Below are 274,657 nucleotides of genomic sequence, written 5' to 3' on the forward strand. Positions count from 1 at the left end.
TTAAATCTATAATGTTGGTTAAAGGAATAATATATTTTTGTGAATAAGGTCAAAAAATTGTTATTTACTAGAATAAAAATTTATAATGGTAGTTCTTATTATTATCTTTGATCTCTACAATGGTGCTCACTAAAATTGTGAAAATAATTTGTAACACTAAAATATCTTATTTAGTATCCACGTAAGTGAGGCAAGCATTGGTGCAACAGTTAAGTTGCAACCATTAGGTTAATTGCAGGTTCAAAACATGGATACATTTATCTGCGAAGTGGGGGTAAGGCTGTGTAATTTGTCTCTCCTAAACCCTGTAATAGTGGGAGCCTTGTGCACTAGGACACTCTTTTCTTTATTTCTCATAAATGAAATAATACAAGCTGTCAATGTAGTTCGAAAATAATAAACAGTAAGGCCACAAACCAACATACTTCTACCAAATATGGTACTATAGTCAGTCTACTCTAACTTTAACTTAAAGAGAAATGTTCTCTGTGGAGGAGTTTCAGTTCCCTACTTCCAAACACATTGGGGTGATATGACCGCCCTCTTGATGTCACCACACGCTCTCCTATTTGCCCCGTATGCAAATACAATTGAGTTTAGTTAAGAAATGTTAAGCTCCATTGAATTATTATGTATATTTTTTTTCTCGTGTAGATTAAATATGAAAAGGGAAGGTTTTCATACATGGTCGTGTAAACCGTGTTTGTGAGAGGGTGGGAGTTTCAAGGCATTAATTAATGGGTAGGGATTTATGACTTTTCCAATTCTTTGTAAGAGACCCTCTCACGTACACAGCTTACACAGCTAAATATGAAAACTTTCCCCAATATGAAATAAAAACATTGTAGAAAAAGAATACTAAAATGAAACAAGCTAAACCGACCTATAGGAAAGTCTTGGGTCCTTGTAATTGGAGCCAAACCTTGATTGACACCTACCTAATTAAGAGGTTAACCAGAGTTGGAACCGAGTTAGATAGATAACTCCAACAGCCACCCACCTTTCTAGAATGTAAATAACAAAACATTAGAGGCTACAAAATCTATAACATATGTTGCATAGATCAATTAGGTGAACATCATTCTCTATCAATTTAATCATTTGAATACACATCTTTTAGGTGATACCTTTCAATGGTTAATCTCCTAGAGCAAATTATAGCAACAATATTTGAATTGTAACTGTTTTTTTTTTAATTAAATTATAATATATATGTTTGCATTTCCTTTTTTATTACACTTTGGATTAATCAAAGTGGCCACAAGTTCGAGTCTAAATTAATCTCTGTGTGAAAACAAAACTAAAACTGTGTATATTATGATTATCCCTAAACCCATAGTGACGAAAGCCTCGTGCATTAGATATGCCTTTTATCCATGTAAGCTTTATATTTTGTGGTTTCGTGCTTTCATATCATAGAGTCTTTTGACATCTTTGATTGCCTAGAGAGTAAATAATACACTATGGAACTGTTACGGATCCCAAGCCCACCTCAGCCATAAAATGTCATAAAACGCATAAAAGCGGGTTTTTAAACCTATTAGCTGGCACGCATGGTCTAGCATTCATCTCACGGCCCCCACTAAGGGGTGTCAAACCCTAGTCCGAACCGACCCAAAAAACTCAAATCGATCCAATTTTTATTAGTTTGGTTTTAGTATTGTGAGGTATTGAGGAAACGGTTGAAAATTGAATCACAGTAAAACTGATCAAAGTTGTACCAAACATGAAAAATCAGATCAAAACTGAACCCAAATCGATATAAATCTGATACAAACTCAAAAATCATGTAGAATCATGTTTTCGCCTATAATTGTGTGTGTGTGTATTTATATACACGATAAACCAAACCAAATTGAACCCGATAACAAACCAATAACAAACCGTTACGAGAAAAATCAAATCCGTACTAGACAAAAATCGAAACTAGACCCAACCGACTGATTGACACTCCTAGCCATGTCAAGTCCTATGAATTACGAACTAGTTTTGCAAGAAAAAGTAAAATTTTGGTAGAACACCCAAGGCCCTAGGGGTGTTAAATTTCAATTAGAATCAATTGGACCATTCTAAACTAATTGGTTTAGTCGAAGTGGACCAAATATTTAATGGTTCTGTTTTAGTTTCCCCCTGAAATCAACACGAAAAAAATAAAATAATAAAAACAAATTTCACACTTTTTTTTTATACATATGGAAAAAACAAAACAAAACGGATGGAATCGAAAAGGGATATTGCCATAGCTTTGCGCTGCCACATTTTGGTTTTAATATCACTTGTTAGTAGGGATGTAAACGGATCGGATTTGGTTCGGATAGCACTATATCCGCATCCACATCTGATTAGCTTTTGGACAGATTCGGATAGTGCTAAACGGATACGGATCGGATATTTTATCCGTTTACATGTAAATATAGCTTTTCGGGTAGCTATAGCCTATCCCTATCCGTATCCGTATCCGTTTAGCTTTCGGATGGATTCAGATAGTGCTAAACAGATACAGACACGGATACGAAAATGGATTTCGACTATTCATTTACATCCCTACTTGTTAGAGACTTTGGTAGAATTCAATCCAAAAACCTAGTCATTTAAGAGATGGTAACTAAGTACCTATAAACCCATCACATTCTCATTTATATTCGATGTGAGACTATTTTTTCCATCTTTCGCGTGGAACCACAACAGTACAAGCTTCTATGTCGATGTAACAGTCTGATTAATGGTAATTCAATCTAATTGTTTTAACAAAAAATGAAGGTAAAATCATCCTATACAAACCTGTCCAAATGACCATATCAGTATTGCATCGATATCCTGCCAAGACCATGGTTTGAGGTATTGGTATCGGATCACCCAATACGGACAATATTGCATGGTTTTGAAGGTGATCAATACCAATACCTGACCGATACCGTATCCGTGGAACAATAAGAAAAAGGGGTATAATAAAAAAATATTTTTAAAAAAAAATCAAAGGTAAACTTGTCTAATATGATCGATCTGTGTTGATATTGTATCGATTTTGAAGATGATCAATACCAAATCTAATACCGTGCACTAAAACCATGACCGAAACCAATACTAATATCAATACCAAAATTTTAAACCATGGTTGAATGTTGAAAGAGGGGATGCATTTTATTAAGGCTCCTATAAAAATGAAAACTTTCTCCTAAAATAAAACCCAAAAAAAGGAATGTGCACGACGGCAAGAGAGAGGGAAACATGGAAAGAAAAATCCTAGACTGGGACGTTGACGGGATTTCCCGGTTCTTGGTCCATCCCTTGCGCCCTAATTCCACTCTTTTATTTATTTTGTGTGTCTTGGCCCAAATTTCATTCACTCAAGCCAAGATTTGTCCTTGGCCCGCACATGGCCCAATCCAAGTTTGCCGGTCTAGACGGACACATCTCTCCCCAGTCCCCAATGACACCCCCCCCCCCACCTTCCCCCCACTCTTCAAAACCCCCCCGTCTAAGCTCAATGACTCAATCACTATCCGATCCTCTTTAATTCTCTCTTTCTTTCTCTTCTCTTTCTCAGTTTCTCCGCTCCATCTCAGCAGCGCGTAACTAGTACGCACTACCCAGAAGAAGGCTCGACCTTCAGCAACCCATCTATGCAACCATGGCTCGACGACATCACGGACGACTTGCAGAGCATGAGCTTCAACTCCACCACTACCGCCACAGAAATCAATCGTAGCACAAGCTCCGGCTCCGAGACCACCTGGACTGCATCCAGTTTTTCCTCTATTCCCTCCAAGCCTCACGCCCCTTCCGGTGACCCTTGCTGGGACGGGATTCGGCGGGTCAGATCGGAATCTCCTTCCGGCGTTCTGGGTCTCGGCGACTTACGATTCGTTCAAAAGCTAGGGAGCGGTGATATCGGGTCCGTATACCTAGCGGAGCTAAAGGGCGCCTCTGGTTGTACCTTCGCAGCGAAGGTTATGGATAAGAAGGAACTCGAGAGTCGAAACAAGGAAGGCAGGGCCAGGACCGAAAGGGAAATATTGGAGTTATTGGATCATCCATTTTTGCCCACTCTTTATGTGAGCTTAGAGTCCACCAAGTGGTCTTGCTTATTGACGGAATTCTGCCCCGGCGGCGATCTTCACGTTCTCCGGCAACGCCAGCCCGGCAAACGATTCGACGAAGCGGCCGTCAGGTGCGTACGTTAGCAATCACTCTCCTTGGTTTGGGCTCTTCTTCTTCTTCTTATTCTTCTATAGGTGTTGTTTGGCTGTATGCTCACCTATTCAATCATCGCCGTGTATACATTTTACAAACATCATTACGACCTTAGGATGGCCGATGGATGGTGATGTGGGGACCACCACCCGGTCGGTCTCGTGGGCCTGTCGGAGTGTCTTGGGTCCATCGTTTGGTCATTTTCGTCCCCTTCCCAAATCTCATGTCGTTTGACTTGTGAGCGGACAATCTTTGGCTGTTTTCGCACTACATATTATCATTTCCTTCTTTCTTCTATTCGCATGGAATGGGACGGGCTCCGTTCCGTTGTGTGTGTGGCCATCCATGTAAAAGCATCTTGCGGATCTTTCCGTTATTTAAGGGGTTCGCTTTTGTAAATTTAAGTCAGCCCAAGCCGTGTGGTCATTTTAGATTAAAGTACACGTGCCATAACCCTAATGGTCCTGACACCGTTGATGAAGTGATCGATGGTCTTTGATTCATAACGTAAAAAGTCAGAACCTTAATGGAACTGGATTCCCGTTATCCAAGCTGACGCTGTTAGATTAGATGTTTGGAGTCCAAACCCGCACGTGAATCCCTTTACTTAAAAAGAGTTGAGAGTCGAGATCGTAATTCGCTATTACATTTTACTTTTACGAGAAAAATGTTGGGAATTGAGGATATTTTAGTCTTTTCAAGCTTATATACCAGTATTCCTTGTTAGGAAATCTCCATTCCATCATGCTTTTTTTTTTCTTTTTTGTTTTTTGGTAAAACCATTCCATCATGCTTCGAAAGGAAAATCTCGATCCGATTTCCGTTAGAATTGGCAGGATTCCTGGTAGGATTCTTTATTTACTTCTTCTTTCCTATCTTATAAAACTGTGGCATTCTTATAAAGAAAACGAAATTCACGAACATGTCTTTGCAGTCGAAGACACCCTAACCCTACTCGAACGTGTCGGGTTTCGGGTGAACCCCACATAGATAAAAAGCCTCTAGGATTCTCTCTCTTAAAAAAATAAAAAGTAAAAAAAATTGGATTCGTAATTAATCAACGATTAGTTTGTTAATTAAGTAATGATTAAAGTAATACTAGAAAAATAATCGTGTTTGACTGTGTTAGTGGTGTTTCCCGCCGGCCTATTGATTTTGCAGATTCTACGCATCGGAGGTTGTGGTGGCTCTAGAATACGTCCACATGATGGGGATCGTGTACAGGGATCTGAAGCCCGAGAACGTGCTTGTTAGATCTGACGGTCATATCATGCTCACCGATTTCGATCTCTCACTAAAATGTGATGATTCGACATCAACGGCACAGCTTGTTTCCGAAAAGAATTCACCGGCCGTACCCCCGAAGATTGAGCCACCAACATTCGCCGCCGCCTCATGCATCCTTCCAAACTGTATCGTCCCGGCGGTTTCCTGCTTCAACCCGAAACGGAAGCGGAAGAAGAAACAAAATCACCGTGGTGGACCAGAGTTTGTGGCGGAGCCGATCGATGTGAGGTCGATGTCGTTCGTAGGAACACATGAGTACTTGGCACCGGAGATCGTGTCGGGTGAGGGCCATGGAAGCGCTGTAGATTGGTGGACGTTGGGAATATTTATATTCGAGTTGTTGTTTGGGGTTACACCTTTTAGAGGGATAGACAACGAGTTAACACTAGCGAACATCGTGGCCCGAGCACTCGAGATCCCTAAAGAGCCGGCCATAGCAGGGTCAGCTAAGGATCTAATCACTCAATTGCTGGTGAAGGATCCAGCGAGGCGGTTGGGTTCCACCATGGGTGCCACAGCGATCAAGCATCATCCCTTCTTTAATGGCGTAAACTGGGCATTGTTAAGGTGCACGACGCCGCCCTGCATACCCCCACCCTTCACTTGCAGGGATATTTCCGACGAAAGCGGCCCTGAAACTCCAGTGGAGTACTATTAGTTGAATAGTTGTTAGAGCGAGCAAGTATAGAAGGAGACTCGGGCCAGTATTTGGTATAGCTTATTTCTTTTTCTTTTTTCAAAAAAAAATTGGTGATTCTTCTCGGAAGTGTTTTAATTAGTGTAAATCAATAGCAAATGATTTACGTTAAAAAAGAATGGGAAAAAGAAATCACTCCCAAGTCTCAAATTTGAAAGAAGGAGAGATGGAAAACCACTCTCCTTGAAGTTTGAAGTTAAAAGGATCAATTTTGCGCGAAAAAGTACAAACCCAAGAAGTTACAGTTCTACAATCTACATATATTAACGCGCCATTATTGCCTGTTTTTGTTTTGAATTTTAAGTTTCAGAGCCACAGTCGTTTAACCGCGAAACGAGGCGCATGCTTGAGAGGATCCATTAACATGCCATTTAAAGCTGATCATTTCTGTCTGTATCAATCAATGCAGTAGTTAGCTGCAGAAGTATACTACACCTACTCCATCTTTTTCAGTTTTCCTTGGGACCACGAGAATCAGGGATGTGGTGCCCGCTTGATAATCTTACGGGTGTTTCTGTTCTGGTTATGTTCTGAGAAACACTAAAATAGTTTTTTTATTTTCTGTGTTGGGAAACCGTTTTTGACCCGCTTCATAAATCTGTTCTTGAAAATAAACAAAATATTTATTTTTTTTTTTAAAAAAAATTTAACAAAATGATATGTTTGGCATACTTTTCCAATTTTACAAAAGATCATAGTGAACGAATATGAGAGTCTTTATCGGGCACACTTCTCCAATTTTCAGTTAAAAAAATGACAGAACATGTTCTGTCAAAGTCTTCAGGGGAGCATAAATTTTGATTTATGTTTCCAAAAACAGTCACAAAAAACACTTCGTTATCAAGTGATTTTTAAGTGTCTTCGTTGCTCAGAACAGAAAAACACCAGAAACTGTTTCTCGTAAGGTTATCAAGTGGGCTCTTAGTAATTGATAACGGGATAGGTATTTGTCTTCACCGATACCTGGATTAGATGAATTTAACCCTAATTTTTTTTTGGTAAAGAGAACGCTAACTAGTCTGTGTATGGTGCATGCATGACTCCTGCGTCTAGACATAGGGCTGCACAAAATGATCATCGCATTCTTAGTAAAGTCCACCTTTCCATGGGAGTGTGACAGTCATTTTGCATGGCCCTGTATCTAAGCTCAGCAGGTAGTGCTTGTTTCCCCTTTTATTGAAATTTTGATTTGGGGAAAAGAATGTTACCATGAAACAGGGTTGACTCCAAGGTCACTTGAAATGACCACCGCATCCCAATGGAAAGGCAGGAATCCCCAAGGCCCGGTGATTATTTCACGGCTTGGAGCCACACGCCGGATAAGCATTCTCTTTCCCCATTGATTTTAGGGAAAAAACTCTGGTTAACACAGGATTGCACCTTTAGGGATTTCTGCCTTTTCAGGGATATGGTGATCATTTCACGCGACCAAGTAGAATTATTTCTCCCTTGATTTTATTATTCTCTTACTTTTCATTCATACCATTCTACCGATTCTGGATCGGCCTCTACCTTTACCGATACAAAGTAGTAAGTAGTAGGTCATTTCTTGTGATTCCGGTGCCAGTGTGCCGTCGTCGGACTATATGACGCTGAACAGAATAATATTATTTGGTGGGAGTGGTGGGACTGAGCATAGGGATGGCAAGGTTGGTGGGAGGTTGACCGATTGGAAGCAGACGGGGCAGACGGGGATGAGGCCATGGAATGCGACGATCTATTTCCTCGTGTCTGCTTGTGTCTTTACGTGCCCCACCCACGTGTATTGTTTAGTGTGGATGATTTATTCTGAATATTTTGTACCTTTTATTTATTTTTATTTTTATTTTTTTAATATCCACACAATCTCATGGTACATTCTTCCATTCAGGATTCGGCTCCCCTCCAGCGCGGGGGTGCGCTAGAGATCTTCTAGTGCGGCAGAAGATGTTGACACGTGGATGGGATGTCGATCGAACGGCATTCTCAAGCTGGGAATGATGCGTATTGCATGTATATCGTATGCTGTGCATGTCCATGAGATGTGCATCATTCCCAGCTCGAAAGTGCCAATCAATTGCCACCCCATCCACATGTCGACATCTACCCCTGTGTTGGATGATGTCCACCTCAGGGGCGCGCTGGAGACGAGCCGGATCCATTCATCCATCCGGGTGGAAATTTTTTTGTTTCATAATATTAGTATATTCTGAGAGGATTTGATGATGACAATTGTTCTTTTCTATTTAACAATTTTGATTAGATAGTGAAAGTATGGAGTTAGTTTGTTTACATGATAAACTGCTAGATCACTAGTTATATACAGGGCAGCAGTTTCCCAACACCCATAGTGAAGGGAGAGTCTCTTTTCCGTTGATTTGGGCATCTTAGAATGGGTATTAAAAACAATGGGGATTGTATTATCGACTTTGTACAGTAGTTATAGATTAATAACGACTCTAGATGGGTGTACTTGTTCTTCACCGGAGGTGGAGGAAAACTTTCTCCTATATATAATAATATGACCCCGTTTGTTTAGAGGGGAAGATGGGATAGGACTATTGAGAAGATGAGACCCACATGTTGGTGGGATTTTGTAGGATTGAAAATGTTGAGGTAAAATTACTTCTCCCAAGGTTGGGTGAACAGTGACCTAAAATTGGTGGAACTTTAAATAACAAAGGAGTGGGATTTTGATCTGTAGACAAAACAAGTAATGATGTCCCCTAAGCTTTTGTTCACCATCCCAAATTAACCAAACCAGGTTAGGATAGGATTTTGAAATATCACATCAATATTTTCCCATCCTACCTTAGTCCCCTCTAAACAAATGGGGCCATAAAGTCCTATCGATAGAGGAAAAGGACAAAGCCTAAAGACATTTTTTTTGCATTACCTGGTGATTATTGTTTTGGTGGTGCTTGAATGGGAGAGAAACATATTTCGATATGTCTCGTTTGGTAGTGTAGGTCTTCTTGAATGAATTTGGCCTGGTATACTTGTTTTATAGTAAAGGTTTTAAAATAAAAAATATTAAATATTTAGGAGTATAGGCGGTCGACCAGATAGGCCATAAGTGGTTAACTAGCTAAGTCTCGGATGATGTTCTCGTGCTTAATCTAGTGGTGCCTTTGTAGTTCAGGTCTACGAGCTCGATATGTAGAAGATGCTTCATCCAACGGTGTGAGCTCTAGCATTTCCTAATAATCAATTGTTTGCAAGCATTTACCATAGTAATAGAGAACTTAGTTTCCAATCTCTGGAGGTATCTTTTTGGTCAGTCTATTGAAGGAGATATCAAGTGCTTGTATGGCAGAGAAGTTCCCAAATTGAGGTGGAATGTTACCATTGAATTGACTGTAGGCAAGGAACAAGTACCTCAAACTCGGCATTTCTGGGAGTTCAATGGAAGGGGAGAGGAGTTCTTACTTTTGAGAGAGAGAGGGGTAAAAAGGGGGAAAATTTTGGTTACGAGTTATGACAATAAGTTGTATCTACGTAGGTGTGTGTTGTTTATATATCTATATTGTTATAGATATATAAAGTTGGGAAAAATATCTCTACTTGGTGGTGTTTCTTACACCCTCTCACAGGGCACCGTGAGATGACGCCTCTACCCCCTGAGTAGATACCAGGGCGTGCTCAACCCATTGGCTAGGGATGTAAACGGATCGGATTCGGATCGGATACGGATCGGATGTGATCGGAGCCGGATATTCCCTGGCCGAATACGGATACCTCTAAATGGATTCGGATGCGGATCGGATTCGGATTTTCGACCATCCGTTTACATATCTGCCTTGTGTAACCCGGACCTTCCTCCCCCTAGCGGATACAATTCTCTCTCAATCCATATCTCTTAGATCATGATTCTCTTTTCATCATATTCTAGAACTTGTTTAATCTTCAAAAACCCTAAAAATCATTATTTACTTAATTTTTTATTATTAAGTATTCGGATTTTTTTTCGGACGGATTTTAATCGGAGTATTCGGATTATTTTCCGGATATCTCTAAACGAATACGGATGCGCATTCGGATTCGGATTTCGGTTATCCATTTACATCCCTACCATTGGCCCAGATGCTTGTGTAGAGACCATGCAACCAAGTAGAAATCTATTGCCCTATAAAGTTATAGATATTTATAGGATAAAAGATTTGCACAATGCCAGCTTTATTTCAAAATTTTATGTTGGCACCCCTCAGAAGACTCAGATTACTGTAGCACTCCCTCTATAAAATGTCTCATATGCCCCCTTACTTTTAATGTTTTCACATAATACCCCTCTTCCAAGGCATGAAACTAGATGCACACTGTCTGCGTAGCAAACCCTCTCCCATATTTATTTATGGGTTTTTTACAATTACCATCCCAAAATCTTTACTATCTACTATTACCCCCCCCCCCCCCCAAAAACTTTCAAACAACTGTTACCCCCCTCTGATGCATACTAATCACTAACTGACCCCCACCGTTACATTTCCATAACAGTGGGGGTTAGTCGTGATAGTATGTCGTTGTCACGAATTTTCTAAGACCAAAATGCCCTTCTGGGGTGGTAATTGTAAAAAAAATAAAAAAACCCATCACCGTCCTCCTCCTTCTCCTCCTTCTCCTTCTTCCTCCTCTACAAGCAACCCCAAAATGTGACTGCCATCAAACCAAAATCAAAAACCTTGGATGGAATAAAACCATGCCGCGAGGAGGAACTGAAGAGAATTCTAGAGAATGAAACCTAACATGAGTACCACTAACATAATTATTACTCCCACCAACAACACCAGCACCACCGCACACAACACAGATGATCGACCGCAAAGCCGCAATGGGAGCAAAGCTACCGGCAACCGATCAAGAACAAAGGGAAGAACAAATCGAACAAAGGGGATGGGGGATTTAATTACAAACCATTACATGAAGAATAAATGAAAAGAATAATAAAATAAAAATAAATCCAGATACACGTTCTCCAACGTAATCTGCAACAGCACCAACATTGATTTTTCTGACTGTGCAAGGTGTGATCGAAGATGGAGCATCTGCAGAATCCTTCACCAAAAATCACAATCGAGCTTGATGAACCAAGACTAGGATTCGGTTATAGACGATGGGAGTTGGGATTTCGGTGGGGGAAAAGAAGAAAAGAAATAGAAGAGGAATAAGGAAATAGGTTATTCCGAAGAAGAAGTTTACAAATGGGGTAGGAACGGTGGTCACAGATGGGTTTTGGAAGATGGGTTTTGGAAGAGGAAGTGGGTTGTGGTGAATGGGTTTCAGGTGATTGAAAGGAGAATCAAAAAAATAAAAACGAAATGGAAGAAAGAGGGGTTTCAGGGTTCGATGGGAAATGGAAAGAAGAAATGGAGCTCGCAATAGGAACGGTGGTTTCGGTTGGGGAAAAGAAGATAAGAAATAGAAGAGGAATAAGGAAATAGGTTATTCCGAAGAAGAAGTTTACAAATGGGGTAGGAACGGTGGTTTCAGATGGGTTTTGGAAGATGGTTTTTTGAAGAGGAAGTGGGTTGTGATGAATGGGTTTCAAGTGATTGAAAGGAGAATCAAAAAAATAAAAATGAAATGGAAGAAAGAGGGGTTTCAGGGATTGATGGGAAAGGGAAAGAAGAAATGGAGCTCGCAGTAGGGAAGAACCAGAGAAAGAAAACAACAGGGGATGGTATGATGCTGCTGCTGGTTAGTCATGGCTGGAGTTAAGCAAAATAAATTAAAAGTAGAGTGGAAAAGAAGAAGAAGAAGAAGACGAGGGAAGAAGCTGGTTATCTCCCAAGGGAATATAATCAGGTTTGGGGTTGCAGAGGAGGAAGAAGAAGTAGAAGGAGGAGGAGGTAGGTGATGGGGCTTTTTTTTTTTTTTTTACAATTACCACCCCAAAAGGGCATTTTGGTCCTAAAAAATTCGTGACAACAGCACACTGTCACGACTAACCCCCACCGTTACGAAAATGTAACGGTGGGGGTCAATTAGTGGTTAATATGCATCAGAGGGGGGTAACAGTTGTTTGAAAGTTTTTGGGGGAGTAATAGTAGATAGTTAAGATTTTGGGGTGGTAATTGTAAAAAACCCTTTATTTATTTATGGGAAGCAGTTTTCTGTACGGGAATGTGGGCTACACCAGCACTCCCATGTGTCTATCTCTCTCCTCCTTAAAACAAGGGGGTATAAGTGTCTTTTCACATGGAGAGGAGAGAGATAGACTCATGGGAGTGCTGGCATAGGCCACACTCCCGGACAGAGAACTTTTTCCCTTTATTTATATATCTATATTGTTATATAGACCAGAGATTACCTCTTACAAACACAGGATTATAGGCAAAAGAGCATTGTGTAATGTTTTATATGAATTTTCTTGAAAGCAAAAGAGCATTCTATAGAATGAACAAAATCAGTTAAATAGAATACAATTAAAAAAAAAGGGAAATTATAACTTTCACAAAGTTGCCACGTGGTGGGGGAATGCTACACATGAATGGGACCATGTTTATAAAAGATGTCACACCTTTCTCATCAGTCTAATTTCAGTCCAAAACACATGTATAATAGGGGTTAAAAACATAGTTCAAAGCTATACCAAATTGCAAAAATTGTCTTACCTCTACTAATTGCATTAAAGGTTAATGGTACCTTTGTAATGTTTCACAATTGTAACTACTCTTTTCACACATATATATACTCATTTTCGATTCAAATTCAACCAATAAGAAGGGTGGAAGGTCCTTTATAAGTTGGACCCATCCAAAGCCTCAAATGTGATGTTTTGTGAACTTTCTAAAGTTCAAACACAATTCCAAAATTAATTTTCTGTGTCTTCACCCCCTCCCCCCCCTCTCCCCTTTTGAAAGCCATCACACAATTGCCTTCCATAGACACTACCCTGTCATATTCCCTTGAGAACTCAAACAAAGCTTATGGAAAAGGGGTAAATCTGTACCTTATTATGCAAAATTATGTATGAAAATCAGCAATCACACTAAAGCTTTTCCAAACAAATCATCTCATATGAGAACCATCAATCCTAATATACATTTGAGTCCAATATTATTTCAATGATGAGAGACTAAAAAGCTTATTCTAACATATACCTGGTCCTCGAAATAAGAGCGTATTTTTCCAAGCCCCAATCTGAGAAATTAAAAGTGCTGCCTTATAGCATAAAGGACTATCCATTTGAATCATTAATGAAGGAGGAGGATCCACTGGGGCAAATTTCTCATCCACGAATTGTAACATTCTGGCATAACTTGTGTAATGATAGTGAATAAATAGAACAAGTTTACAAGATAGGCCACTTACAAAATTGAACAAACTCATAAACTGATACCAGCAGAACTACTATGGAAATGTAGAATGGAAATTTTGGGAAATTATAAATAGACAGGAATCCCAAGCTTCAAAAAAAAAACAGAATCACTCCTTCCTTCCTTCCATCCCACGAAGATAGCCTTGTTTGACGATTTTTCCATTGTCTCAAAATGCTTTTCCATTGTAAAAGCCAAGATATGAAACTTTTTGAATTTCTCATATTGCCACTGTTTAATAATGTACACATTTACTTATGATTACTTACCAGTTACCATAGGGAAATATTGAAATAAGGGTCTGAATTAGTGTATGGTTAACAATCTCCCTAAAATGTGAGTATCTTCAAAAAGATAGTCTTTATGGGATGTAAGGAGTAGGATACAATATCTACTTACAGCAAGGAAGGAAAGAAAGGGAACAAGATTTTAGATGACTCACTCACCACATTCCCAATACAATGTGATCAACTATTATATCAAGGAACTATACAATACCAAAAAAAATGCAAAACCAAAATAATCTAATAAAGAATGGAAATTTTGGGAAAAAGTAAAAAGAAGGCAAGAAGCTCAAGATTAAAAACTAGTAAGGGAATTTAATTATACTCCTATAAAAACTTAGAATGAAAATTATGGGAATAATAAAGAGGCAACAATCTAAAGATCAAAGGAACTAGAACAAAGTATGGACTTACAACAAGAAAAGAAAGAATGGGCACTAAAATTTAGATGACTTGCTAGCCACATTGCCAATATCATATGATGAACCACCCTGCCAGTTCAATTGTGGAAGCGATTGAGGGTTGGGTGAGAGAGATCCCCGAAATTGGTCTCTTCAAAAAGACTCCTTCTTTTAAAGAGAACCTGATCCTCCAAATTTTTAAAATTCCCCATTCCCAGAGTCATTCCAATCCTCTGCGGGCTATCAATTGGTGCCCTCCTTTCAATGCCATAAAGCTCAATGTGGACGGTGCATGTAAAGGTAATCCTGGGATAGGTGGAGGAGGGGGTATTGTTAGGGATGGAAGAGGTCAGGTGTTGGCCGCATTTGCAAATTTCTATGGAGAGTGTACTAACTCAATAGCTGAATTTAGAGCAATTCGGGACGGTCTTCAGCTTTGCACCGAGATGGGTCTCTTGGAATTCCATGTAAATTCTGATTCTGCAATGGCAGTACACTGCATCACTAAGAAGAAGTTCAAGTTTTGGAGGGGGTGGTACTGGTTCCACGAAATTCTTTGCCTGATTCAATCTCTCTGTCCTATGATTTCGTTCACCTTTAGAGAGGGTAACAGAGCTGCTGATTGGTTGGCGAATTACTCTTGTGACTCATCATCCAACACAGTATTTCACGATTGGGAAGAACTTCCTCAGGCTCTGAAAAAAATCACGCGGGAAGACGTGGCGGGGCTTCCAGTTATTCGCAGATGATTCTCTTTTTTGTCTGGTTTTTTTGTTTGGGCGGTTTGGTTCGGTCCTCAGGGCCTTTGGTGGTGGTGAGTAAGTGTGCTTTTGTATCCTCGGGTTGGGGTAAGGCGGGTATGCCGCCCCTTGTATTCTTTCTCTTGATTTAGTTTGATTATTAAAAAAATGGGGACCAGCCCGGGTACCAGGTAATATTCGGGATTAAAAAATATATATATATATATACACATATGATGAACCACCATGTTAGAGGCATTCAATACAAGCACCCAAAAGGAAAAGCAAACCAATCAAATAATACAACTAAGTATTACAATTAGCACTACAACATATCTATAAAACAAAAACCACTGCCACATTTTATTTTTTTATTTTTTTTTGGAAAACTATTTTATTGGAAGAAAAGAAGAAGAGAGGATAAGGAAATTTCTTAATAATGTTTTCAAAGCAAAAAGTTAGTTCATCTCATAGGAAGTATGTGTTGAACCTTCTTGCAGAGGGCGGGATGTTAGCTGCTGACCAAGCGGATACTTTGATGGATCCTCATGTAAAGTTTGGAAGTGATGAAGGTAAAGCTTCTGAAGGTAAGCACCAGTGTGGCAGATTGGCTGGCAAGCTCATATATCTAACTCTTACCAGGCCTGATTTATTTTTCGCTGTTGTTGTTATCAGTCAGTTTATGGACAGTCCTAAACAGATGCATTGAGAGGCAGCAAGTCGCATTCTTAGGTACCTCAAGAGCACCAACGGAAAGGTTTGATCTATGGGGCCCATTGACATCTTGATGTTGTGGGGTATACTGATGCGAATTGGGTTGGAGATGAGGCTAATAGGAGGTTTACAACTAGTTTTTTTTTTAAGTAACTTGGTTACAGGGAGTAGTATAGAGAATTGTGGCTAAAACAAGTGCCAAAGCTGAGTATCGAGCTATGGCCCACACAACTTGTGAGTTGATGTGGTTGAAGTCTCTTATGCAAGAACTGGGATTTCCTATTCATAAACCTATGTTTCTTGACAATTAGGCAACAATCTATATTGCTAGCAATTCAGTTTTTCATGAAAGGACGAAACACATTTAAACTGATTGACACCTTGTGGGAGACAATGTGATCTGAAAGGTTATATTACTTCTTTTGTCAGCTTTGCAAATCGGCTTGGTGATATGTTTACCAAAGCCCTGTTTCGCAGTACTTTTCTCCAAAGTTGTTCCAAGCTGATTATGCTTCAGCTTGAGCAGAAGCATTAAGAAACAAAACACAGGGAATATTTATAATTAAAGATTCTAGTTAGGGGCTTTTGCAAGTTGTAACTATTCATTATCCAGAACCCTATCAATCTAGTTATCCTTTCTTTCTTCTTCTTTTGGACCTGTTTTCTGTATCCTATTTCTAGTTATTGTTGAATGTAGTATCTGATTCAGTAAGACAAGAAAGAGGGAACACAGTATCAATTTGCCCCTCTTATGGAATGTAGAGGCCTACCTAATATCCATCAAACTCAGATCCCCTATGGGGAATTTCAAATTTGATCAAAGGAATCCACTAACCATGCCCAGACAGCTTTAGGGAAAAACAGTGGATAAACAAGTGACTAATAGAATTCTCCACTTGCCTCGCAGAGAAGGCAGACAGGTAGAATGATAAAATTTCTTCCCCCCCCCCCCTCCCCTGCATCACAAGTATTGAGCCTTTCATGGCTCACTTCCCAAATTAGGGCCTTATTTTTTGGAGACACTTGAATTTTCCATATTTATTTGGAAGGACAAGTCCTATTGGGACTCGGGGATGGCAGACTTGAAAAAACTAATGTGGTAGAAAAGAACCATCACTAGTAAGGGTCTAAACGCACCCATCAGGCTCAACTAGAGAAATAAAGTTTTCACACAAAGAATCAATCAGATCAGCTATATCTTGAACTTCAATCTCTCTTAAAGGTCTTTTAAAACCAAAATCCCAATCCAATCCTGCAGAACCATGCCTAACACAGAGGACAGAAACTATTTTAAACCTTCCTATTCTAGGCTTAAGCACAGAATCTCACCAATTCACTGATACCCTATCAATAAATTGGCTACAAATTTCTTGCAGAATCAAAATATCTTCGTCCCTTTAGAAGGGTAACTGAAACACCCATAGACCAGACAAGTTCTGATTTTCGAAAAGTAGCCCCAAAGAAATGACTGCAAAGTCTGTAATAAGTAACATGATGATCAAAAGCTCAAAAAGAAATGGATATACAAATCAAGACATGCAGCTCTCTCAAATTGAATTATGAACATTTGAAGAAGAAACATCATTATTTTAAGCTTGAGAAGATGCTCGCGCACTAAATTGGCAAAGATCATTTGAATAGGATGTACTATTAAGTAGTATCCAGTAAAGCTACCTTGGGGTTTGCATTGAACGTGTGATCAACTTGGTGTAAGTTATCCACAATACACTAAAGTAATGTGTATCATACCTTACATTAACAGGCATAATGCATTAATGTTCTATTATTGATACAAGTTCATTTTTCATGGATGATGGATTCCTTAAATGAAAATGCAAGAGAAGCCTTAAGATTAACTTGTAAAATCAAAGGAGGGTGTAACGAAATATTATAATAGTGTACCTTGTACACAAGATACTCATACTCATATTGATCTCCCCCATATTTGGAAATATCAGAATAGCGAAGACCGAACGTCTTTCTAGGGTTGAGTTGTACAAAACCTGGGCAGAGGTGATTAAAGCAACCCGTCTTCTGAAATCCATCTGCTTGCTCAAATACAAAGGAAACAAATGTGACAGGTGACATACCTATAATAGTCAATAAATTTTGCATATCAATGCAGGTTTCAATCTTATCGCTGAGTTCTATTATCACCATGTAACCGTGGATTTACCTAAAAAACCAAAAATTTGAACATTAGAATTATTAAAATTTTCTTCAGATAACTATTGAATTGTGGACCATATGAATCCTACGTGCTGACCACAGGCATCATTTAATGGGAATGCTCCTGCTAGAAATTAAAAAGATCAGACATATAATAGGTAAATGTACTAATTAAGATAAACTTGAACATTGTTGAGTTGATCTGTAGGCCCACTTTCAATCCATAATACTGATTCACTAAATTGGTTACTTTGAAGAAATCTTTGGTTGAAACAATATCAAGTTTATCGCTACTTAATTATCAAACACACCTAATAAAAATTCACAAGGTAAATCACTACAGCATGGCCATTACATTTAAAGATCAAATGAATAATTAAGTAGTAGTAGTCCAGGAGCATCAAATACCACCACACACACACACACACACACACACACACAAAATATATTGAAACATCAAACTCAACTTCCAAAAATTAACCCAAAAAACAGGGTACCACACGAGTGTATGGAGAAAACAAATTCCAGAAAATCAAACCATCAGAATGTCTCCAAAATTGGATTGAGTGTACCTCAGGTTGAACTCAAATCAGTTGGAGGAGAGCCAAATTGCTCTCTTTCCTAAGAGTGGTGAGGTGAATGATACATGGCGTTTCATCCATGGTCCTCACAGGAAGCTCTGGGAGTCCGATCATGTGGAACAACACTATCTGGGTTGGAACCATCCCACGAAGATTGCATGCACTTGGATCTCAACTTCAATCTTGGTCAATGGTATCTGCTAGGGTTAGCTTCACCTTTAGGTTTCCAATGGGCTCGCTGGTATGATGACGACCGTGAACTTTTGAAGGAGCTCTACCAAAATCCCGAGACACTTTTGGATTCGCATGAGAAGAGGTATCTTTTACAGTAAAAACCATGTGCACAGAGCACCAAACACCACAAAAAACCAATAAGAATCACTTTCACAAGGCTCCGTGTGCACAGAGCACCAAACACCACAAAAAAACCAATAAGAATCACGGCTCCGTTTGGTTGCAAAAGAAATCAAAGAGAAGGGAGGAGATATTTTTGTAATCAGTAGTATGAACTACTTAAATTTTTTATAATATTTAATAATGATATATTTTACATGTAAAATTTATTTTATATTTTAAATTAAAGGAATGGGATGCAAAATAAAGTGAAATTTAATAATCAAATATAAAGTGATTTGGAGTTAATGATATTATCACGTGACTACGTAACGATTATAAAAACTCTTTTTAAATATGAAAATTTCATTTTCCTTCCGTTTAATTCCCCCTGTAACCAGACGGAGCCCAAGAAAATATTGAAGACAATGGAAAAATGTCACTAAAAACGCAAAGATCATAGCGATCAGCACAAACCCACAACCGAGAATAAGGAAAACACTCATAAGGCTAAAATCCAAGGTAATTAAATGATGATAACAAGCATCGACTGAGGACCCCTCCAGAAGAGAAACAAGAGGGAAAACAAGAAGAGATAAGAAATGTAGAGAAGAACATCATATAGCCAAAACAGGGACGAGAAGAAAGGAAGCAAGGGAGGGATAAAAATCCTCTCCAATTCTTTAATCTGGCAATACCTAGCAATGCTATTTTTACTGCGCAACACATAACACAAACAGATCTAATGGCCAAGAATGGTTTGCACCATTTCATGAAACTCTACCAGTTTTGACAACTGGGTCCTCTCAACCCGAGTATGTAAACCCAAAAACGCAGCAAAAAGGAAACATTCGGTTTCGGTTCATCTTCTTCCTTTCTTCCCACCAGTGGAGAGTTGCAGAGGTTACACCAGATCTACTTTCCTTCTTATTTTTCTGCAAAGCTCCTCCTCCACCTCCTCAACAGGGGATCTGCTCGGTGAACCAATGCATTTCTACTTTTTTCTTGGCGCCGTAGACACCAGAGACAGGAAAAGAGCAGATTGTTCTTGATTGCGGGAAGGGGAAGTTTAGAAGCTTATTTTGGAGGGTTCGAGCAGAGATTCGAAGGCAAGTGAAGGGAAGATTGAAGCAGAGGCTCAGTTTCCACTATGACCCTTTCAGCTATGCACTCAACTTCGATAATGGCGATTCGGATTTTTTCTGTTAAAATCTAAAGCAACAACAACAAGGGCATTTAGGTTCCTTGCCCTCGTTTTTTTTTATTCTTCTTATTCTTTTATGTTCTTGCATGTAGTTTTGCTCTGTTACTAAAAATAGTGTGGAACAAGATCAAAACCCAGTTCAGTAATGCAAAACTGGAGTTGGGTTTTCAAGCTTTTTTCAAAGAAATGGCTTTCTGAGCTTGAAAACCGTTATCTCCAGCAGTGCTTCAACAATATCGATTGATGGATTATATCTTTTTGAGTAGATGGATTTTTAATCTTTTGTATAAGTTTTGAAAGTTTCAAACGCTTTTGCTCAAATTTTCAGGTTTTCGTCTTTCTGCGTTTTGGGGTTTACCTACTCGGGTTGAGAGGATCCGGTTGTCAAAACGGGTAAAGTTTCATGAAATGGTGCAAATCATTCTTGGCCATTCGATCTGTTTGTGCCACGTGTCGCGCAATAAAGATAGCATTGCCCGGTATTGCCAGATATTGGAGAGGACTTGTGGATCCACAAGGGAGAAGAGACAGAGGAACGCCGAAGAGAAAAGGAAATATATGAAAACCTACTCCTCGATATCTCTGCCTCTCTCTTGTTTTTTACAGCATAGTGTTGTCAATTCCAAGCCCGGCCCAGCCAGATTATTAAATGTGTTGGTCTTATAATCGTTTGTTTTAGGTGTGTGGTCGTAGCCCCGCTGGACGCCCGATCTAACCCAACCGTTTAATATTGTTCAAAATTCTCATTTTTTATTGTATCCTCCAATTCATGAACTAAGTGGTGGTATAACATATTAGAAGGTCAAGTCCTGTGGATTAAAAAAAGGGTAATTTACACATACCACCTCTGAGGTTTAACGAAAGAAAAATTTTATCCCCCAATTTTGGAAAATTCTGTGTACCCTCTGAAATTTACAAATGTTAACAAATACATCAACTTTGTCTGTTCATGACTAACAACGTTAAAAATATGCTATGAACTAACAGATATGCCCTTACAAGAAGAAAAAAATCGAAAACCAACCTGCAACTCATCTTCCCCAAAATCAATTGGGGAAGATGAGTTGCAGGTATGGGAACACCATGGAAATCGAGACAATGGAACAGTGAGTGAAGGATCCAGAGCGATTTGAAGCAGAGTCTACCTAAGGCCTAAGCACCACTTCAAGCTGATCAGTCTCAGCTTCTTGCACCCAACCGCAATACCCAAATCGAAAATCAATTTACACCTAACCAGCCATAACTTCTCCAAATTCCTTGCCTCTGCTATAGCCGCTGCAGTAGAATCCTTGAGCTCAGTACCATTAGACAGATCAAGCTCGACCAAAGACGAGATTGCCCGCTTTGTACCAATGTCTGATGACCCGATGCCTGTATACGATAGGGATACGATAGGGGCACCCTCCTGCTGCCATTTTTGAACCTCCTCCTTGATCAACAATTGGGTTGTGGGATCACCATAATCGTCCAACACTTGGATAAAGATTCAACCTCGGCCAATCTAAGTTGCAGACGGCACCATTTAGAATAGAACCAATCGAAAATACCACGGACCCCCAACGGCGTCGACAATACGAGTTGCAGTTGCAAGTTGGGAGCCCCAAAATGCCTAACCCTTGATAAAAGCATAGATTTGCCTCTTCACTCTAGGATTCTCATTCTTGATCTCGCTCCCAATGTTTGAATCCGTCCTTCCTGAAGCCAACCGGCGCCTTACAGCGGCAGCGATACCGAACATTGCGGAAGCGATTGAGGTGAGACAACCCGCAGCTCTGTGAGCTCAGAGGAGAAGAACCAGAGTGAGCTGTTTGACATTCTTCCCTCTAACCTTGTCACTACCGCCTCCGCCAAGGAGGAAGTCTTCTTCCAAAGGACCCTCTAACTTAACCATCGACCAATTAGGGTTATCCATCTTCATGACCACTGGCATTCCACGATGGTTCTTTTTCGCCCAAAAACCAAACGACGGTGCCATTTTTTGTTTTTTTCTTTCTACCCTTTTCCCTTTGTAATGTGATGCCAAAGACCCAGCTCACTCACAATATCGACCTCTCAAAGATCCCCTTGTTCCAGGGACTGATTAGCTCCGGAAGATGTCGAAACCCACATGACAATTTACCTTCAAAAGAGAGAAGCAAACAAAAAACAAGAAATGCAGAGCGCAAAGAGCACGGGAGAGACAGAGAGAGAGAGAGAGAGGGTATGCAACAAGAGACGCATGGGTAGGGGAAAGAGAGACGTTGAAACAAGCCAGTTGATGGAGGCATTCGGATGTTAAAACTTTATAAAGGGTCCCAGAAGACTTGGTGGATGAGTCCAAAACTCTTTAATTCAGTTCCGGCTTGCACAGCAGAGTGAGAGTGAGAGAATTAAAGAGAAAAGAAGTACACAAGAGAGAGAAAAAAGAACAGCTCAACACGTCTTTGAGATTTTCCAACTCCATGCCTGCAACTCATCTTCCTCAATCGATTTTGGGGAAGATGAGTTGTAGTTTTTTTCATTTTTTATTCTAAGGTAATTCTGTCAGTTTACAATACATTTTTAACGTTGTTAGTCATGAATTGACGGAATGGATGTATTTGTTAACATTTGTAAATCTCATGGAGGTACAGAGAATTATCCGAAAATGAGAGATAAAATTATTCTTTTGTTAAACCTCAAGGGTGATATATGTAAATTATCCATTAAAAATTTATCTTTTCATGATGAGGGAAAGGAAAGTCAATCCTTTATATATATATTTGCTTAAGTATGATGACTGATGACTATTGACGTCCTACCAAACCACCCAACCAGAAATACAAAATTTAGATTCACAGATCTATATGATTATTCAACGGTGAGTGGTGAGGGAATGGAGAGCCCGTTTAAAACTAGGGATGTAAACGGATCGGATTCGGATCGGATACGGATCAGATGTGATCGGAGCCGGATATTCCCTGGCCGAATACGGATACCTCTAAACGGATTCGGATGCGGATCGGATTCGGATTTTCGACCATCCGTTTACATATCTGCCTTGTGTAACCCGGACCTTCCTCCCCCTAGCGGATACAATTCTCTCTCAATCCATATCTCTTAGATCATGATTCTCTTTTCATCATATTCTAGAACTTGTTTAATCTTCAAAAACCCTAAAAATCATTATTTACTTAATTTTTTATTATTAAGTATTCGGATTTTTTTTCGGACGGATTTTAATCGGAGTATTCGGATTATTTTCCGGATATCTCTAAACGAATACGGATGCCCCTAAACGAATACGGATGCGAATTCGGATTCGGATTTCGGTTATCCATTTACATCCCTATTTAAAACCCACAAATGTGTGAAATGGAAATTTATGGGCAGCTATTTTTTATTTTCCCCGCCAGGCAGGCTCCAGCCCACTTTAAAGACCAATTACACCAATTTTAGGCCTACACCATTTAGAATCCGTTTAAATGACTATCTAGAGTTAAAGACCAATATCCTGGTTATGCCCTGATTTTAATAACCCGACTATAGTCCAAGACCGATTAAACCCATTCAAGCCCGGCCCATTTAGCTAAACGAACATTCCCAGTGTAGGGCTAAATTAAGCCTGATTAGGACCGGCTGAGACTGACCATGCTCGATCGATTGACACCCTTACCTCATACACTATAAAAAATAGGGATGGAGTCATTGCCAAGTTGCATGACCTTTGCACCAACACGGTCAATGAAATTATGCACGCATGCAGGCATCCAAAAGGGATGGGATTTGTCATTTCACAGGGGTAGGACAATCATTTTGCACTTCTTGTGTCTGGTCACACAGCTAGTAGCCTCTTTTTTCCCCCAAAAAATTATTGTTTTAATTGGTTTTTTTTTTTTTTTTGGGTAATATTGTTTTAATTGGATTTAGTTTATATTCTATATTCAACTGAATCGATTGACACCCCAGTCGCCTTTTTTTTTTTTAAATAACAACCCATTCCCTGACCAACTATACATAAATAGCCAAGAAAGTAATTAATAATTGCTATTTTAAAATAGAAATAACGGTCTGAGGTTTTTTCCAGTTATCTGTTTTTTTGATAAAAGTTTTTTCTAGTTATCACTTCCCGGTAGTCACTAGGATCTCTGTAATCCATCGTGGATCGTGCCCATCTACCAGCTGGATTAATATAATTGGTTACAGTCCAATTGTCCAATCCCATTGGGTTTACAGTCCACCGTAAGATCTTTCACAGGGGAACATTACCTTATCCCGTAATAGTTGACGTCAGCATTCTTAAATCCCGTTCTTAGACGATTATATTTCTCAGTCAAAGCATATTTTACGCGAAGACCCTCTATACTCTCGCTCTCTTTCTATCTAATTTAATATTTGAAGGGAATTTCAATTTCAACGGAGGGTATTTTTAGGAAGTTTCCAGAACAATCCATTTTTTGTCCAACAGTTGTGGCGGCCCGCGATGGCTATAGTGGAAGGAATCAAGCGTGTTCACACCAGAACTCAAATAGCTCGACCGGCCCGACCAGAGTAGTGAGATATTCTAGACGTTCATTGGATAGCAACAGTGTCGTGGCAATTTCACAGTCATCGATATGGACGGTCATCATATTGCCACGTGTCATCGGTACAATGTAATCCACGGTAAAACAGTCTTGAGGCGGGCTGCTCTGGCTCTCTCCCCGATAAATATGGATCAATCCTTCGTTCCCTTCGTGTAAACAGAGTTAAAACCATAACTAACCACCAACAGGGCAAGAGCAACTCATCTCGTGACACTTGAAGCTCTTTTTTTTCCTCTCGCTCTCTGTTTCTTCTTTGTCTTGATTGATCTTACTCTGATAGATCCATGGCAGAGAAGCATTTCAAGTATGCGATCGTAGGCGGTGGTGTTGCGGCTGTAAGTGCCAATCTTCATTCTTTGCATACCGATAGGATTTCTCCTTCGAATAGTGCCTTTTTGTTTCCTTGTTCTGTTGATACTTTGTTAATCATTTCTCTTCAGAATTTCCATTTCGTGGCAAGTAGTTAAAAAATGCGCTTCTAGTTTCATATTTTGGTGTTATTAGTTTTAGTTTTGATGAATTTCATCTGTTTTTTCTTCAGAACTGCTATTCCATGATCTGTAATTTGGCCAATTTTTTGGAGTTTCTTTTTCTATTCTTTAAGTGGATCTTAAATTTGTCTTATTAGCATATTTAAATAGGCGTCTTTGGTTTGAGAGCTCCTATATTGTATAACTTGTTTGGATACTTTTTCTCCCCTGTCTAATGATCTTGCGATCTATCGATATTGAAGTTAGCTCAGGTTATAGAGCAGTGAGTGATACGTTGTTAGGGCGTAGGAACACTACCTGTCCGCATAATGAAGTAATAGTTTCCAGTGTTGAAAATATTTCTTATTTTCCTGTAAATTTGTGACTCGTTTTGTCTTTTCTTTCGCAGGGATATGCTGCTAGGGAGTTTGCTAAACAAGGCATTAAGCCAGGAGAGCTGGCAGTTATTTCCAAAGAAGCAGTACGTTTTCAACCCCCTCCCACTGCGAAAACACCGTACAAAATCTTTGAATTACTTCTAGATTGTAGCTAATTTGTATAATATTGATTTTGATTATTCCTTGATGAAAACATCTGATTACAGAAATACAGTTCAGTGATGACTAGTTGATTAAGGTTAGAATGTGATGAAGAGATATTGTTGCTAAAAGAGAAATTGCAACAGCTATAGCCTGAGGGTTTGTAGGCTGGCAATAACTGTTTTCAAATACTTGAGGAAGCTTTCTAAAACAGGGGGAAGAGTAAAAGGGATATGATTTAACACATGGAGATTGGAAAAGAAGTTCACTTGGTTTGATGATCTCTCTTCTCTGAAAACATACACTGGACAAGTTTACCTGGTGGATGCTTTTAGTTTTGCTCCTTGGCCGCTGTCCCTATATTTGCCTTTTGGATACATGTTTTATCAGTTTGAATATGGCTGCATATCTAGAAAGAACAAAAAAGGGCTAAAAGGGGTCTAGGATTCAAGAATTCATGCATTATAAATTGCCAAGTAATTCTTATGTTGTAGCTTATTTACAACATATTACCTGTAACTACCTTTCGAAAGCACTAATAAGTAATAATAATAACAAATTCCACAACTAAAGATATATTGTTTATGATGCTACTTGCTGCCACTTATACTTCTTTTGATCCTTATTATGTACAGTGGCTGTATTCTTATTTTCAAATTTGAATGCGCTGAACACTATGAGGGCAACAAGTTTCTGTTTTTTTTTCCCACAATGACATATTTTTCCCCTTTTCAGGTGGCTCCCTATGAACGTCCAGCACTTAGCAAGGCATACCTTTTCCCCGAGGGTAAGCCATACATTATTAGACTTGACCAACGTTAGTGATTGTTAGGGTTTACGTTTTGTAAAATTTGGCATCATCATAATGATCTATTGGGTTTGGGTTTCATGCATGGTCCACCTAGGGAAGCCTTCCTAGATACCCTAATATCGGCCATATGGATGAGCCCAAATTTTGTGAGCAGGTAGACCCAGGGTACCCAACTTACATCTCAAGTTTTATCCAAGATGGAGTTGCCCACGTGGCTAAATAAAGCTCTGAAATTCTTTTGAAAAAAGTTTGAATATGGAAGTCTTGAAAATAAATGGAGAGCCAAAAATAGAAAGGAACATGCCAATACATGGTGGTTGTATGAATGAATTCGGCAGCACCTTGCCCCATGGCAAAAGTAGGTGGAGCATGGATAGCCCCTCCTAGGTGGGCCATGTGAAGGACCTTTTGCCTTATCAATGTGATGTATTCTGTGAAAGTTATTATGGCTGTTTGGTTTCAAGGGAAATAAAGGGAAGTGAAATCAAATCAATACTGAAGTGAAAACTTTTGTAATTATTACCTCACATGATTGTGTTTCAACTCCAAAATATTCTAGTTATGGTTATTAAATTTTACTTTACTTTGCATCCTTTTATTTGAGAAGTAAAATAAACATTACATCTGAAAAATATAATTACCAAGTATAGTATGAGTTTTGGGTAGGTTACACAATCATGATTACAAAACTTTTTTTTTTCCTTTTCTAAACTAATTTCCCTTCCCTTACCTTTTCTTGCAACCCAACATAGCCTATAATATGGTTTGTTGTTTTTTTCCCCACATTCTAAATCTCTTCTTGTTCTATCCATAGTTTTACATTTATGCACTGGTGATTTTGAAACAAGATTGATGTGTCTTCCATTTCAGATATGGTTAACTAATTTTTGCTGTAGTTTTCCCCTGAATTACATATCCAATTCTCCAATATTTTTTGCTTACAATGAAATCAATGACAGGAGCTGCAAGACTCCCAGGATTTCATGTCTGTGTTGGGAGTGGGGGTGAGAGACTACTTCCTGAGTGGTATACTGAGAAAGGTGATGCTTGCTTTCCTACAATATTTTTTCAAATGTTATATGTTAGCCTTGGGATGATATATGATTATTTGCATGAATATTCAAAAGAGTTTTTGTAGTACAGATTCATGATTTATGTGTTTCTGTTATGACCACTTGAGCAGGCATAGAGTTGATCCTTAGCACTGAAATAGTGAAAGCAGATATAGCTTCCAAGACTCTTACTAGTGCAGCTGGAGCAACCTTTAAGTATGACGTTTTGATAGTTGCAACTGGTTCTACAGTACGTATCAATTTTCTGATGATTCGTGATTATATTTCCTCTGTTGGTTATTCAAGCTGTATGTTTTATGAAAACAAATAGTTCTCACTAGCAACCAGGCTTTATTTTTCTGTTAAATTTTATTCCCTTTCCCTCCATGCAATTTGTTTCTTGCTTTCTCTTTTGTAGGTCATTAGATTGTCTGATTTTGGTGTTCAAGGAGCTGATGCCAAGAACATCTTCTATTTGAGAGAAATCGATGAAGCTGACAAGCTTATAGAAGCCATTAAGGCAAAGAAGGATGGAAAGGCTGTAATTGTTGGAGGAGGATACATTGGTCTAGAGCTTAGTGCTGTAATGAGGATCAACAATTTTGATGTTACAATGGTCTATCCTGAACCATGGTGCAGTAAGTGACAGCCATTTTAACTTCTCTTATGGACTTATATTATTCTTTGATTTGGATTGAGACTAGTGTGGAAATTGGAAAATTATCTGCAGTTTGCCTCTGAAGCTGAAAGCAAAATTGATGTGATACTGTAATTGAATAAGAAAAACAGTACCAAATCATCTAATTTCCAGAGAACATAAACCAGATTAGAGAGAATTATTATAACTCAAAATCAGCTGCTCAGATGAAACTGAAACTCGGGTAGAGTTCAGGAGTAAGGGAATAAAACAGTTTATGAAATTCACAATTCAATCCAATGGCTGCATTTGAAAATATAAGTCTATCCTAGTTACACCAGGAGAGGGGTATAACAGTAATTTCACATATCAGTATATAACTCAAAGGGACAGATATATCGAGCAATCAATTCTGATTATAGATCATAAATTTCAGCATTAACAGATTAGTGAAATCAGAAATCAATGCAGAATAATGATGCACATTACAGTAGATAAGAGATAAAGTGCAGTATAGGAAGATTGTAAATATATCCAGATCGACTGGTCTGATCTGAGAGAAATTCTAGTTGAGTTTTTCCTTAGGTTCTAGAAGAACTGCATAAAATTTGAGGCGGATCCAATGGCTAGATTCCGTCAATTGACATTCGTGTCAAGAAACCCTTGCATATGAATTCCTAATCAGATTAGAAATTGCGGGAAATTTAAGAACACTTGCTTTAATGGAGAAGAAGAAGAATAAGAATTAAGGGAAAGAAAAGTGCACCCGGGCTTCCCGCCACAAGGTGTTTGTATGGATCAAACACCAACTGAAACCTTGATCAAACACAAGGGAGAGCACACCACGATAGGCAGCAAAGACAGCTTTTCATTAATTAAAATTTGTGGACAATGCTGGATCCCCTTAAGAACTTATATAGAAGACCTAATAGCAGACTCAAACAATAAAAAGGAAAGGCCTAACCTAATCCTTAACTAACAAAGTAACATAAACTGACTAGGAAACTGAAATAATAAAAAAATTGACTCAAAAAGGCCTAACCCAATCCTTAACTAACATAACCTAACTAATCCTGTATGTCTAGCCTCTTCTCATATTATAGGCCCATTAAAGTGGTCCACTACAAAGAAAACACATGGGATCAAAGGCCCAACACGCATACATAACCCATCCCAAGGCTTATTTCTAATAAAATAAACCCACTTATGTGATTTATCGGCATTAGAAATACTTCTGCATGCTTTTTTGTGGTCCATGAAAGGGCTCTTAGAATTGATAACTTATTTCATTTAATATATTCTTGCAGTGCCTCGGCTCTTCACTGCTGCTATAGCCGCTTTCTATGAGAGTTATTATGCCAAGAAAGGTGTCAACATTATTAAGGGAACAGTTGCAGTTGGGTTTGACACAAATGCAAATGGGGAGGCAAGTTCTCATTCAGCCATGTGATAATAAATGTAATGCACATTAGTCCGACTGGGTTTCTTATTGTCAAACTGCCTCTGTGTTTAGGTGAAGGCTGTCAAACTGAAGGATGGGAGGACACTGGATGCTGACATTGTTGTTGTTGGTGTTGGGGGAAGACCACTTACCACATTGTTCAAAGGACAGGTTGAGGAAGAGAAAGGTGGAATTAAGGTTTGTGGTTCCCAGTTCGTTTTAAACCTGCTCTGCCTTTTAATTCTAATTATGTAGTAGGGAATTTCTTCCATGTGGTCTCAGACATGATTTTTTTCAGGTCTTACTATTTGAATTTTTTTTACATATGAAAAATGTATTCTGTTATGCTGTGTTGGCTTTGTAACTAACTACTGAAGAATATTTTCTGACCAATGTGGCAGATCCAGGCTATCCATCTTATAAGGGAGGTCTTGATAATTCATTTCTGAGTCTGCACCAGTCCTACGCCTACCGCTTAGTTCACTTTCCTCAAACAATGATTTGACCCTTAAAGTTTCCTGAATCTTAAATTTTTTTTGCACCCTTTATCTATACATCATTTAAACAGCTTTCCAAAAGCACCTCTTGGCTTTACCCACCCTACTCTTATTCATGTGCAACTTTTCACCCTCCTTAATTGATTAGTGGACATTGACAACAGAAAAACTGACTCCCTGTGGAATATGTTTGTTGTTATCCTTAACTACCTCTTCTTTCTACCTTTTTGTCCTTATTAAGATTGTGCTGGGTATATTTGTTTATCTGACCTATTTCAATCGTTGCCACTGCTCTACTCTCATCAATCAAAACTATATTATTAGCAAGCAACATTTTATTATACTGGACGTCTGCTTGTTAAAGTTCACTTATATTGGAACATTCTGCACTTCACGTGTAATGCTTCAATATTGAACTAAGCCTATTTTCCCGTAATATTCTTGGTAAACATCAATCTAATCCTGAATAGAGAATTCTTTATTTTACTTTTCCCTATTCCTGTTGCTTAAGAGAAATAGGTTTCTTAATTTTTGAATGACATGTTCATGTGTGATATGTACTTACTTTCCAAGTCTCATGTGTGATATGTACTTTCCATATCTTACATAAATGTTGTCCAGCTTAACCTCTTTTTGGCTTGCAATCAATTGATAAACAACTCTCTCTCTCTCTCTCTCTCTGCCTGCCATGCTATAAACCTTGGGAGAGGGGAGTTGATTGATTAGGAAAGTAGATTGGTGGTTAGTTTCCACATTCGTTGAGCGTTTGCAAAATTTCCTGTTTATGAGATTGTTTGTTTGATTGCAGACCGATGGGTTCTTCAAAACCAGTGTCGCAGACGTCTTTGCAATTGGTGATGTGGCTACCTTCCCTATGAAGTTGTACAATGATATAAGGAGGGTAGAGCACGTTGATCATGCCAGAAAGTCAGCAGAGCAGGCTGTCAAGGTATTTTCTTCTCTGCTGCTGTGTTCTTTATATGAATCCACTTGATGGCCTTATTTTGCATTTTGAGCAAGCACAGTTGAGTTTTAAGTATTCCATTACAAGTAGGCAACGACCAGTGCTTGTAATCCCGTAACAGTAATTCATCTTTGTGAGCAAATGCTTCATTCTTATTATCATCTTGGGGTATTTTAATCAGTACATATTATTGGATCCAGAATAAACCATTTTGCATTTCCCATACAGGCTATCAAGGCAAGCGAGGAAGGGAAGTCAATTGATGTGTATGACTACCTTCCATACTTCTACTCCCGCTCCTTTGATCTATCGTGGCAGTTCTATGGAGACAATGTAGGAGATACTGTGATGTTTGGTGACAGTGATCCAGCATCGCCCAAGCCAAAGTTTGGATCATATTGGATTAAGGATGGTAAGGTTGTTGGTGCATTCTTGGAGGGTGGAACACCAGATGAAAACAAGGCCATTGCCAAAGTTGCGAAGCTCCAACCTCCAGTTCAAAACCTGGATGAACTAGCCAAGGATGGTCTAACATTTGCATCTAAGATTTGAGAGTCCACCTTTCTACAAAGGGAATAAAACGGAATAACTTCCTGTTGTATCACCCAGGCTTTACCCTTGCTATTCATATATGCTATGGTTGTAGTAGCTGATAGATATGTTTGGTTTTGTTAGTTCATGTATAGTGTTCAGAATGTCCAATATTTTCCTGCTGGGACTCTAATGAGTAGGCACTGAATCACTGTTTCTTTTTCTCACTATTCCTACCTTAACAGTATACACTGCGATTGTTAGTACGTGTTCTAGACTCCCAGTACTATACATCTCCTCCCTTTGATCCTAGTCTGTCTTCTACATTTGGATGGTTGGAGTTTAAATTTTGTAATTTGGTGCCTAATAAATTTAAAATAAGACAACGCAATGCCAGCTATGGGATTTATTACTTCCAAAGGGTTTTATAGAGAGACTCCTCAATCGTAGGGGGAGATTTGGATTTCCATCGAACATGGATAGAGGAAGTTGGATTTAGGTTCTAGAAAGGAAAAGATTCCAACAGTATATAAGATGACAGATACTTGCATAGTTTTCTATCCAGTATAAGTGATTTTTCCGGGCTGAGAAATATATCTGTTTTAGTCACAGTGACTTCACTGTTTTGCGTCTTTATTCCAAATAGGCTCCTTGGTTTCTTCATTGAGTTAATTAATTACAGTAAATTTTTATTTAATTAATTATATTAACTGCCACTAAACATTTTAGTTTTAAATTTTTATGAAGTCTAAATTTTAAATAATATCTGGATATATGTGGGTAGGAGACTCAATCACGTTGGCCAGTAGGGGTGACAACAATAGAGATTAGAGAAGTTTCAACAAAAGTAGAAGTGAAACAGGTTGGCATAGTCACATATGGATGGATCATCTGGCTTCAATATAGTCACACATGGTCTAGATGGGTCACCTGGCTTCAATATTGAAGCAGCTCCATCCTACTCTTTAATCACAAAGAAAACACTACTGATGAATTCCATACTCCACACTGGTGCCAGTTTGGGGGGGGGCGGGAGGGGGGGAGGAGGGGGCCTACTATTCAACTGTAACTGTTGCTATATCTGGTTGAACTCCTGAAATGCCTTATAGGTTTGATGACAAAGGGCAGTTGGTTATAAAGAGTAAAAAAGAAAGGGGGGGTCCTTGGTTGATGATGAGGCCTATAAAGCCATAAAAGATAATAAGAAAGCCTGGACTTTCGAATTCCATTAGCCAGAGCTATCTGCCCAATAAGCAATTCTTGAAGAGATTCAAGTGAATTTTCTATTATCAACCTCGATATCTTCCACACCATTTCCATAGAAGTACAATGAATATTGTGATCGTGAAAGCCCTCGTCAGATGTACACAGAATGTAATTTACAGAGGAACAACATTCCTCTAGCATTGCAAGTGGTCTGAGTTAAAGGCCAAGCCCATTTAGCCAAGTAAGTGTTCTATCTAATTTAAAATTTAGACAACCAACTCTGTTAGGTTGATCATTCAGTTCAATCCTCCGTCTGTGCCACCTGATAGGTGTTTAGGTATGTCTTAGACTTCGAAAGGGCCTAACTCGATTGAGTAGTCAACTATAGTCCTGAAAACTCTCTTTGGTGTTGGTTTGAAACGTACCAAAAAAGTCATAATTGCAATATTAAGTACTGCTTCACTTGAGTGATCTAATGAAAAGTAAATTCCCTGCACACCCGAGCAATCCAGATACTATGAAGATCACTATTTTGATTTCCAATAATTGAATTGTTCGCCAGAACCTCCAAACACATAATGATTAATGAAGTATTACAGAGAGGGAGGATTTCCCTGATGAAGTCCTCTTGTTGGAGAAAAGGTGGAGCATGGAGTTCCATTCCCCATTCAACAAAATTGTCGGGAGACTAGTTAGGAACAAAATCAAATCAACCCATCTCAGTTTGCATAGAGAATGACCTATCATACACCTATCAGATTCAACATTTGGCTCTACTTTTGTAAATGAAATAGATTTGGCTGGTGTTGCTAAAGTGACGATGGTTAAGCAACCGTTTATCATAAAAGATTTGACCACATAGAATACACAATTGCCAAACTTAGAAGTCATCAACTAAAAACACTGCAGAGTGCCAGTCACACGTTAAAAGAACTCCAAGGCCTTCTGCTCACACATCTTCAGGTAAGAATGACATTGACATGACACAAATAAGTCCCAGTTCTATGATGAGAATTATATCATTGGCAAAGGAAAGACCCTAACAATATCTTATGTGCATAAAACTAAAGGTAAATCGACATTACTCAATATATCATGCAACATTTTCCTCTCCCTTACATCTCTTCCTACCTAATAGGGGAAAGAAGAAAAAATAATTTAACTTCTACCAAAAATGTTCACTAAACAGACCAAAAATTTAGGATGAGAGCTTGAACATGGGAAGCAAAGGCTCCCTACACAGATCAGCATCTGAATCCCTCAGTCAAAAAGACTAAAGCCCATGTCCTGCAACAATTAAACCCAAAAAAAAATGCAAATTAAAACATTATGAAAAGAATGACTACAAAACCCATAACCTTGATTAACATACCAACATGAAGAAGTAAAAGGTAAAAGCAGGTAAATGTTTTAGTAATACAGGTTCAAAATCTAATGAAGGGATGTGGAATTATATTTAAAAGAATCACAAGGGAATAAGTTAAAATATCATGGTCACCATTTATTCAAGCTCAATCTAACGAGTTACAATGAATCAACACCCAGAACTGTGAAGTTCGAATAGTCCTCTCAGCAGTAATGGTGCATATAATTCTTTTTTTGGGGGTAAAATGGTGCATATAATTCAGGTTCAGAATGTAGTTCACATAAGCTAAGTTTGTTCTCTTGTAAAAAGGTGGAAAATGAAAATTTTCCTGTAAAAATTTATTTCTAGAGCTTAATTTAACGTAAAATACAAAAAATGAAACAATAGGAAAATTTTCATGTAAAATATCTTTTGCATGGAAAATTTTAAAACAAAACAAACAGGGCTATAACGAAAGATTACCTCATCTGACTCCTCTTTCTCTTCCACCTTCTCTTCTTTCTTTGGTTCACCCACTGCAGGTGCTGCACCACCACCGCTACCCCCAGCACTTGCAGCCACTGCAATGGCTGCACCACCACCACCAGCAGGCACGGATGCCAGCTTCTCCCTTCCAGATGCAATCAGCTTTGTAATGTCCTTACCCCTCACTTCAGATAGCAGTAGCTCGATCCTATCATCTTCAAGATCAGCCCCAACTGCAAATCCAAGTAATAGTTTCCATTGTTAAATGAGCCTCAATACATGTTGTTCACTGAAAAAAGAATGCAATATTCAATTTCCATGACCAGTGTCAGAAAGCAGCTTATATTCTAGTTGGAAAACAATTTCAAGATTTAAACAACTCAATATTAAATCGTTGTAAATTGAAAACATGAGAACAGATTTAACATTATGGAACCGAAAGAGGTCCACAAATTATGATTCACTCGATCATGCTTCTTAGACCCCTAATGGAATTATTGGAAGCAGAAGGAAATTTAACTAGTGTTTGATTAAATGAAATTTGACTTTTTATTTAAATCAGTTTTACCGTTTTCCTAAGATTAAAACTACGAAATACTTAGGTGATTCACAATACAGTATATAAAGGTAAACTGCACACACCAGAGATTAGTCAATCAAGACCATTGAAGTGGTGCACCATTTCCTGGATGAATTATACCTAAAATGTATTTGCTAACTGTCTCTTGCATAAACTCATCCCGAAACACTTGAATGTATTACAAATTGTCAGACAACATTCTAGCCCTTCATGCACTAAATAGATTAGCTAGTTAAATTAAAACTATTCAAATGGCTCTTCTCTATGCCAACAAGTTCCCTCATTAATGACAACTTCTCTCCTCTTAGCAATAAATGTATGAACTCTAAATATAGTTCACATAAATGATTACCTCTCTCCTCTTAGCAATAAATGAAAGAGTGTGATTGGACGAGAGGGAGAGAGAGAGAGACATAACAATAAGTGAGGAGAAGGAGCTGGGAATGAATAGTAGATCAAGTCTCTTCCCCTTTTTATAATTGAACATAATTTATGAATAAGAATTCATATTCTTATTAATCTCTCTTTCAATCCTTGATCAAATCAACCTTTCTTCTCTCATCTCGTATCACTATAACTCTATAATATCTCCCTTATCTCTATCACTGTAAAATCATATTACGAAAGAGTCCCGAGGTTGTTAAAATAGGGAAGAGGTAAGATCCCATTGGGATATCTACATATAATATACTATTGCATAGGGGTGCCAGTTTGGCCCTATCAGCCTAAACCCGCCCTGAGCCCGAACAAGGCCTGGGCTGAGATATCTTGGCCCTGAGGGTGGGTTAGGGTCAAGAATTTCTGGCCCTGTCAAGGCCAGGCCAGGCCAAGCCAGAGTTGAGGCCTTAGACTGAGCCCAGCCCAGCCATGTCTTCTGTTTCTCCTTAGCCTAGACTAGCCCATGCATCTCCATTCCCGCTTCCCCGAAAGAGTTGGACCAGAAAGTCATATTGCATCTTCCACCCGTGCCATGCATAATGCTGAAGGCTGAGATGGACAAGGAACTACATCATGGGTGCCCACTGTCCAGTGGCTTTTAATTTCAATTTCAATAATTCCTGTTGAATTCTAATATGATATCTCAAAGCCTATGAATTATGATGTTCTATATGTATTTCTAGTCCCAAGGGTGGGCATGAGGTGCGTAGAGATTTTTAGCAGATGTTTGAGTGTCAATATTTTTTTCATTTATAATTGATAAATCCTTTATTTGAGTTAGAGATGTTCTAATCAACCCACTAATCTGGTGGCTTAGCCAATTCCGAAGGCCCATATCAGTACTCCTCTTGCCTAAGGTTATTCAATGTTAGGGCCAATAAGGGTCAACCGGACCCAAACCCTAAGGACGGGTCAGGGTTGGATTTTTCAGGCCCTGAGTCAGGGTCAAGGTTTGGACTTTGGAGTGTACGTGAAAACATAGAAGGGAAGCAGTAGCTAAATGAAGCTCCTATAATCCTTCTAACAACCAACCCCCCCCCCCCCAAAAAAAAAATCCATATTCAAATGTTGTACACAGTGACAGATAAATATGAAAACAAGTATATAATATACTTTTTTTTTAAGGAAAAAAAAAAACATAATAATTAATTGGGCCGTGTTGCATGCTAAGACACTGACAATTTTCATGTATTCAAGTTCATCGACAGTGTACATCAGTGCAATACCGCATGCTAGAGACACTGACATGTTCATGTATCCTAGTTCATTCACGGTATACAGCATTAAGGGGGGGGGGGAAAGAACAAATAATAATGTCAATAATACAAATTTACTCCGGAAATACCACAAGACACGAACAGAACCACCAACAATGAGGAAAAAGTAAAATCTAAATGAAACCTGATCCGAGGATGTACTTTAAATCGTCGGCAGATGGGCTGGTATTACCGCCAAGAACAGCGAGCAAGTACGCAGCGATAACCTTCATCTCTGCACAAAATTCAGAAAACAGTTAATATCAAATTTCGTTAACAAAATGATAGATAGGGTGAGAGAGAGAGAGAGAGATTACTCGCAGGCTCTAGATATGTAGAGATTAGATCAAAACTCGACTTGTAACCAAGCGGAAGTTGGGGACATGCTGTCAGGTTTATGGAGGGAGGAAACCAAATGCCTCTTATACACAGATCCTTTGTGTCCCTCGTGTCTAGGGTTTTTGTTCACGGTATTGTTACCGATACCGATAACAATACGATTCTGATACATATCGGACTATATCGATCTGAAGTCTGAACTGGACACAATTAAGGGGTAAACGAATTTTTATCCTCTCAAGTGTGTCCAGTGCACCGCACGTAACCAGAAACATGCTTACAAGTGTGGTGCACCATTTGATGGACCAGGATCCTCTGCAGTACCGGTGGGGTGACGGTGCATATCCGATGGCACAGCAGAGGCCAGGTGGCACATGTGGCCTCTACTACACCGTCGCCCCACCGGTAGTGCAGAGGATTTTAATACCCCTCAGGTGCACTTAAAATGTGCACTAGACAGTGCACCACACTTGAGAGGATGAAAATCGGGGGGAAACACCGTATTTCTATTACTAATTCAATGAACGTTAACCCTCTAATTACTTTCAAGTCAAAGCCTCTACTCTGTTCACCTGACATTTTTCCCTATGCTCATAATCTTATTAAACAACTTGATTAGCCAAGATAAACCACAAATTCTTAAACTCTTTCACACTTCTTATAGGACCTCATCTAGGTCTTGTGCTTACCTAGTTTCATCCTTCTTAATGTATTTTTCATTTCAAACACCCTAGTTTTTCGTATATAAATATGATGTGTGGTGTCTTGATGGATAATGCAGTCTTCTAGGACATTATTCCTCAAAGTGTCTTCATTTTAAATATGATGTAAGGTGCAAATACCAACAGCTACCTAGTGCAATTGGTGAGCTGTGGTGCGCTTCACACCCATGCTCACCAGGAGGTCTCGATTTCGAATCTCCTGGCTGGTATCTTCTCCTTCCCTATTCCCCGACCCCGCCCCCACCCAAAAAAAATGATGTAAGGTGCAAAATAACTTTCACATCTCTTCTTAATGTCCTCATCCCTTGTTAGTACTTCATTGTCTTCATTTAAATACATTTAACATGATCGAGATCTCTACTTTTCCTCTCCTTCACTTTAGTTATCTTATAGATTGTTTTTTCCCCTTGCTTTGTGTGTATGTTATTATAAAATCTTAGTTTCTTCACCCTTATTTTTCTCACAAACTTCTTAGTTTCATTTTTGGCAAATGTATACATCTGTAAATCATTAATCATTTGCGACATCTTAAAACTAGTTTTTTAGTCTCCGTGGCTACTTAAACCTCATCATCCCACCATCTAGTCTCTCTAGAGCAATGATGTTTTCTTTTTGATTCGCATAGGACATCTGTAACAATCTTTTTAATACAAGTAGTCATCTCATTCTGCATCGTAATAGTGTCTCCCTCAAAATCCCACTTTCATTGTTTGACCAATTCATCACTAAATGATTTTTAAAGTATCTCCTTTTAAGATTCACCACATTATCCTATAGCAAATGCACATACCTATAATCACTAATCTATGTTATGTGGTTAGGTTATCCATTGGTCTATCAATACATATAAAATATTCTCATCAAACAACAAAAAAAACATATAAAATATTAAAATATTAATATATTATACATATAATATAGTAATATTATAAAACCTAATATTTATATTAGTATTATATATTAGTATTATAAGTTATAATAGACAGTTCCTAAACTGGAATTAAACCAAACCGAACTAAAATACTATGTTCTAAACCAATTTTATTTGGTTCGATTCGATTTTAGTTCCGGTTCCAAATTCATACGTTTCATTGGAACTGACTTAGCTAGGTATGGTTGAGATTTTGAGAACAAAAATTAACTGAATTGCCATATTGGATTGCAACTTCAATGTCGATACTATCGCAACCTGGTTACAAGTTACAACCAGAGGATATTGGAGATTATGGAGTATAAATTAAAAATCTTGTAGCCATATGACAAGTTAGATTTATGTTTTTTTATTTTTTTTCTTCCGGGGGGGAGTTAACATATATTATATCAAATTGAAATCTCTATGGACAGTAAACCCTAAAGTATCTTACTCACATTTTGTTTTTTTTTCCCCCCCCCCCCAGTAAAACGTTACTCACGTATCTAGCATTGGTTCAAATAGAATTTGCTAAAGTGGCAACACAAAGCATTGAAGAATTCATAGAAATCCGATAGTGGTTGGAGTATGAGTATGCTTGCATTGATATACATAATCTAGTACATTTTTTTTTTGGTAAAGTACAGAATCTAGTACATACATTTGCTTGGTGACATCTAGTGGTCAATTTTTAGTCCAATGTGCCTATGCCTTATTTTATTTATTTTTTTGATGAGAAAATAAAACAAATTACAACTAGGCAAAAGATACAGAGATGTGGTTCCTTGTTTGAACATTTTTAGCTAGGTTATAAGCCACTGCAAAACAAAAAGGAGCCCCCTTAGTACTAAATGTAATGTCTTGCCCTATGGTACTTATATACACAAATTCCTTGAGAAGTGGCCAAGGCCAAGGAGTATGTGTTGGAGTTGGAAGAGACTCGACAGTCCGTTGATTGGAGTACCACACTTCTTTCACCTTCATCCCTAGACTGGACGCATGCTGCAGCCCTGTCCGAATGCTAACTAATTCTGGTTCCATATGCCTTATTTGAATGGTAGTTATTGATGTCACATGTTTGTGACATATTCTAAGGCATACAATATATCTTTGCTATCTATTTTCATAGGTTTTCATATCTAAACCATTTATTCATACTTAGAGTTGGGTGTGCGCACAATAATGGCTAGAATACTAGTACACTAGCATGAAAATACACAAGATGCCCCACGCATGAGGTGTATCTAATTGAAGTAGAACCTAGTCGTGACACACATTGCTAATCTATACCATGTTTTGTATATCCAATGGTCATAATAATCTGTCTACATGATAGAACAGGTGCCATGTGAGATTTGAAAAAACAACAAACCCTTGTGACAATAATTGTTCACATGTTTAGATATAGTATTATAAACATGTTTTCAATTAAAATGTTTCGAAACAGTTTGATTTGTTGCTTACCTTCGAAGCACGGAAATTATATATATGAAGGTAAAATTTGTTTACCCCCAAAAGAATAAAAAAAGAGGGTAAAACTTTATTGAACTAACCATATTAATTGGTTTATCTAGGTGGCTCAAATATCTACCATGTGCCAGATTGAATGGACTTTGATTTGTATGAATAAATAGATCCCAATATATTACACCCATATGTAATTTTTTTTTTGTTGGGTGATGCGCCCATAAGTAAATTCCAATTCAAACAAAATATGGTTTGAAAATTTATGATTACAGGAGAATGCAGAATAATAGTAAAAGCATCATAGAGTGCGTGGACATATATGGGGATGCGATGTAATGGAAGTTGTGTGATTGAAATAGACTATGAAATCTAACATGTGGCTAATCTATTCTAGTTGTAGTTACCAAAGTTGGGCCGTTCACATATAATTTTTTTAAAGAGAAAAATAATCTAAATTACACATAATTAGGATACAAATAAAAAAAGAAGAAGCAGTTCAACAGTTTCACATCGTCAATCTAATTTATGAGAGTTAATCTAGGGTTTAAAATCATGACAAACACAATGAAGTAGTTTGAATTTAACTTAAACTATTGACAAATTTTAAATATTTTTATTTGGAAGTATACCTTTTAACCATATAGTTTTTATATTTTTTGACATTTGAGTTGGTTTGTGGTAGTATATATATATTATTTTGTTTTTCTAAATCACTGCAACATCAACAAATGATTTTGAAACCTTCTAACCAAAAAGATATGATAAAATAATCATGTTTTTATTAATTTAAAACCCTCGATTTGGATTATCTAAAATTTTCCTTCACTTATAGAGGACGTTTCACCCATCATCACAGGGTTCATAAACCCATCCTAGGTGAACAATGTATAACAATACATGCTTAGAATCGTCACTAACGAATCAAATAGGAAAACTCGAAAATGATAATTGCATTTTTCTTATTTTTGAAAAAAAAGGGGATATTGAGCTGAAATAAAAAAAAAACTAGATCAAGCTCCCTGAGAGTATAACCTATTACTCGAGCTCGAGAATAAAGATCTCCAGATCCGGGAGCTGAAACACTTATGTTTTTCTCTTTTTCAACAAGTGCTTTCTCAGCAGCCTACCATGTTTCACTTATCAAATTTTTTTAAGAATATTTAAACATTTAACATTCTATATCATAACAAATTTGTTGGGGACCCATTCAACCCGACTATGGACTAAACGAAACATAACGGGTCAGAATCGGGCGTACAAGAAAATCGTTCAAGAAACGGTGTAGACCCTATCCTCAATTCACCAAAAAGTATCCAAGGGCATTTTTGTCAGAAGGCCTAAATAACTAGACAAAAGCGCGGGAAAACGCTTCAGCCACCGACCACAGTGGGAGATTGCGAAGCAGCTGTGAACTGTGATAGGGGTTTTTGAGCTCTTCCCGCCCATTATAACGGTTACGGCCGTCACAAGTCTCGACTGAACCAGTGACGCTGTCCAAAGAAGTTATACGATCGAGGAGGAAGCAACAATGAACGGCGAAGGTAGACGTAGAGAGCGCAGAGATTCGAGAAAGAAACAAAATCATATCCGCAACGCCGAGGAGGAACTCGAATCCAAGCTAGGGTTTGATCTATTTTCTGAAGGCGAAAAGAGGCTGGGATGGTTGCTCACTTTTGCATCTGTGAGTGGTTTCATCTGATACTTTCTTCCTCATTCCGGCCATATTCTCTTCCGATTCATTATATTGGGAGTTCCTTATGTTGTTATCCTTTGCAGTCATCTTGTGAGGATCAAGACACAAACAAGACATATAGTTGTATCGATCTGTACTTTGTTACGCAGGTGAAAGATCTTCTTCATATTCATTTTTCTGGTAATATCGATGATGTAGTTCTTTCTCATTACCCAATTGCTTCGGCGTATACCCAAGTTATTTTTATGATTATTGTTGTATCAGGATGGCTCTACTTTCAAATCCAAGTACAAGTTTCCCCCTTATTTCTATGCCGCCACGAAGGTATATTTCAAAACAAGGGTTATAAAAAAGAAAACCGAAAAAGTGATGGAAAGAGAGGGAAATGAAAAGCAAGTAGTCTCATATACTATCTTGCGTGTTTCGAGTCTTGTTCAATAGTTGGATTGTTAGCGGATTTCATTTTTTCCATTCTGTTAATTAAATTCATTTTCGAACAACATTTGCCTCCTTGTTAATATTACAGGAAAAGATGGAAATAGATGTTGAGGCATATCTGAGGCGACGATACGAAGGACAGATTGCTGATATAGAAATTATGGAGAAAGAAGATCTTGATCTTGTAAGTTGTTCATTCCTCGACCTCATTAGAAAAAAGAAGATCTTGATCTTGTTAGTTGTTCATTCCTCGACCTCATTAGAAAAATTTCTCCCTTGGAGTTCCACTTAATATTTTGCTCCATTGAAGTAGTCCACTAATCATCCACTTTTTCATCCTTAATTCCCAGTAAAAGATATATATTTTTCTATTTGTATTTTCTATTTGTATGGATAGTCATTTGGGATAAAACTATTGCTATAGAATATCGATCACTTGAGGAATAGTTGGTGGCAATCCCTTACATGTCCTTGTGAGAATGGTTTGGAATCTGTTAAATATATATCATTAACATGAATTGCTGTTTGAAAATTACAAGGCAGATGGATGGAGTGTTTTGCTAATAAGTGTGCTTGCCGGGAAAACATACATTGCCTTATAATTAGTTGGAGACTTGATTTCCTGTAGTTGCTTTTGTACATTTTTGCGACCTTGGTGAGGAGTGTAGTTGTCTTTTCAATGCAGTGATCAAATTCACAGAAAATATTTATTCACATGTGCTGTTTCTCTTGCTATAGCAGTAGAGCATTGGAAGTTTCTCCTGCTACATTATTGGAAATAAAGTGTTTTCACATTCACATTTAAAAGCTTAATAGTTTCCTATTGGGTTTATTTGATCCTTCAATAGATTCTGTTGAGAAGCATAGATTGCGACTTGGTTTACCTTGATTATGTTAAGGAAGTACCTAAATGACATGTGAGGACTCCGCCGAGTGCATAAAGAGGGGATCGTACTTAAATATGTCAGTATAAAGCACTTGTAGATATCCCTTCCCATCCTTACCCTACAATTGGTTTATGATTGTTTTTATATTTTCCTTGATGTTATATTACTTAAATTGTATGTATGGCTTAATGTACATCACAGTGATAGTTTAAAAATACGTTTCTTAGTACGTGGAGCTAATTGTATTAACTTGTCCACAGTAGTTGCAATCAGTGAGTATCACTGCATCCATGCTCAACAGCAATGCATGTTGGTTATGCTTATTTTTTACTTTTTATTCTTTATCAAATGTGTGATTTTTGCAGAAAAACCATTTGTCTGGTTTCCGCAATTCTTATTTGAAGATATCCTTCGATACGGTCCAACAACTGATGCATGTGAAGAATGATCTGCTGCATGTTGTTGAAAGAAACCAGGCAAAGATTGATGCTACAGAGGCATATGAATCTATATTAAGCGGCAAAAGGTAATTGTCAGCTGTACAAAGTCATGTCATTGGTTAGGAGTAAATCATCTTCTAGTTCTTCATTGTTGGTGTGCAGCTCCTTTTTTTGGGTCCCCAGAGGAGGAAACCGAATTGCTATTAATTGCCTATGTTGTCCCTGTGTCTTGTTTTGAGTCGCATACTCTGTAGGATTTTGTTTCTCTTAAATGGTGTTGCAATAATTTTTTGCCTGGTTTTTAATGGTTCATATGTTTTTACCATGGCTTGCAGCAAGCAAAGACCTCAGGACTTTATAGACTGCATCATTGATCTCCGAGAGTATGACGTTCCTTATCACGTTCGCTTTGCCATTGATAATGGTGGTTAACATATGTCCTGTTAATTTTGGAGCTTAGCTTCCCTTTCACAGTTTCTGAGATTTATAATGAACAGTTATTTCTATGTGTATAAGTTGACATTCTGGGATCTTCATGCAATGCAGATGTAAGGTGTGGGCAGTGGTACGATGTTAGCGTATCTAGTAATGGTGTTGTTCTGGAGAAGAGGAGTGATCTTCTACAACGTGCTGAAGTTCATGTTTGTGCATTTGATATTGAGACAACAAAACTTCCTTTGAAATTTCCAGATGCTGAATATGATATGATAATGATGATATCTTACATGGTGGATGGACAAGGATATCTTATAATTAACAGAGAGGTGTGTCTAATAAGCCATGATGCTCTCTCTCTATCTCTCTCTCTCACACACACACACACACACAAAACACAAACTCATTTTTTAGAATGATTATTTCATTATCCTTCGCATCTGTGGCACCTGTTCTAGGCTGCTGTTTGCATTATACATATATAGTTTTTTTCTTTGCTTCATTCTTTAACTTGGATAATGTCTTCTAATTAAGGAAGGGGCAACAGGGCGTGTATTGCATAAACCTAGTCTGATTATATCCTGATTCCTGGAAACCATAACCTGTCCCTATCTGTCATAGGTTCGAAAGATAAAAAAAAAAATCAATTGAATAACAATACAAAAACCATCATCACCCAGCTGGTCTAATTGCAAGATGCAGTGAGGAAGTGAGAAAGTCTGATAATCCCTCATTATACAAAAGAAACTATACATCAAATTAGAAAGGAGGCAAGGAAAGAGAATAGGCAGTGTGATGAAAAAGCCAAGAGTCTCCAATTCAATATCTAATTTGAGAATTCGTAAAGAGGTCTACCTAGTTCATTTAAGGATAGAAAAATTTCACATCGGGGTGCCAATTTTACTGGTTGGATTTGGGTCAGTTTGCACATAAAAATCAAAGTCCTTGGGCTTTTGAGCCAGTGCAAAAGCCATTTGGGTGAGTTACGAACTAAAACGACATGTATCGATACCCTGTGTATAACTTAAAAATACCATCTATCTTCAGACATTTGACAAATAATTAATGACAACAATCTCTCCAGTGATGTTTATGTATGTGTGCTTTCATTTGTGTTTATTTATGATGTGGATGGAATTATATATATATAAAAAACATATTTTTATAACTTATATATATATATATATATATATATATATATATATATATATATATATATATAAGAGGGTGGGCCTTGGTGCAACGGTAAGGTTGTCCATTGTGACCAAGTGGTCACGGGTTCGAGTATGGAAACAGCCTCTCTGCAAAAGCAGGGGTGATAGAGAGAGAGAGAGAGGGAGATTTCATTTTGAACATTATTAATTATATATAAGAGGGCGGGCCTTGGTGCAACGGTAAGGTTGCTCCATTGTGACCACATAGCATGTTACAACCGCTTATACCAAAAGCTTGAGCTGTTAAGTAAGGGCTACAACAATGTATATCAAATTATCAACACACGACTCCAAACATTTCAACACTCTCCTCACGTGTGCCTTTGGCATACCTGGTTCTACATGTGGACAAACAACTTTGGGAGGATAATAAATGGACAAACAATCATGTTGGAGGGTCCAACCCAAAATCTTAAGGCATTAGTCCTCAAGTATATGAAGGCACCAAGGATCTGAACTAACCGATGTGGGACTATACCTCTATAACTCCCAACATCTCTATATTTGACTTCTTTTCTCTGTGTTGTATGGGCTTGAACATGTAGTTGGAATCTGTTGCATGTCAAGAAGTCTCTCTCACCAAGTCAGATTCGTGTTTTGGAAATTTTAACATGAAACAAATTGGCTTGCAAGTCTATGAATGGGATTTCCATGCAACATTGTTTCTCTCATCTTATTTCTGGTATTTCCGTTAAAACATGCCATTTTTATGTTTCCTAATATAAAATTAGGTTATGCCCTTTTCTGATGTCTAGTAATATACGTGACCCAGCGATATTTGTCTTGGTCACATTTTTGATGATATTGCTGATCATTGGGGTTGCCGGCACTGAAAACAAATGAGAGAGATGCCATACTATTTTATCAAAGTGGTTGATAGAAATATTCATCCCGTTAGTTTTGTAATTCTGTATTATGATTATTACTTGAAATGTTCGACACTTGAGCAATTCAATAATGCCACATTTTGTTTTAGTGCGTGGGGGAGGACATAGAAGATCTGGAGTACACACCAAAACCAGAATATGAAGGGTATTTCAAAGTGAAAAATGTGAAAAACGAGGTAATGGGATATTATTAATTGGTTGTTTGAAATGTGTTCAGAGTGCCATTGTGCCTATTGTTTTGCTTCATATTTTGCCCTCCTATATTTCTATGAGCTTGCAGGAAGAGCTCATTAGACAGTGGTTTGTTCATATGCGAGAGGTGAAACCTGGTATATATGTCACATACAATGGTGATTTCTTTGACTGGCCATTCCTGGAAGCTAGAGCAGCTCGTCATGGAATTATAATGAGCAATGTATGCTTCTGCTATCCGTTTTAGTTCTTTTTTATTTGTCTCATTACTCACTACCTGATAATTGGTAACTTAATTCAACATGCCGGCCAGCTTAAATGTGTGCATTTACTCTTTCATTTGTAACTGATTAACATAACTACAAATGCGGTTCCTGTCAACAGAAATTTTCCTCTCTGTTGTCAATTTTTGGTGGTTTAATTTCCTAATCCAATTTCTGAATTTTATCTACTTCCAAAAAAAAATTTCAATTGGCCCTTCCTTACTTGTTATCTTTAAGGCATAGGGTGATTAGACCAAAACCATGAAAACTGTCTATAATTGTATATTCCGTTAACATGTTCGTGCATATAGTTTTTGGTGTTGTTGAGTTGCATGAAATATTGTCAATACATTGACAATAGTTTTATGCAACCACCACAAATGTACTTGTACATAATGAGTAAAAAATAAATGTATTAAGAAATAAATACTTGTCTTTAGAAAATTTAGTCAGATCAACTGAAAATTTACTGCCTTGTATTCCAAAGTAAAATCCAAACTTGAATTTGTCTAGATGCCATGGTGTCATCTAGACTAAAAGGAAAATCTAATTGACTTCATCATTGGTGTTTGGTACCGTATCATAATTTGGTAGACTTGGGTGAGTCCATGAAATAGAGGACCTCATACCCAACTCACTGATCAAATACCAGCTTGAAACAAGAAAGACAAGTAGTTAAAAAGTGAATGTAAAATTTCTTAAAATCACAGGAATGCCATTTCATATAGTGGCATTTTTATAATCTTATCACTCTTTACTCTTTTTTTGAGGCATTTCTATTCTTTTTTGGGGCTGAAATTTGATGGGTGAGTGGGGTATGCTGTACCCTATGACATGGACCCACCCTTTTTGCCTGTTGGCAGTCTGGTGCCAATGTAAACAACACCATTCATGGTGTCATCTAGACAAATCATTTTTTAATTATGTTTGAAATCATAGTTGTCAAGGCGGCTAGGCGTACAGGTGGCTCTGTTTGGATTTGCACCTTGCGAGTGTCGCCTTAATTTTTGCCATGGATTTCATCACTGATATAATAAAGGTATGCCAAACAGGATATGTGAAATGTATACTTGGACTTTTTCGCTTAAGAGTTAAGCAAGGGAAACTCACCTGAAGAATTTAATGAGACCAGAAGAAAATAAAAAATTATTTATGAAGTCAGTAGTTTCATGGGGATACATGCATTATAAAAAAACTAGAGCTCTTTGCTCTAATCATGAGGGTCCTTTTCCTATTGTGTAGTCCTCGAGTTTTCCTAGTCCTTTTGTGTAAGTGTTCTTCTTTCTTATTCATTAAAATTTATCACTTATTAAATAAAAAATTCTTCATGAACAGCACAAATGATATTTCTTTATCGTAGTTTTTTTTTTTTTTTTTTTTTGAAATGGAAATGTTAGGGTAATACATCAAAAGAGTAGAATGACAAACTCTAATTACTTAAAGCATGATGGACTATGGGTTTTGAGTCCTGACCTCTTGCCTCGGCGAAAGTGAACTTGCATAAAAATACTATATGCACAACTTGCTAGTCCAATACTGCCTTATTTTAGTGGCCTTGAGCAATTGAGCTCACAAGGAAGCAAAAGATTACAAATGCTGACCTAGGCTCCTTTATGTCACTGATGTAGATCAAAACATGAAGAAGAAGAGGCCAAAACACTGTTCAATTCATGTGTCATAGCCCCATATTTGCCTTGGTGAGAATATCACTAGAAGACCTTGTGGGGCCCAAGACCAGATTGCGTGAAGACTTATTAGAAGACTCAATTTTGACTATGTGTAGGGGATATAGGAGTTTGATTAGTTTCTATTTTTAACATAGGCTTAGTTTCTATTTTTATTAAGTTGCTTGTTTCTATTTTAGAAACCTTGCAAACTTAGAGTTTCTGTTTTAGTTACTTGCTTGTAATCCAAGTCTCAGCCTTGAGCCTTGTAAGGGACTTGCTATTTGATTGTTTCTATTTTTGGGCTCAATACTTGAGCTTATATATATTGTAATCTGCCCATAGAGGCACCTGACGAATTAATGAAGTTGCTTAGATTGCTTTGTGCAAGTTTTGATGAGGATGAAGGGCTCGGAGGCTTGGCTGAGAGGGCCTGGCTGAGGGAGCCGAATCTCCCTATCTCCCCCTTTCAATCTTCTTCTATCCTCTTTTCCTGCCCGATCCCCCCCTGTTGCTGCTGCTGTGAGACTCCAATTTGTTACTGCTATTACATTATTTGGAGACTTAAATCCGCCATTAATCATTCCAAGGATTGCTGCTGCTGATCATCAGTCATCACCAGAGAAGGATCGAGACACCCCTGCAGAACCAGTTCCTGCCTTGTCTCTCCAGCAAACTTCAAGCCTCAATTTCTCTGCAACCTGAACTCAGTTTCAGCAGAGGTTTGGAGGATTGAATCACACAACCAAGGGCAACACTCGATATCTGATTTGGAGTCCAAACTCCCACTGGTTTGCAAGATCTCAACAAACCTTCTAATTTCGAACCTGTCCCATATCTCAGCAACCCTTGATCTGAATTGACTAAGGTTTGGGGGCTTTTCATTGCTGCCTGTGCCTTCACTTTATTCCAGTTTGAGCACCTGCTGCTGGTTGGTTTGGTCTGTAGCACTTACTTTCTATTTTGGAGGCCTACCTTCTAATTTCAAGTCCAACTCATAACTCAACATTCAGCCATTAGAATTGGCTGTAATTTGAAGCACAGGACCTGATCAACCTCACCTCCACTTGACCTAAGTTTGGTGAAGTTCTATTGGCTGGTTTGCTTAGAATGGCTGCTTTCTAATTTCAGCCTTTCTTTCTATTTTCTGTTGTGGGTTTATTTTTGGGTCTAGGTTAACCCTAATCTAGTCTTACATTAGTCAGACATAGTAAAACGATTGATTTTAATTCCTTACTAATATGTTAAGTATCACAACTTCTGTTTTGCACTTGATCAGTCAAATTTGTGATTAGCCATCATCCATGGGAAGTGATTTCTCTAAAGATTCCTCTGCTAGTTGCCATTGTTTCACGTCAGGCATTTCCATAGTTGTCATGGCATCTCAGCGACCCAAGGCGTTGGAGGGGGGCCCGGACGCAAGGCGACCAAGGTGCCTGGACACCTAGGCATTGCCGAACCAATTATGGGCATTTTCGAAGTGCTGAACACACTGGAAGCTTCTTGAACAAGAAAAAATCTTAGTAATTTGCCTATGCAAAAAGGAAATAAAAATTTCAAAGTAATTGGAGTGGAATTGGAATTGTGTTAGGTTTAGATTTATTTTTCTTGGTTATGCTACTTCGGGGTTTTCTGGACGGCCCGCCAAGGGATGCCTTCATGTATGGCCTAAGTATAGGTTGGATGGGGCTGAAGTTCTGTGGACAGGTAGATCCCTAGGTCTCATGCTTATATGTCAAGTTTCAGGCCAATTGGAATTGGACAAGTGGAAAATTAAGGCTTGAAAATTCAGGACTACGAAGATGGTTAATACCAATGCATGGACTGCCAAGAGGGTGCATGGCATGCCAATACCTAGGAGAATATATGATTGAATTTGCCGCTGAAATTTGACACGTGGCCAGTCCAAACCATTACTGTAGCTCTCCAATAGTTGGAATTGCCACGCCCTTCTTTTACGTGGTAGAACATAGGTGGGCAGTGTGAAAGACCTTATGACTTTGCTAAGTCATCATGTTATGGGTGTGAAATTGCTGTAATGGTTCCAAATGTTAATTGCACATCAATTTGTGTAAAAAAAAAACCTCATCAATGAATTTATATGCTTTTAAAATGTAATTAAAATTTTAAAATTATTCTCAAGTATTGGGAAATTGGAAACTGATAAATTTCAGTATGTGTCTAGTTTATAATGACTGAAAGAAGGATAGTTTGCTGTGTTCCCTTTCTTCTACTTCTTATTATTAATTTTTTTGTTTCTACTTGGGATCCATGTAGCCGACCCCATTTAGTTGGGATAAGGCTGAGTTGTTGTTCTAATGGCTGAAAGAAGACCGGGTGAAATATATTTATGAAATTGGTTCATCATTCCTTTTTAATCTGATCTTGTGAGTAGGATAGTTTGGGGCAATCTCTACCAAAACAACTCACTAATGCCGTTTGGAACCATCACACATTGCAAATTGATGCAAACTAACAATTGGTCATTGGTTCATCCTCATGTAAACATAAGCGCAAGTTATTAAGGTTGCTAAGTGTACTAGATCCAAAATTAGTACCCGATGTATTGTGAAAGAGTTTTCCAAGTGCACGAGGGAGGATTTAGAGTGTAGTATATGTTAGTCACAGCATTGCTCATGTGAGCACATGTCACTTGAATGAGCCAAACTGTCTCAGGAAGAGGCTTTGCCAGATATTGTATTTTATTATTGGCAACATGCCATGTGAAACTGTAAGCCATCTGTAGATAACTAGATATTTGATTATTGTATTCTTAGTGGAATTATTGAGTTTTTGCAACGGGAATGAGTTTTCCTGGACTATCCCGGTGGCCTTCCAGCTACCACTGTCTCAAACATGCCTATTACCAACTATGAGGTATGAATATGGTGAAGAAAGAAATCACATAACTGATACAAAAAGACCATGTGGATGCATTAATGACATCATAAAATATTTGTCATTTTAGGTTTCATAGTCCAACTATTTGTGCATTTAGCAATGTTTGTCATTCTTTTTGTTTATTCAAATCAAGCAGCTTATATATTCAGTTTGAAGTTAAATACTGCTTTTTCAAGTAAATTTTTTCCAGACATCAACAGTTCAATGCTATAATGATGGTGTCATGCTTTTAATTTTGATGGTATAGTTATTCTGATTATTTATCTATTTAGAACGGTGAGCACATATTTACTGCTTAGTGCTTAAATTTTTTTCCCAGTTGGTACATTAATATTTATATCTGCATGCATTTTTAGTCCTTGTGAAACTAAGAACATTTAGTTAGTTGCAGTTCCTTCATTCTGGATGCCTATTATTTTCTTTTGACATTGAGCATGCAGGAGCTGGGGTTTCAATGTGACAAGAATCAGGGGGAATGTCGTGCTAAATTTGCTTGCCATCTGGATTGTTTTGCTTGGGTGAAACGTGATAGCTATCTTCCTCAAGGGAGCCATGGTTTAAAGGTGTGAATTTAATTCAGATTTATTTACTCAATGTTCTTAGTTACAGATCAGAGTATCACTATACCGTATTAGAACACAAGAATACGTTCTTGTTATCTGACTTATCTCTAGATGTGAAACAAAAAAGTAGAGGGTTATGTGCAGTTGTGAAGCTGATTTCTTGTTATCTCTAGATGTGAAACCAAAAAGTAGAGGGTTATGTGCAGTTGTGCACTTACTCTTTTACCTCTAATTTGCTGTTTCAGTTTTTGTTGGTTCTAGATGTACTTATAACAAAGTAAATGGCATAATTGACCTTTGTGAAAATGCTTCTTCATCTGAATGTTGTATGTTTAACTTTAATCTGGTCTCTGTGAGCAGCCTAGTCAGGCCATAGCCTTAGCTTTCAATGTTTGGTGACAACCTTTTGTTGGGGATTCCTCAGGACTAGATTTGGTGCTTACCATTTGTTTCCCGTCTTTGACTAATATTCCTATGTATTGTCTCTCCTTGTTTACAATTCTAGCATTGATTGCTAATAGAACAGAGCAGGTTCGACAGGATTTTTGGTGGGCTGGTTAGAAGATGGGGCCAGTTATCATCTAGGGGATACACAGGAGATTTCCAAATCCAAAGTCGAGGGGGAAAACTTTTGGGGTGGTAGTAGTAAGGAGGTTGAATATATCAGAATAATCCTGCCATCCAAATCATTCTGTGGATCTATGGGACAGGAAGAACAGTTTATGGAGGTCCATTATTGTTGCTAAATTTGGTTTGATGATTGGTAGGGAAACCAAGTAACCAACCCAATGTTTACTTCTTGTGGGACTGGTAAAGTTTCTCCTTATTTCGCAGAACACAATGGTCATTTGCAAATTGGAGATGGGAGTTTCTTAATCTGGAATTCTTTGATATTGTTTATGTAAATACTAGTTAGCTTTCTTAATATATACTAAAGATATCCACATTATACTGAAATAAGTGGAAGAGACTAGAGTGGTCCTCCTTGTCAGATGTCTCTCTTAGCTTTAAGGACTTGAGTTGGTACAACATTATTTTGTAGACATCGGAGTTTCTTTCTTAAAGGTGAAGCCTCTTCCTGTTCACAGTTCAAGAATGGAATTGTCCTGTCAAGGGTGTCTGTACGAACTCAGCCCCATTGGTTTCCTGAATAAACTCTAACAACTTCTATTTTGTAAGGTCCTAACGTGTATTAGAATGCTTAGCAGCTTTGGAATATTTGAGTGGTTTGGAAGATTTTCAATGTGACTTTTTGATGGGTATGTATGTAGAGCTGAATGATGGTTATTTTTGATGGGTTCATTATGACCCTCCCCAGACCTTGCAGTGACGGGAGCCTCATGCATTTGGTACGCCCTTTTTTTTGGGTTTCTAAATAAGTTTGAGTCTCTGAAGTCTTTAGAGGTGGTTTTTGTTTTTGTTGAAATCGTCTTCCAATGGGACAATTTTTAGCAAGTCAATGTACTGCCACTATTCTTGTTATTAATTTTTAATATTTGCAATTGTCAAAAACCTGCTCACTTGGCTTGATTTTTGTATTATTATAAATGTTCTTCAATAACCTGTAGAAGGGGCCCAGGACTTCTTGACTTTAATGTGACTTAAGTTGCTTCTTGTTGTGAAATGGGTTCAAGGGTATTTCTGTCCTAGGGGTATTTTTGTCCTTGTACCTATTCTAGAATGTTCTCTCATCTATTAGAAATAAAGAGGGGCTGCGATCATAAAGTCACAAGCCATTATTCTCAAATTTCCACAGTCCACACTTCTAAAATACTGAGATATATGTATATTGCGAAAGTTTTCCTTCACCCAGATGGTGATTTGATGCTTTGATTGGACTCTTGGAATAGTGAATGTCGTCATTAACTTCCGCTCCTTATTGTCGAAGGTGTGACGATCCGAAGCCGGACAGGGTTAAAGGTATTGCCCTCACGGGCACTGATCAAATGATCTTCTATATACCTCGATTCATTATCACAACTCCCATATAACATAACATACACAGCTGAAGACTTACTAATTGGAGTTGGATATACTTCATAGTTCTAAAGAGTATTTATAAACAAACAGTAACAATGGTGGCAGATAATTACATTCAGTATCCAAACTTTTTTTTTTTAACCCGAACTTACTTGGGACCCGGGACAACCCCTAGAATATTATTAAAAATCAATGAAATAATAAAAGAATACACGGGGGGGACATTCCGCCTTACCCCAGCCCAAGACAAGGGTCACTCATGGTCCCTCAAGAACTTGTCCAAACCCAACTGGAGGCAAAGCTCCAAACATTAATTCTAAGTACAGGCAGACCCGCCTTGTCCTCCCTAAGAAGCACCTGAAAAGCACCCTGAGGCATACAGCCGTGTTGGAAAACAGTAGAGGCCCCAGAATCACAGGCATAACTGGCCAACCAATCAGCCGCCCTGTTGCTCTCCCGAAAAGCAAAGGACACACAGGCCTGCGTAGAGGATATCAAGTCCAATATTTCCTGGAACCAGTACCACCCTTTCCAGAGATTGCACCTCTTTTGGTTTGCCATTCTGACAATTTACGCTGAATCCGAGTTAACCACCACATCAAGAAATCCCATCTCCTGGCACAAAACCAGCCCATCTCTCAAGGCTCGAAGCTCAGCAACTGAGTTGGTGCAGACCTCATAGAAATGAGCAAAAGCAGCCAAAGCCACACCCGCCTGGTTTCTAATGATCCCTCCTCCTCCACCATAGCCCGGATTACCTCTGCTGGCCCCGTCCACATTCAGTTTAACCGAGTAAAACGGTGGACACCAATAAACAGGAACTGGGCATTTCAGCTTAGGGGTTGGAGGTATAATGCCAAAGCACTGCAGGATAAGACTCTCCCTCATGGACCCTCGCCGATCTACCCCTGAGGGGAGATTGACTTCTTTCACCCGCACCTTAATTGTCGCAATTATTGAACTTGCGGTATGCCTACCTTCTCCATGAGGGACCATGAGTGACCCTTGAACATTACATTACATTTCTCTTATTTCTTGAACATATCCTATACATTCTAACAAACACAAAAATATATTAGCAACTCTCACCGGCTACTCAGCCCTGTCTCTCAAGTTTATGCACTTGATGCACAAACATCCTTTTTTTATCTGGGTCAGCATATTCACACTCTCCTACCATCTCAAATGTTAAATCAACATATAAAATAGGGTGAGCTAAAAGCCCGGTGAAGAGAATCATGATATATAATTAATCATACTTATAAGGTTTTTCTATGTACTTCAACAATTATAAACATCATTTCTGAAGTAAAACCTAAGTTTGGTCATCTTGGTGTCTTGCCAATGTGCACAATAATATGAGGTTCTGCCGGCCATCCACAATTGTCTATTCTACTCCTGATTTCAGTCACCGAAGCACTGGGGATGAACAATGTGAATGTGATCGATGATTCCCCTAGATACACGATCTACTCCCTTGTTCCAGTCACCGAAACACTGGGGAGGACCATGCACTAGGAAATCACCCATATAAGTTACTGTCTCTGTCTTTGGTTATTGGTCTACTCCTTATTCCAGTCACCGAAGCACTGGGGAGGATTATAACCAGTCATATCACGTATTACGTATTACATCTTCCCTCATCCCATGCCTATTCCCTTACTGGAAAGGGATGGCAGTCAAAAGGTTCTACGCTCATTTCTTTTCATATAAACGTATCACATCATATTCATTTCTTTTGTACATGTCCATACTTGGCATCCATTTAATCATTTCTCATTTCATTCATATACATATTCATTTCCATGCAAAAGTATCATGTCTTATTACATAATATAAGAATCAGCTTATCTTAACATGAATTATTTCTATCATTAAACACATAACAGTCATACTTATGCCACTGTACAGTTAACACATATCAACATACAATCAACCAGCCTATACATTACAGTATATATTCCCTCACATAATCAATACATCATACTTCATAGTACTAAACATATCATTCCATGTACATACTGTTATAAGAATCTCATTTCTTTGTCATTCTTATTTCATTTCATACAAACATATCATATTACATTTTTATCATTTCACTTGTTCATGTTCATTCCTTGCATTTAGTCAAATCATTAACACAGTAAGCATACAACAATTCATAACCATATTCCCCTCACATCATTCGTTCTCACAAACATATACATAACCATGATCCCTCACCTTTTCTTAACAAACTAAGTGTCCGCATACAAAAGTGGTGTATAAGCTCTCAAGAACCCAAGCTAACACCTCAGTAGAAAACCCAATTCCTCTTTCAATTCCCTCTTCAATTCAGAATTCCAGCAACCAAAATCCCCTAATCCCTATGTAAACAGTAAGTAACCTAATCAGTTACCCACTTACCCCATCAAAGAATAGAAATCAAATCACTTACCTTTAAAATCTGAATTCCAGCTGGTGCAACTTCTTCCTCTTACTTCCTTCTTCTTTTCTTTCAATCCCTTTTTCCAAATCTTGATTCAGCAATACAGTTGATCAAATCTCATCAGGTATAGTAGCAAAACAGTATCCCAAATTCAATTCCTTACCTTCTTCTTCTTCCTCTCCTTCTCTTTTCCTCCCTTCTTTCTTTCTTTCCCTTGCTCTTTCTTTTGCTTTTCTATTCAGTACCTAAGCAACCCCACGGTTGGGGACTTGGGGGTTTTCTAACTCCTAGCCCTTAGCTGCTTCACCTACTTACTTAAAAGCTGCTAGTGCTCACAAGCTGTTGCACCTCAAGTGCCACCTCTTGAACCCAGTTATGTTTCTTATGTTCCATCAAAATCTAAAACTTGCTAGTGGTTTCAAAATTTACTGTGGAAATTACAAGTTTACAACTACAGTATTGTTTCAAAGAAAGAAACTTGTGGGAGCCTTTTTATATCGTTTAAATAGAAGTTGCATAACTTTTGTCTATCAATGAAGGCAAAAACACACAAAGGGAGAACAAATAAGTTCTTGCAGTTACAAACTGTCCTGGTATCTTTTTCTATCTTCTTCGTAGAACACTGTGCTGGTATCTTGACTGTGAAGATTGCAAATGATTACTGACATCTCCAAACATTCGAAACATGCTGGCACTAATATTAGATTTTTTAACTCAGGGCTCAATTTAGATTGGTCATATTCTGTGATCTGAGGTACAGAGTTCATTGCTTTCAGATTTTATTAGCTATTAGATTTGAATGACGAGTTTTAAAATTTGTTAGTTTTGTTGCTCGAGTTTTGTTATTAATTTTATTGAATTGCTCTGGCCTTTCCTCCCCTTACTTTTTGCATTATTGTTCTGAAACTATGATTCTTTTTTTCCTTTGTCTTTTAGGCTGTTACGAAGGCTAAGTTGGGATATGACCCACTTGAGGTGAATCCTGAGGATATGGTACGCTTTGCCATGGAACGTCCCCAGGTATGTGTGACTGAAAATGATTTTTTTGTTCATGTCACTGAATTGGTGCAGCCACAAGTGGTTGAATTCATGAAATATTGTGGGTATAACACAATTAGAAGATGAGAATGAGATCCATTTCAATGGAATGAGGAAACCACCCAACCCCCCAAAAAAGCTATTGATGGAAAAAAGGCAATTTCATTAATGAGGAGATAGAGTTCACTGTTGGAAATTTTGGATTGTCATTACTAGAAATAGGCTCAACTATAAATAAGTGGCGAGGCCTTGGCACAACGGTTAAGTTACACTATTGCAACGGTAAGGCTGCGTACGTTTGCCCCTCCCAGACCCTGCAGTTGCAGGAGCCTCGTGCACTTGGACACTATTAAAAGATACAAATAATTAAAATATTCCCTATCTGCCCTTTAAAGAATCTTACCTATCAATATGGTCCACTATGTGGGCCCAAAACTGATAGCTTTGAGCTGGGCCTAGTGCACAGGGCTTGGGCCTTTGTTTCTCAGGCCACTTAAGGGCCATTGGATCACCCCAGGCTTCAAAATACACTAATCATCATTTAATACATGGGAAAATCAGTATATATTCTCATATTTTTAATATGATTTTACTAATAAGTGTATTCATATGTACAGATATCTTAAAATGTTATATATGTGCAAAATTTTAACTTGCATTTGTTTCTCCTATACCCAAATCTATCCTGCATCTTTCTTTTTTACGTTCCCAGCTTTACTAACTGTGGATCCGAGGGACGTCACATGGACATGTAAAGGTGGAACTGAAATTGTGTGCATTGTAGATATTAGATAAACCAACCCTAGTATGAATGGTCTGATATTCAAAATTTCAATGATAAAAAGCATTGGACTGTCTCTTTCTTTAGAACTGTTGACTTGATTGAATGACACATCAACATTACAGGGCCTGAATCCTCGCCCAACCCTAATGCCATTAGTAACATTTAGTGGTTCACAGTTATTGACACCACCATGTTCTCCTTCCCTGACCTACAGACCTACGTTGAGTACACTCCATTCTTTTCAATTTTACAATCCTACTGTGCAAAGCCTTAAGGTTAGAGATTCACCAGCCAAGTTTACATCATCTTCCTCAATCAAAAGGTTGATCTTATAGCTAATGCCATTGGCACTGAGCCACTGGTTTTGTTAAGAAGTTGGGATAGGATTGTTGTCAAAGTATGAATTAAAGTTATAGCATTGAAAAGGAAATCCCCTGTCAGAATTTGAAAATCAGTTTTGATAAAGCCCCTACAGCTACAAATAATTGCAAATTGGCTAACGAGTCTATGAAGCATGAAAAAGATGCCCAAACTAATCATCCATTTTTCTGAGACTTTCAGAAGCAATTTCGTATGTAGATGATAGAACCAGCGTTCCAACAGCCAATGTTGCTTCCCAACCATTGGACCTCTGTCCTCCCCCTTCAACAGTCAACATGTTAAGGGCTTCCAGATTTGAGGAGACGAATAGAAATAGACTACTTCCAATCATTGGGACCAATGCAGGTCAGACTACTCACCAACTAGGGACCACTGTCGGTTGGACTACCGACCAACCTCTCGAAATCCACAAGGCCCCCCAATGCAGCCTTATTGACTTGGGGGTGGGGGAGTGATGTAGATCAAAACCTGAAGAAGACGAGGCCAAAAAACACTGTTCACGTGAACAGTGTCACAGCCCCTTATTTTTGGTTTGGTGAGAGTATTCCTTGAAAATTTTGGGGGCAGATTAGTCTTTTAAGTATTAGTTATTCAAGTCCTTAAGTGAAGGGCAATTTTGTCATTCTTCTAAAGCTAATAAGTTGAACTGATGGGGACCACAGGCTGGAGATTTCGGCTGCAACAATTAAGTCATCCAAGTGGGTCCCACAAGGAGATTTGAAGACTTCAGAAGATTTAGAAAATTCTTTTGAAGACTTGAAGATTATATCTAGTTTCTATTTTTGAGACAATCCTAGTAACTATTTTCAAGTTTAGTTTCTAATTTTCAGTTTAGTAGTTTCTATTTTTTCTTGTAACTTGAGGTGCAATCATAGCCCTCTATATATTATGTAAAGGCTGTAGAAGCCTCCCCCTGATTTATCAAGTTGAATGAAAGTTATTTTCCTGCTGCAAGCATGGTTATTCTCAAGTTTGATTGTGAAGCTTGAAGGGCAGAGGGCCTGGCTGGGAGAGCCGAAACCTTGGGGCTGGTGAGAGCCAATTTTCGTTATCCCTTACTTTCTATTTTCGTATCTTCTTCTTTTCACTGTCTACTACACCCAACCGGACCATATTCCTGCTGTGTTTTGTGGCTGCTGCTGCTACTGAAGAACACCATCTGAAGGCTGCTGTCATCCCTCCAACACCCCAGATTATTGTTGCTGTTGCTGCTATTGCTGATCCGATAAAACAAAGGCTGCATAACTCCACTCGATCCCAGTTCTGGCCTGTTCTGTTGGCTGGATTGCTCCATCTTCATAACCTTCTATTTTCATGCCACCTTCATAACTTTGCTTCCATCCATCAGAGCCTCACCAAAATTGCAGCATAGCATTTCCTCTACAAGGCCTACACTCGATCCTTCTTGAAGGCCAAGTGCAGTGCTGATTTGGCAAGTTTTCTACAAACCTTCTAATTTGGTGTTTTAGCCATATCTCACAATTCAGCCATTCAAACTGAGTGAAACTTCCAGCAGTGTTTCACCACCATACAAGCATCCTTCGATCCAAGTTTGGTTGGATTCCAAAGGCTGATTTGGTTTGAGCCCTAACTTTCTAATTCTGCTCTGCCTTGTTTCTATTTTGGGCTTATGGGTTTATCGATCCTACTGCAGAGTGGTTCTTAGCTGAACCCCTTCTACATTAGGGAGAGTGCAAACTTTACAAAATGACTTGAACAATCTCTCATAGAGATTTACCAATTTTGTTTTAGAAACTTCATCTTTTTGGACAGTAGCAATCTAATGACCAATAGAAAAACACTAAGATTCTTTTTGGGACTCACATTCAAGTCTTATATTAGACGAGCCAAATTAATCTCTTCTCCTGGGTTAAAAAGTTTCTATACAGATGGACACGTATTCACCCTTTTTAATATTGATCTTAGTACCATTTACTTTCTGAAAGACTAAAAACTAATAATCTGAATTGAAATTGCGAGCTATAGGTTTTTGATCGTGCTACACCTATGAGGCTATTAACTAAATAAATATCTAAAATTTTCTAAGCATGTTCTTTCTTACAAGTTTTTCCTATTAAATTACCAAATGCATATAATGATAATTGCTGGTTCTAGCATAGAGAATCGGGCCTCATGATCATGGTATTTCACTCATGATCTGGCCTGGTCGACCTAATCATGATATTTTAGTACAAGACTTTTCTCAAAAAAAACTTTGGGTCCTGAGAAGAGTTGAAGATGGTGCAACATCAAATCTCGATTGGTTTGTCGATGGCTGTGCTTTCCTGGTCGTCCAATCGATCATGCTTCCCTGGTCATCCAATCAATCATGGTCGTGCTTTGTAGTCAATCATGTAGTATGTCAGGGAAAAGGAAAAAAGGCTCTAAGAGCTCATCGATACAGTGGTATTGACTAGTTTTGGGTTCAACTCTTGTAGAGCCTACCACATGCAATCGAGTCTAAACAACTCATTACATTTTTGGGTGACTCACTTACAAAAGAATCAAGTCCATAAGCGAAGATGACACTCCTTCCGCCCCCATTATTAGTAAGGCCGTGCCAGAACAAACAAGCAAGTCTTTTCGCCCCTATTTGAGTAAGGTGCGCGGAAGTTGGAAGCAAGGCCCGACTATATACAATGGCTAGCTGATCGTAGACCACCATAAGGGCGAAAGGACTTGCTTGGTTGTTCTGGCGCTAACGTGCTCTCTGGAGTTGCTTAGTTGTTGTAGAAAACCTAGGACCTGTAACCAGTAACTTGAGAGAAGAGAAAAAAGAGAGAATGAGAGAATAATAACTTGTTATTTTCATTGATAGGAAAGCCCCTCTATTTATAATAGAGGGAAAATTACATATAGAAAGGGGAACTCCTAATCAGATTAGGAATTCCTAATCATGATAGGATTCCAAGTTACAATAGGAAAAGAACTAAAACCAACAACTCAAACTGAAACTAAGACTAACAACTCACAATAGAATTAGGACTTGACATAATTAGAAACTAGCACTCCAACTAGGACTAGGAAAATAAAAGATACACATATCAACCAAATAACTGTTCACGTGAACAGTGTCACATGAACAGTACTTCAACACTCCCCCTCAAGCTGGATTATACAAATAAGTAAAGAAAGAAGATCCAGCTTGAACTAAAAGGAAAAAAAAAGAACTCCATAATAATGCAAACACTCCCCCTCAAGTTGGCGCATACAAGGTACTAATGCCCAACTTGAACAAAATGGGAAAAAAAAACTAAGGTGCAGCAGAATCTAGTTTGACATATGAATGCAGCTCCCAAATAAACCTTCAAGAACTTGAAAAAATAGATCTTCAAAACTTGGACAGACATGATCAGCAAACCGGGATTGGAATGTCTTCCAAAAAAGGCAGCTTTCAACGATCTTCAATAGCTATCCAGTGATGAATCTCAGATTGTCATAGTGACTTAGAATCTTGAAGTGAAATAACTAGAGCAACAAGCAGCGAAAACAAACTAAATCAGGAAGCGGAAAAAATACTGTATCAACCCAACTGAAAGTTCTCAAATAGGCAACAACCAAATATCTTCAATACTCTTCAATACTTTAATCTCCCCCTTACGACAAACTCAACCCAATAACGAAGGATACCCAATGGCAATGGTGGAGAAAATTGATCTATGTTTTGCACCAATGTTCCTGCAAGTTCTGCGTTCTACAATGTCTGCAGGTGTATTGTACATAATCCCCCCCTCACATGTAGTACACGTGGACATAACAGAGATGATGTAAGAGATAGGGCAAAAACATAATATACCAGAATTTTCCAAGAGGTGCTAAGGGTAATTAAAAAGGAAGGAATGGCAAAATTGTAATTTACCAGAAGTTTCCAAAGATGTTATGGGTAAATACCAAAGGTATGGGATATGAAGGGAATTAGGATTATTGAAAGGGAACGGTGTTGGAAAAAAAAGGATGGCATGGCTGTAATTTGGTGGAAATCCACTTTTAAATACAATCCAAGCCAAAGGGCAAACTGGTAATAAACCAGAACTTTCAAAGGTCAATTGGGTAGTCAAATAGGGGAATGTATTAAAAAGTAATGGTAGTTCCGTAAATAACCAGAATTTTGAAGAGGTTATTGGAAAATAATGAAGCAAGGGGACAGATTTGGAAAAGAATTTAATTCCCTAGTAGAAAGGGTAAACTAGGAAAGGAATGTAAAAAATGGATTAAAGAGAATAAGAGATAAAGAGAAGGGTATTATTGGAACTCAAAATATAAGGTTTTAAGAAACCAACGTTCGAAGGTTGTCTTCAACCTTACGACAAAGAAGCCAGGGAAAGCACGGCAGCGGAAACAAGGGGAGAAGAGGAGCCAGCAGAAGCGGCAACTCCTCATGGTTCATGATCTCCTAGAGCTAGCAGCACCATCTCCAACCTCCAGCCAAAAAACCAGCCGAAAAAACGATGGCAGCACATCATAGAAACCCAATCTCACGATAGATCTGCAACTCCATTGACCAAACCTTTGAATCAACGACGAACATCTTCACAAACCAGTAACAGGGTAATCGATTCAGCAAACCCTGGTAGCAACTCGATACCAACAAGTTGCTACTGAATAATCAACATCAGCCGCAAATCGATTCAGCCAGCGAAGAGAACCTGTTGACAGTCACGCTACCAATAGGAAACCCCTATACCCCCATTGACTTAAGAGAAAAGGGGAAACAGAGAGGCGGAAACCAAAGGACCCCATTGATGAAGGTTGTCTTCAAACTTCGAACCAGCAGCCAACGGATCTGGTTCAGATATGGTAGATCGAGATGGATCGAGATGCAGCAGGTCTTCAAGTAACCTGGAATTTCAGCAAAGAAGGCCGTAGGCAGAACAGATCTTCAAAAAACAAGAGAAAGCCGTGTCGAGTCAAATAAATCTTCGGCAGTAGAACAGACACTGCTGTCAGAAAACCTCCGAACCTTAGGGCAGCAGCAGAAAATCCTTACAGCCAAGGATCCTCTTCAACCTTGCAATTCCAGCATACAATGACTGCGGAAAATAAAAAAAAATCGATAAAGATTAAATGAGCAGGAAACCCTAGTTCTTCTTTTCTTTCTATGAACTAGGGTTTCTCCATAAATTGGAGAACCTTGAAACGACTCTCAAAACTGCAAACCAGAAGAGAATCAATCACTGGTTACAACAGCTCTGATACCATGTAGAAAACCTAGGACCTGTAACCAGTAACTTGAGAGAAGAGAAAAAAGAGAGAATGAGAGAATAATAACTTGTTATTTTCATTGATAGGAAAGCCCCTCTATTTATAATAGAGGGGAAATTACAAATAGAAAGGGGAACTTCTAATCAGATTAGGAATTTGATAGGATTCCAAGTTTCAATAGGAAAAGAACTAAAACTAACAACTCAAACTGAAACTAAGACTAACAACTCACAATAGAATTAGGACTTGACATAATTAGAAACTAGGACTCCAACTAGGACTAGGAAAATAGATGATACACATATCAACCAAATAACTGTTCACGTGAACAGTGTCACATGAACAGTACTTCAACAGTTGTCTTAGTCCATTGCTTGTTTGCTTGGTTGATTCAACATCAGGTGATGGGAATAAGATGGAAGGTCAAAGTCATAGACCACTCTCCCTGCAGTCGAGCTGAAGATATTTCTTATTTCCCACGATGAGTGATCCATAATTATTTTTTAATGACTGAATACAAATGCACCCCCCCAGTAAGGAGAACTGATGTGATGCCGATTGAAGGAGCTAAAAAAGCTAGGGGCAGGCCTAAGATGACCATAGGTGAGGTTGTGATTTGTGAAGAATGACATGCTTAGTTTGGGTCTTGTGCCAAGTATGACCTCAGATAGAGCCTTTTGGAGGGCAAGAATCCACGTTACTGACACCATTTAGTTGAGATTTTCCTGATATCTTGGGATATCCTCTTTCCTCTTACTTTCATTTTTCATTTTCCATTACTTTTCTTATCCCATTTCTTCATTTTAATCGGCATTCCTCTTACTTTGTTTTTGAAAGATCCATGTAGCTGACCCCATTTAGTTGGGATAAGGCTGAGTTGTTGTTGTAAATACAAATACGCCCCTCATTGGAAAATATATTTTGCATTTTACTGCAGGTGTGTGAAACCAAATATGGCTCAACTCACAAGAATCATACGGCTCGCTCCCTATCTGGTGCAAAAACAATATAATTGCTATCTGGGAATGAATATAAATATTTGCTACCTGATTTTTTGAACTTAAAAGGAACACAACTCTGTGGAATTCCTGCTTTCGCAGAGCAAGGTACTAAAACTCGGAAATCGGTGGGATCTCGGTCCCTAGAAAAACCGAGTTGAGTCGAGATCTTGCTGAGATCTCGCCGAGTTGGTGCATTTTTTTTCCGACTTGAAACCTCAACTCGGTGGGTTTTAGACCTAGTTTGAGTCTGAAACTTGGTATTCGGCCTATTTTAGGTCATTTAAACACAATGACACTATCAGATTTCCCAAAAACAAAGTCCAAACATGAGTTTCACTTCAGACCCTAAGTTGGTAGATCGTCCAAAGTTGTGTAACATATCTTAAAATGACATGAATCTACCAAGGATCGAACAATTTTTTTTGAAAAAAATAGATTTGGAGAAAAATAGTTTACCTTTGAAAAATCCTTCAAATTTGTGATGAATCTTGAAGATGTGTAGTTGAATCTTCAAATGTGCAGCTAAATCACCTCTCCCGAAGTTCAAGTCTTGAAATCCATCCAAAAAATGAAGAAATAGAGTAGTTTTGGGAAGAAGAGAGCTTATTTGGGGAGTTTTGGACAGAACTCGCTGAGATATGGCGAGTTCTGTCGAGTTTGGTGGGTTATTAAAGTGGTAGATAGGCAAAAATGTGGGTTGAACCGAGATATCGACCCGAGACGAGATATAAACCTGAGACGAGATATCTCGCCGAGATTTCGGCGAGATATTGTAATTTTGAATATCGCCACCCATCTAGACTCGGGTTCTCAAAAAACCGAGAAACTCGGCGAGATCTCGCCGAATCGAGACGAGTTTTAGAACTATGTCGCAGAGTTCTGGGAGGAGTGGATTTGAAACTGTCATAATCTTTGTTAGTTTTTACACAATGGCCACTTTCAAGACAAACTTGAGTTTTCATGCTGGTAATTTCCCAGGATTATCTGTGTATCTTAAAAGTTCCATTATCTCCATGATATGTATCTGAAAATTGACTTATGAAACTCCCATAGATGGTGATACCAAACTTACTTTAAAGATAATGAATCATTGAAGGAATGATTTCAGAGGTTTTTGCCGCAGTTTGGTTTCTATATGAGTAAAATTGATCCTGTATAGTGGTTAGTGAGTTGGTGGATTCTCCTGGTCTATAAAACAAACCCTTTTTGTGGGTATTTTTGGTATCCTGTTTTTCTTTCTGGGGGTTCTTTGGCTCTCTTCTGTATTTAAGTCGAAGATAAGTTCTGCTTTTGTTCCATATTTTTCCCTCTCTTTTTTGTTTAGGATGCATAGCAAATTCTCGTTGAAGAAAAAAATGCAAATAGCACAAAAAACAACTGGGAGAGACCCAGTCTAGACCTGAAACAACACCAGTTAAATTACCAAAGAATACAAATAAAGCAGATAAAACAAATGCTGCAATCTCATGAAGGCAAGCTGTCCCCAAAACATAGTCTTGGATTAAAGACACTTCTCATCATAAATTAGGATTTCACCATTAGAGAGATCCTATTATATTTTCCTTTCCTCTCTAATGAAAGTTTAAGAGATGAGGTATGAAAAAGGTAATGAGATGCTTCCTCATTAGGAGTAAGGATTTCAAGGATGTACTAGTAATTCATTTTTCATCTTGTCTTTGTTCTTTGTTTCTACATCTCACCTTACTAAATTATGTTGCCTGTATACAAAGGAAAAAAGGATAAAATAAAGTGAAAGGAAAGATGTTTTGGTCCTGTGGTTCTACCTGTATCAGATTCTGCTGCAAGTTGGTGCCCTTGTTTTATGCTCTTGCTGCCATTGTTAAAACATGAGATGCCTCTCAAATCTCAAATAAATTAATATCCTTGACACCTTTTCAGTAGTGGTGGTGCTGGTGGCAATATGCGGGTCTGGGCCTTGTGCCTGTTGTGCTTTTGTGTTACAGATCTAATTTTTGTAGAACAGTTGTTATTTCTGTCGTGCAAATCTCTTGTAGCTCGGCTGCTTAGTCTATGTGGTTAGCTATGTTACTTGGACACAACTAAAGGGTACAACTTGGGTGGGGTGAGGATTCCATTTCTTGCATTCTCATTAGCTTACATTACACTGTTAGGGCTCTTAATTTGAAGTGTCCAAGTGACATGGGTGTTTAGCATGTGGGAGGTGTCGGCTTCAAACCTTTCTAAAAGTATATATCTTTTCCTGTCAAAAAATTAATGTATATGCGACTATTTATATATATATTAGCTTTGTAGACATTAATCTATATGTATATATATATATTATAGTTTATAGCATTAATACCAACAACAACAACTCAGCCTTATCCCAATTAAATGCGTCGGCTACATGAATCCTTGCCATCCAATCAGCTCTATTTGAGGTCATACTTGATGCCAGGCCTAAGCTATGCAAGTCTTTCCTCACTTCCCCTAGGGTCATTTTAGGTCTGCCTCTGGCTCTTTTAGTTCCTTCAATCGGAATCAAATCACACTTCCATAATGGAACATCCAAAGGCCTCCATTGAACATGGCCATGCCACCTCAAACGACTTTCTCGTAGCTTATCATGTATCGGAGCTACTCCCAAATCAGATCTAATATGATCATTAATACCCATGTCCCTAACTTCGTTGAGCTATCACTAGGATTGGGTTGGGCTGAGCTCTATTATGGAAATTACATGCTCAGGTCTTCACAAAGTTGGGCTGCTGGCTTGGATTACTCCTTGCCACTTATACTCTATCAAATTGTTAATCATGAACTCTGGTCATGTTCTTTTTTCATTATTTATATCAGAAATTATGCCGTGGGATTTATTATCTGATGACTCCCATCAGTATCTCTGAATTTGTATTCTAAATATTTGTTAATATTTTTTTTTTCATTAGATTGACGATAACATTTCTGAGGATGATTTCTTTCTTGTTTCAATAATTGCATTGCAGACCATGGCTTCTTATTCAGTATCAGATGCTGTTGCAACTTACTACCTGTATATGACCTATGTTCATCCTTTCATTTTCTCTCTTGCGACTATAATACCTATGCCGCCTGACGAGGTTTTACGCAAAGGAAGTGGAACCCTTTGTGAAATGCTCCTCATGGTCCAGGTGGGTTCTTGGAATTCTCCATTGCCAGTCTTTTGAAATTTTCTTTCTTGAGCTGGTCTTGCAAAATTTTCAGCTTCTTGAGCAATCCTGGTGTAATTCTGGTGCTTCTTCACAAACCCTTATGAGATCACCTCAAACATTATTGTTGGGCTAGGTCTCATGTGCAACTTTCGTTTGGAATATTCACAGGCATACAAGGCAAATGTTATCTGTCCTAATAAGCACCAAGATGATCCGGAGAAGTTCTATAATAACCACCTTTTGGAGAGTGAGACGTATATAGGTGGTCATGTGGAGTGCCTCGAAAGTGGTGTTTTTAGATCTGATCTTCCTACTAAGTTTCGTCTTGATCCATCTGCATATGAGGTAATTTGTGCTCCTTTCTTCTTTTCCATCTGTGGAAGTGTATTATCACTTTTACACAGTTTGCTAAGCAGCTTGATTGACATCAATGCACTCCTTTCCATCTCCAGCTATTAATCAGTAACCTTGATCGTGATCTGCAATATGCAATAAAGGTGGAGGGTAAGATGGACATTGAATCTGTCTCCAATTATGATGAAGTGAAAAATGCTATCATGGAAAAGGTGATGTCTGTTTCCGTTGTCACGCTTTGATATTTCATTAAATACTGATATCTGCTTAATCAATTGGCATCAGTTCCCTCTCCCCCACCCTTTTTTAAATGTTAAGCACTTAAGCTTGATATCCTTCTACTCTACTTTTTCTTTTCTGTTTATATTTGAATTTGAATTGAATGGTATGATGTTGTGCTACCAAGGCTGAGTAACTTTGTCACAATTGTACAAATGGGATATCATTGTTGTCATGTTTTAAATATTTGTCCAATCCTTCTACTCTTTTTTATTGAATCTGAACTTTCCCCTAAATTTATTGATATTATTTTGTTTTTGGTGCCTCTTTGTTAGGCTGTGCACTTGATTTACGTTAATTCTATCTATCGTGTATAATGTATGGGGACAGAATGTATTCTTCCTCACTTGATTTTTCCTTTGCAATCCTGCAGCTTGTAAGGTTGCTGGGTGATCCTATTCGTGAGGAATGTCCTCTGATATATCATCTAGATGTTGCTGCAATGTATCCAAATATTATTTTAACAAACCGGCTTCAGGTATGTTTGCTACAGCCTTGTCATGTTGTCTTTGTGAATATTGTTCTACTGTTTATCTGATACCTTTGCTCTAGTATGTTCTCTATTTGGACTGACTTTGTTTTGAACAGTAAGTTTCTCTTTCTATAAGAAATTGAGTGAAATTTCTGCGTTGTAGTTCCTGATCAAATTTACCCCACATGTGCCAAAATCGTTGGTGGGCGGTGGCTACTCTATAGGTTGCTTGAATACATATTATATGATCCCTGGACTCCATTTTGATTATTGAAATAAAGTATGTTGCCCTGCATAGAGAACTTGCCAATCAAGTCAGATAATGATGTTTGTAATTGTTTGGGCATTGTGTGAGAGCTGAGAGAGGATCGACTCCCAACTAAGCTCATGCCTTGTCCTTGGTAGCTGCAATGGTTGCTTGTTCTAAAACCATGAAACTCATTTTGTCTTGAATTATGGAAAATGAATAATTGGTCAATGACCTATACTTTGTTGCTCATCTTTGCCATTTTATTTCCTTCCGGTTGTTTCTGCTTTTATGTATTGAGTTAACTTCTTCACTTTTTACCTTTAGTCTATTCATTATCCTTCTTCTTGCTTCAGAAACTCTAAACCTTTAATCGCACTAAATAACTCGACTCCTCCACATACATTTTCGTTATGTCAAATGGGATGCGTTGTGCATTATTCTTAACCTGATATGATAGTGTTTGAAACAACTTTTGCTGCTTTTTGTAGCAATACTGGTTCTTCAGGTAGATGAACCTGAGCATGTTTGATTTTCTTGCATTTTACTATTCCAGAAAGTATGGTATGAAGCCTTTGTAGAACCATCCGTCAAATTGGAAGGGCATTTTTTGATGCCTCAACTTTACTAAACTCAACTGTTTAAGTAATATGATCATAATAAATAGCTTGTGTTGTTGCCTTCCCAAAAACCTACTCTGCTTGATTGATGGAAAAACCTATATGGAATAGTTGGATGGAGTCAGAGATGTCTCATTTCAGAGGTGTTATCCATATCAGTGTTGAGAAAATTTTCCTTGCTAGTAATGATAGGATTTATCATTTGACTCACAACATAAACTTGCAATCTACTATTCACTACCATATTTTTTCCAAATCTTCTAGGGTCATATTGTGGTTGAATGATATGCTGATATCTTTATGAAACTAATTAATAATTTCGAAGTTTTAATTAACAGTTTAAGAACTGAATGTTTTTTTCTGCAATTACAGCCGCCTTCAATAGTTTCAGATGAGGTCTGCACTGCATGTGATTTTAATCGTCCGGGAAAAACTTGTCTTCGAACGCTCGAGTGGGTTTGGCGTGGAGAGACTTTCATGGCAAAGAAAAGGTTATGTTCTTCTTTTGCTGCTTAAGTTTCTCCAGTGATTGCTACTGACATTTGTTTCTGGATGTCACTTTCACAAATATCAGTGACTATTATCATTTGAAAAGGCAAATTGAATCTGAGTTCATTGAAACTGGCAATGGTCAGTTGCCAAAATCTTTCCTTGACCTGCCTAAATCAGATCAACAATCAAGGCTGAAAGAGCGTCTTAAAAAATATTGCCAAAAGGTAAATTCATCATATTCCGTTGTTCAAGTATTTTCTGAAGCACAGTTGACATGAAACCTTCTTGTGGTTTGTAACAGGCATATAAGAGGGTCCTTGACAAGCCAATCACTGAACTAAGAGAAGCTGGGATATGCATGAGGGAAAATTCATTCTATGTTGACACTGTTCGCAGGTTAGTAGCTTACTTCAGATAATTTTTATTCCATACTTTCGAGTAGCCAAGCACATGCTCCCCATGAAGGTTCACTGCATTTTTGTGGGGAAAATTGTGAAGCTTCTAGTGATATGTAAGAGAGAGTTTTAATTTCCAAGTTGTTGTATACTTAACACACATTAATGGAATAAGATGCAAATAGCACCTTTAAATGTGTTCTTGGTTGCAAGTTTATACTAATTGATATTTTCAACTCTTATGATTTCAGTTTCAGAGATAGAAGGTATGAATATAAAGGACTAAACAAAGTCTGGAAGGGGAAGTTGGCAGATGCCAAAGCCAGTGGAAATCCTATAAAGATCCAGGAGGCACAAGTATGAGTGCTGTGAGCATGTTGCACAAGTCACTCTGCTGTGTAACATTTATAAGAACTCATTGTCATTGCTTTTCTTGTGGATGTTTGCAGGATATGGTGGTTCTCTATGATTCTTTGCAGCTTGCTCATAAATGTATACTTAATTCCTTCTATGGATATGTCATGCGCAAGTGAGCTTCGCTGCTATTTCAATGTGCCATTTCATTTGCATGGTTTTAGCTGCCTTAATCATCTGTTGAAACTTAAAAGTTGCATTTATGATTTTTTTCCCTTAGGGGTGCTAGATGGTATTCGATGGAAATGGCTGGAGTAGTCACTTATACGGGTGCAAAAATAATTCAGAATGCTCGCTTACTGGTTGAAAAAATTGGAAGACCACTAGAATTGGACACAGATGGAATTTGGTGTGCGCTTCCTGGATCTTTTCCTGAGAACTTTACCTTCAAAACAAAGTAATTTATGTTTGTTCTCTCACATCCTTGGATTGGTTTTTTTTCTGCATTTTAACTATATTCTTTCCATTGTACTAACTTAGGCTCAGGTCAGTGTCCTATTTAGAAGATGCAAAATTTTAATGAGATTCTTATTAGTGCATCAATCTGCACTTAACTAAGGCTCTGTCCGGTTGCAATGAAATGAATGGAAAGGAAATGCTTTTTTGAAGCAAAAATGAAAGGGAAAGGGAAAACTTTTGTAATCATTACCAAGAATGATTGCATTACTAACCTAAAAGCATTCTAAATCTAGTAATTAAGCTTTGCTTCTCAATCAGATTCATTGGATTTGAATGAAAAATAAGTCCATTTGAATTGTTCAATGTCAATTTTTGGTAAGATCTGATGGAAGTTTATACAATCATGATTACAAAAGTTTCCATTTTCATTTTAAAATTAATTTCACTTCCCTTCATTTAACTTTTCTTGCAACCATTTGTGCCTAATTTCGAGGAATAGTTTTCTTTTGGGTGAATAATATATTCATTAGCAAAGGAGAAGAAAAAATCAACAGGGAAACCCCAAGGGGGGCAAGAGAGAGAAAACAATGCTACATACAAGAGAAGCATCCCTCAAGGGGACGGGGAGAGCAAAGAAGAGGGAAGGCCCCATGAGACAACAACATGTCTGTTCCTTGGGGAGGTAATAAAACTAGGGGAGGACCTAGAAACTTTGCTATTGACTTCAAAAAAGATGGAATCCCAAATCTGACGGTATGTACAAAGGCAAATTTTGAGGAATACTTTAATTACAAGGCAAAATCAGTTATGTTAGGAAAGTGTATAAGAATTCCAGAAAATTGATTTCTGTAATGGACAAGCATTATAGGACCCTGAGAAACCCAAGAGAAGACAGTCATTGTGCAATGGAAGGAGTACAAATTACATACAAACTGTTGTCCTCGAACTTTGATTAATTATAGTTTGATTTAAAACTTATGTATGACAGTTATGATGTCGCTGATCATCTTTATTGAAACTAATATTTCCAGAGACTTGAAAAGAAAATTGACGATCTCATACCCTTGCGTTATGCTTAATGTTGATGTGGCAAGAAACAATACAAACGATCAATACCAGGTTAGCAGTGCATCTACTCATTCTTCTAAGAATACTGTGGTGGTATGTTTCTATGTAATAAAATTAGCTTTGGTAGTCTATCACTATTTTAAAACTCCTGCTTCTGATCAGACACTCAAAGATCCTATTCATAAGACATATGAAACACATAGCGAATGCTCCATTGAGTTTGAGGTGGATGGACCATACAAGGTGAACATTGTGAAGCATAACGGTGTTCAGTTTTAATTTTTCTTCATCCATTTCATGGTGATTATTTGTTTTCCTCTTTGGTTCATAGGCAATGATACTTCCTGCTTCAAAGGAAGAGGGCATTTTAATTAAGAAGAGATATGCTGTTTTTAATGATGATGGAACCCTTGCAGAGCTTAAAGGTTTTGAAATCAAGCGTAGGGGTGAGCTGAAGCTCATTAAAGTTTTCCAGGTATACTTTGTTGTTCCTGTGATGGAGTGGTATTTACCTATTTTTTATGGTTATTACAGAACTAGGACAGTTTTTCCATTTCAGATTTGTGGAAGTTACAAAATTTTGAGCTTAAAACCTTGAATGTAACTTTTAAATTTAAAGATGCATGATTCATTCAATAATGCCACATCAAGATCAATCAACCAAAATAAGATTGCTTTACGCAGTAGTGAAAATTACTGTAAAGTCAAAATTACAGTGCGCAGTAGTTAAAGTTATTGTATGCATTCTACCAAAGATGGATCGAAACTCACTTAGAACTAATCTTTCAAAATTTCAACTGCTATACCATTAGTGGTGAGTTACTAGAAACCATTATTTTCATTGATCTACCCTATGGATGTCAAGGTAGTGATTTTCCGACATCAGTTGAATTAAATCAAGGATCAACTCTAAGCCCTTATTTGTTTGTAATTATCATGGATGACTTAACCAAGAACATTCAAGAGGAGGTTCCGTGGTGTATGCTTTTTGCTGATGGCTTGTTGGATGAAACAAAAGCAGGGATTAATGCTAAGTTGGAGCTATGGAGATCAACCCTGAATTCAAGAGGTTTTAAGATAAGTAGACCGAAGATGGAGTATATGCTGTGTAACTTTAGCTCCACTAAGACGGATAATGAAATGTTGAATATTGAGGATAGAGAAATACCTCAAAGTGATTATTTTAGATATGTGGGGTCAATCTTTAATAAAGAAGGTGGTATAGAGGATGATGTTTCTCACAGAATTAAAATAGGATGGATGAAGGGGAGAGGTGCGTCTAGAGTGTTGTGTTATTGTCGTATTCCTTTAAAACTTAAAGGAAAATTCAGTAGGACAGTCATACGACTGGCTATATTGTATGGGACGGAATGCTGGGCAGTTAAGAAATGGGATATAGATAAACGAAGTGTAGTAGAAATGAGGATGTTGAGATGGATGTGCGGTAAAACAAGGAAGGATAAAGTAAAGAAGGATCATATTAGAGCTGAGTTGGGAGTTGCCCCGATACTTGATAAGCTGTGAGAAAGTCGTTTGAGGTGGCATGGCCATGTTCAAAGGAGCCCTTAGGATGCCCCAGTTCGGAGGAGTAATCTGATCCAGATTGAAGGAACCAACAGAGGTAGGGGCTGGCCAAAAATGACCCTAGGAGAAGTAGTGAGAAAAGACATGCGTAGCATTGGCCTTGTATCAAGTATGACCTCGAATAGAGGTGAGTGGAGGGCAAGAAATCATGTAGCTGACCCCATTTAGGTGAGTTTTTGCTGGGTTGTTATTGATGTTACTATATTCCTTCCTTTGTACTTCTATTTTTTATTTTCTTTGGCTTTGCACGGATCCATGTAGCTGACCCCATTTAGTTGGGAATTGGGATAAGGCTTAGTTGTTGTTGTTTTACCCTATGGATGTGTATCTGACGACACCACTTTATGTCCATGATCAAATTCATTTTAGTTTAAAGTGCAATTAGGTAACTAAACAAAACCAATATAATTGTAAAACTTGAACGGATTTGTTACATTATTTGTATATTTGTTTCTGATTTTGTCAAAATAATAGGTTTGTGCTTTTAGGGTCAATGTTTCTGTGAAGCTAGGAAATGTAGTAACTGATATTGCTTTAGATATTGTAAAAGTGAAGATCACTGTGTTTTAGTGAAGGATGGGGATATAATTGACGATGGAAGAGTTCTTATTTTGCATTTATCTAATAAAAACCAATCAGGGAATCATGATTCGGAAGTATCACTCGCACTTCCTAAGAAACTAAAAAGTAATACGGATTTCTAGACCCGGTTGTTTGAAGTTAAAAGAAATTTCAAGAAATATGACAGCCGTAATTTATTTTGGATCCGATGGTAACCTGGTTGAGGTTTGGTTTCAAAATATAATTTTAGATTTAATGTTGGGGAGGAGGAAGAGAGGAGAAGAGAAGGGCAAGAATGAGGCAGTTAGAGCAGCCGAGCAGGCTGTGTCCCTTTATGTGTGACTTCATTTACATGGTAGAATGGATAGAAATTCCCAATACAGAGAAACTAAATTCAGAAAGTTTTTATACAAAGTACAACAAGAAGTAACCATGAAGACTGAGCAAGTATCCTTCTGACTGTCAAGAAACAGGTTTAAAAGGAAAAAATAAAATTATAGAAGAAATAAATAATCTTGGAATCCAGAATATGATTTTGAAATAGGATTTTAAGGGAACATTCTAGAAACTACTTTTTATGCCTCAGAATTTGGTCAAAACTTGAAAAATAAGATTTGGTGCAACTTGTAGAAACCAAGTGATGCAGATCAGCAGCAGGATAGGTACTTTAAAAAATACCAGAGTAAGAAGAAGTAGTTGAAACACAGATTCAGTTGTTAACTCAGTCCTGGATTCAGCTTGCAGTTCATTCTTTTAACCAGTTTAGCCGTTCTGTTCCAGGTTTCTGGTCCAGCAATAAACCAGATCGTGGATGGGCTTTAGTTGGTGTGTAACCTTTTATTTCTGTTTTATTGCAAGTAGTGGGCTAGGCCTTAAAAGCACTTTAAGACTTAAGTAGTCCATGATAGGAGTTAGGATAGTTTTAAAACTCTGTTTCGGTTTGCTATTATGGTTTTTTTTTTGGATGAATAAAATATTCAGTACCAAAGGAAAGAAAAAAGGGGGGAGGGAGAGGGAACATACAAGCACGAGCCAAAAACAAGGCCCTGCCAAAAAGGGCAAGGACAAACAAAAAGAGGGCAAGAGCCCCAACAAAATTAGCACTCTAAAGAAAAGTGTTGAGATATGAGTCAGTTGGGGTGTGTCCAATGTGATATAGTTATTTAGTTTCCTAGTTTAGTTCCTTTCCTAGTTAGACTGGAGTTCTATTTTAAGTATGTAATCTGTCCAAGGCTATTAATAAAGGAACATTGGCTGGAGCGGTAATCTATCGCACAGTCTTCTTCCATCTTCTCTTCTCTATTTTCTCCTCTCTAAAGTTACTGGTTAAAGGTCCTAGGTTTTCTACATGGTATCAGAGCTGTTGTAACCAGTACTTGTTCCTATTCGTGATTGCCATTTTGAGAGTCGGTTTGGGTTTCTGGTTTGAAGAAGAAAACCCTAGTTCATACTTCATAGAAGGAGAAGAACTAGGGTTTCATGTACTGAGTTCGTAATCTCGTATAGCTTTCATATACAGCTGGTGCTGAATTATTTTTCTGCTAATGTTTATTTGGGATTTTCTGCAATTATCCGCCAAAGATTTTACTCTGGTTTGCTACTGCTGGTTCCACCGTTGATTTGCTACTGCTGGTTCCATTGTTGATGTTTGAATATCTCTGATTATCGTGTTGCTGAATGTTGCTTGGCTTAGTTGCTGGAAGGGCTCTTGTTCTCTGTTGTTGGCAATTGATTTCTGGTGGTATCGATTCTTTGCTGGTATTTTGTTGCTGCTGGTTCGATTGAAGCTGTTCTTCCACCATCCATCAACTGAGTCAAATATTTATCGCTGATGTTCCCCTTCCAAAGTGTAATCCACTTTTGTTGTGAGAAACCAGTTGGAACTCAGATCTGGTTCTGAGCCCCACAGCCAGATTGGAGTTGCAGTGTTTTGCTTAATCTTCGACCTTCAAATTGAACTACCAGAGCCTTCTGAAGTGATATTGGTATGGTCGATTCCCAGGTTTCCACCTCTGGTTCACGCTGGAGATGGGAGACCACTGCTATTCTTCGATTCTCAGGTTTCCTATTCCGAATGGGTTTCTTTTTTGAGTTGGTTTTCTCGCAATATGTTTGCTTTGCTGGTTGCGTGACTGTCAAGGAGAAGAAGACAGTCACGTTACCTCTTGTTGACTTCCCCTTCTCCACGACTTTCTTATTTTTCGTTTAATTCACATATTTTCTCATATGCCCCTCTCTTTTTCTCTTATCAATCCAAGTTTACCCTTTGGCTTGGATGGTGTTTAAAAGTGGATTTCAACCAAATTCCAGCTTTGTCCTTACCTTTTGAAATTATTTACTCCTTGACTCTACGGCCCTCTTTGTTTCTTTCAAAGGAATCCTATAATGTTCACCATATTTACCAGATTGCCATCCCTTTTTCAACTTTGTGTTATTTACAATTCTGCCATCCCCTTGCAATAATTCTAATTCCCTTCATATCCCATGCCTTTGGTATTTACCCATAACACCTTTGGAAATTTCTGGTAAATTATAATTTTGCCATTCCTTCCTTTTTAATTACCCATAGCACCTTTGGAAAATTACACTTTTTGCCATTATCCCTTACATCATCTCCATTACTTGTCCCCGTGTACAGTGTACTACTACACGTGTGGGGGGGGGATTATGTACAATTCCATTGCAGAACCTGCAGAAACTTGCAGACATTGCAAAATGTGTGCAAAACATTGAAGACCAGTTTTTTTCCATCATTGCCATTGGTTATCTTTAGTTATTGGGTTGTATTTGCCGTGAGGGGGAGATTGAAGTATTGAAGATATTTTGGGATCTTATTTGGTTGCCTATTTGAGGATTGGATTTACAATTGGGTTGATTCAAGTTTTTTCGATGTTTGCTGCCCTATTTGTTTATCTTCAATATTTTGTCACTCTGTAGATCTGAGATTCATCACTAGATAGCTATTAAAGATTGATGAAAGCTGCCTTTTTTGGAAGATTGTGTCTGCCTTTTTTTTTTCCCTGCCTTTATTAAGATCGGGGCTTCTCTTTATTTTGAAGAACAATTCTTCTCAGGCTTTGCAGAACCAATCTATCCCGATTTGATGATCAAGTCTGTTCGAGTTTTGAAGATCAATTATCTCCGGTTCTTGAAGATTTAACTGTCCAGGATTATTTGGGAGCGTCATCCATTCGCCCATATGTCAAATCTAAGTACTACAAGTGGATACTTACTGCCAGACATTGCGGCGACAATTTGGAAAGCTGCTTCGTTCTATTTCGTTTAAGTTGGGCATGTGTGCTTTCTATGCGCCAACTTGAGGGGGAGTGTTGGAACGTGTGGAGTGTGTGCGTTATGGTGGTTGATTGGAGTTCTCTCTGTGCTCACTGTAGTCTACGGCTACTATTCAAGATTGGTGTAACATTTATTTTTTCTATTTCTTATTGGTCCAAGCTGGAGCTTTCTTTTGATATATGTATACTCCAGCTTGAAGGGGAGTGTTGAAATATGAGTCAGTTGGGGTGTGTCCAACGTGACATAGTTATTTAGTTTCCTAGTTTAGTTCCTTTCCTAGTTAGACTAGAGTTCTATTTTAAGTGTGTAATCTGTCCAAGGCTATTATAAAAAAGGAACATTGACTGGTGCGATAATCTATTGCAGTCTTCTTCTATCTTCTCTTCTCTTTTTTCTCCTCTCTAAAGTTACTGGTTACAGGTCCTAGGTTTTCTACAAAAAGGAAAAAAAGCCTGGCCTTCGAAAGACAATCAAAGCCATCCTCAACGAAGTCACTCTATCCTGGATCCGTGGGCATGCGACCGAGGGCATGATTTCTAATATCCAAGCTCAGAGGCAAAACCTTCTCCGTGTAAGGAAGGGAATAGGCAATGTAGGGACGGATCCTTGGGTTACGACGGTGAAAGACACGAACGGGGGGCATTAGACTGGGAAACAGAGGGGTTAGAGGAACGAGTCAAATGACAAGAAGGAGTTCGTCCATTAGGCCCAGCTAGATTAGCCAAAGAGGAATGGGTGGTGGGCTGGGCTAGAGAGGGAATGGGCAAGGAAGTAGAAGGGCCCACAGGGTTTGCGTTAGGGAAGGGTAAGGTTGGGGAAAGGGAAGATCGAGGGCCCAGAAAAGACTTGGTTAGCCCTTTGAGAAAGGGGGTAATCCCTAGGCTCGAAGGGACTGGTTTGGGAGAAATCAGAGGAGAAAAACAGGCGCAGAGGGAGGGGAAGGGGAGGAGGCATGGACAGTCTGGGGAGCATAGGAGACTGGCAAGGGATGACGACAGGTCGACTGGTTGGGAAGAAGAGGAAGGCGATTGGTCGATTGGTTATGTTTTTTTACTTTCCTTCTTAGAGTATGAGACATTAACTTAACTCTATTTATCTTTGTTTGAGCCACAAAAAGCTCCCAACGATTTTATGAATAAAGTTTATTTGCTTTTTGCTATATGGAGCTGTGAGAAACAGGTTCTGCTATTGTGAGAGAGCCTCCTCAGCGAGAGTTTGAGCCGACTGGAGGGATTCTGGTTAAGATCGTGGGAAATCTGATCATAGCTTCTCCTAGTAATGTAGTTCTAGATTGGTAGAAGGCCAACTAGAAGCCAGACAACCAGGATCTGCTATGAACATTAATTCGGGTAGGTCAAAAAATAGGGTTTTTGGTCAAATTAGGGTTAGGGTTTGATGGTAGGGTTAGGTCAAGTTGATGTAGGGGAGTCTTCCAGTGAAGGTTACGTTAAGTTTTGATGGATGGAATTGATCTGGAATGGATCGACAGCAAGGTTTAGGGTTAGGGTTTTAGGTTTTCGAAAAGAGGGAAAGTGATGATTTCTAGGGTTAGAGTGGTTAGTTACGGACCAGGTTTGGATCGAGTTTCCTAGTAGGTGTAGGGATGGTTCGATCCTGATATGGGACAGAATTGATGGTTCGGTATGGCTGGGTGAAGTTTAGTGTTTTGGGGAAACTAATGGAGAAAGGGTTTGCTAGGGTTTTAGTGGGAGGAATGGGTTGCAACTTGGATTGAGTTCTCCAAGGGGGCAGGGGAGTATTCGATCCAAAGATGGGGTTTCGTGGATGGCTGGAAGGGTCTTGACAGTGTTTAGGTCTTGGGAAAATTGAAAAGCAAAATGGGAAATCTTCGGGTTTGGGCTGTGAAAGGATTAGATGAAGAATTGTTGGGGATGGGGATGATTCATACTCACTGTTGCTGCAGAAATTCCTTGGCAGCAGCTTGTTTGATGGTGAAAACTTGAATAAAAATCAGAACTTGAAAGTAGAGCTTTAAGGGAACCACCAGGGCTTCACACCATAAGGTGTCGATTGCATCAAACACCAATCCCACCTGCCTTGATCAAACACAAGACAAAAATCTTCAATGGAGAAGAAGAGCAGCAAAAAGCTTTTCATTAATCAAAATTTGTGTACCATACTTGCCCCCCTTACAACCTTATATAATAGACTCAAAAATAGACTCCTACACTAAAAAGGAAAGGACTAAACCAATCCTTAACCTATTAGGTAACTTAAACTGACTAGGAAACTAAAATAGACTCAAAACAGAGTCCTAATCCAGCCCCACTAAACGCTTAAAAGGAAACTACTAAAATCACTTAAATTGGACCATTGGTTGAACCGGTTCAATTTGTAAACAAAAACACCAAAATAAAACAAAGTATGGAACTAAACCAACTAATCCTGTATGCAACCCTATTACCCATACTTTAGGTCCATTAAAGTGACCTATTACATTGAAAACCCATGGGATCAAAGGCCCAACGTGTATATAACCCAACCCTAGGCTTATTCCTAAGCAAAGACGCCCAGTTTGGTGATGAATCTGCATCACCTAGTCCTCTTTTTCTTCCCTACAGTTGCAAGTAAGTACAGCCTCTGTTATTTGGTTTCTTCTTTTAATTTTCTGTGGGATTACTAAGGTTTCATCACCCTGTTCATTGGGGAGATTTTTGAATTTTTTTAAACTCGGTTGGTTGCTGTTTTAAAACCTGGCAGTACCTCTGTTTTTTGGTGCATTCCTGCTGCATATAAGAGTTCTCACCTAGGGATATCTAGCCCTTGGATTGTGCTGATCCTTGGAAGGTTTGTCTCCCCTCCGTAGGGAACATACAGTCCAATTTTAGTTGTGATCTAACCATTGAATTGAAAGTTACTGAAGTTCCTAAAATTCTGTTACAAAACTTGCTATTTCTGAAGTATATTCTGCATAGCCAAATCTAACCATCAGATTACTATCATATTTTGGGGATTCATTCCACCCCATTAGATATTCATTCGACAAGAATTTGAGGGTGATCAGACCCTTTGATCTTAAGTTATTGAAGTTCTTTAAATATGGTTTTTAAGTAGCAGTTCTCCTGTCTCTTTGAGTTGCGGCCTAACACTTCTTTGTAGGTTAAGTCATCTTCATTACCAAGTTTCTCATGGTTTTTTATATGATACGGTTGGAGCTTTTGTGGTAATTATCAAAGTGAAAAGTGGATTTTGGGTTTAAAGAACCCAGTCAGCTAAGATTTATCGTGGTCAGGTTGCTAGGTTTTGGTGAATTCTTCCTACGAATGATGAGTTGGTTCTGGTTGAGGATGGTTTTGAAGAAGGAAAAAAGGGGCTTAAAAGCTGGAGATGGGATTGGTATGGTTGCTTAACGGAGAACAAAAGATCATTGTGATCCCAAAGAAAGGGTGATACGCAAATGGAGAGGAACCATATTCACATGCATATATTTGGCCTGATTTCTCCAGCTGAGACTTTGCAAGGGTAAAAATCTGCAATTTATGGCATGAGTAGACCAACCATATAGTAGATATCACTTCATCTCTCTCTCTCCCCCCTTTTCCCTCTCTTCATTTCCAGCTATTCTCCTTCCCCTCCACCCTTTGTCTTCTCTCTCTCCCAAAGAATTTTTTTCCCTATTACGCTTGTTACAATCATTTCCCAAAAGCTCGAGCTGTTACAATGATGTATGTCAACACAGATCAACAACCCCACACTAGCGCCCCCCCGGCCGCCGCCGACACACACGACTCTGCTTGTGACACCATCAAGTGGTGGCGCCAGCACGTAGCACCAAGGGGCACAACAACACATAATACAAACTACTCGCACTTACCAAGGATCAAACACCTGGCCCTTTGGCTTTGATGCCATGTCACAATCACTTATCCCAAAAGCTCGATCTGTTAAGTTAGGGCTACAACAATGTATATCAACACACTTAAAGAAGGCTCTTCCAGAAATCCACCTGAGTTAGAAGGATCCACTTTCTAGTGCAATGAACTCAGATAGCTGAGAGGGGGTTATAATTCCACTCTAAAAATAGTCTACAGCCCTTTATACAGACCTGAACATAAATCGACTCCTATGAAGACTTGGACAGTTGGACTAACCTTGACTGAAACGAACCCTTACTATAAATCCATACTACCTCCAGCTAGTCATGTACCTGCTGGAAACAAAATAGAATCCACATAACAACCCAACAGTCAAAATTAGTTTCAATTCTAACCTGGTAAGAAGATTGTAAGAGAACTAACCACTAAAACTTTTAACGAACCATCTTCCCAACTGGTGGTCTACTGATAGTGTGAAATAGAATTGGCGAAGGGAAATCCAAGAGAAACAATTCAGAACTGGAGCTGCTAAAAAAATCCCAAATCTCAGTCATGTTCTGTATTTCTGAAAATTCTCAATTAACTGCTTTGGTCGCTACAACATTTTAAAATGGGAAAATCTTGTTGTAACCAAGCTAGGTAAAAAAGAAGTTGTAACCTTACTTTTTTGCCTTTTTAGTTTAACACTTTTTTTCTTCCAATGAGGGTAATATCTGTCATTTCACACAGCAACTCGAAAAGTGTGCGAGACAATGACAACTCTTGATAGTGATATAATGGTAAAAATTCCTTTTTACCCTTGATTTAAAGAACTTTTGAGAATAAGACAAGGGGCAATCAAAAGAAGGTTACAACTTCTAAGTTCTCCACTTCCGTGACAACAAAAAGCACCCTGTTAAAATATTAATGTGTTGCCCCTAATAACTTATAATCTGGACCATCCAGTAGGTTAAGTCACATCTGTTGGATTGCATTCATAAAGTACTTAAAAGTTAAAACAAATGACCCAACTGTACCAGAACTTAACCAACTTGTACTGGACCAACAACTAATAAATCTGACCAGAAATAAAGAACAAACGACTAGTTGAACTGAGCCTTTCTTGGCCACGTCTGGACTGGAATTTAAAGATCTTTCTGATTCTTGGGGTGATTCCAAGAAAGCAACTAATATGGTATAACTTGACTCATGTCAACCGTTCTAACCTATTCAATGCATTAGAAAGATCCGGCAAAAAGAAAGTCACCTTTTTCCTTTTCACCCTGTTGGATCTTTATCATCCCTTTGCCACGTTTCTTTAAATTTGGAAATAAAAAGTGAATCCACCTCAGTTATCTGTTATTGATGGAATGAAATTCATGAATTTCAACTGGACCATTGTACGTTCATACAGAAAATGAAATAAGGGTGCAAATGGTCTACCTGCCCCCACTCCAAAAAAAAGGTGGAGTGGTAGGCTTTGGTGCAGAATCATTTTTTGACAGGTTTGGAGAGCTATCTAGATTGACTAAAGCTCCCTATTACAAGTTAAAGGTTTCAAATATCCAGATAAAGCCCTTATTAGCTGATTAGGTTTGCTGGTAATGTGGTTGCAGACTTTTTGTGTAGTATTACTCCAGCCATCAAATATTTTTCCCCATTATTCTTCAAATTGATCATGGAAGTTGAATGGTTTCTCTTCTCTGCAGGCTGAGGTTTTTGACAAGTTTCTCCATGGAGGAACCTTGGAAGAATGCTATGCTGCAGTTGCTTCTGTTGCAAACCGCTGGCTTGATCTTCTCGATGTACGTAAAATTGTTTTGGTTTGAAGCATAACTTTCTGAAGTTCTGTTTTCCTTTCTAAGCTTTAGATGTTACTGTCATCTATAATGAGGAGAAAACTCATTGTTAACATTTATTTTTTTAGAGTCAAGGTAGTGATATTGCTGATAGCGAGTTGCTTGATTATATTTCTGAGTCAAGTACCATGAGTAAATCCTTGGTTGACTATGGAGTGCAAAAATCCTGTGCTGTGACTACTGCAAAACGACTTGCTGATTTTCTTGGTGATGCAATGGTTAAAGACAAGGGTCTACGTTGTCAATATATAGTTGCACGCGACCCACAGGTATTTGCTTTTTTTTTTTTTCTCTTTCAGATGAAGACCATGTTTGTACCTGCATCTATGTCTACATGTACATCATTGAGTACCTAGTTTCCTCACATGCATTCTTACCAAATTATAGAGTTTGTTTTAATTATATGCATAAATTGGGTAAAAGTTGTGCACAACACCAGCTCAAAAATGAAATTGCACACCCTCTCACATATCACTGTTCATGTGGGGGTGATATGCCATAGATGCCCTTCCCCCTATTGTCAGATTCCAAATGGGGTTCCCTCATTCGCCTGAAACTGCACTTGGGCAGTGTAGGGAACCCTCTCTCCATAAAATTATATGCAAGGGATGCTAGAACTAGCTTGTTTTGGACTTTGGATTCAGGCACTTTTAAACAACATAGCTACTCCAGTCCATATGCTGACTAGATATGTTCTCTATACAATATAACAGCGTCTTACTCCCTTAATTCTACCTTATCTATTTTTCATTTTCAATTTCTTTCATACACCTTGAACAAAGCAGATGAGGATTGATGACTTAACTGTAATTTTTCTCCACAAATACTAAAAGGAGTTTATCTCAAATAAAAAATAGATGGGAAATACCACATCCACCCTGCAATCAAATCACTTCAATATAGCAACATACACACCACATGACAAACATATACGTCGTTCGGCATAATGGCCTACGTCCAGTGACCAAACAGTGATATCTTTTGCACAGAAGCTTCAAACCAGAAAACTGAGGCCACCACCGTGTAGATCTCGAAAAATTATGGGAGGTAGTATCTCTACCATAGAAGCAAAACTCGACCGAAACTTGTCGAAACCTCCAAGACAACTCGGTTTCGCCAGGTTCCGAGTCGAGTTAGGGAGGGAATTAAAAAAAATCCATGAACTCGACCAGGTTTCGATTGTTTCAGCCAGGTTTCGACCGAAACAGTAGTTTCGGTCGAAACCTGGTCGAACCAAAAGGAACCAAGGATAGAAAATCCAAGGTTTCGACCGAAATACCTCATTTCTCTTCAAAAGTTGACAGAAGCTTACTGGGAGTTGGTGGTTTTAACCCTTGAGTCCATTTTTGAGGTGGTTTTTTGCATTTTGCTGCAATTTCTCCACAATCTTGCTACATTAAGCTTGGATTTGGATCTTCTTCTCCAATTTCATCATCTCTTGAAGAAGGTAATAGTGTTTCAAACCTAAAAACTCATTTTTTTGGGTACTTTTTTAGTAAATTTATGGATTTATATATTGGCGCACGCCATCCTTCATAGCAGAGACCCCTAGTCCAGCACAACATCATGATAGTGGCTTCGAGAGCGTTGGATCAGCATCACATGCTGGGTATGGACCGTATGGGGGTGGATATGGGAGTGGTCATGATACATCTGCTGCTACATATGGATATGGGGATGGGTCAGGTGCTGGGTCATCTCTTGTCGACAGTATCTTCGGGTATCCATCCCAGCCATGTGTGCCGGCTCCACATTCTTACACTCTCGGTGAGCCCTTCCGTAGATTGGGATATCTTGGACAAGTTGATGATGGGGCTTATCATTGGGCAGTAATGGACTATGAGACCAATTGGTCCCATAAGTCCATAACATGTCCTGGGATACATATGTTGTGCATTCGAAGGAACGGCTTCGCAATCTTCAGTGGTACGTTGCTCATGGATTAGGGTCTTCGGAGATGACTCGAAGTCTTAGGGATCCATCAGGTAGGCATAGTTGATTTCTTTTGAATAAGTAGCCATCTATAATAGAGAAATCATCATTATTTCAATCTCAAACTTTCCAAAGTATTCGTCGGTCTTGTACTTTTCCGGTAAAATTTCAAACCCAATAATTTCATGATTTATGACTTGGAGCATTGACTACTCTATTCATTGAGCCGAATTTGTGATGGAAACAAAACTAAATTCTTGAAGGTAAGAAGCCCATTTGTTATGTCTTTAATTGAGTTTCTTGTGTATTCAAAAATTTAAGAGCCTCATGATCGGTATACAAGACACACTCTTTGTGAATCAAACAATGAGGCCAAAATTGTAATGCTTACACAACGGCATAAAATTTATGATCATATGTAGAATAACATTTTTTGGCCTCATTATGTTTTTTACTGCAGTAAGGTATGTGATTACCCTTTTGGCTCAAAATGGCTCCAATACCTACATGATAGGCATCACACTGATCATCAAATATTTCATTAAAATTAGGCAAAGCAAGGATTGCAGCCTTGGCCAATTTTTTCTTAATCAATTCAAAACTTCTATTGGCTTCTTTAGTCCAATATGTAAAAGGTAGCCAAACCGAAAAAATTTCTCACTTCGGTTAGGGATTGAAGTGTTGGCCATTCCACAATTTCCTTCACCTTCTCTTGATGAACCTTAGCTCCTTGAAATGAAACAATAGAGCTTAAGAAGACTACATTATCGGTCATAAAACAAAATTTCTTGAGGTTGATGTATAGCTTCTCTTCTCGCAATACTTGGAAAACTTAACGCAAATGGTTAGTATGTTCATCACAAGAAGAGCTAAAAATAAAAATACCATCGAAATATACAACCACAAATTTTCCAATAAATTTCTGAGGACTTGATTTAGGAGTCTCATAAAAGTACCGGGTGCATTGGATAATCCAAATGACATAACAAGTCATTCATATAATCAAGGTTTAAAGTATCGATATCGGGTATCGTATCGGGCGGACGATTTTAAGAGACGTATCGTATCGTATCGGAGATACGTATCGATCGGTGCATAAATGCATGAAAATGATCAAAATACACATGGAAATACATTTTTGGACACAAAAAACAATATAAACAAGCAATATATGTCATATATCATGCATATACACTAAGAATTGTGAGTAATGTATAACCAGACAAGTGCGACACTTCTAAATTGTTATAAAAGATGAGATTTCTTACATGTAGAGTCACTCTATTGCCATGAAGAATGTCGGGGTGGATCAAACTCATGTCTGTAAGGGTCTTCAAGAATAAGAACAACTAGGATGATTTTGTGTACTGACCGAACATAAGCACAATAATGACCCTTAAGGAAGCCATTTTCGGTTTTGGGTGAAAAATGGTGGATTTGAGTTCAAATCTTTGCAAATGTATACAAAGCATGCATCTAATAGTAAGTTGAACCTTAGCAAAAAAAAAAGAACTAAAATGCAAGATTTGAAGCAAAAGATTAAGTTTTTTGAAAAAAACCTACCTTTTCCCTTCAAGTGTTGAGTATGTCTTGTATTCTAAGGATTCAAATGCGATGTGGATCTGACCTGAAGGGAGAAAAAGTTAAGATTTAGTTCGTGACATGGACGGTTGGGCCGAAATTTTTTTTTGGGGTTTTGGTTCGTATTTGGTATAAAATATGAAAAAAGGCATGTGTATCAATACATACCCGTACATATCGATACGTACCGATACATTTAAAAAATTAGTAAAAAATTAAAAATAGTATGTATTGACTGTATCGATACGTATTGACCGTATCGTATCGTATCGACATGTATCGGTCGAGACATATCGATACAGTCGATACTCGTTACATTGTTTTTAAAAAAAAAAAAGATACGTATCGGTATGTATCGTATCGACACGGACCGATACTGAGACATTTTGGCCGATACGGTACGATACACACCGATACTTTAAACCCTACATATAATCCTTCTAGGTTCTTAAGAGCGGTTTTCCACTCATCACCGACTTGGATGCGAATATCATGGTACCTGCTTCTAAGATCAATCTTAAAAAACAGCACTATGAAACATATCTAGCATGTCATCAAGCCTAGGTATAGGAAACCAATATTCAATTGTAATCTTATTAATAGCACGGGTATCCACACACGTTCTCCAAGTCCCATCTTTCTTAGGAGACAGAAGAACTGGGACTGCACAAGGACTCATGCTTTCTTGAATATACCCTTTGAGAAGCCCTTCTACTTGTTTTTGAAGCTTGGCATGCTCAGTTGGGCTTGTCCTATAATGTGGCAAATTAGGTAAAGTGGCACCCGGTTATTAAATCAATTCGGTGTTGGATGTCATGCATTGGAGGTAAATTATCTGGAAGTTCTTCCGGTGCCGCATGGGAAAACTTGCTTAAGAGTTTTTCTACATACTTGGGTATTTCTTGTTTCCTTTCATATTTATTAACATGACGTCCAATAAGAGTATATGCTATATAATCATCCTATTTGCTTTCTTCTTCTTGCACATGTTGAGGTGGTCTTGGGTTGAGTCTTCAGCATTAGGCCTTGAATTAACATTTATGAAACTTAGTAACAAGAACTATTCTTCCACTGTTAAAGGTCTATAGATCCAGTTGATTGATCCAAAACATCCTAGCTTTCAGGCCAGAATCCTTTGACCAGTCAACTGTTGTGAGGTAGGACCAGGTCATTCAGGTCCATTGTTTGACAGATATAACAGTTTGACTGTTAGTTCTAGTATGTGTGAAAACATTGTTCGCAATTGTACCTTATTCCAAGAAGCTTGCAACATAAAAATGTCCTTCTAGTTTAGTGAGAAGACAATTTACTCATATTGCATACATTCCCTCCCCTCCCCCCCCCCCCATTTCGAAGTAGTTAACTCTGTTGTGTCTGAGCAATAATGCATATTTGAATTTTAAACTGTTTGTAAGTGAAATATTTTATCATGCATTTTAGTGTATCACCATCACATGTTAGCGTTGTTACAAACCTGTCTGTTAACTACTCTGAGATCTTAGGTGTCTTTTTTACTTTCCAATTTTTTCTTTTTTTAATCCTTTGATTTACCAATGGTTATTTTGTTTCAATGAGAACAGGGCACTCCAGTAAGTGAGCGTGCTATTCCTGTTGCTATATTTGAGACTAATGCTGGTAGTATTCTATGTTTCCTTGTCTTTGGGTATATACATACATATACATGGAAAATGGAAGCTAAATGTTTCTGCATTTCCTTTCTTTCCTCTTCCCTACCCACAGAAATTGCAAAGTTCTATGTGCGGAAGTGGTGCAAGATTTCATCAGATGTCGGCATTCGATCCATTGTCGATTGGTCCTATTACAAGCAACGGCTTTCTTCAACAATCCAGAAAATAATTACAATACCTGCAGCAATGCAAAAGGTGTAGAGCTTGTGAACAATTTCTCGATTCAGAAGATATCTATTTTCCGTTCTCTGAAAACAAATTGAATTTTCGCAGGTTTCTAACCCTGTCCCAAGAGTAATTCATCCTGATTGGCTGCATAAAAAGGTCCGTGAGAAGAACGACAAATTTCGCCAACGCAAGCTAAATGATATTTTCAGCCCGTTGAACAAAGATAATACCAAGCAAGGGGATTTTCCTGCTCTTACCTCTAGTCATGCATTGGATAGTGTAAATGTTGAAGATATAGAAGATTTAAACAGAAGTTCTACCATGATTGGACCTCGACCTACTGTTCGTAACTATGACGTTAACAAAGAAAAACATTTAGCTAAGACATCTTGCACCTTAATTTCTTTGCAACAACAACAAACTGATGCTACAAAGGGGATGTTTCATCAAGATGTTATGTCTGCTAAAAATATCGACAAAAATGTTGATTACCAAGGGTGGCTTGAAGTAAAGAAGAGAAAATGGAAAGATACTCGAGAGGAAAGAAAGAGGCAAAGGTACAGAATTTTTAATTCCTGGTCAAGAAGGTTGAGCTTTTGCCCAACCCCCCCCCTCTCTTCTACTGATAACTGAATTTACAAAGCTACTCTTCAGTACCATACTCTAAATATATGCCGAAAATGTAGTTGGTGCAACTTGAAATATCAGAAACTGTTTTTAGTGGTGCATCTTGGCAGGCCTTGGGATTGCTTTGAAAATTTTAAGAAACATTTAGCTCTGAACTTTTTTGAGATTTCCTCGTTGCAAAACTGAAGTTCAGAAGATAATGTTATGGTTTTACTAGCTTGTTTATAGTAGTGTGTTTCGACAGTACTGACATTCTCAGTCCATGCAGATTTGGAAATAAATCTAGATGTGCTAGGATTGGGATGCTCGCTTTCTATTATTTTTTTTTGGTCAGCATAGAGCCATTTGTAAGCTATTTTTGGAGGATGGGATTAACAATTAACTTTCTAGATAAAGGTTGCTTGTCAAATAGCTTTTGCTTAGCACCATTTTTCTTTTGCAGGGGCAGTGTAAAGAGAGTATGCAAAAATAATGATATTTCTGAGTTGTCTGGTGCTGAGATAAGCCACAAACAAGGCCAAGGCAGAGGCCAGTTCAATTCATTTTTCCGGAGGCCTGAGTTAGCGCTTTTGCACTCGTACTGGCAGGTTACATGGTTTTCTAACATTCCGTAAGCTAATGTCTGGAGTATTAACTTTATTACTTCTTAATCCCAACCTTCTCTTGTTCAGATAATACAGCTCATTCCAAGTTCACAACCTGGACAATTTTTTGCATGGGTTGTTGTTGAAGGAATCATGCTTAAGGTTCCTATAAATATACCCAAAATATTTTACCTCAATTCTAAAGCACCGATTACTGAAGAATTTCCTGGTAGGCGTGTCAACAAAATTCTTCCTCATGGACGTCCTTGCTTCAATCTCATTGAGGTATGTGTAGTGGTAGTGTGGTACAACATTGTTGAAGTTCAACTATATTCCTTTAGGTTCCTTGTCTCTATTAATGGCAATAGTGTGAGCTTCGTATTTATTTTCTGTGATTTCTTAATAGGTAATAATTGATGAAGATGAATTTAGGGCTGGAAGTAAGAAACTTGCTGCACACCTTGCTGATCCAGAAGTAGAGGTATGTATACTTAACCTATTGAGTATGGTGAGGTTGCAAAATAAAAATGCTTACTTGGCTATGTCCTGCATGCCTTCTAATAGCCTTGTACACTTTCCAGACCTTTTTACATGGTTTAGGTCATGATGTTTGTGTCTTCCTTTTTGGTATTTTGTGAATGTCTAGTTTTTCGTGATCACATGCAGTGATAATTCTATTTTACTGTGTATCGTGGGCATAATTGCAAATTGTTGATACTTAGGTGAGTATTTTTTTTTTGGGTGAATAAAAAATTCATTACCAATGAAGAGAAGAACGAATATACAAAAAACAAAACCCAGCCTTTACATAGGGAGAGAGACCCCAAGAATTTACAATAAGCCTATTTCTAGGGGAGTCAACACAACGTCCTGGAGACCCAGAAATCTTGGATTTAATTTCAAAGATGATGGAGTTCCAAATCTGCTAAAAGGATCTAGACTTGGAGGTCCACCTAAGGTTACTCTCAAACCAAATATGGGAGATAGCAGTACCTAAAGCTAATTTCCCCACCGACACAGAATTCCCCTGCAAAGGACATGTGATGTCAACCCAGGTCCATTCTCTCTCGAGGAGCAGAATTCTTCTTCTCCTAGGTCAACACTTGGCCAGCAAACCATTCCAAAGTGCAGAAGAGAAGGGGTAGTTAAAAAATAGGTGATCCACATCTTCAGAGGCATTCCAGCATAGGCAGCATTAGGGGGGGGGGGAGAGACTAGAATCTGACGGCAGATGAGAAAAGACTCCATAGTGAGGCAGCCGGTGAAAATCCCCAAACCGTGAAGCTGTGGCAAGGGATTTGAATCTTGAATGAGACCAAATTGCAAAGACTTTAATGCTACCTCGAGCCCTGATAAGGTCTCAAGCGGTCAAGCCAACTGGGGATTGAAGAGACCCAATGAGCAAGTAGATCAGGATACAGTATCACCACTCCCAATAGGACTACTAGTGATGCTCGGCAAGGCACTCCAGTTAGCGGACAGATAGGGTGAGGGGGGAGGCCAACCAATCTTCTGAATAATATCTGAAACCATGTCAAGCTTGCTGAAGCCAGAACTATAGATAGCTCTATCTCCTACTGAGTAGAACTCCATGCAGGTGCCAGTTGTCGAGCCAGAATCTAGTAGAAGATTCATCATCAATATGAGATTTGATAATCCCATAAGCAAGAGGTCTGAGCTTCAGGATCTTCCTCCAGATCCAAGAAGCATCAAATAGAGAAGGAGCCATCCAAATGGAATCATTGCATAGGGGCAAGAGTAGGCCCTGATAACCTAAACACCCTTCTTCTTAGAAACTAATTTCCAAATCAGCTTAATGATACCAGCATGATTGACATCTTGGGTTCTTCTCAAGCACACGCCTCTGATGCAGGAACACTTCTATGGGTTGACTCGAACCCATTTAGGAACCCAGATCGAGAACCAGCTCCAATTGGTTTTTGGATTCTAGTAGGATATTAGAGTTTATTGAATTATTTAGATTTATTTGCTTGGATTTATCTTGTAGTCTTTTATTTTATTTTGAATAGACTAGGTAACGATATAGTTCCATTAGATTTCAGTTTTAGAGTTTAAATAGGAGTCTTTATTTCCATATTTAAATACAAGGTTGTAAATATTGACAGTTTCAGAATTGATGATTGAAAAGTTGAGTTTGGAGTCTGTGTGGCTTGGTGGTTGTGCGACCTTCTTCCCCCCCTTTTTCTTTTTTCTTTTCCCCTTCCCCTTCCTAACTCTTTGATTGACTGCTGGTTTTCATAAACTACCTTACGTGCTCTGTTTTCAGCTGACCATTCAGCTCTTCAATTGAGGATCACTTCTTCCCAGTGTTCACCCATTTCAGTCTCAGACTTGGGGTCTTCAATTGATATCCATATGTGACCCTTTATGCTGAACCTCAGTTCAGGGGCTTGCTGGACATGAAAGTTACAATAGAGGAGTTCAGATATGAACTTTTGCCCTACCTTGTTGAGGCTTGATGGTGCTGGATTTATAGTAGGCCTATTGCTGCGATTCATTACCTGAAAATTCAGGTCAAGCCATGGTGTTGTGAGTGAGAATTTCTAATCCCAAACAACTCTGTTTTACTGCTGGTTTTTCTGTTTGTGTCGTGAGGTTGAAGAAGACAACCTTCACCCCACTCCAAGATTCTAGTAATCTTAATTTCTAACTTTGTTTCCCACTTTCCCCCTCTCTTTTAGATAATTCTATTCTGTCCCATGTCTTATATTTGCTTCCAAGTATGTCCTTGACAAATGAATGCTAATCCTTGTTAGATCCTCTCTTCTTTACCTACCAATTTAACCCTTAGAAATTTCTGGTTATTAAAGATTGCCATTGCCCTTCTATGGTTTGCACTTATGTTCAATTGGGTGGGCCCATAAGTGATCGGGGCAGGGCTTTGGAACCTCGGATTCACATCAGCATCCTCCATCTTTGAGAAGACAAATAGAGCCCTAACTGACAGGTGGAGAAATCAGAAGGTATTCTTTCTTCTCTTCTGTTTCGGTGCTCCCCCCGGAGCTCAAGCGTATTTTGTGAGGATGTGGCGGGTATTCCAGTTTTGAGAACTCGTTAATTGTTTATTTGGGTTTTGTATGGGAGTGAGGTCTTACTTGTTTAAGTGTGTGATTGAGTATGTTATCTTCTCGGGTTGGGGTAAGGCGGATATGTCCTCCCCCCTCCCCCCCCCCCCCCCCTGTATTCTGTTTTCTTGATTGATTGATTTTTAATATAAGGTTAGGGGCCAGCCCGGGTCCCAGAGAATATTCAGGTTTAAAAATTAAAAAAAAGGGGATTCCAACTTTGAAATAATAGACTGAGGAAGCCCAAAAATGGCAGACCAGTAGATGTAAGAAGACTAAAGAACAGATTTTATCAACTCAAGACGGCCGGCATAAGAGAGAAGCTTCCCTTTCCAGAGCTAAAGCCTTTTGCAAAGGTGATCCAGGATAGGGGAATGATGATGGGCAGTCAACCTGGAGGGGATCAAAGGTATGCCCAAATACTTGACTGGAAGATGGACCAAGGAGTACCCAGTCATCTCTCTAAAGCAAAATGAATCAGCCTCACTGACCCCAGCAAGGAAGATAAAATGGACTGAATTGAAGGGAAGCCAGATTTAGAGAAGATCATGAGATCGTCAGCGAAGGCCAAAGGGGAGATTTTAAGAGATTCACATTTGGACATCGGGGTGATGAGAAGCTGGTCCATGCTAGATTGGACGCACCTTCAAGAGAAAGAGTGAAGAGGTAAGGGGAGAGGGGACAACCCTGATGAATGCCAATGGAGGAAGAAAAGAACCCGACGGGACTACCTCTGACCAAAGCTGAGAAGCGGGAAGAAGAAATGCAATGGTAAATCCAGCCGATGAAGATAGGGGGAAAGGACGTATTGTGCATGACACTGATGATGAAGTCCTAGGATAAGGAATCAAAGGCTTTGTGAAGGTCAATTTTCACAAGGGCAGCAGGGGAATGGGATTTCCTGCCAAAGCCTCTGACAAGCTCGGAGTGGTGGAGAATGTTATCAGTGATGGACCTGCCAGGAATAAAGGCTGATTGGTTATGTTTGAGAGTGATTTATTATGTTTAGATGTCTAAATCAAGTAATAAACTAGCAAACTATAAACCATTGCATAGATCACCTTTCATGGATCTAGAACTCAATAAGCCAACAGAAACAAGCTGGAATTTCAACAGTTTATGATGGAATAGGTGAGAAAATAGAAGGATGATGAGGCTTGAAATAGTTGCAACTTTGAGAAGTCCTAGTGTGTAGTTTTGATGTTTTATCTTCAAATTGCCCTAAACAAGTGGAGCATTATCAGCCTCTCATTTGTTGAAGATCCCTTTTCTCTAGTCTACTATGTCCTTTTTACATATTCTGTTCATATTAAAATACATGTGTGCCCAATAAATAGTTGATGTAGCCATGTAGCCATTTGATGGTTTTTTCATAACTCAAATTAGGGTTGAGTTTTCCTTAACAGCCTTTCTTTGACGGCCAAATATCTGTCAGTCTGATGAGTTAGTGCAGTCTGACTTCTCCATGTGATATGAAGCTTTGAAAATTCAGCTTTGGCAACTTTGGGGCATCTCGGTTCAACCATTCAAACTATGAGGGTAAATATCCTAATATGGTGGGCCATACAATGGTGATAGGGTCTGAAACTTGACATGTGGCTGGTCCAAGGTGGGGCCTTCCCATTCAAGGTTGGTTTGATAAAAGGAGTTCTCCACGTGGCTCAGAATGGGTGAGCTGCGAGTGAAAATTTGACGGGGCTGTGTAATGAAATTTCTTATATTTCCCACTTAAAAAGAGCATCCAGTGCACGAGGCTCCCACTACTGCAGGGTCTGGGAGAACAAATATGCACAGCCTTATTTTTTTCATTTAATTATTGATAATCTTATTCTCTTTGGTGAGGAATAAAATTAATGATCTTATATTCTTATTCAAGTTCTAATCTCTTTTCAATTTAGTATCTCTTACAGATTGAATACATTGTATCTCATTGTAGTTGAACTCCAGTTCTCAGTGAAAATATAATTGTACTGAAGCCTTTCAGTTTAAAACTTGATAAATAACTTCCTCCGTCATACAATATCTCACAGAAGCCCCAATTGTATATTTTTCATCATCTTCTATCCCCCTGGCTATTATCGACCTAGATTAAGATTTTTTTTGGAAAATAAAAAAATCGTCCCGGACGACACCGAGGCTCCCGCTACTGCAGGGTCTGGGAGGCCGCTTTGCTGTGAGGCTGTTTCCATGATTAAGAATTTCTTGGAAAATATTACAAGATAATTATTATACTTCAATTTATATGTATTAAACATAGGATAAACAATTTGTCGAAATTCACAGTGCTGGATTTCAGTGTCCAACAGCTTAAAAGTAATTATACTGTGAGTTATTCATTTTGAATTTTGCCTTTATGGTGGTGCTTCTTCTCGACTTACTGATTTTATTTGTAAAGCAAGGACCATGATATTGATTTCTTTTTGAAGTTCGAATTCAAGCTTATTGATTTGAATTGTTTACCTAACAGCTGATATGACTTTCACTCCAGAATCCTAATGATTCAAGGATCATAGTGATTAATCATTTAGAGGTTGTGCAACTTCTCTTGCAACTGTTACTTGAAAGATTCCTCTATTACTAAAAGGTGTAATTTATGGCCTATGAATTAACAGATCCGTCAGATCATGCCTCGCCCTACTTCAATTGGGTATGTTTGATATGGTGAAATTGGGTTTGAGCTGAGTTCAAGTTTCTCCAAAACATGAATATTTATTGAAGTCTTTTGAATGTGTATCGCCTGTACCTTCATCCCTTCTTTCTTTCTTGTTCGTTTTCTTCTCTTTTTCCTTTTTTGGGGTTGGGTATGGGATTTTCTTGTCTCTTACCTTTCACATCCTGTTCACTATGTCTTGCTACAGTCCTCTATTACTTAGTCGTGGTTTTCCTTTTACTCCACAAAATCATTTTAAGAGAGGTACAAATGGTGAAATAATCATCATTATTACTTATTTTTTGAGTGTGTCATTTGGATACTGCCAACTCTCACTGATCATTTGGCCTACTTCTTAGTTTAATAATTTGAATTTGATTAGAGTGTGATTCTCTGATCAGGGGATTTATGAGACAAAGGTGCCACTGGAATTTAATGCCATCCTCCAGATTGGTTGTGTCTGTAGAGTGGATAAAGCAGTTAAGAATCGAAATTCTCAAAGCATTTGGAACCTGAGTGAACTGCATATGAAGACCACTACAGAGTGTCCTTATCTGGAGCAACAAATCTCTTTCATTTATCTATATCATAGGTATGGTACCCGTGTTCATATACTGTATCTTGAAAGCATTGGCATCAGAAGTGAAAATGAGAAATTCATATGCTTTTTGCAAGTGTAAGCTTACTCTTTAAAGCTCTGCATGTAAACATTATCTACTCTTTGATTTTGTTAAAATGCAATGCAATATATTAAACAGGAAAGTAAAAATGAAAAGCCAGAGCTTAAACAAGTGTACCAGAAGAATCTCATAGTGAGGAAACATTTATATTGAAGGAGTTATGTTCCTGTGAAACCTTATTTGGTGTGCATGAATGCTGTCAAAACCACTCTGAATGAAAATATTTTTTTTAGATATCAAAACAAATGAATGTTACCGCTCTTTTTGTTTTTAGCAATGTTTTACCATATTAAGATTTATGAAATTTTTAGATTTGAGAAAAACCCCAGCATTAGAAAGTTGAAAATTTCACCCATTGCCGAAAATCCAGTTTTTGTTCTTGAACTGGGGGTGACTTTTTATAATTTTGGAAATTTATTTTTAAACTATTTTGATTGGATTTTAATTGGGGGTGTTTGCTTATTTATGAATAATATCTTAAGTAAATGAAATAACTTAAATGATATTTGGCATAAATAAGGGCCAAACCTGGTTTGATACCATGAAGGCATTCGATACCACTAAGGTGACAGTCGCCTAGACCCCAAAAAATCCACCTGGACACCTAGGCGCTGCATAAATTAGGGCAAACCCGGTTCGATACCACTAAGGCGACAGTCACCTAGACCCCAAAAAATCTGCCTGGGCGCCTAGTTGATGCCTTGACAACTATGGACCTCACACTATCGTTGTTTGCATAGGGTGTACCATTGATAACAAATTTGTTCCCAATTGCAAATTAACTGCTGATAAACAAAATAAGGGTACCTATTAAATAGGAAACAAATTAACTGCTGATCAAAGCAGGTATAGAAATTTTCATGTGAAAAATTAAAACAAGAACGAACAACATCAAAGGTGTTATTTAAGATTATCTATGTTAATAAAGATTTCTCATAGCTAGATCTTTAAAGGTTGGAGGTTGGTGTGGGTGGCTTTACGCTGTTGTATTTCTCTCCTAATAAATTCTCTCTTTGTGGCCAATACCCTCTAAATTAAAAATGAGAAGATAACATATAGCTATAAATGTATTTCTTCCCCCTAGAAGCTAACATAATTTAAATTTGTCACCTGGGTCTGGGTGCATGTATTCGGTGTGGAAAAGTCTAGGTGTCAAGGTTGTCTGAGTGTTATATCTTAGGGTAGAAGGAATTAGCTATATGGATCCGCTGATTGGTACCTTACATGGAAACATGATCCATACAAATTCTATGCAATTTTTGAGTAAGCAAGCAAGTTACTAGTCTATATGGATTTTTTTTTTAAAAAAAATAGTCTATATGGATTCATTCTTCATATGTATAATCTAGATAAGTTCATTACTTGAAATGAAAAAATTAGTAACAAAAATTTGCAATTGCATATTTCTAAGTTCTAACATGGCAATAAAAGCTGCAAAATGTAATAGTAATATTAAAACTCTACATGATCTAAAATGTAAGTTAAAATGGCAGGATTGTCATAATAGTGTAATACAAGTCCATAGTTTATATTTGTACATCAGCCAGTAACAGACTAACAGAGTAACAGGTATATTCCTAATCTCAAAGTAAAATCAATACATAAATAAAATTTTCAGAATTAAATTCAACACGTTCCATACCCATATGCATATCATGCTATGCATGAATCGCATGACACAATATACATTTGTTATAATGAAGGTTCCTGGTATCACTGTTAATTTTTTCGCCCACCGTCTTTCTCATAACTTGTTTCTTAAACTGATTTACCTTCACAAGGAAGATTGTAATTGTACTTAGATACATCTAGAATAATGAGAATGCATACGTAAAGAGATTCATTCAAGGGACCCTGATGCAGATCTGAAGACATACATCCGTAGGAAGAAGAAAAAGTCCAAGTAGTTGCTGTTTTAGTTTCCATTCTTTGTTTGTTTTTTTTTTATGTTTTTTGTTTTAAATTGAACCGGGTCCAAGTTGGTCCAACTGTTGGTTCAATATAAGTGATTTGATTTATTTATTTTTTTAATTATTTTAAAAGTTGGGTCAATTACTCTACAAGCATAAGAGAGGAAGTGTTTCTAATTTGTAGGGAGCTAGGTGGACTTTCAGTCTCCTAGTCTGATTTGTATTCCTGAGCTTAGGCCCTTTAAATAAAACAATACATGGGGCTCCTTGTTACCTCTGAAGCTGCAGGTCTGCAACTTGTCTTCCTCGTGAAGAAACTTGTGTTTGGTCAAGGTTTGAAGGAATTGGTGTTGATCAGATTGACACCTTGCTGTGGGAAGCCTGGGTGGGTCGTGTTGGTTATTCTCTGCATCTTTTATTACTGTTCTGCTGCTCTGGGATTCTGAAACCAAGGTAGATTTACATGTTACGTGTTTTCGTGAGAATTCTGCCTAGCCAAATCCAACTGTTGGAATCTATTCAAATTTTGATCGAATGTTCTACAACCCTATTCATGAGCTCGATCCAAATTTGAGGACATTCTGACCAGCCAATCTCCATATTTTTGAGTTTTCCCATTTTACCCCTACTCCCACTAACTATTCATAGCTTGCTGCCGATTCTGACTTTTATCCTATTAGCTTACTGAGATCAGATTATTACATCTCTGAAATCAGTGAGTTAACCTATTAGCTTGTTGAGATCAGATTATTACATCTATGAAATCAGTGAGTTAACTTCCTATTATCAACCCTAATTCCCATAATACCCCCACTCCTAACCTAATTAGTAATTCTTAAGAAGACCTATTTTCTTGGTTTGTTAACCCTAGATTGAACCACCCTTCGATTAAAAGATTCTGTTTTGGTTTCTGGTTTGAGCATTCAAATCCAGGACAACATTAGACCCTAGTTTATGGTGGTACCAGCCCCAAGTATCGAAAGTATACCACTTTTGTGGGATACCAATCGTGCATGACTGTATTGCTCTAGCATTCCCTATGCATTCATGGTAATAGGCCCCCAAGGAGAAAGATCCTAGTTGTGCCCCTTTAATAGACATTGAAATGGTAGTTTCTACATATCAATGAAACTACTGTGTGAGTTAGATTTGAAAGTAGAAGCCAAAGAATATGGAATCTAAAATTTTGCTTCAATATTTATTTCAGACAAACTTTCTCTAGAGGAATCATTTGGTTTGGCCTTTTGGATCAATTGAATGCAAAAATTTACACAATTTTCTGGTTGATTTTAAGATGAATTTATAATTTATTCTTTGAGCTGAGGTATCCTCGAAGAGAACTATATGATCATTATTTCTTTGTGTTCTTGATTTGCACCTTTGCTCATATACCATTTTGAGTAAGAAGTAAGGGGGGCAATTTTCTGGCACACCCTACTGGCTCTAACTGCGTGGCAGTTAGGTTAAGGGCTTAAGGGCCAAATTTGGTGGACATGTTCTTCATATCATCAAGTCATGGGTAATTTTCTCCCCATACCATTATAATGGTTTAAAATAGTTAGAAAAACCGAGGCAAGCTCAACAGGGACTGTAAGTTGGAAAGGCCCCATACATGCTAGGCATACAGTTGAGATAGGCCGTCAACTTTGGCAGGTAGCGTGCTGAAGGAATTCCCATCTATCCAACAGTCAGACCGCCAATCACCAGTCCACTCGACAGAAATAAGTGGGTCTGGTGGAAACCTTTCAGGAAGATTGAGCTCGCAAGAAATCTCTATTACCTTTTTTTTTAAATTTCTGAGTGACAGATTGTTTTTGCTTGAGAATATGAACCAACTTTCAATTGAGTTACGCGTGTCAAAGTTTTATCTGGTTTTTCTGCTCATTAGTTTTCTATCTTTATAGTTTCAGCAGTAACTCGTAATCTGATATGTTTGTCTCAAATGCAGCTTGTCTGAGGGACGGGCAATATATATTGCATATTTTCCTATATCTGGTACGCTATCCGTTGTGGTGGTTAATCCTTTTCAGAATAGAGATTTGTCCCCGTCTATTCTTGAAAAGCAATTCCGCGAAGCTTGCCAAGCCTTTTCCTCTGACCCTTCTCATGGGAATAATATCGTTTTTAAGGTGGTAATTGTATTTGGTTATGGCAGGTATGGCTTGTTTATTATTTCTAATTACTGATTCATAAAACATGCTAATATTCAGGTGGACTATGTGGGGCATGCTAAAGATGCTGAAAAGATTTTGCATAGGACAATAAACGAGTACAGGTTTGATTCACGTAAATTTTCTGTAACATGACATTTACCTGTTGAATAGAAGCATTGTGGTTCAGTCCTAAATATTGCAACCTTTGCAGGTCCTATTAAAAGTCTGAGAAGACCAACCTGAATAAATGGCATGAGAATTTGCTGGTTGAGGAAATGGGATATTGGGGTGGTTGGTATTTGTTAAACATTATAGTGTAGGGGGTTTTCTATTATGTTTTTCTTATTGATTGGGTTTTTTTGTTGTTGTTGTTGTGTTTAGTCTGTCCTCACTTGTTATAAGTCCATCCCTTGTAATTTCTATAATCTCAAGTTATAGATAAAGTGGACCTAGTCCCACGGTAGGCTATTCTATTCCTACCGTGAGTTACTAGGTAATTTCCCTCTCCACTTGTTCTGTTTCTTCTATTGTCACATGGTATCAGAGCTTCTCTAAATCAGTACCTCACATCCCTTTCTCTGTTTTGAACATCCTTTAGGATTTTCTTCATGTGGGTTGCAGCAACCTATGCTTCTGTATATTCTATGAAACCCTAGTTTGGACAAACATGAAAAACTAGGGTTTCTTTCAAGGTGTGTTGCCATTTTCATCTACCCACTGGTTGCGTCTTGCGTGGATCACTCCACAACATGAATCTACATTGAAGACATCGATTAACATCACGTATGAAGATCTCTATAACCACCTAAAAAGGTATAAATCTGCCAGAAATGGAGCTAGGATGATTGTGGGAAAGCAAGGGCAAAGAAGTGTGAAGATCTCTATAACCACCTAAACACAAAGGAAGGAGAAAAAGCTATCTATAAGATAGATAAAATGAGGAAAAGGAAGAGTAGAGATAATGCAAAAGTTGACCTCGAACCAGGGAAACCAACGGGAGATCGATTGCAGCCAGGATCAACACGATAAGGAACAAATTAAATAACTAAAACTCTTTTTTTTTTATTGTTGTTTTCTATTACATATGAATGGAGAACATAAAGGATAAGAAGAAAGAAGAACAAGATAAAGAAGAGAAGATAGAAGAGAAGGGGGGTAGGGAAGTGGCTCTCTCAGCCTGGGTCTCTCACTCACAGCTATCCCAGCTATTGAAACATGGAATTCTCCCATAACCGATGGCAACATGGCCTGAAAATCTATTCTCCAAATCTGGTTCTATTGCAAGAGGGGCTGCCTATTTAATGAAATAGCTCAGCTTACAAAATTAGAAACTTAAGAAATAGTAACTTCTAAAAATAGAAACTAGACTTTAGAGTTCAGCCAACATGCAAGGAACAAAATTATAAATTAGTAAATATAGTAACTACTAAAAAGAAAGAAACAAAATTTGAAACTACCAGACACCTAGACTTAATAACCAAGAAACTATTACAAAAATAGAAACTATGTTAATAGCAGCTTCTAATAGAATATTCCACCAACATCCAGTAGCTAATCTTCACACCCAGCTGTCCATATCAGCCCCCAAATCATTGTTCATGTGAACAGTAATTCGAGTATTGTTCATGTGAACAGTAACTTCATTTTATTTTAAAAAAAATTTGTCTTGGTCTCTTTTTTTCTTCATGCTTCTCTCCATTAAACCAACAAAAACTTGCCACATCATCTGACTAGGCTGCTTCTCACAGTAGTCGAATCCCACAACCTTGCTGGGCTGGTTTTAGGGCTTGTTCCTGCGGGTACATATGGACTTGTGATCTACATCAAGAGATATCGACCATGTTAGATGTGTTAAAAGTGATGATGGTAAAGTGCTAGTAAGGGATGAGTACATTATGAAGAGATGGGGAGATTATTTTTACAGCCTACTAAATGGAGACATTTCGAGTAATAATAGCCCGGAAGACTGCATTACTCATCAAGACACCACACTCTATAGGTACATACGAAAGGTTAGGGTGTCTGATGTTAAAGAAGCCTTAAGAAAGATGAAAGTAAGCAAGGCTCTAAGCCTAGATGGGGTCCCAACAGAAGTGTGGAAGAGCTTAGGAATATGTGATTTATCTTGATTTACTAAACTGTTAAACAAGATTATGAGCACAAGGAAAATACCAGATGAATGGAGGAGAAGCATTGTGGTTTTGATCTATAAAAATAAAGGTGACATTCAGAGCTGCAATAACTATAGAGACATAAAACTAATGAGTCATATTATGAAATTATGGTAGAGGGTTATTGAAGCCCACCTGAGAAGAGAAACTACTATCTCAGAGAACCAGATTGGTTTTATGCCAGGAAGATCCATGGCATAAGCTATTTACTTACTCAAGGGGCTTATGGAAAGATTTAGAGTTTGCAAGAAAGATCTCTATATGGTCTTTATTGGCCTAGAAAAAACCAATGACAGAGTCCCTATAGAGTTAATCTGGCATGTATTAAAGAAGAGAAGGGCGTCAAGTAAGTATGTGGAAATAATAAAAGAAAAGTATGATAGCATGGTGACTAGTGTGAGAACCGTGGGAGGTCAAGGAAGTGAATTCCCAATTACAATTTGGTTACATCAAGGATCAGCTTTAAGCTCATTATTTTTTGCACTTATCATGGATGATTTAACCGGGAACATTCAAGATGAGGTTCCTTGGTGTATGCTTTTTATTGATGATATTGTTCTAGTGGATGAGACAAAAGCAGTGATTAACGCTAAGTTGGATTTATGGAGATCGACCTTCGAATCAAGAGGTTTTAGGATAAGTAGAACGAAGACGGAATATATGGTGTGTAACTTTAGTTACACTAAAATGGATAGCGAAGTGGCGATTGGTGAAAATTTAGGAGCGAGAGATACCGCAAAGTGATTATTTTAGATATCTAGGGTCAATCATAAATAAAGAAGGCGATATAGAGGATGACTTTCCTCATAGAATTAAAGTGGAATGGATGAAGTAGAGAGGTGTGTCTAGAGTGTTGTGCGATCAACATATTTCTTTAAAGCTTAAAGGAAAATTCTATAGAACAGTCGTACGACCAGCTATGATGTAATGCAGAATGTTGGGCAAGTAAGAAGCGTGATATAGATAAACTACTAGTAGCAGAGATGAGGATGTTGAGATGATGTGCAGAGAAACTAGGAAGGATAAAGTAAGGAATGAACATATTAGAGCTGGTTTGGGAGTTGCACCGGTACATGATAAGCTCCATGAAAGTCGTTTGAGGTGGCATGGTCATGTCCAACGGAGGCCTTGGGATGCACCATTATGGATTAGTGATTTGATTCAGATTGAAGGAACTAAAAGAGCTAGGGGCAGGCCTAGAATGACCCTAGGAGAAGTAGTGAGGAAAGACATGCATAGTTTAGGTCTTGTCTCAAGTATGACCTCAAATAGTGGGCAAGCCTTGGTGCAACGATTAAGTTGCACTATTGCAACCATCAGGTTGCGGATTCTAATCATGGAAACAACCTCTCCACGAAGCAGGGGTAATGTCACACCCCGGCCCGGTTATTAAGGGCCAAGTGTGGCGGGATGTCTCTGACATCCAACCAATCCCCAAGGATCACAAGTGCAGTACCCTATTCACAATCATTGCTCACAGATATAGTAATCAGAGGCAGCGGAAACAATTTAATTAATAGAGATAACATCATTAGTAAGAGAAGTCTAAATGATATTTCATTTATATAAATGATAAGGCTTGTGATACAACTATACAGTTCTCAAAGGTACTACAGAGTAAAAGTATACAAGAAACTATTCTATAACTATATGAAGCATTTATAAAGCATAAAAGAGTGGGGAGGTAGCCTGGACTATCAGGCCAAGATCAGGAGGTTGCCCAATCATCACGTGTGCACGAAGTATCGTGCACTTCAAACTCCAGTGCTCGCAAATCCAACATTAGAAGTAACTAAATCACTGAAAAATAAGGATATCCACGGGGTGAGCTCTCAACCGAGCCCGATGAAGGGGGTACAAGCATACAAACACAATAAATCCCGTAGACGTGTCTTAAACTAACATGTTCTAAGCACAGATACTAAGTCTCGTGGGGGTATAAGTACTACTACTAGTGGTAGATGCTAACCTCGGTCCGGAACTAACCCTTGGTCACCCGAGCGAAACCATTCTACCACGGTGAGGACCCGCCGTTCGGAACTAACACATCGGACCCGACAGACCCCAAATGACCAACCCCGCCTGTTTATTCCCACATGAATTAGGGACCCGCTAACAGGGAGAAGATGGCATCCTGGAACTAACACATCGGTCTCTCGCACGGGTTGTCTAACACCTTTCCCCCTGTTGGTAAGGGCGCAGATCTTGGGTAATGAATATCAACCTAGCCGTCAGTCGATCTAAACATGATGAGGCAAACATGATCTAAGTTATAATTTACCGAATTCCATCATCATAAATTCACATCATATAAATAATCAATGCAAATGCAATGCGGTATGTCTTTGTGCAACCTATTTTACATGCGATTCAATGCATTAAATAAAAGCTAGAAAACTACACGCCCAGGTATAGAGGTAATGATGCGTGAGCGTGGCATTCAAGATAAAGTTGAAATTAACGTGATAAACACGCAGGAAATTAAGGTCGAATCCCCTTACCTGTAATTGTAGCTAGCCTAGGTGAATAAACTCCAATAGGCGGCAAGAACAGACAAGACGATCCTAAATATGAGACAAGAATATTATAGATTAGTTATAGAAGGAATCTAGGTCGAGTTACCCACCAACAATCTAACAAACCGACTAGAAAACAGTAGAAACAGCCCTAAACAACATACCAAACATCATGCAATAGGTTCTGGGATGGTCCAAGGTCAAGTCCCAAGGGGTATAGGTCATAAGGGCACAAAAATAGGAGAGCCGGATGCAGACTTCCAGGGAGCCGGTCAACCGCCCCTGGGCCTGCAACAGCATCCGGGTCAGTGTCCGAATTTGGGGGTTTTGGTTCAATTGGCCAGATCTTTGCATGTATGGCCCAAATTAGGAGTTTTAACATTAATTCAAGGTGGGTCAATCTATTTTGGGTGTTCAATTTCATAAATAGTTAGTTAATTTAGGAATTTCTTCAATTAAACCTAAATTAGCTAGGTTAGGGTTTACTATATAAGTAATAGCTTCAACATTGAAGGTTTGATTAGAGTTTAACACTCAATTTCAAGTCTGATTGGGCTGGAAATAGTTAGAACAGCCCAATCTCACAACAAAATCTAATTATTCAAGCTTAACTTTGAAGCTTTAATGGAGTCAAACCATCTTAGGTGTATTTAGACTAAAAATAAACTAAACTTAGAGGAGAAGGAGAAGGATACAGCAAGGGTTCTCGGGGCTTACCAGAAATTAGAGGCGAGCAGTCTTTGGAAGCACTTCTAATGGAGATTCAAGTTCAAGTTCGGTTGTGGGAGGTAAGCCTCAAGAGCGACCCTTGTTCTCTCTTCTTCTCTTCTCTTTTCCCTTTTCTTTCTTCCTTCTCAGTGGAACGAATTTTTCAGCTTCTCTAACTTGTAATGTGTTTTGTAAATAGTATAAGAGAAGTTATATATATATATAGGATACTTAACCACTAAGGGGCAGAATGGTCATTTGGTTATAAATTATTTCTAAAATTGATTCTTTTGTATTTATTACCTTATTCCAGCTACAGAATGATGTCATGCGACATCGGGATGATCCGGATACGGGTAATCGTGAATTACATTCCCCATCGGGAACGGGTCCCACAGAGTCAATTTTACTAAAATACCCTTCTAACTCTATTTGGTTGTAAAAAACGTTATATAAATATATTTTAAATTATACTTACATTGAGTTTAATTAAGGGGGAGGTCCTGCAGCCTGTCCAGCTAGCAGACCCGACACAGGTAGCTCTGGTGCGGGGTCCCACAAGGTAAAAATTACTATCCTGCCCCTAATACACTAATTAATTAAAAATACAACATATATACATATAAAATGGGATTCTTACCTGGGATTCGGCCTAAGACAAAGAGAGGCTTCGCAGGCCATCAATCCAGCATGCCAAGCTTATGTGTTGTCTTCCGCTAGATACCTCAGACTCATTTAAGGCCACAGTAGTTGGCTGATCGGAATGCCTTTACAGACGAGTCATGAGATAGGTCTGAATTTCTTAATCAAGACGGCCCACAACTTGGAGGCTAGTATGGGCAAAGTTGAACCAGAACTTGAAATCACACAGATTCCAAAAGTTTAAATTTATTATGAAATTTGACCGGGTTTCACAGGTAAGGCTGTGTACATTTGTCCCTCCCAGTCCTCGTGCATTGGGATGCTTAACTTCTACCAAGCATTATTTTTTCTTCCACAAAATTTCATATAGGTTTCAAGAAGGATAGGAGTTCAGCAAGGCAACCCCGGACAAGGATAGGAGGTTTTATAAGGGGTCATCATTTTTTTTTTTGAGGGGGTGGGGTTGGTGAAGAGAGAGAAATGCTTTATTCTGTTTTCTAACAGAGCAAGACAAAGAAATTCATTTTTTGTTATCTTTTGTTTCAACTTACTTCCCCAGATTAGTTCACAGGATATTATTATATTCATCCATGGCAGGCATCAACACCATGGACCTGCAGTTGCTGTCATTGAATGCCCAAACATCCATTCAATGAAGACAGGCATCCATGTTCTGGATGAATTCCCTTGTGTAAACATCCCCTGCAATGCACGCGATAGCCACTATCAGGTAGTATTAGTGCCCCGTAATTGGTCCACACACATGCTTATATATTGGTTTTCCATTTGCTAGCATGCATATGGTGAGAAGAAACCTTAATGCTTAGTTTCCTCCATATAGGCTCTTGGATGGCAAATTGTGGCTGCGAAAATTGGAATGCAACGATGTGCTGCATCATCACACTGGTTGAATGAGAGGATTTCTCTTTCAAGATATGCGCATGTAATGTGTTCTTTCATCACTAGCAATGCTTTATCCTTTGAGTCAGTTACGGTTCTGATTGATGATTGGGAAACCCTTGTAACCGTATTAACATCCTGGTAGCAGGTACCTTTGGGAAATTTCGAACTTGACTGGCTTCTTTTTACAGCAGATATCTTCTACTCTAGAGCATTGCATGATCATCAACAGGTAACTCCGAATAACTGTTCATGTTATTTTTTCTATTATTTGCTTTGCTTCCAATTTAGAAACCTGGTACAAATTATATGATATTCTGGGTGAATGCCCATTTAAGTTTTTTATATTTGAACATTGCTTCCCTTGCATTTCTAATTGCTTACTTATATTTTATTCTATTTATTGGAATTTGTATTTAGTGTTTAATCTTCTGTCAAATTGGAACAGCATGAGTTTCATCAGCTTGAAATTAAGCATGTTGGTTGTTTTGCAACCCTTTAGGCACAAGCAAGAGCAAAAAGGTTGAAAAGGATAAAAATAAAAAAGGGAAAACCTTCCATGGACAGTGGCCTAAACATGGAATCTTTGGATATGCACCTGCTGTGTGGCAGCTCAGATGGGGCTGAAATTTTATGGATGAGTAGACACCTCACATGTCAAGTTTCAGCCTAGTCGAAGTTGGCCAAGTGGCAAATCAAAGCATTGAAGAATCCGTTGACTACCCAAAGGGTGCTATGCATGAACATACATGTGAGGGTATGCCTCTATATGGGAGGTATATGATTGAGTTTGGGTCTGAAATTCGACATGTGGACAATCCACCATTCCCTAGATATTCAATGGTTGGAATTACCATTTTGCTCTTCCACTTGGTAAAATAAGGTGCAGCCATCCAAAGATTTCATGTTTAGAGCTCCATCCACCATACCTTTGACAAATAAAAATATAAGAATCACTCATATGATTCTGCCAATAGAATCTGATTCCAGTTAGAATTAAAGATAATTCAGTCTGTCGCAACCTACTTTCTACTTCCATAAGTCCAATTCAAACTGTTTTGCTCCTTAAAGAATTCTTTGATTTATTTCATGCCCTACACCGATAAAATAGCTTGAGGTAGCATTGTCTATAGATTTTATACAGTTCTACCCATGCCATGAAATGGATCAACAGCTATGGAGAACAACATGGGGATCTGCCTGGGAAAAAGCCCAATCAACTCCTATTAGAAACAAAAGATGGCTGCATATAACTCTTGCAGTCCAACAATGGAAAAAAGTAAATAGCTAGTTGTTTCACAGTTTATCATGTGTCTGCTTCTGTGCTTCACTGGAGTTTGCCAACTTAGTTCAACTCTATTTCTGACAGGTTCTTTGGATATCGAATGACGGCATCCCAGATCTTGGTGGCATTGTTGAAGATGATACATGCTTTGCTGATGAAGTAGGTATCAGGAGCAATGTAGAGAACTAGGCAAAAATTCTGGGGATCTCAGCTTTCTTTCTGTTAAATTTAACTTCTTACCTCCTTTCCCATAAAAATAAAAAAAAAACTTTGTACTGTTTTCAAATCCATTTCTGTTAAGATCCTTCTGTTCAGATCCACAGTTGGGTTGTTGATATGATGGTACTCAGACATTCTTTCTAGTTATATTTGGCTTTTCTTGCATTTCACTAAACTGTTTCACAAAACAGGTCCACCAGCCTGTCCTTACTTTTCCTGGGGCATATAGAAAAGTGGCAGTGGAGCTAAAGGTTATCTATATATTTCCTTTTTTTTTTTGGTGTGTGTGTGTGTGTGTTCCTTTCTATTTTTTGGCGTGATTCATGCATAATGTTTTGTGGATACTGGTTATTGTGCAGATCCATCACCTAGCTGTGAATGCTCTGCTGAAGAGCAATCAAGTGAATGAAATGGAAGGAGGAGCTTTATTTGGATTTGACCAGGAAATGAATCCTGGAGCAAAGATTATTAATGAACAGACTATTTTTGATGAAACAAGCTCTTGTGCACCTGCATTTCGTGTTCTGAAACAATTGATCCAAAGGTGTCTTGCAGATGCAGTTAAATCTGGAAATGTATTTGCTGATGCAATATTGCAACATCTATATCGATGGCTTTGCAGGTCACACTCAGTGAACCTCTTGCATATGCATGTTTTGTCTTGGCCCAGTTTTTTTATTTCTTTTCCATTGCTTGCAGCCCACAGTCGAAACTTCATGACCCTGCTCTTCACCGTGTACTGCACAAGGTAATTGCTTGTTTAAACTGAAGCATCTCAATAGATAGTGCCTTTTAAGTCCAATTTTTTTTTTTTTGGGGTGAATAAAAAAATTCATTACCAAAGAGGAAAGAAAGAAAACAACAACCCTCAAATAGGAGGGAGAAGAAGAGAAAAACCAAAACAAAAAAACCAAAACGACCTAAGACTCAAACAGGGGAGTCCGAGGCTCGAATAGATAGAGGAAAGACCCCAGGATACAACAATAAGCCTGTTCCTTGGGGTGTCAATACAAATAGAGGGAACAAAGATTGGCTTTAATTTCAAAAGAAATGGAATCCCAAATCTGTTGACGAAATTGAGATTTGGTGGTCCATTTCCGGATATTGCGTTCCATCCAAATATGATTGATGATTGCACAAAAAGCCAACTTTCCAACCACGTCACAGAGGGTAGAGCCACCAAAAGTCATATCAACCCAAATCCATTCTTTGTCAAAAGGAAGAATTGCAAGGATGCCTTTCCAGATGGAAGAGGAGAAAGGGCATGCAAAGAATAGGTGGTTGGAATCCTCAACCGCATTCCAACAAAGACCACAATTGGGGGGGACCGCGATGTGCAGATGGCGAAAAAAGGATTGCGTTGGAAGGCAGTTGGAAAAGACTCTCCAGGCCGTAAAGCAGTGATGGGGAATATGGTACTTGAACCAAACAAGTTTTTCCTCCAAGGAGCTAACGAACAACAGGCACGACTGAGATCCTAAGCAGCTTTAGAGCTAAAGGAGCCTAAAAAACTCAGCAGCTAAGTAACATAATCTCCTCTATGATGGGGTCTTCTAGTAATGGAAGGTAAGATACTCCAAATATTATTATGCATAGGGTTAGAGGAGTTCGGGGGGGGCCAGCCAATCGGATAAAAAATATCAGCCACCAAAGTACTTCGAGACAGCCCAAAACCATAGATAGTTCTAGGGCTGACCTGATGGAGAAGGATTCCCATAGGGTACCAATGATCAAGCCACAGAGAAGTGGAGTTCCCATCACCAATGCGAGAGTGGATAGCTCCTAGAACGGCAGGGCGGGTAGCAAGGATTTTGTGCCAAACCCAAGAAGCATCGGATGAGATTGAGATTGTCTAAATAGAATCCGAGCGAAGGAGCCCAGAATAAATCCAATCAACCCAAATACTCTTTCTAGAAGCAATCTTCCATATCAACTTGATGATGCTAGTTGAGTTCACCTCCTTGATTCTTCTAATGCCCAAACCTCCTTCCTCCATTGGGAGGCAAACTGAAGCCCAATTAATGGGGTGAAGAAACCTTAAAGAATCAGAGCCTTTCTAGAGGAAACAAGACATAAGGGATTCCAAGGACTTGATGATAAAGTGGTGTAACCCATGAATTCTTGACCAGTAAATATAAGAAGCTTGCAGAATTGATTTGATGAGCACCAAATGCCCCGCATAAGAGAGAAGCTTGCCTTTACAAAGTTGAAGCCTTTTCTTGATGAGATCCAACATAGCGGTGCAATGATGGGCAGAGAGCCTAGCCGGGATCAAAGGGAGCCCCAAGTATTTGACCGGAAGCTGACCAATAGGGAACCCACATTTTTCCATCAAAGTAGCTTTATCCAATTCAGAGACCCTGGCTAAGAAAAGGAGGGACTTTAATGGGTTAATCTGAAGACCCAAAAGCGCTTCGAAATGCTGCAAGCAATACATAATAGACTCAAAGGAACTAATGGAAGCCTTGGAGAAAATCATAAGGTTGTCTGTGAAAGCCAAATGGGAGAGGTTGAGGGCTTTGCATTTTGGGGATAGGAGAAATGAGCTACTGTTTTGTGCAAATTTGCATATCCCGAGATAAAACTTCCAGAGCTAAAGTAAAGATGTAAGGAGAAAGGGAGCACCCTTGGTGAACATCCACAAAATAAGCAAAACAGCCTGCAGGGCTGCCATTAACAAGCACTGAGAACCTGGGGGTAGATATGCAACAATGGATCCAATGAATGAAGAGAAAACCCATCTTAGTCAACACCTTTTCAATAAAATCCCACCGTAGAGAATCAAAAGCTTTGTGAATATCAATCTTCATAAGAGTAGCTGGGGAATGGTTCTTTCTCTCAAAGCCTCAAACAATCTCATTGCAAAGAAGGATGTTATTAGAGATATTTCTACTTGGGATGAAGGCAGATTGATTTCACTGACAAGAAGATCCACAACAGTCTTGAGCTGAAGGCGAGGATTTTGGCAATAAACTTGAATAATAGGTTGCAGAGGGCAATAGGCCTGAAGTCTGACTTCGCTGATGCTTCATCCTTCTTGGGAATGAGACAAAGAAAAGTGTGATTTACCCCTTTGATCTGGCTTGGATTTAGGAAGAAACTTCAAATAGCCTTGATGAGGTCTTCCTTGATGATTTCCCAGGAGGCTAAAAAGAATCCCATATTAAACCCATCCGGCCCAGGGGCCCGGTTCAACTTGAGAATGTAGATAGAAGTGATAATTTCTGCCTCATTTGGAATGGCCCGGAGTGTAACGCCCCAAGAATACGGCTTAGTACCGGCCTGCTTGGGAGATCGTTGAAGTGTCCCCACCAAGACACGGTTGAGTACCAGGGGGTTTGGGAGATTGGTGAGGGGGTACAAACTTAGTCCCACATCGGCTAGGGAGCGAGATCCTGAGCTATTGATAAAGAGTAGCCTCCTCTACTCGGTATGACGCGTTTTAAAGCCTTTAGGCCCATTGGGCCAGAGAGGACAATATCATGCTAGGGATACTCGATCCCCTGGTAAACTTGAGCCCCGTGGTCTACGTTGCATTTTTTTTTGGGTTACTCGACAACCTAGAAAGGATACAAGTATTATTATCCTCCCACTAGATGTACTTTGGTAAGTAAGGATGTTATTTTCCGTGAGTCCCTTTCCTATTATTCATCACCACCTCTTCTGGGAGAGAATCTTAGTGAAGATGTGTTGACTTTTGAGGCTCCTCTTCAGTATGCCCAACTTGAGTCTACCCTTGATCCTCCTGCTCCACCTACTGCTGCCCCACCTACTGTTAGCCCTCTCTCTGTCTCGGGTGAAGGGATCCTATACAAGGGGAGACTATGGATAATGGTAATGATGAAGTTCTTATTCAAGCGGAGCTCACTCCAGCTCAAAAAACCATTGGTGATTTCAGAGGAGAATAGATGATTGTAATCTTAAAGTCTGTCAGAAAAGCCGTATCAGAGGCAAGCAACTTCAATCCACTGCAGCACCAGTACCCATCCAGTTACCAATCTTGGATCCGGAGCCTACTTCTCCATCTGGTAAGACCCCTTCTCTTGAGTTACCTATTGCTCTTCGCAAAGGTATTAGGGCTTTTACTTAACACCACATATCTCATGTTGTCTCTTATGACTCTCTTTCCCCATTTTTTTTCGTGCATTTGTTTCTTCTCTTTCTTCTGTTCATATTCCTCAGAATTGGCAGAAAGCTTTAACAGATGGAAAGTGAAAGGTAGCAATGATGGAACAAATGAAAGCCTTACAAAAAACAATACATGGGAGCTTGTGGATCTTCTTCCAGGGAAAAGATTTTGGATGTAAGTGGGTATTTATGGCAAAGCAAAAAGTGGATGGCACTGGCACGACTTGTGGCCAAGGGGTTCACTCAAACATATGGAATTGATTATTAGGAGACTTTTGCTCCAGTCACCAAACTAAACACTGTTAGAGTATTGTTGTCTTGTGCTGTAAATTTGGGATGGGATCTGCAACAGTTGGATGTGAATAGTGCCTTCCTCCATGGTGAGCTCGATGAGGAGGTATACTTGGATATTCCACCAAGTTTCTTTTGTGACAAAACCTAAGGCAAGGTTTGCCAATTGAAGCGTGCACTTTATGGGCTGAAACAATCACCTTGAGCGTGGTTTGGCAGGTTTTACAAGACTATGATTTTTGTGGGATATAAACAAAGTAATGTTGATAATACTCTATTTATCAAAAGAATGGGTGATAAGATCACCATTCTCATAGTCTATGTTGATGATATTGTGGTAACAGGAAATGATGGTGATGAGGTCAGCCGACTGAAGAGGTTTCTTGGACAGGAGTTTGAAATTAAAGATCTGGGAAAACTAAGGTACTTCCTTGGAATTGAAGTTGTCCGATCTTCAAAGGGCATCTTTCTCTCTCAAAGAAAGTATATCCTGGATTTATTGTCTGAGGTTGGGTTATTAGGATGTCATCCTTCTGATACACTTATGGATGCTAATGTGCGGCTCAAGGAGGAGGGTGAACCTATTGATAAAAGTTGATATCAGCGTTTGGTAGGGAAGCTGATTTATCTTTCACATACGCATCCTGACATTACTATAGCGATGAGTCTTGTGAGTCAGTTTATGCGTGACCCTTACTCTTCTCATATGGAGGTTGTTCTTCATATTCTTTATTACTTGAAGTCAGCTCTAGGGAAAGGGATTCTTCTATCTCCTCATGATCACTTACGGATAGAGGCCTATACAGATGCTGATTGGGCTAGTTGTCCTGACAGAAAGTCTTTTCTCTGGGTATTGTACCTTTGTAGGTGGGACTCTTGTTACCTAGCGCAGCAAGAAGCAGAATGTGGTCGCTCATTCTAGTACTGAAGCAGAATTCCGTGTTATGGCACAAGATATTTGTGAGTTGTTATGGCTCTAGGGTCTACTACAAGACCTTGGTTTTCTTGTTTGTCTTCCTATGATGTTGTATTGTGACAAGAAGGCAGCAATCAGCATTGCTCATAATCCGGTGCAGCATAATCGTACCAAACATGTTGGTTTGTGTTCCGTACTTCCGTTTATGAAATCTGGTGACCAGCTAGCTGATATCTTCACTAAGGGACTGATTGGCCGATTGTTTCATCCTATTCTAGTCAAGTTCATCTATGCTCCAACTTGAGGGGGAGTGTTGAATTATGTACACCAGTATACCCTGGGGGTATTCTGGTCTGTTAGGGTTTATTTTTTACGTGTGGCCGACTCACTTAATAGAGTTGGATATAGTAGGGATATTTATGTCCTATTTAATTTATTCGTCAATTATAAATAAGAGGCTTGGGGTGATCATAACATCATTCAAGCATTACAGCTCTAATTGTTCTATTAACACCTTGTTATTCTAATTGGCCTTTCCTAATACTTGACATTGACAGGTTATGCAAAAGGTGTTTGCATTATTGTTGGCTGAGTTTCGCAAACTTGGAGCCACAATCATTTTTGCAGACTTCTCAAAAGTTATAATAGACACAGGAAAGACGGATTTGCCAGCAGCCCAGGCTTACTGTGACTCTTTATTGAAAACCTTGCAAACCAGGTGAAGGTCCAGAAATTCTATTCAAATAGTTGGTTGTGTCTTTGATCTATTTAAGTTTGTTTTTGCTATTTTACAGGGATCTTTTTGAGTGGATTGAGTTAGAACCTTTGCACTTCTGGCACTCATTGCTATTTATGGACCAGGTTGGTTCAAAATGGTTTCTGCTAGTTTACAATTATGTTTTCCATTAATTGTCTACTTATTGTTGGAATGTTTGTTTGGAATGGGTAATAATTAGGGAATGCATAACCAGAAATTGTCATTTTTATTTGAAGGAGCCATATTGCTCTGCAAACATGTTATGTTGACATGCCAATTTTATTTGCATGTATGGTGTTACATGCAATATATCTGTCAAAGGAACTCTGGTAGAAGTATTGTAACCTTGTCTGGGATATTCTACATCAATTCAGGCTGGCATTGTTCATAGGTAGTCAAGGCGGTGGCCAGGCCCCTTGTCATCTAGGCAGGCGCCTAGGCGACCAAAGCGTGAATTGGAAAGAACATACATTTAGGTTTTGATCTTAGGGTTAGTGCTTCATAACTTACTCCAAGTGTCAAAAAAATGTAATATGGTTTACAATAGATATAAACCAATGATAACATTAAAATAAATGTTTAAAAATACATTAGTTGATGAATATGGTTCCATGCCTAGGTCAAACCTTGCCAAGGTGCACAAGCAATGCCTAGACAACACATTGCCCACCTAGGCAGGCACCATTTTCACCAAAATAAGGTGACCTCATGCCTTGTCGCCTAGGTGATGCCTATGCAGTCATCACTTAATTCAATAACATAGAGAGCCATAATTGTCAAGGCATCGCCTAGGTGTCCAGGTGCCTTGCTGGACGGCATCTTGGGTTTTCTGGGCTTCCAGGCCCCCTCCAACGCCTGGGTTGTCTAGTTGCCTTGAAAACCATGTAGAGAAACTCACGTCAAAATTGGACTAAAAGCTGGAAGAAGTATAATTGAATAATTGTTTATATAATCTTATCTTCAAGCATAAGATGGGGGTCTCATAGAGAAAGAAAATGAAAACGAAGAAAAGGAGGTCCATGAGGGAACAATGAGGATGAAGGATGAAAATAGTCCTAAAATATCCGTCAATTGTTGGAAACACATTGGGAACTCTCATTTTCTTTTTCTTTAGTCTTTCTTCGTTAAAAATAATAATTCGGAGATTTTAGGTTGAGATGTTCCAGTGGAAATTAATTTTTATAGAAAAGGTGTATGATTTTAAGGCAAAGTTGTATTGTTAAGTGTGCCTACCCTATACAAGTTAGACATCTTACTATTCTAAATTTCAATCAGTTGACCCTGGGACCTTGTTACGTATATGATTCCTCTTCTTTATAATTTTGAGCCACTTTTTTCCTAGATCTAGCATTACTTACCTTCAGCCAGAGAAACTGATGAGGTATGCTAGGCTGAAGTAAAAAAACACTAGCAAACCTATGAGAAACCAGAATCACAGTGAACCAGAAAATTGAGAAATAGGAGCAGAAACTAAATGGAGTTAGAACTAACAAACCCTACATCCGATGGAGAAGAAACTAATATAGAAGGGAGGCCCCAATGGGGTGACTATGTGATTAAAATATTAAAGAAAGATGACGGTTGGATTGGGAGAAACAAGCAGGGACCAAAAATAGAAACTAAAAATCCAAAATTAGTAACTGAAAGGAAAACAGCTATAACTCACAATCAATTACTTGGATGAACACAAAACTTGGATTGAGAACAAAGTAAACTTAGATAAAACCTGTAGAATATTGTGTGAAGAACAAAGTAAAGGTAGATATAACAGGGAAACACAATATAGAGATCATAAATCACCCAAAGTAGGTCTTGGTTGGATGAGGAAGCTTGCTGGAAAACTCTGCAGAACAGTACAGAAAAAAGAAAAGAGAAAAAGAAGGGGATATGACCAAAGGCTTCACCACCAGTCCCAAATTAAGGTTTCAACACCTTGGGTGGCACTTGCTTCCCAACAAGAACCCTGACTGATTCACTAGAGTGCACACACTCAAATAGAGCATAGTTTTCTCCAAACATCAAATCTGTGGGCTAGCTGCCCCTTCCTCTTTATTATAATAACCAATGGCCACAATACAAAATTAGTAACCCTTGTATTGTGTGGGGTTACTTGGCTGCTAAGATATTTAGGAACTTCTAGAAAGAAGACCCCTTGCTATTACATAAATTAGAAACTAAAATAAAAAGAGACTCTTAGTTGCTACTACTTTTAATGACTAAGAGACTATTACAAGAATAGAAACTAAAGCAAAATAGTAACTAGGAAAGATTGTAGTAACTCTACATGTGGCAGCAACATGAGCTCACATGATCATCCAAAATAGAAACTTAGGTGATAGCAAATAATCTTCAGTGGGGACCACACAAAGTCCTTATGAACAGTACCACGTGAACAATACTGCATGAACAGTTCTTCTTTTAACTGCATCAGCTCTCTCCAGCTTGAAAAAGCTTGTCCTTGAGTTTTAGTAAGTCTATATGATAGATATCCAACTTCAGCCCATACAAGTACTCTGGTAGCTCATGATAGCTAGGAATGTAGTCCTCACTCATCAGGACGTGGCTTCTTATCCTTGAAAAACTCTGGTGGCATCACGAATTCGATGTGCTCCACTTCTGGATCAAGGTGCATCCGTAGGAGCTCCGGGACTGTAGTGTGAACCTCCACCTCGATCTTTGTAGTGAGGCTGAATTCGACCTCACCGTCCACTGTCTTAACCTTGTTTGCTTCAACTTCTTCAATGTAGGCCTCTACAGTAGGAACATTAAGCACTGCCTCTTCTTTGTCATCTCCAGTTGTTGTAACCTCTTCAACTTTAACCTCGACTTCAGGTTGTTGTGCTTTGATTGGTGCTCTCCTCTCTTCCAGTTGTAGTATAAAGTTGAGATCAGTATGTAAGGTAGAGGGTAATTCTGGTATGTTCAAACTTTGTTGAATTCAAGAAAATTGTTTATCCAGTTGCCTCAACTCCCCAAGAAGTTGATTAAGAACATTTTTGGTGTAGGCCATCTCAGAGGGACTTAATTCACTGCTGGTCATAGCTCTGATACCAAATGATGTTGTATGTTAGGCTGAAGTAACAAACACAAGCAAACCTATGAGAAACTAGAATCACAATGAACCAGAAAACTGATAAACAGGGCCAGAAACTAAATGGAGTTAGAACTAACAACCCCTACATCCGATGGAGATGAAACTAAAATAGAATGGAGGCCCTAGTGGGATGGCACCAAATGATGCAATCTGGTTTAACTTAAAGGTAGGTTCAGATGCAAACCACAGGTTAGGATAACATGATAGGATGACCATGGAAATCAGGTTAGGCAGGACAGAATATAAGAAAGCCAAATAACTTAATATCCAGCTCTTGGACGTGGCTGGAATTCAAGGCGTGTAAAGAGTATACTCTGTTGATTATGTGTACCAGAGATGGGATTGATCTAATGGACATTTCTGCAAAAAACTCACGGACAGAATTAGAAAGTGAGACAACAGAAATAGAAACTAGAGTTGAGCTTAGATAACTTGAGATATGGATGTCGGATGATCTCCAAATCCTTGTCAAAGGGGGCCTAAGAAGGGCGAAGAAACACTCAAAAGATGAGGTCCATCCGATGGCTGTATAGCCCCAAAACAATGAGTGAAGTTTGAAACCAGAATTGAAAGCTTGCTGGAATCGCAGACCACTAGTACAGATTTTTAAGAATAAATAATAATAAAGAGAGAAATAAGTGCAGAATCAACCACTGAACTGAACTTTCAAGTCACCTTCAATAGCCACCCACACAAGGATTGTTTTTGCTGGAATGGCAGAAAAAAACATAATAGAAGAAGAAGAAAGAATGGAAGATAAGAAGGTGTTGTGATTTGAGGAATGATGGCTTGTCAATTGACAGAGGCCTGGGCTTATTTATAATGGAATACGTGAAGTACAGTACTATCCCTAGGACAATTCTACCCTTATACCAATATATAGAATAGAATAGGTACAAGTACTACTGCCCCTAGGACAATTTTACCCTTATACCCATATTACAACACTCCCCATAGATATCAAACATGCCCAACTTGCATACAATTGGATGAAAAACCCTGCTACTACGACCCTCAGTAAAACATCAACTAATTGATCACCAGACTTAACAAAAGGAACACAAATAACACCTTGCTCTAACTTTTCTTTGATGAAATGACGATCAATCTCTACATGCTTCGTCTGATCATGCTGAATAGAGTTATGAGCAATACTGATGGCTGATTTACTATCACAATATAGCATCATAGGGAGGTGAACTGCAACACCGAGATCTTGGAGAAGACTTTGAAGTCACAACAACTCATAAATACCGTGGGCCATAGCATGCAACTTTACTTCAGCACTAGATTCAGTAATCACAACTTGCTTCTTGATACACCATGTAACAAGGTTACCACCAACAAAGGTACAATAACTGGATGTAGACCGTCGGTTATCAGAAGAACCAGCCCAATCAGTATCAGTAAAAGCTTCTACACACATTTGACCATGGGAAGAAAAAAGCACACCTTTCCCTGGAGTTGACTTCAGATAACAAAGGATCCGAAACACAACTTCTAGATGTGTAGAATAGGGATCGGGCATATATTGGCTGACCAAACTTACAGCATAAGCAATGTCTGGCCTAGTATGTGAAAGATAGATCAATCTCCCAACCTATCTCTGATATCAGCCTTTATCAACTAGCTCACCATCCTTACTCTTGAGATGAACATTAGCCTCAAGAGATGTATCTGTAGGTTTGCAGCCAAACATCCCTGTCTCTGATAAGAGATTAAGGGTATACTTCCTTTGAGACAAGAAGATACCGCGAGTGGAGTGAGCAACCTCAATACCAAGGAAATACCGAAGCATTCCCAGATCTTTATTCTCAAATTCCTTTCCTAAATAGGCCTTCAAATGAGATATTTCAGTAGGATCACTTCCAATGACAACAGTATCATCAACATATACAATGAAAATAGTAATGTGATCATCTGATTTTTTGTTGAATGTAGTATAATCAACATTGCTTTGCCTGTATCCAACAGAAATCATAGCCTTGTGGAAACGACCAAACCAAGCCCTAGGAGACTGCTTCAGTCCATATAATGCCCGCTTTAATTTGCAAAAATTTCCTTGTGTTTCCTTGGAAGAAAAACCAGGAGGAATCTCCATATAGACTTCCTCCTCAAGCTCACTATGGAGGAATGCATTCTTCCCATCCAATTGTTGTTCCCATCCATAGTTGACTGCACAGGAGAGGAACTCTGATAGTAGTCATCTTCGCAACTGGAGCAAAAGTCTCTTGGTAATCTATCCCATAGGTCTGGGTAAAGCCTATGGCAACTAACCTGGCTTTGAATCTGTCCACTGTTCCATCCACTTTCTATTTAACTGTAAATACCCACTTGCACCCCACAGGTTTCTTTGTTGGTGGAAGAGAAACTACCTCCCAAGTGCTCTCATCTCTTCAAGCATAACATTTTTCCAACGAGAATCTGCTAGTGCCTCCTACCAGTTTTGAGGAAGGGAAACAGAAGACAAGGAAGAGACAAAAGTATAGTAGGAAGGCGAAAGAGATTTATATGAAACAACGTAAGAGATAAGATGTTGAGTGCAAGACCTATTCCTTTTCGAACAGCAATAGGTAAGTTGAGGGAATCACTATCACTAGGAGAAAAGAGATTAGTAGATGGTAGAGTAAAACTTGGGTCAAAGATTGACATTTGGTGTGACATAATGGTGGTGGTATCCACTTGCTTCCTTCGAGGACAACAAATAGGTGTACAAACATACACCTGTAGAGGTCTAGTTCCCCCCCTAGCCCGTGGAAAAAACTTCACCACCTATGGCCTGTGGGAAAGACTTCACCACCAGTCCCAAACCTAGGATTCACCACCTTGGTTTGCCACTTGATTCACCACAAGGGCTGTGACTGATTCACTACAGTGCACACACTCATATAGAGCATAGTTTTCTCAAAACATCAAATCTGTGGGCTAGCCTGCCCCTTCCTCTTTATTTATAATAACCAATGGCCACAATACAAAATTAGTAACCCTTCTACTGTGTGGGGTACTTAGCTGCCAAGATATTTAGGAACTTCTAGAAAGAAGATCCCGTACTATTACAATAATTAGAAACTTACTAAAATAAAAAGAGACTCTTGGTTGCTAACTAAGAGCCTATTACACGACTAGAAACTAAAACAAAATAGTAACTAGGAAAGATTATAACTCCACATGTGGCAGCAACATGGACCCACATAATCATCCAAAGTAGAAACTAAAGTAATAGCAACTGCTAACAGATAATTCTTTTTTTTTGGTAGAAGCTAACAGATAATTCCAGCTATAAGATATTCAGTCCACACAAGCTGTCTTCAATGTTACCCACACAAAGTCTTTATGAGCAGTACCACGTGAACAGTACTTCTTCATTGAACTGCATCAGAAACACTCCTCTTATATGTCTAGAGAGGCAACCTGATCTTGTAAGAAGAATCTTATACAGTGGGATGTCCTGAACATCCCATTTAGGAAGGCATTCACATACAACCTAATATTTTCCACGTGGCATATCAGATGCCGCCCATATTTCTAAAATTAGGACCCAAGGTCCCCTGCTTACATCTCATGTTTCAGCCCAAATGAAGCTTTTCACATGGCAGAATAAAGATTTTGAAAATCCACTCAGAAAATGAAATGTTTGAAATTTTGTTGAAAACAAATGAGCAGCTGAAAATACAAGAGAAAAGGCCAATACATGGGCCTAAATGATTGAATTTGGTTCTGAAATTTGAAAAATGGCCAATCCAGGCAATGCATTATCTGTCAAATGGTTGGAATTGCCACATCAATACTGCACATGGCACAGTTAGGTGCATCACACAGGAAAGCATTCCTCTGTTGACCATGCAAAGAACCTTTTGCCAATTAAAATTTATATACTGAGATAAAGCTAATAAAGCATTTTCACTGTACCTTATGCAGTCTAGACATACTGGAGAGTTCTCATATGTACTGAATACTAACCCTCTAACTTTCTTTTATGTGGCAGTACAATTATGGTGGAATCCAGGCCAAATCCCATGGTGGAAATTCTGTTAATATTTCTAAGCCACCTAATGAAGCTGAAGAGGATGACTGCCTAGTGGAAATTGTATCTAGCTGGAATATTGCTGAATACTTGCCGAAGGAGACTCAGGTAGGTCTACTTCTCAGCATAATTTTATGCTGAATTATTAGTTTGGAAGTTTCATAGTTTCTGGCAGGTCATGGTTTCATTGATAGCATTAATTTGCTACTTAACTAATATGTATCAACAATGATATTCTTGCACCAAGTTCTAGAAGTTTCAACTATCTTCTGTGCTGCATGGCAGGATCATTTTGTTTTGATTGTCTCTGAATTTATGTACAAGCCATGGAAGTTTGCACAAAAACTAACTGAAAATAGAGCATCTTCGATGGACGGAAACCAATGCACTCCATCAATCACCATTGCTACTGCTGAGACTCTTGAATTACATGTGACAAAATTCCTTAAAGAACAGGTCTTAACAAAGTTATTAACCAAAGATTTTCATGATTTGTGCTTGTTCTTGACTCCATGTATTGTGATAGAATTATGTCATCTTTCATTTGCAACAGATCAGTTCTTACTTCACGGACAAGCTTCTTAGGATTGTTCGGGACATCGTCCTACATGTCAAGGGACTGAACAAATCTGAGAATGATGATACATCTCACGGATCCCCTCACATTGCTGGTTCTAAAATACATAAGGGGGATGCAGCATTGGAGTTCATTAAGCATGTCTGTGCTGTTCTTGCTCTTGACCGGAATGTTCAGCATGATATTCTGGTAATAATTCTAATTCTAAATATACGCAGCATAATAGGAGAATAGTAGAATACCCTTCTATTTATTTAAGAACCCAATGGAATCATAGATATCCTCTCTTGTTAATTTTGGTTCTAGCTGGTGTAGTATGCATGAAATGCTGTTGAGATATTCCTCAAAAGTTGTTATTTTCGTGAAAAGATGTCTAGAAAATGATTTTCAACTGCTTAAGAATAAAATTATTTGGAAAACCAAACATCACAAAGGCTTGTGAATTTTTTGTTTTATCACAAGGTCAGCCACCCTTACCACATGGCCAATATGAACTCATCAGGGTGGGTCGACGTGATAGGGAATCCTACACCTATGTGCCCAATATAACTTTGATCGATGTTTTGATGGAAATTGCATGTTAATTTTGAGTGGTCCTTTAACATGGACCTGCCCAATATTGGACATGTGATAATTCGTGAGCTTTCTAAAGTTCACTTATTTGAGTTAACATTATTAAGACTGATATTTTACTATGAAAAAATTTAAACATGTTCAGAAGTTAAAAGTCATAAAATATTTTAAGATTCCTCTATGTTTTTCTTCAGAGAATTCCTTACAATTGGTTAACAGGACTGATGACATACATGCTCTTTCTTCCACAGGTGATGAGGAAGAATTTGTTAAAATATGTCCGGGTGAGGGAATTTGCCCCAGAAGCAGAGTTTCATGATCCCTGCCTGTCCTTCACACTTCCAAATGTTATTTGCAGGTAAAGGAGTCATAGCAGATATTTCTGTTTTGTGTTATCATGTAGAAAAGGTTATTTTTATTACAAATTCAAAATAAAAGGATGGAGAGGAACCTTAGGAGATGGACCTCCAAATCTCGCTCTATTGACTTGATTTGGAAAGCCATCTTCTGGGATGTCTCCACTAAGCTTACTTTTCTTCCTACCAAGGCTGTTTTGGACTCCCCAAGGAACAGGCATATTGTTGTGTTCTGGGGTTTAGTCTTTTAAGATCCCTCTCCCCCACTTAGTTGGGCCTGGGATCTGCTTTCCCCCCCCCGTGTTCCCCTTTTTGTACATTCCCCCCCCCCTTTTTCGGTTCTCTTCTCCTTTTCGCCCCCCTTGGGCTTTGGTAATATAATTTTTTATTCACCAAAAAAAATAAAAATAAAAGGATAAAAGGGGGCTTGCATATGTAGTATAATTTCTTGTAGTTGTGCAGTAATGGTTTTGAGGTAAGGCTTGTTCGAGAGAGGATGGTTTATTCAGATCCATTACAGCTGATTGATTACAAGTAGCATGGTCTGAGGAATTAGAATCAGCTCAGGTGAATCGCCCGATTCAAATTGGGATCGTGCTCCTGCAACCCTCTTTTGAATCGCCCATTATTCAAGTTTGATCTTTATTTTGGCCATTGTTTCCTTCTTTTAGTCAGTAAGATAGCAGAAAATAATTGAAATTTACCTCTTGTAGCAAGATCCCCAAGTTTATTGAATCAAATTCTCCAAAAACTCAGTTTTTTGGGAAATTTTTGCTTTAAAATAATTGAAATTTACCTCTTGTAGCAAGATCCCCAAGTTTATTGAATCAAATTCTCCAAAAACTCAGTTTTTTGGGAAATTTTTGCTTTAAAATAATTGAAATTTACCTCTTGTAGCAAGATCCCCAAGTTTATTGAATCAAATTCTCCAAAAACTCAGTTTTTGCGGAAATTTTTGCTTCTTCGGATTGGATTCAATGGTTCTGAGGAATTCCTTATGGTAGAGCTACTTGAGGCATTCTTTCCTACTCTGGTAATGTGGGTTCAAGGGAGTTCTTTAGTTATCACAGACAGGCAAAAGTGTTCATTTCCCAGCTCTGAGATTTGAAAAGCTGCAAGAGATGGCATTTGCAAACACTCTAAAAATTTGGAACTCAAAAAGAACTGAGCTGTTGAAATTTGTTGATGCTGTCACACTACTCTGTTTTATGTTGCCTTTTTATCATTGAGTTTCTTCTTTTTTCTTTTTCTTTTTTTATTTTTTGGGGGGCGGGGTTCCTCCTAGGCTTCGCTATGCATTGTGAAGCGTAACAAACACTTCACCATCTTCCACGTGGCCCCACCGATGTACTGCCATGTGGCAGATAGTGAAGCGTAACACTTCACTAGGCTTTTTCCCCGTAAGAGTTTTGAACCCAACTCTTTCGAGTTTTGGATGGTGTTCTTTTTTGCACTTAATTGACCTTGGTAGTTCTAGGAGAATAACTCAGCTTCATCATTTTCTTTTCAATAAAATTATTTTTTGTGAATTTTAAGTAAACTATCCATGTTTTTAGGCTAGCTGATGATTGCCAATTGTGTTTGCAGCTATTGCAATGACTGCAGAGACCTAGATCTATGCCGTGACTCAGTTTTACTTGCACAAGAGTTGCGTTGTGCTGTGCCACAGTGTGGACAGCCTTACGATCATGAGGCAATGGAGAATGCGCTTCTTCAAATTGTCCGTCAGAGAGAACGTCTCTACCATATCCAGGACCTTGTGTGCCTCAAGTGTAGTCAGGTGAAAGCTGCACATCTAGCTGAGCAATGCACATGTGGCAGCTCATTCAGGTGCAATGAAGATGCATCTGAGTTTCATAGAAAAATGCAGGTTTTCCTGAACATAGCTATCCATCAAAAATTTGAACTTCTCCATGAATGTATGTTGTGGATTCTACAAATTAATTTACTTCAAACCTAATGCAAGTTTGCTGAACCACTATCTGAGCTAGGCATGAAGTGAGATTGATTTGGGGCCTATGCCTCTGAAGCAAGCAAAAAAGCAATAGTAATAGCTAGCATATGGAAGCAACTAGAGCTGTTGAACTGGATCCTCTTATGATTTCATCCCATGTATATACCTACCTTCTTTGCGTCTCCAATGCGTACAACAGCTACTCATGTGGGTTTTCGCATCACAAGCCATGGATTTCTCACCATTGGGCGGTGTCGTCTTTCCTAGTAAAAGGAGTTTACTCAATTTCACCTCTCAGCCAGGCCCATTGTAATTTGATTCTGTATCATAGTCTCTAACTGATATTCATTCTTGTTGAAATGAAATGGCAATTTATTTCTGTATCATAGCTTGTTACTATACCAAGTGAATTAATTAAATTCTTCCATTTGTCAGGAACTTAAATATGAATTCAAAACAATCTATTGTTCAAAACAGCATTTTCAGTTGTAGAGGTACAACTGTCTATTGACCTAATGACCTCTTTTCAGGAATAAATTTTGGGAGAAAGTTCTGTCCGAGAGTGTGGCCTACACCAGAACTCCCATGAGTCTACCTCTCTCACCCATATGAAAAGACACCTTGGACCTCTTGTTTTGAGGAGAGAGATAGACACATGGGAGTGCTAGCGTAGGCCACCCTCCCGGACAGAAAACTATTTCCCATAAATTTTAATAGTGCCTAACACTTGGTGTTAATTCCCATATATGAGTAAAATGTACAAATTACAAACTGGAAAGGCCTCTCTCTCTCCTCCCTCTATTTACAGAGTATGTACTGAAAAGTTTTTCCATGAGTAAATCACTCACTCTAAATCATTTCATATTTGGTTATTAAACTTCCTTTCACTTTGCATCCAAATCCCTTAGCTTTGAAAAGGGATATACAAATTACATATAAAGTGTTTCATTATTAAATATCATTAGAAATTTAAGTAGTTTATACAATCACATGGGGTGATGATTACAAAAATTTCTTGTTTATAAAAATAGATGATTCAAAGGGCGACAAAGCCGGACAACAAACCCCTCCCCTAAAAAAAAAATTATAAAATTCGATAATTCAGATTTTTCATGATTTTGAAGACATCACTTTCCATTGTTATAGGAAAAATTTTTGCTGTTACACTTATAGCAGGAATGTTCCTGCTACAAGGCTAGCAGCCAGGGAAATGGAATAATTCACTTCCCATTTGAGTTCCCTCTTAGGTTTTAGTATTTTTTAAAATACCCTTTAAGATCCCATTTCCTTGGCTGCCAGCTTGTTTCAAAATTTTGTCCATTGTTACATACTTAAACAGGTGACTACCCATAAAAAACGGGGGGTTGAGTTCTTTTTCCGGCTATATGTTAAATTGTTAGCGCATCCTATATCTATATCTTCCTCCTCCCACAATAAGGGCAGATATGTCATATCATAAGGGGAGAAGTGAGGGAGAGGCACTAGCGTACGGCACACAGCCTGACCGCGTTTTTTCTCAATCTCCGATTCCGTTGTCTTTTCTCTCCTTCCCGGCTTCCCCTCCCCTCCCCTTTCAGCGTCACCGCCCCGCTTCCTTTGTTTCTCTCTACCTCTCTCCTCTCTCCCTCTCCTTCTCCATCTCTGGCTCCCCTACCCCCGTTCCCTCCCGCTGCAAGTCTGCAACATCCCCCGCGGCTCCGCCCTCTTCTCTGCCTTACTTTTCATGATTTGTTGGTGTTGCCAACATCTGTCATAGGATGTCCACTCCATAACCTACATGATATTGACTTTGCAGCTTCTTCGTGTGGGGGCCTTCTGGTAACAGGTTCTCTAGCGAGCTCAAGTATTGAAAGTGTAAACAATGGCAGATTCTTATTCTGTTAACAGCCCAAGAAGAATTCTGAGTCTATCAAAGGAGAGGGCAACGGTGTCTTTTTCAGATCCTGACGACAAGGTTTCTGGATTTGCAGTATCTGAGGAACATGGCCCAAAACCTTCTGAGGTTTATGGTTTTGTAGGGTCCATTTCAACTGTTGTCACCACAGGTATGTGCTACCTCCTAAAGCTTTCCAATTTATTCCTTTACTTTTCTAAGATTTTTTGACTGTAGAAGTCAATTTCATTCCAGGGATACGAAGTTTCATTGGGTCATTATTAGAATTTTAATGAAATTTATTAATGTATCTCAGTTATAGAAAATTTTACTGAGCATCCTTATTTCTTCCATACCCAAGTCGGTCCTTCAAGCGCCAAGGAACCATTTGCATGTTAGGCAAATGTTGTTAGGATTTGCTTTGAGAGAATTTTGACTTGTTACATAAATATTCCTTGGGCATGAACATCCAACCTGTATTTTGACTATACTACGCTGTTACTATGTAAACACCAGGTGGTGCCCCTTGAATATATTCTTTTTATCCTTTTGCTTCATTGATGCATTCAAAATCCTGTGGCATTTGAATCTGCAGGTTATGGGCCCTCTATTAGGTTTCCTGCCAGCAGAACCTTCGAGTTTTGGTAAACTTGGACATCTGGGTTGATCAGTGTAAGTGAAATAGGGTATTAAGACTGAAGACTGTGATGGTGCATGAAACTGTATTAAGCTGAAGAGGCAAATGATGTAAAATAAGTTTTATTTAGAAGACTTGAGGATAATGAAGATTGAAGGGCATGAAATATGAAAAAAAGAGAAAGCAGAGCACAAGATGTGTGAATCAATGTTGAAAGGATTCAAATCTCTAAAAGATGAAGTTGATAGCTGCATTCAGTGGTTGCAATACTTCCATTTTCAGTGCCAACCAGCAATCAAATTTTGTGTTTTTCTCTTGGTCTAGAAAAGACACTTAGATATCATCTTCGAACTGGCATTGGGATTCCACTGTTTCATTATCACTCACCTTCACCCGTATATCAGCCCCCATATCCACCTCCAAATCTATAACCCTAACCTTGGTATGATTTAGGATGATGTGATCTGCTGAATTTATAGAGAGATAAGCAAGAAATAGGAGTGGAACTGTTGTGCAATAATAGAAGCAAAACTTACTTGGAGGTAACATTAAAACAAAGTAGCAGAAACTAAGAAAACTGAGAACTGAAATTTAGGCTTTCAGGAGAACGTCTGGAACTCTGAAATCAATCTCTGTTGGACCAGAAATCAGGTTGAGTAGTCCTGCCTGGCTCTCTACCTTGCGGTTTCGCAGGAACTAATTTATCAGTCTTCTTGATAACTATGTCCAGATCGGAAGGTGTTTGGTCTGATATCTTGATAACTATGCGATTTTTTTTAAGATGTCATAATTAGGCCCACGTTCTCTATGGGGATCATGGCCCCTATGCATGGGGCCAATGAGAGCACACACGATGGTATCATGGGGGTGGGATTTCTGCCTTTTTTTGGGGGGGGGGTCATTTTGTCCCCTCTGTGGTACACACCTCCCACAAAGAACTTTTCTCCATCAAAAAATATCTTTGTCTTAGAAGGTCGTGCTTGGCATGTTGGTCAAGTGCTCACTTGCTGAACGCTTAGTCCTGGAAACAGCCTCTCTAGAAACAAGGGTAAGGCTGCGTACATTTGACCCTCCCCAGACCCTGCTAAACATGGGAGCCTTGTGCACTGGGTACGGCCTATGAGGACTTTGTTTCCAAACCTTAATTCCGTGGATCATTCACAATATAAATGCTCAAGCGAAAAGTGAAAATAATTTTTTCAGGGATTTCTGAGTTTGAGGAGCTATCCAACTCTGATGAGAATTTGATATCGGATATCACAATTGGATCATTGCTTGGAAAAGTGTAAGTTCATTTTTTTTAAAATATGGATGTTCTAACCAATTAAAAAAATTTAGCAGTGTCGAAGAGTTTATATGCCTTTAAACCATATTTCTCTAACTTTGTCACATTTAACCTTTTTCTTATATTTAGCAAAGAATTTATTTTTTCTTTTTTGAGTTCATTTGGAATGAAATTATTATTGTTGAGAAACTCATATTCCATTTGAAATTCTTTTAAGGAGAACACTAAGGAAAACAGAGCATATGAACCGTAAACATATTATGATAAAATTGAGATAAAGTGCTGAAATTTTTTACCTTGAAATAATGTTTGAGATTGAACCGATATAAGGTTAAAAGATAGAAGGAAAACAGACCTGGGAATCCAAGCTAGAAGTACCTTTGGAATTCACATCATAACTTCTGGAATCCACCCAGGAACACCAGACATAGTGGAGAAGAAATCTCAAAACTGTATTCATCAAATTCGTGTGCCTGAATGGCTGGGTACATTTGCCTATATAGGCTATTGAAACTTGACTCCTACTTGATGTATATCGAAACATGAAGATAAAAAGACCAAACACTGTTCACAAACACTGTTCATGGTACTGTTGACGGTACTACTGTTCACGTGAACGGTGTCACAGCCCATATTTGCCTTGTGTGGGGATGTTTTTTAGAAGATCTTGTGGACCCATTAAGTGGAGAAAGTTTCTATCTTAATGCTGCCAAAGTTAAGTTTCTATTGTCATATTTAGAAAGTAGGGTTAAGTTTCTTATTTTGGTTTGCTACTATTTTTATTTTGTTCTCTAAAATAGAAGTTTCTATTTTGATGTATGGCAGCTAGATTTTATAGGAAGTTTCTATTTATAGGTTTTATGAATTAGTAGTTTCCTTTTCTAGATTTATTTAGTTTCTTAATTAGATTGGGACTGGGTTGTTTTGTAATTGGGTTATTATAAATAGGGGAATGAGGCTGAGCAGAGAAGGACAGAGATTGAAGAGAAAAGAGTTATGGTTGAAACTGTGAGACGCTGCAACGGTGAGAGACCCTGGGTGAGAGGCACTGGGTGAGAAGATGATGGGCTGAGAGAGCTGATCCTATCCCCCCTTCTATATCTCCTTCTTCTTCTCATCCTTTTATGTTTCTTCTTTCATATGTAAACAAAAAAAAAAAAGCAACAAAGTTTCGGTTTATTCAATTTGTTCTTCCTTATTGTGTTGATCCTGGCTGCAATCGATCTCTCACTGGTTCTTCCCTGGTTCGAGGTCGAGTTTGCATTACTACTTTTACTAGAATTAGATTATCCAATTTACTAATCAAAACCTATTGGACCAAAGGCCTAATACATGTATGACCCAATCCAAGGTTCATATTAACTAAAAGAACCCTATTCTTTTGCATTTTGCATGCGTCAATCCTACTAATAATCTGATCCATGAAGACATGCCATCTGATGTCTATCATGGATAAAAGCTCCCTAGAAAGTCTCAATTTCTTCTTATAACACCAGTTTCAATCTGTATAAGGTTGATGCGTCTAAAATGTTTGATATCTATAGCTCCTTACACTTTTGATAGTAAAAATATGAAAGTAGTGTTTGGCCCCATGTTCCTATTTCCTCTTTAGGGGAAATTCCCCAACCCCAAGTATCTCCAGAAGCTCCTCATTGATGTTACTCTTCCATTTCTTTCGAAAGCAAGTGCATACCTATTTGACTCTGGGGCTTTCTTACTCTTAATTCTCCTACAGCAACCCATATCTCATCCTTGGTAAAGTTCATCTACATGGAAGTCTCTGTAGTTTGATCTAAAGGAAAGCAAGACTTACAATTTTTGTGTAAAAATCCTACCTTGTCTTTCCTTTTTGGAATTGGGATGGCATTGACAAGAAATCCCATCTGTTTCGTAAATTTGATACGAATTCATCATTCCTTTACTCTGGCCTAGAATTTTTCAATCAACCAGCTATAAAGTCTAGTCAATCATCTACCAATTCAGATTTCTAACAACCTCTGAACCTTTGAAAGCGTTACCTCGAGCCTTTCCCCTTAGGTTTTAGATGAAAAGGCAAAACCAAAGAGAGAAAATTGGGGGAGGGGGACTAATCTACATGAAAATTTGAAACTGAAGTTTATTTGAACACTTTGAACCTTTCTCCGAAATGGATAGGAAAATTTTGTGTCCTTGATGCCATACCATATATTTGACCTGCCAATGTCAGGCCCTAAAACTGGTGGGCTTTCTTTTTTTGGTGCATGTTACCAATGCTCTATCATACTTGTAGGCTTTCTATCCAAATAATGGGTCTATTTTCTAGAGTGTTTTAACTTGTTTCACCTAGTGTTCCTAGTTATAATGGTTACATTCTTTGTTAGTACTCATGTATTGTTCTTTATGAGCAGTTATTTTCTTGGGGTGGGCATATATTCCTGAACCGTGGCTACATTCTATAGGAATCACATACCATCCTAGCAGGTCTGTAAACTTAAACTTTTGTCATCTCTTTGCATGATCTTAAGCTTTGTTTTAGCTTTTGTGATTCTCGATATCTAAATTTCTCATCTGACTGCTACATCCCTGATATGAGGAAGACAATCAAATACTTAATTATATCCATGCGGAAATTACTTTTTGGCACTTGATTCAACCACTGTTGTCTACTTTTTACTCCTCTATATAACCAAGTTACCACCAACAAAGATACAATAATCAGTTATACACCTCCTATCAGCCTCAGCTCCAACGCAATCTGCATCAGTATTCCCCACAACATCTTGAGAATAAATTTCCTTAATATCTTCCCAAACAGCTTCTGTAGTAAATGGAACATAACATTAGCTGTAATTGAAGGATCCATACTATTCCACAGCCTCACTAGAATATTGTCATTCTCTCTCATCCATTTATCATACTCGTGCTTAGAATCTTGGTTTGGAGGATCAGTTGCAAGATATTTTAATGTTCTTTTCATTGATATACTCCTTCACATCTTGAGACCATAGGAAGGCGCCCCAAGGCCGTAGAGAGGTGCCTAAGCCCTTAGGTGGCAAGGCGCCCGCCTAGGCGTCGCTTAGGCGACCAAGGCGCCCTCAAATGTTATTTGTTATTTCCCCCCTTTTCTAAAATTATTTAGTGTTGCTACAATATTTTAGTATGCTACAATATATATCTTATATCATAAAAAATCAACATTAAGCCTCCTCAGTTTCATCAAAAATCAACATTAAGCCTCCTTAAGTCATAAAAAATCAACATTAAGCCACATCAAGTCATCATAAATAACATTAAGTCACATTAAGTCATCAAAAATCAATATTAAGCCACATCAAGTTATCAAAAATCAGCATAGAACTAGAAGACAGCAGAATTGAAGAAGCAAGCTATTAGAAGTTTGAAACAATCAAAGCATATATTTGGTTTATACTAGTCTCACATTTGGTTTATGCTGTTCTAAGAAAATATGATCTTATCTATAAGTAATTAAATTGCTCTCGATTTAGAAAGATGTTCTTGTTCTCTAAGAAGTTTGACTAGTCAAATGATTTTAGTTTTACATGAGACTTTTTGTATTAGTTAGAGCATAAAACCAGCTTTCTAACAAATCCAAAATTGCTTAAATCTGATTTATATGTAAGAAGTTATGTTCCGGTCAAACCTAATTTGATCTACGCGAATGCTGTCAAAATCGCTCTGAATGAAAATATTTTTTTATATATCAAAACAAATGAATATTTTACCGCACTTTTGGTTTTTCGCAATGTTTTACCATATTAAAATTTATAGAATTTTTAGATTTTAGAAAAACTCTAGCATTTGAAAGTTGAAAATTTCACTTACCCCCAAAAAGCCAGTTTTTGTTCTTGAACTAGGGGGTTGACTTTTTATCCTTTTGGAATTTGATTTTTAAATATTTTTATAGGATTCAAATAGGGGGTATTTTCTTATTTATGAATAATATCTTAAGTAAATGAAATTACAAATATACAAATATTTACTTAAATGATATTTGGCATAAATAAGGGCCAATATTAGGTTTGATACCAATAAAAACCAGTGCAAGGCGCCCTGCAATAAGGCGGCTGTTGCCTAGGCCCCAACAAAACTGCCTGGACGCCCTGTATGGACATTGATAGCTTGTCTAGCGCTGTTGGAGGAATGAATATAGGGTACAACAGAGGAAGTGGGCATGCCTTTGCCGAACCCGAAGAGAGCACCATGTTGGAGTCAATGAATATGGTGGCGGCTATGGTGGTTTCACTGGCATGGGACAGCATACATCTTCTTCATCCATTCCCAGTACTTTTGAGTATGACTCCCACTCTCAGTCACAGACTGGCTCGTCCTTTGTGGACGACCTCTTCTCCTACCCTGCCCACCCACCATACATGATGGTTACATCATTCAGTCACAGTGGCTCAGTAGCTGGTTCTTCACAATATGGTGGCCTATACTCTAGGATAGGTTCCCTCCAGTATGTAGATGAGGACACTTACAGGGCAGCTATGGAGGATTTTGAGCATTTCTTCCAGCACACTATGACGTGGCCTGCATTTGTCATGCAATTGGAGGAAAATGCACATCGGCACCATCGGTCCATGAGTGGGCTCGATCCTCCATGTCATAGTTATAGATATTAGCCATTAGGATTGCCCAAGGGGGTCCACTTTGTACTCATGTATCACCATACTTATCATGCACTTTGACTATTTCATAATTAATGAATATTATGTTTCTTCATTCATGGCGCATAAATTACTTGTTTTACTTGCCTTTTCTGTCTTCTAGTACTAAAATAATATGTAGAATAGACAATATTAAAGTATACAATAGGGTTCGACGAATATTGCCAACCAAGGGTGCAAATCCAAACCACCACTTTTTATGACTTTTTTGCAATATGAAGATTTATATAATGTTTATATAGGCTAAAATAAGGTTTCCCTGAAGTATCAAAGCCTAATACGGCCGTCTGCCCACTGAAATGGCCAACCAAAACAGTATGGAAAAAAATGCACTATTTTATCGAAATTTTGCCCATTTTGGTTTGACCGAAATGGCCTATTTAAACGAATTTTCGAACTATTTCAGACTATTGAGTAGTCTTCCATTTCTTTTTAAATTTTTTGCGGGTCTTAAGTTGAGTTTCTATTTGTATAGTTTTTGAGAAAATACTCAAAATTTTCTGAGGGGTGTGTCTGCATGTATTGTGCCTGATTAAATTGTTTGTTGATGGTTGCTCTCTTAGGTATTGGGCATTGGCAGTTCCAGTTTACGCTATGGTTACAGTAGTATTAGCCATGGTACTTTACATTGGTCTGAACTTCATGGCAACACCCCCTCCAACTTCCTTGAACACAATATTTGGTAAGGCTAATGCATCTTTTGTTTTATTACTTCTGTCCTTAACAAGGATTTTGTTATATATGTGTACATTTAAGGTGGGTTTTTTTTAAGGTTGTCCAAACTTGCTTGGTTTTCCATAATTAGGGCAATAAATAGCATGGAGGATTTTTATGTGGGTATGACAATGAGCAAAATGGATGGATTTTTCTGGATTTACTAAAAGCTAGATAATTAATCCTTATGATGGAGTTGCTCTACTTTTCTCCATACCATCAATCCTTATCCGTGTACAATCTTACCTTTTCTTTTTTTCTTTTTTTTTTGGGGTGGGGGGTAGGGTAAGTCTTCATACTTTACATATCTCAACACTACAATTGATTTATAGGTTGACTTAAAGGTCTATAAATTGTGATTCCATTATTAAAAAAAAGTGATTAGGAGTTTGGGTCAAGCCTGGTCTTGTATAAACAAGCCATGGTCTAATTGGCCAAGTTTTGTATGAACCCAACCAAAACATATACTTGAGCTCTTTTCAAATGTCAGGCTAGGCTGGTGAAAATTAAGGAAGGCCAGGTTACCCGTATGTGCTGTTTTAACTGCGTGTGCCTATGGCAACTACTCAGGTCCATTAAAAGCAGAAGTCAGTGATATCATCTATAACTAATTTTTGTATGAAATCTTTATAACAGATCAATATAGGGGAGGCAGAATAGAATCTCAGGGGCCCTGCTTTATACATAATGTGATTCTTATCAATATACATTCAGTAGATACCCCATTTGATGCAGTGTCTTGATAAGTAGTGACAGGAGAAAAGCATCTCAATTTTCATGGAGAGGTTTTTATGCCTTGGTTCTTTTAAGTGACAACGGAGCAGGTGCAAGGGACTAAAAATAGTAATAAAATACTGGAAAAGAAGCAGTGGAGCCCCTGTTTCAGATGCTTTTGATGATTTTTCCTCTTTTGTTTTTTGAGTAAATTATACAGACCTCCCCTAACCTAAACCTTAATTACATTGACCTCCCTGCGTTTCTGACAATTGCAACTGTACCCCCTGAAGATAATGGTGTTAGTAAAAAACCTGTTGTGATGAAAATGCCCTTTCATTTAAATGACTAAAACATTTTTTTTAAGGGTAAAATTTCTCTGAGCTGACAGAGTGGGATAGAATCTCCCACACCTCCCCATGCCTTCACCTTGGTAACCGTCAGATTCCCCCCCCATTTTTCATCTCAGCCATTTATGGGGTGAGCAGTTGCAACCCGGCTCTCTCCACCGCCTCTGCACCATTTTCTCACTCACTTGATGCTGAAACCAAAAGAGGGATTTCGTTACCAGTTGGTGGCCATTTCCAGAGAAAATCCTAAATTTTTTTGTGGGCGAAGGATTCTGCATTTTTGTTCCTCCGACCGATGTCCAAGAACTGCAGGTTGGGCATTTTAGCGATAATTTCTAGTAGACACGCAGAAAACCAACTAGATAACCCTTTCTTTTCGTACCATCTCCGCCTTTAGGTTTAACACTCCAGCACTTCTCATCTCTAATACTCTGCCCTGTTCTTGGTTTTCGGAGCAAAGGCCACGGCTGTAGCTTCTGAGTGCTGGTCGAGCAGGACCAATACTGACGAAGACATGGTAGATCAGGTTCTAATGAAGACCCAAGACAAATCAGAGGTCTTCCCTGCGGCTTCGCCAACACCCCCAGGCAAAGATTCATCTTTGATGCAGAATAGGTTGCAGAGGTTGAGCCGCAATGTAGCCAAAGCGATAACTACGGTTAAGAATTCTTGAATCTGGCTCTGTTCGTGACCCACAGGCGACTACAATTGAGAGTTCTCGGGAGCTTATGTGGGGTGCTGTCGTGAGAAATCTCACCCAGCTGTACCCATGGTAGTCAGCTTCCTGAAAAGCTCGTATCCAACATCAGGAAGCATTTTGATTCCTTACCCCTCAGGTTGAAATTGATTAAAACATTTCAGTACAATTCTATCTTTAGTTTTTCATTTTAATTTTAGTTCATTCATTGTTCTATCTCTAGTTTTTCGTTTTAATTTTAGTTCTAGGTCACGGTAAGGTTGAGGTTAAGGGGTTTAGGGGGCTGTTGGCAAGGGTGAGTGCACGTGCACGTGGGTTGTTTGCATACCATGTGTTATGATTTTGAGAGGATTGTGTGGAATGGTGCCTGTGATGGGGCCGCAGTGGAAGGGGATACAACAGAGGGTGGGGATTGCAGGGGTGCTGAGCGGTGATGGGTGGTGCTGAGGTTTGACGATGTTGCGGTGCACACAAGTGAAGAGATGGATGATGGGCAGGGGCAAGGAAATGGGTTGCAGGGGTGGAATAGGGTTGCAGTAATGGGACTGGGCGATGGATGATGCGATGGTGAAGGGATTGGGTGATGTACAGAGGCAGGGGAGAAGGGATGCGGGCTTGCAGGCAGCTATGGGTGTGGGGATCGGGTGATGCAGAGGCAAGGGAGTGGGGTTGTTGCACAGAGGTGACAGGTAGAGGGGGGTGCGCAAAGACGAGCTTACAGTGGTGATGGCATGCAGGGCTTGAAGCGCAGGTGAGGGATGGGCAACATGCAACGATGGCAGCGGCTAGGAGATGTACAGCAGAGGCAGCGGCGATGCAACACACAGACGGTAGCGGTTGGGAGAGCAATGATGCAGTGGCTGTGAGAACAGGGGCAGCGGCAAAACTCAAACAGGGCCGCTTGAGTGGCTCTGATGTTGTTGGGGCGGTGGATTGGGATGAAAATAGGGGTTGGGGGTGGGGCTGGGTTGCGAGGGTGGAGGTGGGTTTACAGTCTTGCAGAGGATGGGTGGGCGGTGGTGTTCTAAGGAGGAGGAGAAGGAAGAAGAGGAGGGTAAGGTTAAACATAAGGGCAATTCAGTAACTTGACCCCTCTCAAGGGTAGAATCGTCAATTAGAAATTAATTTCCTTGAGACGTTATCTACTAACCTTATGTTACTAACGGACCGGGCTGTCTGTAATAAAGTTTGGAAAGTAGGGGTAGTCTGGGTAAATGTAGGGGAGGTTACTGTAATTAAGGCTTAGGACAGGGTAAGTCCATGTAATTTACTCTATTTTTTTTTTTGGGGGGGGGGGGGGGGAGGGGTCGTGCCGAGGGTGGGGAGGGAGAGAAACCCCTGGTTTGAGAAAGGCTGGAGCCTGGAAGAACCATCAAGCAATGTTATTATGATTAGTATGAAAAACAAAGAATCTTGCAGATCTGATTAAAAAAATAAGAAGAATTTGGAGAGAGAGAGAAACAGGGGAAGCTCCCCATCTTTTTGAAAATCCTAAATTGGGCAACAAAATGTTTGTTGTTGATTTAGTGGTCTAATCCGCAATGCAAACAGTCTTGGATTTGTGCATGTTACATCGACAAAATGCATCTGTTCATAAAAAAAAAAAGTAGCCCAAAGCTTATTGATCACCCATTATTTATGGTCAGAGAAAAAGTGTGATCACTGTTATACAATAGTTGCATAAGTCCAGTAAGTACAAGGTGATTTGAATTCCAACATCTTATTTAAAGTACAAGTGGACTATGATCTCAATCTCCTTGATTGGAAACTTTTTACCCCCTTAATTGTCCCTACTGAGGTGATCAAGAAAAAGATTTTATTCTTACCTTTTTTTCCTTTGGTGGAGGGTGGGGGTGTGGGTAAAGAAGGGTTATCTGAAGTTAGCCAAACCCATTTTAACATGAAGTGCTGCAACCCTTTGATCCATTTCTCGATCATCTAATAGAGCTGTTTATCCAGCTTTCCTTTATTTCTTTTTTTTTTTTAGGTGTCATTTTGGCTTACAGTTCAGTAGTTTTTTCATGAACTGCCTCTTGAACTTTTTAGGTGAGACCCCCAAACACATCTAAACCTACAATTATTTAGAGAGAGTTGATATAGAATCGAACTTGTCCCCATTATGAATTCCAAGTGTCTTGGCTATCAAACCACATTTAATATTGTCAACCTCCAAGCCTGAACAAATCAGATGGTTATTCTGTTTCTGAAAGCATTATGTTGAGCTCCTATTTGCGATGCTTCAGATTATGTGATTCTAGAGCTCCATTCAAGGATACCAAGGAGCCAAGTCTAGCAAATTTGGCATTTTAACATGAACTTTATAAGTCTTTGTTCCAAATTAAATTAAGCTATTTTGTCTTTGGGGATAAGGCTGCATACATTATGACCATCCCTAGACACCGCAGACGTGGGAGCCTCATGCACTGGGTATGCCCCTGATCTCCATGTCCGTGAGTGCCATGTCTATGGTACATGAGTATGGTAGATGATGGTTCCTCTGAAATACACCAGCCATAACTGGTTAAAATTTTATTTTCATTGTTGTTTGGCAGATGAATACAGTAGATCACCTTCAAGCGTTGTGCCTTCTGTGAAAGAAGACGAGCGTCCAATTGAACCAATATTTGATATGTGCATCAGCCAAGTAAATGATCTCATGTTCAATTCTGCAAATTGATCCGATGCAATTTGATATTTATGGTTTCTAATCCCCCTCCCCCCCCCCCCCCCACCACTTCAACATTATAATAATATATTTTCTGTCTTGTCCCTTTTTTGAAAGACAACCTTTATGAGTTTGATTGGTGACAACAGTAAATGTATTTGGATAAAGTTCGTGAGGTGTGCAAACATCACTAAAATGTATAGTTTTGCGATTATAATCTGATCATTTCATCTGTTTATCAGTATGAGAGTGTTTTGATTTATCAAATGGATAGAAGGCGGATGGAGGGTTGGGGGGGGGGGGGGGGGGAAGGTAGGGATCAATGGATCATAGGGGCACCAATTTTAAAACAAGATATTCTATTGCGACATATTTTTTATATTTATGGCTGAAAGATACTCAACTATAACTCAATGTACCTTTGCAGGATTTACTAATGCACAGATTTTCTCAGATGGTTACTGATATCACTTAAAAAAAAGTGCAACTCTAGTAGACAACCCCCTTCATGACAAATTTTATTACATTTTCTTTTCAGATTCTACATCTTTTGTCGTACAGGATGGGTAATATGCTAAATGTATCAGTGGATATTCGTTTCTTAAGAAAATTTACGTGACAAAACATTTCAAAAACTTGTACATGGCTGGTCAAAAATCTCCCATGTCCACCGCATAGACCGATCATCAGCAAATCTATTACAAAAATCAGCAATATCTGTCCACATCTCTAGCTCGACGAATCCTTGGTCCAATGTCCCCTGCAATCCTTGCAATCCTTGCAAGAGGCCTCTTGTTTGTACTTCTTGCAAGCATTCTGCTCAATCATACTTCATGCATCCCAAAACAAGAGAGTGGTTAAAAATAATAAAATTAGCCCAACTACCTTTTCCAATGGAGAGCTCAAAGCAACCATGAAAGAATAAAATTGGATGATCTTGAATTGGAAAGACTGAACAATTGAGAGAGAGAGAGAGAAATAGAAGCTTTAAAGACAGTTGACTCTCTCTCTTTCTAGACTGAAACTTATAAAATATTTAAATCCTGTGAACATCATGTAGTGTACTTGGAATCTTATTAAGGAAAGACAACTGATTCCTAACCTGAAGGAAGTAAAAGGTGACACCTGCAACACAAAGATTACATGTTGATCGATCAGACTTAGAAATTTATCTGAAAAGAAGGCAAGGAAGAGATGGAGATGTGAGGGGACATTCAAATATTGTGTGTGCATACTCAAGGGCCCTGGAAACCAGACCATTTTATAGAGTTTACATGAGAGGAGAATGTGCCAATCAGATTCACGCTCCTCATGACATAAGGTAAAAACATTTTCTATTTGAACAAAACCAGCTACCCTCAACAGTGGGAGAGATGCAGAAAAAAAAAATCATGAATTCCTTCAACATCACTGCCGGCAATAAAAGTGGAGCATTGCCAAAAGAGTCAAGCATCGGTATCTGCTGATGGCACCACATAATGGAGCTCCCGGAGTCATCCGCAACAAACTCAAACCCACCTTGTCCAAGTTCTCTTACATTCTGTCTCAATGACATGGCGAATGCAAAATTTCATCAAACCACAGACGTGGTTATGTTTCACTCATCCTCTTAAAAACTGAAACTACATCGGTGGGGATCAACAATCTTGTCAACCAATGCAGAGAATTCCTTTCGTTGGTTGGATTATTTCCATCCCTGAAACCACAGACGTGGTGGATTCGGCTCCTCTGCAGCATGGTAAGGCTTGCAGCGCACAACCAATGGCTGGGCTGCCACGATGCACATGCCAGCACAGCGCTGCAGAGGAGCCCAATCGAGATGTGGTTATGACTCACTCATCCTTTCTTGCTTCCAAATATTGTGTGGCATAATAGGAAAGCAAGTGTAATTGAATTGACGAGTAGCGGATGATGAAACTATGACTAGATACTGATGTTCTGGCAACTCCCACTAGAAAGACGCCATCTTTCAAGAGAGACTACAAATGAAATCAGTTTTTTCAAGGATCCACAGGAGTTGTACACAATTCAATATCGATGCAAAATCCCATTTCTTTAAAGAGGACAAAAAAGGTGACAAAAGTACAGTTCTCATGCACGCCTATATTCATCTCCGCAGTCACCAATTACTCTTAGAAGATTCTTTCCTTTCTTTGATACTTCTTGGATGCTATTTACATCATCCTCATCAAGAACTAGTGAAAACACAGCATTTGCATCTTGGATATGCTCAGAGAGACCAAGCCGAACTCCTATCATTGACCCTGCCACCGATGGCTGCAATCGCAAGCCAAACCAAAACAAGGTATTAATGAAATGAATCATCACTCCATGATCTAATGAACCTGATGAATATGGATAGGACAAGTTTACCTGATCAAGGATATATCTAACAGCAACAGTTGAAATTGAGACCCCATGTTTAGAGGCTACCTTCTTTAGTGTTTGAAGCAGAACTTGAAACAGACTCCACCCTCCCCAGGCATCAACCATCTTCCACATTTATCACAAAACCATAGAAATCAGACCTTGCAATCTGATTATAAATTTTATGAGGAAGAAACAAAGGCTTCCTTCTTGACTCAAACTGGTTGAAAATGTGCCATGTCAGTTAAACAATTGACATGATAGTGATGTCTTGGATGGTCTTTTCTTCCATACAACAGAAACAGAAGCTATGTCAAACTATATCTGTTAATGCATTTAAAAGAGAAGCAAGGTTTCCATGTAATACCCTTTTGTACTTCTGGAGGGAAGGAGTGTTTAATGGAGGCCCAGCAAAAGGAATCGCTAAGTTAGTATCAAGGAACTTTTCAGACAAGAGACCACCCAACACTGTGCCATACCTGCATTTTTTCAGTGTAAAGACTTGGAAATACTGCAGGTATCATGCTTATGATCAATCTACTAAAAAATTTGTGAAGACAATGTATTCGGTGCCTATGATGAATCTTGAAAATTTAATTGATGGGCCACCTCTTGATAAACAATAGCCAAAGAGCTATAAACAACAACCTTAATTTGCTTAGTCAAGGGGACAGATGAGTCGAGACAGAAATTGCCAGAGAACAAGATCTAATGGTCTTAGGAATGGCCAGAACATTGGTTTCAAGTTAGGATCATCCCACACTATGACAGTGGTATCATCATTGAAATAGATGGCACCCTACCAACCAGTCCAATTTAAAGATGGAATCTAAGAGTGACATAGTGTCAAAGAAACAATAGTTTTCATCAACCCATAGTTTCCATTTATATATATATATATATATATATATATATAGAGAGAGAGAGAGAGAGAGATACGTTATGAGTTTAACTCCAGTGAGTTGACAAAATTCAGACATTCTTTCTTGAGGACGCATATCAACAATAGAATGTTGCACCTACACAAAGCCTCCAAACCCATCAAAATAGGAGTTACTCAAGATAAAAAAGAAAGGGGTAAATTACAGATCACCCCCTGGTTTTTGAAAAAACTCAAATCACCCCATGGTTTAGACCCCAAAATGCCAAATTAGTCCCTGACGTTAGTTTTATGCTGTTAAGTGATAATGTCACCCAATTAAATAAATTTAAATCCCTAAACTACCCTTGACCAGTGTTGATTTACGATTTTACCCTTATAACTAAAAACCCCAAATTTGATCTTCTTCCTCACACCTGCAACTCAATCTCACCGGAGAGAAGAACCAGAGCTGCCATGGGAGTATCCGAAGTGGGCAGCGAAGATGAGGAGTTTTCTTAGTGGGAAGGACAGATTCCGCCATGAGAGAAGCGTAAGCTAAAGCTAGGGTGAAGGATTTTTCATCCTTTATTCAATCCAATAAAATTGATGAGAGAAACCCACCTATTTCAGAGAAATGTTCCTCGATTCGTTGAACTCAAGAAGGGGAAAAGGTAAAACAGAAATGGAATTGAAGATGGGTTTGAGAATGGAAATCAATTTCCTACCTGCATGGTGATAATGGGTTTCTGAGGTTGACTTGCTCCCCACAAAATCAAGGAAAAGAGGGAGAAAAGAATGATGAAAGCTGAACTCTGAAGGCTGATGAAAGCTGTATTTGAAAAGAATGTGCTAATTGTCTCTCCTACCGCTAGATATAACTTGCAGAGATTTTTTGCTTCAACCTCCCTTTAGCTTTTGGGACTGTTATTGTGTTGGTTTAATAGAGTTGGGGAAGAGCCAGAGAACGGTGGCAATGGTGGTTTCTGGAAATCAGATCCCTATGTATGGTGGTGGAGCGACTCTGAGCAGTTTGGGAGGAAACCTGACGGCGCCGGTCCCTGTAAAACTTGATTTCATAGTCTGTTCAAGAGCTTAAGTTCTAGGTCGTCTGGTAAACCTCTGTTCTACAGAAACATCGAATGCTCAATCCGAATTGCACATAGAGAGAAGGAGGAGGTTGAAGGATTGGAAGCCTCCGCCGGAGAGGCAAAGGAAGGATGCTCTGGTGGTGGCGGGAGACAAAATGATGACTGTTGAACTGGGGAATGAGCCTGAGTTTGGGTCGATTCCGTTTGGACAGACTGAGGTTGGAGCACCACCACCGCCGCCACTGCCATCTCCGAGAGTTACAAGAGAGAGATGGAGAGGGTAGTATTGTAAATTTCATTCTAATGTTTTAGTACAAGGGTAAAATAGTCCTTCCACCCCAATAACTAACAGCAGACTAACACCGTTACTGTAGAAGGGCTGATTTGAGTTTTTTTCAAAAACCAGGGGGTGATCTGTAATTTACCCAAAAGAAAGTAATGAAAAACAAATATTTAAATGTTGGAAAGACTTTTAATTCACCTGATTGCTGACAACTGGAATCCCATTTTCCAGGATTATTTGTAGCCTTTCAGTATCAAAGTTTGTCAAAGCCACCGTCTTAATTTTACCTGCATACCTTTCGTCGAATAATCCACTACAATCAGAGAATGCGGATCTGCAACTTAACAGTAGAATGTTCATAGCAATCAAACTGACCTTCTTCTTTCAGATCAGTAAGGTGTTTAAGTGCATCAAGGTAGCCTGGATTGGAATAATCCCACCTGTTTCAAGTATAAAGAATTTGTCAAGAAGAGTTAAGAAAACTATACATATTTTAGAAAAGGGTAAAGCTGTTTGTAACCAACCCGGTTACAACACATCGTTGTAACCTTACTTATTTGCCCACCCCACACTAACTAACCTTTATGGGTGATAAGGTGTCTTTTTATAATTTTCCCCCTCCTCCGTCTCCTTCCCCCCCCCCCCTCCCCTCCAGCTCTCCTCCTCCCCTCCCTTGCCAATTCCAGCTTCGGCTTCTCTCCCCTACAGCTCCCTGCCCTCCTGCAACTCCCCACCCGCAACTCCCTGACCCCCATCTCGTCCTCCCCCTACAGCTCCCTGCCCCTCATCTTGGGTGCTCTCACCCCCTACTTGCAGATGTCCTGAAACCTAAATTCCCTCAGCTAAAGTTCTCCAAAGCCAAAAAACACACATAAATAAAGAATTCAATCCAACAGCTGCAAAGGTGAAGTCTCCTAATTCTCAACCCATATCAATGTTGCTAATGTATACTCACCAAACTCCACAGCAAAATAAAATACTAAAAATGCAATGGTAACCCAATCGATGGAAACCAATATGAACAGGGCAAGTCGAGATTTGAAACAAACACTCATTTGCAGATCTATCTCTCTGAGTGTGCATAAGGGTATAGCAGGAAATTGAATAGAAAGAATTCTCACTTTTGTATCGCAACAACAGTCGAGAATATAATTAGCATCGAATTAGAATTTAGGAGGGTGGTAGATTATACTCCATTTTGACATTGTAATGATAAGCTTGATTGGTACAAATTATGTTTATCCTTTTGTTGTCAGTACAAATGGAATGGATGGCGAAATTGGTTGATTTGATTTCTTGTCAAACTGAAGAAGAAGAAGATTTCGGCTTTGATGGGTTAGAATGCGAGGCAGTGTTGTTTATCCTTATATGAAGAGCATCTCTCCAGCCAGAAATCCAGACAATGAATTTGGGAAATAGGGATAGGGAACCTCACTTCACACCGCCCCTGCAAAACAATTGCGGTCTCTCGCCCGTCCCATCCCCTGTCACTCTATAACTCAACTCCCCCCACTGCCTCCCTGCCCCTGCTACCCATCAGCGGAATCTCTCTCTCTCTCTCTCTTGTAAAAGTACATTATAAGATTTTTTTTATTATACAGCCACATCATTTTATGGAGGGCAAAAAAGACCAGTTACAAATTCTGTTTGTAACCTGCTTGGTTTCTATCTTAATTTAAGATAGTCACTCCTTAAGTTGGAAAAAAACTTAGTTTTGTTGAGTTTAGTTCAGTTTAGTTCAGTTTGCTTTAATGTAAGATGCTGAAACTGTTTTCCAAGAATTTTTTTTTTCTTTTCGGCAAGAGTTTTCCAAAAATCAGTCAGAGAAAGCGGATAGCTAGATATGTTTTAACCTTTTATTAAAACCAGGAAATAGTTGACTAGGCTTTCTACAAGCTATATTTCCAGAAAGTGACATGTATTACTAACTGTACGTATATTCTCCCAATATTTGTACCATAAAATGATTTGGCTTTTAAATTTTAGCTAATCGTTAAAAACTAATGGGCTTCAGCCAAGGTGAAACAGAGGACCTGATTTTCTGGAGAAAAAAAAATATTCACTCTTTTACATTCAACCAAATGTGCCTATATAAGTTCAAGCAGTAAGATGTACAGATGGATTTAATTTATTTGTTCAATAAGTAAAAGTGAAATTATATCCTCAATTCAAGCAATATTATATCCTTAATTCAGGTAACTCAACTGAACAAAGCATTGTCCCAACTATTATGTAAAATAAATTTCAATTAAATAAAAAGTATTTAATAAGCATTGGCCCGAAATGAGAAAGATTATAAACTAGGATGCATCCTGATCTCTTCATATTCAGTACTTGTTTAATATAGAAATTCCTTTAAGAGATAGAATTTTCTAACTTCAATAACAAAAACAAAAGTAGGAACAGGAACATATATTGTACCAATGAAACTGAAGCATGTCTAGGGAAGCAACATCCATTCTCTTTCGTGAAACATTGATGCTGTCCTGGACGTAGCGACTCGTCATCTTAACTGGAGGTGGCACCCATTTTGTAAGACTGCATCACATAAACTAAAGGAGTTAAAGCAGAATCAACTTCAACTAATTAAGATTTGGGAAAATGATGTACCAACTGCCGGTAGTACATACCCCCTCTGACACTCTCTCTCCTCCCAACCATGTAGCCCCCTACATACGAATAGTGAGGCACTCCCTCCCTCCTATTGGCTTGGTGTGGGAGATGGCAATACATGTGGGTGGCATGTAGATCCCTCTACCTAAAAATTTTAACCCATAGCCCTTGTAGCCGGTAAATCTGCATCACATATTGTAACACAAATAGCAGTGCTGGACCACAGAACCCATATTCCTTGGAAGCACACTGAATGTGTCTGCATGTGTGTGTTAGTATCTGTGTCCCTTTCTTTGTCGTTTGTACTTGATTACAAATTCAATTCCATACAAATTACTATCATATCATAGAAATTGATACAATCTAACATGATAACATAATTCTAATTTTACATTTTATTAATATAAGTTTCTTAATAATAATGATGCCATCCCCTTCTTTCTTTCTTTTTTATTATTATTTATGCTGCAAGTGCTGAATATTAAGAAACTTATATTAATAGAAACGTGGGTACTAACATCATGTTATTCAGATACTGAGTGACATCACTAGTCACTACAGCTACATGTATTTCAGCAGATGACCTTTAGATCAATAAGAGCCACAGCTCTGTTTAATTACTTCTTCATAATAAGCTAAGGAGACCTTATAACAGTACAAGTCTGTTAAAAAAAAAATAAATTGAATTTGTGAAGACATGTAATTTTAATTATACCAAAAGATTAATAGACAGGTGAGTAAATCCTTGCTTAAATTTGCCATTATTCATAATGCCTAATTATTAGGCAAACAATTGAATACTCTCAGATAATACGAGTCTAAAGTTCACAGATCAGAGCCTCTTTATGCTATAAGAGTGTTATCAAGTCCTCTGGAGGACCTAATATTCTATATGGAAAATCTTCTTGTAACCAAGGTTGGTTACAACAAGATTGTAATCATACTTTTTTGCCCTTTTAGTATAACAAACTTTTTTTAATGAGGGTAAATCATGTTATTTCACATAAATACTGGATTAAATAAATTTCAACTTTTTGAAAACCTTTTTTTACCCCTGCATTAAATAACTTTTGAGAATAAGATAAGGGAAAATTAAAAGAATATTACAAATTCTTGACAACAAGTTGTTTCCCATTCTATAAGAGCAGGGTCAATAATGATGTTGTTCTTCCCCAAGACAAAAAACATCATCCCTCTGATTGAAGCTCAATTCAGTGATTCCATCCTACAAAAGTAAATCTACAAGGTGCATGGTTGGAACTCACCCTTTGACCTGTTCCAATAACTCCGGTGGGCGCTCTCGACGAACTCTGTTGATGAAAATTCCATAGAGATCTTCTGCAGGACCATCTGTGGACCGAAGGGGATGGAACAGAAGAACAGTGAATTATTGACACTAAACATAGGTCTGGTTGCCATAGGATTTATGCAAAACAAAGACTGATACATTACAACTTGTAGAAGTGTAGGTGAACCAAACAACCGTCTATAATTGCCACATATCACCCAATAGTCAATGGTGTATTCTGGCATGACCAGACTGTTCTTATGTCCACACTACACTAAAACATGGGCTATGGCTGCCATTTTATATTCATGACATATTACGACTTTAATCATCCTTTGAGTTTCTTGTTTTAAGGGTCTGACAAATATCAGCCATGTCAAAAGTGGAGAGCCCAGATTGGCTAATCGAAGCATTCCGTCGGCGGCATTGTCTAGACCGAGTCTACCCCAACCGCACTCATCTGCGGCATCCCATTCATGAGGCATAAATCCAAGGAAGTGTTTCCATTCTTCACCTCAACTCGCCAGTCATTGCCGAATTTCTACACAATGGATTCCTAAAGAATTCGCGAGACTAGAAACCTCTTCTGGATTTAATGCAGACTGATTTGAAGTTGGGGACGTTGAAGGTATGGAACAGGGTACTGTCAATTCCGCGGGAAGGGGGGAGAAGATGAACACTTGAACCCAGATGGAGAAAAAAATGCAGAGTGAGCAGACGCCTAGGGTTGTCATTCACTATCTTTTTCTTATCCACCTGGTGTGCACATCGAGGGTAAACAACGAAGTTGATATTGGACTGGAAAAGACTATATGTGCATTTCTTTGACACTGGATAGGAGTTCTTAATAGCATCGCTCTTCAGCCGCCACCGTTAAATGTTGTCATCAGCAAAACACGAATTGAATGATGGGAAATAGAGAATAGAGGGAGTTGAACTTAAAGTACAATTTGTACAAATCGATTTAGGGTAAAAGGGTATCTGAGCTAATAACTCACAGTGATCGGCCATGTCGAATGTGCATAGGCCAGCGTCGGCATAACGAAGCATGGCGTCAACGGCGTCGTCACGGTCTATTCGGCCCCAACCACCACTGGTCTGCCACATTCCGTTGAGAACTCTGCAGATGTCCAACGAATCGTTTCCGTTGCTCACCTTGGTTAGCCTTTCCCCGCTCTTCTGCTCGCATCGCAACGATTGAGCACCGAGTTTGCGAGATTCCGGTAGGCTCTTAGTTGTTGTTTTGATGTGATTAAAGGATGATTTCAAGGTACCACCGAAGAGTTTGGTGGGGGTGGAGAGGAAATGGTAGTGATGGTGGTGGTGGTGTTGCAGGGACGCTGCCATTTCTTCTGCTCCTTCTGGAATCTGGGTGGAAAGCGCGGGAGAAGTGAACCTTCCAACTCTTAAAGGATAAGGTCATGACTCATAAACCAAAGCCTATATGCCATACTCCCAAGGTGCACTTTATTATTCAGCGTCCAACGAATCAGTGCGTCCATCTGGCATCTATGGACCATAACCCAGGTGGAACAAAGTCTTTTTTGGAAAAATTACATGATTAGCTACTTTTGGGTTTTCATTTACAAAATTGTCCACCCTATGTTTGAATTAACAAAAATAGATAAAAACAAGTTAAGGTTTATAAAACTGGACAAAATAGTGTCTCTCCCTCCCATACTTACTTTTTTAGACATTTTTACTCCTGTCATTGCCTTCTCGCCCAGACATTCTTTGTTCCCTGCAACCCTACCCTTGTCCCAGCCACTGCCATTCTCTACTACCCCAAATAACAGAGGAAAAAAAAAGAGATTTTTTTAGAGGTATACTACCGAGGAAGGAAGGAGAGTCACAGTTTTATCTAGTTTTGTAAAACTAAACTTCTTCTTGTTTATTTTTATTAACTCAAACATAAGGGAAACAGTTTTATAAATAAAAATTAAATTTTATAAATGAAAACCCAAAAATAACTAATCATGTAATTTTCCCATGATTTTTTAGTAGAACTTTATCGTACAGTCGGTGATATCTTTCTCAATTCCCCGATGCATACCTAGTCTCTCTGTTTTTTTTGGGGGGGGGGGGGGGGGGGTTTGGATAAAGGAGAGTTTTTATATTAAAAAATAAAAGAATAATTTACAATCTTAAGAACCTCCTCCCACGATCATCGTCTCGAACTAGATCACGACAATCTCTTGGTCGTGAATCTTCTCTCGAAGAACCTCCTCCCACGAGCATCGTCTCAAGCTATCCCTCGGAGAATTGCTCCCCTTATCAGTGATTGCTTTCAGCTTGCAACTATGTTTGAGGACATCAAGTTCACTCACACTCTCAGGGACGCTAATTCGGTAGCTGATTGTCTTGTCTCTCTCGGAGCTAGAACTCAGGATTCTCTTTTTTAGAATGACCTTCCTCCTCTTTGTATTTCTTTACTTATGTTTGCAGACTTCTCTGGAACATTGTTCCACTGGTAATAAAGTTTTTTTTTTTTTTATCCCTAAAATAAAAAATTTTGGGCGACAAAAATCCTCGTTCTCGAGAGTTTATGGGTTTAATGAAAAGCAAACCGTCACCAGAAAAGACAAAAACCATCAACCACCGACGAAACCTAACGAAGTATTAAACAAAAAAATAAAAAATAAAAGAAGGAACAATTTATTGTTTATGGGCAAAGTTGCCTGGAAACTAGGAAAGTTCCAAAAAGGATTCCTGGAGCATGAATGAAAAATTTATTGTTTATGGGCAAAGTTGAGATTGCCTATGAAAAATGTTTACTGATGCAATTAAAAAAATATATTTACTGAAAGACCCATACAAATAATCTCCTTCAAGAATGGAGACCTGTTGGGTGTTTTTATATACCAAATTGTTAACGTGATGGTCCTTCACCAACGGTTCAACACAAGTTTTTTTTTTTTTTAATTTCATAAATGCCCCTGTATCTCTCTGTTGTTACTCTGTAGGTAAAGAGCTAGAGAAGAATCTGCTGACTTGATTCCATCTACTTCCTCCCTCTCTCTCTCTCTCTCTCTCTCTCTCTCTTAAACATCCATTTTTTGGTACTGCAACGAACTACCACTTGTTTTGCCTCTGCAAGTTTGGAAGATCCAAATTAGAAATGGATAGGAATGAGAACCTTTGGTTTTCAGATGAAAAGGTGGAAGAAGACAACCAAGACACAGCAGCAACTCTGCACCAACTACAAATTCTTCAGTCTCTTATTCCCAATTCTAACAAGGTCCATTTTCTTCTTTCCTTTTCTATTTTTATTTCTTTCAAGTTTTTTTTTTTTTCTCTTGAAAGGTCAATTTCTGCTTTTAAAACTGATAAATATGAAGTTGGGTTTCATGAAAAAGTTTGAATTTTTTTTCCTTGATTTTCTTCTCATTACTGATCTCTCAATGTGCTGCTAGACTGATGCAAGATCAATCTTAGAAGATGCTTCTGATTATGTACAAAAAATTCAGCAAGAGATGGAGCAAATTGAGAAAGAATTATCACAAAGGTCAGAAGACAATGGAAGCTCATCAAGGAGCAGGAGCAGTGGCTCAAGTTCAGCACCCAAGATACTGAGGGTAAGAAGGTTCTCTGGGCTGGTCATCTCTTTAATACTAGCTACTTCTTACACAAACAAGTTGATGGAGGCACTAATGCATTACAAATCAATGAATCCTAAGAACTGTTCCCTGAAATCAAAACAGGTGGTAACAGAGAAACTGGTAGAAAGCAGATTTGTGGTGAAGATCAGTTCCAATAAGGGTCCGGGTGTAGCTGCTCAGGTGCAGCGCGTCTTGGAGTCTTTGGAGCTGGACATGGAAATGACTTCAATTTCAGTCCAGGAGAAAACTCCTTTTGAGATGTTAACCACAGCTATAGTTGAGGTATTCTTCTTCTTCTTCTTCTTCTTCTTCTTCTTTCTCTCTTATTAGGGACTAGGGTAAAAGTTAGCCATTAAGGCATGGAACCCCAACAATCTCTCCCTCAACGCAAAAGCAATCGAGATATTCCGCATCTCCCCCTCCGGATGGAAGTAAACCTCAACAATCTTCTTGGAGGGCTTTTCTCCATAGGCACACTTGCCACACCTTGGCTCTACCACAACTTTTGCCCAGCCACATCCTAGCCCTTCCACTAGCTCTAATGCCACTTGTTCCACATGAAGGATCTTTATTCCTTCCAGTTTCCCAGTGCCCCTAACAAGGGGGGGCACAGACCACCCTACCCCTACCTGAACACTCTGCCTGAGTAGAGTCCCCCACCCACCCCCCCCCCGGCCTTATTAGAAACACTGGGGAATAGGGAATTGGAGGAGATAATTTTCCAGAAACTTTGGGTAGAACTCATCCTTAAAAGCTCTACATCGATCTACTCATATCCGATGTAAGATTATTGCTTTCACCTTCCATGTGGAACCTCAACATCTCTCTCCCACAGAAATACACACTAGAGTCTAGATATACAAGGATTACTGTAAAATTAAGACAATCCTGTTGTTCTCAAAATTGCACACCTCAGGGCATATAAAGAAAAGGATATTTGTGAACACCTCCTCCATTAATCCATCTAAAGCAGCAAGTTAATTAATTAATTAATTAGTTGAATGAATAGTATCACCAAAGTAGTTTTTCATCGATGCTTCTGATTAGACAAACGAGTTACATAGTAATTAGCATAAAAAAATAATCTTTTTTTTCTTGAAAGTTCATAGAACAGATTAGTTAAAAAGTGGATTTCCATGATTGATTTGAAAAGCAACTCTTCATTCTTTTTCTTTATAAAGTTGGAATTATTCTTTGAAGGTGACAAAAGAGACTATGACTGAAGAGGAACTCCATGATCTTATAACGAAAGGAGCGGAAAGGCTTGGGTTGTTAGTACATTAAGTAACCCACCCAATGACCTAAACCTAAAGTGAACTGGACAAGCTGAGGCTTTTTTAGAATTATTGCCTCTGTTTTTGGTTTGTAATGATACTATTTTCTTTGATAACATTTGAATTTGAGGGTTTTACATGCTCTTACTCTTTAAAGTGTGAAGCACCACTCCCTGTGAGAATCATTTAATCACTGAGGCATGTGTGGTTCCTGCTTCCCCTAATTCATCAAACATTATAATAATGATGGGCTCAGGAAATAATCTATAGACGTGAATACATGGAATTTAGCTTGTCTCTAGGGAGGCGTGCGCCTAGGGTGCTGTCAGGGACATCCAACGGTTGAGTTGTGCTACATACATCTTGGCACATGCCTAGGGATATGTACGGCACAGCCCAACGGCTGACAGAACCTGTGTGTTCTCTGCTCCCTGGAGACGATCCTGATCCAAATATGTGATCACTAATACAGCATTATTCAAATTTGTCCAAATCCAATGGCGACAAAGTAACCTGCAACAAGAGAGAATAGTACCTTACCACACAGGCTGTACTTACTACTTACAGGCGTAGGCTCCACTCAATTTAATAGCCTAAGCCTGTATGGTGGTCTCTTACTTGAACGTGGTTGATTTCCAACCTCAGATAAACTCGAGGAAAGGATGGATGTTTTCATAGATTTACATTGCAGTTATATTTTCATACCAATCAAGATGTGTTATTCGAAATCTAATATCCTAATGTGTGATCACTTATCATTACTGGACATAGCTAATTCACTCACCAATGTCAACACTTATCAATCTAATTTTTATAAAATCAAATAAGTGACTTTACTAGTCCACCCAAAAGGAAACCTTACAACATTTGTTAACCTAAAACATATCCAAGGTTTGGCAAGAAAACCCAAGCCTTTGCGTGTGTCTGCTTGTGGCTAGAGTTGTATGATTGTACTAGAAATCATTTCGTGCACAACCTGATAACTATTACATCGGGCTCAAGTTTAGTGGAAGTGTTATTGACACCATCATCTGCGTGAGATTAAAATTTATATAAAAATAACATCCCCGTATGGACTATCTTGATTCATTATTTTTCATTCAAGCAATAGTATTTTGTTATTATGTGGTTGTACCGATGATGGATTATAGCTGAACGAACTAAGCGTGCCAAGCCCTACAAGTGAAGGACGATAGTACTCGTCAAGATAGTCCATACCTAGGAGAAACCCTACATTCTGTGGTATTATTAGGTATGTGGTTATAATAAACCGAAGCATGCAACCAAATTGAATAACAATTCCATTGGGGATTCGAACCCTAAAGGTAGCCTCCATTTCATAACTTCACATCGTTGTTAGTTTAGATTTGTTTCTTTTGTTCTTAGTTTAAAAATCAGATTTATTGTAATTTAATTTTCATCACTTTCAATGCTCACACTCCATATTTATGGGCTATTGATACCTTTTCCTTAGTCTTTTAACAATACTAATAGATTCAAAGTCATCCATTAGATTACAAATATCAAAAAGCAAATGAAAAACTTCCCAAGGCCATGCCTTAACATTCCTTTGCTTGAGCCACTCTACCACTTCTTGCCAATCGGTCTAAACTGTGTTTGTTATACATTTCTGGGTCAAAGGCTTTCACTAATGATCTTAAACATCTGAATCCACTATTTATTTAATGTATATTTGTCATCTCATCTTTTTAATTTCAAAATTAGTGGGTCTCGGATACCCCATCCCCTGAAGATTTCAACTCTAAAGAGAATGAACTATACAGCTATACTTTAAAAAGCGCTAGAAATCATATGGTGGATTTTTTAAAATTAAGGCTGCATTTGGTATGAAGTCTTGGAATGCACTTATTGGCCAAGAATGCATAACAAACACAGCGTTGGGCTTAAATGAGTCTCTATATTTTGATTTTATTGCCATACACCTAATGTGTTCATCAGAAAAGACAAAAACCGCCTAAGACTAAGCTATGGGCCTAAATATTTTTGTTTGGGTTGCACTTTGAGATGGGCAATCTCAAACCCAATACCGTATTAGGGTGGCACTGGGCTTGCCTTTCCATACCTTTAGATTGGGCATGATTTAGCCCTCCAAGGTCCAGCCCATATCCACCCCTGCCCACCAAAATGCCCTTACCATATATAGAGAACGGAGAAAAAGATTTTAGATTCCCTTAAGCCACGTTTGTTTGACGGGAACTCAGGTGGGGTGAGAAGATGCTGATGCTACACTTCAAAATCCCACTCCAATCTTGCTTGTTTAGTGATAGTGAACTTACAAAAGCTCATGGAACAATATTCAATGTTTTGTTTGCTGACGTGGTTCTTGAAAATCCCACAAAAAAACAAAACACTTTGGTTACTATTCATGGGAAAAGTAAAAATCCTACCCTTGTTCCCCAACCTACTACACTGGGATCGAGCTCTTCTCTTGCGAGCATCCCGCCTAGGGATTACCCAATGAGACATCCTACGGCAGGACTGCTTGTAGCACACTGGGATACGTGCCTGGCGTCACACCAGCATGTTGCGAACAGCCCTGTCGTTAGATGCCTCACTGGGCACTCCCCAGACAGACGAGATGCTCACAAGAGAGGAGCCAAATCCACTAAAAGGGACAATCCCACGACAATCTCACCTCCTTCTACCCGTCAAACAAACGGATCCTTACTATTATCATTTCTCATCATCGAAGTGGGCAGCATTGAAGGGGACAAGTGTGAGAGGTAGGGGTTCACGGGAATCGTTATCCTCTCCTGTTACAGCACGGTGCTGTAATGCATCGTGCGACAATATCATGTGGGGTCCACTGTGCCACATGGTCTCTGCAGCACCCCACGATGCAATACAGCACCGTGCTGTAATAGGAGAGGATAAAAGTTCAGGTTCACGGATGGTTGCAGGAAAAGTTGGAGTACTAAGAGAGGAGATGGAAAGCTAGGCATGCAAAGGAGACATTGATTTTGAGTTGTTGCTATGATGAGGAGACCATATAACATCATCTAATCTTTCTCTAGAATGGCGACTTGACGGCTGACTCAGAATGAGATGGAAGCTGGAAGAGGCAAAGAGTCATTCTTCTATTCTTCGAGAATGAGTCAACAATATTAATGAAAGGTACTAAGAGAGAGATTTATAAATTAAACTGAAGAAAAGGTTTGGTTGTTTACTCGGATCCAACTTCTAAGCATTTTCATTACTGTGTATCCACCTCGTAGTACCACTACCATGCAATAGTAAATACGATTCTTTGTTTTCTCTAGACATGGGCTGAGGAGTCTGGATGGTAGGAACCAGACCAAGGATTTCGTATTCTGTATCGGCCGATATGGATCGATCCAGATCAGAAGGATTTACCCTTGATTTTTATGAAAAATTAGATTTTTTTTTTTTTTTTATATACCCTTGGTACATATCGATTCACCGATCTGGGATCGGTCAGGAATCGGTAGTGACCTTTGGTCCCCTACTAATATTGATGCAAATAAGTTAATCCAATACAGATTCCTCAAACCATGGTAGGGACTACTACTAGCTTGGTTTGTATTGCGGCCAAAATCCGGGTGGGTGACGTGGATAACCTACGAAGAGTAAAAGACATAGAAGGTTTGGAGCGGATTCTGAGGGGGGACTCTCGATGCCTAAGTCAGATTCCGCCCAACAGTGATAGTGAATGGGAGTATGGAGAGCGCAGTAAGAAGTTGAATGGATCCCTCGTTTACTATATAAAGCAGAGACGATTGCAAGGGTGGTTACGGAGTTCTGATGGCAGCTTCAGTCTTCCCATGTTCACTTATGCCCTTGTACGTGGTAGAGTGGGACGGCTAGATAGGTAGTTCCCTTAATTTGGAGACCGTGTCTTACCCACTTGTGGATGGAGTGGGGCTCGAATCTTAAACCACTTTTAACAGCAGTGAACAATTCTTCGTGTAGAGTTTGTGTCTTACCCTTGATTGGTTTCCTACCACATGTCACGTGCATATTGAGGGTTTTTTTTCCGAGTGTATCATTTTGTAGTTGCTTCCTCTCTATCTCTAGATATATGATTCAATCTTATCCTAATTTTATCTTGATTGTAATCGAGTGATTGAGTGACAATATTGTGTTTCCATCATCAATTTTTTTTGTTGAAAGTGTTTCCATCTTCAATCGGGGTAAGTAGTCCTTTGTATTTTAGTTTTATTGTTCAAGGTGAGGCGTTAGCAATGCGGAATACTCTTGCACAAGCTCTGGCTCTGGCTCTGGCTCTAGTCTTCTACAATCTTTAGGTTGAGTCTATAGCAAGGAGACGGAGGACTTGATTCAAGACCCCACTTGGGTACCACCGTTGGTAGCAACAACAATTATCCATGATATTAGATCTCTTTGTGGTATTTTTTTTAATCTATTATTTTTTTTATTTATTCTACGTGATCTGAACGATGTTACAAATATTCTTACAAGGAATGCGCTATTTGTCATGTGTTTGACAGATTTGTCATTTGTCACATTCCATTCGTTGGCTTACTAGATTTTACGAGTATGAGCTCTTGATTGTACACATGTTTTTATCATCAGTAAATTCTCTTTTCATGAAAAAAAATGTATCTTCTATGTATTTTAAACTTGGAATTGTTATGCTCTTTTTTCGCTCTTATTTGACTTTTTAACCAAACTATGACCATCGTTTTTACCAAGTATAAGAGTCAAAAGCATTGAAATTTTTACATATAAATAATGATTGGTGGATCCTATTTAATGCCAAAATTCATCAAATATGTTTCCATGGGGCAATTATAGTCTGCCAGTGTTGCGAAGATCAAGAGTATGCAATCAACCATTCATATGATTGTTAAATCAAGTCGCAGTTGGATTTCCACTCTTAAAGTGAAACTGATTCAGACACCACTATTGGCCCATCAAATCAAATTATGAAAACAGTTTTCTCTACGCAGTACTCCCATGCATCTATCTCTCCTCCTTAAAACAAGGGGCGGAGGTGTTTTTGTACATGGGAAGGAGAGAGATAGACTCATGGGAGTGCTGATGTAGGTCAGACTCTCGGATAGAGATCTTTTTCCCATCAAATTATTTTAAGATCTCTATATAATTGAAAGATGCAATAAGGAAAGTCTAGTCTATAAGTTAAGAGACTTACAGAATAGTTTATAGTCCTCAAAACATGCATTAAACCCCAAATGTCATGGATGAAAGGTAAAATTTCTCAAGTAAATAAGATACTCTCACTTGATGCATCCACTAGTTTTCCACAGTTTGATTCCACTACTATGTTTTATGGGAGAATGTTCTATGTTTCGCAGTGCAGGCTGCGCCCAGGCACATGGGCACCCTGTGCAGGGAGGCAAGGTGGTCATTGTGCCCACCCCCATGTGCCTGGGCGCAGCCTGCGCTGCGGCACAAAGAACAGCATCCCATGTTTTATATACCCGAAATGAAAACACATTCTTATGGCTGCATATTCAACAAAGAAAGTATTTTGGGGACTATTTTTTAACGCAACACTCACCAAAAAATATCCTCTATCAACCTGGCCAAGCATTAAGTGTCATATGTTCTACACCCCCCACCCCCAAAAAACAGTGTCATATAGAAAAATTGAAGGAATTTTTTAATTGACACCCGTTAATGTCTCAAATAACTGGTAACCTTTTTTTTTTTTTCCCTCTTCTTATTCTAACGCAATTTTTATTTCACTAAGGTTAAATCTGTCATTTTAGGGGCTATATCTCAAAGTGTGTGTGACAATGTTAATTCTTAAAAATGCTACACTCATATTTCACTTTCAAATAATTTTGAAACTTTTTTTTTTTTAACCTTAGACATCAAGAACTTATGAGAATAAGACAAGGGGCAATCAAAATTGCATGTTCTAAATACACCTACAAAGGTTTCATTCAGATCCCTTATTAGAAACACCTCTCTTATCTCTTGTATGCCAGATCTCTGATGAGAAATTAGTATTAAAATGAGCTAGCTTTCTACAATATCTTTTAGAGAAATCAAGAACCTCAAAACCAAGACTCTATGTCTCTATCCCTTCAACAAAAGAAAGAAAGGGATCGGGATATCCTTTAGCAGCAGTGAATTCACCGTAAGACTTCAGAAGTGTGTGGGAAGATATTTTGAGGAACATACTAAAAAACCTATAGAGGTTTGTGAACGATAGGATGGTGTGGTGAATTTTCACAACGTGGTGAAGAAAAACTTTCACCAAAAAAAAAAAAAAAGACTTCGAGGGAAGGAAAAAAATCAATTTAAAGGCAGTAACTGGATTTAATTGAATCCTTAATCTATTTAAAGTATATTACCGGAAAAAAAATGTATTTCAAGTATGGATATACTTTGTGAACATTACAATTTCATCATTTAAATTTATTTAAAGGTAATACTTTGATTCAATTGAATCCTTAATGTTTTTCAAGTATGGAAATACTTTGTGAACATACTTAAAGCTTCTTTTATACCATATTGTTGTTCTAATTGATAAGAATTATCCTGTCGTTGCCCGTCTTACACATTGAAGATCATATCATTGCTTAATTGTTGTCAAAAGTACATGGAATTCTATCATTGTAAAAATCAATTCTAAATTGTTAATATGTATAAAATTTTCTAGGCCAATGTTTTTTAAGTAATAATTCATAGGGTAAGAGACTGTTGCTTGATTGTGTGGCCCCGATATTAGTGTAGGGCTCAATGAGAGCACATGCAGAGACATCAATATGGATGGAATTTTTTATATTGTATATGCTAATTCATCATGACATCATATAAAGCCTATAATGAATTATGTGAGATTAATTTTGTTAATTAGAATTTAAAGAAGAGAAAGACGACCTCTTATGGGGATGGAATTTTGCTGCTACCTGGGTTGCATAAATGTTCCTGTTACCCAGTTGACGGCCAAAGAAACAAAATCTAGAAGGGTATTTTGGAAAATATTAGAACCTAAGAGGGTAATTATGAACCCAAAAGAGAAGTGAATTATTCTGTTTCTTTGGCTGCAAGCCCGAGTAACAGAACATTCCTGCAACCTGGGTAGCAGCTAAATTTTTTCCCTCTTATGGTATAGAGATCCCTTATGTATAAATAATTAAAAAGATGTATGCTAATGTTTAAAATGATTCAATATAAATATTACGTTCGAAACACTAAATATAAGCCACAACACTTGATTAAAAAAATTTTCTTTTGGATTATTACTACCTCCAATTTCTTGTATTTTTATTTATAACAAAGTTTTCCTTTGCCAATAGAAGATGGTTCACAAACTCCTCTGGAAATTTTATTCTCTTTCATTGTTGTACTTCACTCATCTCCCCTCTATCTTTTCTAAATTAAATTTGTGGCCCTCCTTATTTTCAAAGGCATGTTATTTATTTAATTTTTTTTTGGGTAATGATTTTTCAAAGGCATGGGGTTATAGAAATAAAAATACTGAGAAATTTAGAGTTTAAAGTCATTGAATAACAATGGATGGAAAGAGAATTGATCTCAATTAAAGCTTAATTTGTCAAGATGACTCCAAGAAGTAAAAACTAAAAACAAGAACAAGAAAAATACTCACTCTGCAATAAATGTTTTACGTACCATCTAAAGGAAATTGGATAGAAATAGCAAGCTAAGGTATAACAAATTTGGAAAGCAATTGCTTGACGTTTATAAATGCATAGAATATTGCTGCTTACTAGAACATTAGTACTAATATTGCAAACTCCTACCAAAAAAAAAAGTACTAATATTGCAAGCATCTTATCTTATTTTTGTTTCTTATTTGTCTTCTTTTTCTTTTTGGTTCTATTTTCATTCTCCTTTTATTGGCAGTTCTATTTGATGAGGTGCTTTACTACCCTCAGCAAAGGAAGACATTAATGTGGGAGAGGTATTTTGGACCTTCAGCTAGGGAATAGTAAATTTGAAGGATTTTGTAATCTATATATCATTTTGGAAAATGTTTTCTTTCACTGTGGTAGAAGGAAAATCCATGAGTTGGGATCCTCTCCAACGTGCCAGTGAATGCAACGCGCATCTGATGAATGGAGCTGTTAGACACGGACCTCAAGAACAGCTCCAATCGTCTGTTGCACGCTTCACTCATAGGCACCTTGGAAAGGATTTTATTGTAAAATCCATGATGTGATTGCCATAAAGAAGAAGGCAAATCTAGGTTGACCAAATTTGGTATCTATATTGAGATACATAATGTTAAAATAGGTGTTTTAATTATCTCCCGACAATTTACATCCACATTCTTCTTATCCTTAATCGGTTCTTAATGCCTCCAACTTGCTCATCAAATCAGTTTCTAAATCTTCTAGTGGGCGATGAGGTTGTGAATAGCTTCAGCACAACGGTAAGGTTGCTCTATTGCAACTTGGTGGTCGTAGATTCAAACAAGTAAACAGTGTTTGAGAAGAAGATGCTAGTTCCAATTATCACCCGATGAAGTGTGTAGCAAGGATGGTCCACTAGTGTATAATTTTAAGTGTTTTTTGTACTTTTTCAAAAGGAGACATGACCGGATGATCCTCTCAAAAATTATATTAAAGGCTATTCATTTTATTTACAAAAATATCAATAGGCACAACTTACGTCATGACTCATGACTCATGACTCAAGACTTTCCCTTAAAAACACAATTCATTTTATTTACAAAAATACCAATATGCACAACTTATGTCATGACTCATGACTTTCCCTTAAATCCCACCCACGACCATAGGGTATGTGTTTTTACCAAAAAAAAAAAAACCATAGGATATGTGAATAGGATTGGACGAAAGATTATAAGCAAGTTTTTCTCCAACGTGAGTGAAGGCAAAGTATAGTCTCATCAAGTATCTTTAAAACTCTCTTTTATTAAACAAAATCGATAATACTTTCTCAATTATTTCTAATACTCATTCCATAACGGTGTACTATTCAGTGCACCTTTAAAATGCATCAGACAGTGACTACTGTGCTTGGGAAGATAAAAATCCTAGTGTCAAGTGCGATGTACTATTTGATGCACTTTAAAGGTGCACTAGCAGTGCACCGCACTTGAGAGGATAAAAATTAGACAAGGAAAACTACCTCCCATAATGTATGTATGCCCATAGGAGGATTTGAGGAGTTGGGAATGCGAGGGTAGACAACTATGCAGCAGACAACTTAAAAGGGAAGTGGCAACACTGGTCCCATGGTGGTGTGTGAGCATGGTTTTAGTGCACGGTATCGGAACGGGTATTGGCAACATACAAAACTGATATGATATCAATACGGTATCGGCCTAGATCGCCTGTATCGAACAAAAGTACCCCTAAATTTTCTTAAAAAACAAGTTTTTTGATCATTTTACCCATTGTCTTTACTGTGCTATTGATACAATATCAATAACTAACAAAACCAATATGTATCGCCCGTATGATACCGATACTTAGAACCATGTGTGTGAGGCTGTGAGCTATGCTGCATAGACAACTTAGAAAGGGAAGTGGCATGCGTTTCAACGTCATATATCCAAACACACCTCACCCAAGGTGAGTCACCTTGGAATATCTGTAGACCACGTGGGAAGACTTTCTATAGTTGGACTCTTCCTGTCCTTTTTATAGCCTTATCTTTAATTCCTTTAATAGTTTAATTTCCTTTTCCAAAAGGCTAAAAGAGATCAATAAATAAAATTGACCCCAGGTACGCTTTTGGAGTCCACGGTCACGTATCATCACTGTCCCAGCTCTAAAAGCCAGTAGTGAGACTATCTATGGTAAAGGTAGACTGGTGTGATCAATCCAGATCCTCTATTGCTGATCTGCCCGGTAGGATCGTGCTGCCTAGACATGATGAGGTGTGCAATGATCATCTTATTTTTGTTCAAACGTCTTACCCGAGTGGAGGTAAGGTGGTCATTGTACGTCACATCGTGTCTAGACAGCACGGTCCTGTTGGATAGCTCGGCAGTAGAGGATCAGGATCCCTGGTGTGACTATGAGTCTGTGACCATGACCCGGTGAGAATGAAATTAATTCTCGAGCCCAAAGGCAACATGGATGGATGGACGGATGGAGTGACTGATTTACCATTTAAACATGGAATTGTGACAGTTGGAATCGGTCAAAATACCTTATAAAAAAAAAATTACAGTGATTCTGTATGGCTTTCTAAATAAATTGACAAGGAACAAGATTGATTACGGCTGATTCCTTACATCATTCATCCGATTCCCAATTCTTCAAATTTGAAAAGTTTAGGTTGTGTTTGGTATGTATTTTTGATCGATTTCATATTTTTCGAATGATAATAAAAAAAATTTCTGTAATCCACGAATGCAAAATTGGCCTAGAATACATTTCAAGATTGCATAACAAACACAGCCTTAAAAACCAGACCAATCATATCATTTCCCCGCCACAAAATAGTCAACAACAAGACCCATAGGAGACGTTACTTTCTTTAATTTCCTTTTTTGCTTAATAGGTACAGACGGTGCTTCTTTTTGTCACCAAATGGCAAATGGTGAACGGTGTAATTTTCTTTTTATTACTCTCCTTTTTTTACTTCTAAAAATCTTGCAGTAAAAAGTAATTGTAGTTTTCATTTGATAGGGACATTGGTTTTGGACGGTTAGTTGGGACCACTCATCGTAATGATGCCTAGTTGATCGGTCTCAAGTTGGAGACCCCATCTACCCTATCGAGTGCAGCATGTCTCTCCATGCACCCAGGTAGTATTTTTTCTCCTTAAAAAATCAGTGTTCAGATCACGAAACTAGGACAGAATTTAGGACCCAAATCAGTGCTTGAGAACCCTAGAATCAGTCTTCAGATCCCCCAAAAAATGGAATTTCAAAGGTTTTTGAATGTCAACCATGTCAAACCATATCAAATCATTGGAAATCAGAATTGATCATCGCTGAGTTGCCCGATTCACCAATCTGATTCCCAATTCTTAAAACCCTTGTTGAAGCTAGAAAAAGCATTTTTGTTTCTTGATTGTTCTCTTAGTTTCTTTGTGTTTCATCGCCATGGCACCGTTAAGTACCAAAACATTCGACACTTTTGTGATTGGGATAATTTGCTTGGTTTTCAGGCTTTTTCCTCTATCCCCCCCCCCTCTCCCTTTTAGGTACATCTATCAATGCCTCGGTAGATGGTTTTGGGTCTATCCATCTACCAATGCCTCGTGAGATTTTAGCCATAACTACTTTTAGAGGGTAGTGGGGGAAAATTATCTCCGATGATTTTTTGTCCGATATAGTTCTCTAGTGCCTCTAATATAGGGGGTGGATCCCACCTAGACTGTGTGTTTGGACAGGGGTAAAGTGATCATTTTGATCCCTTATGAGAGAAAATGCAAGAACTGAACCTGGCAGGACCCGCAGGGGATAAAGATCCGGATAGTGGGAAGGAGTCAGGGAGGTAGAAGACATAAGATTCAACTCATGACCTCTTGATAGCCTGCATCTTATTAGCAATATTACCAACCAACCGCACTGCTAATGTCTTCTCCATAGTATTATTATTCACACTAGTGCTTTTCTCTCTCTTACAAATTCAATTTCCATCATTTCTTAAATTATATTTTTTGTTAAACGATTGCCTTTCCCTAATGGGCGTGGCACTAAGGGTGTCCAAATTGGATCGGAATTGAGACTTGAACCACTCGATAGTATATTGGTCTAGTTCTGAATCTATCGATTAAGTTATTGATTTGGTTTTAATTAAGTTATTGATCTCTCAACGATTTCAAAATCGACAAACCAATTAAGAATCGTTAGAATCAAAATAAATCCACATCCTAACAATAAATCGTAAATCCCTAATCATATTACATTTATGCTTCTTTTGTAAGAGAATTAGAGGGAAGGGGAAGAGGAAGGAAAGTAAAAAAGATGAAGGAATGATTGACATAATATAAATTAATCAAAAATCAAATGTGAGGACTATTGAACGCATCCTATTGTTCTATGTCATTCCTTAAACTTCATATAGATTAATTTTGATTTCTATTGTTCATCCTTTACCAATAATTCGTTTTATTAATTAGAAAATCAGGTTTATTTTTTTAAATGTTTGGACATTATAATAGTGCTTGGAATTGATTAAGAATGGAAATCGACCAATCCATAGTTAATGGCCTTGGATCTCAGGTTTGGATTCGATTAATTTATGAATTTGATTCTGGACTTGATATCTTAAAATCGAAATCGTTAAAAAACCAGATCGTATTTAGAACAGGACCAATATAGGAAAAAAAATCTTTTGTGGTGCATCAATCTTGTGGTGCACTGCAGTTCGGGCTTAAGAGTTTGACACATAGAAAATACGACATCCAACGATACCAAACTCAAAAAGAAAAACAAAATTATCTGGATCAATTGAACTCGCACCATTAGATGAAACATCTTCCACATAAAAAACTCATTTAACTGCGTTTCTATATAAGTGCGAAGAAACAAAAGATAATCATTTATGGAATCTCCATTACTTCCCCACTCACAAGTCACAGCTCGTAAATCACGTATTTTCGATAGGATTCAACCCCTCTCCTTTTCTTAGTCAATTAGCTTCATAAGCTCATCATAACTTCTGATAAAACACAAGCACATGGGAAAATCGAAATAAAATTAATATATAATGATTAGAATAGGCCGAACCAACAATTATTGGTTTTAGGGGTGAAATAGGGGTCGGGTTTTTCAAAACCCTAGTCCAACCCTGAGTCCTCTTAGCTCAACCCAAGCTCAATTCGGCCCTAGATTGGATTGAGATATCTCAATCTAGGCACAATCCTGTCAGACTCAGTCTAGCCCAACCCGGCCCTGATTGATCCTGATCAACCGTGATTTTTGTTAAGATCTAGTTGACCTTGATTGACCAGTCTTATGTGATTGGATATTAATTTATTTGATACTCAATTATTAGACTTTTCTTTGAGTTAAAGAACTTAATCTAATCTTATAATTTTAAATACTTTTGTTCAATAAATAATTTTTATTTTTTTTTAGATAAACCAATAGATAGTTAGATACTAAACAAAAATTGTAAAACATAACCTAACACTGGACTGGACTAGACTTAGCTCGAGACCTCAATCCTGACTCAACCTAACCCTGATCCGTGTTTGAAAATTTCAACCTACCCGCCCTTTGGATCGGTGGGCTCGGGCCGACAGGGCCAGACTTTGGTTTTTATTTAAATTGTATTCGTCATCCGTTGCCGTCGGTGAATGATGGCATAACTGTAAAATCACGACAAACGCGATACTGGAGTCTGGAAAGGCCATTATCATTTCTCATGCAATGCCGGCCGAATCTCCATAAAAGTTAGAAAGAAAAGCGGAAGGCCAGTCCCACGAGCTGACCTGACTTTGCCCGGAAGTGGGACCCATAGGTTGTGGGTCCACAGTCTTGATAATCATCATCCTCAACAAACTTCTCTCCTTCACCCATTTACTACTCTTGTCCTGTGCTGGGCTACCTCATACCTGCTCCTCATCCCATTTAAAATAATAAATTAAAATAAAAAAAGAAGACAAAACCTTTTTTGCCCTTTCTTGTGTTGTTAATTGTTTGTTACTTTGTTTGGTGACTATCAAAATAAAATAGGAAAATGCAGACAACATTTAGATATAATAAATAGGGTTTTGCTTTTCGACCCCAAAAAAAATGGGGTTTTGCTTGGCAACTGATAGTGACTCACACACACTGCACAGCAAAGACCATTAACTTCACCTCCCTTCCCTGAAAGCCACACTTCTCACTTCAGAGCGCCATTGCCCCGGATTCCCTTTCCTTTTTTTTTCTCTATTTCTTTCCTCCTCAAAGTGAAACTGTACAGAGAGAGAGAGAGAAAGGAGATTTCAGTTTTTCAATGGAAATCGAAACCCCGGCAGTTCAGAGCTTTGATATGCAGTCGAAACACTCGTTTTCTTTCTCTTCAACTGCCTGCTCTCAAGAATGCAGCGATTCTGAAATGGCTCGTCCTTCGAATCCCAACAACGGCTCCTCTGCGATGGTCGATTCTCCTGAGCGCAAGAGCTCCGAAGCTTTGTTCATTGTGAGTTCTTTGTCAGAGTCGAAGTTAGAACACGCGCAGGGTAGCTCGAGCTTGGAGCCTTCCCACAGAACCTGCGATGGCGAGACTAAATGCGCTACCTCAGAATCCGTCGTCGCAGTGAGTCCCGGCGCAAAATCCGTGACAGTCAAAGACCAGGAGAACGGGAGCTCTTCGTCGACGGCTGCGCTAAATCTGCAGAGAGTCTACCGGAGTTACCGTACACGGCGCAGGTTAGCGGATACTGCCGTGGTCGCCGAAGAGCTTTGGTAGGTTCACCGTACTCCTTTTCCGTCATACATGTTTTTAACAGAAAAAAGAAGAAAAAAAAGTGTATATTCCTCTTTCTCTCTCTCTGATGTTCTTTTCTTTGGATCATTAAAATAAAAAAAAAAATTGATGAAGGTGGCAAGCGATCGACTTCGCTCGTCTAAACCACAGTACGATTTCCTTCTTCAATTTCTTGAAACCAGAAACCGCAGCTTCGCGATGGAATCGAGTCAGTTTGAATGCTTCAAAGGTATGTTTGTTTGCTTCTCTGTTTTTTTTTGTTTTTTTTTCACTTTCGTTCTTTCAAATGGAAAAGAGAAACAGAAAATGCTCTTTCTCTTGTTTGTCTTTTACTTGTTTTTTGTTATGGGAATAAAAGAAAGTCCTTTTTTTATCATGTTGAACTAATCATGGCAGGTTGGGAAGGGTTTATTCAAAGACTCCAAGGCCCAAAAATTAGCTTTTCAACACTGGATTGAAGCTGTAATTCCTCCCCCCTCGCTCTTTTTTTTTAAAAAAAATTATCTCTTGATCCTGTTCTCAATTGAATCTGGCCTTCGTTCCTCAAAAATTTTTACTTCCTTTATTTGTAGATTGATCCGCGACATCGTTATGGTCATAACTTGCACATATACTATGAAGAATGGTGTAAATCGCAAAGTGGCCAGCCATTCTTCTACTGGTTAGTTACAACTTACAATTCTTTTTAGGGTAGTATTATTTATTTATTTGCAAGGAAGACGTAATAATACTTTTTATCTCTGAAACACAAGCCAACCTCTTTTGTTGGGTACCTTTTTTTTCCTGGCTTTATTGCCAACACATCCAGGGAATCCTTGAAAGACATTCCTCCCAAAGCCGGCCAAATAGTAATTTAATTTTTTGTTTTATTTTTTTCTTTTCTCGAGTACTAGCATTTTAAGATAAAGCTTCCAAGACTGGGGAAAACAAAAACTTTTATTTACTTTTGGCAGGTTGGACATTGGTGAAGGCAAAGAGGTTGATCTCAAGGAGTACCCAAGATCAAAGCTGAGACAGGAATGCATTAAGTATCTTGGACCTGTATGTTTTTTCGGTCTTGAATGAAGTTTATTATAGACTCAAATTGAACTCTAATTTGGATTCCATTACTGCTTAATTCATTGCTTAACCTTTTGATATGAGGGTGAACCTGAATGTCCATTCCTTTTTTCTCCCTAATCGTTCTTCAGAAAGAGAGGGAAAACTATGAGTACATCATAATCAAGGGAAAAATTATACACAAGCAAACTGAAAAGCTTCTTGATACAAGTGAAGGGTCGAAGAAGGCAAAATGGATTTTTGTGATGAGCACTTCCAAGAAATTCTATGCTGGTGAGGTAAGAGCTTAAAGGATGCTGGAAGCCTAGAACTTTTTGTTGTTTATTTGCTGTCTTACAACTCATGCTCATCATTTGTGCCTCCACACTACTTATATTTTGTTGTACCATTCAGAAAAAGAAGGGTTCTTTTCATCACTCGAGCTTTCTAGCAGGAGGAGCTACTTTAGCAGCTGGAAGACTTGTTGCAGAAAATGGAGTGCTTAAGGTGCAGTTATTAAGGGGTTTATGGTTATAAAATCCTTGCTTAATCTGCATATAATTCCTCAGGATATGGAAGTGTTTTTGAATAGTTGGGTGAAGTTGTAGGGAATTTGTGTTACATTATCACTTATGGAGTATTATATATATACAATACAGAATTAACTAAGTAACAGAATGTGAGCTGGAGATGGATTGGACTCAAAATAAATAAGTTGATCTTGACGATCCCAGAGGGTGCCAAGGTCGGCCGAGGGGGAAGCTGCAGCATCAGATACAGGGGATGGACAAGGAAACGATCCATCAACATATCCCAGAAGATTGTATACCATAACAAGGGAAAGAAACCAAGCACGTCATAGCATATAGTTCGTGGCATTCAACTTGAGAGGAAGCTGTGGAGAAACATTTGCAGAGATCAATGGCAGAGAAGCTGCAGAGTCAGTGCTCGTTGCTGTAGAAGACGATATGGAAGAAAACGAAAAAGAAAAAGAAAAATAAAAACCCTTGTTAGAGCACTTAGGGCACTGAAAATATGTAGGAAATTCTTGTTACATTATCACTAATATATATATATACACACACACACACACACACTACAATGGATACAATTAATCAAGATGGAATCTGAACCAAATACAGATTAGGGAATATCCTAACAGAATTAACTAAGTAACAGAATGTGAGCTGGACACAGTTGGACACAAAGTGGTGTTAGTATGCATGTCAGAGCACTGAGTAATATCTCTATCAGAAGTATTTGATAGCACAGGGGCTGTAATTCAGTTCTGAAACCCTGATTGGGTTGTGAAAATTATGAGATTTTTCACTCTTCTATTTCATTTTGACATGATGAAATTTGGTTACTTATATATGAAAAGGGTTCTGGTTTGGTACCCCTATACAGGAGCAGGACCACAGAGAGATCCATACTTGGCTTCAAACAAAACATGTTATCTATGTCCAAATGCAACATCTACTTGGTCATGAATAGTTTGTTTATCTGCAGAAGTTGCCGAGGCCCAGTTTGGAAACTAAGAATTCCTACTGTACAGAAGTTATGATCTCCAATGGCGCCTATCGGGGTGATGGGTATCCATTGTCTGTTGTGTCAAATCACCTTTGGTCCCACAGAGAGCTTGCTGAAAGCACCCTCTATGTGTTTACATGCATCCATATGCAGATACGTATAAACATATGTTCACCAATAGTGTGGGATCAAGTCGTATTCTGTCTGCTTGCTATTAGTAACACCCCAAAAATAGTATGGGATATGCCATATTCTGACTGCTTGTGTACAATTTCTTTCACATTGATCCCTTCTGGATAAATAAATAAAAGGATTTTCGTTACAGATCCCCAGATTCTCAAGGAATGTGGTGGCATCTTGGTGTTATATGTTTTCTATTTACAAGAAAGCTGTTTCTCTTGCGGATCTGATTCTTGGATGCTTCCTTATTGCAGACAATCTCAGCATATAGTGGACATTATCGCCCATCTGACGAAAACCTTGACTGCTTCATAACATTCCTTAAGGATAATGGAGTCAACCTTGATGAAGTTGAGGTATGTAATGCGGTGCAGCTTTCACCGCAGTCCCAGAGATTATCAACTGAGATTCTGTTACAGCTTCAGAATTTTCATGGTTTTGATAAGTTTTGGATCAGAACTTCCTCTTCTGGATCAGGATTGCTTTGATGCTTTTATTAGATCTTCCTGATCCTGCTCTTATATGCACCATGTAATTCTTATGAACTGATGTGTTTTTGCCCAGATACGCTCTGCTACTGAGGACTATGAGAATTATGATAGCAGTAAATCATCCCGGGAAGGGAGTACAGTTGGAATAGCAACAGTACCTGAACCTCCCATTCTTGAAAATCCCAGTGCAGTCGAGGAAGATCAAACCTTGAAACCGGATGAAGTTACCCAAACTGAACCAAGAGAAATTGCTGAGATTGAAAAACGTGGTAGTTACAAAAGGACTTTATCTGGTGGTCTCCAGAGTCCAAGAACGAATGTTCCTAAGATAGCAATATTGCAAAGGATCAATTCCAAGAAGGCAGCAAGTTCATATCAATTGGGGAATCAACTTTCACTGAAATGGTCTACTGGAGCAGGTCCGAGAATTGGGTGCATTGCAGACTATCCTATGCAACTGAGGGTACAAGCTCTGGAAATTGTAGACCTCTCCCCGAAGTTTCCCCCCACCCCATCAGGTTACAGGCAATCTCCTCGTTTTATTTCACCTACATCCCTTCCCACTTCTGGTTTTTGTAGCAATGACAGGAACTCTTTGGCTTAAGCTAAACTGTATCTTTTTTCTGACATTCCTTATCTTTTTTGCTTTTTCTTCTTGTTCTTGTTTGTCTCTCTTACAACTTGGCATTCTTGCCTCTTGTGAAGCTTTCAGCCTTCACACCATGTAAATTTCTTCTCTTTGTGAGTCTGCTCTGACATGAGAATGCAGATTGTTCTTCAACCTTTCCAATTTATTTATATGTGTACTGCTGTCTAGTTAAATTAAGTTGCAAATAATATGGACAAGTAAGAAAGTCTGTCATTAATTTCATGGTGTTGAAGGAACAGATGCTGTGCACAAAATAACTTTACCCGTTAGTTCATCTCTACTTGCTCTCCTTAAGGGAATGTGATCAAAGTAGTGAGAGCATGTCCTACATCAAATGTCATGCACGTTATCTCCATGTCTATATGCATAATCTCCTGCAATGGAGTAATAAGCCATGTTCTTCACCCCAATCCAGTTGTAATACTGGTTCTTTCTTCAATCTCTTGTCCTGCAATCCTTTTTGGTTTTTCGTCTTGAGGAAAAAAAACTGGTCAAAATTGGAAAGAAACAGAAAAAAGAGGGGTTTTAGTTTGATAACAAGTTGAACGGGGTTTGATAAACTATCTTCAGGTACAACCTCATTCTTTTGAAAAGATGAAATAATTAACTGTGAAGAGTAAGTAACAAGATTATCTCAATACAATTAAACCTTGTACCAACTAAATGAGATTTGTTATATATGGATTTCCATTTTGCTATTCAATTCTATTTCAAGTCATAGTTACTGCCAACCATATCTGAAAAGGGTCCATCTATTCTTTTTTTTTTTTGGGGAGGGCGGGGGGGAGGTGGTTTATGAGCTTTGAGGCTGGCTCAGGTTAACGGATGAGAATGTTTCCGTACTCCTGCAAACCATCCAGATAGAATTCTGAACCGAGTCCTAAGAGCCTCTAAAGGTCCATCTATTCTTTGTTACATCATGTCATAAAAGTAAAAACCAGCTCTCTATCTTTTGAAATTAAAAAAAAAAAAAGCTCTCTATCTTTTGCATTCTTCACTAAAACGATCTCCAGAAACAAAAGATAAGGGGAAAATTCTCTTCTCCATAAATTAGATGAAAATTCTCTGTAAAATTTGTTTTGTTGCTACTTGTTTCACGCTGGTAAAATAAGATCCATGTAATGATGTAAATTTTTACCTTGGATTACATTTGTTTTTCACCATAAAACGATTTAAGGGATTCCTTAAAATTCAATAAAAAAAATTTACATGGATTAAAATGGGAGAAATATTTTATTAAAATACCATACAAAAGATTTTCAGGATATTGTTTTCCACAAATAGTGGTGGTGATCGTTGATAACACTCGATGGCCATGGAAGACTGCAACTCAGTCATGTTGCTCGATAATACCTAATTTGTTAACTTCATCCCCATCATAAAATAGCTTAGATTTGAATTATACACGTTATTATTGATAGTGTTTTAAACCATGCCGGTACTAAAAAATGGAAAGCCTACGTAGATAAAATGAAGCTTTTAAAGAGTAGAATCGGGATCCAGATCGGATCAGAATCTACCGGAATTGGTTAGGAATCGGCTAGTATCGAATGAAGTCTGTCCTTACCAGGGATCGGCTGATTTAGATGGGTCAGAATCGACCGATCTGATTCGGGTTCTTGAATACAGGCTGGTGTCTTTTCTTCTCTATTTTTCGGTTCTGAATTGGTAACTGGTATTCTGCTTTTGTTTAATGTTTGTTTAGTGTATATGTTTATCACAAGCACTTAAATCTAATTGAGGCATGAGAAAGATCACACAGAACTGTTATTCCCCTTTATATCTTATACATCTTATATAAGAACCCAATCAACCAACGCAGAGCGATTAGGTATCCAACAAACAAGAAGTACCCTCAGAGATTACTGGGCATTTCAACAATTAAGTATACATAGAAAGTCCACCAAATCAACCTATAACCGCGCCTTTTTCTCTACTAGAAACTATAGTGGCTAGCCGCTTAACATATCAAGGAACAACAACAGCTTCAGCGGAAGCAGGTTTTTCTCCATGAACAGCAACAGCTTCCACAGAAGCAGGTTTTTCTTCTTTAACAGCAACAGTTTCCACAGAAGCAGGTGTTTCTTCTTTAACAGCAACAGCTTCAACAGAAGCAGGTTTTGCTCCATTAACAACAACAGCTTCAGCAGAATCAGGTTTTGCTACATTTTCACCTTTTGCTTCTGCTTCCCAGAAGGAAGTCTTTTTTCCTGTCTTGGACACAGTCTGCAAAACTTCATCAGGATGTACATTTCCCTTCACTGTCACTTTCTGCTCCTTCAAATCAATGTCGAATGACTCCACACCTGATCATTGGTCATAAAGAAATGCCACCATATCAGAACCAGATCAATTAGGTGCTAAAGCACAGGTTTTGTTTGCAGTCTTAAGCCTGTTGCAGGTTAAGAAGAAGAAAGACTGTCCATAAAAATAAAAAAAAGGAAAACTGGCAATTAGCATAAGTCGAAATGGCATTTTATCCACCTTCCATTTTGACATGTCCATCCTACAGTCATGAATTGATAAAAGGAATTGTATTCAGCCCCTTATTTGACATATCTAATCTGGTGGTCTATCACCAAACAACGGGTTGCCAACTTGTCATCCAAAGATGATGGCTGATTCATGCAACAGCATTCACTTTGAGAACATGCATGCGCATAAGTACTCAAATACACCCACAGAGGCACTACTGATGCAGAATTCAAGCTATGCCAGCAGTAGAAAGAAAAAGAAGGAAGGGCTCCTGCAGCAAGCCAGGGCCTGTGGCTGGAGAATTGTCAGTTTCCATGCTTGCGGTCTCATGTTCCCTGGTTATTACAGGAAAGTGATTTCAGTCCTATTGTGGGATTTGTTTTGGATTTATTTTTAATTTATGTAATTGTTATTAGTTGTTATTAGTTGACTGGAATATGAGTTAATTAAATCAAGCCCTTATTTACGTCAATTTGATTTGTTTAGTGAAAGTTCCAGTCAGTTTGGAGTACTCCAAAGCAGCCATCGATTGGAGAGAGAGAATTGCAGTCAGCTTATGTTTTCTATTCAGTATTGGATTCAGTCCAATCCAACATTAGAAATATAAGTACTGGCCTAAAGCCTAGAATACGATTTTATGAATCAGAGGCTATGTGCTTTTACTGATCTGTGGATTTCAGGTTGTTCTTCTGTGGATTCAGGAGAGTACTTGGTGGATTCTGAGCGGGTTGCTGTGGATTCAGCAGCTGAACCTGGTGGATTCCTGATGAATATTTTATCCTTTCTTCTATATTCCTTCTAAAGATTCAGGTCAGTTTCTATACTTTTCAAAACCCTGTGATTTTCTATTCTATTTGAAATTTCAGTCTCAGACTAATTTTCAATCAACTTCTGAAATGTCATCATATACTTTCTGGAAATTCTTGTCACTGACTTGTTTCCTCCTTCCTATTCAGTTTCAATTTTGTTTAGTTCTCAAAACTAGACCGATTTCAAGAATCCTAGTTCAGTTCAACTTCTTAAATTCTCGATTTTCTGAAACTGTTTATTTCTTTTCCTGAATCTATATACTGCCTACTGTTTTATCATTAATTTGATCAATGCTGGCTTTTAGTTTGGAACCATAACTCCCTGACATCGGTTTCTGCTTTCTGTTTGGTTATTCAATTTCCTAGTCAGAGTAGGAAAATTCCATATCTTTTCCTACATCAGATCAGTATCATATTTAGTCTTGTTCTACCACTCAAACTAATTCTTTGATCTTAATTTCCCAATTGACTAGTTTTTATTAAGTTATTGAATTTTCTCCTAATCAGATCTGTTCCTTATTTTCGTGATTCTGGGTTTTTTGAGGTTTTCTAAACTATACTCCCTTATGTGACTAGTAAAACCCCATCAACAACTCACATGCAGTCTGGGTACACACTCATCTCATGTACCAGAACCCCAATTAGCAGCCATTATTACTTCACCCATTTCTCATACGAGTTATTACATTCTAAGAGTGTGCAGGTAATGCTTATAGATTGACAGATGCAGAAACTACAAATAGTTCGGAGTTTCATTAAAGTTTTTTGGCTATTTGAATTGAGTAACCAACATATATCATATCTATTGTGGTGAACCAAGTTTCTGATTGTAAAAATAAATCCAATGTGATAGTAATGTCTGGGAAAAGCAACAAGGCTAAACCAACCAGAGGTGAAGACTGTCACTAACCTTCCATTTTCCCAAGCACCCTGTTTACAGCCCCAACACAACCTTGACAAGACATACCAACTTTGAGGACAACTGTCTGCAAAATCAAAAGGAATTTCAGTTTAGATTAGTAATCAAGAAGAGAATTACCCAAGGCAAATTTTTTTTTCCTTCTAGAATTTACAATTCCTATATGTACTTCACATCATTGAAACTGATGATTTCCAGAATTCGAGTTATAGGTAAACAACTAATCACATAGAAGATATTACATTTTGCAGGGATCTCTACGGGTTTCTTCATCAAATTTAAGTTTGATTGCAATTGGGTGGTGTGGCAACAGGGAGTAAACAAGATCATCAACTTCACTACACTATCACCTAAACAGGTTGAACCCATGAACTTCCACAACTGAGAAACTGTTCCTACAAACATTATCCCATAATTCAGAGCCTCAAACCACCAAATCCAGGAAAACAAAAACCAGAAATTTCGATTGCTCAAAATAGATAGATGCCTTCGATGCAGAGTAGGGATCAAAACAATGGGGTAGATTGTGAACAGATGAACAACGACAAAATAAACCCTTACTTTGGAACAAAAAGAAAAAGAAAGCAACGATAATTATAGAATCACATCACCGAGAAACGTAGAAGCATTCATCAGAAACTATTTGCAAATTGAATAAAAAAGTACAGTGAAATAAGCGAAAAATTCGAATTCCTAAGAATGGGCAGAAGGGAGAGGAAGGGCGCGAGGCACGAAGGAATACCTGAGCCATTATCGCCGAGTAGGAATTAAGAGTTTTGAATTGTGAAATTAAACGGAAGAGATGAAATGCAGCAAGTTAGATACTGACACCTCTCTTGAGCTTCAATTTAAATAGCCAAGCAATGAAAACGAAAGAGATCACAGAAAAAGCCACTTTTCGACGCTATAGTGCACTGTGAGTGGCGTAGAAATGATATTCCTACACACCAAACAACTAAACATTTTCCACCAGAATAATGGTCCACAAAGGATGAGCACTATGATGGGGAAATTATTCTATGTATCTAAAGAACATCAGGGATAACCTATGAATAATATGCATCAGATTATTTGTTGGCCGCCCAGATTTTTCCATTATGGCCCACCCATTATAAGATCTACAAAATGCATATCGTTTGGAAGAAGATCCTAATCGGAGGATCCTGAATTGACAATTCATGGAAAAGATTTAGCACAATTTGTTGGCGGTCTCTTTCCCGATCGGATAGAAAATCGGATTCCCTGGTTAGTGTGTACGAAAAGTGCTGTAGCCAAACAGAAAAAACAGTACTCTGAGTCTATGAAATACTGTGGTTATGAGAATGTTTGGATTCAGTACTGTGGCGTTAGAGAGTGTTTGGATGCAGTAGTACAAATGGAAAGTACAGTGTCGTATTTGCTTCCTCACCCCCACCCCCGGCCAACCTCTTTTGACCTTGCCCTTTCTTTTTTTGTAAAGAAAATACTTTTCGGTTTAGTGGAGCTGGTCGGGTGGTCTATCACTCTATCCAACCATTTGATGTTAGGTGGTCAGATAACCTAACATGGTGGACCAATTAGCGATCCAATTTTTTTTTTAAAGACTATGTTTGGAAGCCAAGTCAAGAATAGAAAAGAAAGTTTCAAAAAATTTTGAATTCAAGGAGAGAGATACATAGAAAAATCAATCATTGTGTTACCATGATTTTTGTTTTCTTTAAAGTTTTTTTTTTTCTTCTTTTCTTGGCTTTCAAACATAGCCTTAATGTAGGTCATAGAGTCTGGATCTATTAGTTCATGATACTAGTACCATTGTACTGGTATGGTCGTTGGTGAAATTGATACTGATATGTATTGATCGTAATAGATTGATACTAGATTAAAATTTTATTTTTTTTTATAAAAAATCTAGGGTTTTGTGACTGATATGACTAATCCAATACTAGTCCTAAAACCCAGCCTAGAGTACATTAATTATTATCAAATTTGAATTTAATCAGAGAGTTAAGGGTAGTATAATTCATTATATTTAAAAAAAAAAAAAAAAAAAAAACCAAATGAATGGTTAAAAATACATGAGAGAGATGTCTAGATCATTAGATAAATGATTGAGTTTTACTATGAAAATTGATATCTGGCCAATCTAGACCAAACCCTTTTTATTAAGGATCTAGACATCTATTGTCGAGCTACCTGGTAGGACTGTGCTGTCCAGACACGGTGTTGCATGCAATGTTCGCCTTACTCCTGCCTGAGCATCTTGTCCGAGTGAGGGTAAGGCGATCATTGCACGTAGCACCGTGTCTGGGTAGCAAGATCCTGTCAAACAGCTCGACAATAGAGGATCCAAATTGTCTTATTAAACAATTGGATTTTTCAAAATCATCTTTCCACGTAGCAAATTAGATGGTTAGTGCAGAGAGGCTTCAATGGGTAAATCGACCACAAGAAATTGTTAGGATTTCCCCGAAATGCGACGAGTGTGGGCTTAATTAATTATTGGATCGATCATTGATGGGGATCAAGAAATACAAGAGCTGACGTGACTGCTACTATTTTATTGAGATGGACTGGCCCGGCCTGGCCCATTGTAGAAGTGGGTTAGGGTTTTGGGGAGTATTATAAATACAACTGATGAGGGGTCCCTACAGTTACTATTCTCTTTTCTCTTTTCTCCACAAGAAAGGGAGTTGTGGGAGAGTTTAGGAGGCGGCAGAAGACCCCCATCCCGGATTGCATTCATTCTCTGACAGATCGATGCTGCTTATGGAGGCGTTCTTATTTGTTCTTCACCAGCATACTTGGGTGCCAGGTACATTATGCTTTCCCTATTTATTTTGATTCAATCGTATTCTAAAGATCTGTATGGGGACGGATTCGGGTTTGACAAAACCCTTAAATGTTCTAATAAGTGGTATCAGAGCCAACCATTCGGACATAGGATCAATTGATTAAGAACTTGGATCGAGTTTTGACGGTGGAAATAGGGATTTTGGTCGAATTTTAGCAGAACCGCACGTTTTTGCCATGTCGGAATTTTTCACCGGCGAAAGTCAAATATTTTTGTATGGGTGTGAAGTGCTCGCCGAGACGATCACGGCGGTGGGTGGATCTTCGTTGCTGATGGCCGAACGCACCGGCATGAGCCGCCTGAAGGCGCGAGTGAGATCCACACGCCGGCTGCCGTTGCAAATAAAAAATATCTCCATAGCGATGCTGACGTCAGCCTGTTCCTTACGGGGTCAAGTTTGACCTGGTCAAAGCTTACCCGACCCGGTCAACTGAGACTCGGTCAAAGATTCCTGACCCGGTCAAGGTTGGCCCGACCTGAGGCCCGATCAGTGACCCATTTTTTTACCTAAATTTTGACTTGGGTGACCCGGCGATCCGGATTCGGCCCCGGTTTGATTCAGACCGGTTCGATTCGAATTTATAAAAAAAGGGGGAAAATAACCAGAAAACTTCAAATGGACCGTATGGGTTCGTTTGGATGAATTTTGAGACGTGATTTTTTCTGGTGTGTCTGTTATTTCGAGCTCTTCGATTTGCTATGCAATTCGGCATACTTTGTATGAACAGATATTATGGTTTTGATGGTTTTTTGTGTTTTTCAGTTATTTTGAGAACAGAATTGACTGTTTTAGAACGTTTTTAATTGTTTCAGAAGCTGTTTTTCCTGTTTTGGAACGTCATTTTGATTAGATTCTGTTCTGGGATGCCCCATTTTGCTTGTATTTTCAAGACCGACGTTTTGGGTATCCTGTTTAAATATTTTGTTGAATTTTATGGGACTTGTTAATAACGACTGTGTCACCTTCGAGTGGCATATGGGCTAGTGGAGCGTCCGGTTGGGCTCCAATTGATCTTGTTTCATTCGTAATTACAAGACCTACCCATTGGTACGTGGTTTTGGGATGTTTAATAATCCCAGGGATCTGTTTTGGACGATTATGCTGCTTTGAGCATATTTGGACTATATTAGGTTGACCATTGCAGCTTTGACGATAAATATGCATGTCACAACACATTATCGATGATCAATGTGTTTACTTCCACATATATTGCTGCATATCTGGTTGAAGAATTATGAGAGGGTGAAATGGTGATCCACCAAAGTGGCCCATTGAATCCTTTTATGTTTCTGTCAAGGCAGCGGAATAGGTGACATTAGCCCAAAGGCGATGTTACCAAAGTTTGACGAGGTGATATGCATATGGATTGGAAGGATAGTGGTCTAAAGGTTCCAGTTGCCCAAAGGTGCTGGGATTTCTGAAAACTAATGATCTCTTCACGGAAAGGCAATGTGTCTATCCAAAGATAGTGTACTCAAAGGATTTGGGATGCGTGGCCTAGGGGTTTTCTTACCGCCCAAAGGTGGAAGAAAATTTTTGAAAGTCATCGACATCTTGCGGTAATTGCAGTGCGATAAATTATTATTGAGGTGCATAACCTAGGGGTTTCTCTATCACCCAAATGTGGAGGGAGATTTTTGAAAGTTGTTGCTATCTCGCGGTATTTACGGTACGATAAAGACATGTACCGGTACGATAAAGACGTGTACCTTTGACCCGAAAGGGCAAGAATGCAGTATTGTAAAGAAGTGTTAGTGTTTGATATTTATCATCTTGATTGTATGCATACATGTACTTGATGTGTTGATGATAAATGTTTAGAACTACTGATTTTATGATGATATGTTGATGCATGTCTGAATGATGAGTGAACACTCGATGGGTAAAGAACATGCTGATTTGTGTGATATAGAAATCTTTGATATTATGATATGTTGTTTCTATATATATTGATGGAAATTATGCTATTGACGAATGACGAATAATAACTTATTATGATAGATGAAGTAATAAGTGAATAATTATGGTAACTGACGGTTAACCAACAAGCATAATGAACCATGAACGAATAATCCATCAATAAGAATTATAACGATGAAAGATTGTTTTAAAAATAATTTGTAACCTATAGGGTATAACCGGCCTTGTGCCATTTGACGGAAGCTACTTCGGTGGCATGGATTGAAAATACATCAATAATATGAAAAGATAAAGCCAAACACTGAAATAAAACAAAGAATAATGAAAGGAATGGATGAGTAAATTAAAAATCATGAAGAATATGTTGAGAAAGTTGATGTGCTTAATAAACTACGAGTATACCCTTGAAGGAATTAATACCTAATTGTGAACAAGAAAGAAAGAAGAAAGAAAGAATCTTGAGAATGATAACTTGATTGAGAAGGAAAGAAGTAATCGGTTCGAATAGTTTGACGGTTTTTGATTACTTTGTACCGAGATGTGTGGTTTGAACATTTTGACTTTCAAACTTGATCGATTTAGTTTGCTCGATTCTCTTGATCAGTGGGAGTGCTTCTTTACATGATTGTTCTGTTTGTTGATTGAGAGTTCTTCCTATCTCGTTGATATGCTTGTTGAGTGGGAGGACTTAATATATGTTTCGTTTCGATTGTGATGCTTATGTTCGTTGTGATGAATAACATCTGCATGCATGCATATGGTTGATGTGTTGAGGACCTTTTGGTCCATGGATGTTCGATTGGTGATAAACCAAGTCGTTCGATTACCAACGAATCATGACGATGTTCAAAGGTAATCCATGAGTCGTACGATGCTCATGAGACGTTCGAGGACCTGCAAGGAATGATGATGATATTTATGTGATTGCAGACGTGGACAACATTCCTTGTACAAATTATCTCAAGGCGGTTCATGTTAGTAAGTAGGTCTTTGTTTGTAGCTGACAAAAAGAGATATGCCGTATGTTGAGGTATATTTTCTGTTGTTGCTCGACATCGATGTATTTGCTGACTGGATCAAGGTTTAGTAGCATTATTGTTGTATTAAGATCCCATGGCCACATCTGATAATGATGACTTTATAATTAATCTAGCCCAAGTGAGAGATTGTTAGAATTTCCTCGAAATACGACGAGTGTGGGCTTAATTAATTATCGGGTCGATCATTGATGGGATCAAGAAATACAAGGGCTGACGTGGCTGCTACTATTTTATTGAGATGGACCGGCCCGACCTAGCCCATTGTGGAAGTGGGTTAGGGTTTTGGGGAGTATTATAAATACAACTGATGAGGGGTCCCTGCAGTTACTATTCTATTTTCTCTTTTCTCCACAAGAAAGGGAGCTGTGGGAGAGTTTAGGAGGCGGCAGAAGATCCCCATCGCGGATTACATTCATTCTCTGACAAGTCGATGCTGCTTATGGAGGTGTTCTTATTTGTTCTTCACCAGCATACGTGGGTGCTAGGTACACAATGCTTTCCCTGTTTATTTTGATTCAATCGTATTTTAGACATCTGTATGGGGATGGATTCGGGTTTGACAAAACCCTTGAATGTTCTAACAGAAATTTTGCTCGTTTGTTCTTGTTTTATTATATACAAAACCAAAATAAAACTTGTACTTCTTCCATCAGTTTAGTAAATAACTTAAGACTACACATTGACTTAAACCATCTATTCTCGACCAAAAAAAAGAAAAAAAAAGACTTAACCATCTATCCATATAAACCATCATCAATCCACATTTATATTGTCCGATATCTGCTTTCCAATGGCTTGAGCAACCGAATGAGGAGAGAGATTAACATTTTGGAAAAAGATATCTGTAAGTATCGTGGTCCTCGGGACGAGGGTTCTTCAGCCTCATGGCGACAAAGATTGGCTTCGATGAATAACGGCGTATCATTCCGATATATCATCATGGGGATTAGGATCATGCTTTATAAAGAAATGGAGTCGCCACCTAGGGTTAGGGCCTAGGACCTAATGGGTGTAGCCCCATCTGGGGTTAGCGGAAAGGGCTACGTGATTCCATATTGTCTGGTCAGAGATTCAGGATAAGTAGTCCGGTTACGAGGGTGGGAAGGTGTTAGGCACCCACCTCGCCCGGATAAACCGGTCTTTCTACTAGATGCTGGTTTTCGAATATTCTTCCTTAATAATATATCTTATACTAACATGTAAGGCTAAGTTATGATGCACTAATCATGACAAAGAAAGAAAAATCATTTACTATGTACACTAAAATGAGTTACTTTAATTGTCTACATTATGCCAAAAATAATGAGAGGGAAAGAGACAGATACCTGTCTAGAAATGCAAGAAATAAATGAAAGTGCACCGAGGGCAAAATATGTGATGTCCCACGGCTCAGGTGGAGACGGACGATCGGCTTGTCTCTCTCTTGTTGGACAGAATGAGGCTATACGAGATGAGTTTTGTCGCTCAGACTTCGGGCAGAGTAACGACTATCTAAGAGATTTTTGTTATCTGTATACAGACAGAATAACGGCTGTGAAGGGGGTTTTTCGTTATCTGTACACTGACGGGATAACAATACCCAAGAGCATAATCACTCTATGCTTGGATGGGTAACCGAAGGATCTACCCAAGTCGAAGAACCCCACTCACTCACATACTCAAGAGGGAAAGACGGAGGAAAAGAGGGTGAAAATGGGGCAAAACAAGCCCTGGAGGGTCTCCTTACCCGAGAAAAGCTTGAAAAATGAGGGGGGGAGACCCTCCTATTTATAGGGAGGGGTCTCCTCTCTCTCCTGGCTAGATAAGTCCTCCACGGCGCCGTGGGTGAGGTCAGCAGGCTGATGTCACACCCCCTCATGGCACCGTAGAAATCCGGTACACATCCCTACGGTGCCGTGGGAAGGCGTCCACGGCGTCGTGGGAGCGCAATGCCATTTTTCCTTATTTTTTGGGATTTTTGGATCCCTTCTGCATTGGAGGGGGAGGGTGAGCAGTACCTCCTTCAGCATTTGATAAAAGGGTCTTATAAGTCATTTTAGGGATATTAGGGTGATTTGGTTTAGATGTAGGGACAAGAGTCCTTCTTGAGAGAGATACCGATGTCTGTCTGTATCCTGTTGTCATCATCGCCGGGGGGTGACAAAATTTAGTGTCTACAATATCCATTGCGAGCAGCCCAACCATATATGATTGGGAGTCAACCTGGCACCGTTTTCTACCAAAAAATAAAAATAAAAATTGCAGCAATAGATAACACACAATACTTATCAATTAAGAACAAGGTAGATGAACTAGCAAATAACTCAAAAATGTTACCAAGAGAAAAGCTGGAAGTATTCTGTACAAACACGAGAAATGATCCCATTCTCGTACGTTTTAGAGGTGGAATCCGCCGCCACATGGGACCCACTTGAATGGATTTCATATGTGTGCACACCTCTGAGTGTACGAGACCCATTCTTGTATGAGACTGAGAGCCGAATTCTACAAACATCATTTAGCAATGCTTTTCAGTTAAAGTTTTTCACAAGAACATCTTAAATCTAGGATGAATTTTAAGTTTCCAAATTAACTTCAACACTTTTTTCTTGTTAAAACAAGATGATCACCCACCTCACTCTTATTCAAATAATTAACAACTAAACAATTACTTAACACATCTCTACAAGAGAGGGGACAAAACTGTTCATCAATGTAAGGGTTACTACCTCTAGGAGTAGGAATGTAACCAGATCGGATTCGGCTCGGATAGTGCTATATCCGCATCGGCAACCGCATCCGATTAGCTTTCAAATGGATTCGGATAGTGCTAATAAACGGATACGGACACGGATACGAATCGGATATTTTAACTGTTTACATATAAATATAGCTTTTCGGATAGCTATAGCCTATCTGTATCCGTATCCGTTTAGCTTTCGGACGGATTCAGATAGTGCAAAATGGATACGGACATGGATACGGAAATAGATTTCGGCTATTCATTTACATCCCTATCTAGGAGTACTCAGAATAACTTTAGTAACTAGAGGGGTAAAAAGAGATCTCACCAGTCTAGAATTCCAACCATTATTAATCATCAGATCCCTAACATGGAGATCCTGATGCTTACTGTTATGTGCCTAATGGGGCCCACTCTAGTGTATGGGTGGTAGATTGGGCCAACTTAGTATGGGATAGGTTAAAGGGTTTGATTTAACAAGTATCATCAGCTCTAGAGCTTTTGGCATATTAGTCAAACACCTAACATTTGGTGTCAGAGACAGACACCACGTCATGGATTCGAGTCACGGAAAGGACTACCTAGGAGAGGGTTGTCTGCCACTAAGCAAAAACCCTAAAACAGAATGAAGCCGCTTGGAAAGGACTACCTAGCACTAGAGTGAGAGCCATCGAGGATGACAACTGCAGAAGCGTGGTGGTATGTTATGTGCCTAATGGGGCCCACTCTAGTGTAAGGGTGCTAGATTGGGCTAGCCTAGTATGAGATAGGTTAAAGAACTTGATTTAACGCATATAATTAGCTCTAGAGCTTTCAGCGTATCGGTCAAACACCTAACACTTAAATTAAGATGTTAGAAATTATGAAGTCGCGAGAAGCTTAGGAGCCCAAGGATCATTCCAAACAGTCAACTTACACCTTCTTATAGACCAGTCTCTTTAGCAAAGGAATAATTTGACAAAGACCATCCCAAATGATATAACCCTTCTTCATCCCAAATGATATAACCCTTCTTCGCAATAGTAGAATCATCAAACAAATGGGAAAATGGAAAATACCTAGCTTTAATTATTGGGTAAAATGCACTTACCCCTCTGTAATGCACCCAATATTCCTCTACCCCCCTAAGCTTCTGATAAGTCCATGTACCCCTCAATATTCCACGTACCACCCCTGCTTTGCCCCCCTAGTGCCATTTAAGTCCACACCAAGTGTTAAATGCTAAAAAATGACCAAACTACCCTTTCTTCTATCTTTTCTAAAATTTGACAAGACCTAATTGCCCTGACCTATTTGCTAAAATTTGAAAATACCAAACAACCCTCATCTTCCCGAAACTACCCTTTCTTCTCCTGAAGAGGGTACTTCAGGAGAAGAGAGAGAAGAAGAGTTTTACTCACCAAGAGGTTTTGTCAGTAGTAAGGAGAGCCCAGTTCTTACAGGTTCGAGCTTAAGAAGAGCGTTTCAAGCTGTGGTTACAGAGAATTTCGAAAGCAGGAGCTCGAATTCGAGTACTCCGTTTTACCCTTCTTCAGGCTCTACCTCTCCTAATTCTTCACTGTCTAACACTCCTCCCTCTCCTCCTCCGCCGGTGAGCTTAAGCTCCAAGTCAAAATCATCGAAATCGCCAGTGTTTGTGGTGAAATTGCCTCCTCCGCCACCAACTCCATCGCGGCCGCCTCCATTAGCTCTGTCGCATTCAGAGAGAGATATAGAGAAAAACAAGAATTCGCAGGAAAGAAATTATTTAGATAAGAACCCAGATTCGCCTTCAAGAAGTTCTTCAGAGAACCTACATTCACCGGCAAGAAGGTCACTGGCGAGGAATTCCAATGTTTCTCAGCAAAATCCAGAATCTCCAGCGAGGAATTCCAATGTAGAAATTGACATATAAAACATAAAGGAATAGATAGCCTTACATCCGATGTTCTCTTTTTTAATTCTTCGAGCAACGGATTTGGAGAGCCGCACTGAAAATCTTTGTTTCCTAAGGATTGGAAAAAATTGATCTCTTAGCTTGCTTAGTGAGTAACTAGGTTAGCACGAGATCTGACTGATGATGGATCTGAATCTGTGATTATTTCCAGTTTGGGATTTTAGAAAACTTCTGGCTTTAAAAATTTGAACTTTTAGTGGAAGTTCTATTAGCTTAAGAATGATGTCATCACCCATTATTGGATGCTAGAATATATTTTTTCCCAGTGCTGTCGCTTTTGATTTTGGAAACGATTGTTCTTTATGAGCATGTTAGAACTATTTTAGTTTTAACTTCTTCTAGATCTGATGTTCTACGTTGTAATGAGATGATGACCTTGCAAGACAACGACAGTAGTTGCAGGTTCATGAGCGGAGCTTCTGTGTCGACATTTTCCACCCCAGTTGGATCGTAGTTAGGACTTTGATGTTGGTTCGATCAACGATGCAGGTTGATTTGGGGAATGCGGCTCGTTCTCCTGAACTCATGGAAGCACCTTTAGTATTTGATTTGGTGGGTGGTGGCGGTGGTGGTGGTGGTGGTATTGGGTATGTAAAAGAAGGTAATGATTTGGGGAAGATGAGGGCATTTTGGTATTTTCAAATTTTAGCAAATAGGTCAGGGCAATTAGGTCTTTTCAAATTTTAGAAAAGATAGAAGAAAGGGTAGTTTGGTCATTTTCTAACATTTAACACTTGATGTGGACTTAAAAGCAAAGGTGGTACGTGGACTTATCAGAAGCTTAGGGGGGTACGAGGAATATTGGGTGCATTACAGGGGGTATGTATATTTAACCCTTAATTATTCTAGCTCACAAAGCCTGGTTTTTTTTTAATCAAAGATTGGGTTAATAAAGCTCTATTATGAATAAAGCTACTTCTGAACCCTAGACCCCTACCGCACGATTTAGGCACACAAAGAGTTTTCCAAGAAACATAAAACTACCCCTTATACTCATCACTTATAGGGGTGTCAATGGGTCGGGTTGGGCCAGGCCTGCCCTAAACCCTAACCCAACCCCAGGGGCCTTAATCTAAACCCTAACCCAACCCAACCCTGGTAGGGCCAGAGAAACCCTCAACCTGGTCCGACCCTGCCAAGGTTTTCCCTGACCCGACCCGACCCGACCTTGATTGACCCTAGGATTGAGAATACATCCATATAAATACATATATTAGGGTTACACATGAGCATCAAAATGCCCTGGATCATTTCTTAAATAGACCTTCTACCAAAAAAAAAAAAAAATTCTTAAACAGTTGTCCGGATTTAGAAAAAAAATGACACAAGGAAATTGGATCCCACCGCTTACTGTATGATGGTCCCACCTCGAGGTCCTTCCATTTCGGATCTTTATTGCCCCCAGTACTGGGGGCGGTCAAGTGCCATCGTGCGGCTGGGCACCACCAATGTGTGCACGGTGGGGCCCACTGTGCACACATGGGCGGTGCCCTAGCCCCATGATGCGAACTTGACCGCCCCCAGTGCTGGGGGCGATAATTTTCCCTTCCATTTCTCTCTACTTTCTTAAGTTCACTTACCCACTTCCCATCTTCTTCCCGTCTCTCTCTCTAGCCCTCTAACACTTTCCATCACGTAAGGTATATTTAAGTCCACCGACTATACACAGCACAAAAAAACCCTTCCAAAGAAGAAATTGAGAAAAAGAAAAAGGAATGAGAAAGCCGGCACCGGGATCAGCATTGGCAACAGCAGCGGCTGCGGTGGCGGCGATGGCGACGATGACATCTGGGTCTTCATCGTCGAGTAAGATGCCGTGTTGTAGTAAGGTTGGCCTGAAAAGAGGGCCATGGACTACCGAAGAAGATGAGCTTCTCATCGATTACATCAAGAGAGAAAAATTGAAGGCACGAGCGGTAGCTTTTCTCCCTTAAGAGATTTGGAGGAAAAGTGAAAAACGGAAATGCATTCTTAGGGTTTAGCCATCTTTAAGGGGTTTTTTGTCTTTTCCTTGATAATATATATATTAATATATACTTATAACTAATACAAGGCCGGGCCAGGATAAACCCGAGGTCTTATCCCGAACCCAATCCGACCCTGCCAGGGTCAGACTAAAACTCAACCCTAACCCGCCCTTCGGGTTGACAGATTAGGGTCGGGGTCGGGCCAGGCTCAGGGCGGGATTGGACCAGCCGGGCATTATTGACACCCCTAATCACTTACTTTCCTCCAAAATCTAGCACTAATAGAATCTAACCGAGGACATACCATAGTGGGAAAAGTAAACACGACATTCAATATGTAGGTATAGAATTGAGCGCAAACCTAACTACACACAATCCTACCATCCTAAGATAATATGGGGTGCCTTCCACAACCCAACTTTGAATGTTCCCGACCAAAAAAACTATTTCAAATTGCTTTCTTATATTTTTTTAGGCACAATCGGAGTTCCTAGATAAAGAACATCCTCCTCTATAGCTGAGACACAAAATATTGAAAATTTTATCCTGATTCCTAATGGAAGTTCCCTTATTGGGAAAAAAATACACTTTTTGAAAATTTTGATTTTTGGCCAAATAAATCTTTTAAAAAGGAGGAAAATTACTTTTATCAACTAATTATCATTCTCTAAAACACGACCAAAAAGAGAGAGAGAGAGAGAGACAAAGGAACAATGAAAATGAGGTGGAAGGTTTTAACTTTACAAAGAGAAAGGAACATGACAGGTTTTGCCAACTTTTAAGGCTAACTAGGCATCAAGCATCAACGAAATCAACTGGTTAAAGGCACGTTTGGATCCAATTATAGTTCTCAAATCTGTTAAATGTGGGCAATTCTCATGATGATAATTTTAACTTCGATTCTAAGAAATAGAGAATTGCATTTGGATGCATTAGTTGCACACTCCAATTCCGATATCTTAGATGACACAATTCTACAAATAAGCAAAATTCTCATAATAATGATAGACCTCTGGTATGGTATATGATTGCATACTACAGAATTGTGTGAACGAGCATTGTTTCCCCCATAACGGTAATATTGATGATGCATGACTCAGTATAAGTAAAAGGACTATAACACCCCTCTAAACCCTACTTGTGTATTAAAAAAAAAGGAAAGAAAATATGTGATGACCGCCCCCGCCCCTCATGAATGGGGGAAATTTTGCCCCAATTGTGCTGGTGCATGCGCTCTCATTGGCATGACCCCTGCGCTCCCATGCAGAGAACGATCCCCTTAATATTAATGAGAAGATCTCAAGAACAGCGTAGCAAGATATATGCTTTGGGGTCTCTGTTTATGAGGATGTAAATCATATGTAAATCTCTTACATTATATTCTCATTAATACATTTCAAATTTTTTTTGAGGAAAAAAGTTTCAATGTTGTTTTAAAAACATTTTGCTATCAATTATTCAACTAGCATTATAAATCTTGCTTACCTTTAGCAAAAAAAAAAAAAAAAACTAGTATTATAAGCCTCCATTTAATTTTCATTTAAGTTCCCCGTGAACTACAAAGAATAGCATATGATGTATCTTGATTTGTGAGTTTCGGGGAAAGTAGGCCCCAAGATTTACTGTTCGCATGTTAAATTTTAGCTCAAAAGAAGTTGGTCAAGAAGCAAAACATAGCTTTAAAAAATTCGAAAAGTGCATATCTACATAAAAAAAAGGGCATTCCAAGTGCATGAGGCTCCCTTGACTGTGGGGTTTGAAAAGGGTCGTAATGCATACAGCCATACCTTTGCTCTCGGAGAGATTGTATACCGAATGCATATCACCGTATGGATGACTGAAAGTACAATGATGGATGAAAATACATGAAGGTTATATGACTCAATTTGAGTTTGAAATTCGATACTTGGCCAATCCAAAACAATTTACGGATATCAATAATTATAACTGCTATATCACCACTTCACATGACAGAGTTAGGTGTGTGAAGTGAAGGACATAATGGAAAACCTTTTATCTTTCCCTTTTTTTTTTTTGTTACCAAAAAAAAAGTGTGACACGAAAATGGGTATTGATTGAAGGTCCCTTTAGTCTTTTTGTGTGTTGAAACCATTTATCAGCCAATATGATAAATTTTCTTGGGACGATCCTAATCAAGGGTCCATAGGCCAACCCATAACAAAATGACACGGAAAACAATAGGTTAGAATCGTAATTGAAGTTCTTATTCTAGATAATAATATCTTTCGTACACGATGCGTAATCACGAATCCATCACATCGATATATAGTTCACATGACATCAATCATTGGTGGACCAAAAACCGTAATGTAACAATATAACAATAAAATTCTCTTAGGTCAAAGAATCAACTAGTGATGAATATACATTTTGTCCTAATACAACAAACAACAATATGTGTGAGAATTGTACAAGATTTTTTTCTATACACATAAATAATGTGTAATTAAGGGAGAATGTTCTCTGTGCCGTAGCTCAGCCTATGCCCAGGAACATGGGCAGCCTGTGCAGGGGGCAGGGTGGTCATTGTGCCCACCCCCATGTGTCTGGGCGCAAGCTAAGCTGCGCTGCGGCACAGAGAACAACGCCCCTTATTTTTATGCTTTGAAATCATCATTTCTAATGACATACAATGTAACAATCATTTGAAAAAGATGTTTGGTCCTATCTTTAGTTGAGAATTTTTTTAGACGAAAAATCATGAAACAACCTTATAAGTCTGTTATTGAATTCATGTAATAATAGAAATTAAATTTATTTATTCAAAACAAACTCGGGTTTAATGAACACAGTCCAGCAAGCAAGTTATAGGTGCATACGATTACAACGCACCTTCTAAGAAATTTGAGTAAGTCTCACCATATGAAAGTCTTTCTTTATCCCCCCATGGGAATTCTGAAGAAATTTCATTAAACTGTTCCAAAATTGGCAAGCGAATATTCAACCAATCTAAAAACCTGACTTCAGCTCGTACATCAACAGTCCATTTTCTAAGCAAGACTAGACTACACTATGCTCCAATTAGCTTCGCCCAATATGCTAGAATGTCTACAGGGTTGCAAACGGGTCAGGCTGAACCAGGCCTTTTAAACCCTAGTCCAACATTAGGTCCACTTAATTCAGCTCAGGCCTAGGCCCAGGTCCAGGCCCAGCCCAACCCGAGGTTAGATTGGGATATTTCAGACTAGGCCCAAGTGCCCAATTCTGTCAAACAAAGCCTAGCCAAGCCCAACCCAGACCTGGTACTCTGGTTGGCTCTGATTGATCCTAGCAGGCCCGAGTCAAACCTTGCATGGAAATCTCAACCCTGGCTTAACCGCAGGCTAAAAAGTCCAATTCAGATCAGACTCAAAATGATTTTAGTGCATGGTATCGGAACGGGTATTGGTAACACACAAAATCGATACGGTAGCGGCTTGGATCGGACAACATTACTCCTGAATTTTCTTAAAAAATAAGTTTTCTGACCATTGTACCCCATGTCCATACTATGCTACCGATATGGTATCGGTATGGTATCAGTTTTGGTGACTAGCAAAACTGATATGTACCGTCCGATACGATACCGATTCTTAGAACCACTCGAGTTCGGGTTTGGGCTCATGCTAATTGGGTCAAACTTACACCACAAACGTGCTATGATGGGGCTTGTTGAGAACTGAACGGCTGGTGAAACTTGAGAGCCGTAAGGTAAAGATTGAATACTTACGGACCAATAGCCCACTGTCAGAGTCAGCACATGTGGTCAGAGTCGTCAGACATTAGGTGTGTGAGTGTCGGAAAGAGGTCGAAGAAGAAGAACAGATCTAACGGCCACGAACACGATCATGAGGGCATTACTACGCTACGCACAAAGCAACCTGATCATCGTCATCACCACACATTAGTGAAACAGCAGTGATAATCTGCTTCATAGTGTTTTACTCTGCACAACCACCACACCTGCCTGCGTGCTACATGTCGACGTGTCACACTATGAGTGCACCGCGGACGCCACATAGGAATAGAGAATAGGGTATGTACCCTTAACGAACATCGAAAATCTAGCCTCTTTCTTTCCTTGACTCTTCAATCGTCGAAATGTCAATACCTACTAAACAAGGTAATCTCTGCGGCGTTTGCCCCTTCGCTGGCTTCTGGCTGTCGCAGCGGAAGATTAAATCTCTGATTAGTTTAGCCGCTTCCCTTATCCTTCATGGCTCTCCTACTTCCACGTTGGTGCCTAGGATCCACATCCTCTACTTCCAAAGCTCTACTTCCATCCTACTTCTGTGAGTTTCTAGCGTGCCATGTGTCCTAACAACCACCCAATGGTGGTTATTTAAAAAATTCAAATTTTTTTGAATTCCAATCCCCATCTATTTGAACCACTTTAAACCTCAAACCAATCCCATCTAACCGGTTCAAAACAAACCAAACCAAACTTATCTCCCTCAAAACAAACCCATTTCACTCATTTGCCTAGGGTTTCAGATCGAACGAACATTTCCCAGCAGAACCTCTCTTGAATCCCTCCCTCCCTCACTCATCCCTCTCACAACTCCTCAATGGCGACGGTGACATTCTCTCTCTCACAACTCCAAGGACCTTGAAAGCTATTTGGAAAGAAAACCAGCGAAGGAAGGCCAAGTCGTGACCAAATCTGGCTGCTACTGCGACGGCGACGGCGACGGCGACATCCTCTCTCTCACCAGCGAAGGAAGGCCACTAGGGTTTGCAGATGAACACAACCTCCGAGTTTCCTTCCTCCTTTCCACTCATCTCAGTTGAAGAGACGAAAACCGAACCCAACCCTATCTCATCGTGTCTCTCTCTCCTATGCCCTCATTGCTCAACGAACAAAGAACCTCAAAGAACAGAGAACGAGAAGCTGCTACTGCCACTGCCGTTGGAATCGTCGAGCTATGAACGGAGATCATCTATTTTGTTGTCTCCCCCATCTCGCCGGATCCGTCGAGGAGAACCGGAGTTGCAGTCCATAGAGATTGGCTCCCTATTAAAGGTACTCTGAATTTTTTATTTTATTTTTGGGTAGAACCGTGATTGTGGACTTATGATCTTTCTCATTTCGGTTTTTTTTTTTTTGGATGATCTTTCCTTGGGTAGAACGGAGGTCATATATTTTGGTTTTTTTTTTTTTGGGGTAGAACCTTGATTGTATGGTCTAAGCATCGCCTCTTTGGATTTCTCTATCTCTCTCTTTGCCTTTGTCTTTAGAAAACTCTGATTAATGTTACTCTATTCATTTTGTCTCCCTGAGGTTTGAATCCAATTTCAAGGAGAAAAAAAAGAAAGAAACCGACACCTCATAACAGGGAAGAAAGAGAGAAAAAAAAAACAACCAGCATAGAGCGCCTCATTCCCTCAGTTTAAGCCTGAGGAGATTACAGGTATCATGAATGATTTTGCTGAACCAGGCTTCCTTGCTCCTACTGGCTTATTCCTTGCGGGAACAAAATATATGGTATATCCTGGCTTCTTCCTTGCGCTTCATTCCCTCAGTTTCAGCCTCCATCTTAGACTCAACTTGCAATGGCGTTATTTATGTATATATACTTCTTTTCCTAGAGCCTAGAACACCTAAGCATTGCAGGTTTACACAATGAAAATCTCAGTACATCAAGTGACTTTTATTTGCTCTATCCTTTCTCAAATTGCTTGTGACCCCACCAGAAATTGGATTGCAGAGTCAAAAGACGTTTAAACTATGGCTGATCTGAAATAGGACATTAGATAAGTTAGGTTAGGAATGGATTTTTTGGTTCTTATTGATAAACTGACTTGACATTTATCATTTTGTGAGAGCTGTTCAAATGAAAGAATCTCTTATTCTTTTCCATCTTCAAACCAAATCAAAATCCTTTTGTTTGTTCTGACATGTTTTTTTTAAGGTGAATCCTTAGCTCAAAATGGGAGAGCACCCGGGAATTACCCAGGCTATGATGGTTCGAATCCATCAGGATTCATACATTTGACATGATTGTGCCAACTATCCTAGTTACTATTTTATTTCTGTTGTTCTTTCAGTTAACAAAGAAAATACCATAAACATAGAGACTTTCCAACCAAATAACCATTTCAAGGCAGAAACACAAAGCTACTACAACCTTCAATGTTCAAATATCATAGCTCAATCAATAGAATCATCTACAAACCAGGATAACCTACTCATGAAAACAGCAGTCTATCTTCAAGTCTGCTGGCAGAATAGCTTACAGAGTTTGGAGCTGTAGAGAACATAGAAGTATTGCTAGCTATGGGCACAAGTTCTTGCAACAAATGGTCCTAATTTCATCTCCAACTAATATTAGATCAGAGAGAAAAAAAAAAAAAAAAAGGACTGGTTCCAGATCTGGCAGTAATGCTGTTCAGGCCAATATCTCCTTTGATTTGATTTTTGTCAATAAAAAATTACCCAACATGATTGACTTCCTTGATTGACTCTCAAACCAAACGTTAGATGAATTAATCAACAAGGATATGTAGAGTATTTGACATGAAGAAAGGACATATTGTATCCCCTCGTAAAAAAATTAGGAGTCTTGGGGGAGTCGAACCACCATCTACTGGGTATAACCCCAGTTGCTCTTCCGTTTTGAGCTAAAGACTCACATACCTCCATAAATCATGTTAGTTTAATCCAATATTATGAAGAATGGTGTCATGAAACTTTTTTTTTATGCAACTTCTCTCTAATTTTTTTAAATGCTCTATTGTGAAATTGGATTCAAACTTCAGGGAGACAAAATGAATAGAGTAACATTAATCAGAGTTTTCTAAAGACAAAGGCAAAGAGAGATAGGGAAATCAGAAGAGGCGATGCTTAGACCACACAATCAAGGTTCTACCTAAAAAAAAAAAAAAAAAATCGAAATATATAATCTCTGTTCTACCCAAGGAAAGATCATTCAAAAAATTCATCTTTTTGTTATGAAAAGATCATCCAAAAAAAAATAAACCGAAATGAGAAAGATCATTAGTCCACAATCACGGTTCTACCAAAAAATAAAATAAAAAATTCAGAGTACCTTTAAAGGGGAGCCAATCTCTATGGACTGCAACTCCGGTTCTCCTCGACGGATCTGCCGAGATGGGGGCGAAAACGAAATAGATGATCTCCATTCGCAGCTCGACGATTCCGACGGCAGCGACAGCTTCTTGTTCTCTGTTCTTCGAGGTTCTTTGTTCGTTGAGCAATGAGGGCAGCGGCAGCTTCTCGTTCTGGGCTCGTTCAGCAACAGCTTTCTTCTTCCCTTCTCTGTTCGTTGAGACTAAATTGATCAGGAGCTTCTCATTCTGGGTTCGTTCAGCAGCGGCAAAGAGAGCTTCTCTGTTCGTTGAGCAATGAGGGCATAGGAGAGAGAGACACGATGAGATAGAGTTGGGTTCGGTTTTCGTCTCTTCAACTGAGATGAGTGGAAAGGAGGAAGGAAACTCGAAGGTTGTGTTCGTCTGCAAATCCTAGTGGCCTTCCTTCGCTGGTGAAGGAGAGGATGTCGCCGTCGCCGTCGCCGTCGTAGTAGCAGCCAGATTTGGTCACGACTTGGCCTTCCTTCACTGGTTTTCTTTCCAAATAGCTTTCGGGGTCCTTGGAGTTGTGAGAGAGAGAATGTCGCCGTCGCCACTGAGGAGTTGTGAGAGGGATGAGTGAGGGAGGGAGGGATTCAAGAGAGGTTCTGCTGGGAAATGTTCGTTCGATCTGAAACCTAGGCAAATGAGTGAAATGGGTTTGTTTTGAATCGGTTAGATGGGATTGGTTTGAGGTTTAAAGTGGTTCAAATAGATGGGGATTGGAATTCAAAAAAATTTGAATTTTTTAAATAACCACCATTGGATGGTTGTCAGGACACATGGCACGCTAGAAACTCACGGAAGTAGGATGGAAGTAGAGCTTTGGAAGTAGAGGATGTGGATCCTTGGTGCCTAGCACACGCTCGACACCATCGCTCTCGTCGGTTCACTATTGACCCACGGACCGAATGCCCCGAGAACCACTCAACCACCCACATTTAGGCTTCCCCACCGCATGCTCACCATACTCACACTGGCATTGCAATACTCTATCCAACAGGATACTTGGCATTTTCTCCAAGCTCAGATCCACTCCACGTCGACGGAACCCTAAACGTGGCGAATGCTAGTGCGTCGAGCGAGAAGTCCAGAGATTCAAGTATGACCTGGCTGACACGTGGCGCTCTTTGAAGATATATGACCTGCTTCTCTCCTTCCTTCTTTCCTTCTCTTCTTAGCTTTACTAAGGTCACCTATCTTGGAGGAAATTGAGTGTCTCTGATGTCGGAGTTGCATCAGTAATTCAATTCAACTTCCTTTGGTCTGTCCATGGTTTGACTCCAAGGTCTCTTTCTCTTTCCCTTTCTGTGTTACATCAATGGCTGTTGAAGAAGGGAAGACCAGAGAAGGAGGTAGGGTTTCGTCTCCGGCGGAACACTCCACTGCCGCCGGAGAAAGATGCTCTGGTTCGTGCTCTTCGTCGTCGACTGCTGTGCTTTCTAGTGAATACTCCAAATGTGGCACGGATCGGATGGTCAAGATCGAGCTTGATGCCGCCCGAGCTCTGGCGGATTTTGCGCAGTTAGCGCTGCTAGAGAGAGAAAACCTTAATGATGACTCCGGCGGGAAATGGGGGAATAAAGGGAGGAGGTCGCGGAAGAGATCTAAGAATACTTCTCCAGCGAGGGACTCGGGGAAGGACTTGGAGAGCTCAGAAATTCAGAGCTCCAAGTTGAGATCTTTGGATCTTTCCAAGGTTGGCTTCTTTCAATGTTTGTTTTTATTACTCCTTGTTTCTTCTTTAGTTCTGATTAGTTTCTGCAACTTCTTTTTGCACTTGATAGAACTGATATTCTCTGTATTCACAGTTTGGGATTAGGGAGTTTAGTGGTTGCTGTTTGTATAGGTGAGTCTCTGTTTTCTTCAAGATTGAAAGGTATAGAAATGTAGGCATTGGTATTCCAAATTAATACATTTGGACATATTTTTTATTTTGGGATGGGAGGTGTGGGGTATTGTAATACGCATTTGGTGTGCTTTTCCTTCTTCCCCTTTACTCAGTGTTTTGACACAAATGGAAGCTATTGCTTTACAATTTTTTGATACTTTTGCCTTGAACAGGCTCTCTATTTTGTACCAAACGATTATGTGATACTTATCGTTACTTGGATATGGATCCAATTAGTGTACACTCACATGAATTATCAGGGGGAAAAAGTTTTCGCTCTCATTATTGTCCCTTTTAGTTTTTAAGCTTCTATAAGATTCCACTTAGTGCTCATGCCTCACCAGTTAGTGACATGAAGCCAATCTGACAGCAATTTGGTTGTTAAAAGGGAAACATGAAGGAGATCACTCTTATTGAATTGGGACCTTGATGCAATCTGAAAATCCAGATTTGGATCTCAGATGTAAGCAAGACCCAATAATCAAATCTGTGGTCAGATCTGAGATAAAGGGTGCAACTGCGTTGGTAAGGGAAGAAATCAGATCGATGGAAGGGGAGAGAAGAGAGATGAGATCGATCTTCTTGGGAGGTAGAAGAGAACAGAAGAAATCCGGTTTGAGATACCAATCCCGTATGCACTGCTCAACAACACAAAAACTCTTGGAAAAAAATCATATTCTTTACTCAAATCATCTCTAATTAATGGGGAATGTATTACATATATATAAAATCTAATACAGTCAATAAAGTAAATAAACTCAAAAAGGACTCCTAGTCACTCTAATACACTCAATAAAGTAAATAAACTCAAAACAGAACTCTATCTAGGTATTAAGAATCCTAATCTAACTCAAACACTCAACTTAACTACTAACCCATGTACTAACTTTATCCCCACTTGAGCTTATAAATTAGGCCAATTAAATCAATAAACCCAAATATAAGAAGCCCGAGGTCCATAGAGCCCAACTATGGGCCAAAATAAAGTATTCTGAGGCCCGATTGACCCAATTGGACAATCTTAACTGCATCGATTCCCCCGAGTGTTGAGAAAAACTCACCCTCGAGTTTTGTAAAATAGAAGAATAAGCACCACTTGATCGACATCCACAATTGGCTTTGATGGAGCAGTTATCTAACACATCTTATGATCATCTGTCATGATCTCTTGACGATCCTTGGCAAATGATACCTCTCCGATTGGAATTTGATCTTGGGGTTTCACATTTGCAATTGGATTGTCGATCAATTCCTCAGCTTAAATCTTGATTAGTCCGTTTACTTCAACTTGATCGTCACTTTCATTGTCCACCTTTTCTACCACCTTTGATCTGTCTTTTGAAGCTTCTATTATGCTCAACATCTCATCATAGAAGCTGTTAATATCATAAAAATTCTTCCGATAATCTGTCCTGAAATCAAGAAGCCCTGTTTGGAGATCACAAAGTCTCGCTTGCATACTTTCTTGGAGTGTACGGATTTCAGCAATAATCGAACGACGTGAATTGTCAACCTCCATGATGTAACCTTTGGTTTGGCTTTGATACCAATTAATGCAATCTGAAAATCCAGATTTGGATCTCAGATATAAGCAGGCTCAATAATCAAATCTGTAATCAGATCTGAGATAAGTTAAGGGAAGAAATCCGATCGATGGAAAGAGAGGGAAGAGAGATGAGATCAATCTTCTTGGGAGGAAGAAGAGAATAAAAGAAATCAGGTTTGAGATACCAATCCCGTATGCACTGCTTAACAGCACCAAAACTCCTGCAAAAAACTCATATTCTTTACTCAAATCATCTCTAATTGATGGGGGGGGGGGATGTATTATAATATATAGACCTTCTAAAATTCCTAATTTGACTCGTTAAAGGACTCCTAAGCACTCTAATACACTCAATAAAGTAAATACACTGAAAACAAAACCCTATCTAGCTATTAAGTGTCCTAATCTAACTCAAACGCTCAACTTAACAACTAGTCCTGTGTACTAGCTTTATCCCCACTTTATGAGCTTATATATTAGGCCCATTATATCAATAAACCCAAATATAAGAAACCCAAGGTCCATAGAATCCAACCATAGCCCAAATAAAGTCTTTTGAATCCGATTGATCCAGTTGGACAATCTTAACTGCATCAGACCTCTAATGATTTTTGTTATGATCCTTGTTGAAGAGTGGGAAAAAAAATGCATGGACTCCAAATAACTCTACGTAGTATTAGTAAAGCAGATGAAAGAGAGACCGAAATCTTGAAAAGATCAATTTAGTACTTTAGGAAATTTATTTTGTGAAGTCCTTCAGAAGGGGATGGGGGGAGCAAGAATTCACAGTAAAATAGAAAAAGAAGAGTGAAAGATCTTTGTGGCTGCATTCATCTGTATGCAAGGTTATGAAGCAACAACAAAAGAGCTAGGCCTTGCAAACTGGTGAAGGATCTTAATTACTTGTCACTGTTCTTTACCATATGTGCTTGCTTCATGTGTTTCTGGAGTTATTTTTGCTGTATTTAACTCCAGCCTTCTCCCCAATAAAAAAAAACTTATATGTGAATTACATAGAATTAACTCTAGTCATTTGACTAAGATGATGTATTGAATGCCAAGCCTGTATGTTCTTTGCCCCCTCTGAAATTTTTAATACTGCTGTGTTGCCAGCATCATGTCCAAATAACGATAGTGTTCTGTCAGGTTGGTGCTTAGCATAAAGCCCTTTTCCAATATTTAGCTGAATCATTTATACATGAATCCCACCAATTTTATTTTTATTCAATTAGAGGGTATATAGGTATATGACAACCCCTCCCTCCCCCTCTCCTTCAAAAAAAAAAAAAAAAAGAGGAGCAGAAAAAGAGGCCCAATTAAATGAGTAAATAAACACCATGCATTGGCATAACCTGAAACCACTGCTGGTCATGAAACCCAACCATGATGTTGATCCAAATCACATTTGGCCTTATACACCTCAGTGGGGTCGGCGCAGGTACCCCACCTCCCCATTGCCATCCGTAGATTATAGTTGGTTTCTTGAATGTAGTTTGCCAAGAAGTTTCATTGTAAGTGGATAGATTTAGAATTTCAATCCTATTAGGTTGCACTATCGTGTTCAGGATTTAAAATTTGTGTTCTTTATAGCAGGATGGTCTAATGGTAGGTCAGAGCAAGCGTAGAAGGGCCTGTAAAGCTGTAGTGATGAATATGGTAAAGGTTGAACAGGAAACCAAATCAACTGATCAACCTCCGTGCTCCACAAGTTATGTGTCATTTGGTGGTGGTAGGTCAAAGCAAAATTTGACTGAGGTACTAAAGTTTTCTAACTTCTTGTACTTAATTTACTAGTTTCATATTATATTCAACTGAAGCTTTCCCCTTGCAGGCTGAGAAAGAAGCGCGGAGAATACGCAGGATTTTAGCAAATAGAGAATCTGCTAGGCAGACAATTCGCCGTAGGCAGGTCAGAACCATCAGATATATTTGTTTAAGATTAAGTGACCTTTTTAAGACTTCCTTTTTCACATATTTGCTTATATCAGGTTGCTTTGTACTTTCAGTTTCTCTACATTTGTGTTTGTGTGTGTGTGTGTGTGCATACCAATATCTATCTATATATATATATCTGATGAGGCTTTCAAGAATCAAGAATTGCTTTCTGCATTGGTTGGAGGCTATTTATCATTCTATTCTCTCTCTCTTTTTTTTTTTCAAGTGGGATGGGAAATGTTGGGGCAATTCCAAACCTATCTTATCTTTTTCCTTTGTTTAGGGTATCATGGATTTTGTTTTTTAATAATTTTAATATATATAAGTTATATAGTGAAATTATTTTCACTATAATAATTTCACTATATAAATGATGATATAAGTCCTGTAATATCATGCAAGTAACAACTGCAATTTAAAAGTTCCCCATGGCTATCAGCCTATCATAGACTGCAATGCATCTGTCATCCATGTGACATGGGTTCATGAGCATTCATATTTACACAATATTTATGAGCACAGCAGGGACCGAAGGAAAGACGAACTCTTGCCGCTTACAAGGTCACATTTAGGCACTGCACTACCTCATGGTACCCTTTTAGTTTTGAATCCTTTGGGGCTCCACCATTAGCAAATAGCAATACTGGTGGCTTCATATGTCATTGGTGGAGTTGGGTGGATTAGATGATCAGGAAGTGACCACTGGAGTTGCTGCAGTTTTGAGTTTTCAGGCATTGTTGGCAGTGATGAAGCCAGGGCAGTCAAAACCCTTGGTGTTGGAAGAGATAATACTCTCTCAAGGTGGATTGGCATCTGAGAAAGGTGTGAATTGTCAACAAGGTCAAGATTTGTCATGACATGGCTGAAGAAGGGAAAGTACTCCCTAACTCTTCCTGAGCTTGGTGATTCTGGATACTGTTCATTGTTAGGAGTGATCAGGCTGGGTGACTCAAGTTGATATCCATAGTGATTTCAGAATTAATCACAAGCCTTTGACATGAGGTCCAGTTTTAATTTTTGTCTCTTGGGGTCTGCGGGATGAAACCTAGCCAAAGTGTTGTTTTCTCTCTCGGAGGAGAGGTACAATAGTTGAATTCACACAGAAGAAACCTTAGAAATCAGATAATGAAAATGTGAAAATTGGAGGAATCTTTTTTGGGAATTCCTGAATTGTTGGATTAGGGATCCAAGAATATCATTCAAGTAAGATCAAGGTTAGAAGAAGTGGAGGACAAAAATAGTTGAGGGGGCTCGTGTTATGGGCTTGAGTGGCACTTCAATCATTCTATGTGATTTTAAACTTGTAGTTGCCTGAATCACTATTTCCACCAGAATTATGAATTGATTCTTAATTCTCCACGAATCAAATCAGTTCACAAAATGGAGCAGAGAAAGCAGTTCAAATCATAATTAGGGACCTCAACATGAATTGGATTAATGAACTGAACAAATTAAGTGCATATTTTGCATACACTAAAAATGACATTGTAAAATAAAATCAAGGAATTGATATTCTGAATTCGCTGTGTGTTCCACAAATCATGAGTTGTCAATTGAGCATGAATCTGATGAACTGTACTTGGCAACGCTGGATCTGATGTGGAAATTGGGGATCAGTAGTCAGTTGAAATTAGATGGGGCTTATCAGAAGGTTCGGATTGTCTTGCTCTTGGTTTGTTGGAAAGATTGTTTTTGTTCATTTTTACATTCTTCTTTGCTGATGAGAACTTTAATTTAGTACATGGGCAATTTTTACATTCTTCATTAGCCTCTTGTATACCCTTTCTTGCTATTATACTTGTTCCAATACCAAAACTCTAGTACCAGTATCTGTGCAAGCTTTAGAGGAGAAGAATGAAAGAGGAAGAAGAAAGGAAGAGAAGAAATTAGAAAGAGAGAGAAGAGCTCACGATTAGGTTAAGCATCCGTACTGTGAGCAATATATTTATATATTATTAAAAGATATTAAAATGACAAGTATACCCTTTGTTATAATAAACTAGTACGGATAAACCTCTACACACAATACATAAAAACAGAATTCCTAAACTACCCCTACCGGTAATACATAAATACAACATTCTTAACACTCCCCCTCAAGCTGGAGCATATATGTCACCAATGCTTAGCTTGGAACAACCATCTAGAATGGCAGGTCTAAACAGTGGTTTGATGGATGTATCACCAAGTTGATTTCCAGAGCTAACAAATGGAGTAGAAATCAGTTTTTTCATGACAACATCCTGCACAAAATGACAGTCAACCTCAATATGTTTGGTCCACTCATGGAACACATGAGTACTAGTAATGAAGATTGCAGCCTAGTTATCACAATACATGGTTTATCAACCGAAAAACCAAGTTCTTGAATAAAATATTTTTGGCACATCAACTCAATTGCAGCATGAGCCATTGCCTTATACTCGGCTTCAGCCCTGGATCGAGCTATTGTAGTCTTTTTTTTACTCCACCATGTAACAAGATCTGTGCCAACAAACATACAATAGCCAGTAGTGAATCTTCAATAACCATCAGCACCAGCCCAGTTCCCATCAGAATAGCCTATGTTATCAGTGTGACCATCATGACGATAAATTAGTCCTTTACCTGCAGCACCCTTAAGGTACTTCAGGATATGACATGCTGCTCAATGAGTCTGCTTGGGCCTTTTTATAGACTTACTAATCACACCAACTTCAAAAGAAATGTCATGCCTGGTAACAGTAAGATAAAAAAAAGCTGACAGACTAACCTCCTATACTGATGTTTGTCTGCAAACTCCTTGTTATCAAAAGCTCCAAGCTCAAGAACATACTTCCTCTGAGACAAACTAACACCTTTGTTGCTGAGAATCACCTCAATACCCTGAAAATACCTGAGAACTCCCAAATCTTTCATTTAGAATTGCTGTTGTAAATAAGATTTAACCTGTTCAATCCTAGATAACTCATTACCGGAAACAATAATATCATCAACATACATACACAATCATCATAACCACCTTAGAGCCTTGATGATGAACTACACCAAATGATTATAATAACACATGGAGAAACCATAGTCAGTGGCAACCTTGCTAAATTTATCAAAACCAGGCTTTCGGGACTGTTTCAACCCATAAATAGCCTTGTGCAACCTACAAACTTTACCCATAGGTTGCTCCTGTTATCTTTTAGAGTGCAAGAAGGAGAAGAGAAGAAAGCTGAAGAGAGCAGCCACGGTTTTGGTTTGGTGTGTTATGTCTCAAAACAAGAGACTAACATGCTTATATTGAAAAGAATATAAGTCCTTAGGGTACAAATCCTTGGCCGCCCAAGTCTGCCCTCACTGGAGGAGGTGTGTGGATATCTACAGAGTGAGGAGACCTGTAGGGGTGCCATGGGGACTGCTCCCACTGTTGAGCACTCTGCTCTGGTTTCTTCCACCCCTCAGGACTCCACTAAGGGAGCTGATAAGGGGGCTGCTAAGGGAGCTGCGAAGGGCCGCTTCTTATGTGACCATTGTGGCAAATCTGGGCATACGAAGGACTTTTGTTGGGATCTCCATGGGAAGAAAAATCCTTGGCCGCCCAAGTCTTCCCTCACTGGAGGAGGTGTGTGGATATCTACAGAGTGAGGAGACCTGTAGGGGTGCCATGGGGACTGCTCCCACTGTTGAGCACTCTGCTCTGGTTTCTTCCACCCCTCAGGACTCCACTAAGGGAGCTGATAAGGGGGCTGCTAAGGGAGCTGCGAAGGGCCGCTTCTTATGTGACCATTGTGGCAAATCTGGGCATACGAAGGACTTTTGTTGGGATCTCCATGGGAAGCCTCCTTTTGGTTACTATGGGGGATTGAAAGGGCAACGGAAGAAGGGACCTAAGGCTCATGTTGGAGTCCTTGAATCTGATCCCTCCTCTCTTTCCAAAGAAGACATTGCTGCATTTCGCCGGATTGTGGCCCATCTGGATGGTTCCTCTGCTACTCCTACATCCACTGCACTGCAGGCCTCTTCCTCCTCCAGTACTACACCTTGGGTCATTGACTTAGGTGCCACGGATCATATGACTGGTAGGTCTCAGCTGTATAACTCCTATTCTGTTTGTTCTGGGAAAGATAAGGTAAAAATTGCTGATGGTTCCTTTTCTTCTATTTCTGGTAAGGGAGATATCCAGGTTGCACCACTTTTACCCTTGAAGTCTGTCTTTCATATTCCCAACTTTGCCACTAACCTTCTTTCAGTTAGCTAATTGACTAAATCTTTGAACTGCTTTGTCACCTTCTTTCCTACCCATTGTCTCTTTCAGGATTTGGTGACAAGGAGGGTAATTGGCTGTGGTCGTGAAGCTAACGGCTTGTATGTTTTGGAGACTGGTGCTTCCCCTGTTGTGCAAGCTTAGTCCTATGTTTGTGGGCAAGAAGGTGGACGTACTCAGGAGGATATTTTGCTTTGGCATCGTCGTTTGGGGCACCCTTCCTTTTCTATTATGAGGAAATTGTTGCCACATTTATTTACTTCTTTTCCTGTCACTCATGTTTTTCATTGTGAACCTTGTCTATTTACCAAAAGTTGTAAAACAGTTTATCCATCTACTGGAAATAGATCTACTTCACCTTTTCATCTTATTCATACTGATATTTGGGGACCTTCCCCTGTTACCTCTTTGCGTGGCTTCCGCTACTTTGTTTCTTTCATTGATGACTATTCTTGGGTTACTTGGGTTTATCTTTTGAAACATAAGAGTGATGTCTTTGTTGCATTTAAAATTTTTTATGAATTAGTGTATATCCAATTTCACACTTGGATCCAAATTGTCCGCTCTGACAAAGGTGGGGAGTATATGTATAGGGGTTTGGAAACGTTTTTTTTCTGACCATGGCATTATTCATCAGGTGGCCTGTGTTGATACCCCACAACAAAATGGGGTGGCTGAAAGGAAAAACCGCCATCTCCTTGAAGTGGCTAGATCCCTTTGGTTTACCATACATGTTCCAAAAACCTTTTGGTCTGATGCCCTACTCACTGCTGTCTTTCTTATTAATCACATGCCTTTTAGTGTCTTGAACTTCAACTTGAACTTCAAGGTTCTTCTTGATGTTCTACCCTCAAGGTCTTCTTCCTTTTCTCTTCCTCCAAGGGTGTTTGGTTGTATTTGCTATGTACACATTAGCAAATCTACCCGCACTAAATTGGATCCTAAGGCCCTAAAGTGCATCTTTCTTGGGTATTCCTCCACCTCCAAAGGGTATAAATGTTATCATCGTCCTACTCGTCGGTGGCTTCTCTCCAAAGATGTCCATTTCTTTGAAACCATACCGTATTTTCAGTCACCTCTTCAGGGGGAGTGTTCATTTCTTGGTGGTGGTGTTGAGGGTGAAGAGGTTCCCGAGTTTGTTTCATTTCCTTTCCCCTCTCTTGTCCCTATTTCCCCTTTTCAGATTGACAAAGGAAAGAAAAATTCTGTGGATACTATTGTTGAGGGGGAGCCTCCTAGTGCACAGGAGAACAGAGAACAGGGGGAGCTACTGGTGTATACGAAGGACAGGAAAAATCCTTCTTCATGGCTTCCTATAAAGAAGACCTGCCAAAATCCTTCTTCGTCTCCTCATCCTGAGCCTCCATTCATCGAGACAGGTATTCCTTCCTCTACTTCTACATCCTCAGACTTAGATCTTCCTATTGCTCACCGCAAGGGAACTTGGGCATGTACTAATCCCATTGCCAAATTTGTTTCTTATGATTCTCTCCCTTACAGGTATAGCCTTCACTGTGGCTATCTCATCCATCTCTATTCCTAAGAATGTAGCAGAGGCTATGGCAGATCCAAAATGGAGAGAAGCAATGAACACAGAAATGTTGGCTCTTGAGAAGAATCACACTTGGGACCTTGTTGAACTCCCTAAAGGGAGAATCCCTGTTGGATGCAGATGGGTATTCACAGTCAAGTTCAAGTCTGATGGTACTGTGGAGAGGTATAAGGCAAGACTTGTTGCCAAGGGTTATACACAGGTGTATGGCATTGACTATCAGGAAACCTTTGCTCCGGTGGCCAAGCATAACTCCATTCGTGTTCTTCTCTCAATGGCTGCAAATCTTGATTGGCCATTATACCAGCTTGATGTAAAGAATGCATTCTTACATGGTGACCTAGAAGAAGAAGTATATATGCACTCTCCTCCTGGGTTCAAGCATCCTGGTGACAATGGGAAAGTGTGTCGACTTAGAAAGGCTCTCTATGGACTCAAACAGCCTCCTAAGGCTTGGTTTGAGAGGTTTAGACAAACCCTCCTACAAAATGGGTATACTCAAAGTCAAGCTGATCACACATTGTTTATACAAAGGAAGGGCAGCACTATTACAGCTCTCATTGTTTATGTTGATGACATTGTGGTCACAGGAAACAGTGAAGCTGAAATCTCAAAACTTAAGCTTTATTTGGCTCGGCAGTTTGAGATCAAAGATCTCGGTCCATTGAAGTATTTTTTGGGGATTGAAGTTTCAAGATCCAAGCAAGGGATCAATGTTTGCCAAAGGAAGTTTGTCCTTGATCTACTTACAGAGACAGGCTACTTAGGATGCAAACCAATCTCCTCCCCTATTGAGCAGAATTACAAACTAGGGGAGGATTGTGGTGAACCCCTTGTGGATGCTGAAAAATATCAGAGATTAGTAGGCAAGCTAATCTATTTCTCCTTCACCAGACCTGACATAACCTATGCTGTTGGAGTGGTGAGTCAGTTTATGCATGCACCTAAGGTGGGACATCTTGATGCAGTTTACAGGATCCTCAAGTATTTGAAGTCATGTCCTGGAAAGGGTCTTCTCTTCTCTAGGAATGGTCACTTGAGAATCGAAGATTATACAGATGCTGATTGGGCCAGGTCTATTTCTGATAGAAGGTCCACCTCTGAATACTGTACTTTTGTTGGGGGAAACTTAGTCACCTAGAGAGGTTAGAAGCAAGCTGTGGTAGCAAGGTCAAGTGCTGAAGCAGAGTTTAGAACCATGGCTCATGGTGTGTGTGAAATCATGTGGTTGAATAAACTTGTTCAAGATTGGGGTTTGAGACAACTGAGCCTATGAGTCTCTACTGCGATAACAAGGCAGCAATAAGTATTGCTCACAATCCGGTTCAACATGACAGGACAAAGCATGTTGAGGTTGACAGACACTTTATCAAGGAGAAGATAGAATCTAAGACTATTTGTACTCCTTTTGTGAAGACAAATGAACAAGTGGTAGACATCTTCACCAAAGGACTTAGCTCTCATCACTTCAGTTTTATGTTAGACAAGCTGGTTATGTATGACATATACCACCCAGCTTGAGGGGGAGTGTTAAGAATAGTTGTATCAAGGGTATATATGTACATAACCCCTGTTTTATATACTTTATGTGTCATTTGTATAAGGCCAAGGGCCTAAGTGTAATTGTATATTCTTTTCAATATAAGTTGTTAGTCTCTTGTTTTGAGACATAACACACCAAACCAAAACCTTCGCAGCTCCCTTAGCAGCCCCCTTATCAACTCCCTTAGTGGAGTCCTGAGGGGTGGAAGAAACCAGAGCAGAGTGGTCAACAGTGGGAGCAGTCCCCATGGCACCCCTACAGGTCTCCTCACTCTGTAGATATCCACACACCTCCTCCAGTGAGGGAAGACTTGGGCGGCCAAGGATTTGTACCCTAAGAGGTTCAAAATCAGAATTAAGGCCTCCAAGGAGAAATAAGACCCTCTCTTTCTCAAACAACCGATGCACTTTGACCTCATCATCAGGACACAACTGAAGATCTCTATAGTGATCATACTCTTCCCACAGGCCCACAACAAGACTATAGTAGTCAGAGATGCTTCTATCACCCTGGCGCAGGCTAACAATCTATTGGAGAAGTTGGTACACCTTTGTAGAGTCCCCAAGTCGATAAAAAATACGGGCCACACTGTCCCAAATGTCTTTGGCAGTCTCTTTGCCCATAAATCTTCTTCCAATCTCAGGCTTCATTGAGAAAAGAAGCCAGACCATCACAAGAGAATTCTCAGTGTCCCATTTGGAGTATCCTTGGTCGGTAGGGAGGGGAGCCTTGATGCTGCCATTGATGTATCCCATCTTCCCCCTACACCAAGAATCAATTTCATGGATCGGGACCAATCCAAATAGTTGTGGTTCTCAAGCTTGGCAATAGGAAGTTGGATATTGGGGCTCTCAAAGGAAGAAGGGAGAGATGGAGCTATTTCCACAAGGGGCAAGGGTGTTTCAACATTTTTCTCACCCATATTTGATCTTAAATCAACCACTTAGAAGATGTAAATAGCAGCACTTCAAGCAAACAGATTTCTCTCAAAACAGTAGCACAAAACAGGGAAAACAATAGCCAAAAAAAGGCTAGAAACACTTGTAGATCTTCAGAAAATACTCAAACAGCAGCGGAGTAAAGATGAGTAATGCTCCTTACCAAAAAACGATGCAAATGAACCATAAACAATGGCCAAACAAGGCTCTATTGAAGAGCAGGTGCCAATCTAGACTCTAGCTGGCGGAAATTCTGGGCAGAACAGCCAAACCGAGATCTCGTGGATGAATGGATGCTTGCAGAAGGCTTAAGAGGAGCCAAGGAGATCAAAGAGGACCCCCAAACGAAACCAAAGCACTAAGAAGCACTCCATTTGGTTTCCAAACAAGAGAGAAACAAGTTAGAGAAGATAACCTCACCAGACCTTCGAACAGCAGCAGCAACCAAGTGAAAGAAAACCTTCTTCACTCTCCAAACTTCCGTCGAACACTAGCAAACAGCAGGATCAATGCTTTGATACCATGTTATCTTTTAGAGTGCAAGAAGGAGAAGAGAAGAAAGCTGAAGAGAGCAGCCATGGTTTTGGTTTGGTGTGTTATGTCTCAAAACAAGAGACTAACATGCTTATATTGAAAAGAATATATAATTACACTCAGGCCCTTGGCCTTATACAAATGACACATAAAGTACATAAAACAGGGGTTATATACATATATACCCCTGATACAACTATTCTTAACAGCTCCATGTATACCTTACCTCCTCATGCAAATTGCCATACAGAAAACCGATCTCTAGCTGAAAAAAAAAGATCAATCAAAGATTAACAGCCAAGGAAATGAAAACCCTCACAGAGTTCAGGTGAGCAACAAAAGAGGAGGTCTCAAAATAGTCAACACCATTGGTTTAAGTATAGCCTTTAGCAACCAAGAGAGTCTTTAGGCGCTCAACAGAGCCGTCCGTGTTATACTTGATGGTATACACCCAACGACACTGCACAAATTCCTTACTTTCAGGTTGGTCAACCAAAGTCCAAGTCTTGGGAGAAAGCAAGGCATCCATCTCCACATCCATAGCTGATTTCCATCCAAGGTTAGATAAAGCATCTTGATACTTGTTAGGAATAAAGTGAGAAGTCGAGGATAAAGCAAAATTACAAGAGAAGTAGGAAGATGCTACTAGAATCATACCGAGCAATAGGAGATAACCAAAGATTTCTGAGTACATGAGTAAATACGTTTCCGTAAAGCAATACGTAAGTCATCACTGGGAGAAGAGCCTCTAGAAAAAGAGTCTGACTACAAGGAAGGTGTTGAAAGATAAGTGGCTGCAGTTGGTGGTGACGACTTAGGATGGTGCTTGTATACCTATAATAGAAGCAGGATCCACAAGAGGAATTAACTGTGGAATAGGAGGACTAGGAGAGGTAGGTCCTCAGTCGTTAACAACAGAACCAAAGTATGGAGTATTTAAAAAAAAATGTAACATTAGCACTGTCAAATTGTTGACGAGTGACAATGTAACAACAGAACCAAAGTATGGAGTATTTTAAAAAATGTAACATTAGCACTGTCAAATTGTTGACGAGTGATAGTGTCATAACATCGATATCTTTTTGGAGTATGAGAATACCCAAGGAAAACAGACTTTATCCCATGTGGAGACTGTTTATCAATGCCGGGAAGAAAATTATGAAAAGAACATGTATATCCAAATATATGTGGTGGTAGAACAATTAAAGAGCTGTTCGGACAAACAACAAAAAAGGGAGACTGATATTGAAAGACAAAAGAGGGCATACGATTAATCAAATAATGGACAATCAAAATCACATCTTGCCAATACATTTTGGATACACTCATATGAAAACCATCAAGGATCTAGCAATTTCCAACAAATGTTGGTTTTTCTATTTTGTCACACCATTGTGTTGAGTTGTACAGGGACAACTAGTTTTATGGATAATGCCGTTCTTATAACAAAATGATGACATTTCACCTTGAGTAATTTCTAGAGCATTATTAGAGCACAAAATTTTTAAACAAACACCAAATTGAACTTTTATTTCATATTAAATTTGTTGAAAAGATAAACTTAGAACGATCTTTTAAAAAACACAAAACATGTCATTCGAGAGTGATCGTCTACAAAGGTGACAAAATAAGAAAAACCAACCCTACTTTTGTAGACTTGGAATCATATACTCAACCTATATATACTCAAAGGCCCCTAATCTTAAGTTCTTTTCTGATTCCCCCAGAAAAAACAACTCCCACATCTTCCTATCCCTTGGTATTTTAAAACCCCTAAACTACCCCAGGTACCCTCCACTCTCCTCCCGTATTCCTCTTCTAGCAGCCCACTGCGGCCCTTCCTCGCTGCGTCCTGATCCCTCCCCCACCCATTTCTTCCCCAACCCTGCCCCTCCTCCCTACCCTACACCCACTGCCCTTGTGTTGTCTTTACGGAAACATAAGCAACTAGCTCTAGGGAACTCTTGGCAGCAGCTGTAGCCTTCACTGCCACATTTGCCTTCTCTTCTGCTGCAGCAATCTGGAAGCATCCACTATCTCCTCGGCCGAAAGAGCTCTTAGAAACGACGTTCAGTAGATTCCAATGATTTATAGTGTAATATGTCGCAATTGAACAAAGGGGTGATGAAAGAGAAGAGTAATTACAACTCTGCTTCTTCAGTCCAGCAAGGAGACTCTTTTTTTTAAGCAACTCTGCTTCTTCAGTCCAGTTTTGGCATTTGGATGATTTTCTGAAACAAACAGTCGTGCTTTTTATCATTGAACATGGTTTAAAGATCGGTTTGTTTCATTATTCTGTTTATTTAGGCATAACCATTTGTTGGAGAATTGCTGAAATACACTACATTTTTTTCCTTCACTTAAATTCATGTAAAGGGAAAACAGAGTGGGTGGGGCAGGGATTGATGAGAATGGAGGCAAGTTTGCGGCTGGATGCGGTCCAGGTGGTCTTAGAATCGGAACTAGTGCTGCAATTGATGTCGGTGGCAGTTGTGGTGGAGTTGAAGCTCATGCTTTAGAGGTCGTCTGCAAGGTTTCCGAGCCATGGTTGTATGGTTGTGGATTGCTCTACTGGAGGTCGAGCCCACTTCTTCTTGGGGTACCAAGTACTGCGTACTGGTCAAGCACCTTAGATTCCAAGGAGTGGAAAAAGACAGATATGATGGTGATGGAGATGCAGAGGGAAGGAAGTGGGCAGCGGTGGGCTGTTGGGAGGGGAATACAAGAGAAGAGGGGAGGGTACCAGGGATAGTTTAGGGTTCTAAAATACCAAGGGAGAAGGAGATGTAGGATTTGTAATTTCTGGGGGAATCAGAAAACAACTTAAGATTAGGGGACTTTGAGTAAATATACATTTGAGTATAGGGGAGGGATAGTAATTTCCCCTAAATATACGTTGAGTATAGTAATTTCCCCTAAATATACTTTGAGTATAGAGGGGAGGGATAGTAATTTCCCCTTATATATAAAACAATGCTGCAAAGTTTCACTTCGATCCACCAGGCAAAAGTAGTAATGGAGAGTGGTTTAACTTGATAATAAGTTTCAGAATGAGTCCAAGATAACAGGATTTCAGCACCCAAAAGTGAACAGATTTAAGTGAAACTTCAAATTTCAATAAGAGATGATGCTTAACAGGAAATATCTTCAGTTGACCTTTAGATAAATGATTGAACAACTGAATAATTTCAAAACTTACTTGATATTTGCATGGACAAAATAGACTAAATAAGATAAAAGAAGAAAAACATGATTTGAAGAGTCTCACCCTAAGCCTAGGCTGGTATCTCACCAACCCCCCAGCCTCTCACCAGGAACAGAATCTGAATGCAACTCTATTCTCCCAGAAGAATTATATAAACTCAATTTCATTCAAATGCTTACAGACAACTCCTTTTATAGAGAGGATTGGCGGGTTCGAGACCCTTATTGGAACTTGCTCCTAGACTTAATGGCTTTTACATTTTCAAGGACTTACATTGAGACTCTTTTCAAGATATTGAATGAACCTTGTATTTTCAAGGGCTTTCACAACTAACAATGAACTAACCTATTAAGATCCCCAAGAACCTATTGATATCCCCAAGACTTCACAACTTTAGAGGACTAGATGCCAACTGACTAGTTAAACTCGTATGGGCCACTTATCCTTTATATATATGGGCTATCAAAATAAGCTCATGACATTTAAAAACATCAAAATTCTCAGCTCATGACCCATATAAGCTATTAGGCTACTTATTTAACCCATTAGACTTGAATTTGGGCTTGTTCCGGCATGAATACTTGTGCTGGAACCTCTCTTGATCTTCATCAAGTAGACTTCTTGAGAAACCCTACTAGAACAAGGATTTGTCAAGAACTAGCAGAAAACCAGATCTGATTTTCAAGAAAACCTGACAAAGTCCTCATATAGGTAGCATATCACCATGCGCAGGGAGGAAGGAAGAGAATATTGGCCTATGTGTAGTTTCTTTGGCAGAGAAGGTTCTCTGTGCATGGAAAAGGAGAAATCTCTGATGCGCATAGAGAAAACCAGAATATCAGCAATCATAGAAGCCGTAAGTCTTCAACAATAGTTCATGCAGAGAATCAATATTCATTACAGCAAGAAACCCTAGATTGTTTTTATTATTCCACCAACTAGTGTTCGGAGAGAATAAATACTGCATTGGTTGCTGTTTCCACAAAGGAGAACTCTAAAAAGACTCAAAATTAGATATCTTAATGCTCTATTATCATGTTATAATACCAAACCCTAATACCAGTACCTGTGCAAGCATAGATAAGAAGGAGAAGAAGAAAGAGGAAGAAATTAGAGACAGAGAAGAGCTCACAGTTAGGTTAAACAGCCCTCCTGTGAGCAATATATTAAATATATGAGAGATAAAAAATAAAAATAAAAAAAAGACAAGTATCTCCCTGGTTATAAATTTATAATAAACCAATACAGATATACAACCCTACAACACAATACATAAAACCAGAATTCCTAAACTACCCCTACCGGTAGTACATAAACACAACATTCTTAATAATATTCCTCGATCCCTTGGTTGGAGGACAGATCTCTCTTGGTCTTACTGAAAAAAAAGAAAGGAGGGGGGGGGGGGGGAAGGATAGAAAAATAACAGAGAAAAGGAGTATGAAACAAAGGGGGGGGGGTGGGAGTATATTTTTCTCTTTTTTAATTGACATTCATAATGTGATGCCACTGTTATGCTGTAGACATGTATCAACATGGATGTTGGAAACTACTTTTCTCTTTTTATTTTTGGTAACACTTTTGCATACCTTATGGTTCCCTGAAATATATTATGTGAATATATGTTCCAGTGTTGTATATTAATGTAACTTCATCAATATGTTTGGGTAGTGGTTTTGTTGAGGAACCTATTTGCAACTGTTATCTGGACCCTTCTAGATGGGCGAAGCTCATTCGAGCCCTTCCGCTACTGCTGCTTTTGCTACCACTGCTACTTTATTTATTTATTTATTTTTTGCATTAGTCTTTGAATCCATTATTCCTCAGCTTGCTGTATCAGGTTCTCCCTCGTCAGCTAATTTTTACTGCTCTACCAGTATGTATTAAGGCCGTCAGTGGAACATATTTTAATCCAAACTGATCTATTAACCCACATCTGATCAATTATAGGATGGATATAGATTTAGGTATATCCATCCGATTAAGATCCATTCAGTTCTTCTGTGCATATAACATGTATTACTAGACACTTGTTACTAAAAACATAAAGCGGTACTTGTTTAAGCTATGATATTAACGTTAAAACTTGCTAGTATTTGATCAATTATAAAAAATAACCTCTTTATTTTATATTATGTGGAAGGAGTTTAAGGGCATTGCAATGTTCTTATAAAGTAAAAATATCATGAATGATATAAAGTGATTGGCCTTTAGACAGATATATTCGTGTCTATAGCCAGTTATCTAATTTTCTAACTGGATAAGAATATGAAGTCCTTGATTGCATATCTAACGTATATCTGTTTTGGATCCAGATTCTTAACAGACTGGAGATGGAGTTATTCCTATCCACTCTGATAGCGATTTGTTTAGTACCCTAATATGTATGCAATTTTAATCTGCATAAATTTCCCTTGTGGATGTAGTAATGATGTGAAAGTCCATACAAAATAAACAGGAGAGGAACTAAATTGGGAGAATATGAATTGCCAAGCATATTGTGAACAATTGGATTAGAAGCTACCAGCAGTTTTCTAGCTTAGTTTCACTAACCAGAATCTAGGGGGTCATGAGCTAATATAATCCTGCAACTCTTAAGAATTACTTCTCAAACAAAGTCCTCTTCTTAAATCCCTCCAAAAACTTTTTTTTTGGGGGTGTTTGAGCTTAGAAACCAGGTTTCTCTTTTAGGAGATGGAAAACTAATTACCCAGGGTTATCATTTGTGTTCTATTCAATGAAACTAAGTAATTAGTTGCAAAACTTTGCTAAGTAATGGAGTTGTCACTGCAGATTGTTGGATTGACCAGAGAATGATGGTGTGTGATGGTGTGTTATAGTCATACTTGCCCTTAGGGTAGTACTTGGTTAGTCGAAGAAAACCGCTATGAGGCAATGTTTTCAAAACTGGACCAGATGCTAGACCATCATGGTCTTGCCATTGGCAGTCCAATTGTCCAACTGATATGGTGCTTTAAAAAGTTGATATGCTCTAAAATTAATGTAGGTTTTATAGTTTGAATATAAGAAGAGTCAAGTATCTGGTGTTAAAATTTTTACATGGGGTTTTTAGGTGTTTTTGTGTTTGAATCATCTATATTGCTTTTCATAGAGTATATTATTTTTGAGAAACAAATATCTCTATTTGCTCCACAACTTGTCTTGTTTGAAGGATCTGAATGTTCTGATGGTTTCAACGGAACAGTTTGTTGACCAGTCAATAGATTTCGATTGACTTCTGATCCTTGGGGTGTTACAGACCTGTTAAGTCTTTCCAAGTGACAATGAATTGTCAATGGGGTCTGACTTCCTGATCTTACAGTTTCTGGTAACAAGCCATCAAGAGTTGTAGTTGCCTTGACACTGGTGTTTTAATTTGGCGGCGGGGGGGGGGATTAGCTTGACCCATTTAAATTACAAACCCAACATTTGGTGGCCACTTAGTCACAATACATGTAGGGTTAGACTATGTTTGCACAAATGGAATAGATCTTCACATGCCCCGTCTTGGCATTTGATGTTAGGTTCTTTAGAATGTCATCCTAACCATTTCAGGGGTTTTTAGATTACGGACAGACTTTTAATTTTTTGAACCCTAAATGTTAAACCCGTGCCCAAAACCCAGTCTGACCACCGGTCTGGTTTGAACTTTGTGTGTAGGACCGAGGGGGATGGGGGTGTAACACTAAATCTGTAATCATGATGAACATTGAACTTTAAAAAGAAAACAGTGAGATTCACAACCTCCAAACCATATTTATTGCAAATTTTAATAAAATTACAAACATGAGAGAAATTTGATTTTCCTTTCTGTTACACCAAAGTCAAATGATTAGAGAGTTCTTGGTCACTTTTGGCTTCATGCTCCAGTAAAGATGTTTCCTGCTCACATTGGCAAGTCGACCATCATCCTCAATCCTAAATTGTTAACTTAAAATTGATTTGGCAATAGATTAATATGTTGTTCAAACTTGGTGATTTGCTGTTTAGATGATGCTCTGAGTAACATGAATGTTCATTGGATTGGAATAATTGTTTCTTTGTCAAATCTCTGTTTTTTGTTTTTTTTTTTTTTTTTTTTTTGGGGGGGGGGGGAATGTCCTGGTTTAGTGTTTGGTTTTCGAACTTTAGGTGACACTATTTGATTACCTGAACACTGTTTCTATGTTCCTTTAAAGCATTAGTTTGACATGTAGTATAAAAGCATTTGTCGCTAGCACTCCTTGCTGGTTTCAAGCCTGAAAAAGGAGGAGGTTGAGTATCAGAATGACAACTAACATCGTAAAAACCTATAGTCAAACTTTTTGGGGAGGGGGAAAATAGTTGACACCATTTAGTTGAGACAAGGCTGACTTGAGTTGATTAGCACTCCTAAAGGAAAGGATTTATTTTCTCTTTTCTTTTCTTGGGTATTAGAAATTAAACATGGAAGTTATAGCGATGAAGCCATTAGAATTTTTTTTCAGTTGGAGCTGATGAAAAGTTAACATTCTTTTGTTGTTTGTCATGTGGATTACTTGGCGCATATATGGTTACAATCTATTGTTTGGTTTATCTATTTATTTTATGAAGCTAATGTATTGTGTTTCTTTTTCGCCATTTTTTTTTTGGCTTTGAGCTCAGGCCTTCTGCGAGGAGTTGACCAAAAAAGCAGCAGATCTAGCATGTGATAATGAAAATATGAAACGGGTATGATATTCTCTGTGAATATGTGGTTTATCTTTATTAAAAGTATTTCTGTTATGTATTTGAGGAAATACACTAGTGGGAACAATATCCAAATTATTTTTATTTTCTGCACCAGGTTTTTAGAGCTATGCTCTACCCACTTTTTTCTCAATCTGAATGGAAATTCTCCTTGAAATCCTTTCTTATGTTAACGTCATGATCGTTTACTGAAATCATTCACATTTTGGTGGCACATTTACTGAGAGAAGGAAAAGGAGTTGATCACGAAAGAATATCAGTCACTGAAGGACAAAAATGAACAATTGAAAGCACAGGTGGGTGAGACTTCTATTTGTTAGCACTAAAAGGCATATTTTCACTTTTATCTGAAAGAGGTCTCAATTATTTTGCAGATGGTCAAGATAATAAAGGTCGAGGTTAAGGAAACTCCTGAAGAAACTTCTTCAACCCATGGTGATGCATCGGCGTCTTCATCTACAGAATTGCCATTACTCATATACAACAGACCATTGTTTCCACCATTTCTTTGGCCTACCATCATTCATCCTTTAAACCCCATGCAAATGTCGGTTGTTCCTGAAAATGCAACTGTACGGAAATGTCCAATGCCAAGTAACTATGAGCTAGGTTCATCAAATGAACAAGGAAACCTCCCAAGTCTTAATGGGTCAAGAGCCCCCTTCTATATAATACCGTGCCCATGGTTCCTCCCTCTTGCCGACCATGGAAACCAACTCCATTCTCAGCCCTTAGATTCATATGGCTTGAAGGAAAAGCAAGATGAGAACTCCATTAACAACCATCAGGATGACGGGTCTTCTTCAAAAGTAATGGGAGATATAGGTAACTACCACCAACCTTCATCTAAAGAGTTAAAAACAGATGTTGGTTCGTCTACAGAAGCAAACACCAACACCACTAACACTAATCCTGGGTCCGCAGTTGCATTACCAACTGAAGTTCAGCTCATAGGACCTCATCCTCAAGGAGTGGTTCTTACTCCTGTGCCCCTTAGATCAGTCAAACCCAATTTTACCGTGAAGTGTGAGGATGAGTTTCAAACCGATTCAGATTCTGTATTCCAAGTGGAGGCTGTTTCTTCTGCAGCTAGTTATTTTGCAAGTCCTTTGCCTGAGAAGTTGCAGGGAGTTGGTGGGTACCCAAACAAGAAAATGGTGGATGTTGCTGTTGCGGCTGAGGCTAGAAAGAGGAGGAAGGAGCTAACAAAGTTAAAGAACCTCCATGGTCGTCAATTTCGGATGCATTGTTGAGCTCAGACGAAGTTTTGGTGAAATTAATTAACAAAAATTGGTTTCTAATGTTCGAGCCCAATCTATTCCAGGTCTCTGGAAATCTTGATGTTGGTTCATTTTGCAGGGTAATCTCTCAAGGATCATAAAAGTTTCCTCGAGTATACAAGTACACTGAGTTATGGTTGGCTATATCGTTTTGGATCTGGTTTAATTAGTAAAGCCTTTTAAGAGATCCGGTGCCTCCATTAGTGAGTACATTGACATGATTGTAGTTTTTAGAGTTCCCTTGGGGTTTGAAAAGTTTAGAATTTCAAGTTGTACAATGAGGTTATTAGTGAGATGGTTTATAGCTTATGTATTTCTTGGAAGAGAAGACAACATGAAATTTTTGTCATATTGTATCAAAAAAGAGATCACTAACGTGGGATCCGCTCAAGGACCTATTGGTTTAGGACCTTAGGTAACTATATCATGCATTCCCCAGGTCATTTTTTGATTTGAGGAGAAAGAATGCGCTTTTCAAGAATGGTTGGAAGAAATGCACCGGGTTTCAATTCGATTTCCAGCTGGCTGGTTTTGATGCAAAAAAGACAAAACGGGATAGAGGTTAGAGTGGAGGAGTTCTCTTTCCCCAGTAAGCATCTTCCATTCAGTCCATATTGTTTCTTACAAGATCGGGAGTCGTACACCCCCGTAATAGAAACCTATCCTCAATAATTGATTTAAATTCCTTCAATTGTCACTTCAGAGATACTAGAGATATCAGCCATTGGTTGTATCCTGCCTCTTTCAGTCTCCATGTTTGGAGTTTGTTAGAAGCTGAGATCGAGGGTTGTACATCACCAATAAGATTATTCAGATCATCAATCTGCATATTTCTTGTAGGCCAAAAGGTAGCAGCGCTCGAGCACGGAGCACTGCCATTCTAAAATAGTAATAGCAGTGCAACATTTAATACCAGCCATTGATCTAAATCAAGGTTAATCCTAATTGTTGATTACTTTACAAGATTTTAACCTATTACTTTCTGTTACAATGACAATCGGTTAACACCTCTTCTATCGAATGGAAGGAGCGAGGTAGAGATGGTGTGCAGAGGAAAAGATAGAAGACACAAGAGGATGGCGCTGAGTTCTTCTCATCTTCATCAACATGGGCAACGGAACTCCCATTCGACCTTCTAATTAAACCCTAAAATTGTGGAAAGAAACCATTAAATTCTTCTGATTAAACCCTGAAATTTTGGAAAGAAACCATTAAATTATTCTGGGATTAAAACCCAAAATTTCCGATGGAGTTTGAGTTCTTAATATCACTTCTAATTTTAATTTCTGAATTTCCGAGAGAGAAAGAGAGAGCTGGAGAGTGGAGATATGGATCATGGAAGAAAGAGAGACACGTTGCCATGAAAGAAAGAGAGAGAAAGAGAGAAGTGAAGAGTTTCTCTCTGACCGATCCAAATTTAACCTAAGTAATTTATCCTAATCTTTACTCTTCACGAGACACTACAAATTCCGGTGACGTTGCAGGTAGTGCAAGACCAAAAGGAAATCGAAGAGAGAGTGCAGACTTGAGGGCGAGAGAGAAAGGAGAAGAAGACGAAGGGAGGGAGGAGAATGATACACACCGCTTCTCTCTCTGTTCCCCATTGATGCCCTAATTTGCTTTAAATTAATCGTTGGAAAAATACACCAGGACTTTGATTGTGTTGGATATTTCGACTCAGGTTGCGATGGAACCCAAGGAAAAGAGGGTTGCTGCTTGGGTTCCATGACAGGGATGGTTGGAGGTTGTGCTTGGGTGAGTCGATGACGCTATGGCAACATTGCTGTTCTGATATGAGATTGGGAAGCCGATGAGCTACGATATTGCAGGGGTGCAGCGGGATTGGGAAGACGACGACCTTCATTCTGCTTTGGCCTGCGCACCTTTGCGAGAGAGAGAGAGAGTTTCACCGTAAAAGCAGGTTATAGGTTAATGTTAGAAAAGCAATGGACGGCTTAGATTAATATATATTCATCAACGGTTAAGATTAAAATATAAATAGCAGCGCTCGCAGTGCTCAAGCACTGCTACCACTCACCCTTTTTTGTATATATAGATGCCATTTCTTCTTGCACACACCCCCCCCCCCCCCCCAAAAAAAAATAATAATAAAAAAAGAAACACTGGAAAAATCTGCACATACAGGATCCCTTGTGAAAAAGGTTGAGAAGTTTGTTGGATGGCTAACGCAACGTAGCTTTGCTTGGGTGCATTTAATGGATGTGCCAGCATAGGTAGAGCTCAATCTTTGCTGGCAAGTGAATCACGTATTCTCTGTTTGTGTACATGATGCACGGTAAGATGGAAATGGACCGCCAAAACTTAAATTTAACTAATCAGAAGGTGCCTTAGTTATCCATTGATTTTTTTGGGTAGATATTTGTCTTTGATCGGAATAATCATGTTACCACTTGTGGAAAAAATCATCACCAATACCACAAAAGGTACATTTTGGGTTTTTATTTTTTTGAATAATTCCTCAAGTAGTGGGTGAGCTTTGGTGCGACCGTTAAGTTGTACTATTGTAACATGTTGTGGGTTCAAAAACTTGGAAACAACCTCTACTGTGAAGCTTGGGGGGAGGGGGGGGTTGTTAAGACTATATTTGACCCTTCCAGACCCTGAATGGCAAGAGCTTTATGCAATGCTTTGCTTTTTTTAATTATTCTTTAAAATAGAAGGTGGTGTGTGCTATTTCAAGCACAATAATCAAGCTCTTGTGGGTTTGGATAAGCTCTTCTAAGTATGGATGATACACTACTTCAAGATTTCAAAGCTCCTACACTAGCACTCAATATTCCACTTCTATTATATATTTATAGGGAAAAAGTTTTCTGTACGGGAGTGTGGCCTATGCCAGCACTTCCATGAGTCTATCTCGTTGTTCCCTATGTGAAAAGACACCTTTGCCCCCTTGTTTTAAGGAGGAGAGAGATAGACACATGAGAGTGCTGGCATAGACCACATTCCCATACAGAAAACTGCTTCCCATATTTATAAAAGAAGAAAACCCTAAGCAATCTAAATTTTTGCTCATGGGGCATAGGGTTTTTCTTTTTCTTCTCCTCTTGGAGATGTACAATATAATTTGTATTGTCGTCAAAGAAAAGTAAGAAAAAGAATTCATCTACTCTATGGCATATACTAAATTACAACTAAAATGAAAGAACAAAAGTTTTCCTACACCTAGAAACCGTATAACCATCAATGATCATAAGTATTTTCCTCTTATTTACAAATGGTTGATAATACCACCCATTATTCCCGTATACCCAATGGACACCATCTGAATTTAGAGATGCATTTGAACGAGGTGGTAGTATCTTCAAATGCTTTAGGCATTGTTCGAGATTTTTGAAGAGTTTGCTTATGCATATGGATTGACTTATCTAGTATATCTTTGTTGATTTGAGATATAATTCACCCTTTGTGATTTGGCCAATAATTGTTGACTGATGTGGTCTAAATTTCCACATAAGCATTGCAATCGCACTGTACAATTATAGGATTGACAGTTAATAAAACTAGCATAACCACGATTGATGGGAGGTGGTTACATGATCAGTCTCTCGTTCACAATGTTAGCTGGAATAATATTTGTTAGTCCAAAAAATATGGAGGACTCAACCTTAAGAAGCAAGTAGTAAAGATGAATCAAGCTTTATAGACGAAGAAAGTTTGGGAGCTACTTCACACTTCTCAACCCTTGTGGGGTCGACTTATGAAATCCAAATATTTTCCACACAGATTTCTTATATGCCTCTTGTTCACCCACAGTCTCTTGGGGATGGAAATCTATATTTCGTACATGGGCTATTCTTTTTAAGGGCCTTATTCTTAGGGTTGAGAATGGCCGCTCCATTAATCCGTGCCCATCTTCAGCCCCTTTCCCTTTAGCCAGACATGCCCCAACTACTGTAGGAGAGACTATTATCCATTCCCTTTAGCTAATGGACTTTTCTCTGTGGCCTCGGCTTATGATTTTTATGAGACTCTATGGTTGGCCTTGGTTTCCTCCCCTCCCTGAGTTCATCAAAATTAACACTGACGGTTCATGTCTTGGTAATCCTGGCCACGCTGGTGTGGGTGGTGTTTTTAGAGACTCTGATGGTCGCTTCCTGTGCGGATTTGCTAACTATATTGGTGTTTGGCATTCTTATATAGCTGAAGCGTTGGCTGTGAGATTGGCGCTCCAGATTACAATCTCCAGAAAACTCCAGTTTGTCATCATGGAATGTGATAACCACATAGTTGAGATCCTCAATCAAAAGTTTAGTTCCATTCCTTGGAGGATTGCTTCTATTATTTCAGATTGTCTTACATTGCGTGCGTTTTGTGAATCGTTATCACCTCCAATCCTTGCCCGCTCCAATTCCCTCCAATTCCTCACATAGGAGAGGAAATGACCACTTTACCCTCTGCCCGAACACATTGCCCAAGGTGGGATAGGGTGGTCATTTCTGCTCCTATGTGAGGAATTGGAGGGAATTGGAGCAGGCAGCGAATTGGAAGTGATAAAAATTTGCATTTTGTTCACATTCATCGGCAAGCCAACTTTGTTGCCGACCTTTTTGCTAACTTTGGCTCAGCTCATTGCCATTTTTGTAGCATCTTTTTATCTTATCAAGTGTTGGGTGTATGGTTGGAATCTCAAGTATGGTGCACTGGGCAATGCACCACACAAACAGACTAATCAGGGCCTTAAGCAGCTGGTTAACAATTGGTAACGGTGTCGGTCAGGTGCTCGTTGGTTTAAACCAAACACTAAGAATGACCGGTCCATAATCAAGCTAGGCCCAGCACTGGGCCGTTTACTAACTGATCAATCTGATTTCAAGCTTTAAGCCTTTAATTTGTTAGGTGCAAATTGGGCCTACCCCTGTTGTGTGGTTACCGTATGTTCCCTTTTAAGGGGACCACCTGGCCACTAGTATGTATTTTATACCTACCCTCTACACTAAGAAAAACTAGCATTTAAGTCCCAAGAAGCATTTCTGGGTTTCCTCCAAAGTACGAGGAGAACCTTTTTCTTGCAATTTTTGGTAATTCGAGGAGACCTTGAAGGGATATAATTAATTGGAGTCGGTGTGCTCAACTGTTTCATTCAAATGGCCAACCATAGAGTCTCATAAAAAACTTAAAGCCAAATGTTGAGAAAACTTCAAAAAAAAAAAAAAAAACAGAGGAGTGGGGGGAGGGATTAGGGTTTTTTTATATCATTTTGAATTGACATTTATGTCAATTTAACTGCATTTAATGTAGATCATGCACATGCCGCCGAACCGATCATGTATGAAAACTTTTACCAAAAACTAAAAAAGTGGTCCAGCAGTTTTTGCCACCATGGGTAATTTGTTGAGTTGGACAGACTTAAAGGGAAACATCATAGACCACCAGCTAACCTAACCCTAGTTTGTAGTGATACATTTTAGTGGCTTCCTATGAGTAGCTCTCTTTTCCCATATTAGGGGGTAAATGTATTATTTTATAGGAAGGAAGAGAGAGATAAACACAGAAGACACTAATGTATGCTATGTAGCCTGGCAACATTCTTTTCTCCATAAAATGAAGCATTGTTTCTCTCTTAGCTAATCAACTTGCTAACTGCATTTATTTGTCAACCCTGTTGTTTAAGAGACTTTATATATGAGAAAAGGTGAATGGTTAATCTTAGTTATGTGTAACCCAGGTAGAGAAAGATGCCGCTCAATGGAGGCCTTAGGATGGTTAATCTTTATTTTGAATAGAGCTGATTGAAGATTAATGATCCATGTAATCGATCCCATTTAGTTGGGGGGAAGGCGTTATTGTTGTTGTTGTAGAAAGATGCCCCTCGTTCTTAAGTTTCTCGGCAACCTATCCTACATGTCACTCTTAAAGATTATGCATACAACCTCAATATATACCTAAGCCGAAACTTGGAGAACGAGGGTCATAATAATTCCCCTTATAGTAGGATAAGTCCAAAATACCTTGAGATGTCCAAAGAGCCTCATTCAACTAGGGGTGTCAAAAGTTGGCCCGCACCAATATGCTAGAGTTGAATCGACCAGGTGAAACCTGAGATCGGCCCAATAAGTTAATAAACGTGTTGGGCTCAAACTCTAATCAATTAATAATCAGACGTTCCCGATGCAAAATAGTGGTTCGATAGTCATTCAACCGGGGAGTTACTTAGGTCTGACCCGGTGCATAGCGTCTCTTTTCATGAGAGACCAAGCAAGATGTACAAGCTCTGTACAAAACTACCATTCAGGGGATGTGTAACTAAGATGTTTCCTGTGTTTAACACTTCCATACTGAAAATTATCCACTTTGTTATGTATTGATTCCATATGTTGTGCTGTAAAACCATGAAATAGGATGTAGGAATGAAGGCTCTATGTTCCCATTTTTTAGCTTTTGGTTTTGAAGAGCTTCATTGTACATGGCCCATGGGCTAGATCATTTATATATTTTGAAAGATAGTAAGAAAATTAGAAAAAGTAGATTGGTTTCAACAGCAATAGTAATTCTGATTAAGGAAAAAGCTGGGCACGCCTCCTGGTCCCAACATGTGTCATCCCCTCTCCTTCCCATTTGGAAAAAACCTTTTTGTCTTTTTTTTTTTTTTTGATCTATTCTACACAAGGGCCCACAGGCCAACTACAATCTAAGGGGGAAGGCTAAGACAAGCCCACAATCTACAACTACGGGGGAGGGGGAGGAGAGAGAGAGGTGGCTTTTGGCACAATATGCAATCCAGGAGAGTCGATCCTTTGACCTCCTAGGGGGCATGCACTCAACCGGCAATGCCTCTAGCAAACCGAGGTAGCGATTGTTTGCATCGACAAGGTGGAAAATCGGTATGGATCGCTCGATACGGGCGATTCAATACTGATGCTTAGAACCATGGTGTATGTCACTACCCCTTGTTGGTGTATGCCATAGTTCTAGTGCACGGTGTCAACTCGGAATCGGATTGGTCGACCAACAAATGTGGCCCTGATGTTGCTTTAAAAATAGGATTTTTGACTATTTTACCCTTTGTTTGTACTGTGGCACTGATACGGTATTGACACTGTATCAAGATCGGCAAGGTGGAAAATCGGTACGGATCGCCCAATATGGGTGATTGGATACCGATACTTAGAACCATTGGTGGGGATTTTTAATTAAATCAGTGGGGATTGATTAAGCGGGACCAAAACCAAACGAAACTGGCTTTTGTTTGTTTTTTTAATTCATGAGAATTGACACCCTAAATCTAATTGGCAATCACAATAAAGGGCGATGGATGAATATATTCTTGGTTCACCGCGAGTGAAGCAAAAGCGAGATAGACTAGAAGGAAATATAGAGGAGGTTCGTAGAGGTTTTATTTCATCTTTAAATTTGTCCATCTGTCTGCACTCTGGAGACAGCTTCGATGTTATCTAAAAGATGTTTTGACTTTTGAGTGAGACAACAGATAATTTATATGAAACGTGATGAATGTGTGTTAAGAGGGAGAACCATTTTTATTAATAAGAACAAAAAAATATTATATATATTAGTTTCATGGACAAATTAAAAAAAAGGAGAATATTCTCTGTGCCGGGGGCGCAGGCTGCGCCTAGACACATGGGGTGAGCACAATGACCACCCTACCCCTAGGTGGTAGACCCATATGTCTGGACGCAGCCTACGCTGCGGTACAAAGAACATGAGCCCTTCTCATACCATCTTCACCGTGTGGGTTCGTGGAAATGGTTGAATTTCTATTCAAGGATTTTAAAACATCGTTTTATTTATGAATGACCAATCATATTCTACATTATTACGTGATATTTTTCTTATCCATCCAAATATTAGGTACTTGATCGCTACGATAAAAGCTCCAGAGCTTTTGGAATGCGTTAAATCAAGTTCTTTAACCTATCTCATATTATGCTAGACCGCATAAGATAAAGAGCTTTATAATATATGCACATTATGCATAAGATATATATTTTTTGTCGTGTGTAAAAAAATCTAACACGATGTAGAGAAGAATGGAAATCGCAAACACAATCACACAGTGCGCACAAGAATTTACGTGATTCGACAAGGTTGCCTACGTCCACGGTGAGATGAGATCTATTTCACTATCAATGGATAATAGGGTTACAGTCACTCGTTCCTCACACCTCTCTCAAAATTTTCATTACAGAGAAAGAACTCTCGCTATAGATTTATAGCGAAAACCCTATATAGAAAATTTACTAAAATACCCATATAGTCCTTAAAAAAAATTTCTTAGCCCCTGGAGGCTCCGCACAGCAGTCCATCATAGAAAATCAAGACACCAAAACCTCAACAGTGTTGTAGTTAAATAGTATGCAAAAGGTTTTTACCGATGATCCTACATGGAGTATCTATGGGCGATCCACCTATTTGTGCCATTTGAATTGGTGTTAATTAAAATTGGTATTAATTTTGACAACTATGAATAATTTATGCCGTACAATACTCTAAGGGAGTGACCTTGGTGATTTTTATTCTGGGGAAACATTTGGGAGTTGGATTGTGTTTGAAAATTTCGAGTTAAGTTTGTCTTCTTGTGAAACGATTTATTCAAAAAATTGCTCTGAGAATCAAAAAGCAGATTCAAATTTTTTCTTTTCTTAAAAAACAAAAGAAAAAAGAGATAATTACTATTACTACCCTACACGGAGCCTATAATTACTAAAACTATCCTACCTTAAACTTCTTTTCTGTTGTTATCCTGTTTTTTAATTTTTACATTTCCTTCTACTCTCATATTTTTAAATACCTAGATTGTTTTTCTTTTTCACCGAGTAACCTATTAATCTATTTAACCTACTATTCATCTTTTATTTTTTTATAATAAAATAGTAAAAATAAATCAGTGGGGGTTTTTAATTAACTCAGTGGGGATTGATTAAGCGGGACCAAAACCAAACGAAACTGGCTTTTGTTTGTTTTTTCAATTAATGAGAATTAACACCCTAAATCCAATTGACAATCACACTAAAGGGTGATGGATGAATATATTCCTGGTTCACCGCGAGTGAAGCAAAAGCGAGATAGACTAGAAGGAAATATAGAGGAGGTTCGTAGAGGTTTTATTTCATCTTTAATTAATTGTTTATTTAACATTTCATCCTCAAGTATCGGTATCGTATCACCTGTATCGGGGGATACGTACTAGTTTTGTTAGTCATCGATATCAATACCGTGTCGATACTGCATCGGTGTCACGGTACAAACAAGGAATAAAATAGTCAAAAAACTCCTTTTTTTAAGAAGATTCATGGGTAATTTTATCCAATACAGTCAATTTAGGCCGATACCATACCGATATTGTATCAGTTTTGTAGGTTACCAATACCTGTTCTAATACCGTGCACTAAAACCACGGAACAGATCAATTCTCTTCAAAACACCCCACTTCTTCTCTCTCTTCCTCTTAATTAAATAGAAAGAACCCAACAATCAGTCCTTTCCAGCCATCTCTTTCCTCTCTTATCTCCGCTCTTTGCAATTCCCACCTCTCTCTCTCTCCCCTTCTTCTTTCGTCCTCTTTGAGAAGAATCAATTCTCTAAAGAAGAACGATTCAAGAATGATTGATGAAGGAGAGGAAAGAAACCAACAAAGTTTCCCAAGCACCATTAGAAATCAACATGACTGTTCTGCAATAATCCAGAAGCCAAAAACCACTTGTCTCAAGGGTTCTAGTAATAACTATAACACCTAATACTGGGAGAGGGTTGGGCATGCGCCAACTTTCGGGTTCTAGTAATAAATGTAACACCAAATAATGGAAGAGGTTTGGGCATGTGCAACTTTCGATAAGCTAACAACATGCACCAATCATAGGGTTAGACACAGTAGGGTAAGGGGGCTTTTCCAAAGAAGGAGAGAAGATGATGACACATATTGGGCATCCTAGCAATGTGTCCATCCTGTTTTTCCAATTAATATAAGATTTATCTCTTAAGTAGCAACTTCCGCCACTTGAAGGAGAGTGTACCAACTTTGTCGAATTCAGATTTTTCAACATTTAAATTTGTTCGGATTTTGCAGTACTCGAAAGAATTGAGTCATGCCAAATGGTCACTCTCCTCAAGGTTGTACAGGCTTCCCTATGGTGTAATTGGGTTTCTATTACCAATCAACCTCAAGAGAAAACAACCCTCCAAATAAATGAGGCCTAGTAGTGCAACCGAGGGCACTAAAAACTATGCTAAAAAATCTCAAAACAAGAAAAAAAAAAAAAAAAAAACGATAGAAGGGGAGAGAAAACTTTAAAATATTTGCGAAAGGAAAAAACATTTTTGAATGAATGAAAATGACAGTTATCCACTCTCCATTTAAAAGTATGAAAGTGTTCTTTCACTCAAGCTGTGTTCTACCAAACGATGTATCTAGATAAGATGTGACAGTGATTCAATCTCCTTTGAAAATTTCAAATCGATACTTCTAAGCCTCTTACATGTGTGTGTGTCTTAGTGAAGAAACATAATCCATATGAAATAATACTTCTAAAAGAAAAAACACAAAGATGTGTTTAGCCGATAAAATGAAAACCCATGACTTAAATAAAATTCAAAATCAAGCCCAAGAACGCTTATACTGTCGATCGATATGTGTTGACTATGCATTCTTCACAATCTAATGAATAAATTTTAAAATTTTTTTTTGGGTTGAATGATCTATTTTGGCACTTGGGCAACTCCAATTGAGATTAAACTTGGGATATAAATTTATGATCAGAAAAACTTATAAAATTTCAATCTCCATCAGACCTATTTTTGTGGTTACAAATAGGTGACCCCCGCCCATAAATACCCTATGGACGACAGTTCACTTCCCATTTTGCGTTTAAGGCTCTTACACGTTTTCTAAACCACCACGAGCCATCCGTGAAGGATCCTTTGCATCCCTCGTGATCGGCGCCCCTTCCCTCCCTCCAGACAGTTAAAAAAGGGCACACATGGTGTGGGAGCGCACTTTAGCCTCTTCTTCAGCCCCCTGCTAAGATGCACCACATTCCTCCCTGCATGAACTGAAAGCGTAGGACTAGGAGTCTAAGAGTAGGAGAGCCTCGCTTGCGGCGGGTTTATACCCACTCTCTTTAGACCGATACTCCTCTCTCTCTAATCACAACGGGTAGCCCACCACTCACCGTAGCGGTGAGTCCCGGAGAGAACTTCGGTGACAGACTCGGCAAGGCTACTTTGAGTTGAAACCGTCGAACCAGGGCCAAGGCTACGCTCTTCACCTCCATCAATGCCATTTCTTTACCCAAACAAACCCTAAGCCCAGCCTGAAAAACCGGGTACTTAAAGGGGTTTTCAGGCCTAAACACACCGTTCTGGAGCCACCTCTCCGGCTTAAATTCCAGGGAATCTAATCCCCAAACCTTCTCCATCCTTCCCATGGCGTAGGGATGGTATGTCACCCTGGTCCCCTTCCTCACCACCGTACCATCCGGTAACACGTCATCCTCCTGTGCAAACTTAGAGTCGAACTGCACCGGTGGATAAAGCCTCATGGTCTCGTACACCGCCGCCTGTAGGTAATGCATTTCCCTCATCTGTTCGAAACTGGCCTGTTCTTCCTGGTCCGACCCCATGATCCGGTCCGATTCGTTCCGAATCGCTTCTCCTACCTCCGGGTGTTTCGCTAATAACCAGAAAAAACTGGTCAACGCCGATGCCACCGTGTCTCGACCAGCTAAAAGGAAGCTAATCACGATATCTCTCAGGTAAGTATCGTCGTTGACCGATCCCATGAACCTGGACAGTAAATCCGATTGATTTGCAAACTCCATCTTTCGTCTCTGTTTTATCACCTCATTCGCCAGTAAGTTCACCAATTTGATCGCCTCTTTCAGTTGCTTCTCTGTTCCCAGATTCAACAAACGTTTAATCTTCCAGATCACCGGCGACGGTGACAACGCTCTCTGTGCCGACAATTTCGATGCCAAATCGAAAGCAACCGCGAATTCCGATATCGGCAAAGACAATTCCAAACACCCAGGGTCAATACCGAATGAGAATTTGCAAATGCTATCAAAGGCAAATCGTCGAAACACGTCTTGCAGATCCAAAACTCCACCATTTTCAGCGGCGGATGAGAGAAGAGGTAGAAGACGATGTTGGATCTCTGTTGAGATTATCTCTGAAGCATAAGATCTAATAGATAGACTACCGAGTTCAAGACTTGCCATTTTCCTCTGAAACCTCCATGAATCGCCGTCGACATTGAAGATTCCTCTACCCAATAGATCACTGAGGATAGTTGAAAAGGGCTTTCCTTTAGGGTAATTATCGAACCTCGTTTTCAGCATATACTCCACGTTGTCGGGATTTGCGGTGATTGTGTTGCCCAAGACATGGATGTGGATTGTTTGGGTCGGTGATTCTCTGAGAAGGTGTGTGTACCAATCGCAGAGATTATCGAATTGGAAAGACCAACTCGAAGTGAGATAACTACGGCAGACATCACAATCACACCATAGTTTCACTCTCAAAAAGAAAAGCAAGAGAGAGAATAGAGAGAAGGAGAAGGCGAAGGAGAAAAATATGACACAGAAGGAAGTTTGTAGGTTCTGTAGCGACATAGACTCCATTGTTGAATGAATTGCAGACAGTGTATGGTTTGAGATGGAGAAGTAAGGAAGGAATGGAGCGAAGCCTGTGATTTTATAATCTTCGAGATCATCAATCCATGGAGGGCAGTTATTTAACTCCCCAGTGCTTCCGTATAAAGATCCACCTCACTATACGGAAAAAAGGGGTAAAAGGAAGGAGAGTAGAAAACGAAAACCCATGGATAACTCGTGCGCTAAATATCGACGTCGGTATTTGACGCACACACCCCCTACACGTCATCACCTATTCTATTTTTTACCCACGTGCTATTATTCTTAGCTGTTCCGGTTTTTGAATTTTTTTTTTTTTTTTTTTTCTCTTTTCTTTCTTTCCTCTTTTTTGCTTTTTCGTTAAATAATAATTAAATGGAACTGAGATGGCACGACTAGGGGAGTCAACCGGTCGGTCTTAGTTGGTCTAGGATCGGGCTTGACTTGGTTCTAAACTTCATTCTTAAGACCAAAACCGGTCTATTATGTGATTAACTCTTAAAGCTAAAATCAAGACCAGCTAATAATCTTTATTATAGTTAACTTCTTGATCGATCTTTAATTGGTTGGTGTTGCTCAAGAACTGGTGCTGGATCGAGTTGTTCCGGTAAATAGGAGATTAGCAAGGGAGGTCGGGTTGAGCCGATTTAGCCACTCCGATGCCTAAGTCAATACTCTTAGCAACAGATAAGAATAGTAAAATTCCGATGATCATGGAAGGAATTTATCCAGCTATTTATAGGTGATGAGCGAAGCTTTGCTGGTAGAGTTGTGTCCTATTAGGAAAGGAGAGTCAGTGGCATGGAGTGAGATAATTTAGGAGTGATTTTAGGGATAAGGTTAATCCCTTTATCCCCTTACGCCTTGTTAGGCGACGTATGAGCAATAATCTTGGGCCATCAGGGTTCGTCCGGTAATCGTGCTCTCTCTCCGTGAAGTGTGGTATATGGAACGTCCTCGCCCTGTATAGGGTGGTCACGGTCCCAATTTGATCGTACCTTTTGGACGGCTTGATCTGCTGACTTCTCATTGTAAGATCATGTCCGACCCCGCACCCACGATCCTTGGGGTCTCGAGTATGCATTCGATCTCGCTCTTCTGGACAGGGACAGCTCGTGCTCGTTCTGCACGACCTCACTTCGTCCTTAATACACGTGTGTCAACCTCTCATTGGCTGGTAGTTTTTATGACGTATCAGTTGGTATATCAAGTTAATCAGGTGAATCAAACCGAAGTATTTACTAAAAATAATTGGTTTGATTTCGATGTTCGATCGGATTTTAGGTTTGTCGGTGCCAACCACGGTTTGATGCGTTCTATACAAGACGGTGTTGGGGTACATGATTGAATTAAGAATTCTTATATTTAAATTTTCTAATTAAAATATTTAATTCTATTTGTTTGCTTGTAACAATTAAATAATTACAAATTAGTCATTTTGTCTAGAGCCCAGACAATAAATGTATAATAACTTGCTTTTGTCCAGACGAATTTTGAATAGATAAACAGATGGCTCTCGTACATTGAAGTTCTGGCTTTATTTATTCTCCGGTTTTTTTTTTTTTTTTTTCCGATATATATTAATGTTATTTTCTATATTCGGCCGACTATTTTTCGAGGCCCTTTTCTTTTTTCCCATCATGGAACGAATGGGAAGTAAGTTAAAATCATTAATAATTAAAGGGAGAAGGTTTTCTAATCAAGCGGTGTAGAGTACTCCTATGAGGTGAGACAAACAATATCGTACATCATGTTAAGAGAAGAGAGATAGACATAAAGGTGCTAGTGTAGTTTAAGCAAGAGATTTAAAGATTTTTTTTTTTTTTTTTTAATAAATAAGTTTGCAACTTGTTGTCACCAAAATAAAAAATTAAGAAAGGGAAGCAGTAGTTTTTTGTTCCAGAGTGTGGCCTACGCTGGCACTCCCACGTGTCTATCTCTTTCCTCCTCAAAATAATGGAGCATAAATGTCTTTTCATATGGGGAGGAGAGAGATAGACGACTTATGGGAGTGCTAACCTATGCCACACTCCCAAAAAGAGTTCTTAAACATTAAGAAATGGGAAAAGTTTTCATACATGACTGTGTAAGCCGTGTGTGTAAGAGGGTGGGAGTTTCAAGACATTAATTAATGGGTGAGAGTTTATGACTTTTCCAACTCTTTGTGAGAGGAGACATGATTGTGCATGCTTACACAGCTGTGTATGAAAACTTCCCCCTTAAGAAATTATAACTTTCTTTTAATTGTTAAGTCAGTGGTAAAAAAGAATTTTAAAAGATTTAAAATTATTTAATATTGTAGTATTTATATGTGAAATGACATGATTTATTTTAAAAAATAAGTATGCAACCATAAGAAGTCAAAAAAAAAAAAAAAACTATTTCTTAATTCACCACTTTAATTACAATAAAAATTTTCTAATAAATAAACACCATGGTATACTTTATTTTCCTAATTAAAATTTTTTTTTTTAATAAAAAATAATATGGTAAAAATAAAAGCAATATGGGCATATGGATAGAGAGGCAATACAATTAATTGCTTCAATATTGGCCACGTGGCAGATCAGTGGGACCTGTGTTCAATCATATAACCTGAGTTGCACATTTTTGCTTGCATTTTAATAGTAATAAATTTAATGAGTTTTATTGATGAGTTATTTTAAATAGAGGTTGCAGGCAAAGTTTGTTTAGATTCACTCTTAGCAAATGAGTTGAGCCACGTACCCATGTTCAGACCAGATTGAAAGCAACATTTCCCATTTCCCAATTAAAATATATTTATAATGTTTAGTTAAAAATAAGTCTTCCTATATCAACATGGAAGGTTTGCCATGTGATTAGGTCTAATAAACCCCACTAACAGATACAATCTAATTAATTTCGTCTTCAATATGTGTTGTGTTGATTATGAGTTTAAATAAACTTCTACTACATGTCAAATCGAGGTAGAGATATAAATACTTAAAAATAAAACAAAAATCAAAAGATTAGATCATTCTAGATAGGGAGCAAAAACACCATCCGATCGTCAGCGCACATCGCTTCTACACCCAGACACAGGCATGTGCGTAATGACTACCGCACCCCATATCCTTTATTGGTAGAAGCTTCTTCTTTAGTAGAATTTACCAAAGTTGACCCTTTTGTATAGGTCTTGGAAAATGATGGATAAGCCACAATTATTTGCTATTTTGCAGGTTAAGCAACCACATATTACTTCAATTCCAAATTGACTTGTCATTCATATCCAATTAATCTTTCTAATTAGGCAAACACATACTTTTCATTCATATCCATAACCTAGCATTGTGGTGACCTGTTTTTTTTTTCTTCCTCTTTTCACCTGTTCATAGTAATGAATTCTTTTCATTTAAAAATAATTTATATTTCTTACTACTATTTTATTAGCTTTATATGAGGGAGAGAGAAAAAAAGGATCGTATCCTGATATCCCCACCCCACCCTTAGTTTGCTCAGTCCTTGCTATGGCTTTCTGGGTGTTTTTTTTTTTTTTTTTTTTGATGATAAGAGAAAAAATATTATATTAATAATAAAATGGAGGGGTTACACCTTAGTTAAAGTTTGGGGCATTAGTCCTAATCATCATAGATAACCTAAAACAAAAATATAATTATCCCTGGACATATGAACAAAATTACACTTCTGTACAACATATATCCCAAATATTAAATAAAAGAGACCCTAAGTACCACGACCATGGTTGATTCTTTGGATAAAGAACAAAAAATAATATTTCTTCGCTCGAACACCACATTTCACATAACTGGAGATCACAATCTTGGTGCAGTTATTGCTTTCTGGGTGTTTTGGCCTTTGTCTTTGTTGTAAGTTGTTTCCTTTTCTTAGTTGTAGTTGAGATCACCTCATTTTTATTTTTGTCCCACAAAAACAATAACTGCACCAAGAAGTTGCGTTTGGATCTTCTACTCCCACTGTTTGAATCTTATACTCCTGATGCACTAGGGTAGGTGTATGGCACTATCATGAGTAATGACTAAGGCAGGGCCTAAGTTTTTCCTATAAAGGGGCAGAAAACCTAATTAAAAGGGTCTAAAGATCTCTCCACATCAGAAGTAGTCTTTACAATATCACCACAACATGGGCATCTCTAGCCAATTCCACCAACCGATTTACCTTAAAGTCTTATCAGTATCAATCTCTTTCCAACTTAATACGTGAGTTTTACCTTTCAACCATTAATGTTGCATTCCAACTGTTACCGATATACCTAAAATCAACCTATTTATGGTAAATTGACACGTGACAATATTAGAACGAGATACTATATAGATTTATAAAGTCAACGTCACAATATGCCAGAGAAGTCAAGGCGTGCCACCCTTGCACAAAAAGGTCTTGGTGCACCCCTTTCTCGCATAAAAGTCTGTGCGCACCGCCTTTAGGTAGACTAACTTAGACACTCAACCGCCATGTTAATAAGTCAAATTCATGTACCATTTCTCCGGTAAAACTTCTTATCAAAAACAAAGAAGAAAGTGAAACTCATGGTAAATTCTTTCAACAGCATTCAAAATTATTCCATTTATTATTGCACTCTTACTTTCCCAAGCTCTTATCTTGTTATTCAAATTCTGATTTAAGTATCGGAGAATCCCCCTACGGAATCCAATTCTATAAACATAGAAGATTAGGGCTTTAGAGTATATATATGTCTTGATTCTTCTTGTTTTTTTTTTTGGGTAGAAATCCATATTCTTCTTGTTTGGGACTTGTTTAATCTTTATAAGGAATAATCTTTTGTTAATTAATATTAATTAATTAAGGTTAAGTAGCATGTATTGGAGCCTAATATTACAGTTTTTCATGCATGATTAATTAGAAGGTTCGTTAGACGTTGAAACTTGAAAACCAATCCTTGACGACATACGTGGAGTTTAGATTCTCAAATCTCAAAACCTCAACATTCTATCATATAAAAAAAGAGAAAAATTATGACTTATAAGATCTCATTACTAAAGTCAATGGGGGGATTAGAGGTAAAGTCAACTTGGGTTAATCCTTAAATATTACTAAAGATCATATACTTAAATATCGATGCATGGCGGTGGTTAAACCCACTAAACCTCCTTGCCTCTGCCATTTATTTTGGAGAAGTAAACTGAACCATGGCCGGCCCATGATCCATCTCTTTAAATAATATTTTTTCATCTTTAGATTACATTTTGTTTCAACTTCCCTATGATCTTCACATGAGATAAGATATAAAATTAATTAATTAATTAATTAAATTAGAAATTCTGATTTAGAAATTTGAAGAGATCGAGAAGATATTTGTTCTCTGGGAGTTCATTTCGGATCAAAACATGTGATGAAGCATGATTTATTATTTCAATGAAAATTAATTAGAAATCCTGATTTAATTTTAAATGCATCAGTTTCGGTTATTGCTTAAGTGGGTCGCACGTCGGGTCGGCTCGATCGGATTGTCCATGTCGTGTCTGATTCATCATCTTGGGGTGCATGCATGGCGGTGGTGTATGTTGCGGTTTACGCATGCAAAAAGCAATAGTTTGAATTCCAAGCATTGCATGGACTGAACCGGGGTGGGGTGGTTGGACCATTCAAGCCCCGAATAATAGACCGGTCTTATGTGACAGTGGTCCACATCACCTCTAGCTCCTAATGCTAGATTCTGTTGGTTTAAATCTTCGTTTTTATAATAACTAACGTGCTACAGCCTTTCTTTCTCTCTAAAACAAGAATGTTATATTTACTTGGCCTGTGAATCTCTGATTCTGTGAAAGAATCTCCCCCCCCCCCCCCCCCCTCCCCCTAGTGGTCCAAGAGGGAATAGCCAAAAGTCAATTCTGATGCTTAAACTATTTTTTAAAGCATTATATTGTCATTCGAGAAATTAAATGCATTTGGTTGGTATATGATGATATATACATAAATTTTTACAAACTTTGAGAACCAACATTAATTGAGTTGCCAATTAAGAGAGATGTAATTAGGATTAGGAATAAATTATTATTATCTCTAAATAAAATAACCCTTTTAATATATTTAGAATTTTAGAGGGAAAAATCTATTTCAACAAAGAAGTAGAAAATGGTAAGGCCTTTTGTGTATGTTTTTTTTTTTAGTAAGACCTTTAGCCTCTTAGTTACAAAAATTTACAAGATTAAAAAACTAATTAAGGGCCGGATTTGGAACTGATCTTCATCTACTAACCCCAATAAACCTACTCTCATTAAAAGATATAAAAAATCTACCTAAAAAAAATTTAAAAGATATAAAAATTAATGTTATATGCTAATAGAATCAATTGATATTCTTAAATCTTTTTTATACTTTAAAATTCGATCTTAAGGAATTTTTTCTCATTTGGTTGGGAATGAAATTCGACCAATGAAATAGTTGTAAGATCCTCTATCACATGAACCTAGGCCACTAAGCTAGGGTTTAGCCATGATCTTTAAAATGCAATGTCATAAACAATTGTAACATGTAACATGAAGTTTTTTTTTTTTTTTGGGTGTAGGGTGGGGGGGGGGGTGGTTTAGGTAGGGATGGTTTTGGTCTAGAAAAGTGATTATTTTATGAACACATGTTCCTTCATAAGATTAATTCTTGGGGAAGGGATTCATGCACAGCCGCGGAAGCTCCATCGACAATTCATAATATAGGGAGGCGTAGTTTGGGTGTAATGTGCGACCGTGCACCATGCTTAGCCGTGTATGAAACTTTTTTGCCTGAATTAATTATTATATGAAGTCAAACACACATAGATGTAATATTATGTATTATTAGAGCTATTAGGTGAAGAGGCTCAATTGGTACTTCAAGTCATCGAAGATCCTCAAACATAATTGATAGGGGACCATTCCCTCACAATTTTTTTTAAAAAAACGCAAACTTAATATTAGAAGAATAGTTAGCTAGAAGAAACATGAAAAGTATCTATTTTGTCATTGGGTCCTTCTAGACGTCACTATGCCTAGTGAAGTATAACAATTCACTATTTGCCAATAGACGCAATACATGGGTTAGTCCACGTGAGAGGACCCCCACACACATCTCAATGGACAAATTTTAATCCAAAGTAAGCAAGGAAAGTTGCTCAAACTCTGATTTAAAGTTTTAGTAAAATTATCAAAATGTCATCAAATGGAGATGAATGTAGAATATAAAATGACATATTTTCTACATATTGCTACTTTCCTCTACTCATTTTAAGCTGAAATTGTACCAATGAGAAGCTTTTCTAGTGATATATCACATGGACTAACCGATATAATTCCATATGGCAAATAATGAAGTAGTATCATACTTCACTCGACATAATGATGAGGAAGAAAACCCTTTAATTTTATCATTAGAAATGATTATTAGACACTATGGTCGTGACGACAAACGGCTATATATACTCATTCTAATGTGTTCTAGATTTCCTAACCTATCTTCTAATTTTTGCCTAAACTTATCTAGAGGCTGGTGTTTGTCAACTTTAAGGCAAGCATGACAATACTATCAAACATATTTACTTATTTTGTCATTAGACATGAAAGATGATCGATGATGGTATGAAATTATTAATCATAAAAGCACTTTGTGTTGAATTAAAGCTTAATTAATTAGTGGAAGTTTGTGTTGTGCATCTTCACAACAATCTTGATAGATGAAGACAAATTAAGAAAATGGATCAATTTTAAGAGATAATATCAAACCATATATTATCCACACAAATAATTATATTCCTCCCTCCATTGCAAACAAGGATATATATTATGTGGGCCAGGTGGGGGCAGAACGAACTCATTCAGTGGTGGTGTATATGCAATGTACCATATTTATTTAATTAATCAGAAGAAGCAGATCCATATAATACCAAAAGTAGATGGGTTATCTGAATTTTCTTGCCACGTTCTCTCTAACTACCATTTCCTATCTTTTTTATTTTTTGATGAGATATTCACTATCTTTTTCTTTAGGTAGGTTTAAAAGGATACACTTCCCGATACATATATGGATGATGGATATATAGGGGTGTCAACCGGTCGGGTTCGGTCGGTCTCGGTCGGGCCTAGATGGGCCTCATCAATTTTATAGGCTGCACCGTGTCCGACCGTTTAGGTGTTCGGGCTTGCATTGGATGGACATGGTACTGTTTAATTTCGATCGATCGGTGTTCGGTCTTTAATCGGGACAGCCTTATTCAAGGTAAACGGGTCTTAAACGGGCCTCGATCGGGCTAATGCCCTATTTAACTCTAAACGGGCACTAAACGGTGTGAAAAGTAATATCAGTCCCATTTCCCATGTCCACAAACTATAACGTCCCATGTCCCATGTCCCATGTCCTATTTAAAAAAAAATAAGAAAAAAAGAAAAAAGAAGTGCAATTTTGCCATGTGACTATGTGAGACTCAAAGACTGAAATTTTGATTTTGTGAGATTGAATAGAAAAAAAAAAAAAAAAAGAGGTGGAATTTGGAAGGTTAGTTAGAGTTAATGGTTTTTTTTTTGGTAAATAATTAGGGTTAATGGTTAGTCATTTAGGAAGGTTAGGTTACCTGGGTTGTTACTTGTTAGGGAGTTGGAAGTTGGAACGTGTATACGTTTGGGAATTTTCTCTGGGATTGGAGGTAGAATAGGTAATAATAATCGGGCTTAGGGGGTCGGGTTTAAACGGGGCAAAGGGGGTCGGGCTCGGTCGGGCCTTTAAACGGGTGGGTCGGTCGGGCACCCGACGGTGTTACTTCCAGCACCGGGAACGACCGTTTATAAACGGGTCGGATCGATTCGATCTTTAAACGGCCGGGTGGGATCGGATTTGCAGGTGCGGGCCTGGCATTGACACCCCTATGGATATATGCCACCGACATGAAGGAGACAGATAAAGATGGGTAACACTTCACTCTTGTTTTTTTTTTTTTATAAATTAGTTTATGACTTACGACCTATTTCGTAGTTTACGTTTGCTCATACGTGTTTTTATACTGTAGAGTAAAGATAAGAGAATTATTATAGAGAGCAAAACTACTAGTGGTGACACGACAGAAAACGATTTGATCCCCACACCACATGAGAAGAGCGGCGCCTCAACTTTTTTGCATTGATTGGATATATGCATGCATGAGATCATATAAATAGAGAGAGAGACGGAAGGAAGAATTAATGTGATCGATCAGTGAAGGGAGACTGGTGGCGTGCATGGCTTTTTATTGCTGCTTCCCTTCCCACCATTAGAGACAGCTATTGCTGGCCCCTGAACGTACTGTCGCCGTCGCCGTCACATCGCCGTACTGATCTGATCTGATCTGAACTTATATATAATATGGCACAATTTAATTGTTGAAAGGAACGAGCAGGGTAGGTAGTAGCTTAGTTAGTAAGTTCGGGAACGGCAATTGAACGGGAACGGATACATACGGCAGTTAAACGGATTAGCGGTAATAATACTTTTCAAAATTCGGTTTCATAAAATACATATGGTAATAATACGGACGCTTAATACGGATATAATACGGCATAGACGGCAATAATACTTTAAAAAACGGACATATATTCATTATATAACATGCATTCACCACCTAATAAACAAAATAATATCATGATTTTATTAACTAAAATAAACACAATAATATAATATGCTATATAACATCTCTAAGATTATCATTTAACATACCAAAATATCAATAATCTACAAGAAATGAATGTAGATTGTCCGAAAATGACATGAGCAAGTTGAAAGACCGAGAAACAAGAGGAGAGTACAAGACTTAAGTGCCGCTTGTTGAACGGAGACGGCGAGGATGATTGGAGATGGAGGGCGGTTACTTTTGCCTGGCCTACGGTTGGATGTTCAACGCAAATCGAAGGGACGAAAGGGAAAGTGAAATCGCTTTCCTAAATTCTAATCTTTTGGATAATTTTTTTATAAAAAACGATAATACGTGTATTATTCGAGTATAATATGTGCTTGCTTAAAAACGCGCTTTTTTATAAAAATACGGAAAATACGGGACGGAGTATTATACGTTTAAAAATATGGGAACGCATATAATACGCGTATGATACGCGACTTTACTAACTAAGGGTAGTAGTACATTGATGGACTTTTGGGTTTGTGGTGGGTAAGAGGTATCGCAATTACTATCCCTATCTTACACTTAGCCTATATTTATCAAAATTATCCTATCTGAAAATATTTTTCTGAAACTACCTTGTTTTTAAATTTTTACATCTCTTTCTATCCTAATGTTTTATCATACTCAAAATACCCATCCCTTTCACCTAGTAATTTGCTATTCTTTTTCTATTTTTTACTATTTTTGTCATTAAAATAGTAAAAAATGAAAACACCCACATGTTTCTTCTCTCTCCCGTTTTTTACTCCATTCAATTCTATTTTGTTTTTTCTTCAATTTTTCTATTTAATTAATTTTTTATTCAACATTTCATCCTCATCGTTCTTCTTCGAACAGATCGACCTGGTCCTCACCATGATTCAGTTCTTCTCCTTCGTCTCCATGCACCCTTCTCTAAAACTGATCCATCTTTCATGGATTCTCAACTGAAATCGCCAAGAAGGCAGAGACAATCCGATGATTGATCTTGTGCCGTTCTATCCCATGGTTGTGAGGTTGAGGAGAGATGAAGATGCTCGTGTAGAGATCAAATTGTAATGGAGAGGGAGGGTTGCTTTCTGCTTCTACGAATAGGAAGAGAGAGAAGAAGAGTGACGACTCGAGAATCGCACTATAGATTAATAAAAAATTAAAAACACAGAAAGACAAATTGAATAAAAAGAGGAAGAAAGAGAAGAAGTGGGGTGCTTTGAAGAGAGTCGATTTGTTCCATGGTTTTAGTTCACGGTACCGAAACGGGTATCGATAACCTACAAAATCGATACGCTATCGATACGGTATCGATTTGGATTGGCTGTATCAGACAAAATTACCCCTAAATCTTCTCCTTAAAAAATGAGTTTTCTGACCATTTTACCCCTTGTCTGTACCGTGCCACCGATATGATATCAGCACAGTATCGGTGACTAGCAAAACCTGTACATATGGCCCGATATGGGCGATACGATACCGATACTTAGAACCATGCTCTGTTTGAAGAAGAACGATGATGATGAAATGTTGAATAAAAAATTAATTAAATAAAAAAATTGAAGAAAAAACAAAATAAAATCGAATGGAGTATAAAAAACAGAGGATAAAAGAAGCGAGTGGGTGCTTTCATTTTTTACTAGTTTAATGACAAAAATAGTAAAAAATAGAAGAAGAATGGTAGGTTAAATAGATTAGCAGGTTACTAGGTGAAAAGGAAGGGCAATCTGGGTATTTAAAAACATGAGGATAGAAAGAGATGTAAAAGTTTAAAAGCAGGGTAGTTTCAGAAAAGAAGTTTAAGGTAGGATAGTTTTAATAAATATAGACTAAGTGTAGGGTAATGATAGTAATTACCCGTTATTTTTAGGGTAAAGTACACGTACCCCCTATAATGCACCCAATATTCCTCGTACCCCCCTAAACGGTTCAATATTCCACGTACCACCCCTGCTTTATACATCAAATGCCAGATAGGTCCAATCTGTTAAATACCACCGTTAGATGCCAAAATTTTGATCATTTTACCCTTTGCTTCATTTTCTTAAATCTGAAAAGACTTAATTACCCTCACTTATTTGTTGCCCTAAACTAATTGAAAATGACCATTTTACCCTTTGTTTTATTTTTATAAATGAAAAGACCTAATTGCCCTCACTTATGTATTCCCCTAACCTAATTTGAAAAGACTATTTTACCTCTAAATATTTGTTCCTAAAAACCAACCCAACCCAACCGTTGCATACCCAGTGGAGAAAGAATTCAAGAAATGAAAAGCTTGGGAGGACCTGCTGCTCTGGCAAGGCATCTAGCTCGCTGCACCGACGACTTCCTTCCTTCTCCGGCTACGATCTAACCCTGTAGTTAACTCTTCTCAGCTTCTCCTTCTTCTACTTCTTCTATGCTCTTTCTTCTCTCTTCCTTCTCTGTCTCTTCTTCTGCTTCGACCATTTTACCCTTTGTTTTATTTTTTTTCAGAGAAGGCTTTTTTGCTTCTTACAATTGACTGACCCTTAAGAAGAAAAATATAGGACAACAGCCACCAAAAGAGACGCAGTACGTAAAACCAACAGAACAATTGCCTACTTGTCCTAAATTCCCACATACATGCAAGCTGCAGTTTTACGTCTTAGTAGTTCAACTACTTAGAAGTTTCCTTTCTCTATTTTCCCCTTTCATCTTTTTGGACTTTTCATAACCTACTAAAACTTTGGATAAGACAACTCCCTTTTTAATGTACAGCTTAATTGCTATATATGTAAGTTCGTTAGGTTGCCGAATTGGGTTTTGGAGCATTTTGTGAACAAGTTAACACGTTTTTGGTGTTCTAAACTTGGGGGAATTGAACACTTAAAAGAATCATTATCTAGCTTTTGGGCATGCTGGGCAAGAGCTGTGGCAAATCAGTAAGAAATTCAAAGTAGAGGGACCCACATGTTTTGGTGTTTGGTTGGTAAGATAGTGATGGCTTTGAATTCTGTTTCATCTCTCTTTATTTATTTATTTTTCTTTTTATTTTGGGAAAGCAAAGTTTTCATTTTGATTGTTTTTGCCATTGAAAGGGCTAATTCTTTGGTCATTATTTTATGGGTTGGTCTATTGAGTGTCGGTCTTGGATTGGTGATCTTACCGCAAAACTAGTGGTTCCTTTTAATCGTATGATTAATCCCATGCATTTGACTCTTCCTTTCTGCTTCTCAAGTTTTTTTTTATAGGTAATATCAATTTATTCAAAAAAATGGGAGAGCCCCTAGAAGGGCGAAACCAGAAGGACCAACCTCCCCTAAATGGACAACCCCATGAGAGAGAGAGAGAGAGAGAGAGAGAGAGAGAAAAAGCTAATGAAAACACAAAAGAAGAAAAGACCAACATCAAGAGCTAACAAAAGCTAAACACACAAAACAACATAAGGAGCCACACAACTATAGAATGGACTACTTCACTCCCCACTCTTCACTTATGAAGCAGTTTCGGCCAGTTCTTTTGCCTTTGAGATAGACCCCTTCGACTCTGTCTTTCACATCATTACGGATTTCAAGGAGTTGGGGTTTCATTTTGAATTTTGTTACTACAATAGAATCATAGACCCAATTTCTCTTAATCTATGGTGAAGAAAGAATCTTTTTATCCACAAGATCTAACCTTTGATTAGACGGGATTAGGGTAGTTCGGACCTTCAACAATAACGGATAGGAGTTAATGATAACATTCACACTTTACAGAGTCCAATCATAGCTTCTAATCACATATATGTTTGAAATAAAACTATATCCTTGAATCTTTTCAAGAAGATTGATTTTTCAACTAGTTTTCATACCTTTATTCTTAATAGGTGGTGATGTTTAATTAAGATAAGCTTGACACAGAAACAAAATGTCCTTTCAGATTTAGAATGTGAATTAAATAACATTTTGCAGGTTGTTCATCAATGAAAGATGTTTATCTCCATTGTCAATTAAAAAAAAAACTATGAAAATTTATTTAGTGAGACAATGACATCCACTGAAATGATTGCATGTTTTGTGGAAGGAAGCACATTTCCTTACTCATGATTTGGGTAGTCACAAAGATATATCCGTCCATTCCAAAACCCACGAGGGAGTGAATTTTGTACAAGTATAAGAAGAAAATGGTTTAAATTTAGTGCTTAAAAGGAAATGGATGAATGATTCTTGTATGATTACCAGATAAAAAATACACTGTTTTCAAGAAGCAAACCCTATGGCAGATTTCTTAATCAATTCGGTTGTAAAATTGGATATATCTTCTCCTATTGACTCATGGTCTGTTTCTATAGAAGAAAATCTTCGAGTTGATGCCCAAGAAAGTCTAAGATTTCGATAGTGTTAATTTGTATTTTTGTAGTTTCTTTTGGCTGCTTCCTCTCCCTTTTTGAGGGTCTTGCCATAGGAAGTGGTTAGGTTTAGGAAATCTTGTTCTTTTGTTTTCGTTGCTCTTTCAGGTTTTTGTAGTGTATCTTTTTTTCTCTTCTTAATACTATTTTGAATTCTTTTAATCCAAAAAAAAAAAAAAATGATAATATTAAGTCATGTGAGATAAGAAATCCACTAATTTTTTTCCATTTTAACGGTGAATTATGTATGTATGTATGTAAGTAGGTATCCAGATGGATGGGGCCATTCTTATATAAACAATCAAGAGAAAGTAGATGTGGGTGACACTCATTTCCTATCTTCAGGTTGAAAAGGACCATAAATGATATATATGCCGACATGAATCGAAGGAGACAAAAATGGTTCATAGTTCACTCTTTCTTTTTCTTTTTTCTTTTTTCTTTTTTTAATTTTATTATTATGGTAGTTTACCACGTCGGCAATATTAATCCCACAGTTAAATACGTTTTAGTGTAGATACAGAATTATAGAAATGGAGATGGTGATGTGGTGACAGAAAACGACTAGATCATGCCGACTTGAGAAAGGCGGCGCCTCAAGTTTTGTGATCAATGAAGGAAGACCGGTGGCGTAGCATGGCTTATATATTCCTGGTTCTCACTTGTCACCGTTACAGACAGGCAGTGCTGCCCACTGGATCCACTGGCGCCGTTGTCGGACGACCCACATCCACAGAGGGAGAGAGACGTGCACGGCTGTGTCCAAGCCTCGGGACTCGGGAGGTGGTGTCTCCATGTGGAGTAGTGTTGGAAGGAAGTAGCAGAGAGGGTAGTACCGTAGTACATGCATGTACCAGTCTCTATTTCCAATAGTACTACTCCGTCCTTAAATTCCTAGTATTATCATCTTTAGCCGCTAGTTTCATGTTTTTTTTTGATAATAACATTTTATTTAGTAACGAGTTGTTGGTTGAAGATTACATAACCTCAAGATCCATGGATCGGAAATGTCCACATGTCATTGATAAGGTTTTTTTCTTTTGAGGGAGTCAGCCAAGCTCTTAATCTTTTTTAGAACAACAAAAAGAAAATTATATGTTTTCAAATAAGAGAAAAGATAAGTAATATCTTTCAAAATAAGATGGAGGTTAAGCGGTGAAGAAGATAAACCTCCCTGTAGATAATGAGATTTTAAAATGATGCAAAAAAAAATGAAAAATCGCAAACAAATAAGGATTTATGTGATTCAACAAGATTGCTTACATTCGTGGTAAGAGATTTGCTTCACTTTGAATAGAGAACAAAACAGCCCCTCGTCCTCGTACCTTTCTTATGGATCTTTATCCTCTCCAGTTCCCTAGTGCCCCTAACAAGGGGGGTCGGGGCGCAATGACCACCCTACCTCTGTCCGGGTGGGATCCACATCCTCTTATTAGAGGCAATGGGGAACTGAGTCAGGCAGGAAACTTGAGGAAATAATTTTCCCCTTTCTCATATTGTTTACCGAAAAAGAATCATCGCTACAATATAAAGGGAAACCCTTTACTGCAAGCCTTGAGGCCTACAACTTTTTAACGGCCAGAGAGAAGCCATAGATTAATTAAATTGGTTTCAAATAAAAAAAATTCCCAAAATTAGAAAAATGCAGATCAGAGCCATTGAATATTCATACATGGTATGAATTGATGTACAAGTTTTTCTATAGTTATTAAAAAATATGCAATTCAAGACATATACGTCATTGAATATGGAATTCCTGAATGGTAATATGTTACCAACTTCCACTTCAAATTCTGTTTTGGATTTATATATAGGAATTCTGCAGGGGCTTCTCTTCATGTTGTTTCTATACCAAGTTCATTTACATTAGTACTTGTTGGCGAAGCTATGTTTATTCGTTCGGCGTTGTTAGATGGTATTTCTGAATGATAAGAGCTTTTGCTTGGGGAGACGAATCTTAGAGATTTGGTGTCTTATCTCCAACATGGGTTACGTAGTCTGCCAGTAGAAGTAAAACATGTAGTGGATGATATCCTCCATTTGTCGTCCTATTTTACTTCTTGTTCATTTTCATATGTTCCAAGGGAGGTCAATAGTATTACTGACTCCTTGGCGAGAAATGCGATGTTGCTAATATGCACAACAATTTGATCAAATTCCAATCCATGAATCCTGGAGTTTTGTTCAACTTCATCCATGTGTAATTCACGTTGTTCTTAATAAAAGTTTCTCATGCTTCTACCAAAAAAATAAAATAAAACATGAATACACGTTGGTCTTGGTTATTGAAAAATTTTATAACCTTGTTATTGAATATAATTATGGTCACATTTTAACCCCTATTCCTTCCCACCAAGTGTGAATATTAGCATAGAAGTATTCCTTCTTCCAGAGATGGTTCTAAAGAGGGTGAGATTAATTCTTTCTATTTTACTTCTATCAAATCAAAAGCCTCTATCCCACCCCCTCCAAAACCACAAATTTAGCTCGTCTTCAGAGAGGCGTGTGCCCAGAATGTTGCCAAGGGGCATCCAGCGGTTGAGCTGTGTCGCACACATCTCAGCACATGCTTAGGAATGTATGCGGTACAGCCCAACGGCTAACAGCGCCCTGGACGTTCCCTGCTCCCTGGAGACGATCCTGATCCCAAAACCACCCACCCAACCCCACTCCCCCCCAAAAAAAAAAAAAATTCCAATGGTAATTTCTTGTTTCAAGCAGTAATGTTTACGTCAGCCATAAATTGTTATTATGTCATATTTGATGTGTTGTGGTCCTTACTTGTTCAAAGACTTTATATCAAACCTCATCTAATTTTTTTTAGTAAGAAAGATCCTCAGGCGAACAAGAAAATATGTGCCGGCGCAAGAAATATCTTTTCCATTTTTTAAATGATTGTGTTTTTTTTCTTTCAAGTTGAAATATTGAATCACATAAAATCACCAAATATGTCATTTAAAAAAAAGTTTCTTTATATTCTTCTATTTGTTTGACAAGCTAACACAGACTTGATTCTTATCTGAGAAGCAGTTATTCTTCTTATAGGAGGGCTCTTGGGATTGACTTGACTCTTAAGAAGGATATAAGACGAGAACCATCAATATATCACTATCAGGAAAATGGAAAAATGTGTTTGTTAAGATTGAAAGACCCACACAATGACAAAATATATTGATCACACAAATACAACAGCATCTATATGTATATGGGATAAAGATCTCTGTACTGAAGGCGCAGGGTGTGGTCCAAAGAATGGATTATCTGCACATATCAATAGGTGAATGTACATGTGAGAGCTAATCACATTTTAATTTTGTTTCCATAGAAACCCCTCCTCTCCTTGTAAATGGCAAAAATAGGATAATTCAGATCGTCTACGACGCAACTGCCCGTAGCGGTCTATGTGGTATAGAGTGGGCTGCGAACACAATGACCGCCTTACCCCTACTCGGGAAAGGCATTTGGGTAGGGGTAAGGCGGTCTTTGTGCACGTGGCTCAATCTGCACCGCTCAGGCCGCTATAGACAACGCATCGTAGAGGATCCAGATCCAAAATAGGATAGATGGTTGGCTCTCACATGTACGTGCACCTGTTGGTACGTACAGTGGAACTGAACTTGCGCCCAAACATATAGGGGTGGTCGAAATGATCGACCCGCCCATGTTCCGCCCATGTGTTTGGACGTAGTTGAGTTTAGATGCGCTCCCAGATAGAGAACGTGCACCCTATATATATAGTATGAAAATCCTCTGTAGTACCGATGGGGTGGTGGTGCACATCCGATAGCATAGCCGCTGCCCCGCTGATACTGTAGAGGATCTGGTCCATATATATATATATGTATCTCCTCAACCCCCAAAAAAGACGTAGTACAACCAACAAAACAATGGCCTACGTACTTGTCCTTTCTAGATAAATAAAAGCAGTTTTACGTCTTAGTAGTTTAACTACGTAGAAGTTTCCTTTCTCTATCTTCCCTTTCATCTTTTGGGACTTTTCAAAAGAACTAAAACTTTGGATAAGAAAAAGAGCACTGGTTGTAGTACTCTCTTTTAATGTACAACTTGCTATGTAAGTTCGTTAGGCTGCCAAATTAACACGTTTTTGGTGTTCTAAACATTGGGGAATTGAACACTTACAAGAATCATATCATTAGCTAGCTTTTGTCATGCTGGTACGAGCTGTGGCAAAACAGTGAGAAATTCAAAGTAGGAGGATCCACATGTTTTGAGTTTGGTTGGTAAGATAGTGATAGATGGCCTTGAATTCTGTTTAACATCTCTTTTTCTCTTTTTACTTTGGAAGAGGAAACTAGTTCTTTGGTCATTATTTTAGGGATTGGTCTATTGGGTATCCCTTGGATTGGTGATCTCTCACCTCAAAGCTAGTGGTCCGCTTTGGAATGATCAATCACATATATAGCATTTAATTCTTTCTTTTTATATTCTTCCGTTTTTTTTTTCCTTTTATAGATAGTATCAATCGGGAAAGGTATTGGTACATGATAGATTCCGTGCATCAATGCATTCAATAGGGGGTGGGGGGGAGTTCTGGTTATTTCGGATGGATATTTATGCCCATTTGACGGTATTTCATACAGGCCGTGTATATACACGACCGTGTATCAAAACTTTTGCCATATCAATTTATTCTAAAGAAAAAAAAAAAAAATTAAAAAAGAAAAGGATAGCCCCAAGAAGGGCAGAAGTACAAGGACTAACCTCCCTCCTTAATGGACAAGTCCATGAGAGAAGAGGAAGCTTATGAAAACACAAAAGAAGAAATGACCAACATCAAGAGCAAACAAAAGCTAATCACACAAAACAAAAGGGGACAACTAGAGAATTAGATCATATAGGCTTCACTCCCCCACTTTTCACTTAAGAAGCTGTTTCAGCCAGTTCTCTTGCTTTTGAAAACAGTCTTTCTACGAAAGCAAGGGTAAAGCTGCGTACATTATAACTCTCTCCAGAACCCCACAGTGGCGGGAGTCTCGTGCACTAGGTATGCCCTTATAATTTTACACTATGTGAGAAAAGAAATCCATATCTTTCTTGAATTTTTTTTTTTTTGAGAAAAATGATGGTCATGTTGCTACGGATGTCATGCACCTTCTCACACATTCCTCTTTTTGGCACGTGGGTCCTCTTTATACAAACCGCATGGTATCCCTTATTTCTCATGCTCTCATTTGCTTGATGTGGGAGAATCCATTCCACACGGACAGAGATGCGATCCCCTGCCCTTTTCCTGTTTAATTTTTGTCAATTTTTGGTTGGGTATATACATATAGGTTATGTAATGGAAGGCACCATACCCTATCCAAAATTACAATATGTACATATCCAGATTGGCCATTCTCATCTCAGCAATCAGAGAAAGCAGATGTGGGTGACATATACTTTCTTATTTTCCATCCATGAAAGGGGACATTACATTCACTTCCTATCAGTTGGAAAAGGATCATAAAGGGAGAATGTTCTCTGTGTCGCAGCGCAGCCTATGCCCAGGCACATGGTCAGCCTGTGCAGGGGTAGGGTGGTCATTGTGCCCACCCCCATGTGCCTGGGCGCAGGCTGCGCTGCGGCACAGAGAACATCGCCCCTATACGTTATTCATGTATGTATATATGCGTACATGAAGGAGACAAAATTAGTTGTTCGTGAGGGTTCTCATGGTTCACTCTTCACTCTTTTTTTGAAGGTAGTTAAATTAAATTATGACGCCCTATTTTCAGAGTCTACTTTTACGCAAATATTTGATTGTAGATAGAGAATTAAAGATGGGGATGTTTTGGTTTAGTATTACCCCGCAATCTTTCACAGCTTGGCAATGTTTAGTAGATGCCCTCTCATTGCTCGTTGCATCATTTTTTTTTTTTTTTTTGTCAAGGGAGTGTCTGAATGATGCATCCATATTTGTATCTAGAATTTGACATATCCGTGTAGTTGTTTTTGTCTTATTCCCAGAAGTTATTTAAGATAGGAGTATAAAAGAATTTTCAAAAATAATTTGGAAAAGAAAAAATGTCACCCGGCCACGCAACACACACAACCCTTGCGCTCAGACTCAAGTGCACACAAAATGACCACTACACCAGGGGTAGACCTCATCAGATTGATTGGTAAATTGGCCTTTTTGTTCTATTATCATGATACCACTATGTTAGAGCAAAACACCAACCAAAACATGAAAAGAAACAAAAACAGAGCACGATGACACAGAGATTTAACGTGGTTCATACACCAGTATGGTGTGCTACATCCATGGACAAAGGCAAAGTTGTTTCACTATGTAAATCGAAGAAAGTTACAATGGAGATCCCTCAAGAACACCCATAACGGCATTGCTGCTCTCTCTCATAAACCCTAAATCGAAAACCCCAAAATTCTCACTCTTTACAACAAAACAAGTAAAGAACATAAATACTCTTCCATCAGATATCATCATAGATCTCAGAAAAAAATTTCATTCGGGTCGCCACCAAAAATGTCAAAGCGGGTCAATCTTCGAAAACGGATCCAAGAATTCGAGACATACATAACACGCTGGATGAGAATTTCGCATGCTCTTATGTCTAGGAGCATGAACCTAGTAATGTCAATATAAGAAGGAATCTACACACTACAACCAATAAGGAGTTGTAAAATGATATCATTCATATAAGACCCAAATTGTCAGAATAAGAGAGACAAATGTCAGTGTAGGTCACATTGATTATTATGTGAACATGGTAATAAGGAGTCTTGTATAAGGACAGTGTTGCATTCCTTTTTTTCCTAATCCTAATTATATTTATGTAAATTAATTAATAGAATTTATTTACTTGTTTGTTACTCACCACTCTCAATTTCTCATAAGGGAAAAAATTGCAATTGATAAGATGGAAAGACCGACATAATAACCAATTGCCCAAAACTCAACATTTATAGGATCAGTCTTCTTCGCCTAAAGAGACTTTACAACCAACAGAACAACCATGCATGGCCTACTTATCTTTTTTCAGATGTTTTCTACTGCCAGTTTTGCATCGTTTCTCTCTCTCTCTCTCTCTCTCTCCCTTTTTGGACTTTTTGTAACTAAAACACGGATAATACATTGTACCCCCTTTAATGTACCAGTTGATACATAAGTTTGTTAGGTTGCCGACTCGGTTATAAAGCCTTTTTGTCTAACAATTTTAACACGTTTTTTTTTGTTCTAAACAAGTGTGGGGGGGGGGGGGGGGGATTAAACACTTCATTTGCAGGAAGTATTAAACATGTTGGGTTAGCGCTGTCAACTCAGCGTGTCATCTCCACGGGAAATTATCTTCTTCATTTATCTGTCCCTCCATTTTCTCTATTTTATCTATTAAGGGGGAGTAGACTCCACCCGGACAATGTGTTCAGGAAAGGGGTAGGATGATCATTTCTGCCCTCCCTATAAGATGAAATGAAAGAAATAAAGAGGCAGATAAATGGAGACGATATTTATACTGTCTCCACCTGGTCCGACGAAAGCTGCGTTTGGTTGGCCACGGCGGCAGGGGTGCGCGCATGGAAACTTATCAGTGCAAACTCTCAATTCTGAGAATTGAGAAATTAAAATAGAGGGAACCCCATATTTAACGTCTCTTTTTTCTTTCACTTTCAGAAAATAAAATTTTCTTTGGGCTGTTTTTGCCACGTGGAAGGGCTTATTGTTTAGTAATTTTAGGTATTGGTTTGTTGCGTATCCTCTAGACTGGTGACACAGCAAAGCTAGTGGTCCGTTTTAACTGTATGAGTAAGACCAATCACATGTACAAGACTATCTCCCTTTTGCACTCTCAAGTTACTGAAGTAGAACCTAAGACACAATTTCTCTTAACCCATGCTAAAGAGAGAATCTCTCCATCTATAGGATCTCATCCTCCGATCAGTTTGGATAAGGGTATTTCAGACTTTCAACAATAAGAAACGGGGGGTTAACTAAATCCTTAACTCTTTGGAATTGTCAACTATTTGGCAAGTAAAAAATTCATATAAGCTTTTAAATTGCTATAAATCTTGAGAAAATTATTCCTATGTATCTATACTGAAACTCTTCTTTTATTTTTGCTATGTTTCAACCATAGACTGATAATTTGACAAACTAATCACTTGATGCTTTCACTCTCTAATAGGCCAATTGCCAAATTTGTTGGTTTATATCAAGTGCATGGTCCATCATGTATGGGCTTGCCCTTTGATTTTTTTATTTATTTTTGGTTTATGTTGAGTTCACTTCTAAGACTTCTCATTTTATCTGAACAAAGATAAACATTTAAGACTTTTCTATATCTTTTAGCGAGAGGGTTCATGAAAGGTAGTGTGTTATTTATTTCGGTCGTTGACCATTCTAGAGGTATGGAGGCTCTGCACCTTTGTGACAGTGTGTTCTTTAGATAATCCAAATTCCAGCCTTTCAGTCTATACACCCTGGCAACCCTCAAGCATGAGATCCTTCCTTCAGGCCTTCAAGGAACCCGACCCAACTGAAAGGGCAGGAACCACCCAGCAGAGACCTGCCTCATATGCAAGGAAGAAAAAATGGGAATTAGATTTGGTTATGGATTTTAGGGTTAGGGCAGAATGTGACCAATTCCAGCCGATTACTTCCCGATTCAGGGACCCAAATACTCAATCTGCATCCAGATTCCGGTGTGCAAGTAAAAAGGATAAAAAAGGATTGGTGAGGATAGTGGTCAATCAAATGAATCATTATCTACAATACTAAGCAATAACATAAAGGTAGCATCTAACATCCATCTAAAGTTCAGATTTCACTACAATCCTGATTGTGAATGATAATGGAAGTTGAATTGGATTTGCCAACCCAAACTGTGAAGGAAAAGCTTATGTAACACACATGTAATAGTTAAAGCTGCTTACCCAAAAAAAGAATTATGTGGTCAACAGTCAGACATGAAATATCCGTAAATGAGATAAGGATCAACCAAGTTCCATCAGTCACACCCAATCTACATTAATCTAGTACTAGATTAAAATACTTTGAGATTTGACATGTGCAGATCTATAGTAAGAAATTTCATTCTAATGTCATCAAGCCAATACATGATCTCATGCATGATGTGTGCATCTGTTAAATATTTAAGAGTTTAGCTCATTTGTGAGGAGAGTTTGCTGGCTCACTGCAATATAATAATCCATTCCCAGAAATAGCTTCTGCTTGTTTTATGTCTGTATCATGAGATCAAATCTTATTGAATAATCCTATCCATTGCTAGGAGACATAATCTTGCTTGTACTGAACCTGGAAAAACACTAAAAAAATAAACAGAGTTATTTGTGGGTTGCACAATGAGATTGACATTCTCATTCACCTGCTTGACTTTCCACGGAGGATCATGATAGAAACCAGAATGAGTACAACTGTTTTAAGCATCAACAGTCCTTCTGTGTAAGTCTTGAATGAATAAGAATGAAAACAAAAAAATAGGGACAAACAAGATATCAAACTTGACAGAAGATAAGAGCAAAATAAAACCTAACACACATATCTTTGACTGAATGATTTGGTCATTCATGTGATTGTTAGTTAGTAGTAATAACCAGCAAATTTCAAGCTGACATCTCAGATCCAACTTGCTTCCAATAAATGATGTTTACTTAAAGCACTATCCAATCAAATTCTTGAATGTCAAGTTCGCTGAATATAAAACTGAAGGTCGTTCAGACTTCACACTTAGCTCTACAAACTATCTAATGAAGAGATAAGCTGTTGACCTTATTGCATCAAAACTTGGGCTTTAGAAAATGGGGCCAAGGATATTTTAATCTGTTCACTTCTAGTTCTAGAGAAATGTTTTCTGAAAAACTTATTTTTATCACACAGCTAGCCAATTGATGGTTGATAATAAATATGGCTTTAGAAAAGGTTGAATGGTGAAACAAGATTCTCAATTGTACCTGGCCACCTGATGATAAAATGAATAGTGTCATAAAAGGGGATAAGCTTTTCCGAAGGAAAATAGTTTATCACTGATTATCCCTTTGTGCAAATTAATGCTCATTTCAAGGGCAGTAACCTTGCACAAATACCACTGTTGTCAGGTCCTAGGATGGTTGGACTGGACTCTCCTAAACCTTCGGCATTTTTGCACAAAGTTAGTACTCATTCATGTACTCTGTGACACATTATATTGAACAAAACATATAATAAAAATTTTCCCATTTTAAAATTAAAGCAGAGGTCAATCTACATCCAAATAGCATCCAAATCTTCTCATTTCAACATTCAGAAAAGGGAGGTCAATCATTATGGTAATAATGCTCAATCAATTGATCAATCCCCAGCCAGACAGCTTCAGCTGTAGGATCCATGTCCCCAGTAGGAAGAATTTTCATCAGAAAGGATGAATCGACCATGAAATATGAACAAAAAGCTGAAGAATTCATTCACCAACACATCCATTCAGCAGGAAGATCATTAATAATAAAGATTTGATATGCTCTCGGGTGTCAAAGCATAGAGCATCTGGAATGCTAATTTTTCCATCTCAGCAGCTCTCTAGCAAATCTGATGTCACCCTGGTATTATTTAGTCTTACCAAACATTAAGTAATCAAACTTCCAAACAACAGCTCTAGGTTAGTCCCTTGCCCCTAGATCCAGCAACCCTCAAATCATGGTTGCTCTTCGCTACTCTTCCATATTCATTGCACATAGAATGGGTTGTCCTTCCAGAGTAAAGATGACTGATTGGAAACGTTTTAGAAACTATTGTATGTTCAAGACTTAAATAAGGAATAATTTATTTGCACACATATAGTATAGATTAACACAAGCTTGACAGTACCCTAACATGTAATTCTTGTCCCTACCCAGTGATGACCAGGGGCCTATGTTAAGAAAATTGTCATGCCCAATGTCATTCTAGCGGTCAAATGCTAAGTGATGTCCAATGTGGAAGGAGGGAAAGGAGCTAGCAATGAGGCACCCAAACATATGAGATGAGCATACAATATCCGAAGGCAAAAAGGACCTTACCATGATGCAATAGCAATATTGACAACATTAGAGGAGATTAATAGTCTGACCAACATTCTGGAGTGTGAGGTTCCATAGTGGCTCCTCACATATCTAGGTAAGCTTTAAAGAGTAAGGCTTCCTTTAACAAGCATGATATGGTGGCACCTGCACATAGTTGTAAGGCACCTAGGCAACCTTTGGTGACGGCCAGGCACCTTGTGTCTTGGCGGCAAGGCAACGTGCCTTACTCAGTAAGGCAGGCAGAAGAGTAAGGGGAGTTTAGTTTTATGCATTAATGTTTAGTAGGGTATATATACACACACACACACACACACACGTCATACACATATTTTAGCAACAATATATAACATAAAAGAGACATTTTTGTGTAAAAATGCTAAAGGTTTGGACTGCCTCCAAACTCACCCCTTCGGGGACCCTACATAGGCGGGATCAGCACTGGGTAATGGTTACCTTGTTCAAATCAATGAACATTCAATAAAACTACATAAAACAATAAATTATACAACTAAAACAAGCCGATCAAGGCAATGCCTAGGCGATGACTTGGAAACCAAGGCAATAGGTCGCCGAGGCATCGCCTGACAACTATGCACCTGCAAAGTTTCCCAATAAGCATTAGGATGAAGGTTATAGTGATCAAATCATGATAATCCCAATAAGTATTTTGGGAAGGTGAAAATGGCACTTTACCAGAAAATTGCCTTGCATCTCCTACGAAAATATTTATCTCCGGTAATTAGACATTAGGTACAGGTATAGGTCATAAGCAATGGCTAAGTGAATAAAGGGTGCAGCAACTATGGAAAAAACCAAATAGATACTGAAAAATCCGTAAAGACATTGTAAATCAGTTATGACCTATCCATTGAACATAAATTTTTTTTTTTTGAAAAGCAAAGCCTCTCTATAGGCCAAATTATGGAGTAGTGCTTGGTCTCCATTTGGCTTCCTCATGGACCTGACTGAGCTCTCATGAAAGATAATCAAATTACAAGTTATTGAATTCAAAGCCGAAGATTTAACAATAAGACAAGTACCAAAACAGAAGTCAAAATAAGAATTTATTCAGAATTCATCTCCTCCATTGTTATGTTACAAGGGTTAAACTGAATGAGTAAAACAAAATTACAAAGCAAGAAATTCTTAAACTATTAATTTCGTACTATAGCTGAACTTCTTATTCTATAAATTCCACATTCTAAGTCAACTTAGTTCTCAAGAAAGTAGGACTGTCAATGGACCAGATTTTATCTGGATCTGATCGATATCCATTTAAATCAATTTGGAAGTGGATATGAAGGGATCCAAGACTGTGTTTGGACAGTTAGCAAATAGGCCATATGCTATCTAACATTGGCTGCTGGATATGGGTCCAGCCCATAAAGAGGCCTCATAATTGGCTCATAATGCATCCCATAATAGACCCAACACCAAAACAAAAGGCAACAAGCCCCTTTTTCTTTGGGGGTGATGGTGGGAGAGGGGGAATAAGGACAAAGTGATGGGTTTCTAGAAGCCTAGAGGGATAGGATCAGAAACACAAATAGTAAACCAGTATCGCAGTGAATGAAACATGACCAAATTCAAGAGAAGTTTGATAGCAGAAAATCAGTAGCTTAGATGAGTGCAATATTCTGGTCGAAGGTTACTGTTATGGACAGTATTAACTCCTCAAAATCTGGTTTAAATCCAATGGCCAGATTAGGAGTTACAGCAGTGTCGTACTAGAGATAGAACACCAAAACCTGAAGGTTGGTTGAAGAAGAAGAAGAAGAAGAAGAGGAGAACAATGGGCGGTGAATGAAACATGACCAAATTCAAGAGAAGTTTGATAGCAGAAAATCAGTAGCTTAGATGAGTGCAATATTCTGGTCGAAGGTTACTGTTATGGACAGTATTAACTCCTCAAAATCTGGTTTAAATCCAATGGCCAGATTAGGAGTTAAGCAGTGTCGTACTAGAGATAGAACACCAAAACCTAAAGGTTAGTTGAAGAAGAACACTTTGAAGAAGAAGAAGAAGAAGAAGAGAAGAGCACAATGGAAATCGTGTAACACTTGAAAGGTTTCAACTTAGTAGTAGAGCTCCCACTTCATTTCATATATATAGAGACTTAAGATACACAAGAGACACAATAGGAAATAACATAACCGAAAGTACCTAAACTACCCCTGAACATATCCGAAACTTAAAACAGTCTCTACTAACACTCCTCAAGCTGGAGCATAGATATTAATCATGCCCAGCTTGTTACAAATGTAATGTACTCTAGCACTCCCCAAGGAATTTGTGAACACATCTACAAGTTGCTCTCCTGTACGAACACAAGTAGGAGAAATGAGCCCTTGTTGCAGCTTCTCACGAACAAAATGGCAGTCTACTTCGAAGTGTTTCATTCTCTCATGAAACATAGGGTTCGAAGCAATATGAACGACAGCTTGATTATCACACCATAGTTGCATAGGTGAGTTGTCTGTAAATCCAAGCTCAGTCAACAACTGTTTCACCCACATCAACTCACATGTAATATGTGCCATGGCTCGATACTCTGACTTTGCACTGGATCGAGCCACAACAGTTGGTTTCTTACTTTTCCATGAAACGAGATTCCCTCCAACAAATGTGCAATAGCTTGTAGTTGATCTTCTGTCAACAGGAGATCCATTCTAATCAGCATCTGAAAAGCCCTCAATCCTTCCATGTCCATGATCAGAGTAAAGTAGACCACGTCCAGGAGCCTTCTTGAGATACCTCAAGATACGAATAACAGCATCCTAATGAGATGTCCGAGGAGCAGACAAGAACTGACTTACAACACTGACAGGGAAGACAATGTCAGGTCGAGTCACAATCAATAATTTAGTTTTCCAACAAGTTTTCGATACTTCTCAGGATCACTAAGAACATCACCAACATCAGCTGTAAGCTTTAAATTAGGATCCAGGAGTATCTAGAGGTATAGATCTTAACAACCCTGTCTCTGAAAGAAGATCAATGACATAATTTTGTTGTGAAAGTGTAACCCCTTTCCTTGATTGAGCCACTTCCACACCTAAGAAATATTTCAATGTTTCCAAATCTTTAGTCTGGAACTTCTGCTACAAGAGCACCTTCAGCTTCTCAATCCCTAAAGAGTCATCTCCTGTAATGACAATATCATCCACATATACAATAAGAAATATTCTCCCTGCATCAGAATGCTGGAAAAATACAGAATGATCACTACTACAACATGTCAGTCCAAACTCTAAAACAACTTCAGTAAACCGACTAAACCAAGCTCAAGGAGACTGTTTCAGTCCATACAAAGATTTCTTGAGCTTGCACACCATACCACACTCCCCCTAAGCAACAAACCCAGGAGGTTGCTCCATATAAACCTCCTCACGGAGATCCCTATGCAAGAAAGCATTCTTAACATCCAACTGAAATAAGGGCCAATGATGAGTAGCTACAAGAGAGATCAAGATACGGACAAAAGTAAGCTTGGCCACAGGAGAAAAGGTGTCTAAGTAATCAACCCCATACACTTGGGCATAACCCTTGGCCACAAGGCGAGCCTTTAAACTAGCCAAAGAACCATTAGGATTCACCTTCACCACAAAGACCCACCGACAACCAATAGCAGATTTACCAAAGGGTATGGGAACCAGATCCCATATCTGATTGACCTCTAAGGCCAACAATTCCTCAGCCATAGCAGCCCGCCAGCCAGGACTAGATAATGCCTCTGCAACAGACTTAAGGACAGGATGTTGCTCAATAGTGGTCAAGCAAGGATGAAAAGTAGAGGATAAACCAGAGTAAGACACAAAGTTAGACACAAGATGTTGAGTACAACTCCGAACACCTTTGCGTTGAGTAATAGGTATATCAAGGTCAGAGAAAACAGCAAGAGAAGTAGGATCAGGGGAAGAAATATCAGGAGAAGAAGTAGTACCTGGGGAAGGATCCACCGACGAAGAAGAGGATGGTGAAGGAGGAGTAGCGGGGGCCCAAGTATTCCAATTATGGCGATGGAAAACAATAGGCTGTGGCACCTATGGAGCTGGCGGCAATGGTGGTGGGGATACCTGTGGAACAGAAGATGGAACAGTATACACAGGAAGATCATCATCTAAGTCAGAAGAAACCACCGGAGAGTTCGTATAATGAGTAGACCCAAAGAAAGAAATATCAGCAGTGACAAAATATTTTTGGAACTTAAAGGATAACAACGATAACCCTTTTGGATTCGAGAATATCCAACAACGATGCATTTAAAAACTCTTGGATTCAACTTAGAGATTTCTGGGTGATGATTACGAATGAAACAAACACTGCCAAAGACACGAGGGGGTAAGGTAAATAAAGGAGTAGAAGGAAACAAAAGGGAATGAGGTCTCCCACCATGTAAAACAGAGGAAGGCATGCGGTTAATGAGATAACACGCAGTTAAGACAGCATCAGCCCAAAAAGATTTGGCAACCTTCATTTCAAACAAAAGGGACCGAGTGACCTCCAACAAATGTCTATTCTTTCTCTCAGCTACACCATTCTGTTGTGGGGTGTCGGCACAAGAAGACTGATGGATAATGCCATGTTGTGTCATAAAAGTAGAAAAAGGGGCAGAAAAGTATTCCTTAGCATTATCACTACAAAGAATATGTAAATGAGTACTAAATTGAGTCTTAACTTCATTCACAAAGGCACAAAAGATAGAGAACAATTCAGAACGATTCTTCATTAAATAAAGCCAAGTAACTCTAGAATAGTCATCAACAAAAGTAACAAAATAACGAAATCCCAACTTGGAGGCAACTGGACAAGGGCCCCATACATCTGAATGAACTAAAGCAAACGACTGACTAGACCTTTGATTGACTCTAAGGGGATAGCTCACACGATGAAGCTTCCCAAACTGATAGGACTCACAAGGTAAACTAGAAAGAGACTAAAAACGAGGATCCAAAATGCGTAGACTTTGCAATGATGGATGGCCCAAACGACAATGGACTTGGTGAGGAGATGCCAGGCTCGAACATGCCACAGATAAGTATAGCCCCCTGACTCACGACCTCTACCAATCATCCTCTTCATGGTAAGATCCTGAAAGAAGCATGAATCAGAGAAAAAGGTTACAGAACAGTTATAAGTTTTAGTAAACTTAGTAACAGATAGAAGGTTAAAAGGAAACTCAGGTAAATAAAGAATAGAAGATAAGGATAAAGGAGTGGCCTGAACAGTGCCTGAACCAGTTACTTTAGCTAAAGAACTGTCAGCTAAGGTAACACTAGAAGAGGATACACAAAAGGAAGAAAATTTACCTGAGACCCCAATCATGTGATCAGAGGCCCCTAAATCAATGATCCAGGGGCGGGAAGCAGTCGAGAGACATACAGTTGCATTACCTGTCTGTCTGAAAGTGGCAGTGGAAGGCTGGGAGGACTGAGAGATCTAGAATTGGGTAAAACGAGTATAATCCTCATCAGACAGCGTCACAGTAGTCCTACCCTCAGAAGAGGATGAGGGAGGTGTAGTCTCAGTAGTGGCAGCAGAATTGGCAAACTGTTGCTGTGGCGGTTTGCCATGAAGTTTCTAACAAAAGCATTGGATATGCCCTGTACGTCCACAGTGGTGACATGTCCTCACCATACCAGAAGATTCGGATCCTGAAATGGGTGCTTTCCCAAGCAAAGGGGGCATAAGAGCTTTCCCAGAACCACCTCCACGCCCACGACCACCACCAACCCCTGATCCAGTGGAGAGACCATGGTTAGGTGGGAAAGAAGCTAAGGCTGAACTGTCAATGTGAATAGAATCATGAGTGCTTTCTCGTGACACTCGGAGAACACGAGAGAAAGCCTCAGAGAGTGTAGCTACCTTGTCACCTCCAAGTATCTGGGAACGCACAAACTCATATTCCTTCCCAATAGCACCTAAAAATCCCATAACTGCGAGCTGCTCTCGTTGGTTCTGCATCTGCTGTACATCAAAAGTAATAGGAAGCAGAGAGTTCAACTTCTCATACATCCTCTTATACTTATAATCCCATAACTGCGAGCTGCTCTCGCTGGTTCTGCAAAGAACTGGACTATAGGACAGCCCTTTCGATCAGACTGATAGAAATCCTGAGATAACTCGTAAATACGAGCTAGATTGTTCTGTCCATAATCTAGAACATCCAAATATTCCCACAAGTTCTTCACTGTGTCAATGTGAGTAACAAGATCAACTATCTGGCGGTCCATGGAGTTCAAAAGCTGTCCCAAAATATGTGCATCAATTGTGTCCCATATAGTATCATCCTTAGGCTTGGTTTTGGTTAGATGACCCTGCTGATCCCTACCAATCAGTGCCAGCCTCAAAATCTTCTTCCATTGTTGGAAGTTGTTGATCTCCTCTAGCTTTGTCTCAGTAATCCGGCTAGATGAGGAAGAAACAACTTCACCAACAGCAGCCTTCGATGGTTCACCCATTTCAACAAACACAACGTGAACAATAAATCAACAACACAAAGATAGTAACAAAACGACTTCAGTCATGGTTCGAGAACTCACGAGATCTCGGCGAGTTTCTCGGTTTTTTGAGAAACCGAGACGAGTTGGCATACGAGTTGCAAAAGTGCAACAACTCGACCGAGATCTCAAGAATCTCAACCCAAACTCCTTTATATGAGTGCCAGATCTTGAGATCTTGGTGGAAAATCTTGGTATACAGACTCAAACCTTGGTATACAGACACTTATTTAGGCTAAGAACTAAGACAAACACTTATTTATGCCTAATACCATTTAAGTAAATGCTTTTGTATTTGTATTTCATTTACTTAAGATATTATTCATAAATAACCAAATACCCCCTATTTGAATCCAATAAAAATAGTTAAAAAATCAAATTCCAAAAGGAAAAAAAGTCAACCCCCTAGTTCAAGAACAAAAACTGGATTTTCGGCGGTAGGTGCAATTTTCAACTTTCTAATGCTGGGTTTTTTCTCAAATCTAAAAATTCCATAAATCTTAATATGGTAAAACATTGCTAAAAACCAAAAGTGCGGTAAAATATTCATTTGTTTTGATGTCCAAGAAAATATTTTCATTCAGAGCGATTTCGACAGTATTCGTGCACACCAAATTAAGTTTGACCGGTACATAACTCCTATTTAGACTTTGTTTTTTGTAAAATCTGATAGTGCCATTGTGTTTAAATGACCTGAAATAGGCTGAATACCAAGTTTCAAACCCAAACTAGGTCTAAAACCCACAGAGTTGAGGCTTCGAGTTGAAAAAAAAAAATGCACCAACTCGGCGAGATCTCGCCAAGATCTCGACTCGACTCGACTCGGTTTTTCAAGGGACCGAGTTGGTACTGAGTTCCGAGTTTTAGTACCTTGTTCACCAACAACAGCCTTTGATGGTTTACCCATTTCAACAAACACAAGGTGAACAATAAATCAACAACACAAAGATAGTAACAAAACAACTTCACCAACAGCAGCCTTCGATGGTTCACCCATTTCAACAAACACAAGGTGAACAATAAATCAACAACACAAAGATAGTAACAGAACCTGAGAAAGCCAATCTCAGCTCCAAACCTTGAATGCTTCAAAGAGAAGGTGATCTCCAACTTTCAACATACCAAGAAACAGTCTCCAAACAAGGAAAGGGGAGATCGATCTCCAAAAAGTAGGCTGGAATCAGCTCCAATGCAAAAAGTCGATCTCAAGCTGCAAAACCCTGACAGAAAAGTCGATCTCTACTTTTTCTCAAAAAATCGATCAAACAACATGATCCAAAGTGCTTTCTAAGGCCTTGACTGTCTTCTCCATGCCATAAACTAAAAATCACCAACAACAGATCCCTAGTTCCCAATCTCCATTCGAGAACTAGTCTCTAAACAGCCCAGAAATGCAGCATAGGGTGCTGCTGCCCTCTCAAACACAAACCGAAAGGATTCTCAAAACAGAAACTGAGATGAATCCACAACTGATTGAAACCCTTGAAGGTGGAAGAGACAAGACACTAGGAAGGTGTAACAGTCCCTAGAGATCTTGCTCTGATACCATGTAATAAAGAAGAAGAAGAAGAAGAGAACAATGGAAATTATGTAACACTTGAGAGGTTTCCACTTAGTAGTAGAGCTCCCACTTCATTTCATATATATAGAGACTTAAGATACACAAGAGACACAATAGGAAATAACATAACCGAAAATACCTAAACTACCCCTGAACATATCCGAAACTTAAAACAGTCTCTACTAACAAGCAGTAACCGTAAACTATTAACAGATCAGATTTGAAGTTTGATATTAGAAATAAGACAGTAAACAGATCTGTATTGAATCCACAGAAACCAATCTTTAGACACAGCAGTACATTAATAGTTTAAGGCATAGTTGTCAAGGCGTCAAGGCAACCCAAGCTGGTGGAGATGCACCTAGGCGCCCAAGTGTTATTCCCCCCCTCCCCTTTTTTATCCCATGATCCCATCAATTAGTATTCTATAACATATAACTAATATAATATAAGTATGACTATATCATACATCAAAATCAACATTAAGCCATATCAACTCATCAAGAATCACTAAGAAAATAAGTATAAGTGTATAACCACTAACCAGAATATCACAAACAAAGATAGATACAGTCCATATCAATCATAGTATCATACAACAGTACAAAATGCAATCAGATTATCAGAACTTGAAATCAAGTAATCATTTATCAACATTCAGGGAGGATGGACGCCTGCTGTAATACCGCCACCCATCTACCATGGTAGGTTAGAGTTAGGGTTGTAGCGTGTGGCGAAGGGTGAACACAGAACAAGTGAACAACAAAACAGGGTATTGGGTACTCTCGATTTCATTTCATTCTTGATTCTTTTTTTTTTTTAAACTACACAATTCTGTGCATCTCACCGTGTCACACCCCGGCCCGGTTAGTAAGGGCAAAGTGTGACCAGATGCCCACTGGCATCCAATCAATCCCCCAGGATCCTAATCACAGTTCATAAAACACAGTAAATCATTGCAGAGGAAGAGAATAAACAGTATTAAACTAATAAAAACAACAATAATAAAGAGATCATGTGATAACTGAATATTTATATTAAGTGAAACTTTGTGATACATTATATAGTTCTCAAAAGGCACCACAAGTACAAAAGTACAACAGTATCTACATATTATACTTTACAAAAGAAATTTATAAACACAAAAGGGATAGCCTACTCCATCAGGCCAGATCAGGTGAACGTGCATGCATCGCATCTGTCGTAGGCTTCATGAACTTCAAACTTCTGCACTGTATAGTCCTCCTCGGTGTGGAAGTCCGAAGCTGAAATAACCACATCATTTGGTTTCTCAAAACCAGCAGCACTATCTGAAAATGAAGAGGTACCACAGGGGTGAGCTCCACTAAGCCCAGCAAGGGAAACATGCAAACATAAGCATATAGTCCATGATGTATAACCTACATCTAAGAATGCTACTAGCATCAGTTCTAGGTCTCATGAGGTATAAATGCTACTGTGGTAGGTATGATATTCTCAGTCACAGAATGAACTCATCGATCTTCCCAAGAATACCACTCTACTACTGTGGGGACTCGTCAATTCCAGAATATACACATCAGACTCCGATAAACCACCAGTGATAACCCTACTGTTGTTCCCATTCTGGTATGTACTCATCAGTCCTGGGACAGTGAATGAAATTCCGGTATTAACCCATCAAACCTGCCACGGGTTATCCACCTTACCCCTGTTGGCAAGGGTCGTAGCATTTGGATTTATGATAGCTTAACCATATGCATTTCTAAACATGATGTCATATGAGGCAGCATTAGATAGTAATTTAGGAGTCCAACATCATTTCTCAATACATCACAATAGATCATAGTAAAAGTATGCAAATGCAATATGAAATGACACCCATAACATGCATTCATCTAATGTAAAATAAAAGCTACCAAACTACATGGTTATACTACTAGAATGATGAATGTAAATGGCAGCCAACATAAATAGTAAATTAATAATAAACACTCTCAAAGAAAAAGTCAAAATTCCCTTACCTGTATTGGAGGATAATCCTAGTCAATTGTAGCCCAATACACACAAACTATTACACCTCTTGATGTTACTATTGCTTATATAATCAATATACAACATTTGTTAGGTCTAACATAGCCCTGGGCAAAAGCCCAAAGTATACAAGAACTAAAATCAAGCCTGTGGGTAGAACCGGATTCAGAACTGGCTGAATCCGGTTGACCGTAGGACTCAGGTGTCTGAATCCGGTTGGACAACTAGTGGCTGTTTTGAGATCCAAATCTTATGGATCATTCATGTTGTTAGAAGACATGTAATAGGGGTAGTTTAGGAACTAGTCTATTACTAGTTGCCTTATTATGTAATTCTTCTATTTCTTCTTTATTTCCCTTATACCTCTCTAGGGAGGTAGATGTAATTCTTATTAGTGATGATTAAATGAATATATGGTGAATGGAGAAGTCTCTCCATTCACAATCGTTACAGCCCAATACACTCTTCTCTCTTCTCTCTTCTCTCTTGCTATCTTCTTCTTCCTCCAACCTCTTCCTTCTCTCTTCTTATTTCCTAAACCTATATTCTAACTTGGTATCAGAGCCCTAGGGTTTGAGAGTCGAATCTAGCTTCTTGTTCTCATTTTTTGCTTCTCTTTGAAATGATTTAATTCAAGGAGAAGCCTCTTATATAAACAAATCTGTGAGAAAACTATGAAATATGGTTGGAATAACGTATTCTAGTGATTCCTACTGCTATTCGAGCTTGGATGCAACTCATTTGGTTATTTAAAGTTCAGATAGCTACTGTTTGGAGTTACCGCCAGCCCTCCACTGTAGTTCCTATATCTCCTTCGATTGGCCTGGTTTTGTGGATTGGAATGGGTCATTAGAATCGTGGAAGGATGGTGTTAGGGCCATGTATCTGCTTCTTGCGATTGAAGACTACATCCGAGCACAACTCTTTTTGTGGGAACCAGTTTCTGCCGAGATTTCTGATGTTGCAGACTTCATTTCCTTATGTCTTTCTCATTTCGGCATAGATTTAATGGTGGAGCAGCTTATTAGGATCGTAGAAGGATCATTTTCCTGTCTTTTGTGCTCTTTATGGCTGGATGAGTGCTTTTCTTTGATAAAACTCAATCTCATGGTTCCTCTGTTCTACTTAGGTAACACCGAGAGTAATTTTCTTCCCTTTTTTTCTTGCTTCGAGTTGAAGGTTGATGCTCTCTTAGTTGAGGATTGGATATGCATAGACTTTGAGCAGTTTTTTCACTTATTTGAAGCTTTTATTACTACTTGCAAGCCTTTGTGAGGCCTTTTTAAGGACTGACCTGCTGGGCTGCTATTATACAGCCCGTGAAGTGTTTGATTTAAGTCCTCTTAGACATTTTTTTGCTAGGACTGCTTGGCGATGTACTATCTGAATGCTTATAGGACTTCTTGCTTGTTTGGGTTGAGTGTGTACTCCCCACTTGCCTTTAGTGATATTGTTTATTGTTGGTATCCATCATGGCTGGTTCGGATACATCTGTGCTTGGTACTGCTAATTCTTAGCCTCCCACTGTTGTCCCTCAGTTGGCTTATGGGAGTACTCATCAACAGATTTCTTTTGTGAAGCTTGATGGTACTAATTACCTGGATTGGTCACACTCTGTGAGACTTTCCCTTAGGAGTAAGGGAAAGCTTGGATATACAACAGGTGCTATCAAGGCCCCCGCGGCTGGTTCACCGGCCTTTGATAAATGGGAGACCGAAAATTCTACTGTTATGACCTGGTTGATCCTCTCCATGAAGCCCGAGATTGGGAGAAGATTTATTAGGAAAGAAACTGCCAAAGCTATTTGGGACAATGTCTCTGTGGCCTTTGACAGAGTAGGTGACACTGCCAAGGTCTATCAGCTCCATCAACGAATCCACTCATTGAAACAGGGTGACAACACTATTTCTGAGTACTACAGTGCGTTCCTTAGTTTTGTGGAAGAGTATGATCATTACAGAGACCTTCATTTGACCAACCCAGAGGATGAAGCCAAGGTGTATCTGACTCTTGAAAAAGAGCGTGTCTTCTCTTTGCTTGGTGGTTTGAACTCTGACTATGAGCCAGTTAGACTCCAGCTATTAGGCCAGTCTCCCCTTCCTCTCTTAGTGAAGTCTGTAGTTACTTACAGAGTGAAGAGACCAGGCGACTTACTATGGCACCACCACCAGCACCATCTGAGAGGTCAGCCCTCAATTCTAGTTTTGTTCGAGACACCCGTGGAGGTGGTACAGGCCCAGGGCCTAACCGTAAGGAAGCTAGTACTGTGGAGACAATTGGTGCTAGTGGAGTTGGGCGAGACAAACTTAAATGTGATCATTGTGGTCGCATTAGACACACCAAGGATAGGTGTTGGTCTCTCCATGGTCGTCCTCCTGGTATGCGTGGTGGTGGTAGCCGTAGAGGGGGAGCTCGGGCTCATTCCACAGCGGCGACTGATGCTGATGCCCCACAGGATGACTCCACCTTTATGGATGTAGTGGTTCGCAGGGTTGTGTCACAATTGAGCACATCTAGTATGGCTGGATCCTCATCATCCTCAGCTTTGCAGGTCTCCACCTCAGCTTCCATTGCCGTCTAGTCTTGGGTCATTGACTAGGGTGCCACAGACCACATGACTGGTACGTCTCATTATTATGATTCCTATACCATTTGCTCTGGTAAGGACAAGGTTAGGGTAGCTGACGGCTCCCTTTCCTCCATATCTGGTAAGGGTAATATCCCTATGACATCATCTATTTCACTTTCTTCTGTTCTTCATGTCCCTAACCTTACTCTGAATCTTCTATCTGTGAGTCATCTGACTAAATCTCTCAACTGCTGTATCACATTTTTTCCTTCTCACTGTCTTTTTCAGGATTTGGTGACGAAGAGGATTATTGGTAGTGGACGTGAGGAGAAAGGCCTCTACTTTTTTGATCCGTTTTTGCCTACACCTCATTCCTATGTGTGTGGCCGAAACGATAGTAGTTCTGTGGATTCTGTTATGTTATGGCATCGCCGTCTTGGCCATCCATCTTTTGTTGTAATGAGGAAACAGTTGCCTCACTTATTTTCATCTATTGCCTCTTCTCATGTTTTTCAATGTGAAACCTGTATGTTTGCCGAACATTGTAGGTCTTCATATCCTTATCACGGTAATAGAACTGTTGCTCCTTTTCATATTGTGCATACTGATGTGTGGGGTCCTTCCCCTACTACTTCTTTATTTGGCTATCGTTACTTTCTGTCATTTGTTGATGATTTTTCACGTGCCACATGGACTATTATTCTGAAGCATAAGAGTGATGTTTGTGATGCCTTTCAGAATTTTTACCAAATGATTCTTACCCAATTTGAGACCCGCATCAAAATTGTGCGTTCTGATAAAGGGGGAGAGTATATGTTTGGTGGACTTCAAGCCTTCTTTACTACTCATGGCATTATCCATCAGCTAGCGTGTGTTGACATGCCCCAACAAAATGGGGTTGCTGAGAGGAAAAATCGTCATCTCCTAGAGGTCACCCGTAGTCTCTTGCTTGGCATGCATGTCCCCCAGACCATCTAGTCTGCGGCTCTTCTAACAGCCTCCTTTCTCATCAATCGTATTCTTACCAAGCTTCTTAACTATAAATCTCCCTTGGGCATCTTATCTCCCAAGGCCTCTGTTTTTTCTTTTCCTCCTAGAGTCTTTGGTTGTGTTTGTTATGTGTATGTTAACAAATCTACATGGTTTGTGGCCTTACCACGTGTCGTGTCAATATTGGCGAGCCTTATTTAAGTATATCAGAGCAAAAAATTTATAGATAATTAATTATAACTCAATATCCCAATTTTGTATAAATTTCAACCCAAACAAAGATCCTTTACTCGCATGTTAAGTGGTAAAAAGTAAAGCTTTGACAATCTAGAACTCTATTAGGGTGTGTTGATTAATAGATGATTGAGATGATTGAAAGTTACGAAAGACTATGTGAGAATATTTGAGTTTAAAATTTATTGTAAGGAAAAAGGTGAGTGAAACATGTAACCAACCCAAACAAAGATCCTTCTTCTACTTCTTGTTGCTAATTTTTTTGTTTCTACTGAGATCCATGTAGCCAACCCCATTCAGTTGGATAAGGGTGAATTGTTGTTGTCCCCTCTTAAGTTCTTTCTCCTCTTCCTAATTTAATGATGTGGGTCTCCTTTTATATGAAATCAAACCCATCAAAATTCATCTCTAAGTATAAAGGGGTATTGTATCTATCTCACTCCCTTTGTTATTTGGTCAATTTGTATCATTCCTTAAATAACTAAAGTTGGGATAGGCCATTTTTAGCATTAGCCACATGACAATTTTCTGAGCTCAATTCAATTACAAGTGAGTGCTATTTGCATGCAGAACAGTAGAATCCTCTCATGGATTACTCTTGCATTGTTGGAGTGATCACAAAGGGAGCATTCCCACGTGCTTGCATGCAATTAGTACTCCCCTTTAATCATGTGCATCCATAATGTATTGGTGTTTTTGTTTGTATTTTCAATCAATTTTTTTTTATTTAAATTTTTTTTTTTTTTTTTTTTTTTTTTTTTTTTGGTGAATTGTCAGAGTTCCATTTTGTTTTGGGGAAAGTTTTCATTCATGTTGCATGAAGGAAAAAGGCAGACATTGGTGATTGTCAATGTCTGCCCTCTATTTATGAATGGTCGAAAATATTCATATCATTGTTGGTGCCATACGTATACTATTCGAATCCCCTCGATCAAGAGAGAATCCCTTGACCATGGCTAAAGGAAAACTTTCTTAAGGTTATGGAAGGTTTTCACCCTGCCCCTTTAAGGGATAGAGAACACGTTTACTTTTACTCCATTTAGGTAGGATAAAGATTTGTCCATATCTTTACCTTGTAGGCCACAAGTGAAAATTCCCATTATCTAACAAATAAACAAGAAAATGAATAAAGCGTTATCAATGGAAAAGTTTTATGAATGGTAATTGGGTTAGATGAAATAGGCCATGGTATAGTCCATGAGTCATGGCCTCATGGGTTGATTGGATGGGATGTATATGGGTTGGCCCTTTCAAATACTATAAGTGTATATATATGGAGGAATGTAATGTATACTTACAAAATCTCATAATTGAATTGAACTGAACCAAGACAAATCGATTTGATTTTTGACTAAAAATGTGGACTTTTTCTTGGTTATGATCGGTTTCGATTTCAACCATGAAACCATCGAATCAACTGAATTACCTACTTTCAAATTGAATAAGGAACTAAATAAATCATCTCCTTTTTTTTTTCCCGATGTTTTAGTCAATGTGAATGATAAATTATTTTTCTTTTGAGGAAACTAAAGAAGTATTATATCAATCAGAGAATGTTGCCTCAAAAAAATCAAAAACGAATTTGGATTTTATGAAAATGAATGGCAGCCACTATCCCTATTTACAGATGTGGAGGTGGCCCTTCAAACGCGTATGTCCCAAAACAAATGGCCAAGATTCAATATCCCTCGAAAATTCCAAATTCATGAATCTGGGCTTTCCCTACGTCTGGATGGATGTGTACATGTGAAGAGACACGACCCATATGAAAGGGTATGTATCTTAAAGCAACGAATTTACCAATTCTTATCGGGCCTTATTGCAAGTCCGTGATTTAAAAATAAGTGACAAATGGGCCTAAAATATCTGCAGTCTTTTGCCAAAAAATATATATAATGGACTTAGACTCAAACCCTTTTGCTCGTGACTAAGAAATAAGTGACTCATGGAATCTTTCTCACTTTTGGGTTTTGGCCTATCTCTCTCTCTCTCTCAAAGATCACATTTCCTTCTACCAAAAAAACAGAGAAAGATCACATTTCCTTGGCTGTTCAGTCTGTTCCTGCTACAAGTATAGCAGCAAAATTTTGTCCGTCTAACACGACTACAGATTACAATGCTACATACTCACCCTGCATTTGCTATAAGGTATTCTACTGTTTTCTTGATCTCTTTGGCCCTTTGGACCTTGACCTTATAATTGCTAATATCTGTACAATGACAGGGAATATGAAATATGATTTCTCCATCTTATTTTATTTCTTGAGTGGTTTCATCTATATCAGTTTTTATTTTAGAAAATGATTTTGTTTTGATCAATTTTCTTTGTCCAGCTCAATATTGTTGAAGGGAAGATGCAGTATTTATATGATGAGAATGGAAAACGGTATTTTGATGCAATTGTTGGAATATAGTCACGGTGTCTTGTGGATATTGCCACCCAGAAGTTCTGAATGCTATAGTGGAATAAAGCAAGCTTCTCCAGCATGCTACAACCATTGCACCACACAATAGCTGATTTTGCAGAGGCATTAGCATAAAAAAATGCCTGGAAACCTAAGGTTCATTCTTGCACAAAAAACTAGAAGAAAACAGCGCCTAGAATGGCGATTTGCAGAAGAAAAACGAAAAATAGAAAAGAACAAGCAATACACAATACCAGAAATTTACGTGGTTCACCCTCAAGATGGAAGCTAGATCCATGGCCGAGCAATAGAACAAATTTCACTATTCTCTGAAAAATGTTACAAAACCTCTCTATTATAATCCTCTCAGAGATAAGAACATTATATGGAGAAGCCATAACTTGAAGAAGTACAAGAATACCCCTGAACCTAGAAATTGTCAAACCGGATAGGGTCGGACCAAAACATAACGTATATCCCACAATATACCGTTTCGAAGATCTCAACAAGCCCAACACAAGACCCAACTTTTGGTAAGGAAGTTTGCCATTTTTTGGCAATTCGAGATCGTTTTGAGGCCGAAATGGCCCTCCAAAGATCTCAACCGCACATTCTGGACCAAAAATCAGGCGTCACCAATAACAAGAAGGTCGTCTTAATAAAATATATAAAATGAAGAAACTAGATAGCCAATCATATGACACTAGTAAAGTAATCCCAACCATGGTTTTAGTAATCAGTATCCGTATCGGTATCGATCTTGGTCAATACCGATCCAGAGTAGTCAGATTTATCCCTGTTTCCTTTGAAAATTTGAGTTTTTTTATAATTTACCTTTGCCCGTATTGATCCACTGATACAGGATCCATCAAGAATCGATATCGGTCTCTACCAATACTGATACAAATCGACCATGATCTCCACCAATACTGATATGATCCGGGCCAATCCGATACCGATTCCTCAAACCATGATCCCAACCATTCAATTAGAAAGAAAAATCCCAAGTTTCAGGCCTAATCCTAATCAAATGGCGTTAATGTCTTGCATAATTTCCATTGTTTTTCTTAATTCAATTCCATTGATTTTTCAAGGGCTCTGAATTAATCAATTTGGTTTTGGGCCACGTGATTTGACATAGAGAAGGTCTCATTTGGGTCTAAATTTAGACATCAACATGGATGAATGGGCTTTACCAAAAAAAAAAAGAATGGGCCCTACCTTAATAAATTGGCCCACCTGAGAGACCTATTATGTATGTCAGAAAGTTATAGGGGAAAATTCTGTTAAAATCTCATTTAGAAAAATAATATTTTATTTGGGAAAAGAGATTCCCACGGGGGATCCTGTCCTTGTCCTCTCACATCTTGGCCATGTGCGGATTCATACAGGCAGACTCTCTCCTCCCTGACCATGTAACCCTCTTGTTAATGAAACGGTTTCTCGTGTCGTGATTGGTGTTCTCCAACAATGTGGACATGGGAATCCTCTTCTTTTTGTTCATTAAAAAAATTGGAAAAGTGTGCTGGGAACACGGCCCTTGTGCCATCTTGAGGGTCAATGGAGTACCCATGGAAGCATTTGTCTAGGGGGCATTTTGGCATTTTATTGCGGAATGACGGTCATTTCACCCCCTTTCTAAGTGCAAGGTATACATTCCCGTCAGAAATTTTTTTCACAAAAATATTACATTAAAAGTTTGCCTTTCCTTCAAACATTCCCATCATATTTTCCAAAGATTTATTACACATGAAAAAGGTGAAATTGGACATGAAATTTAAAGGCGAAATATGATTAATTTTCACAAGAGTCTCTTACTTTTCCAATCCTTACAAATCCTATATTCTGCCAAGCAGACAGGTGATGTATACATTCTAACCATTGGATAGATAGGATTCATATATTCTGCGTGCCAGCCCACTTAAATGTCCGATGCATGTTAGACGCACTAGCACTCTGGAGAGGATTTGAATCTAGTTTGAGAAGGGTCGATCATAATGTATGCAGCCTCCCCTCCCCCTTTGCAGAGAGATTGTTTTTCGATTAAACCCACAACCTCTAGGGCATAATGAAATAACCTTATTGTTGTGCCGAGGTCCACTGTCAATCTATTGGGAAACTAATATAACTGTAAATTATCAGCAATCTTACATAACTTGTAACTTAGTATACATATTCATTTCATTTTAATGTCCTTGGACAAAGTACAGAACTATAGTATACATGAACGATAGAAGATCGAAGACCCAATTAAAAAAGAAAGAGAAGAGACCGAGGAGAGGAGAAGGGGTACCGGTTAAGGGCGTATGTTTCTGACCATATGATCCTGATGAATGACGAATAATGGTTGGGATTGGAAAGCAGAAGGTTTTGCAGTAATGGAAAAGTGAAGTTCCTTCTCCTCCTGAATGGGTTCTAACCTCTTCATCATCTCCACAAACTGTTTTTTCCTCTCAATCTGTATGACACGCGCTGGTGCGGTTTCTTCCATAGACATAACTTTAGACATCTTGACGATGCTGCTGCTGCTGCTGCTGCTTCAGGGTGAGGTTGTGAATTGTGATGGAAAAGCTATATTTATAAAGAAGAATAAACCCCTCTTGCTCTCACAATTGATCAAATGGGCCTAAGTATACATATATATATATTCCCGCATAAGCATAACCTATAAATAAAGAGTAGAGTCAAAATTAAGCGAATTATATTGCTATATGGATCTTTTGAAAAGAATCAAACTTCAGATAATAATTTGGTGTAAATATATGCTTTCAAATCTGAATCACAGATCAGTGATTAATATGATGTGAGAGCATCT

The 274,657-nt window shown here is 38.7% G+C and overlaps 10 protein-coding genes, 1 long non-coding RNA gene and 1 pseudogene across 26 annotated transcripts; 8 read left to right on the forward strand and 4 right to left on the reverse strand.

The window, feature by feature from the left end:
• The first annotated feature begins 3,507 nt into the window (after positions 1-3,507).
• LOC122655423 (serine/threonine-protein kinase D6PKL2) lies at positions 3,508-22,100 on the forward strand. 4 transcript variants are annotated; one of them, XM_043849625.1, is made up of 4 exons: positions 3,508-4,171; positions 5,356-6,142; positions 19,511-19,514; positions 22,083-22,099. In XM_043849625.1, exons 1-2 carry the CDS (start codon positions 3,624-3,626, stop codon positions 6,137-6,139), a joined length of 1,332 nt encoding a protein of 443 aa, XP_043705560.1. In that variant the 5' UTR covers positions 3,508-3,623; the 3' UTR covers positions 6,140-6,142; positions 19,511-19,514; positions 22,083-22,099. The 4 variants fall into 4 exon arrangements, with proteins under 4 accessions (XP_043705560.1, XP_043705571.1, XP_043705566.1 ...); XM_043849636.1 differs by lacking the exon at positions 19,511-19,514 and having other exon boundaries at positions 5,356-6,149; positions 22,077-22,100; XM_043849631.1 differs by lacking the exon at positions 19,511-19,514 and having other exon boundaries at positions 5,356-6,149; positions 22,083-22,100.
• Positions 22,101-24,666: 2,566 nt separating this feature from the next.
• LOC122655445 (monodehydroascorbate reductase) lies at positions 24,667-31,528 on the forward strand. The gene is made up of 10 exons (XM_043849643.1): positions 24,667-24,778; positions 25,323-25,394; positions 26,188-26,239; positions 27,223-27,303; positions 27,447-27,565; positions 27,734-27,953; positions 29,260-29,378; positions 29,466-29,591; positions 30,699-30,839; positions 31,083-31,528. The coding sequence occupies exons 1-10, from the start codon at positions 24,728-24,730 to the stop codon at positions 31,404-31,406; spliced, it is 1,305 nt and encodes a 434-aa protein (XP_043705578.1). The 5' UTR covers positions 24,667-24,727; the 3' UTR covers positions 31,407-31,528.
• Positions 31,529-33,573: 2,045 nt separating this feature from the next.
• On the reverse strand, positions 33,574-37,076 carry LOC122655453 (60S acidic ribosomal protein P2-like). 2 transcript variants are annotated; one of them, XM_043849653.1, is made up of 4 exons: positions 37,030-37,076; positions 36,842-36,951; positions 34,420-34,655; positions 33,574-33,878 (listed from the first exon to the last, which is right to left on the reverse strand). In XM_043849653.1, exons 2-4 carry the CDS (start codon positions 36,927-36,929, stop codon positions 33,852-33,854), a joined length of 351 nt encoding a protein of 116 aa, XP_043705588.1. In that variant the 5' UTR covers positions 36,930-36,951; positions 37,030-37,076; the 3' UTR covers positions 33,574-33,851. The 2 variants fall into 2 exon arrangements, with proteins under 2 accessions (XP_043705588.1, XP_043705592.1); XM_043849657.1 differs by having other exon boundaries at positions 36,890-36,951; positions 37,030-37,051.
• Positions 37,077-41,433: 4,357 nt separating this feature from the next.
• On the forward strand, positions 41,434-126,169 carry LOC122659731 (DNA polymerase epsilon catalytic subunit A-like). Of its 9 annotated transcripts, XM_043854853.1 has the most exons (50): positions 41,434-41,544; positions 41,640-41,815; positions 41,911-41,976; positions 42,092-42,151; positions 42,354-42,449; positions 43,518-43,678; positions 43,928-44,016; positions 44,139-44,356; positions 46,218-46,304; positions 46,409-46,543; positions 51,589-51,711; positions 57,056-57,139; positions 67,492-67,656; positions 67,846-68,022; positions 68,130-68,243; positions 68,684-68,788; positions 70,022-70,140; positions 70,224-70,365; positions 70,443-70,537; positions 70,788-70,893; positions 70,986-71,065; positions 71,171-71,347; positions 72,381-72,468; positions 72,580-72,660; positions 72,749-72,892; positions 83,381-83,476; positions 83,599-83,799; positions 88,624-88,678; positions 88,784-88,926; positions 89,005-89,456; positions 89,969-90,113; positions 90,198-90,395; positions 90,517-90,591; positions 96,248-96,438; positions 100,385-100,565; positions 100,647-100,711; positions 107,224-107,356; positions 107,468-107,569; positions 107,675-107,758; positions 108,896-108,970; positions 109,222-109,281; positions 109,390-109,652; positions 109,730-109,778; positions 114,923-115,083; positions 115,160-115,226; positions 122,202-122,348; positions 122,526-122,696; positions 122,794-123,006; positions 123,642-123,748; positions 125,334-126,169. In XM_043854853.1, exons 2-50 carry the CDS (start codon positions 41,663-41,665, stop codon positions 125,704-125,706), a joined length of 6,672 nt encoding a protein of 2,223 aa, XP_043710788.1. In that variant the 5' UTR covers positions 41,434-41,544; positions 41,640-41,662; the 3' UTR covers positions 125,707-126,169. The 9 variants fall into 9 exon arrangements, 6 of the variants coding, with proteins under 6 accessions (XP_043710788.1, XP_043710780.1, XP_043710796.1 ...); XM_043854845.1 differs by lacking the exon at positions 41,434-41,544 and having other exon boundaries at positions 41,578-41,815; XM_043854861.1 differs by lacking the exon at positions 41,434-41,544 and having other exon boundaries at positions 41,579-41,815; positions 89,975-90,113.
• A 1,242-nt stretch (positions 126,170-127,411) lies between these two features.
• Positions 127,412-139,516, forward strand: LOC122659771 (phosphatidylinositol N-acetylglucosaminyltransferase subunit P). Its single transcript, XM_043854907.1, has 4 exons — positions 127,412-127,745; positions 131,883-131,955; positions 134,726-134,844; positions 139,190-139,516. The coding sequence occupies exons 1-4, from the start codon at positions 127,562-127,564 to the stop codon at positions 139,312-139,314; spliced, it is 501 nt and encodes a 166-aa protein (XP_043710842.1). The 5' UTR covers positions 127,412-127,561; the 3' UTR covers positions 139,315-139,516.
• A 1,761-nt stretch (positions 139,517-141,277) lies between these two features.
• Positions 141,278-149,141, reverse strand: LOC122665959 (flagellar radial spoke protein 5-like). The gene is given in 10 exon segments (XM_043862080.1): positions 141,278-141,579; positions 141,676-141,795; positions 142,037-142,148; positions 142,609-142,688; positions 144,101-144,189; positions 144,278-144,342; positions 146,324-146,440; positions 147,781-147,865; positions 148,802-148,886; positions 148,888-149,141. Coding segments are annotated over 10 exon segments (1,044 nt in total). The 5' UTR covers positions 148,993-149,141; the 3' UTR covers positions 141,278-141,393.
• Positions 149,142-150,876: 1,735 nt separating this feature from the next.
• LOC122665967 (transcription factor FER-LIKE IRON DEFICIENCY-INDUCED TRANSCRIPTION FACTOR-like) lies at positions 150,877-152,693 on the forward strand. Its single transcript, XM_043862089.1, has 4 exons — positions 150,877-151,041; positions 151,217-151,378; positions 151,505-151,684; positions 152,603-152,693. The coding sequence occupies exons 1-4, from the start codon at positions 150,922-150,924 to the stop codon at positions 152,684-152,686; spliced, it is 546 nt and encodes a 181-aa protein (XP_043718024.1). The 5' UTR covers positions 150,877-150,921; the 3' UTR covers positions 152,687-152,693.
• Positions 152,694-166,486: 13,793 nt separating this feature from the next.
• LOC122665950 lies at positions 166,487-170,917 on the forward strand (annotated as a pseudogene).
• A 1,753-nt stretch (positions 170,918-172,670) lies between these two features.
• Positions 172,671-176,014, reverse strand: LOC122650442 (copper transport protein ATX1-like). Of its 3 annotated transcripts, XM_043843864.1 has the most exons (4): positions 175,855-176,014; positions 175,104-175,179; positions 172,847-173,215; positions 172,671-172,803 (listed from the first exon to the last, which is right to left on the reverse strand). In XM_043843864.1, exons 1-3 carry the CDS (start codon positions 175,861-175,863, stop codon positions 172,878-172,880), a joined length of 423 nt encoding a protein of 140 aa, XP_043699799.1. In that variant the 5' UTR covers positions 175,864-176,014; the 3' UTR covers positions 172,671-172,803; positions 172,847-172,877. The 3 variants fall into 3 exon arrangements, with proteins under 3 accessions (XP_043699799.1, XP_043699793.1, XP_043699805.1); XM_043843858.1 differs by having other exon boundaries at positions 172,671-173,215; XM_043843870.1 differs by lacking the exons at positions 175,104-175,179; positions 175,855-176,014 and adding an exon at positions 173,394-173,402 and having other exon boundaries at positions 172,671-173,215.
• Positions 176,015-195,683: 19,669 nt separating this feature from the next.
• Positions 195,684-218,289, forward strand: LOC122640439. 2 transcript variants are annotated; one of them, XM_043833642.1, is made up of 6 exons: positions 195,684-196,316; positions 199,645-199,809; positions 199,886-199,963; positions 216,619-216,684; positions 216,933-216,998; positions 217,077-218,289. In XM_043833642.1, the coding sequence occupies exons 1-6, from the start codon at positions 195,939-195,941 to the stop codon at positions 217,953-217,955; spliced, it is 1,632 nt and encodes a 543-aa protein (XP_043689577.1). In that variant the 5' UTR covers positions 195,684-195,938; the 3' UTR covers positions 217,956-218,289. The 2 variants fall into 2 exon arrangements, with proteins under 2 accessions (XP_043689577.1, XP_043689585.1); XM_043833650.1 differs by having other exon boundaries at positions 195,697-196,316; positions 199,648-199,809.
• Positions 203,314-211,385, forward strand: LOC122640462. The gene is made up of 3 exons (XR_006329664.1): positions 203,314-203,327; positions 205,896-205,899; positions 211,190-211,385. It is a non-coding gene; the product is annotated as an uncharacterized LOC122640462 (long non-coding RNA).
• Positions 218,290-229,078: 10,789 nt separating the features above from the next.
• Positions 229,079-230,582, reverse strand: LOC122640454 (cytochrome P450 94C1-like). The gene has a single exon (XM_043833662.1). The coding sequence runs from the start codon at positions 230,579-230,581 to the stop codon at positions 229,082-229,084; it is 1,500 nt and encodes a 499-aa protein (XP_043689597.1). The 5' UTR covers position 230,582; the 3' UTR covers positions 229,079-229,081.
• Positions 230,583-274,657: the final 44,075 nt, after the last annotated feature.

This window comes from Telopea speciosissima, chromosome 1 (genome assembly GCF_018873765.1).
Source record: "Telopea speciosissima isolate NSW1024214 ecotype Mountain lineage chromosome 1, Tspe_v1, whole genome shotgun sequence".
NCBI lineage: Eukaryota > Viridiplantae > Streptophyta > Magnoliopsida > Proteales > Proteaceae > Telopea > Telopea speciosissima.

Coding starts and splice junctions, on each gene's coding strand:
- LOC122655423 (XM_043849636.1), top strand. CDS start 3,624: ATGCAACCATGGCTCGACGACATCACGGACGACTTGCAGAGCATGAGC. Junction 4,172..5,355: donor TTCGACGAAGCGGCCGTCAG/GTGCGTACGTTA, acceptor TTGATTTTGCAG/ATTCTACGCATCGGAGGTTG.
- LOC122655445 (XM_043849643.1), top strand. CDS start 24,728: ATGGCAGAGAAGCATTTCAAGTATGCGATCGTAGGCGGTGGTGTTGCG. Junction 29,592..30,698: donor AAGAGAAAGGTGGAATTAAG/GTTTGTGGTTCC, acceptor GTTTGATTGCAG/ACCGATGGGTTCTTCAAAAC. Junction 30,840..31,082: donor CAGCAGAGCAGGCTGTCAAG/GTATTTTCTTCT, acceptor TTTCCCATACAG/GCTATCAAGGCAAGCGAGGA.
- LOC122655453 (XM_043849653.1), bottom strand. CDS start 36,929: ATGAAGGTTATCGCTGCGTACTTGCTCGCTGTTCTTGGCGGTAATACC. Junction 34,656..36,841: donor AAAGTACATCCTCGGATCAG/GTTTCATTTAGA, acceptor TTGGATTTGCAG/TTGGGGCTGATCTTGAAGAT. Junction 33,879..34,419: donor AGAAAGAGGAGTCAGATGAG/GTAATCTTTCGT, acceptor TAATTGTTGCAG/GACATGGGCTTTAGTCTTTT.
- LOC122659731 (XM_043854853.1), top strand. CDS start 41,663: ATGAACGGCGAAGGTAGACGTAGAGAGCGCAGAGATTCGAGAAAGAAA. Junction 107,357..107,467: donor CACGCGATAGCCACTATCAG/GTAGTATTAGTG, acceptor TCCTCCATATAG/GCTCTTGGATGGCAAATTGT. Junction 115,227..122,201: donor CATTGCTATTTATGGACCAG/GTTGGTTCAAAA, acceptor TTTATGTGGCAG/TACAATTATGGTGGAATCCA.
- LOC122659771 (XM_043854907.1), top strand. CDS start 127,562: ATGGCAGATTCTTATTCTGTTAACAGCCCAAGAAGAATTCTGAGTCTA. Junction 131,956..134,725: donor ATCACATACCATCCTAGCAG/GTCTGTAAACTT, acceptor TTGCTCTCTTAG/GTATTGGGCATTGGCAGTTC. Junction 134,845..139,189: donor TTCCTTGAACACAATATTTG/GTAAGGCTAATG, acceptor GTTGTTTGGCAG/ATGAATACAGTAGATCACCT.
- LOC122665967 (XM_043862089.1), top strand. CDS start 150,922: ATGGATAGGAATGAGAACCTTTGGTTTTCAGATGAAAAGGTGGAAGAA. Junction 151,379..151,504: donor CAGCACCCAAGATACTGAGG/GTAAGAAGGTTC, acceptor AAATCAAAACAG/GTGGTAACAGAGAAACTGGT. Junction 151,685..152,602: donor TAACCACAGCTATAGTTGAG/GTATTCTTCTTC, acceptor TATTCTTTGAAG/GTGACAAAAGAGACTATGAC.
- LOC122650442 (XM_043843864.1), bottom strand. Junction 173,216..175,103: donor GGTGCTTGGGAAAATGGAAG/GTTAGTGACAGT, acceptor ACCAATGATCAG/GTGTGGAGTCATTCGACATT.
- LOC122640439 (XM_043833642.1), top strand. CDS start 195,939: ATGGCTGTTGAAGAAGGGAAGACCAGAGAAGGAGGTAGGGTTTCGTCT. Junction 216,685..216,932: donor ATAATGAAAATATGAAACGG/GTATGATATTCT, acceptor TACTGAGAGAAG/GAAAAGGAGTTGATCACGAA. Junction 216,999..217,076: donor ATGAACAATTGAAAGCACAG/GTGGGTGAGACT, acceptor ATTATTTTGCAG/ATGGTCAAGATAATAAAGGT.
- LOC122640454 (XM_043833662.1), bottom strand. CDS start 230,581: ATGGAGTCTATGTCGCTACAGAACCTACAAACTTCCTTCTGTGTCATA.